This window comes from Rutidosis leptorrhynchoides, chromosome 3 (assembly GCF_046630445.1).
Source record: "Rutidosis leptorrhynchoides isolate AG116_Rl617_1_P2 chromosome 3, CSIRO_AGI_Rlap_v1, whole genome shotgun sequence".
In the NCBI taxonomy this organism is placed as follows: domain Eukaryota; kingdom Viridiplantae; phylum Streptophyta; class Magnoliopsida; order Asterales; family Asteraceae; genus Rutidosis; species Rutidosis leptorrhynchoides.
The window spans coordinates 337,494,548-337,782,905 of NC_092335.1; the positions used below are offsets into that span (position 1 = coordinate 337,494,548).

Here is a 288,358-nt window from a genome sequence, read left to right on the forward strand (position 1 = left end):
TGATAAATTTTTCACGACTTTGCATGTATCTAGACCATGTCGGGATTAACGCAATGGGTATGAACCCGAAGGCATCCTGTTACGGTGTCACTTCAGCGTACGTGTCAACACGAAGTGCCGTTCATGTCGTTCGAAAGCTAGAATATTCTTTGTTCAAGGCATGTGTAACGTAGGAATGGACTTACAATTAATACACCGAAGTGTTGCCATAAATAGTTACGTAACGCATTAAATAAACTGGAAAATGCATCTAATTCAAACGAAATTCAACCAATCCGTGGCACATCGCGCTTACAAATTTGTGGTGATCAGTCACAAACTAAAAGTAAAAAACATTTAAAATGAAAAACATCAAGTTTCAAAGTGCCAAATAATCTAAACATAGAATTTCTTAAGATTGGTTGTGTGCCATGTGCGTGGCACGAACTTGCCATCATGCGTCTTCAAATTGTACGCTCCGCTGCCCAAAGCATCGACAACCACATGCAGACCCTCCAAGTTGGGTCCCAATTTGCCAGTGTCCTCAACCCAGCTAGAATTGTTATTATGCCACACATAATTGCCGGGACGGAAACTACGTTCCTTTACACGTTGGTTATAGTACTTGGCAATTTTCTATTTGTTAGACGCTTCCCTGATGGCGGCGATTTCACACCTCTCTCCCAACAGATCCAAATTTCTTTCAAGCTAATGACATTGGATTCATCATTGAATTCTAAGATACGCTGGGTAGGAACGGAGATTTTTGCTGGTATTACCGCTTCGGAACCATAAACCAGGCTGAAAGGTGTTTCTCTGTTACTGCCTTTAGGTGTGGTTCTGAACGCCCACACGACTTGCGGGAGCTCATCAGCCCAACCTTTCCTATCCGTGTCCAACCTTGCCCTAATCCCAGCGACGATGTCTCTGTTGGTAACTTCGACCTGCCCGTTTGCTTGTGGGTGGGAAACAGAACTAAAAGTTTGTTTGATATTCAACCCGTCACACCAGGAGCGAAATGGGTCATGAGCAAACTACTTGCCGTTGTCACTTACAATTTTGTGTGGTACCCCGAAATGGCATACTATTTCCTCCCAGAAAAAGTTCACAATTTGTTTTCCCGTTATGCTTTTCAATGGTTTGGCTTCAACCCACTTGGTAAAAAATCAATTGCAACGACCAAGTGTATTCCGTCTGGGATGGGTCCTACCAAATCAATTGCCCATTTGTAGAAGGGCCAAGCAGACGTGACGGGTATTAACTCATGCGACGGCATTGACGCAGGCATGAAGGACAAACTTTAATGATTTCTTTCGTGTCGTGGTACATCGACGGCCAAAAGTACCCCAACCGCATTATCTTTCCCACAACGGTCCTAAAGCCTGCATGCATACCACAAGTCCCCTCATGTACCTCCCTTATAATTATTTCCGCCTCATTCGGACCGATGCATCTTAATAGCGGTGCGGTAAAGGATTTTTTGAACAAGATACCATCCCTTAGCGTGTACGAGGGTGCCTTCATTAGAATTTTTCTTACCGCCACCCTATCAATTGGTAGCGTACCGTGCTTGAGATACATAATGATTGGACTCATCCATGTCTCGACCTCCTCAATTGGTAGCGTACCGTGCTCGTACAAGACATCAATTGCGCTGCCCGTGTCAACATAAATTCTAGAAACCTTGCAGCATCCCACCGTCGCAGTTATCGTAACGGGCAGGTCAGTAGGGCAGACCCGCTAGAAAGTGGGGAACGTGATAGGGGCGCATGCCCATTCTTCCAACACTTTCGATTTTTGAATGTGGCCGGCATGCCACATCTGTATCATGTGAATATGCTTCTCGGGAGCCTTTTATTTTCCCCGTTGCCAAGCGAATTTTTTCGTTCCAGGAGTGTTGACACGCGACGGTTTTAGGTGATCAAGTTCTCCAAGTTTTAATCGCTCAATTATCACTTTCTTAAGTTCCCTACAGTTGTCAATGTGTGACCTTTATCCTCATGAAAAATGCACCATTTATTTTCGTCAACTGCAAAATGCGGCTGCATTGGTTTTGGAGGCGGGAAATGCTTGCTTACCTCCTCTGTTTCCAAAATTTCTTTTGGAGATTTGGATAACGACTTTATCAAATTTCCTCCTCATGTGACAACCTCTTGGAGCCGTACCGTTCATACGGGCGGTAGTTACGGTGGCTATCAGACTTGTGACTAGAGCGTCCGTAGCTACCGTCGCTACCGCTGCCGCTTCCCTTATACTTGTTGCTCGCGTGGCCCTTACCATTACCTTTGTCATCTTTATCGCTTCGGTCCGTTGATCTGTGATCCCCAATGGCGGCGTCAGCGAACTCCTCTGACCGTACATAATCTATCACCATCTTTACTGCATCAACATACGTTTTTGGTAACTTACGCCGCATTATTTTTACTAGAGACAAATGTCGAATCTGACAGATCCCCATAATGTACGCAGAAATGGCTGCGACTCTGGAAAATCAGGAATTTTCTGGCATTCCGCCATGAAACGGGTGGTAAAATTCATCAGAGACTCGCGCTGCCTTATCTTGATGATGTGCACATCCAAATGAGTTAGTTCTGTGCGTTTAATGTTCTGGAAACGTTGAACGAACTTGGTTCTAAGATCTGTAAAGTTGGTGATGCTTAAAGCGGGTAACTTGGTAAACCACTCCCTTGCGAGGGACTGGAGCTGTCTCGGGAACATGTGGCATGCCGTGGAATTGTCCCAATGCTGTGTCTTGACAGCGTGTTCAAATTGTTGCAAAAAGCCTTCCTGATCCATGTTGCCGTCATACATCCCTAGCGTGAGGGGGGTAGTGAGGACTGTAGGCAGCGGATGAGTAGCTATTTCTCGGGTAAACTTTTCCGACGTCGCGAAAACTTCGAATGGCCGTTTCACTTTGTCTCCTCTCATCATGGCGTACCGGTTGTTCAGCTTATTATCCGCAATGCCTGGTTGTTCGACTTGGGCAATCATGGACTCTGGTGCGGCCAGAATCAAGTTCTGAATCAAGTCGTTACGGGCCTCCTCCCTGGTTTTTCCGGAACTCTTACCGGTCTCAGACCCCGAGCGTGTAGAGCTACAGGACGGAGCTTTGGACATGTCGGTTGGCTTCTCGTCGCCTTTGGTCATGAGTGAGGGCAAGACAAATCCTCCCTTCGCCTAGAAGCGTATGGCTTCCTCACCGTTGATGGGATTGAGCTGACTTACGAATCCTTCTGGAGTTTCCGTCTCCTTCGTGTCACGTCGATCGGATTCATCTTCATCGTCGTCAAACTGCAATCTGGTACGTTTGATGGATGGAGTTTCATAGGTGCTATCGTCGTTAGGCTTCAAAGGGTCATATGGTTCTTTGTCAACGTTCGTAGTTGGTGGTGGGTTGGAACCTCCTGTCATCTTGTTCGAAAGAGCGATCAAAGAGTCCCACGAATGGCGTCAAATGATCAAACCAAAATTTTCCGGTTTGAGTGCAGGTGAATAAAAAGGAGAATCTAACCTTTGGAAGGGGTTCCTCCGGTTAAATGGGATATGAGAGTTGTGTGGTGTTTGTCTTTTGCCGAGCCTCCAAGGTAGGGATGAAAAGAAGATTAGAGTGTATGTGTTGATTGGCCTTATAATTAGGTTTAGAGGCATTATTTATAGATGGATAATGGGCGGTTATGCATAATAACCGTCATAATTGTGTCCACTAATTATAACCGTCGTTAGAGCCTTCTAATCATGTCTACAACCTACTCCACGTCCTCCACGTTCCTGAAATGTAGGAATACAGTCCAGCTCATCATTACTAAGTCAGCCAAGTGAGGACGGAACGCCAATGGTCACGTGACATTTATTTGAATATACTGAAGTTGCTGACCAAGGGTATTTATTGTGCTGGACGCCATGCGTTACACGTGACGCAGCCTGTGACGCAGCGTGGCGTGACGTACGTCATTATTGTTGAACTTGAATATCAAAATAATTTTCCATTAAACAACACAAGATTCAGATTTTCTGTGTTGAGTATCTAATAATACCAGCATGAACGTTTAATTTGACCAAGCTACAACCATAAAAAGCCTTTTGTTTGCATTTATATTTATATTCATTTATATTTATATTTATATTATATAATTTGGTCATGGTGTGAATAGTAAACATGTATGCTCTAGTGATATATATATAATTAATAATATATAAATAGCCTGTCATTTTTTTAGAATATCCTCTAATGAATTGCACAACTGCTAATTACAAACTAAAATTATTATTTTGTCATGAAACGTATAGGACTGATTACCACTTTTATTGCACATTGGTTCCAAAAGTCACCACTTTCTTCTGTCTAGTTATCAACGAACTTTGTCAACCTACAGAATTATTAATTAAATTAATACTCATTATTTTGTAAACAATAATGGAACATCTATATTTCGTGACCATGAATTACTAAAAAGGATTAAATTTTCATGGAATTACGATGACAGCACACTAATACAGAATGCATAAAACAAAACCTTATATGTGTTACTTTCAATATTCTTAGAAAGTAATGGATCTAAAAAACCTGAAGCACAGCATGTACATTTAGCCAACTTATTTTCTTAAGATTCAACGTATGATGGCTACCACTGTTACATAAAGATTAGCAGTTCATATTTACTACGTAAATAATTGTCAATTCATGAGTGGTTAGCACGGGTACAGTAGTACGTAAACTGTCTAAGAAATATAAATAGGCTCAGGTCTTATATTTGAGGTTTCAGGACAAAAGAATATCCTAAGTCCGCCATGGCTACAAACACACGCAGGTGGACAAATCTTGTACCATCCGGTTATTGCCCTGCCAAGGTGCGGTACGGATTTTCAGTATTCTCTAATCATTTACTCAGATATTAGTACCGATCATCATAGCCTTTGTTTGTTAGAAGGGAAAAGGGATAAAAAGCAAACTGTGATACCAAAAAAAGGACCACGTTGTGGATCAAATACCCCATTAACATTAACAATCAAATAAAATGACAGAAAAAACCAAAAACGACATACCCAACGTTGGCTGTTATTTATATCAGTAATTATTAGCACTTTACAACGCCATTCATAGCAATGTTACAGAAATATTAGCACCTCTGTTTACTACATAAGTGTGAAATCATGTATGGCTTGCAAAAGTACAATATTACAATAGCTATTTAAGAAAATTGAATAGGCTCAGATTTTAAAATTGAGATTTAAGGAGTAAAGAAGATTCGACATCCGTCATAGCTGCAAACACACAGGGTTGCACAGTTTTTGTGCCATCCGGTTGTTTCCATACCGATTTGCGGATCGGATCTTCAATATTCCCTAATTAGATACCGAGATCTTATTACCAATCATCACAACATCTGTTTACCATATACAATTGATATTGATTTGTAAAGTAGAGCTGTCCAGGACTGATTCATGAGAATAGCAGCCAAACACGGTAAACTAAACTCATTCATCAATTTGCAAATACTGTTTAAAACATGCACTTACTATAAAACAACTAAACTAAATAAAAGGATGTCACTTATTTCCTCTTTTAGCATACAAAGATGGCAGCTGCTCACGAATTATATATGAAAACCACCTCTTTTAGACATTTTCACAAACAGGTTGTGGGCAACAATAGCACCATAAATTAATCACAAAAAAGACAAATGCAAACCCGTAACCATTCAATTTATGACATATTTTTGTAGGTTACGACATCCACAAACGTCGCAGGGAATAAAAGTATGCAAGCATCAGCGTTAACACGATTAAGGTCAACCACAACCCAAAAATCAAATGCTTTATCCACTAATTATAAGCGTAAAATTAAAAAGTTAAAAACATACCAGTAACCAATTACGATGGCAGAGACGATGGTAACACCGATAGTCACACGCAAACGACTGAAACATATATGGCAATGAAAGTAAACGTACAAATTTCTGACATGCATACAACCATAAAATCGAGTGATTAACCCGTAATCCGTCTTCCATATCGCGTAGTCCATAACACAAAGCCAACATATCAAGAACCCTAATTGCTCAGGGAAGGAATTGTGGAAACCGGTGGAGAAAGGGTGGAATCAAAAACCCTTGATTGCTAAACGGATTGAAGTCTGAAAAGAGAAGGCATGTATAGAAGTAGAGAAAGGGAAATAATAGTGGGTGCTGAGGTAAGTGGAAAACACTGTGCCTGCCGACCAGGAGTACGAGACGACAATTGAATGGGGAAAAGGGCAAAATATTTAAACAGGATACGACTAGCAGCTGGTGGGCTGTTATTATATGTATATATAAATATATAATATATAATATATAATTTGGTCATTTTTTTTCTGTCTCCCACGAGGCATCGCGAGACAACACATAATTCAGGTTAGGCCCCGATATTCAAACTACTTTCAAATATTTATTTGCATTACTTTCGTCCTTCTTCATTGAAGACCATAGAGGTGTATATGTTATTATTTTTTCAGGATCTTATTCCCATTGAACAAACATTACTTGACTTGATTAGTCACACCGTCTTATTTTATTGTTTAGTATTCTTTTCTTAGTTTTCCCGAATTAATTGTTCACTTATAAATACGCTCATAGAAAATTTAAAAATTTCCAACACAATTGTCCTCCAAATATCTTCCTCTATCCAATTTTTTTACTTAATCATTATCCGACTATTTCTTCATTTTCACTTCTTTAGAATTTATAGTTTTCCTAATCAATTCTTTGGGGTTTATTAAAAATCAACCGCAGATTAATTCCAACGTTGGTTTGTTTGGTTAAATCGCACCGCAGATCTGCCAACGCACGCAATGATGATTATAAAGACGATCTTTGTTAATGATAGCGATCAACAGTGTAACTTGTGTAAACGATGGTGACCAACCATGTCAAAAGAAAGTACATGGATCATCCTACTAATTTATGGTAAACCAAAGGTACCACCCACGTGACCTTTTTATTTTATCATAATATTACTGTAATATTTAGCTTATAGTCATGGGTAATGATTCTCACACACTTGTTTTTAGCCCATACCCACTAAAACATGTGAAAAACATGTGAAGTGACTATTATACCCTTAGGATATATATTATTAAAAGAAAGTGGGGACCAAAAGTTGAAAGTGAAGTATCCCATTCTTTAAGACCACTCCCTATAGTTAGTTATCCGCTAGTTACCCGTTAGTTACCCGTCATTACCCGTAACTAACCATAGGCACCGTTTAGTTATCCGCGTTAGTTACCCGCATTCACCATGAATTTGGCGAGAGTGTTTTATGCACATGGGACCCTCAATGCTTTAAATTGTTTATACTTTGTGCTATATTTTTTGTACATTGTTAGTTATTGGTAATTATTATAGGGAGTGTTTAGTTATAGGATTTTATGGGTTAGTTATAGGATATAAGTGTTGATGTGGCGCTGATGTGGCAGTTAAGAGGGTGAATAGTGTTAGTCACGATAGTGAGTGGCCTAACGTGCAGCTCCCCTTTTTCTCTCTCTTCTTTATTTTGCTTTTTCTTTCTCGGTAACAATTTCAGAAACAAATAGTGGATGTGGTGGTGACCAAAGACTGCGATGGTTAAATTGAAACGTGGTTTTGGATCAAAATTCATCGGAAAGATGACCGGAGGTGGCGGTGATAGTTAAATAGCTGAAATTACACAGTTTTCGGCAAAACAGAAATTCCCGGCAGCGGTAAGTAGCAGAATGTGGCAGTCGACGGTGGTTCGGTGTCAGAAACAGATGAAAATTTCAGCGTAAGGTCAGAATTTGATTCCGAACTTAGTGGTGTTGATGGTTTTCCCTGATTTGGGTTGAATCGTGCTAGATCGTAAAAAGAAAAAAGATTTCGGCGAAAAGATTGGTCGCTAAGTGGTATATTGCTATGTAAATAAATTTATTTGATGTTCTGTTTTAGGCCTGCTTCTTGTAGGTTGTTCTTGGTTTGTATGCCTTTTTGGGCCATTGGTGATATCAATAATATTAGCAAATTTTTTTTAACTATAGTTACAAGAAACTGGATTCTAGAATTTGGAATATAATCAACAAAAGGAGGTAGAGAGCTGGTTTTGAAAGAGGTAGAGAGGCTATGTAAATAATTGTTTTTTGTTTTCAGTATATTAATAATAATATATATTAAATATTATTATTATAAGAGTAAAAGGGTAAAATAGGTAGTTCAAGTAAATTGGTGTGTGAGGATCAATAATATATGTGTTAGGATCAGCCCCTATAGTTATAAAGTGGGATAAAAGCTTGTGTTTTGTTGCGGGGTTGTTGGGTCCGTTAATCAAACGTTAAAAAAACAAAGGGCAAAAAAGGTTTATATAAATTAACAATTTTGAATAAAAAAGGAAAGGGAAAAAAGGATGTTAAAATGAAAGATTATAAAAATTCATAGTTACCAAAATACCTTTGTAAGCAAAACATGAAGGTTATTGTTCGGGGGTAAAATGGTGATTCACAGCCATCATGATTAGTGTAAGAGTATAATTTATAAATTATAATAAAATTCATTATAATGAATGCTATATCTAATAATTTTCTTATATTAACCAATGAATACTTTATTACGTTACCATTAATAATTGTTGATATAATTAATATAATAATTATCTATATAACAAATATTATAATATTTTCTTTAATAATACAATGCCATCTACAAGTTCTATTAAAATGTTAAAATGATAATGCAATAATTACCTTTTTTCTTCTATAAAAAAAATTAAAATGAAAAAAGAAAAATTGTGAAAGCATGTAAATGGTGTCATAAAAAGAATTGTTTTTACAGTTAAATTAATTCTACTTAATGATATCACAAATAAAAATCATCAAAGCTTAAAAAAATTCAAAAATAGAGAAAAAAATTTAAGCCTTCATCATGATGTCATTATATTTAATAAAAATATTAACATGTTATTTTATAATATATGGAGCATTATGTACAACCTTATGATAAAACACCCTCATGACAAAATGTACAATATTTGAAACATTATGTACAACCTTATGGTAAAACACCATCAGGACCATATGTAAAATATTCGAAGCATTATGTACAACCTTATGATAAAACACTCACATGACCATATGTATAAGTTTTAAAACAAATTGTACAATCTTTTATAAATAACCTCATAAACACGTGTAAAAACTTTAAAGCATATTGTACAGCCTTTATATAAAAATTGTATTTTTATTTTTAAAAATTTATCAAGAGACATTTGTTATTACTAAGAATTATTATTAAAAATATAAATACATAATTTTTAAATAAACTTTATTATTATTATTTATTATAATTATAATTATGATGATTATAGTTATTATATTATTATTATTCAAATATGAGTGCTTTTTTACGATATTAATTACATTACATATGTATGCGAAATAAATGTCTCAATAAAAGGTTGAAATGTAGTCTTTTATGACAAAGTTAAGTACATCAAGGTAGTTCATTTATTCTGACCAAGTTAAATACATCAATATATTTGTAAAAACAACGACAAGTGTGACGACCCGAAAATTTCTGAACAAATTTAAACTTTAATCTTTATATGTTTTCGACACGATAAGCAAAGTTTGTTAAGTTAAATCTCAAGAATTTTAAACTGTGTTCATACATTCATTTAACCTCGACTAAATTCCAACGATTCACGAACCATTAAATGAACATAAATGATTATGTATGTATATGTGTATATATTATAACTTGAAAATGTCAACAAAGTATTTAAACGTATAATGCTTTACATGAACGCATTTGTTTCAATATGTTTATCAATAAAATTAGAAGATAATATAAAATGATTGATTTATCAGATACATTGTATGATTACGAGTCTCCGTTGAGAGGTCCACTTTGATTTAGAAAACTTTTCCTTTTTAACGGAATCCGAAATATTTGGTAAATGTGATTTACAAAAGTGTCATTAACGAGAGTTAGTCAAAAGTTAGTAATCATTTCCGTTTTAAATTTCAAAAGTGTACTTTACTTTGATTAAATCGTGTCCCTTGATAAATCAATTATTTAGTTTTTATATTAAAAATATTATTTGGTAAAATAACTACTATTATTTAAAACGAGTTAAATTATATAAAACGAACTTTGAAATATAATTGGTTTTGAAAGACTAAATATTATATCATTAGATAAATATTTCAAGCATATATATTATGTACAAATTTACAATTCTAAATAAAAATATATATATATTTTAACTTAGTCATAAAACGTCCTGATTTAAAATAATATATTTTGATAAACAACGAGTCACTGATTTATAGAAGCAAATGACCACAATGCTCAATTTTATAAGTTACATTTTTTATAAGGTAATTTATTGATGAGTAAGTCAAATTATTAATAAGGGTACACGTCGCGTAACGTAAAAGGCTAGTTTTCTAAACGTACGAAAGTGCGTTCGAAAAACCGAAGGTGGTACATGAGTCGAGTGACAACGTACGAGTCATTTGAACAAAAATTACATTTTTACTACGCACGTAAATATAATATAATATTTAATTAATTCTAAAGATTAAATATATTATATATTATATATTATATAATATATAAATATATGTATCATATGTAATGAAATGGGTGTCGGCATGAAAGAAAATGGATGCCAGCTATCTTTAGTAAGCATGCGATCGCATGCTAGGGCCATACACATCCCATGCGATTGCATGGGATGGATGGGTTGGTCATATTGCTATAAAACGTGTTTCTTACTTCGGATATAAACACACACATACACGATTACATATATTACTCCCTCAGTTGCTTATAATTATTTATATTATTATTGTTATTATAGAAATTAGTAATATTATTAATCTTATTAATATTAGAATTATTAGTGTTATTATTAGTATTATACATAAAATACTACGACGAAATCATGAACCAATTATTTCAAGACGGGTTTTGCGAGTAGGATAGGGCTAAGGAAATTATGAGTTATAGCTATGGAGGTGATGGGTATGGTTCATAGGTATGCTCGTGAGGTCGACCTAGTGTTTATCGTCTCCGTTGCGTCTACGTACCTTTCCTGCAATATTGAATCTCAATATTGATACATGAGTACTCATAATTTAACTTTTATATACTAATAGTGTATCCTTGACTAGTGCTCGAGTATATAAGATTATGCATGCTTGTACTTTTTATATTGCCATTAGATAGGTTATGTTGAATCCTGAATTAGTTACATATGCGGTTGAGATAAGGTATAAGATATGCATGTCGTTGGAAAGCTAGCGAAAAATTAAGAACTTTTCATTTAGATATCGAATGGTTTCGATGAACGGATTAGAAGTTATAGTCAATTGAATCTTTGTATTGTTATTAAAAATGATTATTATTATCATCGTTATTATCTTCGTTATAATTTTTATCTAATTATTATTATTATTATTATTATTATTATTATTATTATTATTATTATTATTATTATTATTATTATAATTATAATTATTATTATTATCATTATCCATAAAAAGTATTATCATTAAAAATTATTATTTTATTATTATTACTATCGTTATTATCATTAAAGTTATAATTAGTATTATCATTAATATTATCGGAATATTTATTACCATTTGTATTATTATAACTAGAAACTAATATTAGTAACACCTAATTATTATAATTACTATTATTATCATTAACATGAACGCGATATAAAAGACGATTAAAAGCTATTAAATGAATCAATTAAGAAATAATGAGCATGAGTATCATGATGAAATTAAAATATTGTAAGATATTGATTTAGATAAAATTATCATTTTTATTATTTTTATCATTACTAGTATTATTAAAAGTATCGTTAGTATTAAAACTATCATTTTAACAAAAATTATCATTTTAATAGAAATGTCATTGTTATTATAAAATATTATTATTATTATTATTACCATTTTAAATAAAATTATTATTTTAAAGTTAATTTTAAAAAGTATCGTAAATATTAAAGTTATCATAATTAGAATTATCATTTTATCATAATATCATTTTTTTGTAAATATAAATATTGATATTGTTATTAATAGAATAATAATAATTATTATTACAAAATAATACAACTTTTATTTATTATTATTATCAATGTTATTTTATCAAATAAATATGTAATACAAATAATATAATTACCTTAATAAAACCTATCATAATATTTTTATGATATTAAATGAACTTTATAAATTTTATTACTTAAGATATATAAAAGTATATTTTTATATAAAGTTTTATTTATTAATAAATGAATTATATTATTTACTCTAATAAATCTTTTAAAAATATTTAAAAATATAAAACGACGATATTTAAACTATATAATAATCATGTATAAATTTTGGAAATCATTTTGAGTCAAATTGACTTTTGTTTATTTTTGCATATTAGTCTCGAGCATTAGGATTGTGGTACACTATGACCCGACCTAAATTGTTAGACAAATATTGACCAACATATAAATATATATAATTAATTTAGGTTCGTGAATCCGAGGCCAACCTTGCACTTGTTCAATGATGTTATATGTATTTTACTACGAAATACAGTATGGTGAGTTTCATTTGCTCCCTTTTTAAATGCTTTTGCAATATATATTTTTGGGACTGAGAATACATGCGTTTTTATAAATGTTTGACAAAATAGACACAAGTAATCGAAACTACATTCTATGGTTGAATGATCGAAGCCGAATATGCCCCTTTTGCTTGGTAGCCTAAGAATTAGTAAACCGGTCTACTTAATGACGCGAATCCTAAAGATAGATCTATTGGGCCTAACAAACCCCATCCAAAGTACCGGATGCTTTAGTACTTCGAGTTTTTATATCATGTCCGATGGATGTCCCGGAATGATGGGGATATTCTTATATGCATCTTGTTAATGTCAGTTACCAGGTGTTCAATCCATATGAATGATTTTTGTCTCTATGCATGGGACGTATATTTATGAGAAATGAAAATAAAATTCTTGCGGTCTATTAAAATGATGAAAATGATCGATTATGATAAACTAATGAACTCACCAACCTTTTGGTTGACACTTTAAAACATGTTTATTCTCAGGATTGAAAGAAATCTTCCGCTGTGCATTTACTAAATTTAAAGATATTACCTGGAGTCATTTATGGCATATTTCAAAAGACGTTGCATTCAAGCCGTTGAGTTCAGTAAAGATTATGATTAAGTAAATGACAGATTAGATCATTTATAGTTGGATATTAAGAAATGGTATGCATGCTTGTCAACTTTCGCTGTAATGAAAGTTTGTCTTTTAAAACGAATGCAATGTTTGTAAAATGTATCATATAGAGGTCAAATACCTCGCAATGTAATCATATGTTATTGTATTCGTTCTTATGGATTAGGACGGGTCTTTACATGTGGTATCAGAGCGCTGGTCTTAGCGAACCAGGTCTACATTAGTGTGACTAACTGATAGTCGTTAGGATGCATTAGTGAGTCTGGACTTCGACCGTGTCTGCATGTCAAAAGTTTTGCTTATCATTTTGTGTCGAGAATCATCTACTTATCATCCTTACGAAATTACATGCTTATCATTATTAGTCTAGACACGTCTTGCTACATTGATTGCATGAATAGTGTATAGACAAAATTCATATCTTAGCGTATCTGCTAAATCATATCTTATCGTATCTGTTACTGTAAACTTTGCCTGACATATTCCGTAAATTCCTCCGTAATCTACGAAATCTTTTGATCTATATATATAGATGTCCTATGTAAATAGAATACCACCCGATAGCCGGAAAATCATTTTATATCGAAAAAACCTTTATCCAATCGTACGAAATGGAATTCTTCATCGGTTCAAGTCACTCGAATTTTGAAATGGAATCTCACTCAAGCTCCGAAAGCAGTGTGACTAGAATGGATTAACCAATCAGCCATCATCTATTTTGGAAGAATTGGGGATGGGTTCGTAGCCTCCTCAATCATTGGAGACAAGAAGAAGGAGATCCTTTCCATTCACCACATTGCCCTCTTAGCGATGAACCTGAAGCACTTATCGGCGAACCTGTCCGAAACACCATTTTCTCTCTCATTTCTAGAGTATCTCATCACGATTATATACTACATCAAATTTTAGACTTTATTTATTCCCTCGTCCGAACCGACAATCACACCGGTGTAATAGAAGAAGTCAATGAGCTTCGCGCTCGGGTAGTGGCTTTGGAGAATACGGTGCAAGGGTTACAAACAGCAGCAGCAGCACCAGCAGCATAACCAGTACCACCATCAGCAACACCAACAGTACCATTACTACCTCCAACCGCAACCGCGTCGTAAATCTCAACTTCACAATCTGTCCCACGAACATCCACGTCATACGCCCTATAGATAACAAGGAAGACCAACAACAACAAACGATGAAATATTAATTCATAACTTCATCGGAGAAAAAGTTTACGATGATTATGTTATCTATAAAACTTTAGAGATTACTTATTCTAGACCTAACCATAAATCAAATAAATAAACCAAAATAGGAGAAATCTTGACAAAGAATGGTTCGTGATTTACAGGCTAGACTTGTTTTACCAACAGTATCAACAGTACCGTAGCATCACCAGCACAGTCAGTGCCGTCAGCATCGTCAAAATCAGCAGCACCTATAACATCACAAACTCCATCAGTTCAAGAATCACTGTGAACATCATTATAAATCAACAACAAGTATGTCATATCAATGAGTTATGAAGTATTAACTCATTTCCACTGAAGGATTTATATGTATATCTTATATATATAAATTTTTAAACCATAATAAAACTTTTCGTACTAAGCTATTATGTGTGAATCCTAACTACTCGGTTAATTCATATTACTAATATGCTATGATGTACACCCTGCCTTAATAACTTAACCATCGTTAACTACGATCTCTGTTTCAATTGAATGAATTCCATTTCATAATAAATCAAGTGTATTATTCAAATATAGGTTTGATTTTACACTTTCATCATCGATGTACTCGAAACTTTTCAGATAACATCATTCGTACTTTGCGAAGTTCACAAGAATTCTACGAACACCAACATCGTACATCAACAAATAACGAAGTATTGATTCATAATTTCAATTTCATTGAAGAAATACTTCGTAAAAGTTATGTAATTTCTAAAGTTTTAGGAATTATTCAATTCTAGTTTCAACTGTAAATCAAATGAGTTTAATTTAATATTAACTCATTAAATCTATGTTACATCTAAAGAAAATATGAACATATATATTTTCATAAAAGACTGTAACAAAATTCTGTTGTACAAAATATTAATTGTGAAAAAAAAATTAACGGGTAGGTAATACCCAAGAGATATATAAATTAACAATTAATATGATACATTCTTCGAACCTGATTCAGCAAACATCAACTATACTTAATACTTTCACAACAATATACATTCTTTCTTAGAAAATCAAAATAACCATACTCATTCGAATTCAATTACATATTCTAATTTTGAAATTGCAGAATTCAATTCGAAATATAACCAGTATCATCACTCTTAGATTCCTATATCTTTCAACGCTATACTTTGACTTCAAAATTGTGCTAGAACATCATATGTATATTAACGATTACAAACTGTGTTCAAACTCTTCGAAATTCCTGAAGACACTTCAGATAATGAATAATCGAGATGATGATCCAACCACATGTTAGCCACAGTTATGTACCTGAAAAACTCTCAAAACCAAAATCATAGTTTAACACGTACTCGCGCCAGGACCTTTGGCATTTATTAGCAAAAATAACTTTTCAATCCCTTCCAAAGTAGCCAGATTTGTCACAGCTCCAACAAATCAACTTCGATTTTTCAGTCGAAACAGCTTTATTATAACCTTGATATATATGTTGCCCTTTCGCCATTGTTACCGGGGAACCTTTCATATCTCGCCACATTAGCAGTAAACTTATCAGCAACCGTAATGATCTGGGATTTTCCGAAAAGTCATTATATTTATCAAAACCCCATCATTTACTCATCTACCTCTTGTAACGAGAATTGCCATACGAATCATTGGGAATTAGCAATCAGTATTTTGAAATCTCGTAGCATGTTGACGCCAACAGTTATACATATAACGTCTATCTCCAAAACTTACATACTTCGAATGTGAAGTTTCTGAAAAACATTCTGAACCGCGAACTAGTTCTCGAAATGCTGATGAAGTAACAAAAACTGTAAACGACCTTAGCAGTAAAAAGTTTGATGATAAAGATTAGTGTATTGGCAAAGCTCAGAAAAAGAGAAGTTTTAGAACTGGAAAATGGATTGAGCAAAGTATGAAGGAGGTTGTGGACAAATTGTAGTGACCCGAACTTTTCCATGTTTATATATATTAATTGAGATTGATATTTACATGATTAAATGTTTCCAACATGTTAAGCAATCAAACTTGTTAAGACTTGATTAATTGAAATATGTTTCATATAGACAATTGACCACCCAAGTTGACCGGTGATTCACGAACGTTAAAACTTGTAAAAACTATACGATGACATATATATGGTTATATATATAGTTAACATATTTTTATTATAAGTATGTATCTCATTAGGTATTTTAACAATGAGTTATATACATAAAAATGAGACTATTAATTTAAGAAACTCGAAAACGATATATATAACGATTATCGTTATAACAACGTCTTACTAGGTACATATGAATCATATTAAGATATTGATACACTTGGTTAATTATGTTAAATGATAAGTAAATATATTATTAAGTGTATTAACAATGAAATACATATGTAAAAATAAGACTACTAACTTAATGATTTCGAAACGAGACATATATGTAACGATTATCGTTGTAACGACATTTAACTGTATATATATCATACTGAGATATATTATATATCATAATATCATGATAATATAACAATTTAACATCTAATTTGTTATAATAAACAATGGGTTAACAACATTCAACAAGATCGTTAACCTAAAGGTTTCAAAACAACATTTACATGTAACGACTAACGATGACTTAACGACTCAGTCAAAATGTATATACATGTAGTGTTTTAATATGTATTCATACACTTTTGAATGACTTCAAGACACTTATCAAAATACTTCTACTTAACAAAAATGCTTACAATTACATCCTCGTTCAGTTTCATCAACAATTCTACTCGTATGCACCCGTATTCGTACTCGTACAATACACAGCTTTTAGATGTATGTACTATTGGTATATACACTCCAATGATCAGCTCTTAGCAGCCCATGTGAGTCACCTAACACATGTGGGAACCATCATTTGGCAACTAGCATGAAATATCTCATAAAATTACAAAAATATGAGTAATCATTCATGACTTATTTACATGAAAACAAAATTACATATCCTTTATATCTAATCCATACACCAACGACCAAAAACACCTACAAACACTTTCATTCTTCAATTTTCTTCATCTAATTGATCTCTCTCAAGTTCTATCTTCAAGTTCTAAGTGTTCTTCATATATTTTACAAGTTCTAGTTACATAAAATCAAGAATACTTTCAAGTTTGCTAGCTCACTTCCAATCTTGTAAGGTGATCATCCAACCTCAAGAAATCTTTGTTTCTTACAGTAGGTTATCATTCTAATACAAGAACTTCGAGCCATCCAAGGATCCGTTGAAGCTAGATCCATTTTTCTCTTTTCCAGTAGGTTTATCCAAGGAACTTAAGGTTCGTGAATCAACCAGTGGCCAAGTCTTACTTCCCGACGAAGTAAAAATCTGTGAAAGTGAGTTATAGTCCCACTTTTAAAATCTAATATTTTGGGTTTGAGAATACATGCAGGTTTTATAAATGATTTACAAAATAGACACAAGTACGTGAAACTACATTCTATGGTTGAATTATCGAAATCGAATATGCCCCTTTTTATTAAGTCTGGTAATCTAAGAATTAGGGAACAGACACCCTAATTGATGCGAATCCTAAAGATAGATCTATTGGGCCTAACAAACCCCATCCAAAGTACCGGATGCTTTAGTACTTCGAAATTTATATCATATCCGAAGGTTGTCCCGGAATGATGGGGATATTCTTATATATGCATCTTGTTAATGTCGATTACCAGGTGTTCACCATATGAATGATTTTTATCTCTATGTATGGGATGTGTATTGAAATATGAAATCTTGTGGTCTATTATTATGATTTGATATATATAGGTTAAACCTATAACTCACCAACATTTTTGTTGACGTTTTAAGCATGTTTATTCTCAGGTGATTATTAAGAGCTTCCGCTGTCGCATACTTAAATAAGGACGAGATTTGGAGTCCATGCTTGTATGATATTGTGTAAAAACTGCATTCAAGAAACTTATTTTGTTGTAACATATTTGTATTGTAAACCATTATGTAATGGTCATGTGTAAACAGGATATTTTAGATTATCATTATTTGATAATCTACGTAAAGCTTTTTAAAACCTTTATCTATGAAATAAAGGTTATGGTTTGTTTTAAAAATGAATGCAATCTTTGAAAAACGTCTCATATAGAGGTCAAAACCTCGCAACGAAATCAATTAATATGGAACGTTTTTAATCAATAAGAACGGGACATTTCAGTTGGTATCCGAGCGTTGGTATTAGAGAACCAGAATTTTGCATTAGTGTGTCTTATCGAGTTTGTTAGGATGCATTAGTGAGTCTGGACTTCGACCGTGTTTACTTGAAAAATGATTGCTTAACAAATTTTGTTGGAAACTATATATTTTTAACATGTGAATATTATGTGATATATTAATCTCTTAACGCGTTTGATATTATGTGATAGATGTCTACCTCTAGAACAAGTCCCATTGACTCACCTAATAATAATGAAGAGTCAAATGTAAATTGGAATGATTCGTGGACTGATTCACAAGTTCCCGAAGAGGAACCGGAAGAAGAGTCGGAACCGGAAGAAGAATCGGAAACGGAAGAAGAATCGGAACCGGATGAAGAAGTAGAACCGGTGGGGGAAATAATAAAATGGTTAAGTAAAAGAAAATCCTCAACCAACCGACCAAGGTTAATTATGGTCAATGGTGTTTCCGCCAAGGAAGCAAAATATTGGGAGGATTACCAATTCTCCGATGAATCGGATTCCGACGAGAATTCCGATGATGTTATAGAAATTACCCCAACTGAATTTAAAAAGGCAAAAGAAAATAATAAGGGAAAGGGCATAAAAATAGAGAAATCTAATTCCAACCCCGATGAACTTTATATGTATCGTCAACCCCCGAAGTCCTTAAGTTGTAACAATGACCCGGGAACCTCTAAACCACCAGGTTTTTCTAAACCGTTGTGGAAAACGACAGTTAGTATTAGGGGAACATCATATATCCCTAGAAACTTGGCAAAACGAACCAAAACCGAAGAAGAAGAAACGAGCGAGTCGGAATAAGATAGTTGTATTCGTGTGGTGTAATATATGTAATATAGTGTTCTTATGCTTTATGATATATGTAAAAATTGCTTGTATTAATAAGTATTTTTTTATGAATCTAACTCTTGTATATTTTACAGTTTAAAAACACAAAATGGATAGACAACCCAATATTTTAAAAGACCTACCCGGAGACATGATTGATGAAATCTTGTCTAGAGTCGGCCAGAATTCCTCGGCACAACTATTTAAGGCGAGATCAGTTTGTAAGACATTTGAAGAACGTTCCAAGAATGTCTTGGTTTATAAGAGACTTTCGTTTGAAAGATGGGGGATATCACATTGGGAAACCCATAAGTTACGATGTGTTTACTTTGACGCATATATTGCGGGGAACAAAAATGCTATTTTACGCAACGGGTTAAGAAATTATTTTGACTCAATATATCCGAATATTGGAATTCGTGATTTAGAAAAAGCGGCTAACATGCAACATAAAGAAGCATGTTATGCTTACGGATTAGTAATGTTCGCTTCTCACCAAAGTGAGAACAAGAACATCGGGCTACAACTATTAAACAAAACGTTTCCACAAGTGACGGAGTCGGTAATTGGGGTAAGAAATGAGGTTTTTAGATTATTACGGGACTGTTGGACATTACGTAACCCTCGTCCCTTTGACGACGTTACAACACGCTGTCTTATCAACGACCATAACGGTTATGTTCCACAAGACCAAGGATGGGAAGTAGTCCTAGTAAAACCAGAATGCATGACTTGTTTCTGGACGTATGAATTACGTGTCTTTATTGCCTTTGCTGAACGACTTGTGTACTAGCTAGAATTATCTTCACAACTATCTTGTATCAAAGTTATTGTGTGCTATATTTCATGCTTTATGTAAAATAAGCGGTATTGTAAGTTTGTAAAATATTGTATAAAAGTTTGAACGTGAAATATTATTATAATCAGTTTTTCATATAGAATTGTAGTAGTTGAATTGTATATTAGCTACTAAGTATGAACTTAACGGGTAGGTACTACCCGAATTTAAACTTATAAAACGCTAATATGAAGAAAAAGCTTTTATAAATGAGTTCATATTATGCTACGAAATACTATTAACTACTCTTAATATTCTGTATGATTAACTTGTTCCATTTGACTATTTTAAAGGAAATGGCACCGACTACTCGACACACCGTGAATATGAATGAAGAGGAATTCCGTACTTTTCTAGCTTCAAACATAGCCGCAGTACAGGCTGCGCTACATACCAACAATAACCTTGGATCTAGCAGTACAGGAAATCGTGTAGGATGCACCTACAAAGAATTCACTGCCTGCAAACCTTTGGAATTTAATGGAACCGAAGGACCGATCGGATTGAAACGGTGGACCGAGAAGGTCGAATCGGTGTTTGCCATAAGTAAGTGTACTGAAGAGGACAAAGTGAAGTACGCTACGCATACCTTCACAGGTTCTGCGTTAACATGGTGGAATACCTATCTAGAGCAAGTGGGTCAAGACGATGCGTACGCACTACCGTGGTCAGCATTCAAGCACTTGATAAACGAGAAGTACCGTCCCAGAACCGAGGTCAATAAGCTCAAGACAGAACTTAGAGGGTTACGAACCCAAGGATTTGATATTACCACGTACGAAAGACGATTCACAGAATTGTGCCTATTGTGTCCGGGAGCATTCGAAGATGAGGAAGAGAAGATCAACGCATTTGTGAAAGGATTACCGGAAAGAATCCAAGAAGATATAAGTTCACACGAGCCCGCCTCTATACAACAGGCATGTAGAATGGCTCATAAACTAGTGAACCAGATTGAAGAAAGAATTAAAGAACAGACTGCTGAAGAGGCCAATGTGAAGCAAGTCAAAAGAAAGTGGGAGGAAAACGGTGATAAGAATCACCAATACAACAACAACAGCAATTACAACAATAATCGCAACAATTATCCCAACAATCGCAACATCAATCGGAACTACAACAAACGGCCCAACAACAACAACAACAACAACAACAGCAACAACAACTACAACAATCATCCCAACAACAATAATAACCGTAACAACAACAACAATCAGAAGCAGCTATGCCAAAGGAGTGAAAAGTATCACTCGGGGTTCTGCACCAAATTTTGCAACAAGTGTAAAAGAAATGGTCATAGCGCAGCGAAGTGTGAGGTCTACGGACCAGGGGTTAATAGAACGAAAGGAACAAATGGTGTCAGAACGAGTAATGGCGGAGCAAGTAGTGTCGGAGCAAGTTATGCCAATGTAGTTTGTTATAAATGTGGAAAACCGGGCCACATTATTAGAAATTGCCCGAACCAGGAGAACACGAATGGACAAGGCCGCGAAAGAGTTTTCAATATTAATGCGGCAGAGGCACAGGAACACCCGGAGCTTGTTACGGGTACGTTTCTTATTGACAATAAATCTGCTTACGTTTTATTTGATTCGGGTGCGGATAGAAGCTATATGAGTAGAAATTTTTGTGCTAAATTAAGTTGTCCATTGACGCCTTTGGATAGTAAATTTTTACTCGAATTAGCAAATGGTAAATTAATTTCAGCAGATAATATATGTCGGAATCGAGAAATTAAACTGGTTAGCGAAACATTTAAGATTGATTTGATACCAGTAGAGTTAGGGAGTTTTGATGTGATAATCGGTATGGACTGGTTGAAAGAAGTGAAAGCAGAGATCGTCTGTTAAAAAAAATGCAATTCGCATTATACGAGAAAAAGGAAAACCCTTAATGGTGTACGGAGAAAAGGGCAACACGAAGCTACATCTTATTAGTAATTTGAAGGCACAAAAACTAATAAGAAAAGGTTGCTATGCTGTTCTAGCACACGTCGAGAAAGTACAAACTGAAGAAAAGAGCATCAATGATGTTCCCATTGCAAAAGAATTTCCCGATGTATTTCCGAAAGAATTACCGAGATTACCCCCACATCGATCCGTTGAATTTCAAATAGATCTTGTACCAGGAGCTGCACCAATAGCTCGTGCTCCTTACAGACTCGCACCCAGCGAGATGAAAGAACTGCAAAGCCAATTACAAGAACTTTTAGAGCGTGGTTTCATTCGACCAAGCACATCACCGTGGGGAGCTCCTGTTTTGTTTGTCAAGAAGAAAGATGGTACATTCAGGTTGTGTATCGACTACCGAGAGTTGAACAAACTTACCATCAAGAACCGCTACCCACTACCGAGAATCGACGACTTATTTGATCAACTACAAGGCTCGTCTGTTTATTCAAAGATTGACTTACGTTCCGGGTATCATCAAATGCGGGTGAAAGAAGATGATATTCCAAAGACTGCTTTCAGAACACGTTACGGTCATTACGAGTTTATGGTCATGCCGTTTGGTTTAACTAATGCACCAGCTGTGTTCATGGACCTTATGAACCGAGTGTGTGGACCATACCTTGACAAGTTTGTCATTGTTTTCATTGATGACATACTTATTTACTCAAAGAATGACCAAGAACACGGTGAACATTTGAGAAAGGTGTTAGAAGTATTGAGGAAGGAAGAATTGTACGCTAAGTTTTCAAAGTGTGCATTTTGGTTGGAAGAAGTTCAATTCCTCGGTCACATAGTGAACAAAGAAGGTATTAAGGTGGATCCGGCAAAGATAGAAACTGTTGAAAAGTGGGAAACCCCGAAAACTCCGAAACACATACGCCAGTTTTTAGGACTAGCTGGTTACTACAGAAGGTTCATCCAAGACTTTTCCAGAATAGCAAAACCCTTGACTGCATTAACGCATAAAGGGAAGAAATTTGAATGGAAGGATGAACAAGAGAAAGCATTTCAGTTATTGAAGAAAAAGCTAACTACGGCACCTATATTGTCATTGCCTGAAGGGAATGATGATTTTGTGATTTATTGTGACGCATCAAAGCAAGGTCTCGGTTGTGTATTAATGCAACGAACGAAGGTGATTGCTTATGCCTCTAGACAATTGAAGATTCACGAGCAAAATTATACGACGCATGATTTGGAATTAGGCGCGGTTGTTTTTGCATTAAAGACTTGGAGGCACTACTTATATGGGGTCAAAAGTATTATATATACCGACCACAAAAGTCTTCAACACATATTTAATCAGAAACAACTGAATATGAGGCAGCGTAGGTGGATTGAATTATTGAATGATTACAACTTTGAGATTCGTTACCACCCGGGGAAGGCAAATGTGGTAGCCGATGCCTTGAGCAGGAAGGACAGAGAACCCATTCGAGTAAAATCTATGAATATAATGATTCATAATAACCTTACTACTCAAATAAAGGAGGCGCAACAAGGAGTTTTAAAAGAGGGAAATTTAAAGGATGAAATACCCAAAGGATCGGAGAAGCATCTTAATATTCGGGAAGACGGAACCCGGTATAGGGCTGAAAGGATTTGGGTACCAAAATTTGGAGATATGAGAGAAATGGTACTTAGAGAAGCTCATAAAACCAGATACTCAATACATCCTGGAATGGGGAAGATGTACAAGGATCTCAAGAAACATTTTTGGTGGCCGGGTATGAAAGCCGATGTTGCTAAATACGTAGGAGAATGTTTGACGTGTTCTAAGGTCAAAGTTGAGCATCAGAAACCATCAGGTCTACTTAAACAACCCGAAATCCCAGAATGGAAATGGGAAAACATTACCATGGATTTCATCACTAAATTGCCAAGGACTGCAAGTGGTTTTGATACTATTTGGGTAATAGTTGATCGTCTCACAAAATCAGCACACTTCCTGCCAATAAGAGAAGATGACAAGATGGAGAAGTTAGCACGACTGTATTTGAAGGAAGTCATCTCCAGACATGGAATACCAATCTCTATTATCTCTGATAGGGATGGCAGATTTATTTCAAGATTCTGGCAGACATTACAGCAAGCATTAGGAACTCGTCTAGACATGAGTACTGCCTATCATCCACAAACTGATGGGCAGAGCGAAAGGACGATACAAACGCTTGAAGACATGCTACGAGCATGTGTTATTGATTTCGGAAATAGTTGGGATCGACATCTACCGTTAGCAGAATTTTCCTACAACAACAGCTACCATTCAAGCATTGAGATGGCACCGTTTGAAGCACTTTATGGTAGAAAGTGCAGGTCTCCGATTTGTTGGAGTGAAGTGGGGGATAGACAGATTACGGATCCAGAGATTATACAAGAAACTACCGAGAAGATCATCCAAATTCAACAACGGTTGAAAACCGCCCAAAGTCGACAAAAGAGCTACGCTAACATTAAAAGAAAAGATATAGAATTTGAAATTGGAGAGATGGTCATGCTTAAAGTTACACCTTGGAAAGGCGTTGTTCGATTTGGTAAACGAGGAAAATTAAATCCAAGGTATATTGGACCATTCAAGATTATTGATCGTGTCGGACCAGTAGCTTACCGACTTGAGTTACCTCAACAACTCGCGGCTGTACATAACACTTTCTACGTCTCGAATTTGAAGAAATATTTTGCTAAAGAAGATCTCACTATTCCGTTAGATGAAATCCAAATCAACGAAAAACTTCAATTCATCGAAGAACCCGTTGAAATAATGGATCGTGAGGTTAAAAGACTTAAGCAAAACAAGATACCAATTGTTAAGGTTCGATGGAATGCTCGTAGAGGACCCGAGTTCACCTGGGAGCGTGAAGATCAGATGAAGAAGAAATACCCGCATCTATTTCCAGAAGATTAGTCAACACCTTCAACAGCTTAAAATTTCGGGACGAAATTTATTTAACGGGTAGGTACTGTAGTGACCCAAACTTTTCCATGTTTATATATATTAATTGAGATTGATATTTACATGATTAAATGTTTCCAACATGTTAAGCAATCAAACTTATTAAGACTTGATTAATTGAAATATGTTTCATATAGACAATTGACCACCCAAGTTGACCGGTGATTCACGAACGTTAAAACTTGTAAAAACTATACGATGACATATATATGGTTATATATATAGTTAACATGTTTTTATTATTAGTATGTATCTCATTAGGTATTTTAACAATGAGTTATATACATAAAAATGAGACTATTAATTTAAGAAACTCGAAAACGATATATATAACGATTATCGTTATAACAACGTCTTACTAGGTACATATGAATCATATTAAGATATTGATACACTTGGTTAATTATGTTAAATGATAAGTAAATATATTATTAAGTGTATTAACAATGAAATACATATGTAAAAATAAGACTACTAACTTAATGATTTCGAAACGAGACATATATGTAACGATTATCGTTGTAACGACATTTAACTGTATATACATCATACTGAGATATATTATATATCATAATATCATGATAATATAACAATTTAACATCTCATTTGTTATAATAAACAATGGTTTAACAACATTCAACAAGATCGTTAACCTAAAGGTTTCAAAACAACATTTACATGTAACGACTAACGATGACTTAACGACTCAGTTAAAATGTATATACATGTAGTGTTTTAATATGTATTCATACACTTTTGAATGGTTTCAAGACACTTATCAAAATACTTCTACTTACCAAAAATGCTTACAATTACATCCTCGTTCAGTTTCATCAACAATTCTACTCGTATGCACCCGTATTCGTACTCGTACAATACACAGCTTTTAGATGTATGTACTATTGGTATATACACTCCAATGATCAGCTCTTAGCAGCCCATGTGAGTCACCTAACACATGTGGGAACCATCATTTGGCAACTAGCATGAAATATCTCATAAAATTACAAAAATATGAGTAATCATTCATGACTTATTTACATGAAAACAAAATTACATATCCTTTATATCTAATCCATACACCAACGACCAAAAACACCTACAAACACTTTCATTCTTCAGTTTTCTTCATCTAATTGATCTCTCTCAAGTTCTATCTTCAAGTTCTAAGTGTTCTTCATATATTTTACAAGTTCTAGTTACATAAAATCAAGAATACTTTCAAGTTTGCTAGCTCACTTCCAATCTTGTAAGGTGATCATCCAACCTCAAGAAATCTTTGTGTCTTACAGTAGGTTATCATTCTAATACAAGAACTTCGAGCCATCCAAGGATCCGTTGAAGCTAGATCCATTTTTCTCTTTTCCAGTAGGTTTATCCAAGGAACTTAAGGTTCGTGAATCAACCAGTGGCCAAGTCTTACTTTTCGACGAAGTAAAAATCTGTGAAAGTGAGTTATAGTCCCACTTTTAAAATCTAATATTTTGGGATGAGAATACATGCAGGTTTTATAAATGATTTACAAAATAGACACAAGTACGTGAAACTACATTCTATGGTTGAAGTATCGAAATCGAATATGCCCCTTTTTATTAAGTCCGGTAATCTAAGAATTAGGGAACAGACACCCTAATTGACGCGAATCCTAAAGATAGATCTATTGGGCCTAACAAACCCCATCCAAAGTACCGGATGCTTTAGTACTTCGAAATTTATATCATATCCGAAGGGTGTCCCGGAATGATGGGGATATTCTTATATATGCATCTTGTTAATGTCGGTTACCAGGTGTTCACCATATGGATGATTTTTATCTCTATGTATGGGATGTGTATTGAAATATAAAATCTTGTGGTCTATTATTATGATTTGATATATATAGGTTAAACCTATAACTCACCAACATTTTTGTTGACGTTTTAAGCATGTTTATTCTCAGGTGATTATTAAGAGCTTCCGCTGTCGCATACTTAAATAAGGACGAGATTTGGAGTCCATGCTTGTTTGATATTGTGTAAAAACCGCATTCAAGAAACTTATTTTGTTGTAACATATTTGTATTGTAAACCATTATGTAATGGTCGTGTGTAAACAGGATATTTTAGATTATCATTATTTGATAATCTACGTAAAGCTTTTTAAAACCTTTATCTATGAAATAAAGGTTATGGTTTGTTTTAAAAATAAATGCAGTCTTTGAAAAACGTCTCATATAGAGGTCAAAACCTCGCAACGAAATCAATTAATATGGAACGTTTTTAATCAATAAGAACGGGACATTTTACAAATCACAAAGACTGAACCTGCCTTCAAAGAATCCAAATGATTCAGTGTCTGCTAAAGTCATTAACGAATACCTTGCTCCTGACACTAAACCACTACGGACAATATTCTTCATCATCCTCTGATATTAGAAATTCTAAGATATCATCGTATTTTTCATTATAAATATCCTCTATATTTCTGAAGATATTTCCATAATTATTCTTATCTGAAATCATTTACCTCTTCGCATTATCTGTATTACATCATAAAAGAAACTATTTTTGTTTCTAATTCTGAAACATTCGAGTTTAAAATAGGAATACTTTTGAAGTAGTGTTAGGAGCTGATGCATGAATTAGTATAATATAATGACACTTGATCAACGTGATTATATTACAGTAATTCATGCTGAGTTTCTAAATGGAACGTGATGATTCACAGATCATAATGTCATCATGTGCTATGTTAGACGACTCTTGTATTATATTTAACCTCTAAAAATATCAAGAAAATATTTCTTGATGATTCGGCCTTTTCCGAGGTATTCTATTAATTTGACATTTTAAAATCGTGCCATTACAATTTCCTTGCTAGAACATTAAATTCATATCTGCGAATTCTGAACCCCATTACAAGCGATGCCTAATCGCAAGAAGAAGAAACGAAGGGACAAAACTTCGAAATAGAAATTGGGATATAAATCGCAGCAAATAAAAGAGAGCATTAACTGGGATGACAATGATTATAGAAAACAAAAGCAGTGGCTTCGAAATATAAGAGAAGATATAAAGCCCAATAACAACCTAGAAATTACAAACCGTATATATCGATACATATAGCGATATAAAGACATGTGAGGACTAAAAACACTATAAACCCAAGGGTATAGTAGAAGTAAATAGATTCTTCCGGCGGTAGATGAAAAAGAAGAATTAAAGATATGAAAGTTAGAAGTATATCCAGAATCAGCACTGGATGGAGCATATTGACAAATACTTTAAGGTATGAATTAAGGAGAAAGAATAGAAGGTGTGAGTTGTAAGGAAACGAAGGGGGTGGATTTATAGTGAAATATTCGACAGAGCAATCAAAACAGATGATCGCATTTAAAGCGGATCTTAATTTCCTTGATTTCCGAAGAATCAAATCTTATTACAAAGACCTTCTCCAAATCTCTTGAACTCTGGAAATCAACCTGTCTACGTCAAAAGATATGACGAAAGTTTACCTACTCATTTCACTCCTTTGTGATAACTTCATTTATACTCTTCGCGTAACCAAATTTTTTTATCTATATTACTCGATGATGATAAAACTTTAATTTTCAGCTCGCATGCATCATGAAAACGTACTTATGGTCAGCCATGACCATCTCAATCAAATTTCGGGACGAAATTTCTTTAACGGGTAGGTACTGTGATGACCCAAAAATTTCCGAACAAATTTAAACTTTAATCTTTATATGTTTCCGACACGATAAGCAAAGTTTGTTAAGTTAAATCTCAATAATTTTAAACTGTGTTCATACATTCATTTAACCTCGACTAAATTCCAACGATTCACGACTAAATTCCAACGATTCACGAACCATTAAATGAACATAAATGATTATGTATGTATATGTGTATATATTATAACTTAAAAATGTCAACAAAGTATTTAAACGTATAATGCTTTACATCAACGCATTTGTTTCAATATGTTTATCAATAAAATTAGAAGATAATATCAAATGATTGATTTATCAGATACATTGTATGATAACGAGTCTCCGTTGAGAGGTCCACTTTGATTTAGAAAACCTTTCCTTTTTAACGGTATCCGGAATATTTGGTAAATGTGATTTACAAAAGTGTTATTAACGAGAGTTAGTCAAAAGTTAGTAATCATTTTCGTTTTAAATTTCAAAAGTGTACTTTACTTTGATTAAATCGTGTCCCTTGATAAATCAATTATTTAGTTTTCATATTAAAAATATTATTTGGTAAAATAACTACTATTATTTAAAACGTGTTAAATTATATAAAACGAACTTTGAAATATAATTGGTTTTGAAAGATTAAATATTATATCATTAGATAAATATTTCAAGCATATATATTATATAAAAATTTACAATTCTAAATAAAAATATATATATATTTTAACTTAGTCATAAAACGTCCTGATTTAAAATAATATATTTTGATAAACAACGAGTCACTGATTTATAGAAGCAAATGACCACAACGCTCAATTTTATAAGTTACATTTTTATAAGGTAATTTATTGATGAGTAAGTCAAATTATTAATAAGGGTACACGTCAAGTAACGTAAAAGGCTAGTTTTCTGAACGTACGAAAGTGCTTTTCTAAAAACGAAGGTGGTACATGAGTCGAGTGACAACGTACGAGTCATTTGAATAAAAATTACATTTTTACTACGCACGTAAATATAATATAATATTTAATTAATTCTAAAGATTAAATATATTATATATTATATAATATATAAATATATGTATCATATGTAATGAAATGGGTGTCGGCATGAAAGAAATTGGATGCCAGCTATCTTTAGTAAGCATGCGATCGCATGCTAAGGCCATACACATCCCATGCGATCGCATGGGATGGATGGGTTGGTCATATTGCTATAAAACGTGTTTCTTACTTAGGATATAAACACACACATACACGATTACATATATTACTCCCTCAGTTGCTTATAATTAATTATATTATTATTGTTATTATAGAAATTAGTAATATTATTAATCTTATTAATATTAGAATTATTAGTGTTATTGTAACGACCCGACAAAATCGTCATTGACGGCGCCGTTAACTTAGGTCACGTTGTGTGGTCATAGTCCCTAAATGAGACACGTTTAACAAAATTATGTCGCATTCATTTGAAACGTATAAGACTTACAAAGTTTAGTTTACCAAACGGATCGACAACAAGTTTTAAGTTTACAAAAGTAGTAATGTATAAATGAAATAACTTGCGACATAATAAGTTGAAAATCACGGTTGCTATAAATAGCGTAAGTATGTAAACAATATGTTTGAATCGAAAGGTACTATCACTAGCGTATGCATGTATGCTTGACTCTAAGCAAGTAATCAAAGTGTATGCATGTATGCTTGACCCCAAGCAAGTATGAGTGTACGCGAAAGCATGTATCAAATAGCCATTCATGAACCTGAGAAACATATAGAAAACTGTCAACGAAAAACGTTGGTGAAATTATAGATGTAGTAATAAACGTTATTTTTACAAGATTTAGTATTTCCATAAAATTGATCATCCAAAAGTTGCATTCCAAAATAGGTTCGTGAGCACCGAATTATCAAGGCTTAACTTTCCAACCATAGAACCCCATCACAATAGTGTTAGAACATACACTGTTTCTCGAAAATATATTTCACCTGAATAACGGTAGCGAACCGTCCAAATGAGGGTTTGTCAAACCCGTATGGATCCTGTAACGACCCGCACTTTTTCGATCATACTATACTTATAAGATTAATATTTACATAAATTAAACCTTGCCAACATGATAAGCAATCCAAATTGTCGAGACTTATATTTCCGAAAAGAGTTTTACACAACGTTTGACCGTCTAGTTTGACCGATGATATCACGAACTATACAATATATGATAATTAAACGTTTGTGTATATAAATGTATATATACATATTTAACATGATTAATAAATGTTTTAATATCTCATTTGTATTAATAACAACAAGTTATATGTGTATTTTGAAACTACTAACTTAAGTTTTCAAAACAATAACTATACGTAACGTTATTTGACATAAATACTTAAGACTTATAATGTTATACATATATTGTATAAGTAATGTATTTAATTACTTTTAAAGAACTTAAATACATAAAACCATATAAGTGTATTCACAAAAGATAGCTATATTTGAATCCTCATTTCATTTTTCACAAAATTTCTATACGTATACCTAGAGTATTTGTACTCGTATCATACCTAGCTCCTATACGTATTTACTAATAGTAAATACACATCAAAATCACCACCTAACCAGCCATTATTCATGCCCTTAGAGCTAGGTAATTACTTTTGTATGATTGCAAGACTAATTAGCAAGATTACAAACTAGAATTTTGTCCATGAACACCTAATGCCACGTTTTTTAAGGCCTTTATATGTATCATCATCTTCATTCATTTTACTTCAACTTTCTAGCCAAAACACACACATACTTTGAAGCCTTAAAACCCTTAATCAATTCAGCAACTTACCAAGAAGAACTAGCTTCAAAAACCATACTAAAACACCATAAGAAAACCATACAAAAACACTTCAAGAAAACCCTCCAAGAACACCAACTTACTTCCAATCTTTCATCCACTTCTATCACCCTTGTGATTCTAGCTTCTTACTTCTATCTTACAGCAACTTCATCCAAGGAACTTGAGGTAGAATCTATGTTCATAACCTTATTCGATTCATATATATATAGCTATCTTATTTTGTGGTACAAAAGTTTAACAACAAGAACATAGTTTGAATGTTTTCAAACTTGTTTGCAAACTAAATAGATCCTTCTAACTTAACTTTTAAAATACTTCAAAACATGTAACATAACTTATTTATATGTTAATTTAACAAGGTAAAACTTGGTTTTTCAAAGTATAAGTAATTTTGGAAAAATGGTCATTAAATGATTTTGTTGTAACAAAAATGTTTAACTTCATATGTTTCACTAATGTTTCACTTATGCCGTATGATTTTGAATACAAACCAAGGTATTTACAGTTCATAGTCTTAAAGAAGAACTCGATCCAAGAAGATGGCAATTTGAATCAACGAAAACGGATTTGTAACGAAGAAACTATGACCGAAACAAAATTGGTTATCCTAGATCATTTCAACTACGGGATCAATTGGAAAAAAATGATATAAATCACATATTTCTAAGATAACATGATATTTTATATATATGTACTTATAATTCAATTTTATATGGTTCAGGATCACCCGTAAACAATACGAGAAGATTAATCATAAGATCCCATGATTGTACGCAACACGTCATTTGACAACACCGGTACTTTATGTACGCAACACGTCATTTGACAACACCGGTACCATGGGTCAAGATTAATCTCGACCAATACATATACGATGGGGTTTTATTTATTTCGTTGGGGGTTTTATTTATTTCATTGCGGGTATATTAAACATCTAAAAATGAACCATTAAAATTGAATTACTAACAACGAACTGCTAACTACGGACTAAGGAAATATTCAAAATATTAAAAGTATAACAAGTATATATATATATAACGTTTGTTTTAAAATGAAAACATATTGATATATTATATATGGATAGGTTCGTGATATCAACCGGAAGACCGAGTCAAAATATATATATCATCAAGACAAGAGTGAGTATATAGTCCCACTTTTAAACTTTAAATATTTCGGGATGAGAATACATGTATTTTATGTTTTACGTTATGGACACAAGTAACTGAAAAATATATTCTACGTTGAGTTGTACCACTGGCATACTTCCCTGTAGCTTGGTAACTAATATTTACAGCGGTATTGTAAACGCGAATCCTGTTGATAGATCTATCGGGCCTGACAACCCCAACCGGACTGGACGACCAGTATTCAACGGTTGCACAGTACTTCGTTTTGTGATTACACTTGGTACGGTGTAGTAAGATTTCATATTAAAGGGAATATGCGACGTGAAAATGTTAAGTATGGTTACCAAGTGCTCAACCACTTAGAATACTTTTATGAAACTGTTTATATACGAAATCTTGTGGTCTATATATATATATTGCTGCCGGCATTAAACCTATATCTCACCAACTTTATGTTGATCTTTTAAAACATGTCTATTCTCAGGTGATTTCTAAAGCTTCCGCTGCATCATGTTGGATCTAACCAGGATCTTGCGTACGCATGTTTGTGTCAAAAATAAAACTGCATATCCGAGATGTTGTATTGTAAAATATGCTAGAAACCGTGTTGTTGTCATCATTTGTAAAGTTTGTAAGTCGAAGATTATCGCTAAACGTTAATCTTCTTTTTATTGTCTTAAGTTTGTAACAAAAATAATGGTTGTGGTTTGTAATGTATAATATATGCAGTTTTTCTTTTAAAAATGTCTCATATAGAGGTCAGTACCTCGCAATGAAATCATACGTTATCTAACACGTTCTTATGGTTAAGGACGGGTTATGACATGTGGTATCAGAGCGTTGGTCTTAGCGAACCAGGTTTGCATTAGTGTGTCTAACCGAGAAGTCGTTAGGATACATTAGTAAAGTCTGGACTTTGACCGGGTCTGATTTTAAAAACCATTGCTTATCACTGTTGGTTAAAAATTTATATGTAAATATTATGTAAGTACTAATGGGTTAGTTGTTATGTGATAGATGTCGGGCTCGAAACTTATTATCACATTCAGCGACTCCGAATCAGAACCTTCAGATTGTGTTTCAGTCATTAACATATCCGATGACGAAAGTGGTATTTTTGGGGAAGACTCACAATTTCCGGATGAACCAACTATAGAAATATCGGAAAGTGAACCCGAGGAGGAAAGTGAACCCGAAGAGGAAAGTGAACCCGAAGAAGAAAGTGAACCCGAGGAAGAAATACTAGAAATTACGAAAGAAAAATTCGATCAAGGAAAGAAACGAAAAGCGAATGAATTAGGAAATTCAAATCCCGAACTTAGTGAGAATGACGTAGCACCAATTCCACTCAACACTACCACCCCTATCCCCGCTATTCCTATTCGTTCTGTCCCGGCATCCAGTTCTTCAGTCCCACAGCCAAAATATAGGCAGACAGTTAGGATAAGCGTTAAGCAAATCTTTGTGTCTAAACGTCCTAGAAAATAGATCAAACGATGCGCTGCTGTGTCAAACCATGGAACCGAATAATGTTTTGTATAATATTAATAGTGTGGTTTGCTTAATGTTCGATGTAAGATAAGCATATGTAAAATATTGAAGTATGAAATGCAATAATTTTCCATGGTTAAGTATTATTTAGATTGTAGTAATTGATTCTGTACTAAGCTATTAAGTATGAACATTAACGGGTAGGTACTACCCAAGATATAATTATAAAACGCTAATAAGAAGAAAAGGCTTTTATAATAATACCTAGTTCATATTATTAATAAGCTATAATGTACTATAAATACACACTACATCTATAATAATCCATGTGAATAATTATTTTCTTTCATTAGGAAATGGCGCGATTGAATCGAATGACGGAACAAGAACTCGAGGAACTCATCAACCAGCGAGTGAACGACAGAATGTTATGGGTTGAGGCTGCAAGAGCTGCTGCAGTTAACCCAAATCCTCGTGTAGGATGTTCCTACAAGACGTTCCAAGCTTGCAAGCCATCATCATTCAGTGGAACGGAAGGACCGATCGGTTTAACCCGATGGATAGAAAAGATGGAGACGGTGTTCAAAATCAGTGGTTGTGATGAAAAAGACATGACCAAGTTTGCATCGTGCACTTTACAAGATAGTGCACTCACATGGTGGAAGAATTATGTGAAGGCGGTAGGAGGAGATGTAGCTTATGATACTCCATGGGAAGAATTCAAAGCAATGATAATCACCGAGTATTGTCCAAGGAATGAGGTTATTAAGTTAGAAGATGAGTTACGAAGTTTGAAGGTGGTTGGTACTGAAATCACCAACTACAACCAGCGATTCATGGAATTAGTTTTGCTATGTCCTGAATTGGTTCCAACCGAAGCACGGAAGATTGAAATGTACAAAGGTGGTTTGCCCAAAAAGGTCAAGGCAAACGTTACAGCATCGAAACCTAAGACAATTCATGAAGCTATAACCATGGCAAACGAGCTAATGGATCAGGTCATTTTGGACAAGAAAGCATTCAATACTGAGGTGAAGGTATTGGGGAACAAGAAAAAGTGGAATGGAGGTTATGATCAAGGTAACCAACAACAACCTTATAAGAAACAAGAAACCACGAAAGGTGCGGGTAGCGGTTCAGGCTTTGGTTACAAAGGACAAAGTCCTTTATGCAACCGTTGTCACAAACATCATTTTGGTTACTGTAGTGTGTTGTGCACTAAATGCAATAGACAGGGACATCTTGCTGAAGATTGTAAGGCTCTCGTTACAAATGGTAACAAGACTCCTGCCACCAACGCAAATAGAACTGCTTTGGCTAACATTACTTGTTTTGGGTGTGGAAAACAAGGTCACTATAAGAGCCAGTGCCCGAATCAGAATGGCGGACCTGCACGTGGAAGAGCGTTTGTTATTAATACTAGAGAGGCACGAGAAGACCCGGAGCTTGTTACGGGTACGTTTACCATTAATAACTTATCAGCATCTATTTTATTTGATACTGGCGCCGATAGAAGTTACGTGTGTAGAAATTTTTACACTAAATTGAATTGTTCATCATTACCTCTAGATGCTAAGTACATGATTGAGTTAGCTAATGGTAAACTAATTGAAGCCGATAAAATTTGTCGTGATTGTGAAATAAATCTAGCCGGAGAAACGTTTAAAATCGACTTAATACCCGTAGAATTAGGAGGTTTTGATGTAATAGTCGGCATGGACTGGATGTCCAAAATAGGAGCGGAAGTTGTTTGTGCCAAGAAGGCAATTCGTATTCCTGGTAAGGATAAAATACCGGTGATGATTTATGGAGAGAAGGGTAATTCAAAGCTAAAACTCATTAGCTGTTTGAAAGCCAAGAAGTGTTTAGAAAAGGGATGTTACGCTATTTTAGCACATGTTAATAAAGTCGAAAAGAAAGAAAATTGCATCAACGACGTGCCTGTGGCAAGAGAATTTCCTGAAGTTTTTCCGGAAGAATTGCCGGGATTACCTCCATTTAGATCTGTAGAATTTCAAATAGATTTAGTACCAGGAGCTGCACCAGTGGCTCGTGCGCCATATAGACTTGCACCGTCCGAGTTAAAAGAACTTCAGAGTCAGTTAAAAGAATTACTGGACCGTGGATTCATACGACCGAGTACTTCACCGTGGGGAGCTCCGATTCTATTTGTTAAAAAGAAAGATGGATCTTTTAGGATGTGTATAGACTATCGTGAATTAAATAAGTTAACTATCAAGAATCGATATCCACTACCGAGAATTGATGACTTATTTGATCAATTGCAAGGATCATGTGTTTATTCGAAAATCGACTTAAGATCGGGCTATCATCAACTACGCGTCAAAGAGGAGGACATTCCGAAAACTGCTTTTCGGACACGTTATGGTCATTACGAATTTTTGGTCATGCCGTTTGGGTTGACAAATGCGCCAGCTGTATTCATGGACCTCATGAATCGAGTTTGTAGTCCGTATTTAGATAAGTTTGTTATCGTTTTCATTGATGATATTCTTATCTATTCCAAGAGTGAGCAAGAGCATGAAGAGCATTTAAGGTTGATACTGGAGTTGTTGAGAAAAGAACAACTTTATGCTAAATTGCTCACGAAGAGCATTTAAGGTTGATACTGGAGTTGTTGAGAAAAGAACAACTTTATGCTAAATTTTCTAAGTGTGCTTTCTGGTTGAAAGAAGTGCAATTTCTTGGTCACGTTGTTAATAGCAAAGGAATTCAGGTTGATCCAGCAAAAACTGAAGCTATTGAAAAATGGGAGACTCCTAAGACACCAACACAGATACGCCAATTTTTGGGTTTAGCCGGTTATTATAGAAGGTTTATTCAAGATTTTTCCCGAATAGCTAAACCTTTGACAGCGTTAACGCAAAAAGGGAAGAAATATGAATGGACCTCGGAGCAGGAGAACGCATTTCAAATACTGAAGAAGAAGTTAACTACGGCGCCTATTTTATCGTTACCAGAAGGGAACGATGATTTTGAAATATATTGTGACGCTTCGCGACAAGGTTTTGGTTGTGTTCTTATGCAACGGAAGAAAGTTATTGCATTCGCATCCCGACAATTGAAGATTCACGAGCGAAATTATACGACGCATGATCTAGAATTGGGAGCAGTCGTGTTTGCATTGAAGATGTGGAGACACTACTTGTATGGGGTTAAATTCACTGTGTTTACTGATCATAAAAGCCTTCAACATATTTTTGATCAGAAACAATTGAACATGAGGCAACGTAGGTGGGTCGAGTTAATAAACGACTATGATTGTGAAATTCGTTATCATCCCGGAAAGGCGAACGTGGTGGCCGATGCTTTAAGCAGAAAGGAACGAGAACCAATTCGAGTACGAGCGATGAACATAAAAATTCGCATGAATCTCAACTCACAAATCAAAGAAGTTCAACGAGAAGCACTTACTAAAGAAAATATAGGAAATGAAATAATGAAGAAGTATGAGAAGCAACTCGTTATGCGGGAAGATGGAATTCGATATTTTGCAAATCGTATTTGGGTACCGAAGTTGGGTGGATTAAGGAAGTTGATATTGAACGAGGCACATAAGACAAGATATTCGATACATCCTGGAGTTGGAAAGATGTACCAAGATCTTAAGACGCATTATTGGTGGCCTAATTTAAAAACAGACGTTGCAACATATGTTGGGGAGTGTTTAACTTGTTCCAAGGTCAAAGCAGAACACCAGAAGCCGTCAGGGTTACTTCAACAACCAGAAATCCCAGAATGGAAATGGGATGGTATTACCATGGATTTCATCACAAAGTTACCAAAGACTGCCTGGGGATACGACACCATTTGGGTGATTGTTTATCGTCTCACCAAGTCTGCACATTTCTTACCTATAAAGGAAACGGATAGAATGGAGAAACTATTACGATTGTATATAAAGGAAGTTGTTTCAAGGCATGGAATACCTATTTCCATTATATCCGATCGTGATAGTAGATTTACCTCAAAATTTTGGCAATCACTACAGGAGGCACTAGGAACTCGGTTGGATATGAGTACCGCATATCATCCACAAACCGATGGACAGAGTGAGAGAACGATTCAGACTCTCGAAGACATGCTCAGGGCATGTGTGATCGATTTTGGAAACGGATGGGATAAATATCTACCGTTAGCAGAATTCTCGTATAATAATAGTTATCATGCGAGCATTGGAGCTGCGCCATTCGAAGCATTGTACGGAAGGAAGTGTAGATCTCCTATCTGTTGGGATGAAGTAGGAGATCGACATTTAACTGGTCCCGAGATCATACATGAAACGACCGAGAAGATAGTACAAATCAAGGAGAGATTGAAAACAGCCCGTAGTCGCCAAAAGAGCTACGCCGATGTTCGAAGGAAACCATTAGAGTTTCAGGTCGGGGACATGGTTATGCTAAAGGTGTCACCTTGGAAAGGTGTAATACGTTTCGGCAAAAGGGGTAAACTGAACCCAAGGTACGTAGGCCCGTTCAAGATCATCGAACGCATTGGACCAGTAGCTTATCGACTCGAGTTACCGCAACAACTCGCCGGAGTACATAATACCTTTCACGTCTCGAACCTTAAGAAGTGTCTTGCAAAGGAAGACCTTACCATTCCTCTTGAAGAAATCCATGTCGACGAGAAACTACAATTCGTCGAAGAACCAATCGAAATCATGGACCGTGAAGTTAAACAGCTCAAACAGAGCAATATACCGATTGTTAAGGTTCGTTGGAATGCTAGAAGAGGTCCCGAGTTTACTTGGGAACGAGAGGATCAGATGAAGCAAAAGTATCCACACTTGTTTCTCGATGACGCAAAATAGGTACAATTTTAAAATTTCGGGACGAAATTTATTTAACGGGGAGGTAATGTAACGACCCGCACTTTTTCGATCATACTATACTTATAAGATTAATATTTACATAAATTAAACCTTGCCAACATGATAAGCAATCCAAATTGTCGAGACTTATATTTCCGAAAAGAGTTTTACACAACGTTTGACCGTCTAGTTTGACCGATGATATCACGAACTATACAATATATGATAATTAAACGTTTGTGTATATAAATGTATATATACATATTTAACATGATTAATAAATGTTTTAATATCTCATTTGTATTAATAACAACAAGTTATATGTGTATTTTGAAACTACTAACTTAAGTTTTCAAAACAATAACTATACGTAACGTTATTTGACATAAATACTTAAGACTTATAATGTTATACATATATTGTATAAGTAATGTATTTAATTACTTTTAAAGAACTTAAATACATAAAACCATATAAGTGTATTCACAAAAGATAGCTATATTTGAATCCTCATTTCATTTTTCACAAAATTTCTATACGTATACCTAGAGTATTTGTACTCGTATCATACCTAGCTCCTATACGTATTTACTAATAGTAAATACACATCAAAATCACCACCTAACCAGCCATTATTCATGCCCTTAGAGCTAGGTAATTACTTTTGTATGATTGCAAGACTAATTAGCAAGATTACAAACTAGAATTTTGTCCATGAACACCTAATGCCACGTTTTTTAAGGCCTTTATATGTATCATCATCTTCATTCATTTTACTTCAACTTTCTAGCCAAAACACACACATACTTTGAAGCCTTAAAACCCTTAATCAATTCAGCAACTTACCAAGAAGAACTAGCTTCAAAAACCATACTAAAACACCATAAGAAAACCATACAAAAACACTTCAAGAAAACCCTCCAAGAACACCAACTTACTTCCAATCTTTCATCCACTTCTATCACCCTTGTGATTCTAGCTTCTTACTTCTCTCTTACAGCAACTTCATCCAAGGAACTTGAGGTAGAATCTATGTTCATAACCTTATTCGATTCATATATATATAGCTATCTTATTTTATGGTACAAAAGTTTAACAACAAGAACATAGTTTGAATGTTTTCAAACTTGTTTGCAAACTAAATAGATCCTTCTAACTTAACTTTTAAAATACTTCAAAACATGTAACATAACTTATTTATATGTTAATTTAACAAGGTAAAACTTGGTTTTTCAAAGTATAAGTAATTTTGGAAAAATGGTCATTAAATGATTTTGTTGTAACAAAAATGTTTAACTTCATATGTTTCACTAATGTTTCACTTATGCCGTATGATTTTGAATACAAACCAAGGTATTTACAGTTCATAGTCTTAAAGAAGAACTCGATCCAAGAAGATGGCAATTTGAATCAACGAAAACGGATTTGTAACGAAGAAACTATGACCGAAACAAAATTGGTTATCCTAGATCATTTCAACTACGGGATCAATTGGAAAAAAATGATATAAATCACATATTTCTAAGATAACATGATATTTTATATATATGTACTTATAATTCAATTTTATATGGTTCAGGATCACCCGTAAACAATACGAGAAGATTAATCATAAGATCCCATGATTGTACGCAACACGTCATTTGACAACACCGGTACTTTATGTACGCAACACGTCATTTGACAACACCGGTACCATGGGTCAAGATTAATCTCGACCAATACATATACGATGGGGTTTTATTTATTTCGTTGGGGGTTTTATTTATTTCATTGCGGGTATATTAAACATCTAAAAATGAACCATTAAAATTGAATTACTAACAACGAACTGCTAACTACGGACTAAGGAAATATTCAAAATATTAAAAGTATAACAAGTATATATATATATATAACGTTTGTTTTAAAATGAAAACATATTGATATATTATATATGGATAGGTTCGTGATATCAACCGGAAGACCGAGTCAAAATATATATATCATCAAGACAAGAGTGAGTATATAGTCCCACTTTTAAACTTTAAATATTTCGGGATGAGAATACATGTATTTTATGTTTTACGTTATGGACACAAGTAACTGAAAAATATATTCTACGTTGAGTTGTACCACTGGCATACTTCCCTGTAGCTTGGTAACTAATATTTACAGCGGTATTGTAAACGCGAATCCTGTTGATAGATCTATCGGGCCTGACAACCCCAACCGGACTGGACGACCAGTATTCAACGGTTGCACAGTACTTCGTTTTGTGATTACACTTGGTACGGTGTAGTAAGATTTCATATTAAAGGGAATATGCGACGTGAAAATGTTAAGTATGGTTACCAAGTGCTCAACCACTTAGAATACTTTTATGAAACTGTTTATATACGAAATCTTGTGGTCTATATATATATATTGCTGCCGGCATTAAACCTATATCTCACCAACTTTATTTTGATCTTTTAAAACATGTCTATTCTCAGGTGATTTCTAAAGCTTCCGCTGCATCATGTTGGATCTAACCAGGATCTTGCGTACGCATGTTTGTGTCAAAAATAAAACTGCATATCCGAGATGTTGTATTGTAAAATATGCTAGAAACCGTGTTGTTGTCATCATTTGTAAAGTTTGTAAGTCGAAGATTATCGCTAAACGTTAATCTTCTTTTTATTGTCTTAAGTTTGTAACAAAAATAATGGTTGTGGTTTGTAATGTATAATATATGCAGTTTTTCTTTTAAAAATGTCTCATATAGAGGTCAATACCTCGCAATGAAATCATACGTTATCTAACACGTTCTTATGGTTAAGGACGGGTTATGACAGATCCACACAACATAAGTTCACGCTTACACCCGGCAAGTGTAACTAATGATAATCGAATTGAGGATTTTGTTCTAACTCGCGGTGGAATGTTTGTTTCATCGAACTTGTGTTCAAAACATAAAAGTAAGTAGTACAAGATGTAACAAAGTATATGTTTCTCAGCCCACGATTTAAAAGTATAAAAGTTGTTGAAAAGGTGGGACTATGATCTCACCTCGAGTGCACGAGTATAAATGTACTTCACAAAGTAAACGTATGCATGAAAGTTGCTTAGGCTTGACCTAAACAAGTAAGTTGTATCAATTAACCGATTACGACACAAGGTCGGGCGAAATGTGTTCAATTAGTCCTATGGCTTGTTACGACTCGATTATATAGCATGTGAATCAAATTGGCAAGTTCCATGCAAAAATCAAGTATACAAGAAGATTAGAACGGTTTAAATAAGTATTTGGTTAAGTTTGAATAAAAGTCAAAATTGCTCAAAGTCAAAGTCGACGGGGTCGGGTCGGGTATTCGACAATTTTTCTTAAATTAGTAGTCATATATAAACATGTTGGCCAAATTTCATGTTAATCGGAGTTGCGAGTAAGCGGGGATGAATTTGTGAAAACACAAAATAAGTTGGTCTACTTTTTCAGCACAGGAGCGGCGCACCAAAACCAGGAGCGGCGCTCTTGAGGACCAGAAGGGTCGCTCTTATTTTCAGGAGCGGCGCTCCTGATGTCTGATAACAACTCCACAAAAAGGCCTACCAGGAGCGGCGCTCTTAGTTCAGGAGCGTCGCTCCTGTACCTGGGAAATGTTGTTTCTGAGTTTTATCAAGTGCATGAACCAAACTTCAAACAAGCATAACTCATGAACCGTAAACATTCAAAAGAAGTATCTTATATCGTTGGAAAGGTATTTCGACAAGGAACACAACTAAACACATTTCATAAATCAAATCCATCATTAACAACAATGAGAACCTCATCAAATGATCATTAGACGTTCAAAATCAAAGTTTCAAGTTCACAAAACGCATTTCTTGACTCGGGAATCCAATTTACACATACGATACGCCGTTTTGAAGGTAATGAAACATACAATAAAACTAATCACTAACTAATAACATTTCATGGCATTCAAAGCATCAAAATTTTGTTTTAGAGTTCATCAAATCCTAATCAAAATCATGAATTCAACCATTTTGTAAATGAAGCTTTTCTAACTCAACCTACATATCAAAATGAAGCTAATGATGCTAGTAACACATTTAATACATGAACTTAAACATTTAAACAACATTTAATCAACCAAAATCAAGGATTAAGCACACTCATTTCAAGTTCATGCTAGTTACTCCAAAAACAACAAATCGAGCAAACAAAACATATATTCATGTTAGACTTGAGCCATAGACACTAATTAACACCATTTCAAGTATATAAAACGAATTTAGAGAAATCTAGTATTTTAGAAATGTTACCCAAATGTGATGAAATTGGTACCAAAATATAGAGAATGAAAAGAGGATCACGAATATGTAATTTACTTTGATGTTGGCCTCCTAGATCGAATTTAGATGATGAATGATTGAATTGGATGTTTGTGTGTGTTCTTGAGATGGAGAGAAAAAGAGAAGTAAGAAAAAGAAAGAGGAGGTTGAATGTGTGGTGGTGGTGAAGTGGTTGACTAGTTGACCTAGTCACCACTTTGCCCACTTGGCAACTTCGGTCCCTCAAGTTTGAAATCGGGTGCGAGAATTAACCGAACGAATATTTTAAAATGCAAGTTAACGAGAGATGTTATAATTAAATAACGGGAATATTAAGAACGTTAGTCAACGAAAGATACGAAATTAAATGACGAAAGATATTATTTAAAAAAAAAGACAGTGTTAAAAATAAATTTAACGAAAAAATGCGGGATGTTACATTACCCACACCTTAAAAGAAATTTCGTCCCGAAATTTAGTTGGAAGTAGTAGTCGTTGTTTCTTCCTTGAGATCTTGCGTTGTAAATTCTACGAATAAGTGAAGGTACTTCCTTGGGCATTTCAACGAACTTTGACGGTCGGGATTTTACGTTGTTTCTGAGTTTGGTTTCACGATTCAAAATTTTTAACCGGTTCTCCTAAGAAGTGAAGTTTATCAGCGATAGTAAGCTCGTCGAAAAAGGAAAACAAGTTCTTGTTTCGCAAGACACTTCTTTAAGTTTGGTACATAGAATGTAGGATGAACAGAGAATCAAATGAGTCGAAAAATCTAAACGGCTAGCAACGGGTCCAAAACGCCCCAAGATTTCAAAAGGATTAATGTATCGCGGATTTAGCTTTCTACTTTTCCCAAAACGGATTACACTTTTTCAAGGCGCTACTTTTAACATTACGCGGTTACCCACTTGGAATTTGAAATGTTTACATCTAACATCGGCGTAGCTCTTTTGGCGACTACGGGCCGCCTCGAGCCTTTCTTGGATTTGAATAATTTTTTGGTTGTTTCATAAATGGGTTCGGGTTCGATGGTTTGCTTGTCACCTACTTCGGCTCAACGATTTAGAAAACGACAATTGCGGCTATATGAGTTTCGAAAGGTGTGGCGTTAATACTCGAATGAAAATTATTGTAGTAAAAGAATTCGGCTAAAGGCAAATACTCTTCTCAAGTAGATTTGAAATCTATAGCATGAACTCGTATTATGGTTTCCAAGGTTTGAATCGTATGTTTGTTTGGTCCTTCGAGTTATGGTTGATGTGTTGTACTCATGTCTAAACGTGATCCCGAGGCTTTTTGTAAGGCACTACGAAATCTAGAAGTGAAACGAGGATCTCGATTCGAAACGAAATACATTTCTGTAAGGTATATTCGAACAAGTTTGTTAGGACCTGAAAATGTTTGTTGGAACAAGTTTCTGTTTCTCAAGAATTTCGTGCCGCGGAAGATTTATCGGTTTCTGCAAACGTTTGCTAGAGCAAGTTTCTTATCGGGTTCTGAAATCGTTCGTTAGGACTACTCACCCTCGTGGCTAATACTTAGTATAACGTGAAGAGTCTCTCTCTCCATTGAGAATTTAGAATAAAGATTTCCTTAAATGAAAGTACGAGTGTGATGCAAGAGAAGTTTCCGCCTCGATGTGAGCATAACAAGCATATTGTAGTTCGTCGACAAAACTGTGCGAAAACGAGATAGTATACATGTGTTACATATGTTTGAAGTTGAAAGAATTTGTCATTCATTCAGAAGCATAAATATGGTTCGAAAATAATCGAAGATGTGTCCCGGGTATAGTTGTTATCAGTATTCTCGAAGTTTTCGGATGTCCAATCAAGAAAAATGAAGTCCTGTACATGGCACATGGTGGTGATTAGGTTGATCGAGTCCAATCACCATCACGTGTCATTAGAACTTTGGTATGACTTACCGTAATATAACCACGTTGATCGAGTGTCATTATATTACACTAACTCATACCTCCATTCCCACATCACTCCATATATTCAAGTTCGTGTGATCGTGAAGATTTAAAATGAACAAAGTGTAACGACGTCTCTAACGTGACTCGTATTGAATCGAAAGAATTAGTGCAACTCTAAAGAAGCGTTCCCCGAGGGAAGTGTATAAATGATTGTTCACGTCAATGCGGTTAAAGTCAAACAATAATATCTTTAGGCACGAAAAGGGTAACGAATTAAGATAACGAGTAGTACGCAATCGTAGTGATAAGTAGTGATGACGATACTCACCTAGAGTAGTGATGGTAGTAACGCGAAGTGGTAGATAGCAAGGAACACCGGTGTGACACCAATAGTAAGATGAAACGGTGGCGAATAACAATCTGAGAGACAGAGTTCCCGAACAAGTGTGACTAATGAAGTCGTCGTCATCCTTACGCGTATGAATCATGAATTCACGTGTGTTACCAGAAAGTGGCAGGATACAGATTCGTATGATAAAAGTTTGGTACCATTAAGAAGTTTGCCTAAGAGTGATTCAAGTATAATGTACAAGTAGTCAAGTAAGTGCTATCTATAGCAAATGTATGTCAGAATGCAATGGCTAACTATCCGGTTGTAGTCTAGATTCACTAATGCATCCTAACGACTCTGTCAGACACACTAATGCACATCCTAGTTCCCTACAACCAACGCTCTGATACCATCTGTAACGACCCGACAAAATCGTCATTGACGGCGCCGTTAACTTAGGTACTGTTGCATGGTCATAGTCCCTAAATGAGACACGTTTGACCAAAATTATGTCGCATTCTTTTGAAACGTATAAAACTTACAAAGTTTAGTTTACCAAACAGATCGACAACAAGTTTTAAGTTTACAAAAGTAGTAATGTATAAATGAAATAACTTGCGACATAATAAGTTGAAAATTACGGTTGCTATAAATAGCGTAAGTATGTAAACAATATGTTTGAATCCAAAGGTACTATCACTAGCGTATGCATGTATGCTTGACTCTAAGCAAGTAATCAAAGTGTATGCATGTATGCTTGACCCCAAGCAAGTATGAGTGTACGCGGAAGCATGTATCAAATAGCCATTCATGAACCTGAGAAACATATAGAAAATTGTCAACGAAAAACGTTGGTGAAATCATAGATGTAGTAATAAACGTTATTTTTGAATCACAAGATTTAGTATTTCCATAAAATTAATCATCCAAAAGTTGCATTCCAAAATAGGTTCGCGAGCACCCAATTATCAAGGCTTAACTTTCCAACCATAGAACCCCATCACAATAGTGTTAGAACATACACTGTTTCTTGAAAATATATTTCACCTGAATAACGGTAGTGAACCATCCGAATGAGGGTTTGTCAAACCCGTATGGATCCACACAACATAAGTTCACGCTTACACCCAGCAAGTGTAACTAATGATAATTGAATTGAGGATTTTGTTCTAACTCGCTGTGGAATGTTTGTTTCATCGAACTTGTGTTAAAACATAAAAGTAAGTAGTACAAGATGTAACAAAGTATATGTTTCTCAGCCCACGATTTAAAAGTATAAAAGTTGTTGAAAAGGTGGGACTATGATCTCACCTCGAGTGCACGAGTTTAAATGTACTTCACAAAGTAAACGCATGCATGAAAGTTGCTTAGCCTTGACCTAAACAAGTAAGTTGTATCAATTAACCGGTTACGACACAAGGTAAGGCGAAATGTGTTCAATTAGTCTTATGGCTCGTTACGACTCTGAAATGTCCCGTTCTTATTGATTAAAAACGTTCCATATTAATTGATTTCGTTGCGAGGTTTTGACCTCTATATGAGACGTTTTTCAAAGACTGCATTCATTTTAAAACAAATCATAACCTTTATTTCATAAATAAAGATTTAAAAAGCTTTACGTAGATTATCAAATAATGATAATCTAAAATATCCTGTTTACACACGACCATTACATAATGGTTTACAATACAAATATGTTACATCGAAATCAGTTTCTTGAATGCAGTTTTTACACAATATCATACAAACATGGACTCTAAATCTTGTCCTTATTTTAGTATGCAACAGCGAAAGCTCTTAGTATTCACCTGAGAATAAACATGCTTTAAACGTCAACAAAAATGTTGGTGAGTTATAGGTTTAACCTATATATATCAAATCGTAACAATAGACCACAAGATTTCATATTTCAATACACATCCCATACATAGAGGTAAAAATCATTCATATGGTGAACACCTGGTAACCGACATTAAAAAGATGCATATATAAGAATATACCCATCATTCCGGGACACCCTTCGGATATGATATAAATTTCGAAGTACTAAAGCATCCGGTACTTTGGATAGGGTTTGTTAGTCCCAATAGATCTATCTTTAGGATTCGCGTAAATTAGGGTGTCTGTTCCCTAATTCTTAGATTACCAGACTTAATAAAAAGCGGCATATTCGAGTTCGATAATTCAACCATAGAATGTAGTTTCACGTACTTGTGTCTATTTTGTAAATCATTTATAAAACCTGCATGTATTCTCATCCCAAAAATATTAGATTTTAAAAGTGTGACTATAACTCACTTTCACCGATTTTTACTTCGTCGGGAAGTAAGACTTGGCCACTGGTTGATTCACGAACCTATAAAAATATATACATATATATCAAAGTATGTTCAAAATATATTTACAACACTTTTAATATATTTTGATGTTTTAAGTTTATTAAGTCAGCTGTCCTCGTTAGTAACCTACAACTAGTTGTCCACAGTTAGATGTACAGAAATAAATCGATAAATATTATCTTGAATCAATCCACGACCCAGTGTATACGTATCTCAGTATTGATCACAACTCAAACTATATATATTTTGGAATCAACCTCAACCCTGTATAGCTAACTCCAACATTCACATATAGAGTGTCTATGGTTGTTCCGAAATATATATAGATGTGTCGACATGATAGGTCAAAACATTGTATACGTGTCTATGGTATCTCAAGATTACATAATATACAATACAAGTTGATTAAGTTATGATTGGAATAGATTTGTTACCAATTTTCACGTAGCTAAAATGAGAAAAATTATCCAATCTTGTTTTACCCATAACTTCTTCATTTTAAATCCGTTTTGAGTGAATCAAATTGCTATGGTTTCATATTGAACTCTATTTTATGAATCTAAACAGAAAAAGTATAGGTTTATAGTCGGAAAAATAAGTTACAAGTCATTTTTGTAAAGGTAGTCATTTCAGTCGAAAGAACGACGTCTAGATGACCATTTTAGAAAACATACTTCCACTTTGAGTTTAACCATAATTTTTGGATATAGTTTCATGTTCATAATAAAAATCATTTTCCCAAAATAACAACTTTTAAATCAAAGTTTATCATAGTTTTTAATTAACTTACCCAAAACAGCCCGCGGTGTTACTACGACGGCGTAAATCCGATTTTACGGTGTTTTTCGTGTTTCCAGGTTTTAAATCATTAAGTTAGCATATATAGATATAGAACATGTGTTTAGTTGATTTTAAAAGTCAAGTTAGAAGGATTAACTTTTATTTGCGAACAAGTTTAGAATTAACTAAACTATGTTCTAGTGATTACAAGTTTAAACCTTCGAATAAGATAGCTTTATATGTATGAATCGAATGATGTTATGAACATCTCACGATCCATTATTTCGACGGGTTCTTCAATGAATTGAAGTTTTTCAATGATTTGGATTTCGTCCAACGGCATAGTGAGATCTTCTTTAGCAAAACATTTCTTCAAATTTGAGACTTGGAAAGTGTTATGTACACCCGCGAGTTGTTGAAGTAGCTCCAGTTGGTAAGCTACTGGTCCGACACGAACTATAATCTTGAATGGTCCAATGTACCTTGGATTTAGTTTCCCCCGTTTACCAAATCGAACAACGCCTTTCCAAGGTGAAACCTTAAGCATGACCATCTCTCTAATTTCAAACTCATTGGATAAACCTACTGGAAATGAGAAAAATAGATCTAGCTTCAAAGGATCCTTGGATGGCTTGAAAGTTCTTGAAGCAGAATCATGACACGAAAACAATTTCAAGTAAGATTTCCACTCGAAATAAGATTGTTATAGTTATAGAAATTGAATTAAAGTTTGAATATGATTATTACCTTGTATTAGAAAGATAACCTACTATAAGTAACACAGGTTTCTTGATCTTGAATGATTACTTGGAATGGATTTAGAAAACTTGGAAGTAAACTTGCAATCTTGGAAGTATTCTTGATTTTATGAAACTAGAACTTTTGGAATTTATGAAGAACACTTCGAACTTGAAGATAGAACTTGAGAGAGATCAATTAGATGAAGAAAATTGAAGAATGGAAGTGTTTGTAGGTGTTTTTGGTCGTTGGTGTATGGATTAGATATAAAGGATATGTAATTTTGTTTTCATGTAAATAAGTCATGAATGATTACTCATATTTTTGTAATTTTATGAGATATTTCATGCTAGTTGCCAAATGATGGTTCCCACATGTGTTAGGTGACTCACATGGGCTGCTAAGAGCTGATCATTGGAGTGTATATACCAATAATACATACATCTAAAAGCTGTGTATTATACGAGTACGAATACAGGTGCATACGAGTAGAATTGTTGATGAAACTGAACGAGGATGTAATTGTAAGCATTTTTGTTAAGTAGAAGTATTTTGATAAGTGTCTTGAAGTCTTTCAAAAGTTTATGAATACATATTAAAACACTACATGTATATACATTTTAACTGAGTCGTTAAGTCATCGTTAGTCGTTACATGTAAGTGTTGTTTTGAAACCTTTAGGTTAACGATCTTGTTAAGTGTTGTTAACCCAATGTTTATAATATGAAATGAGATTTTAAATTATTATATTATCATGATATTATTGTGTATAAATATCTCTTAATATGATATATATACATTAAATGTTGTTACAACGATAATCGTTACATATATGTCTCGTTTCAAAATCATTAAGTTAGTAGTCTTGTTTTTACATATGTAGTTCATTGTTAATATACTTAATGATATGTTTACTTATCATAATATCATGTTAACTATATATATATCCATATATATGTCATCATATAGTTTTTACAAGTTTTAACGTTCGTGAATCACCGGTCAACTTGGGTGGTCAATTGTCTATATGAAACCTATTTCAATTAATCAAGTCTTAACAAGTTTGATTGCTTAACATGTTAGAAACACTTAATCAAGTAAATAACAATTTCATTTAATATATATATAAACATGGAAAAGTTTGGGTCACTACAGTACCTACCCGTTAAATAAATTTCGTCCCGAAATTTTAAGCAGTTGGAGATGTTGACGTATCTTCTGGAAATAAATGCGGGTATTTCTTCTTCATCTGATCTTCTAGTTCCCAGGTGAACTCGGGTCCTCTACGAGCATTCCATCGAACCTTAACAATTGGTATCTTGTTTTGCTTAAGTCTTTTAACCTCACGATCCATTATTACGACGGGTTCTTCGATGAATTGAAGTTTTTCGTTGATTTGGATTTCATCTAACGGAATAGTGAGATCTTCTTTAGCAAAAAATTTCTTCAAATTCGAGACGTGAAAAGTGTTATGTACAGTCGTGAGTTGTTGAGGTAACTCAAGTCGGTAAGCTACTGGTCCGACACGATCAATAATCTTGAATGGTCCAATATACCTTGGATTTAATTTCCCTCGTTTACCAAATCGAACAACACCTTTCCAACGTGCAACTTTAAGCATGACCATCTCTCCAATTTCAAATTTTATATCTTTTCTTTTAATGTCAGCGTAGCTCTTTTGTCGACTTTGGGCGGTTTTCAACCGTTGTTGAATTTGGATGATCTTCTCGGTAGGTTCTTGTATTATCTCCGGACCCGTAATCGGTCTATCCCCCACTTCACTCCAACAAATCGGAAACCTGCACTTTCTACCATAAAGTGCTTCAAACGGCGCCATCTCAATGCTTGAATGGTAGCTGTTGTTGTAGGAAAATTCTGCTAATGGTAGATCTCGATCCCAACTATTTCCGAAATCAATAACACATGCTCGTAGCATGTCTTCAAGCGTTTGTATCGTCCTTTCGCTCTGCCCATCAGTTTGTGGATGATAGGCAGTACTCATGTCTAGATGAGTTCCTAATGCTTGCTGTAATGTCTGTCAGAATCTTGAAATAAATCTGCCATCCCTATCAGAGATAATAGAGATTGGTATTCCATGTCTGGAGACGACTTCCTTCAAATACAGTCGTGCTAACTTCTCCATCTTGTCATCTTCTCTTATTGGCAGGAAGTGTGCTGATTTGGTGAGACGATCAACTATTACCCAAATAGTATCAAAACCACTTGCAGTCCTTGGCAATTTAGTGATGAAATCCATGGTAATGTTTTCCCATTTCCATTCTGGGATTTCGGGTTGTTGAAGTAGACCTGATGGTTTCTGATGCTCAGCTTTGACCTTAGAACACGTCAAACATTCTCCTACGTATTTAGCAACATCGGCTTTCATACCCGGCCACCAAAAATGTTTCTTGAGATCCTTGTACATCTTCCCCGTTCCAGGATGTATTGAGTATCTGGTTTTATGAGCTTCTCTAAGTACCATTTCTCTCATATCTCCAAATTTTGGTACCCAAATCCTTTCAGCCCTATACCGGGTTCCGTCTTCCCGAATATTAAGATGCTTCTCCGATCCTTTGGGTATTTCATCCCTTAAATTTCCCTCTTTTAAAACTCCTTGTTGCGCCTCCTTTATTTGAGTAGTAAGGTTATTGTGAATCATTATATTCATAGATTTTACTCGAATGGGTTCTCTGTCCTTCCTGCTCAAGGCGTCGGCTACCACATTTGCCTTCCCCGGGTGGTAACGAATCTCAAAGTCGTAATCATTCAACAATTCAATCCACCTACGCAGCCTCATATTCAGTTGTTTCTGATTAAATATGTGCTGAAGACTTTTGTGGTCGGTATATATAATACTTTTGACCCCATATAAGTAGTGCCTCCAAGTCTTTAATGCAAAAACAACCGCGCCTAATTCTAAATCATGCGTCGTATAATTTTGTTCGTGAATCTTCAATTGTCTAGACGCATAAGCAATCACCTTCGTTCGTTGCATTAATACACAACCGAGACCTTGCTTTGATGCGTCACAATAAATCACAAAATCATCATTCCCTTCAGGCAATGACAATATAGGTGCCGTAGTTAGCTTTTTCTTCAATAACTGAAACGCTTTCTCTTGTTCATCCTTCCATTCAAATTTCTTCCCTTTATGCGTTAATGCAGTCAAGGGTTTTGCTATTCTGGAAAAGTCTTGGATGAACCTTCTGTAGTAACCAGCTAATCCTAAAAATTGACGTATATGCTTCAGAGTTTTTGGGGTTTCCCACTTTTCAACAGTTTCTATCTTTACCGGATCCACCGTAATACCTTCTTTGTTCACTATGTGACCGAGGAATTGAACTTCTTCCAACCAAAATGCACACTTCAAAAACTTAGCGTACAATTCTTCCTTCCTCAATACTTCTAACACCTTTCTCAAATGTTCACCGTGTTCTTGGTCATTCTTTGAGTAAATAAGTATGTCATCAATGAAAACAATGACAAACTTGTCAAGGTATGGTCCACACACTCGGTTTATAAGGTCCATGAACACAGCTGGTGCATTAGTTAAACCAAACGGCATGACCATAAACTCGTAATGACCGTAACGTGTTCTGAAAGCAGTCTTTGGAATATCATCTTCTTTCACCCGCATTTGATGATACCCGAAATGTAAGTCAATCTTTGAATAAATAGACGAGCCTTGTAGTTGATCAAATAAGTCGTCTATTCTCGGTAGTGGGTAGCGGTTCTTGATGGTAAGTTTGTTCAACTCTCGGTAGTCGATACACAACCTGAATGTACCATCTTTCTTCTTGACAAACAAAACAGGAGCTCCCCACGGTGATGTGCTTGGTCGAATGAAACCACGCTCTAAAAGTTCTTGTAATTGGCTTTGCAGTTCTTTCATCTCGCTGGGTGCGAGTCTGTTGAAATGTCCCGTTCTTATTGATTAAAAACGTTCCATATTAATTGATTTTGTTGCGAGGTTTTGACCTCTATATGAGACGTTTTTCAAAGACTGCATTCATTTTTAAAACAAACCCTAACCTTTATTTCATAAATAAAGGTTTAAAAAACTTTACGTAGATTATCAAATAATGATAATCTAAAATATCCTGTTTACACACGACCATTACATAATGGTTTACTATACAAATATGTTACATCGAAATCAGTTTCTTGAATGCAGTTTTTACACAATATCATACAAACATGGACTCCAAATCTTGTCCTTATTTTAGTATGCAACAGCGGAAGCTCTTAGTATTCACCTGAGAATAAACATGCTTTAAACGTCAACAAAAATGTTGGTGAGTTATAGGTTTAACCTATATATATCAAATCGTAACAATAGACCACAAGATTTCATATTTCAATACACATCCCATACATAGAGATAAAAATCATTCATATGGTGAACACCTGGTAACCGACATTAACAAGATGCATATATAAGAATATCCCCATCATTCCGGGACACCCTTCGGATATGATATAAATTTTGAAGTACTAAAGCATCCGGTACTTTGGATGGGGTTTGTTAGGCCCAATAGATCTATCTTTAGGATTCGTGTCAATTAGGGTGTCTGTTCCCTAATTCTTAGATTACCAGACTTAATAAAAAGGTGCATATTCGATTTCGATAATTCAACCATAGAATGTAGTTTCACGTACTTGTGTCTATTTTGTAAATCATTTATAAAACCTGCATGTATTCTCATCCCAAAAATATTAGATTTTAAAAGTGGGACTATAACTCACTTTCACAGATTTTTTACTTCATCGGGAAGTAAGACTTGGCCACTGGTTGATTCACGAACCTATAACAATATATACATATATATCAAAGTATGTTCAAAATATATTTACAACACTTTTAATATATTTTGATGTTTTAAGTTTATTAAGTCAGATGTCCTCGTTAGTAACCTACAACTAGTTGTCCACAGTTAGATGTACAGAAATAAATCGATAAATATTATCTTGAATCAATCCACGACCCAGTGTATACGTATCTCAGTATTGATCACAACTCAAACTATATATATTTTGGAATCAACCTCAACCCTGTATAGCTAACTCCAACATTCACATATAGAGTGTCTATGGTTGTTCCGAAATATATATAGATGTGTTGACATGATAGGTCGAAACATTGTATACGTGTCTATGGTATCTCAAGATTACATAATATACAATACAAGTTGATTAAGTTATGGTTGGAATAGATTTGTTACCAATTTTCACGTAGCTAAAATGAGAAAAATTATCCAATCTTGTTTTACCCATAACCTCTTCATATTAAATCCGTTTTGAGTGAATCAAATTGCTATGGTTTCATATTGAACTCTATTTTATGAATCTAAACAGAAAAAGTATAGGTTTATAGACGGAAAAATAAGGTACAAGTCATTTTTGTAAAGGTAGTCATTTCAGTCGAAAGAACGACGTCTAGATGACCATTTTAGAAAACATACTTCCACTTTGAGTTTAACCATAATTTTTGGATATAGTTTCATGTTCATAATAAAAATCATTTTCCCAAAATAACAACTTTTAAATCAAAGTTTATCATAGTTTTTAATTAACTAACCCAAAACAGCCCGCGGTGTTACTACGACGGCGTAAATCCGGTTTTACGGTGTTTTTCGTGTTTCCAGGTTTTAAATCATTAAGTTAGCATATAATATAGATATAGAACATGTGTTTAGTTGATTTTAAAAGTCAAGTTAGAAGGATTAACTTTTATTTGCGAACAAGTTTAGAATTAACTAAACTATGTTATAGTGATTACAAGTTTAAACCTTCGAATAAGATAGCTTTATATGTATGATGGTATGAACATCATTACTACCTCAAGTTCCTTGGATAAACCTACTGGAAATGAGAAAAATAGATCTAGCTTCAAATAATCCTTGGATGGCATGAAAGTTCTTGAAGCAGAATCATGACACGAAAACAATTTCAAGTAAGATTTCCACTCGAAATAAGATTGTTATAGTTATAGAAATTGAATTAAAGTTTGAATATGATTATTACCTTGTATTAGAAAGATAACCTACCATAAGTAACAAAGGTTTCTTGATCTTGGATGATTGCTTGGAATGGATTTAGAAAACTTGGAAGTAAACTTGCAATCTTGTAAGTATTCTTGATTTTATGAAACTAGAACTTTTGGAATTTATGAAGAACACTTAGAACTTGAAGATAGAACTTGAGAGAGATCAATTATATGAAGAAAAGTGAAGAATGAAAGTGTTTATAGGTGTTTTTGATCGTTGGTGTATGGATTAGATATAAAGGATATGTAATTTTGTTTTCATGTAAATAAGTCATGAATGATTACTCATATTTTGTAATTTTATGAGATATTTCTTGCTAATTGCCAAATGATGGTTCCCACATGTGTTAGGTGACTCACATGGACTGCTAAGAGCTGATCATTGGAGTGTATATACTAATAGTACATACATCTAAAAGCTGTGTATTATACGAGTACGAATACGGGTGCATACGAGTAGAATTGTTGATGAAACTGAACGAGGATGTAATTGTAAGAATTTTTGTTAAGTAGAAGTATTTTGATAAGTGTCTTGAAGTCTTTCAAAAGTGTATGAATACATATTAAAACACTACATGTATATACATTTTAACTGAGTCGTTAAGTCATCGTTAGTCGTTACATGTAAATGTTGTTTTGAAACCTTTAGGTTAACGATCTTGTTGAATGTTGTTAACCCATTGTTTATTATAACAAATGAGATGTTAAATTGTTATATTATCATGATATTATGATATATAATATATCTTAGTATGATATATATACAGTTAAATGTCGTTACAACGATAATCGTTACATATATGTCTCGTTTCGAAATCATTAAGTTAGTAGTCTTATTTTTACATATGTATTTCATTGTTAATACACTTAATGATATGTTTACTTATCATAATATCATGTTAACTATATATATAACCATATATATGTCATCATATAGTTTTTACAAGTTTTAACGTTCGTGAATCACCGGTCAACTTGGGTGGTCGATTGTCTATATGAAACCTATTTCAATTAATCAAGTCTTAACAAGTTTGATTGCTTAACATGTTGGAAACACTTAATTATGTAAATAACAATTTCATTTAATATATATATAAATATGGAAAAGTTCGGGTCACTACAGTACCTACCCGTTAAATAAATTTCGTCCCGAAATTTTAAGCAGTTGGAGGTGTCGACGTATCTTCTGGAAATAAATGCGGGTATTTCTTCTTCATCTGATCTTCATGCTCCCAGGTGAACTCGGGTCCTCTACGAGCATTCCATCAAACCTTAACAATCGGTATCTTGTTTTGTTTAAGTCTCTTAACCTCACGATCCATTATTTCGACGGGTTCTTCAATGAATTGAAGTTTTTCAATGATTTGGATTTCGTCCAACGGCATAGTTAGATCTTCTTTAGCAAAACATTTCTTCAAATTTGAGACTTGGAAAGTGTTATGTACACCCGCGAGTTGTTGAGGTAGCTCCAGTTGGTAAGCTACTGGTCCGACACGATCTATAATCTTGAATGGTCCAATGTACCTTGGATTTAGTTTCCCCCGTTTACCAAATCGAACAACGCCTTTCCAAGGTGAAACCTTAAGCATGACCATCTCTCTAATTTCAAACTCATTGGATAAACCTACTGGAAATGAGAAAAATAGATCTAGCTTCAACGGATCCTTGGATGGCTTGAAAGTTCTTGAAGCAGAATCATGACACGAAAACAATTTCAAGTAAGATTTCCACTCGAAATAAGATTGTTATAGTCATAGAAATTGAATTAAAGTTTGAATATGATTATTACCTTGTATTATAAAGATAACCTACTGTAAGTAACAAAGGTTTCTTGATCTTGGATGATTACTTGGAATGGATTTAGAAAACTTGGAAGTAAACTTGCAATCTTGGAAGTATTCTTGATTTTATAAAACTAGAACTTTTGGAATTTATGAAGAACACTTAGAACTTGAAGATAGAACTTGAGAGAGATCAATTAGATGAAGAAAATTGAAGAATGAAAGTATTTGTAGGTGTTTTTGGTCATTGTTGTATGGATTAGATATAAAGGATATGTTATTTTATTTTCATGTAAATAAGTCATGAATGATTACTCATATTTTTGTAATTTTATGAGATATTTCATGCTAGTTGCCAAATTATGGTTACCACATGTGTTAGGTGACTCACATGGGCTGCTAAGAGGTGATCATTGGAGTGTATATACCAATAGTACATACATCTAAAAGCTGTGTATTGTATGAGTACGAATACGGGTGCATACGAGTAGAATTGTTGATGAAACTGAACGTGGATGTAATTGTAAGCATTTTTGTTAAGTAGAAGTATTTTGATAAGTGTATTGAAGTCTTTCAAAAGTGTATGAATACATATTAAAACACTACATGTATATACATTTTAACTGAGTCGTTAAGTCATCGTTAGTTATTACATGTAAGTGTTGTTTTGAAACCTTTAGGTTAACGATCTTGTTAAGTGTTGTTAACCCAATGTTTATAATATCAAATGAGATTTTAAATTATTATATTATCATGATATTATGATGTATAAATATATCTTAATATGATATATATATACATTAAATGTCGTTACAACGATAATCGTTACATATATGTCTCGTTTCAAAATCATTAAGTTAGTAGTCTTGTTTTTACATATGTAGTTCATTGTTAATATACTTAATGATATGTTTACTTATCATAATATCATGTTAACTATATATATATCCATATATATGTCATCATATAGTTTTTACAAGTTTTAACGTTCGTGAATCACCGGTCAACTTGGGTGGTCAATTGTCTATATGAAACCTATTTCAATTAATCAAGTCGTAACAAGTTTGATTACTTAACATGTTGGAAACACTTAATCATGTGAATAACAATTTAATTTAATATATATATAAACATGGAAAAGTTCGGGTCACTACAGACTCGATTATATAGCATGTGAATCAACTTGGCAAGTTCCATGTGTGACGACCCGGGAATTTTCGACTAAATTTAAACTTAATCTTTATATGATTTCGATACGATAAGCAAAGTATGTATTGTTGAGTCTAGAAAAATTTTGAAACGATGTTCATATATTCAATTGACCTTCGACTGCTCTCGGCGATTCACGAACAACTATTTGTAAATAGATACGTATATATTTAAGAAATAAATATAAATATCAATTTGAAATATAATTTGAAATATTATATTATTTAGTTATTAGAATTAAATTTATAAAATAAAATAATATATGGAATAATAAAATTTATTGTAAATCTATATATATATATATATATATATATATATATATATATATATATATATATATATATATATATATATATATGGCTTCCAAGCGAATTATTAAATGATTGTAAGGATCAATTGTCAGTCGATTGATATTAAACGAAGATAAAAACGAATACTTATAATTATACAATATATAATTGTAAATTATTACATATTATATTTACACAATTTTTATACATAATTATTATAGGTATATTATAGATATATATATGTATATAGATATTATAGGAAGAAATTAGAATATTGCAGTCTATGTAAAATATTAGTATGTTAATAATAATTTGTTATATTAATGTTATAAGTATTATTATTATTATTATTATTATTAATATTGTTATAATTATTATAATTATTAACATTATAATCAAAATTTATTATCGCTAAAAATAATTATTATTATTAATATTATTATTATTAATGCAACTTAATTAGTAATATTATTAATACTATTATTATTAATGTTAATTGTATTATTAATAATATATTTATTTATATTTAGTTATTAGTAATATTAATTAATATTAATATAGATATATAACAAGAAAAACAGAATCCTAGGCTATATTGATATCTGATTCATTTTTAAAATTTTTTTTTCTTCCCTTTTACGTTTTTCCTCACCTGCTCCATTTTTCTGTATTTGGTTCTTGTGTCTGTTAAAAGCAGAAGTATTGAATAAATATTAGAAGATAACAACAAATAATAATGCATCAATTATTCACCTAATTCCATTACGTTTGCTACTCAAAAATCACAGAAAATAATAGAAGCTGGAAAACGTAGCTTGTTCTTGAACCAAATTATCAAAAGCTCGATTCAATATCAATTTTCAAAATCTAAAAGTGCAGTTTTGTTAGGAATCGTTTACTCATACTTTCTTCAAAATCTCAGGTTCTAATTCGTTCTATCGAGTTCAAATTTCTGAGTTAAAGTTTCAAAGTTTAAAAGTCAACAATTTGTTCTTCGAACGAATTCAAGTTTTCTGTTATGTTTTAAATATAATTGATGATTTATAAAGTTTAAAGGCACGATTTAGAACTTTTTTCGTGTAGAGGTCATTAACTAAAACGCACTAGAACTCAAAAAGCTATTTTTTTTTGTTTCTGCACTCGACGAACAGCAGCAGCAAGAGTGCTGTGATATTTTTTTTTTCTTTTTCTTATTTTCGTTTTAACCTAAACCTAATCTAAATACTTCTGTTATAAAGCCTAAATAAGTTTTGTAACTCAATTTGATGGGTACTGAATTGATTTGGATCGATGGATTTTGATGAAGAAGGAGAAGATGTTGAGGGTTAATTGATACGGGTTAAATAAATATACTTCGGTATTTAGTTCAGAAAAACAGACGTGGTATAATGGTTGAGGGGTGTTTCTTGTGAGCGAGAGGTCTCGGGTTCGAGTCCCGCTGGTGGCATCTTTTTCTTTTTCAGCCTATTTTTAGAGGTAGTGATTTTTATTATTATTATTATTATTATTATTATTATTATTATTATTATTATTATTATTATTATTATTATTATTATTAGTATTAGTATTATTATTATTATTATTATTATTATTATTATTATTATTATTATTATTATTATTATTATTGTTGTTGTTGTTGTTGTTGTTGTTAAGTTAATGAATAATATATGATGATGTATGATTATGATGGAAATGATATAGAATTAGATTAAGTGATGATAATGATTAATATCTTATGATAATTATGTTTATGACTTAGAATGATGATGATAATGATATATATGAGAATGATGAAATCAGATGATATGAGATGATATTTGATATCGTGCTAATGATAACCGGTTATGATTATGAAATATGGTTATGATGTATGATTATGAGGTATGATTATGAATTATGAGATATGACATATGATTTCTGATTATGAGTTATGAATTATGATTTTAATTTATGATTAAAATTACAATTATGATTTAGATGACGAATGATTATGATGTTAAGTTGATGATGTTAGAATTGAAATAATAATGATTCAAGAATGATAATATGACGATAATGATATTACAAGAAATAGACATGTTATTAATAATCAATTATGGTGTATGATATGGTGATCATGATGATATAATCCCTAACATTATAAACATTTATGATTAGTATTATTTCAAGAATTATAATTATTATCATTATTATTATTACTATTATGATTTTAGTTACCATTATTGTTATTAGTATTATTGTTATTATTATATGAAAATAATGATTTTGAATATTATTATTATTATTATTATTATTATTATTATTATTATTATTGTTATTATTATTATTTATTGTTATTTTTACAAGTATTATAATTGTTAATGCCATTATTATCATAATTATAAGTATTATATCTAGTATTATTATTATGTAAGTACTAAAATCAGTATCGTGACTATCATTATCAGTAAAAAAAAAAGCAATATTGTAACAAGTAATATTACATATAAGTATGAATATATTATATCCACAATCTTAATATAAATATTCATATAAAATAAATTAGGTATTTGTAATATATATATATATATATATATATATATATATATATATATATATATATATATATATATATATATATATATATATATATATATATATATATATATATATATATATATATATATATACATACATATATATATTTATAACTATATAAATAATAATCATTTACAAATATATATACAAATTAAATAAATATTATATAAAGTTATAATATATAAAATTGTTCGATTATGATTATATGTATTAATGAATATACAAATGATATAGGTTCGTGAATCCGAGGCCAACCCTGCATTATTCAATATAGTCATATGTATTTTTACTACAAAATACATTAGGTGAGTTTCATTTGCTCCCTTTTTACTCATTACATTTTTGGGCTGAGAATACATGCAAATACTTTATTAACTGTTTTACAATATTTATATGCGTGAGTTCATTTAATCCCTTTTTACTCATTTCATTTTTGGGCTGAGAATACATGCAAATGTTTTATTAACTATTTTACAATATTTATATGCGTGAGTTTCATTTGCTCCCTTTTTAAATGCTTTTGTAATATATATTTTTGGGACTGAGAATACATGCGATGCTTTTATATCTGTTTTACGAAATAGACACAAGTAATCGAAATTACATTCTATGGTTGAATTATCGAATCGAATATGCCCCTTTTTAGTCTGGTAATCTAAGAATTAGGGAACAGACACCCTAATTGACGCGAATCCTAAAGATAGATCTATCGGGCCCAACAAGCCCCATCCAAAGTACCGGATGCTTTAGTACTTCAAAATTTATATCATGTCCGAAGGAGGATCTCGGAATGATGGGGATATTCTTATATACATATTGTGAATGTCGGTTACCAGGTGTTCAATCCATATGAATGATATTTTTGTCTCTATGCATGGGACGTATGTTTATGACAAATGGAAATATGAAATCTTGTGGTCTATTAAAATTATAAAATGATTATTTATGATAAACTAATGAACTCACCAACCTTTTGGTGGACACTTGAAAGCATGTTTATTCTCAGGTATGAAAGAAATCTTCCGCTATGCATTTGCTCATTTTAGAGACATTACTTGGAGTCATTCATGACATATTTCAAAAGACGTTGCATTCAAGTCGTTGAGTTCATCAAGATTATTCTTAAGTCATTTATAGTTTAGATATATTATGAAATGGTATGCATGTCGTCAACCTTCAATGTAAATGAAAGTTTGTCTATTAAAAACGAATGCAATGTTTGTAAAATGTATCATATAGAGGTCAAGAACCTCGCGATGTAATCAACTGTTGTGAATCGTTTATAATCGATGTGGACTTCGTCCGGATAGATTAGGACGGGTCTCTACAGTTGGTATCAGAGCGGTGGTCTTAGCGAACCAGGTCTTCTAATAGTGTGTCTAACTGATAGTCGTTAGGATGCATTAGTAAGTCTGGACTTCGACCGTGTCTGCATGTCAAAAGTTTTGCTTATCATTTAGTGTCGAAAATTAATTGCTTATCATCCTTAAAAGTCTAGACACGTCTTACTGCCTCTATTGCATAGACAGTGTATAGATAAATTCATATATTAGCGTATCTGCTAATCCATATCTTAGCGTACCTGTTACTGTAAACTTTGCCTGTCGTATTCCGTAGATTCCTCCGTAACTTATGGGATTTTAGTATTATATATGCATATGTAAATTATGTATTACAGGGTACTAATCTACATCCTATAATCTATTTCTTGTCGAAAATCCTTCATCTGATCGTACGGGGTGAATCCTTCAACCAGTTCGATTCCCTCAAATTCCGATAGCTATTCCGATAGTTATTTCGACGGCTATTTCGACATGGACGTTCACCTAAGCACCGAAAGCAGCGTCACCAGAATGAATCAACCAATCATCCATCCCCAATTCATATGATGAGTTCGTGATCGACTCAATCAATGGAGGCGCGAAGAAGGCGATCCCTTCCACCAGCCAAATTTACCTCTTGACGAAGAACCTGAAGCACTTACCGGCGAACCTGTCTGAAACACCATTTTCTCTCTCATTTCCAGAGTATCTCATCACGATTATATACTACATCAAATTCTAGATTTTATTTATTCGCTCGTCCGAACCGACAATCACCCCAGTGTAATAGAAGAAGTCAACGAGCTTCGCGCTAGGGTAGTGGCTTTGGAGAATATGGTGCAAAGGTTACAAACACCAGCAGCAGCACCAGCAGCATAACCAGTACCATCATCATCAATGCCAACAGTACCATTATCCCCTCCAACCACAATCGCGTCGCGAACCTCAACTTTACAATCTATCCCATGAGCACCCATGTCATACGCTCGGTAAATATCAAGGAATACCAATAACAACAAACGATGAAGTATTGATTCATAACTACATTAAAGAAACCTTCTGCAGCGATTATGTAATCTCTAAAGTCTTAGAGATTATCTATTCTAACCCTAACTAGAAATCAGATGAGTTTAATATTAACTCATTAAATCTATATTACATCTGAAGAAAATATATATGTAAGTATATTTTCATAAAGATTGTAATTAAAAATTCTTTTGTACAAACTGTTAATGGTGACAATATTTTAACGGGTAGGTAATACCCGAGGAATATTCAGATTTCACATTAATAAGTTACACTGTACATTCTTCGAAGCTAATTCAACATTCATTTACTATTCTACCTACATCCACAGATATACGAATCCATTCATCACAGAATAACCATTGTCATTCAATTTCATATTTGGATTTTGACTTATCAGAACCTAACAAGTGGCATAATGAAGAAAACATTTGACAAAATAAAATTTGTTAGAAATAAACAAATTAACTATGAGAAATTTTGTTAAGAATCCACGCTAACTGTTCCTAGCTAATTGTTCCTAGCTAACTGATTACATTTTATTTATCGCAATTTAATTATTGTAATTTACATTCTCGTAATTTTATTTATCGTCAATTAAATTCTGTTATTTACTTTACGCACTTTATGTATCGTCATTTAATTTCCGTTATTTATTTTACGCACTTTAAATATCGGGACATGTATACAAAGTTTTGACATATCATATCGACACATCTATATATATTATTTGGAATCACCATAGACACTCTATATGCAGTAATGATCGAGTTCTCTATACAGGGTTGAGGTTGATTCTCAAATAATATATATAGTTTGAGTTGTGATCGAGTCTGAGACGTATACGGGTCACGACACGTATTAATTAATTCAAATATTATATATTAAACTATATATGAATTATTGGACTGTTAACTGTAGACTATCGACTGTGGACTAATAATGTTGGACAATTAAAATGAATTAAAATATTGATTATAATATATGAAACTAAATAATTCTTCAAGTTTGCCACTTGATTTCATCTTAAACGCCATTTATCTTGACAATTCTAATCTGCGTTCAAACCTATCATGATTCTTGAAAACACCTCAATTGAGAGGATGAACCAACCGCACTTCATCTACAGAAGAAAACATTAATGCTTATAGTTATGCACCTGAAAAACTCTCAGAACCAGAAAAAAAATTTGACACGTATCTGTGCTAACTCCTTTGGTGTTGTTATTACCAAAAATAACTTTTCAATCCCTTTTCCAAACTAGCCAATTTTGTCACAGCTCCAGCAAGTCAACTTCGACTTTTCGTTCGAAACAACCTTATTATCACCTTGATATATATGCATGCTCTTTTATTGTTACCAGAGAACCTTTTATATTCCACCATATTACCAGCAGATGTACCAGCAACCTCGTCGCTCCTTGTTTTAAATCCCTCCGACAAATCACTATATTTATCTATTGAAGTCTCATCACGTACTCATTCATATCTTGTAATAAGAATTGCCATACCAATTACCGGGAATCAGCAAATCTGTATTTTGAGTCTCGCAACGTTTCCACATCAACAGTTATATGTATCCATATAACATTTATCTCTTAGAACTATGACCTTCCATTCTGAAATTCTGAAAAGCACCCAGTCTGCGAATTAATACCCTGAATTTTTAAAAGTTGAATGAAGCAACAAAAATTGTAAACGACCTCAACAGCCAAAAGTTGATGATAAAGAATTGTATGTTGGCAAAGCTCAAAAAAAGTTTGAAACTGAAAAACTAATTGAGCAAACTACGAAGGAGTCTCTGAACAAATCACAAGGACTAAACTGGTACATTAAGAATCCTAATGATTCTGTTTGCGATGAAATCTTTAGCAAATACCTTGCTTCTGACTCCAAACTCTTGCGAACAAATTTTCTTCACCGTCCTTCGATATTAGAAATTCCAAGATATCATCGTATCTTTCATTATAAATATCCTCCATATTTCTGAAGATATTTTCATAACTATTATTATCTGAAATCATTAATCTCTTCGTGCTATCAGTGTTACATCATATAAAAACTATTAGTTTCTATATTCTGTAAACTTTCGAGCTTAAAATATGAATGTTATTAAAGTAATGTTGGGAACTGATGCATGAGTTAGTATAATATAATGACACTTGATCAACGTGATTATATTATAGTAAGTCATGCTGAGTTTCCAAATGGAACATGATGATTCACAGACCATAATATCATCATGTGCCATGTTACACGACTATTACATTCTATCTAATCTATAAACATATCAAGAACAAATTTTCTTCATAGTTAAATCTTTTCTCCTAAATTCTGGTAATTTAACCAATCAAGAGCGTGCTGTCACAATTTCTCTCTTAGAACATTAGCCACGGTCATTCGAAACTCCATACTTACGAATTCTGGACCGTTACTCGCTTTACTAGAGGTTGAGAAGAGAATAAAAAAGGCAAAGAGCTCCAAATTATAAGAGGAAATATAAAGCCCAATAACAACACGGAGATTACAAACCGTGGATGTTAATACGGATAGCAAAATAAATACACGGTAGAATTAAGAATAGTGTCAAGGTAATAGTAGAAGTAAATAGATTTTCTGGTGGAAGATTGAAAAGAAAGATGACAGAAATGATAATTAGAAAAATTTTAAGGATTAGAACGGGATTAAGCATTTTCACAATCTTTAGGATGTATGAATTAAGAAAGAAAGTATTGAAATGGTGAAAGTAATGGAACGTAGGAAGTTGATTTATAGTGAAAATATCCGACAGAGCAATCAGGACTGATAACCACATTTAATTATAGAGATCCTAATTTCCTTAATTACCGAAGAATCAAATCTTTTAGATTTCGAAGATTTTCTCCAAATCCTTTAAATTCCGAAAATCCAAGTGACTACATCAAAAGTTAAATCTCGATCTCAATCTTTTGAGACAGCTTCATTCATACGCTTCGAGTAATCTAATTGTTTTATTCATATTACTCAACGGTGATAAAACTCTAATTATCAATTCATATTCGTCATGAAAACATTTTTATTGTTAACCATGACGACCTCACTCAAATTTCGGGACGAAATTTCTTTAACGGGTAGGTACTGTGATGACCCGAGAATTTCCGACTAAATTTAAACTTAATCTTTATATGATTTCGATACGATAAGCAAAGTATGTATTGTTGAGTCTAAAAAAATTTTGAAACGATGTTCATATATTCAATTGACCTTCGATTGCTCTCGGCGATTCACGAACAACTATTTGTAAATAGATACATATATATTTAAGAAATAAATATAAATATCAATTCGAAATATAATTTGAAATATTATATTATTTAGTTATTAGAATTAAATTTATAAAATAAAATAATATAAGGAATAATAAAATTTATTGTAAATCTATATGTATATATATATATATATATATGGCTTCCAAGCGAATTATTAAACGATTGTAAGGCGCAATTGTCAGTCGATTGATATTAAACGAAGATAAAACTGAATACTTATAATTATACAATATATAATTGTAAATTATTACATATTATATTTACACAATTTTTATACATAATTATTATAGGTATATTATAGATATATATATATATATATATATATATATATATGTATATAGATATTATAGGAAGAAATTAGAATATTGCAGTCTATGTAAAATATTAGTATCTAAATAATAATTTGTTATATTAATGTTATAAGTATTATTATTATTATTAATATTGTTATAATTATTATAATTATTAACATTATAATCAAAATTTATTATAGATAAAAATAATTATTATTATTAATATTATTATTATTAATGCAACTTAATTAGTAATACTATTAATACTATTATTATTAATGTTAATTGTATTATTAATAATATATTTATTTATATTTAGTTATTAGTAATATTAATTAATATTAATATAGATATATAACAAGAAAAACAGAATCCTAGGCTATATTGATATCTGATTCATTTTTAAAATTTTTTTTTCTTCCCTTTTACGTTTTTCCTCACCTGCTCCATTTTTCTGTATTTGGTTCTTGTGTCTGTTAAAAGAAGAAGTATCGAATAAATATCAGAAGATAACAACAAATAATAATGCATCAATTATTCACCTAATTCCATTACGTTTGCTACTCAAAAATCACAGAAAATAATAGAAGCTGGAAAACGTCGCTTGTTCTTGAACCAAATTATCAAAAGCTCGATTCAATATCAATTTTCAAAATCTAAAAGTGCAGTTTTGTTAGGAATCATTTACTCATACTTTCTTCAAAATCTCAGGTTCTAACTCGTTCTATCGAGTTCAAATTTCTGAGTCAAAGTTTCAAAGTTTAAAAGTCAACAATTTGTTTTTCTAACGAATTCAAGTTTTTTGTTATGTTTTAAATATAATTGATGATTTATAAAGTTTAAAGGCACGATTTAGAACTTTTTTCGTGTAGAGGTCATTAACTAAAACGCACTAGAACTCAAAAAGCTATTTTTTATTTATTTCTGCACTCGACAAACAGCAGCAGCAAGAGTGCTATGATATTTTTTTTCTTTTTCTTATTTTCGTTTTAACCTAAACCTAATCTAAATACTTCTGTTATAAAGCCTAAATAAGTTTTGTAACTCAATTTTATGGGTACTGAATTGATTTGGATCGATGGATTTTGATGAAGAAGGAGAAGATGTTAAGGGTTAATTGATATGGGTTAAATAACTATACTTCGGTATTTAGTCCAGAAAAACAGACGTGGTATAATGGTTGAGGGGTGTTTTTTGTGAGCGAGAGGTCTCGGGTTCGAGTCCCGCTGGTGGCATCTTTTTCTTTTTCAGTCTATTTTTAGAGGTAGTGATTTTTATTATTATTATTATTATTATTATTATTATTATTATTATTATTATTATTATTATTATTATTATTATTATTATTATTATTATTATTATTATTATTGTTATTATTATTGTTATTATTATTATTATTATTATTATTATTGTTATTATTATTATTATTATTATTATTATTATTATTATTATTATTATTATTATTATTATTATTATTATTATTATTATTATTATTATTATTGTTGTTGTTGTCGTTGTTAAGTTAATGAATAATATATGATGATGTATGATTATGATGGAAATGATATAGAATTAGATTAAGTGATGATAATGATTAATATCTTATGATTATTATGTTTATGACTTAGAATGATGATGATAATGATATATATGAGAATGATGAAATCAGATGATATGAGATGATATTTGATATCGTGATAATGATAACCGGTTATGATTATGAAATATGGTTATGATGTATGATTATGAGGTATGATTATGAATAATGAGATATGACATATGATTTCTGATTATGAGTTATGAATTATGATTTTAATTTATGATTAAAATTACAATTATGATTTAGATCACGAATGATTATGATGTTAAGATGATGATGTTAGAATAGAAATAATAATGATTCAAGAATGATAATATGACGATAATGATATTACAAGAAATAGACATGTTATTAATAATCAATTATGGTGTATGATATGGTGATCATGATGATATAATCCCTAACATTATAAACATTTATGATTAGTATTATTTCAAGAATTATAATTATTATCATTATTATTATTACTATTATGATTTTAGTTACCATTATTGTTATTAGTATTATTGTTATTATTATATGAAAATAATGATTTTGAATATTAATAATAATATTATTATTATTATTATTATTATTATTATTATTATTATTATTATTATTATTATTATTATTATTATTTATTGTTATTTTTACAAGTATTATAATTGTTAATGCCATTATTATCATAATTATAAGTATTATATCTAGTATTATTATTATGTAAGTACTAAAATCAGTATCGTGACTATCATTATCAGTAAAAAAAAAAAGCAATATTGTAACAAGTAATATTACATATAAGTATGAATATATTATATCCACAATCTTAATATAAATATTCATATAAAATAAATTAGGTATTTGTAATATATATATATATATATATATATATATATATATATACATATATATACATATATATATTTATAGCTATATAAATAATAATCATTTACAAATATATATACAAATTAAATAAATATTATATAAAGTTATAATATATAAAATTGTTCGATTATGATTATATGTATTAATGAATATACAAATGATACAGGTTCGTGAATCTGAGGCCAACCCTGCATTGTTCAATATAATCATATGTATTTTTACTACAAAATACATTAGGTGAGTTTCATTTGCTCCCTTTTTACTCATTACATTTTTGGGCTGAGAATACATGCAAATACTTTATTAACTGTTTTACAATATTTATATGCGTGAGTTCATTTAATTCCTTTTTACTCATTTCATTTTTGGGCTGAGAATACATGCAAATGCTTTATTAACTATTTTACAATATTTATATGCGTGAGTTTCATTTGCTCCCTTTTTAAATGCTTTTGTAATATATATTTTTGGGACTGAGAATACATGCGATGCTTTTATATCTGTTTTACGAAATAGACACAAGTAATCGAAATTACATTCTATGGTTGAATTATCGAATCGAATATGCCCCTTTTTAGTCTGGTAATCTAAGAATTAGGGAACAGACACCCTAATTGACGCAAATCCTAAAGATAGATCGATCAGCCCCAACAAGCCCCATCCAAAGTACCGGATGCTTTAGTACTTTGAAATTTATATCATGTCCGAAGGAGGATCCCAGAATGATGGGGATATTCTTATATGCATATTGTGAATGTCGGTTACCAGGTGTTGAATCCATATGAATGATATTTTTGTCTCTATGCATGGGACGTATGTTTATGACAAATAGAAATATGAAATCTTGTGGTCTATTAAAATTATAAAATGATTATTTATGATAAACTAATGAACTCACCAACCTTTTGGTGGACACTTGAAAGCATGTTTATTCTCAGGTATGAAAGAAATCTTCCGCTGTGCATTTGCTCATTTTAGAGACATTACTTGGAGTCATTCATGACATATTTCAAAAGACTTTGAATTCAAGTCGTTGAGTTCATCAAGATTATTATTAAGTCATTTATAGTTTAGATATATTATGAAATGGTATGCATGTCGTCAACCTTCAATGTAAATGAAAGTTTGTCTTTTAAAAACGAATGCAATGTTTGTAAAATGTATCATACAGAGGTCAAGAACCTCGCGATGTAATCAACTGTTGTGAATCGTTTATAATCGATGTGGACTTCGTCCGGATAGATTAGGACGGGTCTCTACACTATGCAAGAATCAAGTATACAAGAAGATTAGAACGGTTTAAACAAGTATTTGGTTAAGTTTGAATACAAGTCAAACTTGGTCAAAGTTAAAGTCAAAGTCGACGGGGTCGGGTCGGGTATCCGACAATTTTTCTTCAATTAGTAGTCATATATAAACATGTTGGCCAAATTTCATGTTAATCAGAGTTGCGAGTAAGCGGGAATGAATTTGTGAAAACACAAAATAAGTTGGTCTACTTTTTCAGCACAGGAGCGGCGCACCAAAACCCGGAGCGGCACTCTTGAGGACCAGAAGCGGCGCTCTTGTTTTCAGGAGTGGCACTCTTGTTTTCAGGAGCGGCGCTCCTGATGTCTGATGAAAAACTCCACAAAAAGGCCTACCAGGAGCGGCGCTCTTACTTCGGGAGCGTCGCTCCTGTACCTGGGAAATGTTGTTTCTGAGTTTTATCAAGTGCACGAACCAAACTTCAAACAAGCATAACTCATGAACCGTAAATATTCAAAACAAGTATCTTATATCGTTGGAAAGATATTTCGACAAGGAACACAACAAAACACATTTCATAAATCAAATCCATCATTAACAATAATGAGAACCTTATCAAATGATCATTAAACGTTTAAAATCAAAGTTCCAAGTTCACAAAACGCATTTCCTGACTCGGGAATCCAATTTACACATACGATACGCCATTTTGAAGGTAATGAAACATACAATACAACTAATCACTAACTAATAACATTTCATGGCATTCAAAGCATCAAAAGTTCATTTTAGAGTTCATCAAATCCTAATCAAAATCGTGAATTCAACCATTTTGTAAATGAAGCTTTTCTAACTCAACCTACACATCAAAATGAAGCTAATGATGCTAGTAACACATTTAATACATGAAATTTAACATTTAAACAACATTTAATCAACCAAAATCAAGGATTAAGCACACCTATTTCAAGTTCATGCTAGTTACTCTAAAAAACAACAAATCGAGCAAACAAAACACATATTCATGTTAGACTTGAGCCATAGACACTAATTAACACCATTTTAAGTATATAAAACGAATTTAGAGAAATCTAGTGTTTTAGAAATGTTACTCAAATGTGATGAAATTGGTACCAAAATGTAGAGAATGAAGAGAGGATCACGAATATGTAATTTATTTGATGTTGGCCTCCTAGATCGAATTTAGATGATGAATGATTGAATTGAGTGTTTGTGTGTTATCTTGAGATGGAGAGAAAAAGAGAAGTAAGAAAAAGAAAGAGGAGGTTGAATGTGTGGTGGTGGTGAAGTGGTTGACTAGTTGACCTAGTCACCACTTTACCCACTTGGCAACTTCGGTCCTTCAAATTTGAAAGTGGGTGCGTGAATTAACCGAACGAATATTTTAAAACGCAAATTAACGAGAGATGTTATAATTAAATAACGGGAATATTAAGAACATTAGTCAACGAAAGATACGAAATTAAATGACAAAAGGTATTATTTTTTTAAAAAAAGACAGTGTTAGAAATAAATTTAACGAAAAAATGCGGGATGTTACAGTTATTATTAGTATTATACATAAAATACTACGACGAAGTCATGAACCAATTATTTCAAGACGGGTTTTGCGACTAGGATAGGGCTAAGGAAATTGTGGGTTATAGCTATGGAGGTGATGGGTATGGTTCATAGGTATGCTCGTGAGGTCGACCTAGTGTTTATCTTCTTCGTTGCGTCTACGTACCTTTCCTGCAATATTGAATCTCAATATTGATACGTGAGTACTCATAATTTAACTTTTATATACTAATAGTGTATCCTTGACTAGTGCTCGAGTATATAGGATTATGCATTCATGTACTTTTGATATTGCCATTAGATAGGTTATGTTGAATCCTGAATTAGTTACATATGCGGTTGAGATAAGGTATAAGATATGCATGTCGTTGGAAAGCTAATGAAAAATTAAGAACTTTTCATTTAGATATCGAATGGTTTCGATGAACGGATTAGAAGTTATAGTCAATTGAATCTTTGTATTATTATTAAAAATGATTATTATTATCGTCGTTATAATTTTTATCTAATTATTATTATTATTATTATTGTTATTATTATTATTATTACTATTATTATTATTATTATTATTATTATTATTATTATTATTATTATTTTTATTATTATTTTTATTATTATTATTATTATTATTATTATTATTTTTATTATTATTATTATTATTATTATTATTATTATTATTATTATTATTATTATTATTATTATTATTATTATTATTATGATAATTATTATTATTATCATTATCCATAAAAAGTATTATCATTAAAAAATTGTTATTTTATTATTATTACTATCGTTATTATCATTAAAGTTATAATTAGTATTATCATTAATATTATCGAAATATTTATTACCATTTGTATTATTATAACTAGAAACTAACATTAGTAACACCTAATTATTATAATTACTATTATTATCATTAACATGAACGCGATATAAAAGACGATTAAAAGATATTAAATGAATCAATTAAGAAATAATGTGTATGAGTATTATGATGAAATTAAAATATTGTAAGATATTGATTTAGATAAAATTATCGTTTTTATTATTTTTATCATTACTATTATTATTAAAAGTATCATTTGTATTAAAACTATCATTTAAACAAAAATTATCATTTTAATAGAAATGTCATTGTTATTATAAAATATTATTATTATTACCATTTTAAATAAAATTATTATTTTAAAGTTAATATTAAAAAGTATCGTAAATATTAAAGTTATCATAATTAGAATTATCATTTTATCATAATATCATTTTTTGTAAATATAAATATTGATATTGTTATTAATAGAATAATAATAATTATTATTGCAAAATAATACAACTTTTATTTATTATTATTATCAATGTTATTTTATCAAATAAATATATAATACAAATAACATAATTACCTTAATAAAACCTATCATAATATTTTTATGATATTAAATGAACTTTATAAATTTTATTACTTAAGATAAATAAAAGTATATTTTAATATAAAGTTTTATTTATTAATAAATGAATTATATTATTTACTCTAATAAATCTTTTAAAAATATTTAAAAATATAAAATGACGATATTTAAACTATATAATAATAATGTATAAATTTTGGAAATCATTTTGAGTCAAATTGACTTTTGTTGATTTTTGCATATTAGTCTCGAGCATTAGGATTGTGGTACACTATGACCCGTCCTAAATTGTTAGACAAATATTGACTAACATATAAATATATATAATTAATTTAGGTTCATGAATCCGAGGCTAACCTTGCACTTGTTCAATGACGCTATATGTATTTTACTACGAAATACAGTATGGTGAGTTTCATTTGCTCCCTTTTTAAATGCTTTTTCAATATATATTTTTGGGACTGATAATACATGCGTTTTTATAAATGTTTGACGAAATAGACACAAGTAATCGAAACTACATTCTATGGTTGAATGATAGAAGCCGAATATGCCCCTTTTGCTTGGTAGCCTAAGAATTAGTAAACTGATCTACTAATTGACGCGAATCCTAAAGATATAACAAACCCCATCTAAAGTACCGAATGCTTTAGTACTTCGAGTTTTTATATCATGTCCGATGGATGTCCCAGAATGATGGGGATATTCTTATATGCATCTTGTTAATGTTGGTTAACAGGTGTTCAATCCATATGAATGATTTTTGTCTCTATGCATGGGACGTATATTTATGAGAAATGAAAATGAAATTCTTGTGGTCTATTAAAATGATGAAAATGATCGATTATGATAAACTAATGAACTCACCAATCTTTTGGTTGACACTTTAAAGCATGTTTATTCTCAGGATTGAAAGAAATCTTCCACTGTGCATTTACTAAATTTAAAGATATTACCTGGAGTCATTCATGGCATACTTCAAAAGACGTTGCATTTGTGATGACCTGGGAATTTCTGACCAAATTTAAACTTAAATCTTATTTGATTTCGACACGATAAGCAAAATCTGTAATGTTGAGTCCCGAAAACTTTAGAACAGTTTACATGGATACATTTGTCCTTATGACTATTCCCGACGATTCACGAACCATTGTGTGTAAGTAAAAATGTAAATGTAAATGTATATATATATATATATATATATATATATATATATATATATATATATATATATATATATATATATATATAAGTGTATATACAAAATACAATTTAATCATTTGAAATAATATACAGAATAATTAAGTTGCTATTAACATGAATATATATACATATAAGGATTCTAAACTTAACTAATATTATATGTATATTACAATATAAATAGTATATATAAATATGAACTAATCAATATGTGTTATTATATATATTCGATGTTATATTACATACTTTAAAAATATATAATATCAACAAATTAAATTTACTTACAAGATAAAATATAATATTATTATTACCCTCATTAAAATATAGATTTATATTAATATCAGTATTAACAGTATTATTAATATATTTAAAAATTATTATATGAAATTTGATACACATGAATTGTTAGGTTATTATTATTATAGTTATCATTCTTAATAATATCATTATTATAATTAGTAAACATAATTTTAGTCACTTTGATTAATATTAGAATTATTATTATATATTACTATAAATTATCATTAATTGTTTCATTAATATTAGATATTAATATTTGAATAATTATTATTATTATGTTTTCTTAGGTATTTATTATACATATATATATATATATTTGATATAGATTTATACAAATCCAGATATATATGTAAATCCATATACATATATAAAAATATAGTTATATACATATATCTGTATATATAAATCCATATGCATATATATAAATACCCTATACATATATAAAAAAATCAAAATCAGATAAGTTATGTAATCCGTTTTACGTCATTTTCACACTACAATTGAACCTTGTTTCTATATGCAAGTTGTACCCATCGATCTTAAATCATAGTACAACAAGAATCAAATTGCAGATCACCTTTATTATATTTTTTTATTTTTTCTTCTCCCTGATTGAATTTATACGTCCTTCCTGTCTGATTTTTTTGTTAAATGTCGACCTCAAGTAATCAACTCAGAATTTTATTTCAATTATTCATCACATTATGTATCATCTTTCACTACCATTCGCAAATAAATAAAAAAAAAAGAGAAAGAAACACTGATAAGCCTTCGGTCCCTGTTGAAACTCATTTTTATCATCACGACGAATTCGATTTCCATTTCAAAAAGTAAAAATGCAGTTAGATTAGGAATCCTTTATTCGAATTATCTGATAAATCTTAACTTCCTATTTTTGATATTAAAGTCGAATTTTAGAGTCAAAGATTTCGAGTAAAAAGTTAAACGATTGTTCAAGACTCGAATTGAATATTTATAAAGTGTTTCAGCTGAAAATAATGATTCATAAAGTTTCTATTTGGGATTTTAAACACATTTCGTTTTATAGTCAAAATCTAAAAGTGTCTGAAATTAAAAATCAAACTTTGAGTTCATTTTTTTTTCCCTCTTCGCGTTCAGCTTCTGCTTCCCTTTTATTTAATTTTTTTTTCCTGTTAATTCAAGTTAGACACAACTGATCATTTCTGTTTTAGTTTAATATCATAATTTGAATTAGCAATTCGTTTTTATGAGTAGTTAAATCCTCTGGTCGAGTTATGGGTTGAAGAAGATGGAACACCAAAGATACAGTTTATATTTAGCTGAGTAGGAATTAAAACAGATAAATAACACAGCCCGAATGGTTAAGTGATTGTGTCGGGTTTCGAGAGGTCTTGGGTTCGATTACAGCTGGTGACAAATCTTTTTAGAAACTGATTTTGAGGTAGTTTTCATTTTTAATTATAATTATTATGATTATTATTAAAGTTATTATTATTATAAATATAATTATTATTGTTATCATTATGATTATTATTATTGTTAGAATTGGTATTATAACTAGTATTATAATTATTATTATAGGTATCATAATTTTTGTTAACATTATAATTATAATTATAAGTATTATATCTATTCTTATTATTATTATAAGAATTAATTATGATATTATTATTAAATTTAAAACTATAATATTATTATCATGGATAGGTTTATAATACAAATCATTATCATTTTTGTAAATATTATTATTAGCATCTTTTTATAAATAATAGAACTGTTAATATTAACATAAGTATTATTATTTGTATTACCACGAGTGTTATTATTATTATGTTAATTACTAAAGTCAGTATTATAACTATCGATAATACTAAAATTAATATTTTTACAAGTATTATTATTATTAGTATCATTGTTACTATCACAAATAAAGTTATTATTAACATAAGAATATTATTAATGTTATTATCATTATTTTTACTAATATTAACTTAGAATAATTAGAACTCCTGTTTTGATAAACAAATGAAATACATAAATATATATATTTAACACATATAATATAACAAAATATTTTATTATATAAAAGGAATATATGAGAAAGTAAATATATTATTAATATAAAAATAATATCATTAATAGGTTATATATATATAAACTTATTTGATTTCCATTACGTGTATTAATATACTTGATTGAATAATAGGTTGATGAATCCGAGGCCAACCCTATACTTGTTCAATGTCGTTATATGTATTTTTACTACAAAATAAAGTATGGTGAGTTTCATTTGCCTTTTTACTCTTTATATTTTTGGGCTGAGAATACATGCGCAATTTTTATAAATGATTTACAAAATAGATACAAGTACGTGAAACTACATTCTGTGGTTGAATTATCTAAATCGAATATGCCCCTTTTTATTAAGTCTGGTAATCTAAGAATTTGGGAACAGACACCCTAATTGACGCGAACTCTAAAGATAGATCTATTGGGCCCAACAAGCCCCATCCAAAGTACCGGATGCTTTAGTACTTCGAAATTTATATCATGTCCGAAGAAGGATCCCGGAATGATGGGGATATTCTCATATACAAATTGTGAATGTCGGTTACCAGGTGTTCAATCCATATGAATGATATTTTTGTCTCTATGCATGGGACGTATGTTTATGAGAAATGGAAATATGAAATCTTGTGGTCTATTAAAATTATGAAATGATTATTTATGTTAAACTAATGAACTCACCAACCTTTTGGTTGACACTTTAAAGCATGTTTATTCTCAGGTACGAAAGAAATCTTCCGCTGTACATTTGCTTATCTTAGAGATATTACTTGGAGTCATTCATGACATATTTCAAAAAAAACGTTGCATTCGAGTAGTTGAGTTCATCAAGATTATTATTAAGTCAATTATAGTAAGACATATTACGAAATGGTATGCATGTTGTCAACTTTCGATGTAATGAAAGTTTGCCTTTTCAAAAACGAATGCAATATTTGTAAAATGTATCATATAGAGGTCAAGTACCTCGCGATGTAATCAACTGTTGTGAATCGCTTATAATAAATATGGACTTCGTCCAGATGGATTAGGATGGGTCTCTACAGTTGGTATCAGAGCGGTGGTCTTAGCGAACCAGGTATGCATTAGTGTGCATAACTGATAAGTCATTAGGATGCATTAGTGAGTCTGGACTTCGACCGTGTCTGCATGTCAAAAAAAATTTGCTTATAGTTTTTGTCGGAAATCATCAGTTTATCATCCTTAAGATATTACCTGCTTATTATTCTTAGTCTAGACACATCTTACTGCAATGATTGCATGAATAGTGTATAGACAAAATCCATATCTTAGCGTATCTGTCACTGTAGACTTTATCTGACACGTTTCCTTAATTTTCTCCATAATTCACGGGATCTTTAGAAATATGTATAGATATTCTTATATAGTTAGAATATTATTCGATATTCGAAATTTATTTCATATCAAAACCCTTTAACTGATCATGAGAGATGGATCCTACACCTAGCTTGGATTCCATTAGTTCCGGAAGTGATTTTGAGATATATATTGAAGCAAACTCCGAAGTCAATGAACCAGAAGTGCCTCAACCATTTAGTTATTTTTCTTTCTGAAGGAGATGGGGGTGGGTCCGAGACTTACTCACTCGATGGAGAAATGAAGAAGGCGAGCCCTACCGCGAACCAAACTTACCTCCTAACTGTAGTGACCCGAACTTTTCCATGTTTATATATATTAATTGAGATTGATATTTACATGATTAAATGTTTCCAACATGTTAAGCAATCAAACTTGTTAAGACTTGATTAATTGAAATATGTTTCATATAGACAATTGACCACCCAAGTTGACCGGTGATTCACGAACGTTAAAACTTGTAAAAACTATATGATGACATATATATGGATATATATATAGTTAACATGATACTATGATAAGTAACCATATCATTAAGTATATTAACAATGAACTACATATGTAAAAACAAGACTACTAACTTAATGATTTTTAAACGAGACATATATGTAACGATTATCGTTGTAAAGACATTTAATGTATATATATCATATTAAGAGATTTTCATACATGATAATATCATGATAATATAATAATTTAAAATCTTATTTGATATTATAAACATTGGGTTAACAACATTTAACAAGATCGTTAACCTAAAGGTTTCAAAACAACACTTACATGTAACGACTAACGATGACTTTACGACTCAGTTAAAATGTATATACATGTAGTGTTTTAATATGTATTTATACACTTTTGAAAGACTTCAATACACTTATCAAAATACTTCTACTTAACAAAAATGCTTACAATTACATCCTCGTTCAGTTTCATCAACAATTCTACTCGTATGCAACCGTATTCGTACTCGTACAATACACAGCTTTTAGATGTATGTACTATTGGTATATACACTCCAATGATCAGCTCTTAGCAGCCCATGTGAGTCACCTAACACATGTGGGAACCATCATTTGGCAACTAGCATGAAATATCTCATAAAATTACAAAAATATGAGTAATCATTCATGACTTATTTACATGAAAACAAAATTACATATCCTTTATATCTAATCCATACACCAACGACCAAAAACACCTACAAATACTTTCATTCTTCAATTTTATTCATCTAATTAATCTCTCTCAAGTTCTATCTTCAAGTTCTAAGTGTTCTTCATAAATTCTACAAGTTCTAGTTACATAAAATCAAGAATACTTTCAAGTTTGCTAGCTCACTTCCAATCTTGTAAGGTGATCATACAACCTCAAGAAATCTTTGTTTCTTACAGTAGGTTATCATTCTAATACAAGGTAATAATCATATTCAAACTTTGGTTCAATTTCTATAACTATAACAATCTTATTTCAAGTGATGATCTTACTTGAACTTGTTTTCGTGTCATGATTCTGCTTCAAGAACTTCGAGCCATCCAAGGATCCGTTGAAGCTAGATCCATTTTTCTATTTTCCAGTAGGTTTATCCAAGGAACTTAAGGTAGTAATGATGTTCATAACATCATTCGGTTCATACATATAAAGCTATCTTATTCGAAGGTTTAAACTTGTAATCACTAGAACATAGTTTAGTTAATTCTAAACTTGTTCGCAAACAAAAGTTAATCCGTCTAACTTGACTTTTAAAATAAACTAAACACATGTTCTATATCTATATGATATGCTAACTTAATTATTTAAAACCTGGAAATAAGAAAAACACCGTAAAACCGGATTTACGCCGTCGTAGTAACACCGCGGGCTGTTTTGGGTTAGTTAATTAAAAACTATGATAAACTTTGATTTAAAAGTTGTTATTCTGAGAAAATGATAGTTATTATGAACATGAAACTATATCCAAAAATTATGGTTAAACTCAAAGTGGAAGTATGTTTTCTAAAATGGTCATCTAGACGTCGTTCTTTCGACTGAAATGACTACCTTTACAAAAACGACTTGTAACTTATTTTTCCGACTATAAACCTATACTTTTTCTGTTTATATTCATAAAATATAGTTCAATATGAAACCATAGCAATTTGATTCACTCAAAATGGATTTAAAATGAAGAAGTTATGGGTAAAACAAGATTGGATAATTTTTCTCATTTTAGCTACGTGAAAATTGGTAACAAATCTATTCCAACCATAACTTAATCAACTTGTATTGTATATTATGTAATCTTGAGATACCATAGACACGTATACAATGTTTCGACCTATCATGTTGACACATCTATATATATTTCGGAACAACCATAGACACTCTATATGTGAATGTTGGAGTTAGCTATACAGGGTTGAGGTTGATTCCAAAATATATATAGTTTGAGTTGTGATCAATACTGAGATACGTATACACTGGGTCGTGGATTAATTCAAGATAATATTTATCGATTTATTTCTGTACATATAACTGTGGACAACTAGTTGTAGGTTACTAACGAGGACAGCTGACTTAATAAACTTAAAACATCAAAATATATTAAAAGTGTTGTAAATATATTTTGAACATACTTTGATATATATGTATATATTGTTATAGGTTCGTGAATCAACCAGTGGCCAAGTCTTACTTCCCGACGAAGTAAAAATCTGTGAAAGTGAGTTATAGTCCCACTTTTAAAATCTAATATTTTTGGGATGAGAATACATGCAGGTTTTATAAATGATTTACAAAATAGACACAAGTACGTGAAACTACATTCTATGGTTGAATTATCGAAATCGAATATGCCCCTTTTTATTAAGTCTGGTAATCTAAGAATTAGGGAACAGACACCCTAATTGACGCGAATCCTAAAGATAGATCTATTGGGCCTAACAACCCCCATCCAAAGTACCGGATGCTTTAGTACTTCGAAATTTATATCATATCCGAAGGGTGTCCCGGAATGATGGGGATATTCTTATATATGCATCTTGTTAATGTCGGTTACCAGGTGTTCACCATATGAATGATTTTTATCTCTATGTATGAGATGTGTATTGAAATATGAAATCTTGTGGTCTATTATTATGATTTGATATATATATAGGTTAAACCTATAACTCAACAACATTTTTGTTGACGTTTTAAGCATGTTTATTCTCAGGTGATTATTAAGAGCTACCGCTGTCGCATACTTAAATAAGGACGAGATTTGGAGTCCATGCTTGTATGATATTGTGTAAAAACTGCATTCAAGAAACTTATTTTGTTGTAACATATTTGTATTGTAAACCATTATGTAATGGTCGTGTGTAAACAGGATATTTTAGATTATCATTATTTGATAATCTACGTAAAGCTTTTTAAACCTTTATTGATGAAATAAAGGTTATGGTTTGTTTTAAAATGAATGCAGTCTTTGAAAAACGTCTCATATAGAGGTCAAAACCTCGCAACGAAATCAATTAATATGGAACGTTTTTAATCAATAAGAACGGGACATTTCAGTTGGTATCCGAGCGTTGGTCTTAGAGAACCAAAATTTTGCATTAGTGTGTCTTATCGAGTTTGTTAGGATGCATTAGTGAGTCTGGACTTCGACCGTGTTTACTTGAAAAATGATTGCTTAACAAATTTTGTTGGAAACTATATATTTTTAACATGTGAATATTATGTGATATATTAATCTCTTAACGCGTTTGATATTATGTGATAGATGTCTACCTCTAGAACAAGTCCCATTGACTCACCTAATAATAATGAAGAGTCAAATGTAAATTGGAATGATTCATGGACTGATTCACAAGTTCCCGAAGAGGAACCGGAAGAAGAGTCGGAACCGGAAGAAGAATCGGAACCGGATGAAGAAATAGAACCGGTGGAGGAAATAATAAAACGGTTAAGTAAAAGAAAATCCTCAACCAACCGACCAAGGTTAATTATGGTCAATGGTGTTTCCGCCAAGGAAGCAAAATATTGGGAGGATTACCAATTCTCCGATGAATCGGATTCCGACGAGAATTCCGATGATGTTATAGAAATTACCCCAACTAAATTTAAAAAGGCAAAAGAAAATAATAAGGGAAAGGGCATAAAAATAGAGAAATCTAATTCCAACCCCGATGAACTTTATATGTATCGTCAACCCCCGAAGTCCTTAAGTTGTAACAATGACTCAGGAACCTCTAAACCACCAGGTTTCTCTAAACCAATGTGGAAAACGACGGCTCGTATTAGGGGAAAATCATATATCCCTAGAAACTTGGCAAAACGAACCAAAACCGAAGAAGAAGAAACAAGCGAGTCGGAATAAGATAGTTGTATTCGTGTGGGGTAATATATGTAATATAGTGTGCTTATGCTTTTTGATATATGTAAAAATTGCTTGTATTAATAAGTATTTTTTTTTTATGAATCTAACTCTTTTCTATTTTACAGTATAAAAACATAAAATGGATAGACAACCCAATATTTTAAGAGACCTACCCGGAGACATGATTGATGAAATCTTGTCTAGAGTCGGTCAGAATTCTTCGGCACAACTATTTAAGGCGAGATCAGTTTGTAAGACATTCGAAGAACGTTCCAAAAATGCCTTGGTTTATAAAAGGCTTTCGTTCGAAAGATGGGGGATATCACATTGGGAAATCCATAAGTTACGATGTGTTTACTTTGACGCATATATTGCGGGGAACCCAAATGCTATTTTACGCAATGGGTTAAGAAATTATTTTGACTCAATATATCCGAATATTGGACTTCGTGATTTAGAAAAAGCGGCTAACATGCAACATAAAGAAGCATGTTATGCTTACGGATTAGTAATGTTCGCTTCTCATCAAAGTGAGAACAAGAACATCGGGCTACAACTATTAAACAAAACGTTCCCACAAGTGACGGAGTCGGTAATTGGGGTAAGAAATGAGGTTTTTAGATTGTTACGGGACTGTTGGTCATTACGTAACCCCCGTACCTTTGACGACATTACAACATGCTGTCTTATCAACGGCCATAACGGTTATGTTCCACAAGACCAAGGATGGGAAGTAATCCTAGTAAAACCAGAATGCATGACTTGTTTCTGGACGTATGAATTACGTGTCTTTATTGCCTTTGCTGAACGACTTGTTTACTAGCTAGAATTATCTTCACAACCATCTTGTATCAAATTTATTGTGTGCTATATTTCATGCTATATGTAAAATAAGCGGTATTGTAAGTTTGTAAAATATTGTGTAAAAGTTTGAACGCGAAATATTATTATAATCAGTTTTTCATATAGAATTGTAGTAGTTGAATTGTATATTAGCTACTAAGTATGAACTTAACGGGTAGGTACTACCCGAATTTAAACTTATAAAACGCTAATATGAAGAAAAAGCTTTTATAAATGAGTTTATATTATGCTACGAAATACTATTAACTACTCTTAATATTCTGTATGATTAACTTGTTCCATTTGACTATTTTGAAGGAAATGGCACCGACTACTCGACACACCGTGAATATGAATGAAGAGGAATTCCGTACTTTTCTAGCTTCAAACATAGCCGCAGTACAGGCTGCGCTACATACCAACAATAACCTTGGATCTAGCAGTACAGGAAATCGTGTAGGATGCACCTACAAAGAATTCACTGCCTGTAAACCTTTGGAATTTGATGGAACCGAAGGACCGATCGGATTGAAACGGTGGACCGAGAAGGTCGAATCGGTGTTTGCCATAAGTAAGTGTACTGGAGAGGACAAAGTGAAGTACGCTACGCATACCTTCACAGGTTCTGCGTTAACATGGTGGAATACCTATCTAGAGCAAGTGGGACAAGACGATGCGTACGCACTACCGTGGTCAGCATTCAAGCACTTGATGAACGAGAAATACCGTCCCAGAACCGAGGTCAATAAGCTCAAGACAGAACTTAGAGGGTTACGAACCCAAGGATTTGATATTACCACGTACGAAAGACGATTCACAGAATTGTGCCTATTATGTCCGGGAGCGTTCGAAGATGAGGAAGAGAAGATCGACGCGTTTGTGAAAGGATTACCGGAAAGAATCCAAGAAGATATAAGTTCACACGAGCCCGCCTCCATACAACAAGCATGTAGAATGGCTCACAAACTAGTGAACCAGATTGAAGAAAGAATTAAAGAACAGACTGCTGAAGAGGCCAATGTGAAGCAAGTTAAAAGAAAGTGGGAGGAAAACGGTGATAAGAATCACCAATACAACAACAACAGCAATTACAACAATAATCGCAACAATTATCCCAACAATCGCAACATCAATCGCAACTACAACAAAAGGCCCAACAACAACAACAACAACAACAACAACAACAACAACAACAACAACAACAGCAACTACAACAATCATCCCAACAACAATAATAATCGCAACAACAACAATCATAAGCAGCTATGCCAAAGGTGTGAAAAGTATCACTCGGGGTTCTGCACCAAATTTTGCAACAAGTGTAAAAGAAATGGTCATAGCGCGGCGAAGTGTGAGGTCTACGGACCAGGGGTTAATAGAACGAAAGGAACAAATGGTGTCTGAACGAGTAATGGCGGAGCAAGTAGTGTCGGAGCAAGTTTTGCCAATGTAGTTTGTTATAAATGTGGAAAACCAGGCCACATTATTAGAAATTGCCCGAACCAGGAGAACACAAATGGACAAGGCCACGGAAGAGTTTTCAATATTAATGCGGCAGAGGCACAGGAAGACCCGGAGCTTGTTACGGGTACGTTTCTTATTGACAATAAATCTGCTTACGTTTTATTTGATTCGGGTGCGGATAGAAGCTATATGAGTAGAGATTTTTGTGATAAATTAAGTTGTCCATTGACGCCTTTGGATAGTAAATTTTTACTCGAATTAGCAAATGGTAAATTAATTTCAGCAGATAATATATGTCAGAATCGAGAAATTAAACTGGTTAGCGAAACATTTAAGATTGATTTGATACCAGTAGAGTTAGGGAGTTTTGATGTGATAATCGGTATGGATTGGTTGAAAGAAGTGAAAGCAGAGATCGTTTGTTACAAAAATGCAATTCGCATTATACGAGAAAAAGGAAAACCCTTAATGGTGTACGGACAAAAGGGCAACACGAAGCTACATCTTATTAGTAATTTGAAGGCACAAAAACTAATAAGAAAAGGTTGCTATGCTGTTCTAGCACACGTTGAGAAAGTACAAACTGAAGAAAAGAGCATCAATGATGTTCCCATTGCAAAAGAATTTCCCGATGTATTTCTGAAAGAATTACCGGGATTACCCCCACATCGATCCGTTGAATTTCAAATAGATCTTGTACCAGGAGCTGCACCAATAGCTCGTGCTCCTTATAGACTCGCACCCAGCGAGATGAAAGAACTGCAAAGCCAATTACAAGAACTTTTAGAGCGTGGTTTCATTCGACCAAGCACATCACCGTGGGGAGCTCCTGTTTTGTTTGTCAAGAAGAAAGATGGTACATTCAGGTTGTGTATCGACTACCGAGAGTTGAACAAACTTACCATCAAGAACCGCTACCCACTACCAAGAATCGACGACGTATTTGATCAACTACAAGGCTCGTCTGTTTATTCAAAGAATGACCAAGAACACGGTGAACATTTGAGAAAGGTGTTAGAAGTATTGAGGAAGGAAGAATTGTACGCTAAGTTTTCAAAGTGTGCATTTTGGTTGGAAGAAGTTCAATTCCTCGGTCACATAGTGAACAAAGAAGGTATTAAGGTGGATCCGGTAAAGATAGAAACTGTTGAAAAGTGGGAAACCCCAAAAACTCCGAAACACATATGCCAGTTTTTAGGACTAGCTGGTTACTACAGAAGGTTCATCCAAGACTTTTCCAGAATAGCAAAACCCTTGACTGCATTAACGCATAAAGAGAGGAAATTTGAATGGAATGTTGAACAAGAGAAAGCGTTTCAGTTATTGAAGAAAAAGCTAACTACGGCACCTATATTGTCATTGCCTGAAGGGAATGATGATTTTGTGATTTATTGTGACGCATAAAAGCAAGGTCTCGGTTGTGTATTAATGCAACGAACGAAGGTGATTGCTTATGCGTCTAGATAATTGAAGATTCACGAACAAAATTATACGACGCATGATTTGGAATTAGGCGCGGTTGTTTTTGCATTAAAGACTTGGAGGCACTACTTATATGGGGTCAAAAGTATTATATATACCGACCACAAAAGTCTTCAACACATATTTAATCAGAAACAACTGAATATGAGGCAGCGTAGGTGGATTGAATTATTGAATGATTACGACTTTGAGATTCGTTACCACCCGGGGAAGGCAAATGTGGTAGCCTATGCCTTGAGCAGGAAGGACAGAGAACCCATTCGAGTAAAATCTATGAATATAATGATTCATAATAACCTTACTACTCAAATAAAGGAGGCGCAACAAGGAGTTTTAAAAGAGGGAAATTTAAAGGATGAAATACCCAAAGGATTGGAGAAGCATCTTAATATTCGGGAAGACGGAACCCGGTATAGGGCTGAAAGGATTTGGGTACCAAAATTTGGAGATATGAGAGAAATGGTACTTAGAGAAGCTCATAAAACCAGATACTCAATACATCCTGGAACGGGGAAGATGTACAAGGATCTCAAGAAACATTTTTGGTGGCCGGGTATGAAAGCCGATGTTGCTAAATACGTAGGAGAATGTTTGACGTGTTCTAAGGTCAAAGCTGAGCATCAGAAACCATCAGGTCTACTTCAACAACCCGAAATCCTGGAATGGAAATGGGAAAACATTTCCATGGATTTCATCACTAAATTGCCAAGGACTGCAAGTGGTTTTGATACTATCTGGGTAATAGTTGATCGTCTCACCAAATCAGCACACTTCCTGCCAATAAGAGAAGATGACAAGATGGAGAAGTTAGCACGACTGTATTTGAAGGAAGTCATCTCCAGACATGGAATACCAATCTCTATTATCTCTGATAGGGATGGTAGATTTATTTCAAGATTCTGGCAGACATTACAGCAAGCATTAGGAACTCGTCTAGACATGAGTACTGCCTATCATCCACAAACTGATGGGCAGAGCGAAAGGATGATACAAACGCTTGAAGACATGCTACGAGCATGTGTTATTGATTTCGGAAACAGTTGGGATCGACATCTACCGTTAGCAGAATTTTCCTACAACAACAGCTACCATTCAAGCATTGAGATGGCGCCGTTTGAAGCACTTTATGGTAGAAAGTGCAGGTCTCCGATTTGTTGGAGTGAAGTGGGGGATAGACAGATTACGAGTCCGGAGATTATGCAAGAAACTACCGAGAAGATCATCCAAATTCAACAACGGTTGAAAACCGCCCAAAGTCGACAAAAGAGCTACGCTGACATTAAAAGAAAAGATATAGAATTTGAAATTGGAGAGATGGTCATGCTTAAAGTTGCACCTTGGAAAGGCGTTGTTCGATTTGGTAAATGAGGGAAATTAAATCCAAGGTATATTGGACCATTCAAGATTATTGATCGTGTCGGATCAGTAGCTTACCGACTTGAGTTACCTCAACAACTCGCGGCTGTACATAACACTTTCCACGTCTTGAATTTGAAGAAATGTTTTTCTAAAGAAGATCTCAATATTCCGTTAGATGAAATCCAAATCAACGAAAAACTTCAATTCATCGAAGAACCCGTCGAAATAATGGATCGTGAGGTTAAAAGACTTAAGCAAAACAAGATACCAATTGTTAAGGTTCGATAGAATGCTCGTAGAGGACCCGAGTTCACCTGGGAGCGTGAAGATCAGATGAAAAAGAAATACCCGCATCTATTTCCAGAAGATTCGTCAACACCTTCAACAGCTTAAAATTTCGGGACGAAATTTATTTAACGGGTAGGTACTGTAGTGACCCGAACTTTTCCATGTTTATATATATTAATTGAGATTGATATTTACATGATTAAATGTTTCCAACATGTTAAGCAATCAAACTTGTTAAGACTTGATTAATTGAAATATGTTTCATATAGACAATTGACCACCCAAGTTGACCGGTGATTCACGAACGTTAAAACTTGTAAAAACTATATGATGACATATATATGGATATATATAGTTAACATGATACTATGATAAGTAAACATATCATTAAGTATATTAACAATGAACTACATATGTAAAAACAAGACTACTAACTTAATGATTTTTAAACGAGACATATATGTAACGATTATCGTTGTAAAGACATTTAATGTATATATATATATATCATATTAAGAGATATTCATACATGATAATATCATGATAATATAATAATTTAAAATCTCATTTGATATTATAAACATTGGGTTAACAACATTTAACAAGATCGTTAACCTAAAGGTTTCAAAACAACACTTACATGTAACGACTAACGATGACTTTACGACTCAGTTAAAATGTATATACATGTACTGTTTTAATATGTATTTATACACTTTTGAAAGACTTCAATACACTTATCAAAATACTTCTACTTAACAAAAATGCTTACAATTACATCCTCGTTCAGTTTCATCAACAATTCTACTCGTATGCAACCGTATTCGTACTCGTACAATACACAGCTTTTAGATGTATGTACTATTGGTATATACACTCCAATGCTCAGCTCTTAGCAGCCCATGTGAGTCACCCATCACATGTGGGAACCATCATTTGGCAACTAGCATGAAATATCTCATAAAATTACAAAAATATGAGTAATCATTCATGACTTATTTACATGAAAACAAAATTACATATCCTTTATATCTAATCCATACACCAACGACTAAAAACACCTACAAACACTTTCATTCTTCAATTTTATTCATATAATTGATCTCTCTCAAGTTCTATCTTCAAGTTCTAAGTGTTCTTCATAAATTCTACAAGTTCTAGTTACATAAAATCAAGAATACTTTCAAGTTTGCTAGCTCACTTCCAATCTTGTAAGGTGATCATCCAACCTCAAGAAATCTTTGTTTCTTACAGTAGGTTATCATTCTAATACAAGGTAATAATCATATTCAAACTTTGGTTCAATTTCTATAACTATAACAATCTTATTTCAAGTGATGATCTTACTTGAACTTGTTTTCGTGTCATGATTCTGCTTCAAGAACTTCGAGCCATCCAAGGATCCGTTGAAGCTAGATCCATTTTTCTCTTTTCCAGTAGGTTTATCCAAGGAACTTAAGGTAGTAATGATGTTCATAATATCATTCGATTCATACATATAAAGCTATCTTATTCGAAGGTTTAAACTTGTAATCACTAGAACATAGTTTAGTTAATTCTAAACTTGTTCGCAAACAAAAGTTAATCCTTCTAACTTGACTTTTAAAATCAACTAAACACATGTTCTATATCTATATGATATGCTAACTTAATGATTTAAAACCTGGAAACACGAAAAACACCGTAAAACCGGATTTACGTCGTCGTAGTAACACCGCGGGCTGTTTTGGGTTAGTTAATTAAAAACTATGATAAACTTTGATTTAAAAGTTGTTATTCTGAGAAAATGATATTTATTATGAACATGAAACTATATCCAAAAATTATGGTTAAACTCAAAGTGGAAGTATGTTTTCTAAAATGGTCATCTAGACGTCGTTCTTTCGACTGAAATGACTACCTTTACAAAAACGACTTGTAACTTATTTTTCCGACAATAAACCTATACTTTTTCTGTTTAGATTCATAAAATATAGTTCAATATGAAACCATAGCAATTTGATTCACTCAAAACGGATTTAAAATGAAGAAGTTATGGGTAAAACAAGATTGGATAATTTTTCTCATTTTAGCTACGTGAAAATTGGTAACAAATCTATTCCAACCATAACTTAATCAACTTGTATTGTATATTATGTAATCTTGAGATACCATAGACACGTATACAATGTTTCGACCTATCATGTCGACACATCTATATATATTTCGGAACAACCATAGACACTCTATATGTGAATGTTGGAGTTAGCTATACAGGGTTGAGGTTGATTCCAAAATATATATAGTTTGAGTTGTGATCAATACTGAGATACGTATACAGTGGGTCGTGGATTGATTCAAGATAATATTTATTGATTTATTTCTGTACATATAACTGTGGACAACTAGTTGTAGGTTACTAACGAGGACAGCTGACTTAATAAACTTAAAACATCAAAATATATTAAAAGTGTTGTAAATATATTTTGAACATACTTTGATATATATGTATATATTGTTATAGGTTCGTGAATCAACCAGTGGCCAAGTCTTACTTCCCGACGAAGTAAAAATCTGTGGAAGTGAGTTATAGTCCCACTTTTAAAATCTAATATTTTTGGGATGAGAATACATGCAGGTTTTATAAATGATTTACAAAATAGACACAAGTACATGAAACTACATTCTATGGTTGAATTATCGAAATCGAATATGCCCCTTTTTATTAAGTCTGGTAATCTAAGAATTAGGGAACAGACACCCTAATTGAAGGGTGTCCCGGAATGATGGGGATATTCTTATATATGCATCTTGTTAATGTCGGTTACCAGGTGTTCACCATATGAATGATTTTTATCTCTATGTATGGGATGTGTATTGAAATATGAAATCTTGTGGTCTATTATTATGATTTGATATATATATATATATAGGTTAAACCTATAACTCAACAACATTTTTGTTGACGTTTTAAGCATGTTTATTCTCAGGTGATTATTAAGAGCTTCCGCTGTCGCATACTTAAATAAGGACGAGATTTGGAGTCCATGCTTGTATGATATTGTGTAAAAACTGCATTCAAGAAACTTATTTTGTTGTAACATATTTGTATTGTAAACCATTATGTAATGGTCGTGTGTAAATAGGATATTTTAGATTATCTTTATTTGATAATCTACGTAAAGCTTTTTAAACCTTTATTGATGAAATAAAGGTTATGGTTTGTTTTAAAATGAATGCAGTCTTTGAAAAACGTCTCATATAGAGGTCAAAACCTCGCAACGAAATCAATTAATATGGAACGTTTTTAATCAATAAGAACGGGACATTTCACTAACATCGGAGAAAATGATGTACTCACCGGTGAACCTATGCGCAACACTGTATTCATCCTTCTTGCTAAAGTTTTCCACCTCGAAGGTCGCGTTACTGCAATCTCGAAAAAATATTCAACCTCTACTTCCGAATACCAATCAAAGGGGAATATTAGAAGAAGTTAGGGAACTTCGAATTCATAATCAAGATCTATCGAATCAGATGAGTGGATGGATAGAAATGATAGAGGATAGGATAGAAAACCTGACAAGAATGGTGCGTGATCTACAAGCTATACTTACTACACCAACATCATCACCAACCTCAGCACCAACAACACTTGTAGCACCGACAGCAACAGTACCACCATCAGCAGCACCAGCAGCTTAACTAGTACCAACAATCACAACATCATCACACGTCTCAACCTCGCAACCTATACCTCAAGCATAATCATCATTCTATGAATCGTTCTACATAAACTATCTTCGTCCTTCATGGTGATTATGTAATCTCTAATGTTTTAGAGATTATGTACTATAGTTCCAGCCGTAAATCTGATGAGTTTAATATCACATTGACTCAATAAATCCATAATTACGTCTGAAGAAAATATATGTGTATATATGTTTTCATAAAGATTGTAATTAAAATTTTTTTTTATTGTACAAACTTTTAATGATGAAAATATTTTAACGGGTAGGTAATACCCGAGGAATATTTAGATTTCACATTAATAAGTTACAGTGTACATTCTTTGAAACTGATTCAACAGTCATTTACTATCCTACTTACAACCACCGATATACGTATCCGTTCACCGCAGAATAACCATTTTCATTCAATTTCATATTTGGATTTTGACCTATCAGAATCCAACAAGTGGCATAATGAAGAAAACATATGACAAAATAAAATTTGTTAGAAACAGACAAATTAACTATGAGAAATTTTGTTAAGAATCCACGCTAACTGTTCCTAGCTAACTGTTAATCCCGTATTACCTTTTATTTATCGCAATTTATTTATCGCATTTTATTTATCGCAATATACATTCTCGCAATTTTATTTATCGCCATTTAATTTCTGTTATTTACTTTACGCACTTTATTTATCGTCATTTAATTTCTTTTATTTATTTTACGCACTTTAAATGTCGGGACACGTATACAAGGTTTTGACATATCATATCGACACATCTATATATATTATTTGGAATCACCATAGACACTCTATATGCAGTAATGATCGAGTTCTTTATACAGGGTTGAGGTTGATTTTAAATAATATATATACTTTGAGTTGTGATCGAGTCTGAGACGTATACGAGTCACGACACGTATTAATTAATTCGAATATTATATATTAAACTATATATGAATTATTGGACTGTCAACTGTGGACTATCGACTGTGGACTAATAACAATGAACAATTAAAATGAATTAAAATATTAATTATAACATATGAAACTAAATAATTCTTCAAGTTTGCCACTTGATTTCATCATAAACCTCATTTGTATCTTGAAGATTACAATCTGTGTTCAAACCTTTCATGATTCTTGAAAACACCTCAATCGAGAGGATGAACCGATCGCATTTCATCTATGGAAGGAAAGATTTATGCATATAGTTATACACCTGAAAAACTCTTGGAAACTGAGTAAACGTTTAACACGTAGTTGTGCCAATTCCTTTAGTGTTATTATTACCCAAAATAACTCTGCAGTTCTTTTTCAAAATAGCCAAATTTGTCACAGCTCCAGCAAGACAACTTCGATTTTTCATTCGAAACAACTTTATTATAACTTTGATATATATGCGAACTGTTTTACTGTTACCGGAAAACCTTTTATATTCCACCATATTACCAGCAGACGTACCAGTAACCTCGTTGCTTATTGGCTTAAATCTCTCTGATAAATCATTATATTCATTGAAACCCCATCATGTATTCATCTATACCCTATAACAATAATTGTCATACCAATTATCGAGAATCAGCAATCAGTATTTCGAATCTCGTAGCCTTTCTACATCAATAGTTATATGTATACATATAACAATTATCTTCTAGAATTACGATCTTCAATTCTGAAATTTTGAAAAGCACCCAGCCTACGAATCAATACATCGAACTTTGAAAAAGCTGAATGAAGCAGCAGAAAACTGTAAGCAACCGTAAACGACTTTAATCGTCGGAAGTTTGATGATAAAGAATAGTAGGTTGGGAAAGCTCAGAAAAGTTGGAACTGGAAAACGGATTGAACTAACCACGAAGGAGACCAAGGACAAATACAAGGACCATACCCTATATTCAAAGAATCCAGGTAATTCTGGATCCGTTGAAATCTTTAGAGAATATCCTGCTCCGAAGTCATGTTAAAATCTTGCGGAAAATTTTCCTTCATCAACCTTCAAACTTGGAAATTCCAAAATATCATCATAAACATCTTAGATATTTCTGAGGATATTTTCATAAATATTCTCGTTCGAAATTATTTATCTCTTCGTGCTATCTATATTACATCATAAAGGAAACTACTTTAGTTTCTAAAATTCTTTAAAATTCGGGTTTAAATTATGAATGTTTTTGAAGTAGTGTTGGGAATTGATGCATGAGTTAGTATAATATAATGACACTTGATCAACGTGATTATATTACAGTAATTCATGCTGATTTTCTAATGAAACGTAATGATTCACAGAACATACCATCATCATGTGCCATTTACACGACTCTTGCATTCTACTCAATCTCTAAACATATTAAGAACATATCTTTTTTGATAGTTCTATCTTTCCGGATATTCTGGTAATTTACCAATCAAGATCATGCTATTACAATCTCTCTATTAGAACGATAGTCATATTTATTCGAAACTCCATACCTATGAATTCTGAACCACTATTCGCTTAACTTAAAGACGGAAAGAGAGAACAAAAGCATGGAGCTCCGAAATATAAAAGAAAATAAAAAGCTCGACAACAACCCAGAAATTACAAACCGTGTATATCAATACATATTGCAACGTAAAGACATGGGAAAAATTAACAACAATATAACCCCAAGATAATAGTAGAAGTAAATAAAATCCTCCGGTGGAAGATGAAAGAGAAGAATGACAGATATGAAGGTTAGGAGTATATCAAGGATCAAAATAGGATGGAGCATATTGATGAATGCTATAAAGTATGAAATAAGAGAGAAAGAATAAAATGTGTGAGTTGTAAGGAAACGAAGGGGGTGGATTTATAGTGAAATATCTGACAGAGCAATCGAAATAGATTATTGTATTTAATCAAAGAAGATCCTGATTTCCTTAATCGCCGAAGAACCAAATCTTATTACGAAGATTTTCTTTAAATTCCTTAAATTCCGAAATTCAACCATGACTAGTCAAAAGTTATGATGAAACATGTCTTTCTCATTTCACTATTTTGTGATAGCTTCACTCGTACGCTTCGAGTAATCGAATTATTTTATCTGTATTATTCATTAATGATAAAACTCTATTTATCAGCTCATATTCGTCAGGAAAACATATTTATTGTTAGCCATGACGACCTCACTCAAATTTCGGGATGAAATTTCTTTAACGGGTAGGTACTGTGATGACCCGGGAATTTTCGACCAAATTTAAACTTAAATCTTATTTGATTTCGACACGATAAGCAAAATCTGTAATGTTGAGTCCCGAAAACTTTAGAACAGTTTACATGGATACATTTGTCCTTATGACTATTCCCGACGATTCACGAACCATTGTGTGTAAGTAAAAATGTAAATGTATGTATGTATATATATATATATATATATAAATATATATATATATATATATATATATATATATATATATATATATATATATATATATATATATATATATATATATATATATATATATATATATAAGTGCATATACAAAATACAATTTAATCATTTGAAATAATATACATAATAATTAAGTTGCTATTAACATGAATATATATACATATAAGGATTCTAAACTTAACTAATATTATATGTATATTACAATATAAATAGTATATATAAATATTAACTAATCAATATGTGTTATTATATATATTAGATGTTATATTACATACTTTAAAAATATATAATATCAACAAATTAAATTTACTTACAAGATAAAATATAATATTATTATTACCCTCATTAAAATATGGATTTATATTAATATCAGTATTAACAGTATTATTAATATATTTAAAAATTATTATATGAAATTTGATACACATGAATTGTTAGGTTATTATTATTAGAGTTATCATTCTTAATAATATCATTATTATAATTAGTAAACATAATTTTAGTCACTTTGATTAATATTAGAATTATTATTATATATTACTATAAATTATCATTAATTGTTTCATTAATATTAGATATTAATATTTGAATAATTATTATTATTATGTTTTCTTAGGTATTTATTATACATATATATATATATATATATATATATATATATATATATATATATATATATATATATATATATATATATATATATATATATATATATATATATATATATATATATATATATTTGATATAGATTTATACAAATCCAGATATATATGTAAATCCATATATATATATATATATATAAATATAGTTATATACATATATCTGTATATATATAAATCCATATACATATATATAAATACCCTATACATATATAAAAAAAATCAAAATCAGATAAGTTATGTAATCCGTTTTACATCATTTTCACACTACAATTGAACCTTGTTTCTATATGCAAGCTGTACCCATCGATCTTAAATCATAGTACAACAAGAATCAAATTGCAGATCACCTTTATTATATTTTTTTATTTTTTCTTCTCCCTGATTGAATTTATACGTCCTTCCTGTCTGATTTTTTTGTTAAATATCGACCTCAAGTAATCAACTCAGAATTTTATTTCAATTATTCATCACATTATGTATCATCTTTCACTACCATTCGCAAATTAAAAAAAAAAAAAAAGAGAAAGAAACACTGATAAGCCGTCGGTCCCTGTTGAAACTCATTTTTATCATCACGACGAATTCGATATCCATTTCAAAAAGTAAAAATGAAGTTAGATTAGGAATCCTTTATTCAAATTATCTGATAAATCTTAACTTCCAATTTTTGATATTAAAGTCGAATTTTAGAGTCAAAGATTTCGAGTAAAAAGTCAAACGATTGTTCAAGACTCGAATTGAAGATTTATAAAGTGTTTCAGTTGAAAATAATGATTCATAAAGTTTCTATTTGGGATTTAAAACACATTTCGTTTTATAGTCAAAATCTAAAAGTGTCTGAAATTAAGAATCAAACTTTGAGTTCATATTTTTTTTTCCTCTTCGCGTTCAGCTTCTGCTTCCCTTTTATTTAATTTTTTTTCCTGTTAATTCAAGTTAGACACAACTGATCGTTTCTGTTTTAGTTTCATATCATAATTTGAATTAGCAATTCATTTTTATGAGTAGTTAAATCCTCTGGTCGAGTTATGGATTGAAGAAGATGGAACACCAAAGATACAGTTTATATTTAACTGAGTAGGAATTAAAATAGATAAATAACACAGCACGAATGGTTAAGTGATTGTGTCGGGTTTCGAGAGGTCTTGGGTTCGATTACAGCTGGTGACAAATCTTTTTAGAAACTGATTTTGAGGTAGTTTTCATTTTTAATTATAATTATTATGATTATTATTAAAGTTATTATTATTATAAATATAATTATTATTGTAATCATTATGATTATTATTATTGTTAGAATTGGTATTATAACTAGTATTATAATTATTATTATTATAGGTATCATAATTGTTGTTAACATTATAATTATAAGTATTATATCTATTATTATTATTATTATAAGAATTAATTATGATATTATTATTAAATTCAAAACTATAATATTATTATCATGGATAGGTTTATAATACAAATCATTATCATTTTCGTAAATATTATTATTAGCATCTTTTTATAAATAATAGAACTGTTAATATTAACATAAGTATTATTATTTGTATTACCACGAGTATTATTATTATTATTATGTAAATTACTAAAGCCAGTATTATAACTATCGATAATACTAAAATTAATATTTTTACAAGTATTATTATTATTAGTATCATTGTTACAATCACAAATAAAGTTATTATTAACATAAGTATATTATTAATGTTATTATCATTATTTTTACTAATATTAACTTAGAATAATTAGAACTCCTGTTTTGATAAACAAATGAAATACATAAATATATATATTTAACACATATAATATAACAAAATATTTTATTATATAAAAGGAATATATGAGAAAGTAAATATATTATTAATATAAAAATAATATCATTAATAGGTTATATATATATAAACTTATTTGATTTCATTACGTGTATTAATATACATGATTGAATAATAGGTTCGTGAATCCGAGGCCAACTCTATACTTGTTCAATGTCGTTATATGTATTTTTACTACAAAATACAGTATGGTGAGTTTCATTTGCCTTTTTACCTTTATATTTTTGGGCTGAGAATACATGCGCAATTTTTATAAATGATTTACAAAATAGATACAAGTACGTGAAACTACATTCTATGGTTAAATTATCGAAATAGAATATGCCCCTTTTTATTAAGTCTGGTAATCTAAGAATTAGGGAACAGACACCCTAATTGACGCGAACTCTAAAGATAGATCTATTGGGCCCAACAAGCCCCATCCAAAGTACCGGATGCTTTAGTACTTCGAAATTTATATCATGTCCGAAGGAGGATCCCGGAATGATGGGGATATTCTCATATACAAATTGTGAATGTCGGTTACCAGGTGTTCAATCCATATGAATGATATTTTTATCTCTATGCATGGGACGTATGTTTATGAGAAATGGAAATATGAAATCTTGTGGTCTATTAAAATTATGAAATGATTATTTATGTTAAACTAATGAACTCACCAACCTTTTGGTTGACACTTTAAAGCATGTTTATTCTCAGGTACGAAAGAAATCTTCCGCTGTACATTTGATTATCTTAGAGATATTACTTGGAGTCATTCATGACATATTTCAAAAAAAACGTTGCATTCGAGTAGTTAAGTTCATCAAGATTATTATTAAGTCAATTATAGTAAGACATATTACGAAATGGTATGCATGTTGTCAACTTTCGATGTAATGAAAGTTTGCCTTTTCAAAAACGAATGCAATGTTTGTAAAATGTATCATATAGAGGTCAAGTACCTCGCGATGTAATCAACTGTTGTGAATCGCTTATAATCAATATGGACTTCGTCCGGATGGATTAGGACGGGTCTCTACAGCATTCAAGTCGTTGAGTTCAGTAAAAATTATGATTAAGTAAATGACAGATTAGATCATTTATAGTTGGATATTAAGAAATGGTATGCATGCTTGTCAACTTTTGCTGTAATGAAAGTTTGTCTTTTAAAACGAATGCAATGTTTGTAAAATGTATCATATAGAGGTCAAATACCTCGCAATGTAATCATATGTTATTGTATTCGTTCTTATGGATTAGGACGGGTCTTTACAACAAGTTTCTAAGTCGAAATTCGTCGTTCCACGGGTAATTAAACTAAACGACTTTAACATTTACATTTTTTTAATACCTAAAACATATTATTAAACTGTTTCGTTTAATTGGTTTAAACAAACCCGTAATTTCAGGGGTCATTTTAGTATTAAATGATATATGATATATATTAGACAAAATTTCCAAAATCGTCCATGTGTTTGTCTATTTTTGCTCTTTTCATTCCCGTATTTTAAAAACTGCAATTTTCATCCTTAATATTGTAAATGTCTCAATTTAGTCCCTATTGACATTTTTCAGTCCCAATTTCGTCCCCGTGTTAATTGAGGGATCCCCGTAGTATGCCAAATTTCCATGGAGCGTCTAAATTATTAACGGACGTTAAAAGTTTCGTTAAAAACACATATAATTATCATTATATCATATCAGATCAGAAAAAAAAACAACCAAAATACACAATGTTCGAAAATGAAAATAAAAATCCATTTTCACAAATCATGTTACTGTACTCGTATACATCTGATTTAGATCTTTTTCATTCAAGAAATAAAGAGAGAAAATTGCCCCGGATTGTTTTACTTATTATATCATCAATTCGTTTTTGCTGTGTTTTAATCCATTAGGACATGGGGGTGACGAATTTTAACGATATTTTAACGTCCGTTAATGATTTGGACTCTCCATGAAAATTTGGCATACTATGGGGATCCCTCACGTAACACGAGGATGAAATTGGGACTGAAAAATATCAATAGGGACTAAATTGGGATACATTTACGCTATTAAGGATGAAAACTTCAGTTTTAAAAATACAGAAATGAAAAGGGCAAAAATGAACAAACACATGGACGATTTAAACAATTTTTTCTATATATTATTACATATAAATGTATAAATATTTAATATAATTTATGATATAATATTAAAGAATCACATAAGAGTTATTTATACATAAGTTATCATTGCTTCTTTTTCAAAGGCCTCACAAATTTCTGATTTTCCCTTTGTGTAATGGCAAATGAACGTTTGAGGTATCGGATGTCTGCATTGTACGTGACTGTATTTGCACATTTGTTAGTAGTTTCCATTACTACACTTTGTGCTGTTTTGGCTCATCAAATTAAGAGAAGGTTTTGCTTTGAAATCAGACATCAAGATGAAGATTTTTAATGTAAATTATATCAGTAAACTTAATTTATATGTCATTAATCTTATTGTCAGGAAGTGTGTGATGGAAAATCGTATGTATTTTAAAATCATATTTACGCAGCGGATAGTTAAAATAATAATCTTTTACTATTTTATAAAATACAGTAAAATTTACAAGATTAAATAACCAATTATTTAATAAAACATGCACACGATTAATTTATCGATTCAGTTACATCATAATAATTGTCATGAATATAAAAACAAAAGAGGAGTAAATGGTATATAGAAATTGAAGAAAAGAGAGAAACCTACTATCATAGGATATGACCGTCTCTTTGGATAGTCCACTACACTTCAAAATATCAATGAATGCTAGTCCAAACTCAAGTAACGTATTAATATAATCAAATTATATTAATAAAAATAAAAAATAAAAATACTCCGTATTTGATTTTAACTGGAACCAAAAACCATGCGTTTGACTTTTTCATAATAAGAAGAACGAATTATGGATTTTCTTTTCGTACTGAATAACAAAAACATTTTTGCTGGATTATTTCCTTTTAGACTTGTTGTAGCGGTTGCCAAGCAACGGCGTCCCCGCCTATGTGGCATGGGGCAACGCCTCCCCTTCTAAATATCGTGGCGTTGGATGACCAAGAAGATGGTCTGCGCGTGGCTAGGCAACGGATCAAGCAACGGGCTGGTTTCCCCCTTTTTGTTTTTTTATTTATTTTAAAAATCATATTTTTATCCTCTTTTAACAATGAACCCAATTATATTTTGACACATCACCACAATACTCTCAACCAACACCAAAAACCCACACCACCACTACTCCACAAAAACAACCCACACGTCCTAGTCATCAAAAAGGTACAAAAAGCAACTCACGCCCCCAACCACTACAAATAGTCTTAGTCGCTAACACCACAAGTTGGGTTTTTTTCTTATGCGTATCACACCCCAAGGCTAAAAACCAATATATTATTTTGGAACAAAATATATGATACTTATAATATAAAACAAATAATGCTAGACTATAATTGTAAACCAACTCTTCTATATTAATTTGTGATACGCAATCTCAAAACAAAAAAGATACGGATTAATTATATGGAAACAATGTAGAATTAATGTGCAAGGTACAACATATAACTATATGGACAACTTCATTTGAGCCTTCGGGATCACACACATATACACCGAGACGTCAAATAAAATATATATATGATATATATATATTACTCAAGTAACAAAATAGTAAATCGAAATTAATTCATTTACTATTCATATTAATAGTAAATGAAACGAAATTAATTAATTTACTATTCACATAAAAGTGACATGATAGAAATTATTAATTATAAGTTACATAACATACCCCTAAAGTATTTGAGAAATACGATTTTTTCAAATAAAATCAAACGAAATATGAGATTTTGGGAATCTAAGGTGCTGTTTTTTTTTTTAAGATGTTTTTGTCTAAAGATCTGCAAACCACGTTTGTAGAGAAAATGTGGTCCGAAGATCTGTAAGCTAAAAATAGAAGACTGTTTGTTTTTTTATCTACAAAATCTTATTCTGAATTAATGTTATTTTGATGTTTAATCAATAGTTATCTATTAACTATTAACTAAAACAAATAACAACATTTATTTAACATTAAAACTAATTCATATTAATATAACATTCAAAATTTCAAAATTAACTATAATCACCTCCATGTAATATACAGTATAAATTTAGGTGATCCATATTATTTATTTTTACTATACATAAATAAAGAGAAAAACAAAGCAACTTTTATATGGTTATTAGTGTGACACGTGTTACATTCACTTCTATGTCTATTGTGTTTGTATTTCATCGGAGTACTCCATATCAAGTTCTCATCTACCATTTTTGCATCTATCTCGTTATGTATCATCTCAATCTCAATCCTTCATTATGTATCAATTTTTCTTCGTATTCTTCATATCTAAAATCATAATCACAAATTCGTTAATTTCTATGAAACACTTTATTCAGTGGTTTCATGCCATGTATCACATAAAATAAATCAGAAAGGAACTGCGCAAAAGAAATATATCAAATTTAGTGCGTCCGGAGGTCATGCCGTCGGAGGTGGTGCCGCCGTCGGAGGTGGTGCCGCCATCAAAGGTGGTGACACCGCTGGAGGTGGCTGGGTTTGGAAGAGATAAGAATAAGGTTGGAAGAGTACCGGTTACAAAAGAATAATGGAACATGATAAATATGTCTTAAAAAGTTAGAAGCTGTGTATTAAAGCTTCAAAATTGAAGATGTTTGAAGACCTTATTTTGTCTAATGTCTTCAAGAAAACAAACTGTCTTCAACAGAAACATCTGCTCGCCCGCAGACATAAGACATAATAAGGTCTTTAATGTGAAAAACAAACAACACCCAAGTGATTTTTATGATACTTATAATATAAAACAAATAATGCTAGACTATAATTGTAAACCAACTCTTCTATATTAATTTGTGATACGCAATCTCAAAACAAAAAAATACGGATTAATTATATGGAAACAATGTAGAATTAATGTGCAAGGTACAACATATAACTATATGGACAACTTCATTTGAGCCTTCGGGATCACACACATATACACCGAGACGTCAAATAAAATATATATATGATGTATATATATTACTCAAGTAACAAAATAGTAAATCGAAATTAATTCATTTACTATTCATATTAATAGTAAATGAAACGAAATTAATTAATTTACTATTCACATGAAAGTGACATGATAGAAATTATTAATTATAAGTTACATAACATACCCCTAAAAAATTTGAGAAATACGATTTTTTCAAATCAAATGAAACGAAATATGAGATTTTGGGAATCTAAGGTGCTGTTTTTTTTTTAGATGTTTTTGTCTAAAGATCTGCAAACCACGTTTGTAGAGAAAATGTGGTCTGAAGATCTGTAAGCTAAAAATAGAAGACTGTTTGTTTTTTTATCTACAAAATCTTATTCTGAATTAATGTTATTTTGATGTTTAATCAATAGTTATCTATTAACTATTAACTAAAACAAATAACAACATTTATTTAACATTAAAACTAATTCATATTAATATAACATTCAAAATTTCAAAATTAACTATAATCACCTCCATGTAATATACAGTATAAATTTAGGTGATCCATATTATTTATTTTTACTATACATAAATAAAGAGAAAAGCAAAGCAACTTTTATATGGTTATTAGTGTGACACGTGTTACATCCACTTCTATGTCTATTGTGTTTGTATTTCATCGAAGTACTCCATATCAAGTTCTCATCTACCATTTTTGCATCTATCTCGTTATGTATCATCTCCATCTCAATCCTTCATTATGTATCAATTTTTCTTCGTATTCTTCATATCTAAAATCATAATCACAAATTCGTTAATTTCTATGAAACACTTTATTCAGTGGTTTCATGCCATGTATCACATAAAATAAATCAGAAAGGAACTACGCAAAAGAAATATATCAAATTTAGTGCGTCTGGAGGTCATGCCGTCGGAGGTGGTGCCGCCGTCGGAGGTGGTGCCGCCATCAAAGGTGGTGACACCGCTGGAGGTGGCTGGATTTGGAAGAGATAAGAATAAGGTTGGAAGAGTACCGGTTACAAAAGAATAATGGAACATGATAAATATGTCTTAAAAAGTTAGAAGCTGTGTATTAAAGCTTCAAAATTGAAGATGTTTGAAGACCTTATTTTGTCTAATGTCTTCAAGAAAACAAACTGTCTTCAACAGAAACATCTGCTCGCCCGCAGACATAAGACATAATAAGGTCTTTAATGTGAAAAACAAACAACACCCAAGTGATTTTTATGATACTTATAATATAAAACAAATAATGCTAGACTATAATTGTAAACCAACTCTTCTATATTAATTTGTGATACGCAATCTCAAAACAAAAAAATACGGATTAATTATATGGAAACAATGTAGAATTAATGTGCAAGGTACAACATATAACTATATGGACAACTTCATTTGAGCCTTCGGGATCACACACATATACACCGAGACGTCAAATAAAATATATATATGATGTATATATATTACTCAAGTAACAAAATAGTAAATCGAAATTAATTCATTTACTATTCATATTAATAGTAAATGAAACGAAATTAATTAATTTACTATTCACATAAAAGTGACATGATAGAAATTATTAATTATAAGTTACATAACATACCCCTAAAGTATTTGAGAAATACGATTTTTTCAAATCAAATCAAACGAAATATAAGGTTTTGGGAATCTAAGGTGCTGTTTTTTTTTTTAAGATGTTTTTGTCTAAAGATCTGCAAACCACGTTTGTAGAGAAAATGTGGTCTGAAGATCTGTAAGCTAAAAATAGAAGACTGTTTGTTTTTTTATCTACAAAATCTTATTCTGAATTAATGTTATTTTGATGTTTAATCAATAGTTATCTATTAACTATTAACTAAAACAAATAACAACATTTATTTAACATTAAAACTAATTCATATTAATATAACATTCAAAATTTCAAAATTAACTATAATCACCTCCATGTAATATACAGTATAAATTTAGGTGATCCATATTATTTATTTTTACTATACATAAATAAAGAGAAAAGCAAAGCAACTTTTATATGGTTATTAGTGTGACACGTGTTACATCCACTTCTATGTCTATTGTGTTTGTATTTCATCGGAGTACTCCATATCAAGTTCTCATCTACCATTTTTGCATCTATCTCGTTATGTATCATCTCAATCTCAATCCTTCATTATGTATCAATTTTTCTTCGTATTCTTCATATCTAAAATCATAATCACAAATTCGTTAATTTCTATGAAACACTTTATTCAGTGGTTTCATGCCATGTATCACATAAAATAAATCAGAAAGGAACTGCGCAAAAGAAATATATCAAATTTAGTGCGTCCGGAGGTCATGCCGTCGGAGGTGGTGCCGCCATCAAAGGTGGTGACACCGCTGGAGGTGGCTGGGTTTGGAAGAGATAAGAATAAGGTTGGAAGAGTACCGGTTACAAAAGAATAATGGAACATGATAAATATGTCTTAAAAAGTTAGAAGCTGTGTATTAAAGCTTCAAAATTGAAGATGTTTGAAGACCTTATTTTGTCTAATGTCTTCAAGAAAACAAACTGTCTTCAACAGAAACATCTGCTCGCCCGCAGACATAAGACATAATAAGGTCTTTAATGTGAAAAACAAACAACACCTAAGTGATTTTTATGATACTTATAATATAAAACAAATAATGCTAGACTATAATTGTAAACCAACTCTTCTATATTAATTTGTGATACGCAATCTCAAAACAAAAAAATACGGATTAATTATATGGAAACAATGTAGAATTAATGTGCAAGGTACAACATATAACTATATGGACAACTTCATTTGAGCCTTCGGGATCACACACATATACACCGAGACGTCAAATAAAATATATATATGATGTATATATATTACTCAAGTAACAAAATAGTAAATCAAAATTAATTCATTTACTATTCATATTAATAGTAAATGAAACGAAATTAATTAATTTACTATTCACATAAAAGTGACATGATAGAAATTATTAATTATAAGTTACATAACATACCCCTAAAGTATTTGAGAAATACGATTTTTTCAAATCAAATCAAACGAAATATAAGGTTTTGGGAATTTAAATATAGATAGAAAAAAATAACTTTGTACGCGTTTTGTTTCACGGACTTCACAATTCAATGTTTACTTTTACACATATATTATAAATATAAGCATTGATTGGTTTTTGGAAGAGTAAGTCAGACAAAAAAAAAGGAAACACATACATCACAAATCAAATGAACCATTTTTATCTCATTCTTGGCTCTTTAATTCGTGAAATTAATTAGCATGAAGAGAGGCTTAAGTATTCTTGCAAACCAGAGTTATACGGAGTATTATATATTGTTTTATTATAATAATTTGATTATTATTTATATATTGTTTTATTATAATAATTTGATTATTATAATAAGTTACTTGGGTTTGGACTAGCATCCATTGACGGTCGTTTGAAGTGTAGTGTGGACTATCCTAAGAGACGGTCATATTTTTGATCGTAGGTTTCTCTCCTTCATTCAATTTCTTCAAGAAAGGTATATCGCTTACTCACTTTGTGAATTACATATTTTGACAATTATTAGTGATATAACTAGATCTCATTGGGATAAATTAATCGTGTGCATGTTTCATTAAATATATAAATATTTAATCTTGTAAATGTTTTATGAAATAATAAAAGATTATTATTTTAACTATTCGCTGCGTTAATCTGATTTAAAAGTACACACGATTTTCCAACAGTGGTATCCGAGCCGCTTTTACACCATCTTAATTGTCGCGTGATTTTCTTTAGATTTAGCTTTGTGGAGAATTGGTAGAAGTCGAAACCTTTTTGGTATTTAAAGTTAACATGGTTGATTTAGACTTAACCTTATGACGCACAAATATGATTGAAAGAATATCACTATTTTAAATTGTAGATTTAATTGTAATGTCTTGAATATTTATTATAATTGTTGATTGTTATATTCCATGGTTATACACATGCATTATAACCATGGACAAGCCATATATAGGTTTTAATAATGTAGTTATTAAAATTGTGATTGCATACATAGCCAGTAATGCCCCGACCTATGTGTTTGATTATATGTGATTGTTATGATTGTTGATTACGGCAATATTATGTCATGTTGATTATTTATTTTTTTTATAAGAAAGACCATTTTGAAGCCAAAGTTGCATTATATTTATTTTTCATTTTCATAGTATTGTATTTAAGTTTATTCTAAATTGTAAAAGTATTAGATTAGTTATATTTTTCAATTTTAAATAAATGTAATAAGATGAAGATTAAAGATAAAGATGCAATGTGGAGTTTGACTTAGAAGATGGCGAACAGGTCAAGTTGACAACGATGGCGTTTGTCAAGTTGTCAAGTTATATATGTTTTTGATGAAAACATTAAATAAAACTCTAAATGAGTTTCAAAGATTAAAATTGATGATTTTAATATAAGTTAAACTCTAACGAGTTTAATGTTAAATGATTTTGAAAGTCAAATAATATATATGGACGACATCTTTTAAAACTGTTTTAAAATGATACACGTTTGTGTATTTGTTATTTTTATATCCTATAAATTAAATAACAAATTAGATCACAAACATAATCGACATATACAATTGGTTAAAATGTTTTTAACTAATAGTGTAGCGAATCTTGTGTGCATGCATTTTTCGTTGACACAAGCTTTTTCCAAAATACCCGTCAAATTTAAGTCATGCCATCCAATGAGCTTGCAAACACTCCTCGTTATTTTTCTAATCTAGTGAGACTAGGCTGAATTATAGCCACGAGGTAGATTTTTCAATCTAGTGAGACTAGCGTGAATTTCCACTGTTTCCAAATTGGACGACTTAATCGTATTCACGGTGAGACCTGAGTTCGAGGCAATGATGGGACAAACATGCCATTAGATAATAGTGGTTTGTTGGACTACAAATATCTCTAGGTCCCATAAAGATCTAAGAGTTGTACTTGTAATGCAATTGGTACCCGCTACCTACCAATAGACTCTATAACTGCTAGCTGATCAACAGATGTGCCTATGGAACCTCTATGTAGATCTTAGGCTTTCGTAAATTAATTGTTTTCTAAAAATATTATTAAAACTTGGGTAGTTAATTTATTAAAGCTCAATATCGAAAATACTAAATTGAATCTTATATTTGTTGTAGATGTCAAATAATCAAAACGTAAACCAAAACACACTTCCTTCTTTGTTGGAGAAGGATAAACTCAATTTTTAAACTTCCTAGACTGGCACTGCAATCTGAGATTTGTTCTCAAGCATAATTGGAAGTTGAATAAAGTTTAGAACCCATATCCTTTCAACCTGTTGTGGCAGTTGCTGCTGCTCAGCAAAATGATTATCGAATGTTGTTCGATGATCAGGAAGAAATAGGATTGAAGGGTAAAAAAGAATAAGCCGAATACTTTGTGGAAGAAAAATAACAAATCATTTGCTAGGAAAAATATTGCACCTTCCAAGAAGGAAAACCCAACAAAAGACGCAAAATATTTCCATTGTGGAAAGGTTGGCAATTGGAGACAGAAGTTGTCTTCCAATCTGAGCTGAGAAAAGGCAACGCTGGTGAGACTAGCAAATCAGGTATATTCCACATATAGTTATATACTTCTTCTAGTGATTCCTAGATCTTTGTTAACTAATTGTGGTCTTCACACCTGTAACAATATGAAGGGAATGAGAAGAAGTAATAGACTGAAGAAAGACACACTGGATTTGCAAGTAGGCAAGGGGGATCAAGCTTTTGTTAAAGCTATTGGTACCTCTGAACTTACTTCTCTAAGTGGTCTTATTGTTTTGTTGGAACAATAGCATTATGCTCTCAATACTTCGAGCGACATAGTTTGAAAGATGTTAGTATTGAACTTGCATGTACACACTTAGGTATTTCAGTTTCTAAGGATAATATATTTATCTTAATACCTATCCACGTGATGGTATTTTTGAAATTGATATGCATAGTGTAATTTCAAATGAGAATTCTGTGTATATCTACATTGCCGAAGTCTCCAAGCAAGACTTGAATAAGACCTATCTATGACAAACAATGCATTTCAAAACTCCAATCTAATGGACTTTTGGAATCAATTGACTCTGAGTCATTTGATGTATGCGAGTCATGTTTATGTGAAAATGTGACGACCCGAAAATTTCCGACCAAATTTAAACTTAAACTCTTTTATATAGTTCTGACACGATAAACAAAGTCTGTAAAGTTGAGTCTTAAAATTTTTGAAATGTTCATTTAACCTTTGACCATTTACGTTGATTCACGAACAACTATTTGTAAATAGATATGTGTGTGTGTATATATATATATATATATATATATATATATATATATATATATATATATATATATATATATAAATAATAATTAAAAATATAATTTGAAATATTATATGTTGTTGATATTAAAATTAATTATGTAAAATAAAATTAAAATATGATATTATGAAAGTTATTATTTAAAACACATACATATAAATAAAATTTATAGAATATATATTTTGTGTGATTTCGAAGTTATTTAGTAAACGACGGTAACGCTAAATTGTAATTCGATTGATAATAAACGAGTTAAAAAGAAACTTATGTGATTTTAAAATAAACGGTGATTCGAAAATGAGTTATATAAAGTATAGTCTTATTAAAAATATATTTAGGAACTATTTATTGAGTTTTAGATTTTTTTTATATTTTACTAAGGGTTGGGAGTGAATAATTAATGTAATTTTTATTTAATAATTAATGCTCGAATTTTATACCATAATGACCAAAATAAATAATTATGCTTAAAATAAAAATTTGGGATTTTTCCGAAGACTTTTATCCCCCACTGATTAACAACGGAGTGCGAAACTTAATCCGTAATAAGCGACGGCTAAGTTTAAAACACGTTTTAAATTTTAAATTATATTATAATTATATTATTATTATTAACTTTATAATATATATATATATATATATATATATATATATATATATATATATATATATATATATATATATATATATATATATATATATATATCAATTGTTTACGTTATTGAGTATCAATATCAATTTACAGACAACCACTACAATATTACTGTGTCTAATTGAAGATAATTGAGTTAACTGCGCCTCACTATAGATAATTGAGAATGATTGAATACTGTTAACTCCTGATTCCTTTAATTATTGTTTGATAAAGGCTATTAATATTTATATTATTCTTATTATTATAAACCGTGTGAGTTAGCATAACGTATTGTTTTACTGTGTTCCCATTTCAACTTTATATACATCCATTCATTCCTTAAGATTCATAACTCACTTTTATTTCTTTGATCATATACACCAACCTTTCTTCTTCTTTTTCGTACTCAACTAACCAAGAACCACTTAAACTCCATCATCATCCTTTCACCACCAATGATCACCATCATCCAACATAAACCCATTGGTTTTACTACTATCATACGGTTACGATTGAGGAACAAACTATTCGAAACCTATTTCCTGTCACGACTGCTATAAAGCTCAAACCCACCTGCAAAAACACGACTAAATCACCTTCCACGTAATCACTACTAATACGCTTTCCTTTTTCTGTTTTGCCTCGTGAACTCACAACACCACTTGTCATTTTTCTAATACTATTTCGATTCATCAAGACCACCTTCACCTTGTACCTCACATCGTGAAACCCATCACCACCAATAAAACACGAAACTCAGGGTTGTAATCAACCATCACGAACCACCATCATTACAACCATGATCGAATACGTTCGCTGTTAAACTGTTTAAGAAGAAAACCACTTAAACCCATGTTAAACACTTGATATAATTGCCATGTTGCTTCTAGGAATTTGTCCTATAACTCCATCACCTTTTAAACCCCATCACAACCATCTTAACCAACACAAACTCCTTTATTTATCTTTCCTGCTGTGCTACTACGTTAACTTCTGTTTCTATGCAACGAACCCAACAAAAATCACCACAATAATATAAAACGGGTATTAAAGGTGTACGTGAAATTTTGTATCAAATATGGTAAGATGGTATTTATAAATTATATTCTAAACAAGGGGACAAGGTGACATCAAAAGGATGAAGATGTCCTACTTTTTATTTTTATTTTTTTTGGTTTGAAAAATAAAAAGGGTGTAACACTATGATAGATATGGGTATCCAAGAAAAGGTATCCAATGCAATATATATTTTTATAAAACCGTTCCATTATAACCAACAAACCGCATCCTTAAATTGCTATGTGGGTCGTCATTTTCTACATCAATTTGGGCCGATTATGATCCAGTTTTTTTTTCTATTGGGCCACTAACTTGCAAAACCCACGTTATATTTTGTTTTGCTGTTCCTATTCGGCAACAACACCAACACATGTATCATTTAATTTTTGAATGATAACAATGATGATAATGGAATGGTACGGTATATAGATGATGGGGATAGTACACAGAAGATAAATGATCGAATGATTATGTTCCTGTGACAATACATAAGCGAATAATGATAATGATATCATCTTATTACAATGATGACGGTTCTCGCTTTCTATTTTCCTCCTTTCCTTTTCGCTGCTACAGCTCGACTTGTGTTTCGTGTTAAACTCGATCAGACGTGGGACAAAGTTCTGTTGGGCTGCTGTACCAATTGTTGGGTCGAGCGTCTTGTGGAAACCAAACAACCATAAAATCTTATTCAGACTATTAATTAGATTACCAAAGTGGGCTTAATGATCCCTAATCAAGACAATGGGCTGCCCTTATTAAGGCCTATAATCGAGCCTGTTATGTTATCTAATTATAATTATGAACTTGCTGATGTTGTGATGGTGTACCAGAGTTGATAATGAAAATAAAGTTTATTGGAATTAAATCTTAATAATAACAAGAAAACATAAGCAGAGGAATGGTTATGGGTTTGTTTGGTTTAACCGAGAGGTCTCGGGTTCAATCCCATGATGGGTGCAATTCTTTTTAAGATGAGCTTATAAGGTGTAGTGACCCGAACTTTTCCATGTTTATATATATTAATTGAGATTAATATTTACATGATTAAATGTTTCCAACATGTTAAGCAATCAAACTTGTTAAGACTTGATTAATTGAAATAGGTTTCATATAGACAATTGACCACCCAAGTTGACCGGTGATTCACGAACGTTAAAACTTGTAAAAACTATATGATGACATATATATGGTTATATATATAGTTAACATGATATTATGATAAGTAAACATATCATTAAGTATATTAACAATGAACTACATATGTAAAAACAAGACTACTAACTTAATGATTTTGTAACGAGACATATATGTAACGATTATCGTTGTAACGACATTTAATGTATATATATCATATTAAGAGATATTCGTACATCATAATATCATGATAATATAATAATTTAAAATCTCTTTTGATATTATAAATATTGGATTAACAACATTTAACAAGATCGTTAACCTAAAGGTTTCAAAACAACATTTACATGTAACGACTAACGATGACTTAACGACTCAGTTAAAATGTATATACATGTAGTGTTTTAATATGTATTCATACACTTTTGAAAGACTTCAAGACACTTATCAAAATACTTTTACTTAACAAAAATGCTTACAATTACATCCTCGTTCAGTTTCATCAACAATTCTACTCGTATGCACCCGTATTCGTACTCGTACAATACACAGCTTTTAGATGTATGTACTATTGGTATATACACTCCAATGATCAGCTCTTAGCAGCCCATGTGAGTCACCTAACACATGTGGGAACCATCATTTGGCAACTAGCATGAAATATCTCATAAAATTACAAAATTATGAGTAATCATTCATGACTTATTTACATGAAAACAAAATTACATATCCTTTATATCTAATCCATACACCAACGACCAAAAACACCTACAAACACTTTCATTCTTCAATTTTCTTCATCAAATTGATCTCTCTCAAGTTCTATCTTCAAGTTCTAAGTGTTCTTCATAAATTCTACAAGTTCTAGTTACATAAAATCAAGAATACTTTCAAGTTTGCTAGCTCACTTCCAATCTTGTAAGGTGATCATCCAACCTCAAGAAATCTTTGTTTCTTACAGTAGGTTATCATTCTAATATAAGGTAATAATCATATTCAAACTTTGATTCAATTTCTATAACTATAACAATCTTATTTCAAGTGATGATCTTACTTGAACTTGTTTTCGTGTCATGATTCTGCTTCAAGAACTTCGAGCCATCCAAGGATCCGTTGAAGCTAGATCCATTTTTCTATTTTCCAGTAGGTTTATCCAAGGAACTTAAGGTAGTAATGATGTTCATAACATCATTCGATTCATACATATAAAGCTATCTTATTCGAAGGTTTAAACTTGTAATCACTAGAACATAGTTTAGTTAATTCTAAACTTGTTCGCAAACAAAAGTTAATCCTTCTAACTTGACTTTTAAAATCAACTAAACACATGTTCTATATCTATATGATATGCTAACTTAATGATTTAAAATCTGGAAACACGAAAAACACCGTAAAACCGGATTTACGCCGTTGTAGTAACACCGCGGGCTGTTTTGGGTTAGTTAATTAAAAACTATGATAAACTTTGATTTAAAAGTTGTTATTCTAAGAAAATGATTTTTATTATGAACATGAAACTATATCCAAAAATTATGGTTAAACTCAAAGTGGAAGTATGTTTTCTAAAATGGTCATCTAGACGTCGTTCTTTCGACTAAAATGACTACCTTTACAAAAACGACTTGTAACTTATTTTTCTGACTATAAACCTATACTTTTTCTGTTTAGATTCATAAAATATAGTTCAATATGAAACCATAGCAATTTGATTCACTCAAAACGGATTTAAAATGAAGAAGTTATGGGTAAAACAAGATTGGATAATTTTTCTCATTTTAGCTACGTGAAAATTGGTAACAAATCTATTCCAACCATAACTTAATCAACTTGTATTGTATATTATGTAATCTTGAGATACCATAGACACGTATACAATGTTTCGACCTATCATGTCGACACATCTATATATATTTCGGAACAACCATAGACACTCTATATGTGAATGTTGGAGTTAGCTATACAGGGTTGAGGTTGATTCCAAAATATATATAGTTTGAGTTGTGATCAATACTGAGATACGTATACACTGGGTCGTGGATTGATTCAAGATAATATTTATCGATTTATTTCTGTACATCTAACTGTGGACAACTAGTTGTAGGTTACTAACGAGGACAGCTGACTTAATAAACTTAAAACATCAAAATATATTAAAAGTGTTGTAAATATATTTTGAACATACTTTGATATATATGTATATATTGTTATAGGTTCGTGAATCAACCAGTGGCCAAGTCTTACTTCCCGACGAAGTAAAAATCTATGAAAGTGAGTTATAGTCCCACTTTTAAAATCTAATATTTTTGGGATGAGAATACATGCAGGTTTTATAAATGATTTACAAAATAGACACAAGTACGTGAAACTACATTCTATGGTTGAATTATCGAAATCGAATATGCCCCTTTTTATTAAGTCTGGTAATCTAAGAATTAGGGAACAGACACCCTAATTGACGCGAATCCTAAAGATAGATCTATTGGGCCTAACAAACCCCATCCAAAGTACCAGATGCTTTAGTACTTCGAAATTTATATCATATCCTAAGGGTGTCCCGGAATGATGGGGATATTCTTATATATGCATCTTGTTAATGTCGGTTACCAGGTGTTCACCATATGAATGATTTTTATCTCTATGTATGGGATGTGTATTGAAATATGAAATCTTGTGGTCTATTATTATGATTTGATATATATAGGTTAAACCTATAACTCACCAACATTTTTATTGACGTTTTAAGCATGTTTATTCTCAGGTGATTATTAAGAGCTTCCGCTATCGCATATTTAAATAAGGACGAGATTTGGAGTCCATGCTTGTATGATATTGTGTAAAAACTGCATTCAAGAAACTTATTTTGTTGTAACATATTTGTATTGTAAACCATTATGTAATGGTCGTGTGTAAACATGATATTTTAGATTATCATTATTTGATAATCTACGTAAAGCTTTTTAAACCTTTATTGATGAAATAAAGGTTATGGTTTGTTTTAAAATGAATGCAGTCTTTGAAAAACGTCTCATATAGAGGTCAAAACCTCGCAACGAAATCAATTAATATGGAACGTTTTTAATCAATAAGAACGGGACATTTCAGTTGGTATCAGAGCGTTGGTCTTAGAGAACCAGAAAATTTGCATTAGTGTGTCTTATCGAGTTTGTTAGGATGCATTAGTGAGTCTGGACTTCGACCGTGTTTTCTTTAAAAATGATTGCTTAACATTTTTGTTGGAAACTATATGTTTTTAACATATGAATATTATGTGATATATTAATCTCTTAACGTGTTTGATATTATGTGATAGATGTCTGCCTCTAGAACAAGTCCCATTGACTCACCTAATAATAATCAAGAGTCAAATGTAAATTGGAATGATTCGTGGACTGATTCACAAGTTCCCGAAGAGGAACCGGAAGAAGAGTCGGAACCGGAAGAAGAATCGGAACCGGAAGAAGAATCGGAACCGGAAGAAGAAATAGAACCGGTGGGGGAAATAATAAAACGGTTAAGTAAAAGAGAATTCTCAACCAACCGACCAAGGTTAATTATGGTCAATGGTGTTTCCGCCAAGGAAGCAAAATATTGGGAGGATTACCAATTCTCCGATGAATCGGATTCCGACGAGAATTCCGATGATGTTATAGAAATTACCCCAACTGAATTTAAAAAGGCAAAAGAAAATAATAAGGGAAAGGGCATAAAAATAGAGAAATTTAATTCCAACCCCGATGAACTTTATATGTATCGTCAACCCCCGAAGTCCTTAAGTTATAACATTGACCCGGGAACCTCTAAACCACCAGGTTTTTCTCAACCAATGTGGATAACGACGGCTCGTATTAGGGGAACATCATATATCCCTAGAAACTTGGCAAAACGAACCAAAACCGAACAAGAAGAAACGAGCGAGTCGGAATAAGATAGTTATATTCATGTGGTGTAATATATGTAATATAGTGTGCCTATGCTTTATGATATATGTAAAAATTGCTTGTATTAATAAGTATTTTTTTTTATAAATCTAACTCTTGTCTATTTTACAGTATAAAAACACAAAATGGATAGACAACCCAATATTTTAAGAGACCTACCCGGAGACATGATTGATGAAATCTTGTCTAGAGTTGGTCAGAATTCTTCGACACAACTATTAAAGGCGAGATCAGTTTGTAAGACATTCGAAGAACGTTCCAAGAATGCCTTGGTTTATAAAAGGCTTTCGTTCAAAAGATGGGGGATATCACATTGGGAAATCCATAAGTTACGATGTGTTTACTTTGACGCATATATTGCGGGGAACCCAAATGCTATTTTACGCAATGGGTTAAGAAATTATTTTGACTCAATATATCCGAATATTGGACTTTGTGATTTAGAAAAAGCGACTAACATGCAACATAAAGAAGCATGTTATGCTTATGGATTAGTAATGTTCGCTTCTCACCAAAGTGAGAACAAGAACATCGGGCTACAACTATTAAACAAAACGTTCCCACAAGTGACGGAGTCGGTAATTGGGGTAAGAAATGAGGTTTTTAGGTTATTACGAGACTGTTGGTCATTACGTAACCCTCGTCCCTTTGATGACGTTACAACACGCTGTCTTATCAACGGCCATAACGGTTATGTTCCACAAGACCAAGGATGGGAAGTAGTCCTAGTAAAACCAGAATGCATGACTTGTTTCTGGACGTATGAATTACGTGTCTTTATTGCCTTTGCTGAACGACTTGTGTACTAGATAGAATTATCTTCACAACTATCTTGTATCAAAGTTATTGTGTGCTATATTTCATGCTTTATGTAAAATAAGCGGTATTGTAAGTTTGTAAAATATTGTATAAAAGTTTGAACGCGAAATATTATTACAATCAGTTTTTCATATAGAATTGTAGTAGTTGAATTGTATATTAGCTACTAAGTATGAACTTAACGGGTAGGTACTACCCGAATTTAAACTTATAAAACGCTAATATGAAGAAAAAGCTTTTATAAATGAGTTCATATTATGCTACGAAATACTATTAACTACTCTTAATATTCTGTATGATTAACTTGTTCCATTTGACTATTTTGAAGGAAATGGCACCGACTACTCGACACACCGTGAATATGAATGAAGAGGAATTCCGTACTTTTCTAGCTTCAAACATAGCCGCAGTACAGGCTGCGCTACATACCAACAATAACCTTGGATCTGGCAGTACAGGAAATCGTGTAGGTTGCACCTACAAAGAATTCACTGCCTGCAAACCTTTGGAATTTGATGGAACCGAAGGACCGATCGGATTGAAACGGTGGACCGAGAAGGTTGAATCGGTGTTTGCCATAAGTAAGTGTACTGAAGAGGACAAAGTGAAGTACGCTACACATACCTTCATAGGTTCTGCATTAACATGGTGGAATACCTATCTAGAGCAAGTGGGACAAGATGATGCGTACGCACTACCGTGGTCAGCATTCAAGCACTTGATGAACGAGAAGTACCGTCCCAGAACCGAGGTCAATAAGCTCAAGACAGAACTTAGAGGGTTACGAACCCAAGGATTTGATATTACCACGTACGAAAGACGATTCACAGAATTGTGCCTATTGTGTCCGGGAGCATTCGAAGATGAGGAAGAGAAGATCGACGCGTTTGTGAAAGGATTACCGGAAAGAATCCAAGAAGATATAAGTTCACACGAGCCCGCCTCCATACAACATGCATGTAGAATGGCTCACAAACTAGTGAACCAGATTGAAGAAAGAATTAAAGAACAGACTGCTGAAGAGGCCAATGTGAAGCAAGTCAAAAGAAAGTGGGAGGAAAATGGTGATAAGAATCACCAATACAACAACAACAGTAATTACAACAATAATCGCAACAATTATCCCAACAATCGCAACATCAATCGCAACTACAACAAACGGCCCAACAACAACAACCACAACCGCAACTATAACAATCATCCCAACAACAATAATAACCGCAACAACAACAACAATCAGAAGCAGCTATGCCAAAGGTGTGAAAAGTATCACTCGGGGTTCTGCTCCAAATTTTGCAACAAGTGTAGAAGAAATGGTCATAGCGCGGCGAAGTGTGAGGTCTACGGACCAGGGGTTAAAAGAACGAAAGGAACAAATGGTGTCGGAACGAGTAATGGCGGAGCAAGTAGTGTCGGAGCAAGTTATGCCAATGTAGTTTGTTATAAATGTGGAAAACCGGGCCACATTATTAGAAATTGCCCGAACCAGGAGAACACGAATGGACAAGGCCGCGGAAGAGTTTTCAATATTAATGCGGCAGAGGCGCAGGAAGACCCGGAGCTTGTTACGGGTACGTTTCTTATTGACAATAAATCTGCTTACGTTTTATTTCATTCGGGTGCGAATAGAAGCTATATGAGTAGAGATTTTTGTGCTAAATTAAGTTGTCCATTGACGCCTTTGGATAGTAAATTTTTACTCGAATTAGCAAATGGTAAATTAATTTCAGCAGATAATATATGTCGGAATCGAGAAATTAAACTGGTTAGCGAAACATTTAAGATTGATTTGATACCAGTAGAGTTGGGGAGTTTTGATGTGATAATCGGTATGGACTGGTTGAAAGAAGTGAAAGCAGAGATCGTTTGTTACAAAAATGCAATTCGCATTATACGAGAAAAAGGAAAACCCTTAATGGTGTACGGAGAAAAGGGCAACACGAAGCTACATCTTATTAGTAATTTGAAGGCACAAAAACTAATAAGAAAAGGTTGTTATGCTGTTCTAGCATACGTCGAGAAAGTACAAACTGAAGAAAAGAGCATCAATGATGTTCCCATTGCAAAAGAATTTCCCGATGTATTTCCGAAAGAATTACCGGGATTACCCCCACATCGATCCGTTGAATTTCAAATAGATCTTGTACCAGGAGCTGCACCAATAGCTCGTGCTCCTTACAGACTCGCACCCAGCGAGATGAAAGAACTGCAAAGCCAATTACAAGAACTTTTAGAGCGTGGTTTCATTCGACCAAGCACATCACCGTGGGGAGCTCCTGTTTTGTTTGTCAAGAAAAAAGATGGTACATTCAGGTTGTGTATCGACTATCGAGAGTTGAACAAACTTACCATCAAGAACCGCTACCCACTACCGAGAATCAACGACTATTTGATCAACTACAAGGCTCGTCTGTTTATTCAAAGATTGACTTACGTTCCGGGTATCATTAAATGCGGGTGAAAGAAGATGATATTCCAAAGACTGCTTTCAGAACACGTTACGGTCATTACGAATTTATGGTCATGCCGTTTGGTTTAACTAATGCACCAGCTGTGTTCATGGACCTTATGAACCGAGTGTGTGGACCATACCTTGACAAGTTTGTCATTGTTTTCATTGATGACATACTTATTTACTCAAAGAATGACCAAGAACACGGTGAACATTTGAGAAAGGTGTTAGAAGTATTGAGGAAGGAAGAATTGTACGCTAAGTTTTCAAAGTGTGCATTTTGGTTGGAAGAAGTTCAATTCCTCGGTCACATAGTGAATAAAGAAGGTATTAAGGTGGATCCGGCAAAGATAGAAATTGTTGAAAAGTGGGAAACCCCGAAAACTCCAAAACACATACGCCAGTTTTTAGGACTAGCTGGTTACTACAGAAGGTTCATCCAAGACTTTTCCAGAATAGCAAAACCCTTGACTGCATTAACGCATAAAGGGAAGAAATTTGAATGGAATGATGAACAAGAGAAAGCGTTTCAGTTATTGAAGAAAAAGCTAACTACAGCACCTATATTGTCATTGCCTGAAGGGAATGATGATTTTGTGATTTATTGTGACGCATCAAAGCAAGGTCTCGGTTGTATATTAATGCAATGAACGAAGGTGATTGCTTATGCGTCTAGACAATTGAAGATTCACGAGCAAAATTATACGACGCATGATTTGGAATTAGGCGCGGTTGTTTTTGCATTAAAGACTTGGAGGCACTACTTATATGGGGTCAAAAGTATTATATATACCGACCACAAAAGTCTTCAACACATATTTAATCAGAAACAACTGAATATGAGGCAGCGTAGGTGGATTGAATTATTGAATGATTATGACTTTGAGATTCGTTACCACCCGGGGAAGGCAAATGTGGTAGCCGATGCCTTGAGCAGGAAGGATAGAGAACCCATTCGAGTAAAATCTATGAATATAATGATTCATAATAACCTTACTACTCAAATAAAGGAGGCGCAACAAGGAGTTTTAAAAAAAGGGAAATTTAAAGGATGAAATACCCAAAGGATCGGAGAAGCATCTTAATATTCGGGAAGACGGAACCCGGTATAGGGCTGAAAGGATTTGGGTACCAAAATTTGGAGATATGAGAGAAATGGTACTTAGAGAAGCTCATAAAACCAGATACTCAATACATCCTGGAACGGGGAAGATGTACAAGGATCTCAAGAAACATTTTTGGTGGCCGGGTATGAAAGCCGATGTTGCTAAATACGTAGGAGAATGTTTGACGTGTTCTAAGGTCAAAGCTGAGCATCAGAAACCATCAGGTCTACTTCAACAACCCGAAATCCCGGAATGGAAATGGGAAAACATTACCATGGATTTCATCACTAAATTGCCAAGGACTGCAAGTGGTTTTGATACTATTTGGGTAATAGTTGATCGTCTCACCAAATCAGCACACTTCCTGCCAATAAGAGAAGATGACAAGATGGAGAAGTTAGCACGACTGTATTTGAAGGAAGTCGTCTCTAGATATGGAATACCAATCTCTATTATCTCTGATAGGGATGGCAGATTTATTTCAAGATTCTGGCAGACATTACAGCAAGCATTAGGAACTCGTCTAGACATGAGTACTGCCTATCATCCACAAACTGATGGGCAAGCGAAAGGACGATACAAACGCTTGAAGACATGCTACGAGCATGTGTTATTGATTTCGGAAACAGTTGGGATCGACATCTACCGTTAGCAGAATTTTCCTACAACAACAGCTACCATTCAAGCATTGAGATGGCGCCGTTTGAAGCACTTTATGGTAGAAAGTGCAGGTCTCCGATTTGTTGGAGTGAAGTGGGGGATAGACAGATTACGGGTCCGGAGATTATACAAGAAACTACCGAGAAGATCATCCAAATTCAACAACGGTTGAAAACCGCCCAAAGTCGACAAAAGAGCTACGCTGACATTAAAAGAAAAGATATAGAATTTGAAATTGGAGAGATGGTCATGCTTAAAGTTGCACCTTGGAAAGGCGTTGTTCGATTTGGTAAACGAGGGAAATTAAATCCAAGGTATATTGGACCATTCAAGATTATTGATCGTGTCGGACCAGTAGCTTACCGACTTGAGTTACCTCAACAACTCGCGGCTGTACATAACACTTTCCACGTCTCGAATTTGAAGAAATGTTTTGCTAAAGAAGATCTCACTATTCCTATAGATGAAATACAAATCAACGAAAAACTTCAATTCATCGAAGAACCCGTCGAAATAATGGATCGTGAGGTTAAAAGACTTAAGCAAAACAAGATACCAATTGTTAAGGTTCGATGGAATGCTCGTAGAGGACCCGAGTTCACCTGGGAGCGTGAAGATCAGATGAAGAAGAAATACCCGCATCTATTTCCAGAAGATTCGTCAACACCTTCAACAGCTTAAAATTTCGGGACGAAATTTATTTAACGGGTAGGTACTGTAGTGACCCGAACTTTTCCATGTTTATATATATTAATTGAGATTGATATTTACATTATTAAATGTTTCCAACATGTTAAGCAATCAAACTTGTTAAGACTTGATTAATTGAAATAGGTTTCATATAGACAATTAACCACCCAAGTTGACCGGTGATTCACGAATGTTAAAACTTGTAAAAACTATATGATGACATATATATGGTTATATATATAGTTAACATGATATTATGATAAGTAAACATATCATTAAGTATATTAACAATGAACTACATATGTAAAAACAAGACTACTAACTTAATGATTTTGAAACGAGACATATATGTAACGATTATCGTTGTAACGACATTTAATGTATATATATCATATTAAGAGATATTTGTACATCATAATATCATGATAATATAATAATTTAAAATCTCTTTTGATATTATAAACATTGGGTTAACAACATTTAACAAGATCGTTAACCTAAAGGTTTCAAAACAACATTTACATGTAACGACTAACGATGACTTAACGACTCAGTTAAAATGTATATACATGTAGTGTTTTAATATGTATTCATACACTTTTGAAAGACTTCAAGACACTTATCAAAATACTTCTACTTAACAAAAATGCTTACAATTACATCCTCGTTCAGTTTCATCAACAATTCTACTCGTATGCACCCGTATTCGTACTCGTACAATACACAGCTTTTAGATGTATGTACTATTGGTATATACACTCCAATGATCAGCTCTTAGCAGCCCATGTGAGTCACCTAACACATGTGGGAACCATCATTTGGCAACTAGCATGAAATATCTCATAAAATTACAAAAATATGAGTAATCATTCATGACTTATTTACATGAAAACAAAATTACATATCCTTTATATCTAATCCATACACCAACGACCAAAAACACCTATAAACACTTTCATTCTTCAATTTTCTTCATCTAATTGATCTCTCTCAAGTTCTATCTTCAAGTTCTAAGTGTTCTTCATAAATTCTACAAGTTCTAGTTACATAAAATCAAGAATACTTTCAAGTTTGCTAGCTCACTTCCAATCTTGTAAGGTGATCATCCAACCTCAAGAAATCTTTGTTTCTTACAGTAGGTTATCATTCTAATACAAGGTAATAATCATATTCAAACTTTGATTCAATTTCTATAACTATAACAATCTTATTTCAAGTGATGATCTTACTTGAACTTGTTTTCGTGTCATGATTCTGCTTCAAGAACTTCGAGCCATCCAAGGATCCGTTGAAGCTAGATCCATTTTTCTATTTTCCAGTAGGTTTATCCAAGGAACTTAAGGTAGTAATGATGTTCATAACATCATTCGATTCATACATATAAAGCTATCTTATTCGAAGGTTTAAACTTGTAATCACTAGAACATAGTTTAGTTAATTCTAAACTTGTTCGCAAACAAAAGTTAATCCTTATAACTTGACTTTTAAAATCAACTAAACACATGTTCTATATCTATATGATATGCTAACTTAATGATTTCAAACCTGGAAACACGAAAAACACCGTAAAACCGGATTTACGCCGTTGTAGTAACACCGCGGGCTGTTTTGGGTTAGTTAATTAAAAACTATGATAAACTTTGATTTAAAAGTTGTTATTCTGATAAAATGATTTTTATTATGAACATGAAACTATATCCAAAAATTATGGTTAAACTCAAAGTGGAAGTATGTTTTCTAAAATGGTCATCTAGACGTCGTTCTTTCGACTGAAATGACTACCTTTACAAAAACGACTTGTAACTTATTTTTCCGACTATAAACCTATACTTTTTCTGTTTAAATTCATAAAATAGAGTTCAATATGAAACCATAGCAATTTGATTCACTCAAAACGGATTTAAAATGAAGAAGTTATGGGTAAAACAAGATTGGATAATTTTTCTCATTTTAGCTACGTGAAAATTGGTAACAAATCTATTCCAACCATAACTTAATCAACTTGTATTGTATATTATGTAATCTTGAGATACCATAGACACGTATACAATGTTTCGACCTATCATGTCGACACATCTATATATATTTCGGAACAACCATAGACACTCTATATGTGAATGTTGGAGTTAGCTATACAGGGTTGAGGTTGATTCCAAAATATATATAGTTTGAGTTGTGATCAATACTGAGATACGTATACACTGGGTCGTGGATCGATTCAAGATAATATTTATCGATTTATTTCTGTACATCTAACTGTGGACAACTAGTTGTAGGTTACTAACGAGGACAGCTGACTTAATAAACTTAAAACATCAAAATATATTAAAAGTGTTGTAAATATATTTTGAACATACTTTGATATATATGTATATATTGTTATAGGTTCGTGAATCAACCAGTGGCCAAGTCTTACTTCCCGACGAAGTAAAAATCTGTGAAAGTGAGTTATAGTCCCACTTTTAAAATCTAATATTTTTGGGATGAGAATACATGCAGGTTTTATAAATGATTTACAAAATAGACACAAGTACGTGAAACTACATTCTATGGTTGAATTATCGAAATCGAATATGCCCCTTTTTATTAAGTCTGGTAATCTAAGAATTAGGGAACAGACACCCTAATTGACGCGAATCCTAAAGATAGATCTATTGGGCCTAACAAACCCCATCCAAAGTACCGGATGCTTTAGTTCTTCGAAATTTATATCATATCCGAAGGGTGTCCCGGAATGATGGGGATATTCTTATATATGCATCTTGTTAATGTCGGTTACCAGGTGTTCACCATATGAATGATTTTTATCTCTATGTATGGGATGTGTATTAAAATATGAAATCTTGTGGTCTATTATTATGATTTGATATATATAGGTTAAACCTATAACTCACCAACATTTTTATTGACGTTTTAAGCATGTTTATTCTCAGGGGATTATTAAGAGCTTCCGCTATCGCATATTTAAATAAGGACGAGATTTGGAGCCATGCTTGTATGATATTGTGTAAAAACTGCATTCAAGAAACTTATTTTGTTGTAACATATTTGTATTGTAAACCATTATGTAATGGTCGTGTGTAAACAGGATATTTTAGATTATCATTATTTGATAATCTACGTAAAGCTTTTTAAACCTTTATTGATGAAATAAAGGTTATGGTTTGTTTTAAAATGAATGCAGTCTTTGAAAAACGTCTCATATAGAGGTCAAAACCTCGCAACGAAATTAATTAATATGGAACGTTTTTAATCAATGAGAACGGGACATTTCATAAGGTAGTTTAATTATCATTTATTATTTTTATTATTAATACTATTGTTATTATTGTTATTATTAATTGATGTTATTATTACTAGTATTAATATTATTGTTATTGTTATTGTTATCAATATAAGTATTAGTTATTATTTATTATTACTATCATGAATATAATTACAATTATCATTATTAATATTACTAATGTTATATTATTATCTTTAATAATAAGATTGCTATTATTATTATTTTTATTAGTATTAAGTAGTAAGTATTATTACCATTTAATTATCATTACTAATATCATTACTATAATTATCATTAATATCGGTATTGTTATCATTATAAACAAATACGATTTTTATTACTATTATAAAAGTTATTTTACCAAATAAATATTATTTATACGAAACTATATTTAGAAGTAATATTACATATAAAAATGTATTAATCATATTAACAATCTATTATATAATAAATTAGGTATTTTTTTATAATAAGTTATATATATATATATATATATATATTAATAAAATCGTATAAATATTAATCTTTTTGAATATATACACAAAGTAAATATATATAATATATGAAATAGTTCGATTACAAGTATATGTATTAATATACATACCAATGATATAGGTTCGTGAATTCGAGGCCAACCCTACATTTGTTCAATGTTGTCATATGTATTTTTACTACAAAATACAGTATGGTGAGTTCATTTGATTCCCTTTTACTCTTTATATTTTTGGGACTGAGAATACATGCGCTGTTTTTATAACTGCTTTAATAAATGCTTTTGAAATATATTTTGAACTGCGAATACATGAAATGCTTTTATAAATGTTTGACGAGATAGACAAAAGCAAAAATTCCTCGAATGAATTATTATGCAGACAGAAGTTCTGCGGATTATTATTATTGAATTATGTGGACATGATAATTGCCACCATTGAATTATGTGGACATGATAATTGCCACCATTGAATTATGTGGACATGATAATTGCCACCAATTGAAGTGAATGTTATATATCGAGAGAGTGATTTTATACACAGGTTATGTGTATGATATTTTGTACACGAGATATGTGTACGGTTACAAAGAGTTGTTAAAATGGTTTCGTACACGAGAAAGGTGTACTGTATTTTAAAGATATCGCATGTACATTACAGGTGGGTAGAGGATTCGGGCCCATTTGTACCATGCAGCATTTTAAATCTTGTGGTCTATCAAAATGATGAATTTTATTGTTTTATGATAAACTTATGAACTCACCAACCTTTTGGTTGACACTTTAAAGCATGTTTATTCTCAGTTATGAAAGAAATCTTCCGCTGTGCATTTGCTCATATTACATGGAGTCGTTCATGGCATATAGAGGTCAGAACCTAGTAATGGGACCAACTGTTGAAGACTTTGTCCAGATGGATTAGGACGGGTCATTTCAGTTGGTATCAGAGCGGTGGTCTTAGAGAACCAGGTCTGCATTAGTGTGTCAAACTGATAAGTCATTAGGATGCATTAGTGAGTCTGGACTTCGACCGTGTCTGCATGTCAAAAGTTTTGCTTATAATTTCTTGTCGAAAATTGCCTGCTTATCATTCTTAGAGAATCACTTGTTTATCATCCTTAGTCTAGACACATCATATTGCATTGATTGCATGATTAGTGTATAGACAAAAATTCATATCTTAGCGTATCTGATAATTCATATCTTAGCGTATCTGTTACTGTAGACTTTGTCTGACAGTTTCCGTAGATTCCTCCGTAACTTATGGGATTTTAGTATCATATATGCATATGTAAATTATGTATTGCAGGGTACTAATCTATATCCTATAATCTATTTCTTATCGAAATTTCCTTCATCTGATCGTACGAGATGAATCCCTCAACCAGCTCGAGTCCCTCGGATTTCGATAGCTATTCCGACATGGATATTCACCTAAGCTCCGAAAGCAGTGTCACCAGAATGTATTAACCAATCAGCCATCCCCAATTCATCTGATGGGTTCGTAGTAGACTTAATCAATGGAGACGCGAAGAAGGCGATCACTTCCACCAACCGAATTTACCTCTTGGCACTGAACCTGACGCACTTACCGGCGAACCTGTTCGTAATACTATTTTCTCTCTCATTTCTCGAATATCTATCCAAGATTATATTCTATCTAAAATTCTAAACCTTATTCATCCGCTCGTTCCGACCGACAATCATCCCGGAATAATGGAAGAAGTCAACGAACTTCGAGCTCGAGTAATCAATTTGGAGAATATGGTGCAAAATTTACCAGCTTCAGCAACATCACCGGTACCAACAGTACCATCAATAACAGCACCAGTATCATCAACAATCCATGCCTCAATATCACCATCTGTACTTCGAGTATGATCTTCGTTCTACGTATCGTTCTACCTCATTTATCTTCATTCGACATGGCGAATATGTAATCTCTAAAGTTTTAGAGATTATTTATTCTAGTTCCAACCGAAAACTAAATGAGTTTAATATCATGTTAACTCATTAAATCTATGATTACATCTGAAGAAAATATATATGTATATATACTTTCATAAAGATTGTAATTAAAAATTCTTTTGTACAAACTGTTAATAGTGAAAATATTTTAACGGGTAGGTAATACCCGAGGAATATTTAGATTTCACATTAATAAGTTACATTGTACATTCTTCGAAGCTGATTCAACAGTCATTCACTATCCTACTTACAACCACCGATATACGTATCTGTTCACCGCAGAATAACCATTTTCATCCAATTTCATATTTGGATTTTGATTTACCAGAATCCAACAAGTGGCATAATGAAGAAGACATTGGACAAAATAAAATTTGTTAGAAACAAACAAACTAACTATGAGAAATTTTGTTAAGAATCCACGCTAACTGTTCCTAGATAACTGATTACATTTTATTTATCACAATTTAATTATCGCCATTTATATTCTCGCAATTTTATTTATCGTCATTTAATTTCTGTTATTTATTTTACGCACTTTAAATATCGGGACAGGTATACAAGGTTTTGACATATCATATCGACGCATCTATATATATTATTTGGAATAACCATAGCCACTCTATATGCAGTAATGCGAGAGTTAGCTATACAGGGTTGAGGTTGATTCTACAATAATATATATAGTTTGAGTTTTGATCGAGTCTGAGACATGTACACGGGTCACGATACGTATTAATTAATTCGAATATTATATATTAAACTATATATGAATTATTGGACTGTTATTGTGGACTATCGACTGTGGGCTAAGAACATTGGATAATTAAAATGAATTAAAATATTGATTATAACATATGAAACTAAACAATTCTTCAAGTTTGCCACTTGATTTCATCTTAAACCTCATTTGTATCTTGACGATTACAATCTGCGTTCAAACCTTTCATAATTCTTGAAAACATCTCAATCGAGAGGATGAACCAACCGCACTTCATCTATGGAAGGAAAGATTGATACATATAGTTATGCACCTGAAAACACTCAGAACCTGAGTAAACGTTTAACACGTATCTGTGCTAGCTCTTTTGGCGTTGTTATTACCGAAAATAACTTTGCAATTCCTTTTTAAATTATCCAATTTTTTCACAGCTTCAGCAAATCAACTTCTAATTTCATTCTGATTAGCCTATTATAACCTTGATATATATGCGTGCTCTTTTATTGTAACTGGAGAACCTTTATTATCCCACCACATTAGCAGTAAACTTACCAGCAACTTCATTACTCATTGGCTTAAGTCTCTCTGAAAAACCATTATATTTGTTCATTAAAACCCTATCATATACTCATCCGCATCTTGTAACAAGAATTGCGATACCAATTACCGGGAATCAACAAATCCGTATTTTGAATCTCGCAACGTTTTTACATCAACAATTATACGTATAACATTTATCGCTTAGAATTATGATCTTCCATTCTGAAATTCGGAAAAGTACCCAGTCTACTAGTCAATACTCTGAGTTTTGAAAAAGCTGAATGAAGCAGCAAAAACCTGTAAACGATCTTAACAGTTGAAAGTTTGATGATGAAGAATAGTATGTTGGAAAAGCTTAGAAAAGTTGGAACTAGAAAACGGATTGAGCAAATCATGAAGAAGGTTGTGGACAAATCACAAAGACTAAACCTGCCTCCAAAGAATCCAAATGATTCGGTATCTGCTGAAGTCATTAATGAATACCTTGCTCCTGACTCTAAACCTTTACGGATAAATCTTCTTCATCATCCTCTGATCTTAGATATTCCAAGATATCATCGTATTTTTCATTATAAATATCCACCATGTTTCTGAAGATATTTTCATAACTATTCTTATCTGAAATCATGAATCTCTTCGCACTATCAGTGTTACATCATATAAGAAACTGTTAGTTTCTATATTCTGTAAACCTTCGAATTTAAAATATGAATGTTTTTGAAGTAGTGTTGGAAATTGATGCATGGGTTAGTATAATATAATGACACTTGATCAACGTGATTATATTACAGTAAGTCATGCTGAGTTTCTAATGAAACGTGATGATTCACAGATCATAACGTCATCATGTGCCATGTTACACGACTCTTACATTTTATCTAATACATAAACAAATCAAGAACATAATTTCTTGATAGTTCTATCTTATCTCTTGAATTCTGGTAATTTAACCGATCAAGATTTTGCGATTACAATTTCTATCTTAGAACATCAACTCTGTTCATTCTAAAATTCATTTCTACGAATTCTGGACCATTTTTCGCTTGACTTAAAGTCGGGAAGAGAAAACAAAAGGATGTAACTTCAAAGTATAAAAAAAAAAAAAAACGAAGAGAGTGGATTTATAGTGACATATTAGGCGGAGCAATCGAGACAGATTATCGTATTTGATCAAAGAGGATTCTAATTTTCTTAATTATCGAAGAACCAAATCTTACTACGAAGATTTCCTCTAAAATTCCTTGATTTCCGGAAATCAATCGTGACTACGTCATCGATTAAGACAAACCTGCATTTATTCATTTCACTTTTCTGTGATAGCTTCACTCGTACTTCATACAAAAATCAGATTGTTTTATCTATATTATCCATTGATGATAAAACCCTAATTTCCAACTCATATGAGTCATGAAAACATACTTAATGTCAGTCATGACGATTCCACTCAAATTTTGGGACGAAATTTCTTTAACGGGTAGGTAATGTGACGACTCAAAAATTTCTGACCAAATTTAAACTTAAACTCTTTATATAGTTCTGACACGATAAACAAAGTCTGTAAAGTTAAGTCTTAAAAATTTTGAAATGTTCATTTAACCTTTGACCATTTACGTTGATTCACGAACAACTATTTGTAAATAGATATGTGTGTGTGTATATATATATATATATATATATATATATATATATATATGGATATAAATAATAATTAAAAATATAATTTGAAATATTATATGTTGTTGATATTAAAATTAATTATGTAAAATAAAATTAAATATGATATTATGAAAGTTATTATTTAAAACACATACATATAAATAAAATTTATAGAATATATATTTTGTGTGATTTCGAAGTTATTTAGTAAACGACGGTAACGCTAAATTGTAATTCGATTGATAATAAACGAGTTAAAAAGAAACTTATGTGATTTTAAAATAAACGGTAATTCGAAAATGAGTTATATAAAGTATAGTCTTATTAAAAATATATTTAGGAACTATTTATTGAGTTTTAGATTTTTTTTATATTTTACTTGGGGTTGGGAGTGAATAATTAATGTAATTTTTATTTAATAATTAATGCTCGAATTTTATACCATAATGACCAAAATAAGTAATTATGCTTAAAATAAAAATTTGGGATTTTTCCGAAGACTTTTATCCCCCACTGATTAACAACGTAGTGCTAAACTTAATCCGTAATAAGCGACGGCTAAGTTTAAAACAAGTTTTAAATTTTAAATTATATTATAATTATATTATTATTATTAAATTTATAATATATATATATATATATATATATATATATATATATATATATATATATATATATATATATATCTATATATCAATTGTTTATGTTATTGAGTATCAATATCAATTTACAGATAACCACTACAATACTACTGTGTCTAATTGAAGATAATTGAGTTAACTGCGCCTCACTATAGATAATTGAGAATGATTGAATACTGTTAACTCCTGATTCCTTTAATTATTGTTTGATAAAGGCTATTAATATTTATATTATTCTTATTATTATAAACCGTGTGAGTTAGCATAACATACTGTTTTACTGTGTTCCCATTTCAACTTTATATACATCCATTCATTCCTTAAGATTCATAACTCACTTCTATTTCTTTGATCATATACACCAACCTTTCTTCTTCTTTTTCGTACTCAACTAACCAAGAACCACTTAAACTCCATCATCATCCTTTCACCACCAATGATCACCATCATCCAACATAAACCCATTGGTTTTACTACTATCATACGGTTACGATTGAGGAACAAACTATTCGAAACCTATTTCCTGTCACGACTGCTATAAAGCTCAAACCCACCTGCAAAAACACGACTAAATCACCTTCCACGTAATCACTACTAATACGCTTTCCTTTTTCTGTTTTGCCTCGTGAACTCACAACACCACTTGTCATTTTTCTAATACTATTTCGATTCATCAAGACCACCTTCACCTTGCACCTCACATCGTGAAACCCATCACCACCAATAAAACACGAAACTCAGGGTTGTAATCAACCATCATGAACCACCATCATTACAACCATGATCGAATACGTTCGCTGTTAAACTGTTAAAGAATAAAACCACTTAAACCCATGTTAAACACTTGATGTAATTGCCATGTTGCTACTAGGAATTTGTCCTATAACTCCATCACCTTTTAAACCCCATCACAACCATCTTAACCAACACAAACTCCTTTATTTATCTTTCCTGCTGTGCTACTACGTTAATTTCTGTTTCTATGCAACGAACCTAACAAAAACCACCACAATAATATAAAACGGGTATTAAAGGTGTACGTGAAATTTTGTATCAAATATGGTAAGATGGTATTTATAAATTATATTCTAAACAAGGGGATAAGGTGACATCAAAAGGATGAAGATGTCCTACTTTTTATTTTTATTTTTTTTGGTTTGAAAAATAAAAAGGGTGTAACACTATGATAGATATGGGTATCCAAGAAAAGGTATCCAATGCAATATATATTTTTATAAAACCGTTCCATTATAACCAACAAACTGCATCCTTAAATTGCTATGTGGGTCGTCATTTTCTGCATCAATTTGGGCCGATTATGATCCAGTTTTTTTTCTGTTGGGCCACTAACTTGCAAAACCCACGTTATATTTTGTTTTGCTGTTCCTATTCGGCAACAACACCAACACATGTATCATTTAATTTTTGAATGATAACAATGATGATAATGGAATGATACGGTATATAGATGATGGGGATAGTACACAGAAGATAAATGATCGAATGATTATGTTCCTGTGACAATACATAAGCGAATAATGATAATGATATCATCTTATTACAATGATGATGGTTCTCGCTTTCTGTTTTTCTCCTTTCCTTTTCGCTGCTACAACTCGACTTGTGTTTCGTGTTAAACTCGATCAGACGTGGGACAAAGTTCTGTTGGGCTGCTGTACCAATTGTTGGGTCGAGCGTCTTGTGGAAACCAAACAACCACGAAATCTTATTCAGACTATTAATTGGATTACCAAAGTGGGCTTAATGATCCCTAATCAAGACAATGGGCTGCCCTTATTAAGGCCTATAATCGAGCCTGTTATGTTATCTAATTATAATTACGAACTTGCTGATGTTGTGATGGTGTACCAGAGTTGATAACGAAAATAAAGTTTATTGGAATTAAATCTTAATAATAACAAGAAAACATAAGCAGAGGAATGGTTATGGGTTTGTTTGGTTTAACTGAGAGGTCTCGGGTTCAATCCCATGCTGGGTGGAATTCTTTTTAAGATGAGCTTATAAGGTAGTTTAATTATCATTTATTATTTTTATTATTAATACTATTGTTATTATTGTTATTATTAATTGATGTTATTATTACTAGTTTCAATATTATTATTATTGTTATTGTTATCAATATAAGTATTAGTTATTATTTATTATTACTATCATGAATATAATTACAATTATCATTATTAATATTACTAATGTTATATTATTATCTTTAATAATAAGATTGCTATTATTATTATTTTTATTAGTATTAAGTAGTAAGTATTATTACCATTTAATTATCATTACTAATATCATTACTATAATTATCATTAATATCGGTATTGTTATCATTATAAACAAATACGATTTTTATTACTATTATAAACGTTATTTTACCAAATAAATATTATTTATACGAAACTATATTTAGAAGTAATATTACATATAAAAATGTATTAATCATATTAACAATCTATTATATAATAAATTAGGTATTTTTTTTATAATAAGTTTTATATATATATATATATATATATAAAATCATTTAAATATTAGTCTTTTTGAACATATACACAAAGTAAATATATATAATATATGAAATAGTTCGATTACAAGTATATGTATTAATATACATACCAATGATATAGGTTCATGAATCCAAGGCCAACCCTACATTTGTTCAATGTTGTCATATGTATTTTTACTACAAAATACAGTATGGTGAGTTCATTTGATTCCCTTTTACTCTTTATATTTTTGGGACTGAGAATACATGCGCTGTTTTTATAACTGCTTTATTAAATGCTTTTGAAATATATTTTGAACTGCGAATACATGAAATGCTTTTATAAATGTTTGACGAGATAGACAAAAGCAAAAATTCCCCGAATGAATTATTATGCAGACAGAAGTTCTGCGGATTATTATTATTGAATTATGTGGACATGATAATTGCCACCATTGAATTATGTGATCATGATAATTGCCACCATTGAATTATGTGGACATGATAATTGCCACCAATTGAAGTGAATGTTATATATCGAGAGAATGATTTTATACACAGGTTATGTGTATGATATTTTGTACACGAGATATGTGTACGGTTACAAAGAGTTATTAAAATAGTTTCGTACACGAGAAAGGTGTACTGTATTTAAAAGATATCGCATGTACATTACAGGTGGGTATAGGATTCGGGCCCATTTGTACCATGCAACATTTTAAATCTTGTGGTCTATCAAAATGATGAATTTTATTGTTTTATGATAAACTTATGAACTCACCAACCTTTAGGTTGACACTTTAAAGCATGTTTATTCTCAGGTATGAAAGAAATCTTCCGTTATGCATTTGCTCATATTACATGGAGTCGTTCATGGCATATAGATGTCAGAACCTCGCAATGGGACCAACTGTTGAAGACTTTGTCCAGATGGATTAGGACGGGTCATTTCAGAAAAGATGACAAATGCTTCTTTCTTCGATTTAGGTAAAAGAGCTAAAGATTATTTAGGACTAATACATACTGTTGTAGGTAGCCCTTTAAGAACAATGTATAGATTTAGTTAATTTTACTTCATTAAATTTACTGATGAGTACAGTAGCTATGATTATGTTCACTTGCTGAAACATAAACATAAAGCTATCTTTGTAACGACCCGGAAATTTCCGAACAAATTTAAACTTTATCTTTATATTATTCCGACACGATAAGCAAAGTCTGTTAAGTTAAATCTCAAGAATTTTAAACTACGTTCATACATTCATTTAACCTAGACCAAATTCTAATGATTCACGAACCATTAAATGAACGGATGTGATTATATATGTATATGTGTATATATATTATAACTTGAAAATATTAACATAGTATTAGACGTATAATACTTTACATAAACGTATTTGTTTCAAATAATTATCGAGGGAATTAGAAGATGATATCAAATGATTGATTTATCAGATTCATTGAATTATGATTACGAGTCTCTATTAAGAGGTCCACTTTAATTTAGAAAACCTTTCCTTTTTAACGATATTCGGAATAAATGGTAAAGTGATCTTCGAGTAAGGACAAGTGTCTAGTAGCGAGAGCAGGTCAGATTGGTGGAAATTTCTGTTAAATTCCAATACATGCCTTACAATAATTTCCTCGTGACTTTTGATAAGATAAATTAATTAACCTTCATATTAGGTATTGTGAAAGTGAAATTAGGGAATATAGGTAAATTAGAAAATAGATATTGACAAGTTAAATAGATCGACATTTTACATTAAGATGATTCCCTACGTTTGATTTTTCCTTTAGACTTAATCCTACTAGTCATGATTAAACTAGAAGTTAAAACCTTGAAACCTGATATGATTCATATATGATTTTACTTTCATAAACGAAAACGTCTTTTCAATATAATAGACTTTTTAAGAACGTCTTATGACATAACAACTTCTACTATTATAACCTTTGTGATAAAATGATTCGGAATATAAAGTAATTGGAATATTAAAATGTCTTTGTAAACATTTTTTTATATAAATAAAGTATATCAATTTTAGACTTTAAAATACAAATGTTACAAAATAATATTTCTTATTACATAAACGATTTCAAGATATATAAATTTGAATATTATTAGTTTTAAAAAACTATATATTGTCCCAAATTTATATTTCGAAATGAAAATATAAAAATATAAATATTTTAACTTAGTCATAAAACATCCTAATTTAAAATAATATATTTCGATAAACAACGAGTCACTAATTTATAGAAGCAAATGACCACAACGCTCAATTTTATAAATTACATTTTTTATAAGATAATTTATTGATGAATAAGTCAAATTATTAATAAGGGTAAATGTCACGTAACGTAAAGTGCTAGTTTTCTAAACGTACGAACATGCGCTCGAGAAACCGAAACCGGCACATAAGTCGAGAGACAGCGTACGAGTCGTCGGAACAAAAATTACAAATTAACTATGCACATAAATAAAATATAATATTTAAATAATTATAAGAATTAAATATAATATATAATTAAAAAGTATGTGTACGTAATATAAGAATTATTGATGATAAGTGTCGGTGGACTCTTCTACAAAATGCAATTCGATTCAGCCCTTTGCCTCATTCATTCCATTCTATAAATCTCTCAATCTCTCTTTATATTTATATTTTATTATTAATATTATTATTATTATTATTATTATTATTATTATTATTATTATTATTAGTATTATTATTATTATTATTTATATTAGTATTATTAAGAGCGATATTATTAGTATTTACATAAAATACTACGACGGAGTGCTGTTCGGGTAATTTTAAGACGGGTTTTTCGAGTAGGATAGGGCTAAGGAAATTATGGGTTATAGCTATGGAGGTGATGGGTAATGTTCAAGGGTATGCTCGTGAGGTCAAACTAATGTTTATCATCTTCGTTGCGTCTACGTACCTTTCCTGCAATATTGAATCTCAATATTGATACGTGAGCACTCATAACTTAACTTTTATATATTAATAGTGGATCCCTGACTAGTGCTCGAGTATATATGATTATGCATGCATGTATTTTTGATATTGTCGTTAGATATGATATATTGAATCCTGAATTAGTTACATATGCGGTTGAGATAAGGTATAAGATATGCATGTCGTTGGAAAGCTAGCGAAAAATTAAGAACTTTTCATTTAGATATCGAATGGCTTCGATGAACGGATTAGAAGTTATAGTCAATTGAAATTTGGTATTATTATTAAAAATGATTATTATTATCGTCGTTATTATCGTCATTATAGTTTTTATCTTATTATTATTATTATTATTATTATTATTATTATTATTATTATTATTATTATTATTATTATTATTATTATTATTATCAATAAAAAGTATTATCATTAAAAATTGTTATTATTACTATCGTTAGTATCGTTAAAGTTATAATTAGTATTATCATTATCATAATATTTATTATCATTAGTATTATTATAATTAAAAATTAATATTAGTAACACCTAATTATTATGATTACTATTATTATCATTAACACGAACGCGATATAAAATACGATTAAAAGCTATTAAACAAACCGATAAGGAAATAATGAGTATAAGTATCATGATGAAATTTAAATTATTGTAAGATATTGATTTAGATAAAATTATCGTTTTTCATTATTTTTATCACTGTTATTATTAAAAGTATTATTAATATTAAAACTACCATTTTTACAAAATTATTATTTTGATAGGAATATCATTGTTAATATAAAATTTCATTATTTTTATTAATATGAATTACCATTTTATCATAATATCATTTTTAACAAATATAAATATTGTTATTATTATTAATAGAATAATAATAATTATTATTACAAAATAATATAACTTTTACTTACTATTATTATTATCGATATTATTTTATCAAATAAATATGTAATACAAAGATACTTTACTACGTGTAACATAATTACATTAATACTACCTATCATATTATTTTTATGATGTTAAATGAACTTTTTAAATTTTATTACTTAAGATATATAAAAGTATATTTTATATAAAATTTTATTTATTAATAAATGAATTATATTATTTACTCTAATAGATCTTTTAAAAATATTTATAAATATAAAACGACGATATTTAAAGTATATAATAATCATGTATAAATTTTGGAAATCATTTTGAGTCAAATTGACTTTTATTGACTTTTGCATATTAGTCTCGAGCATTAGGATTGTGGTACACTATGACTTGACCTAATTTGTTAAGACAAATATTGACCAACATATAAATATATATACTTAATTTAGGTTCGTGAATCCGAGGCCAACCTTGCACTTGTTCAGTGCCGTCATATGCATTATTGCTACGAAATACAGTTTTGTGAGTTTTATTTGCTCCCTTTTTAAATGCTTTTGCAATATATATTTTTGGGACTGAGAATACATGCGCTGTTTTTATAAATGTTTGTCGAAATAGACACAAGTAATCGAAACTACATTCTATGGTTGGATTATCTAAATCAAATATGCATTTTTTAGCTTTGTAGCCTAAGAATTAGGGAAAAGTACCCCTAATTGACGCGAATCCTAAAGATAGATCTATGGGCCTAACAAACCCCATCCAGGGTATGGATGCTTTAGTACTTCGATTTTTATACAGACGAGAGGATTCTATTATACAAACGAGAGGATTCTGTTTTGAGGATATTCTATATGCATATTGTTAATGTCGGTTACCAAGTGTTCATCAAATGAATGATTTTACCTTTATGCAGACGAGAGGATTCTGCTATTGGAATTGTGTTTATAAATATAAAAAACTTGTGGTCTATTAAAATTATGGAAATGATCGATTATGATAAACTAATGAACTCGCCAACCTTTTGGTTGACACTTAAAAGCATGTTTATTCTCAGGATTGAAAGAAATCTTCCGCTGTGCATTGCTCAATTTAAAGATATTACTTGGAGTCATTCATGGCATATTTCAAAAGACGTTGCATTCAAGTTGTTGAATTTCGTAAAGATTATGATTAAGTAAATGACAGATTAAATCATTTATAGATGGATATTATGAAATGGTATGCATGTTTGTCAACTTTCGGTGCAATGAAAGTTTGTCTTTCAAAAAGAATGCAATGTTTGTAAAATGTATCATATAGAGGTCAAATACCTAGCAATGTAATCATATGTTATTGTATTCGTTCTTATGGATTAGGATGGGTCTTTACATGTGGTATCAGAGCGGTGGTCTTAGAGAACCAGGTCTACATTAGTGTGTCTAACTGACAAGTCGTTAGGATGCATTAGTGAGTCTGGACTTCGACCGTGTCTGCATGTCAAAAGTTTTGCTTATCATTATTGTGTCGAAAATCATCTACTTATCATCCTTAGGAAAAATTACCTGCTTATCATTCTTAGTCTAGACACGTCTTGCTGCATTGATTGCATGAATAGTGTGTAGACAAAATTCATATCTTAGCGTATCTGCTAAATCATATCTTATCGTATCTATTATTGTAAACTTTGCCTGACATATTCCGTAAATTCCTCCGAAATCTTTTGCTCTATATATATAGATATTCTATGTAATTAGAATACCACCCGATAGCCGGAAAATTATTTCATATCAAAAAATCCTTTATTCAATCGAACGAAATGGAATTCATCATTAGTTCAAGTCCCTCTAATTTCAATATGGAATCCCACTCAAGCTTCGAAAGCAGTGTGACCGGAATGGATCAACCAATCAGTCATCATCTATTCTGGATGAATTGGGAATGGGTTCATAGCCTCCTCAATCATTGGAGACAAGAAGAAGGTGATCCATTCCATCCACCACATTGTCCTCTTGACGATGAACCTGAAGCACTTACCGGTGAACCTGTTCGAAACACCATTTTCTCTATCATTTCCAGAGTATCTCGTCACGATTATATACTACATCAAATTTTAGATTTTATTTATCCGCTCGTCCGAACCGACAATCACCCCGGTGTAATAGAGGAAGTCAACGAGCTTTGCGCTCGGGTAGTGACTTTGGAGAATATGGTGCAAAGGTTACAAACACCAGCAGCAGCACTAGCAGCATAACCAGTACCACTATCATCAACGCCAACAGTACCATTACCACCCCCAACCACAACTGCGTCGTAAACCTCAACTTTACAATATGTCCCACGAGCATCGACATCAGATACCAAGGAATACCAACAGCAACACATGATGAAGTTATGATTCATAACTTCATCGAAGAAACATTCTACGAAAATTATGTAATTTCTAAAGTTTAGAGATTATCTATTCTAGCCTTAACCATAAATAAGATAGAGTAGAAACCCTAACCAGAATAGTGCGTGATTTATAAATGACACAAGTTACACAAGCATTAACAGCAGTACCGTCGGCATCATCAGCATCAGCAGTACCGTCAACACCACCAGTATTAGCAGTACCTTCGACATCACTAACAGTATTACCGGCATCAGCAACGCCTACTACACCATAAATTCGGTAAACTCTATAACCACCTCAGATATCGACACCACAATCATTAACGAATATATTGTATCAACAAGTTATGAAGTATTAACTCATTTCCTCTGAAGAATTTATATGTATATTTTATATATATGAATTTTTAAAACCACAATGTATCTTTTCGTACTAAACTATTATGTATGAATTGAATAAGGGTAGATACTACTCGGTTAATTCATATTACTAATATGCTATGATGTACATCCTTCATCAACAACTTAACCATCGTTAACTACAATCTATGTTTCAATTCAATGAATTCCATTTCATAATAAATCAAGTGTATTATTCAAATATAAGTTTGATTTTACACCTTCATTATTGATGCACCCGAAACTTTTCAGACAACACCATTCGTACCTTGCGAAGTTCATAAAATTCCACGAACACTAACACCATTCACTGAAGAAATATCAATAAAAATGAATAATGAAGTATTGATTCATGATTTCATTTATGTTGAAGAAATAATCCACGAAGATTACGTAATTTCTAAAGTTTTAGGAATTATTCAATTCTAGTTTCAGCCGTAAATCAAATAAGTTTAAATTAATGTTAACTTATTAAATCTATATTACATCTGAAGAAAATATACATACCTATATATTTTCATAAAGACTGTAATAAAAATTCTTTTGTAAAAAATATTAATGGTGAAATTTTTTTAACGGGTAGGTAATACCCGAAAAATATATAAATTCACAACTAATATGTTACATTCTTCAAATCTGATTCAACAATCATCAACTATACTCACTATTTTCTCAACGATACACATTATTTAATAAAAATCAAAATAACCATACTCATTTAAATTCAATTACATATTCTGATTTTGAAATCGCAGAGTTCAATTCGATATATAATCGGTGTCATCCCTCTTAGATTCCTAAATCTTTCAAAGCTATACTTTGACTTCAAAACTGTGTTAGAACATCATATGTATATTAACGATTATAATCTGCGTTCAAATCCTCCGAAATTCCTGAAGACACTTTAAATAATGAACAATCGAGATGATGATCCAACTACATGTTACCCACAGTTATGTATCTGAAAAACTCTTGAAACCAAAGTAAAAGTTTAAACACGTATCTGCGTCAGATTCTTTGGCATTTATTAGCAAAAATAACTTTGCGATTCCTTTTCAAAGTAGCCAGTTTTGTCACAGCTCCAGCAAGTCAACTTCGACTTTTCAGTTGAAACATCTTATTATAACCTCGATATATACGTGGCCCTTTCACCATCGTTACCGGGGAACTGTTTATGTTGTAGTGACCCGAACTTTTCCATGTTTATATATATTAATTGAGATTGATATTTACATGATTAAATGTTTCCAACATGTTAAGCAATCAAACTTGTTAAGACTTGTTTAATTGAAATAGGTTTCATATAGACAATTGACCACCCAAGTTGACCGGTGATTCACGAACGTTAAAACTTGTAAAAACTATATGATGACATATATATGGTTATATATATAGTTAACATGATATTATGATATGTAAACATATCATTAAGTATATTAACACTGAACTACATATGTAAAAACAAGACTACTAACTTAATGATTTTGAAACGAGACATATATGTAACGATTATCGTTGTAACGACATTTAATGTATATATATATATCATATTAAGAGATATTCGTACATCATAATATCATGATAATATAATAATTTAAAATCTCTTTTGATATTATAAACATTGGGTTAACAACATTTAACAAGATCGTTAACCTAAAGGTTTCAAAACAACATTTACATGTAACGACTAACGATGACTTAACGGCTCAGTTAAAATGTATATACATGTAGTGTTTTAATATGTATTCATACACTTTTGAAAGACTTCAAGACACTTATCAAAATACTTCTACTTAACAAAAATGCTTACAATTACATCCTCGTTCAGTTTCATCAACAATTCTACTCGTATGCACCCGTATTCGTACTCGTACAATACACAGCTTTTAGATGTATGTACTATTGGTATATACACTCCAATGATCAGCTCTTAGCAGCCCATGTGAGTCACCTAACACATGTGGGAACCATCATTTGGCAACTAGCATGAAATATCTCATAAAATTACAAAAATATGAGTAATCATTCATGACTTATTTACATGAAAACAAAATTACATATCCTTTATATCTAATCCATACACCAACGACCAAAAACACCTACAAACACTTTCATTCTTCAATTTTCTTCATCTAATTGATCTCTCTCAAGTTCTATCTTCAAGTTCTAAGTGTTCTTCATAAATTCCAAAAGTTCTAGTTTCATAAAATCAAGAATACTTTCAAGATTGCTAGCTCACTTCCAATCTTGTAAGTGAAATGTCCCGTTCTTATTGATTAAAAACGTTCCATATTAATTGATTTCGTTGCGAGGTTTTGACCTCTATATGAGACGTTTTTCAAAGACTGCATTCATTTTTAAAACAAACCATAACCTTTATTTCATAAATAAAGGTTTAAAAAGCTTTACGTAGATTATCAAATAATGATAATCTAAAATATCCTGTTTACACACGACCATTACATAATGGTTTACAATACAAATATGTTACATCGAAATCAGTTTCTTGAATGCAGTTTTTACACAATATCATACAAACATGGACTCCAAATCTTGTCCTTATTTTAGTATGCAACAGCGGAAGCTCTTAATATTCACCTGAGAATAAACATGCTTTAAACGTCAACAAAAATGTTGGTGAGTTATAGGTTTAACCTATATATATCAAATCGTAACAATAGACCACAAGATTTCATATTTCAATACACATCCCATACATAGAGATAAAAATCATTCATATGGTGAACACCTGGTAACCGACAATAACAAGATGCATATATAAGAATATCCCCATCATTCCGGGACACCCTTCGGATATGATATAAATTTCGAAGTACTAAAGCATCCGGTACTTTGGATGGGGTTTGTTAGGCCCAATAGATCTATCTTTAGGATTCGCGTCAATTAGGGTGTCTGTTCCCTAATTCTTAGATTACCAGACTTAATAAAAAAGGGCATATTCGATTTCGATAATTCAACCATAGAATGTAGTTTCACGTACTTGTGTCTATTTTGTAAATCATTTATAAAACCTGCATGTATTCTCATCCCAAAAATATTAGATTTTAAAAGTGGGACTATAACTCACTTTCACAGATTTTTACTTCGTCGGGAAGTAAGACTTGGCCACTGGTTGATTCACGAACCTATAACAATATATACATGTATATCAAAGTATGTTCATAATATATTTACAACACTTTTAATATATTTTGATGTTTTAAGTTTATTAAGTCAGCTGTCCTCGTTAGTAACCTACAACTAGTTGTCCACAGTTAGATGTACAGAAATAAATCAATAAATATTATCTTGAATCAATCCACGACCCAGTGTATACGTATCTCAGTATTGATCACAACTCAAACTATATATATTTTGGAATCAACCTCAACCCTGTATAGCTAACTCCAACATTCACATATAGAGTGTCTATGGTTGTTCCGAAATATATATAGATGTGTCGACATGATAGGTCGAAACATTGTATACGTGTCTATGGTATCTCAAGATTACATAATATATAATACAAGTTGATTAAGTTATGGTTGGAATAGATTTGTTACCAATTTTCACGTAGCTAAAATGAGAAAAATTATCCAATCTTGTTTTACCCATAACTTCTTCATTTTAAATCCGTTTTGAGTGAATCAAATTGCTATGGTTTCATATTGAACTCTATTTTATGAATCTAAACAGAAAAAGTATAGGTTTATAGTCGGAAAAATAAGTTACAAGTCGTTTTTGTAAAGGTAGTCATTTCAGTCGAAAGAACGACGTCTAGATGACCATTTTAGAAAACATACTTCCACTTTGAGTTTAACCATAATTTTTTGATATAGTTTCATGTTCATAATAAAAATCATTTTCTCAGAATAACAACTTTTAAATCAAAGTTTATCATAGTTTTTAATTAACTAACCCAAAACAGCCCGCGGTGTTACTACGACGGCGTAAATCCGGTTTTACGGTGTTTTTCGTGTTTCTAGGTTTTAAATCATTAAGTTAGCATATCATATAGATATAGAACATGTGTTTAGTTGATTTTAAAAGTCAAGTTAGAAGGATTAACTTTTGTTTGCGAACAAGTTTAGAATTAACTAAACTATGTTCTAGTGATTACAAGTTTAAACCTTCGAATAAGATAGCTTTATATGTATGAATCGAATGATGTTATGAACATCATTACTACCTTAAGTTCCTTGGATAAACCTACTGGAAAAGAGAAAAATGGATCTAGCTTCAATGGATCCTTGGATTGCTCGAAGTTCTTGAAGTAGAATCATGACACGAAAACAAGTTCAAGTAAGATCATCACTTGAAATAAGATTGTTATAGTTATAGAAATTGAACCAAAGTTTGAATATGATTATTACCTTGTATTAGAATGATAACCTACTGTAAGAAACAAAGATTTCTTGAGGTTGGATGATCACCTTACAAGATTGGAAGTGAGCTAGCAAACTTGAAAGTATTCTTGATTTTATGAAACTAGAACTTTTGGAATTTATGAAGAACACTTAGAACTTGAAGATAGAACTTGAGAGAGATCAATTAGATGAATAAAATTGAAGAATGAAAGTGTTTGTAGGTGTTTTTGGTCGTTGGTGTATGGATTAGATATAAAGGATATGTAATTTTGTTTTCATGTAAATAAGTCATGAATGATTACTCATATTTTTGTAATTTTATGAGATATTTCATGCTAGTTGCCAAATGATGGTTCCCACATGTGTTAGGTGACTCACATGGGCTGCTAAGAGCTGATCATTGGAGTGTATATACCAATAGTACATACATCTAAAAGCTGTGTATTGTACGAGTACGAATACGGGTGCATACGAGTAGAATTGTTGATGAAACTGAACGAGGATGTAATTGTAAGCATTTTTGTTAAGTAGAAGTATTTTGATAAGTGTATTGAAGTCTTTCAAAAGTGTATAAATACATATTAAAACACTACATGTATATACATTTTAACTGAGTCGTTAAGTCATCGTTAGTCGTTACATGTAAGTGTTGTTTTGAAACCTTTAGGTTAACGATCTTGTTAAATGTTGTTAACCCAATGTTTATAATATCAAATGAGATTTTAAACTATTATATTATCATGATATTATCATGTATGAATATCTCTTAATATGATATATATACATTAAATGTCTTTACAACGATAATCGTTACATATATGTCTCGTTTAAAAATCATTAAGTTAGTAGTCTTGTTTTTACATATGTAGTTCATTGTTAATATACTTTATGATATGTTTTCTTATCATAGTATCATGTTAACTATATATATATATATATCCATATATATGTCATCATATAGTTTTTACAAGTTTTAACGTTCGTGAATCACCGATCAACTTGGGTGGTCAATTGTCTATATGAAACATATTTCAATTAATCAAGTCTTAACAAGTTTGATTGCTTAACATGTTGGAAACATTTAATCATGTAAATATCAATCTCAATTAATATATATAAACATGGAAAAGTTCGGGTCACTACAGTACCTACCCGTTAAATAAATTTCGTCCCGAAATTTTAAGCTGTTGAAGGTGTTGACGAATCTTCTGGAAATAGATGCGGGTATTTCTTCTTCATCTGATCTTCACGCTCCCAGGTGAACTCGGGTCCTCTACGAGCATTCCATCGAACCTTAACAATTGGTATCTTGTTTTGCTTAAGTCTTTTAACCTCACGATCCATTATTTCGACGGGTTCTTCGATGAATTGAAGTTTTTCGTTGATTTGGATTTCATCTAACGGAATAGTGAGATCTTCTTTAGTAAAACATTTCTTTAAATTCGAGACGTGGAAAGTGTTATGTACAGCCACGAGTTGTTGAGGTAACTCTAGTCGGTAAGCTACTGGTCCGACACGATCAATAATCTTGAATGGTCCAATATACCTTGGATTTAATTTCCCTCGTTTACCAAATCGAACAACGCCTTTCCAAGGTGCAACTTTAAGCATGACCATCTCTCCAATTTCAAATTCTATATCTTTTCTTTTAATGTCAGCGTAGCTCTTTTGTCGACTTTGGGCGGTTTTCAACCGTTGTTGAATTTGGATGATCTTCTCGGTAGTTTCTTGTATAATCTCCGGACCCGTAATCTGTCTATCCCCCACTTCACTCCAACAAATCGGAGACCTGCACTTTCTACCATAAAGTGCTTCAAATGGTGCCATCTCAATGCTTGAATGGTAGCTGTTGTTGTAGGAAAATTCTGCTAACGGTAGATGTCGATCCCAACTGTTTCCGAAATCAATAACACATGCTCGTAGCATGTCTTCAAGCGTTTGTATCGTCCTTTCGCTCTGCCCATCAGTTTGTGGATGATAGGCAGTACTCATGTCTAGACGAGTTCCTAATGCTTGCTGTAATGTCTGCCAGAATCTTGAAATAAATCTGCCATCCCTATCAGAGATAATAGAGATTGGTATTCCATGTCTGGAGACGACTTCCTTCAAATACAGTCGTGCTAACTTCTCCATCTTGTCATCTTCTCTTATTGGTAGGAAATGTGCTGATTTGGTGAGACGATCAACTATTACCCAAATAGTATCAAAACCACTTGCAGTCCTTGGCAATTTAGTGATGAAATCCATGGTAATGTTTTCCCATTTCCATTCCGGGATTTCGGGTTGTTGAAGTAGACCTGATGGTTTCTGATGCTCAGCTTTGACCTTAGAACACGTCAAACATTCTCCTACGTATTTAGCAACATCGGATTTCATACCCGGCCACCAAAAATGTTTCTTGAGATCCTTGTACATCTTCCCCGTTCCAGGATGTATTGAGTATCTGGTTTTATGAGCTTCTCTAAGTACCATTTCTCTCATATCTCCAAATTTTGGTACCCAAATCCTTTCAGCCCTATACCGGGTTCCGTCTTCCCGAATATTAAGATGCTTCTCCGATCCTTTGGGTATTTCATCCTTTAAATTTCCCTCTTTTAAAACTCCTTGTTGCGCCTCCTTTATTTGAGTAGTAATGTTATTATGAATCATTATATTCATAGATTTTACTCGAATGGGTTCTCTGTCCTTCCTGCTCAAGGCATCGGCTACCACATTTGCCTTCCCCGGGTGGTAACGAATCTCAAAGTCGTAATCATTCAATAATTCAATCCACCTACGCTGCCTCATATTCAGTTGTTTCTGATTAAATATGTGTTGAAGACTTTTGTGGTCGGTATATATAATACTTTTAACCCCATATAAGTAGTGCCTCTAAGTCTTTAATGCAAAAACAACCGCGCCTAATTCCAAATCATGCGTCGTATAATTTTGTTCGTGAATCTTCAATTGTCTAGACGCATAAGCAATCACCTTCGTTCGTTGCATTAATACACAACCGAGACCTTGCTTTGATGCATCACAATAAATCACAAAATCATCATTCCCTTCAGGCAATGACAATATAGGTGCCGTAGTTAGCTTTTTCTTCAATAACTGAAACGCTTTCTCTTGTTCATCATTCCATTCAAATTTCTTCCCTTTATGCGTTAATGCAGTCAAGGGTTTTGCTATTCTGGAAAAGTCTTGGATGAACCTTCTGTAGTAACCAGCTAGTCCTAAAAACTGGCGTATGTGTTTCGGAGTTTTCGGGGTTTCCCACTTTTCAACAGTTTCTATCTTTGCCGGATCCACCTTAATACCTTCTTTGTTCACTATGTGACCGAGGAATTGAACTTCTTCCAACCAAAATGCACACTTTGAAAACTTAGCGTACAATTCTTCCTTCCTCAATACTTCTAACACCTTTCTCAAATGTTCACCGTGTTCTTGGTCATTCTTTGAGTAAATAAGTATGTCATCAATGAAAACAATGACAAACTTGTCAAGGTATGGTCCACACACTCGGTTCATAAGGTCCATGAACACAGCTGGTGCATTAGTTAAACCAAACGGCATGACCATAAACTCGTAATGACCGTAACGTGTTCTGAAAGCAGTCTTTGGAATATCATCTTCTTTCACCCGCATTTGATGATACCCGGAACGTAAGTCAATCTTTGAATAAACAGACGAGCCTTGTAGTTGATCAAATAAGTCGTCGATTCTCGGTAGTGGGTAGCGGTTCTTGATGGTAAGTTTGTTCAACTCTCGGTAGTCGATACACAACCTGAATGTACCATCTTTCTTCTTGACAAACAAAACAGGAGCTCCCCACGGTGATGTGCTTGGTCGAATGAAACCACGCTCTAAAAGTTCTTGTAATTGGCTTTGCAGTTCTTTCATCTCGCTGGGTGCGAGTCTGTAAGGAGCACGAGCTATTGGTGCAGCTCCTGGTACAAGATCTATTTGAAATTCAACGGATCGATGTGGGGGTAATCCCGGTAATTCTTTCGGAAATACATCGGGAAATTCTTTTGCAATGGGAACATCATTGATGTTCTTTTCTTCAGTTTGTACTTTCTCGACGTGTGCTAGAACAGCATAGCAACCTTTTCTTATTAGTTTTTGTGCCTTCAAATTACTAATAAGATGTAGCTTCGTGTTGCCCTTTTCTCCGTACACCATTAAGGGTTTTCCTTTTTCTCGTATAATGCGAATTGCATTTTTGTAACAAACGATCTCCGCTTTCACTTCTTTCAACCAGTCCATACCGATTATCACATCAAAACTCCCTAACTCTACTGGTATCAAATCAATCTTAAATGTTTCGCTAACCAGTTTAATTTCTCGATTCCGACATATATTATCTGCTGAAATTAATTTACCATTTGCTAATTCGAGTAAAAATTTACTATCCAAAGGCGTCAATGGACAACTTAATTTAGCACAAAAATCTCTACTCATATAGCTTCTATCCGCACCCGAATCAAATAAAACGTAAGCAGATTTATTGTCAATAAGAAACGTACCCGTAACAAGCTCCGGGTCTTCCTGTGCCTCTACCGCATTAATATTGAAAACTCTTCCACGGCCTTGTCCATTCGTGTTCTCCTGGTTCGGGCAATTTCTAATAATGTGGCCTGGTTTTCCACATTTATAACAAACTACATTGGCATAACTTGCTCCGACACTACTTGCTCCGCCATTACTCATTCCGACACCATTTGTTCCTTTCGTTCTATTAACCCCTGGTCCGTAGACCTCACACTTCGCCGCGCTATGACCATTTCTTTTACACTTGTTGCAAAATTTGGTGCAGAACCCCGAGTGATTCTTTTCACACCTTTGGCATAGCTGCTTCTGATTGTTGTTGTTGTTGCGGTTATTATTGTTGTTGGGATGATTGTTGTAGTTGCTGTTGTTGTTGTTGTTGTTGTTGTTGTTGTTGTTGTTGTTGGGCCGTTTGTTGTAGTTGCGATTGATGTTGCGATTGTTGGGATAATTGTTGCGATTATTGTTGTAATTACTGTTGTTGTTGTATTGGTGATTCTTATCACCGTTTTCCTCCCACTTTCTTTTGACTTGCTTCACATTGGCCTCTTCAGCAGTCTGTTCTTTAATTCTTTCTTCAATTTGGTTCACGAGTTTGTGAGCCATTCTACATGCCTGTTGTATGGAGGCGGGCTCGTGTGAACTTATATCTTCTTGGATTCTTTCCGGTAATCCTTTCACAAACGCGTCGATCTTCTCTTCCTCATCTTCGAATGCTCCCGGACACAATAGGCACAATTCCGTGAATCGTCTTTCGTACGTGGTAATATCAAATCCTTGGGTTCGTAACCCTCTAAGTTCTGTCTTGAGCTTATTGACCTCGGTTCTGGGACGGTACTTCTCGTTCATCAAGTGCTTGAATGCTGACCACGGTAGTGCGTACGCATCATCTTGTCCCACTTGCTCTAGATAGGTATTCCACCATGTTAACGCAGAACCTGTGAAGGTATGCGTAGCGTACTTCACTTTGTCCTCTTCAGTACACTTACTTATGGCAAACACCGATTCAACCTTCTCGGTCCACCGTTTCAATCCGATCGGTCCTTCGGTTCCATCAAATTCCAAAGGTTTGCAGGCAGTGAATTCTTTGTAGGTGCATCCTACACGATTTCCTGTACTGCTAGATCCAAGGTTATTGTTGGTATGTAGCGCAGCTTGTACTGCGGCTATGTTTGAAGCTAGAAAAGTACGGAATTCCTCTTCATTCATATTCACGGTGTGTCGAGTAGTCGGTGCCATTTCCTTCAAAATAGTTAAATGGAACAAGTTAATCATACAGAATATTAAGAGTAGTTAATAGTATTTCGTAGCATAATATGAACTCATTTATAAAAGCTTTTTCTTCATATTAGCGTTTTATAAGTTTAAATTCGGGTAGTACCTACCCGTTAAGTTCATACTTAGTAGCTAATATACAATTCAACTACTACAATTCTATATGAAAAACTGATTGTAATAATATTTCGCGTTCAAACTTTTATACAATATTTTACAAACTTACAATACCGCTTATTTTACATAAAGCATGAAATATAGCACACAATAACTTTGATACAAGATAGTTGTGAAGACAATTCTAGCTAGTACACAAGTCGTTCGGCAAAGGCAATAAAGACACGTAATTCATACGTCCAGAAACAAGTCATGCATTCTGGTTTTACTAGGACTACTTCCCATCCTTGGTCTTGTGCAACATAACCGTTATGGCCGTTGATAAGACAGCGTGTTGTAACGTCATCAAAGGGACGAGGGTTACGTAATGTCCAACAGTCCCGTAATAATCTAAAAACCTCATTTCTTACCCCAATTACCGACTCCGTCACTTGTGGGAACGTTTTGTTTAATAGTTGTAGCCCGATGTTCTTGTTCTCACTTTGGTGAGAAGCGAACATTACTAATCCGTAAGCATAACATGCTTCTTTATGTTGCATGTTAGCCGCTTTTTCTAAATCACGAAGTCCAATATTCGGATATATTGAGTCAAAATAATTTCTTAACCCGTTGCGTAAAATAGCATTTGGGTTCCCCGCAATATATGCGTCAAAGTAAACACATCGTAACTTATGGGTTTCCCAATGTGATATCCCCCATCTTTCAAACGAAAGTCTCTTATAAACCAAGACATTCTTGGAACGTTCTTCGAATGTCTTACAAACTGATCTCGCCTTAAATAGTTGTGCCGAAGAATTCTGGCCGACTCTAGACAAGATTTCATCAATCATGTCTCCGGGTAGGTCTCTTAAAATATTGGGTTGTCTATCCATTTTGTGTTTTTAAACTGTAAAATAGACAAGAGTTAGTTTCATAAAAAAAAAATACTTATTAATACAAGCAATTTTTACATATATCATAAAGCATAAGAACACTATATTACATATATTACACCACACGAATACAACTATCTTATTCCGACTCGCTCGTTTCTTCTTCTTCGGTTTTGGTTCGTTTTGCCAAGTTTCTAGGGGTATATGATGTTCCCCTAATACGAGCCGTCGTTGTCCACATTGGTTTAGAAAAACCTGGTGGTTTAGAGGTTCCCGGGTCATTGTTACAACTTAAGGACTTCGGGGGTTGACGATACATATAAAGTTCATCGGGGTTGGAATTAGATTTCTCTATTTTTATGCCCTTTCCCTTATTATTTTCTTTTGCCTTTTTAAATTCAGTTGGGGTAATTTCTATAACATCATCGGAATTCTCGTCGGAATCCGATTCATCGGAGAATTGGTAATCCTCCCAATATTTTGCTTCCTTGGCGGAAACACCATTGACCATAATTAACTTTGGTCGGTTGGTTGAGGATTTTCTTTTACTTAACCGTTTTATTATTTCCCCCACCGGTTCTATTTCTTCATCCGGTTCCGATTCTTCTTCCGGTTCCGATTCTTCTTCCGGTTCCGACTCTTCTTCCGGTTCCTCTTCGGGAACTTGTGAATCAGTCCACAAATCATTCCAATTTACATTTGACTCTTCATTATTATTAGGTGAGTCAATGGGACTTGTTCTAGAGGTAGACATCTATCACATAATATCAAACACGTTAAGAGATTAATATATCACATAATATTCATATGTTAAAAATATATAGTTTCCAACAAAAATGTTAAGCAATCATTTTTAAAGAAAACACGGTCGAAGTCCAGACTCACTAATGCATCCTAACAAACTCGATAAGACACACTAATGCAAATTTTCTGGTTCTCTAAGACCAACGCTCGGATACCAACTGAAATGTCCCGTTCTTATTGATTAAAAACGTTCCATATTAATTGATTTCGTTGCGAGGTTTTGACCTCTATATGAGACGTTTTTCAAAGACTGCATTCATTTTTAAAACAAACCATAACCTTTATTTCATAAATAAAGGTTTAAAAAGCTTTACGTAGATTATCAAATAATGATAATCTAAAATATCCTGTTTACACACGACCATTACATAATGGTTTACAATACAAATATGTTACATCGAAATCAGTTTCTTGAATGCAGTTTTTACACAATATCATACAAACATGGACTCCAAATCTTGTCCTTATTTTAGTATGCAACAGCGGAAGCTCTTAATATTCACCTGAGAATAAACATGCTTTAAACGTCAACAAAAATGTTGGTGAGTTATAGGTTTAACCTATATATATCAAATCGTAACAATAGACCACAAGATTTCATATTTCAATACACATCCCATACATAGAGATAAAAATCATTCATATGGTGAACACCTGGTAACCGACAATAACAAGATGCATATATAAGAATATCCCCATCATTCCGGGACACCCTTCGGATATGATATAAATTTCGAAGTACTAAAGCATCCGGTACTTTGGATGGGGTTTGTTAGGCCCAATAGATCTATCTTTAGGATTCGCGTCAATTAGGGTGTCTGTTCCCTAATTCTTAGATTACCAGACTTAATAAAAAGGGGCATATTCGATTTCGATAATTCAACCATAGAATGTAGTTTCACGTACTTGTGTCTATTTTGTAAATCATTTATAAAACCTGCATGTATTCTCATCCCAAAAATATTAGATTTTAAAAGTGGGACTATAACTCACTTTCACAGATTTTTACTTCGTCGGGAAGTAAGACTTGGCCACTGGTTGATTCACGAACCTATAACAATATATACATGTATATCAAAGTATGTTCATAATATATTTACAACACTTTTAATATATTTTGATGTTTTAAGTTTATTAAGTCAGCTGTCCTCGTTAGTAACCTACAACTAGTTGTCCACAGTTAGATGTACAGAAATAAATCGATAAATATTATCTTGAATCAATCCACGACCCAGTGTATACGTATCTCAGTATTGATCACAACTCAAACTATATATATTTTGGAATCAACCTCAACCCTGTATAGCTAACTCCAACATTCACATATAGAGTGTCTATGGTTGTTCCGAAATATATATAGATGTGTCGAAATGATAGGTCGAAACATTGTATACGTGTCTATGGTATCTCAAGATTACATAATATACAATACAAGTTGATTAAGTTATGGTTGGAATAGATTTGTTACCAATTTTCACGTAGCTAAAATGAGAAAAATTATCCAATCTTGTTTTACCCATAACTTCTTCATTTTAAATCTGTTTTGAGTGAATCAAATTGCTATGGTTTCATATTGAACTCTATTTTATGAATCTAAACAGAAAAAGTATAGGTTTATAGTCAGAAAAATAAGTTACAAGTCGTTTTTGTAAAGGTAGTCATTTCAGTCGAAAGAACGACGTCTAGATGACCATTTTAGAAAACATACTTCCACTTTGAGTTTAACCATAATTTTTTGATATAGTTTCATGTTCATAATAAAAATCATTTTCTCAGAATAACAACTTTTAAATCAAAGTTTATCATAGTTTTTAATTAACTAACCCAAAACAGCCCGCGGTGTTACTACGACGGCGTAAATCCGGTTTTACGGTGTTTTTCGTGTTTCTAGGTTTTAAATCATTAAGTTAGCATATCATATAGATATAGAACATGTGTTTAGTTGATTTTAAAAGTCAAGTTAGAAGGATTAACTTTTGTTTGCGAACAAGTTTAGAATTAACTAAACTATGTTCTAGTGATTACAAGTTTAAACCTTCGAATAAGATAGCTTTATATGTATGAATCGAATGATGTTATGAACATCATTACTACCTTAAGTTCCTTGGATAAACCTACTGGAAAAGAGAAAAATGGATCTAGCTTCAATGGATCCTTGGATTGCTCGAAGTTCTTGAAGTAGAATCATGACACGAAAACAAGTTCAAGTAAGATCATCACTTGAAATAAGATTGTTATAGTTATAGAAATTGAACCAAAGTTTGAATATGATTATTACCTTGTATTAGAATGATAACCTACTGTAAGAAACAAAGATTTCTTGAGGTTGGATGATCACCTTACAAGATTGGAAGTGAGCTAGCAAACTTGAAAGTATTCTTGATTTTATGAAACTAGAACTTTTGGAATTTATGAAGAACACTTAGAACTTGAAGATAGAACTTGAGAGAGATCAATTAGATGAATAAAATTGAAGAATGAAAGTGTTTGTAGGTGTTTTTGGTCGTTGGTGTATGGATTAGATATAAAGGATATGTAATTTTGTTTTCATGTAAATAAGTCATGAATGATTACTCATATTTTTGTAATTTTATGAGATATTTCATGCTAGTTGCCAAATGATGGTTCCCACATGTGTTAGGTGACTCACATGGGCTGCTAAGAGCTGATCATTGGAGTGTATATACCAATAGTACATACATCTAAAAGCTGTGTATTGTACGAGTACGAATACGGGTGCATACGAGTAGAATTGTTGATGAAACTGAACGAGGATGTAATTGTAAGCATTTTTGTTAAGTAGAAGTATTTTGATAAGTGTATTGAAGTCTTTCAAAAGTGTATAAATACATATTAAAACACTACATGTATATACATTTTAACTGAGTTGTTAAGTCATCGTTAGTCGTTACATGTAAGTGTTGTTTTGAAACCTTTAGGTTAACGATCTTGTTAAATGTTGTTAACCCAATGTTTATAATATCAAATGAGATTTTAAACTATTATATTATCATGATATTATCATGTATGAATATCTCTTAATATGATATATATACATTAAATGTCTTTACAACGATAATCGTTACATATATGTCTCGTTTAAAAATCATTAAGTTAGTAGTCTTGTTTTTACATATGTAGTTCATTGTTAATATACTTTATGATATGTTTTCTTATCATAGTATCATGTTAACTATATATATATATATCCATATATATGTCATCATATAGTTTTTACAAGTTTTAACGTTCGTGAATCACCGATCAACTTGGGTGGTCAATTGTCTATATGAAACATATTTCAATTAATCAAGTCTTAACAAGTTTGATTGCTTAACATGTTGGAAACATTTAATCATGTAAATATCAATCTCAATTAATATATATAAACATGGAAAAGTTCGGGTCACTACAGTAAGGTGATCATCCAACCTCAAGAAATCTTTGTTTCTTACAGTAGGTTATCATTCTAATACAAGGTAATAATCATATTCAAACTTTGGTTCAATTTCTATAACTATAACAATCTTATTTCAAGTGATGATCTTACTTGAACTTGTTTTCGTGTCATGATTTTGCTTCAAGAACTTTGAGCCATCCAAGGATCCATTGAAGCTAGATCCATTTTTCTCTTTTCCAGTAGGTTCATCCAAGGAACTTAAGGTAGTAATGATGTTCATAACATCATTCGATTCATACATATAAAGCTATCTTATTCGAAGGTTTAAACTTGTAATCACTAGAACATAGTTTAGTTAATTCTAAACTTGTTCGCAAACAAAAGTTAATCCTTCTAACTTGACTTTTAAAATCAACTAAACACATGTTCTATATCTATATGATATGCTAACTTAATGATTTAAAACCTGGAAACACGAAAAACACCGTAAAACCGGATTTACGCCGTTGTAGTAACACCGCGGGCTGTTTTGGGTTAGTTAATTAAAAACTATGATAAACTTTGATTTAAAAGTTGTTATTCTGAAAAAATGATTTTTATTATGAACATGAAACTATATCCAAAAATTATGGTTAAACTCAAAGTGGAAGTATGTTTTCTAAAATGGTCATCTAGACGTCGTTCTTTCGACTGAAATGACTACCTTTACAAAAACGACTTGTAACTTATTTTTCTGACCATAAACCTATACTTTTTCTGTTTAGATTCATAAAATAGAGTTCAATATGAAACCATAGCAATTTGATTCACTCAAAACGGATTTAAAATGAAGAAGTTATGGGTAAAACAAGATTGGATAATTTTTCTCATTTTAGCTACGTGAAAATTGGTAACAAATCTATTCCAACCATAACTTAATCAACTTGTATTGTATATTATGTAATCTTGAGATACCATAGACACGTATACAATGTTTCGACCTATCATGTCGACACATCTATATATATTTCGGAATAACCATAGACACTCTATATGTGAATGTTGGAGTTAGCTATACAGGGTTGAGGTTGATTCCAAAATATATATAGTTTGAGTTGTGATCAATACTGAGATACGTATACACTGGGTCGTGGATTGATTCAAGATAATATTTATCGATTTATTTCTGTACATCTAACTGTGGACAACTAGTTGTAGGTTACTAACGAGGACAGCTGACTTAATAAACTTAAAACATCAAAATATATTAAAAGTGTTGTAAATATATTTTGAACATACTTTGATATATATGCATATATTGTTATAGGTTCGTGAATCAACCAGTGGCCAAGTCTTACTTCCCGACGAAGTAAAAATCTGTGAAAGTGAGTTATAGTCCCACTTTTAAAATCTAATATTTTTGGGATGAGAATACATGCAGGTTTTATAAATGATTTACAAAATAGACACAAGTACGTGAAACTACATTCTATGGTTGAATTATCGAAATCGAATATGCCCCTTTTTATTAAGTCTGGTAATCTAAGAATTAGGGAACAGACACCCTAATTGACGCGAATCCTAAAGATAGATCTATCGGGCCCAACAAGCCCCATCCAAAGTACCGGATGCTTTAGTACTTCGAAATTTATATCATATCCGAAGGGTGTCCCGGAATGATGGGGATATTCTTATATATGCATTTTGTTAATGTCGGTTACCAGATGTTCACCATATGAATGATTTTTATCTCTATGTACGGGATGTGTATGGAAATATGAAATCTTGTGGTCTATTATTATGATTTGATATATATAGGTTAAACCTATAACTCACCAACATTTTTGTTAACGTTTTAAGCATGTTTATTCTCAGGTGATTATTAAGAGCTTCCGCTGTCGCATACTTAAATAAGGACGAGATTTGGAGTCCATGCTTGTATGATATTGTGTAAAAACTGCATTCAAGAAACTTATTTTGTTGTAACATATTTGTATTGTAAACCATTATGTAATGGTCGTGTGTAAACAGGATATTTTAGATTATCATTATTTGATAATCTACGTAAAGCATTTTAAACCTTTATTGATGAAATAAAGGTTATGGTTTGTTTTAAAATGAATGCAGTCTTTGAAAAACGTCTCATATAGAGGTCAAAACCTCACAACGAAATCAATTAATATGGAACGTTTTTAATCAATAAGAACGGGACATTTCAGTTGGTATCCGAGCGTTGGTCTTAGAGAACCAGAAAATTTGCATTAGTGTGTCTTATCGAGTTTGTTAGGATGCATTAGTGAGTCTGGACTTCGACCGTGTTTTCTTTAAAAATGATTGCTTAACATTTTTGTTGGAAACTATATATTTTTAACATATGAATATTATGTGATATATTAATCTCTTATCGTATTTGATATTATGTGATAGATGTCTACCTCTAGAACAAGTCCCATTGACTCACCTAATAATAATGAAGAGTCAAATGTAAATTGGAATTATTCGTGGACTGATTCACAAGTTCCCGAAGAGGAACCGGAAGAAGAGTCGGAACCGGAAGAAGAATCGGAACCGGACGAAGAATCGGAACCGGAAGAAGAATCGGAACCGGTGGGGGAAATAATAAAACGGTTAAGTAAAAGAGAATCCTCAACCAACCGACCAAGGTTAATTATGGTCAATGGTGTTTCCGCCAAGGAAGCAAAATATTGGGAGGATTACCAATTCTCCGATGAATCGGATTCCGACGAGAATTCCAATGATGTTATAGAAATTACCCCAACTGAATTTAAAAAGGCAAAAGAAAATAATAAGGGAAAGGGCATAAAAATAGAGAAATCTAATTCCAACCCCGATGAACTTTATATGTATCGTCAACCCCCGAAGTTCTTAAGTTGTAACAATGACCCGGGAACCTCTAAACCACCAGGTTTTTCTAAACCAATGTGGACAACGACGGCTCGTATTAGGGGAACATCATATATCCCTAGAAACTTGGCAAAACGAACAAAAACCGAAGAAGAAGAAACGACCGAGTCGGAATAAGATAGTTATATTCGTGTGGTGTAATATATGTAATATAGTGTTCTTATGCTTTATGATATATGTAAAAATTGCTTGTATTAATAAGTATTTTTTTATGAATCTAACTCTTGTCTATTTTACAGTTTAAAAACACAAAATGGATAGACAACCCAATATTTTAAGAGACCTACCCGGAGACATGATTGATGAAATCTTGTCTAGAGTCGGCCAGAATTCCTCGGCACAACTATTTAAGGCGAGATCAGTTTGTAAGACATTCGAAGAACGTTCCAAGAATGTCTTGGTTTATAAGAGACTTTCGTTTGAAAGATGGGGGATATCACATTGGGAAACCCATAAGTTACGATGTGTTTACTTTGACGCATATATTGCGGGGAACCCAAATGCTATTTTACGCAACGGGTTAAGAAATTATTTTGACTCAATATATCCGAATATTGGACTTCGTGATTTAGAAAAAGCGGCTAACATGCAACATAAAGAAGCATGTTATGCTTACGGATTAGTAATGTTCGCTTCTCACCAAAGTGAGAACAAGAACATCGGGCTACAACTATTAAACAAAACGTTTCCACAAGTGACGGAGTCGGTAATTGGGGTAAGAAATGAGGTTTTTAGATTATTACGGGACTGTTGGACATTACGTAACCCTCGTCCCTTTGACGACGTTACAACACGCTGTCTTATCAACGGCCATAATGGTTATGTTGCACAAGACCAAGGATGGGAAGTGGTCCTAGTAAAACCAGAATGCATGACTTGTTTCTGGACGTATGAATTACGTGTCTTTATTGCCTTTGCTGAACGACTTGTGTACTAGCTAGAATTATCTTCACAACTATCTTGTATCAAAATTATTGTGTGCTATATTTCATGCTTTATGTAAAATAAGCGGTATTGTAAGTTTGTAAAATATTGTATAAAAGTTTGAACGCGAAATATTATTATAATCAGTTTTTCATATATAATTGTAGTAGTTGAATTGTATATTAGCTACTAAGTATGAACTTAACGGGTAGGTATTACCCGAATTTAAACTTATAAAACGCTAATATGAAGAAAAAGCTTTTATAAGTGAGTTCATATTATGCTACGAAATACTATTAACTACTCTTAATATTCTGTATGATTAACTTGTTCCATTTGACTATTTTGAAGGAAATGGCACCGACTACTCGACACACCGTGAATATAAATGAAGAGGAATTCCGTACTTTTCTAGCTTCAAACATAGCCGCAGTACAGGCTGCGCTACATACCAACAATAACCTTGGATCTAGCAGTACAGGAAATCGTGTAGGATGCACCTACAAAGAATTCACTGCCTGCAAACCTTTGGAATTTGATGGAACCGAAGGACCGATCGGATTGAAACGGTGGACCGAGAAGGTCGAATCGGTGTTTGCCATAAGTAAGTGTACTGAAGAGGACAAAGTGAAGTACGCTACGCATACCTTCACAGGTTCTGCGTTAACATGGTGGAATACCTATCTAGAGCAAGTGGGACAAGACGATGCGTACGCACTACCGTGGTCAGCATTCAAGCACTTGATTAACGAGAAGTACCGTCCCACAACCGAGGTCAATAAGCTCAATACAGAACTTAGAGGGTTATGAACCCAAAGATTTGATATCACCACGTACGAAATACGATTCACAGAATTGTGCCTATTGTGTCCGGGAGCATTCGAAGATGAGGAAGAGAAGATCGACGCATTTGTGAAAGGATTACCGGAAAGAATCCAAGAAGATATAAGTTCACACGAGCCCGCCTCTATACAACAGGCATGTAGAATGGCTCACAAACTAGTGAACCAGATTAAAGAAAGAATTAAAGAACAGACTGCTGAAGAGGCCAATGTGAAGCAAGTCAAAAGAAAGTGGGAGGAAAACGGTGATAAGAATCACCAATACAACAACAACAGCAATTACAACAATAATCGCAACAATTATCCCAACAATCGCAACATCAATCGCAACTACAACAAACGGCCCAACAATAACAACAACAACAACAGCAACAGCAACTACAACAATCATCCCAACAACAATAATAACCGCAACAACAACAACAATCAGAAGCAGCTATGCCAAAGGTGTGAAAAGTATCACTCGGGGTTCTGCACCAAATTTTGCAACAAGTGTAAAAGAAATGGTCATAGCGCGGCGAAGTGTGAGGTCTACGGACCAGGGGTTAATAGAACGAAAGGAACTAATGGTGTCGGAATGAGTAATGGCGGAGCAAGTAGTGTCGGAGTAAGTTATGCCAATGTAGTTTGTTATAAATGTGGAAAACCGGGCCACATTATTAGAAATTGCCCGAACCAGGAGAACACGAATGGACAAGGCCGCGGAAGAGTTTTCAATATTAATGCGGCAGAGGCACAGGAAGACCCGGAGCTTGTTACGGGTACATTTCTTATTGACAATAAATCTGTTTACGTTTTATTTGATTCGGGTGCGGATAGAAGCTATATGAGTAGAGATTTTTGTGCTAAATTAAGTTGTCCAGTGACGCCTTTGGATAGTAAATTTTTACTCGAATTAGCAAATGGTAAATTAATTTCAGCAGATAATATATGTCGGAATCGAGAAATTAAACTGGTTAGCGAAACATTTAAGATTGATTTGATACCAGTAGAGTTAGGGAGTTTTGATGTGATAATCGGTATGGACTGGTTGAAAGAAGTGAAAGCAGAGATCGTCTATTACAAAAATGCAATTTGCATTATACGAGAAAAAGGAAAACCCTTAATGGTGTACGGAGAAAAGGGCAACACAAAGCTACATCTTATTAGTAATTTGAAGGCATAAAAACTAATAAGAAAAGGTTGCTGTGCTGTTCTAGCACACGTCGAGAAAGTACAAACTGAAGAAAAGAGCATCAATGATGTTCCCATTGCAAAAGAATTTCCCGATGTATTTCCGAAAGAATTACCGGGATTACCCCCACATCGATCCGTTGAATTTCAAATAGATCTTGTACCAGGAGCTGCACCAATAGCTCGTGCTCCTTACAGACTCGCACCCAGCGAGATGAAAGAACTGCAAAGCCAATTACAAGAACTTTTAGAGCGTGGTTTCATTCGACCAAGCACATCACCGTGGGGAGCTCCTGTTTTGTTTGTCAAGAAGAAAGATGGTACATTCAGGTTGTGTATCGACTACCGAGAGTTGAACAAACTTACCATCAAGAACCGCTACCCACTACCGAGAATCGATGACTTATTTGATCAACTACAAGGCTCGTCTGTTTATTCAAAGATTGACTTACGTTCCGGGTATCATCAAATGAGGGTGAAAGAAGATGATATTCCAAAGACTGCTTTCAGAACACGTTACGGTCATTACGAGTTTATGGTCATGCCATTTGGTTTAACTAATGCACCAGCTATGTTCATGGACCTTATGAACCGAGTGTGTGGACCATACCTTGACAAGTTTGTCATTGTTTTCATTGATGACATACTTATTTACTCAAAGAATGACCAAGAACACGGTGAATATTTGAGAAAGGTGTTAGAAGTATTGAGGAAAGAAGAATTGTACGCTAAGTTTTCAAAGTGTGCATTTTGGTTGGAAGAAGTTCAATTCCTCGGTCACATAGTGAACAAAGAAGGTATTAAGGTGGATCCGGCAAAGATAGAAACTGTTGAAAAGTGGGAAACCCCGAAAACTCCGAAACACATACGCCAGTTTTTAGGACTAGCTGGTTACTACAGAAGGTTCATCCAAGACTTTTCCAGAATAGCAAAACCCTTGACTGCATTAACGCATAAAGGGAAGAAATTTGAATGGAATGATGAACAAGAGAAAGCATTTCAGTTATTGAAGAAAAAGCTAACTACGGCACCTATATTGTCATTGCCTGAAGGGAATGATGATTTTGTGATTTATTATGACGCATCAAAGCAAGGTCTCGGTTGTGTATTAATGCAACGAACGAAGGTGATTGCTTATGCGTCTAGACAATTGAAGATTCACGAACAAAATTATACGACGCATGATTTGGAATTAGGCGCGGTTGTTTTTGCATTAAAGACTTGGAGGCACTACTTATATGGGGTCAAAAGTATTATATATACCGACCACAAAAGTCTTCAACACATATTTAATCAGAAACAACTGAATATGAGGCAGCGTAGGTGGATTGAATTGTTGAATGATTACGACTTTGAGATTCGTTACCACCCGGGGAAGGCAAATGTGGTAGCCGATGCCTTGAGCAGGAAGGACAGAGAACCCATTCGAGTAAAATCTATGAATATAATGATTCATAATAACCTTACTACTCAAATAAAGGAGGCGCAACAAGGAGTTTTAAAAGAGGGAAATTTAAAGGATGAAATACCCAAAGGATCGGAGAAGCATCTTAATATTCGGGAAGACGGAACCCGGTATAGGGCTGAAAGGATTTGGGTACCAAAATTTGGAGATATGAGAGAAATGGTACTTAGAGAAGCTCATAAAACCAGATACTCAATACATCCTGGAACGGGGAAGATGTACAAGGATCTCAAGAAACATTTTTGGTGGCGGGGTATGAAAGCCGATGTTGCTAAATACGTAGGAGAATGTTTGACGTGTTCTAAGGTCAAAGCTGAGCATCAGAAACCATCAGGTCTACTTCAACAACCTGAAATCCCGGAATGGAAATGGGAAAACATTACCATGGATTTCATCACTAAATTGCCAAGGACTGCAAGTGGTTTTGATACTATTTGGGTAATAGTTGATCGTCTCACCAAATCAGCACACTTCTTGCCAATAAGAGAAGATGACAAGATGGAGAAGTTAGCACGACTGTATTTGAAGGAAGTCATCTCCAGACATGGAATACCAATCTCTATTATCTCTGATAGGGATGGCAGATTTATTTCAAGATTCTGGCAGACATTACAGCAAGCATTAGGAACTCGTCTAGACATGAGTACTGCCTATCATCCACAAACTGATGGGCAGAGCGAAAGGACGATACAAACGCTTGAAGACATGCTACGAGCATGTGTTATTGATTTCGGAAACAGTTGGGATCGACATCTACCATTAGCAGAATTTTCCTACAACAACAGCTACCATTCAAGCATTGAGATGGCGCCGTTTGAAGCACTTTATGGTAGAAAGTGCAGGTCTCCGATTTGTTGGAGTGAAGTGGGGGATAGACAGATTACGGGTCCGGAGATTATACAAGAAACTACCGAGAAGATCATCCAAATTCAACAACGGTTGAAAACCGCCCAAAGTCGACAAAAGAGCTACGCTGACATTAAAAGAAAAGATATAGAATTTGAAATTGGAGAGATGGTCATGATTAAAGTTGCACCTTGGAAAGGCGTTGTTCGATTTGGTAAACGAGGGAAATTAAATCCATGGTATATTGGACCATTCAAGATTATTGATCGTGTCAGACCAGTAGCTTACCGACTTGAGTTACCTCAACAACTCGCGGCTGTACATAACACTTTCCACGTCTTGAATTTGAAGAAATGTTTTGCTAAAGAAGATCTCACTATTCCGTTAGATGAAATCCAAATCAACGAAAAACTTCAATTCATCGAAGAACCCGTCGAAATAATGGATCGTGAGGTTAAAAGACTTAAGCAAAACAAGATACCAATTGTTAAGGTTCGATGGAATGCTCGTAGAGGACCCGAGTTCACCTGGGAGAGTGAAGATCAGATGAAGAAGAAATACCCGCGTCTATTTCCAGAAGATTCGTCAACACCTTCAACAGCTTAAAATTTCGGGACGAAATTTATTTAACGGGTAGGTACTGTAGTGACCCGAACTTTTCCATGTTTATATATATTAATTGAGATTGATATTTACATGATTAAATGTTTCCAACATGTTAAGCAATCAAACTTGTGAAGACTTGATTAATTGAAATAGGTTTCATATAGACAATTGACCACCCAAGTTGACCGGTGATTCACGAACGTTAAAACTTGTAAAAGCTATATGATGACATATATATGGTTATATATATAGTTAACATGATATTATGATATGTAAACATATCATTAAGTATATTAACAATGAACTACATATGTAAAAACAAGACTACTAACTTAATGATTTTGAAACGAGACATATATGTAACGATTATCGTTGTAACGACATTTAATGTATATATATCATATTAAGAGATATTCGTACATCATAATATCATGATAATATAATAATTTAAAATCTCTTTTGATATTATAAACATTGGGTTAACAACATTTAACAAGATCGTTAACCTAAAGGTTTCAAAACAACATTTACATGTAACGACTAACGATGACTTAACGACTCAGTTAAAATGTATATACATGTAGTGTTTTAATATGTATTCATACACTTTTGAAAGACTTCAAGACACTTATCAAAATACTTCTACTTAACAAAAATGCTTACAATTACATCCTCGTTCAGTTTCATCAACAATTCTACTCGTATGCACCCGTATTCGTACTCGTACAATACATAGCTTTTAGATGTATGTACTATTGGTATATACACTCCAATGATCAGCTCTTAGCAGCCCATGTGAGTCACCTAACACATGTGGGAACCATCATTTGGCAACTAGCATGAAATATCTCATAAAATTACAAAAATATGAGTAATCATTCATGACTTATTTACATGAAAACAAAATTACATATCCTTTATATCTAATCCATACACCAACAACCAAAAACACCTACAAACACTTTCATTCTTCAATTTTCTTCATCTAATTGATCTCTCTCAAGTTCTATCTTCAAGTTCTAAGTGTTCTTCATAAATTCCAAAAGTTCTAGTTTCATAAAATCAAGAATACTTTCAAGATTGCTAGCTCACTTCCAATCTTGTAAGGTGATCATCCAACCTCAAGAAATCTTTGTTTCTTACAGTAGGTTATCATTCTAATACAAGGTAATAATCATATTCAAACTTTGGTTCAATTTCTATAACTATAACAATCTTATTTCAAGTGATGATCTTACTTGAACTTGTTTTCGTGTCATGATTTTGCTTCAAGAACTTTGAGCCATCCAAGGATCCATTGAAGCTAGATCCATTTTTCTCTTTTCCAGTAGGTTCATCCAAGGAAATTAAGGTAGTAATGATGTTCATAACATCATTCGATTCATACATATAAAGCTATCTTATTCAAAGGTTTAAACTTGTAATCACTAGAACATAGTTTAGTTAATTCTAAACTTGTTCGCAAACAAAAGTTAATCCTTCTAACTTGACTTTTAAAATCAACTAAACACATGTTCTATATCTATATGATATGCTAACTTAATGATTTAAAACCTGGAAACACGAAAAACACCGTAAAACCGGATTTACGCCGTCGTAGTAACACCGCGGGCTGTTTTGGGTTAGTTAATTAAAAACTATGATAAACTTTGATTTAAAAGTTTTTATTCTGAGAAAATGATTTTTATTATGAACATGAAACTATATCCAAAAATTATGGTTAAACTCAAAGTGGAAGTATGTTTTCTAAAATGGTCATCTAGACGTCGTTCTTTCGACTGAAATGACTACCTTTACAAAAACGACTTGTAACTTATTTTTCCGACTATAAACCTATACTTTTTCTGTTTAGATTCATAAAATAGAGTTCAATATGAAACCATAGAAATTTTATTCACTCAAAACGGATTTAAAATGAAGAAGTTATGGGTAAAACAAGATTGGATAATTTTTCTCATTTTAGCTACGTGAAAATTGGTAACAAATCTATTCCAACCATAACTTAATCAACTTGTATTGTATATTATGTAATCTTGAGATACCATAGACACGTATACAATGTTTCGACCTATCATGTCGACACATCTATATATATTTCGGAACAACCATAGACACTCTATATGTGAATGTTGGAGTTAGCTATACAGGGTTGAGGTTGATTCCAAAATATATATAGTTTGAGTTGTGATCAATACTGAGATACGTATACACTGGGTCGTGGATTGATTCAAGATAATATTTATCGATTTATTTCTGTACATCTAACTGTGGACAACTAGTTGTAGGTTACTAACGAGGACAGCTGACTTAATAAACTTAAAACATCAAAATATATTAAAAGTGTTGTAAATATATTTTGAACATACTTTGATATATATGTATATATTGTTATAGGTTCGTGAATCAACCAGTGGTCAAGTCTTACTTCCCGACGAAGTAAAAATCTGTGAAAGTGAGTTATAGTCCCACTTTTAAAATCTAATATTTTTGGGATGAGAATACATGCAGGTTTTATAAATGATTTACAAAATAGACACAAGTACGTGAAACTACATTCTATGGTTGAATTATCGAAATCGAATATGCCCCTTTTTATTAAGTCTGGTAATCTAAGAATTAGGGAACAGACACCCTAATTGACGCGAATCCTAAAGATAGATCTATCGGGCCCAACAAGCCCCATCCAAAGTACCGGATGCTTTAGTACTTCGAAATTTATATCATATCCGAAGGGTGTCCCGGAATGATGGGGATATTCTTATATATGCATTTTGTTAATGTCGGTTACCAGGTGTTCACCATATGAATGATTTTTATCTCTATGTATGGGATGTGTATGGAAATATGAAATCTTGTGGTCTATTATTATGATTTGATATATATAGGTTAAACCTATAACTCACCAACATTTTTGTTGACGTTTTAAGCATGTTTATTCTCAGGTGATTATTAAGAGCTTCCGCTGTCGCATACTTAAATAAGGACGAGATTTGGAGTCCATGCTTGTATGATATTGTGTAAAAACTGCATTCAAGAAACTTATTTTGTTGTAACATATTTGTATTGTAAACCATTATGTAATGGTCGTGTGTAAACAGGATATTTTTGATTATCATTATTTGATAATCTACGTAAAGTATTTTAAACCTTTATTGATGAAATAAAGGTTATGGTTTGTTTTAAAATGAATGCAGTCTTTGAAAAACGTCTCATATAGAGGTCAAAACCTCGCAACGAAATCAATTAATATGGAACGTTTTTAATCAATAAGAACGGGACATTTCATATGTTCCACCACATTAGCAATAAATTTACCAACAACTCCACTGATCTTTGATTTTTCCGAAAAATCATTATATTTAAACCCCATCATTTATTCATCTACACCTTGTAACGAGAATTGCCATATGAATCATCGGGAATTAGCAATCAGTATTTTGAAATCTCGCAGCATGTCTATACCAATAGTTATATGTGTACATATAACGGACTTACACACTTTGAATGTGAAGTTTCTGAAAAACACCCCGAACTGCGGAATAGTTCTTGAAATGATGATGAAGTAGCAAAAACTATAAACGACCTTAACAGTAAAAAGTTTGATGATAAAGAATAGTGTGTTGGCAAAGCTCAGAGAAAGAGAAGTTTTGAAACTGAAAAACGATTTGAGCAAAGTATGAAGGAGGCCGTGGACAAATCACAAAGACTAAACCTGCCTTCAAAGAATCCAAATGATTCAGTGTCTACTGAAGACTTTAGCAAATATCTTACTCCTTACTTTAAAACCTTTGCGGATAATATTCTTCATCATCCTCTGATCTTAGATATTTTAAGATATCATCATATCTTTCATTATAAACATCCTCCATATTTCTGAAGATATTTTCATACTATTCTTATCTAAATTCATTTGACTCCTCGTGTTATCTGTATCATATTATAAAGTAAACTATTTTAGTTTCTAAATTTTAAAACCTTTGAGTTTAAAGTATGAATGTTTTTGAAGTAGTGTTGGGAACTGAAGCATGAATTAGTATAATATAATGACACTTGTTCAATGTGATTATATTACAGTAAGTCATGCTGAGTTTCTAAATGGAACGTGATGATTCATAGATCATAACGTCATCATGTGCCATATTACAGGACTGTTGTATTCTACTTAACCTCTAAACATATCAAGAAAATATTTTTCTTGATGATTCGGTCTTTCCAGGGTATTCTGGTAATTTAACAAATCAAGATCGTGACATTACCATTTCCTTCTTAGAACATTAACAATGTTCATTCCGAAATTTATATCTGCGAATTCTGGACCATTACAAGCGGTGCCTAATCGCAAGAAGAAGAAACGAAAGGAAAAATCTCTGAAATAGAAATTGGGGTATAAATCGCAGCAAATAGGAAATAGTATTAATTGTGGATGACAATGATTATAGGAGACAGAAGCCGGGACATCAAAATGTAAGGGTAGATATAAAACTCAACAACAACCCATAAACTATAAACCGTAGATATAGATAAAGATAGCAATATAAAGATACGGGAGAACTAAGAACACTATAAAACCCAAAATATAGTAGAAGTAAATAGATTCTTTCAGCGACAAATGAAAAAGAAGAATGACAGATATGAAAGTGAGGAGTATGTTGAGAATCAGCACTGGATGAAGCATATTAACGAATACTTTAAAAATATGAGTTGAGGGAGAAAGAATAGGAGGTGTGAGTTGTAAGGAAACGAAGGAGGTGGATTTATAGTGAAATATCTGACAGAGAAATCAAGATGGATTATCACATTAATACGAAGAGGATCATAATTTCCATTAATCACTGAAGAATACAATCCAATATAGATTACAAAGATTTTCTTTAAATCCGGAGACCAATCGTGATGACGTCAAAAGATATGACGAGTCACTATTTTCCTATTTCATTCATTTACGATAACTTCACTCATACGCTTCGAGTAATCGAATTATTTTATCCATACTTCTTAAACATGATAAAACTCTATAATCGTCATAATAACATTCTCATTGTTAGCCATGACGACCTCTATCAAATTTCGGGGACGAAATTCCTTTAACGGGTAGGTACTGTGACGACCCGGAAATTTCTGAACAAATTTAAACTTTATCTTTATATTATTCCGACACGATAAGCAAAGTCTGTTAAGTTAAATCTCAAGAATTTTAAACTACGTTCATACATTCATTTAACCTAGACCAAATTCCAATGATTCACGAACCATTAAATGAATGTATGTGATTATATATGTATATGTGTATATATATTATAACTTGAAAATATTAACATAGTATTAGACGTATAATACTTTACATAAACGTATTTGTTTCAAATAATTATCGAGGGAATTAGAAGATGATATCAAATGATTGATTTATCAGATACATTGAATCATGATTACGAGTCTCTGTTAAGAGGTCCACTTTAAATTAGAAAACCTTTCCATTTTAACGATATTCGGAATAAATGGTAAAGTGATCTTCAAGTAAGGACAAGTGTCAAGTAGTGAGAGCAGGTCAGATTAGTGGAAATTTCTGTTAAATTCCAATAAATGCCTTACAATAATTGCCTCATGACTTTTGATAAGATAAATTAATTAACCTTCATATTAGGTATTGTGAAAGTGAAATTAGGGAATATAGGTAATTTAGAAAATAGATATTGACAAGTTAAATAGATCGACATTTTACATTAAGATGATTCCTTACGTTTGATTTTTCCTTTAGACTTAATCCTACGAGTCATGATTAAACTAGAAGTTAAAACCTTGAAACCTGATATGATTCATATATGATTTTACTTTCATAAACGAAAACGTCTTTTCAATATAATAGACTTTTTAAGAATGTCTTATGACATAACAACTTCTACTATTATAACCTTTGTGATAAAATGATTTGGAATATAAAGTAATTGGAATATTAAAATGTCTTTGTAAACATTTTTTTATATAAATAAAGTATATCAATTTTAGACTTTAAAATACAAATGTTACGAAATAATATTTCTTATTACTTAAACGATTTCAAGATATATAAATTTGAATATTATTAGTTTTGAAAAACTATATATTGTCCCAAATTTATATTTCGAAATGAAAATATAAAAATATATATATATTTTAACTTAGTCATAAAACGTCCTAATTTAAAATAATATATTTCGATAAACAACGAGTCACTGATTTATAGAAGTAAATGACCTCAACGCTCAATTTTATAAATTACATTTTTTATAAGATAATTTATTGATGAATAAGTCAAATTATTAATAAGGGTAAACGTAGCGTAACATAAAGTGCTAGATTTCTAAACGTACGAACATGCGCTCGAGAAACCGAAACTGGCACATAAGTTAAGAGACAACGTACGAGTCGTCGGAACGAAAATTACAAATTAACTATGCACATAAATAAAATATAATATTTAAATAATTATAAGAATTAAATATAATATATAATTAAAAAGTATGTGTACGTAATATAAGAATTATTAATGATAAGTGTAATTCGATTCAGCCCTTTGCCTCATTCATTCCATTCTCTATATCTCTCGATCTCTCTTTATATTTATATTTTATTATTAATATTATTATAATTATTAATCCTAATATTATTATTATTACTATTTGTAGTGACCCGAACTTTTCCATGTTTATATATATTAATTGAGATTGATATTTACATGATTAAATGTTTCCAACATGTTAAGCAATCAAACTTGTTAAGACTTGATTAATTGAAATATGTTTCATATAGACAATTGACCACCCAAGTTGATCGGCGATTCACGAACGTTAAAACTTGTAAAAACGACATGACGATATATATATGGATATACATATGGTTAACATGAGATTATGATAAGTAAGTATCTCCATAATTATATTAACAATGAGTTATATACATATAAACAAGACTACTAACTTAAGGATTTCGAAACGAGACATATATGTAACGATTATCGTTGTAACGACATTTAAATGTATATATATCATATTAAGATATATTAATATATCATAATATCATGATAATATAATAATTTAACATCTCATTAGATATAATAAACAATGGGTTAACAACATTAATTGAGATCGTTAACTTAAAGGTTTCAAAACAACACTTACATGTAACGACTAGCGATGACTTAACGACTCAGTTAAAATGTATATACATGTAGTGTATTTAGATGTATTAAAATACTTTTGGAAGACTTCAAGACATATATCAAAACACTCATACTTAACGAAAATGGTTACAGTTACTTTTCCATTCTTTTCTTTCATCAAGAATTCTAGTCGTATTCTTACCCGTATTATACACAGCTTCAAAACGTACTTACTATGAGTATATACCAATAGGAACTAGCATGGGATTCCACTCTTGATTATGTCATGTATGAATAATCAATTTTAACTTCTACCATGAGCTAGTCAACTAACTAGAACTCCTTTTAACCCCACTCACCACTCACCAATTACCACTCATCATTCACTCCATTTCACTTCCAATTCTCTTTCTAATTCTCTCTCAACACACACACACACTATTATGAACGTATTTTTCCAGTAGTTAATCATCATCTTCATCAAAAATAACTTCAAGAATCAAGCTATAATCATCATAGGAAGAACGCTTCAAGAACACTTCAAAAATCCCTTCAAGTTTACTAATTTACTTCCAAGCTTTCTAATCCATTCCAAGTAATCATCTAAGATCAAGAAACCTTTGTTATATACAGTAGGTTATCTTTCTTATTCAAGGTAATATTCATATTTAAACTTTGATTCAATTTCTATAACTATAAACTATCTTAATTCGAGTAAAAATCTTACTTGAACTTGTTTTTGTGTCATGATCCTACTTCAAGAACTTTCAAGCCATCCAAGATCCTTTGAAGCTAGATCATTTCTTGTCACTTCCAGTAGGTTTACCTACTAAACTTGAGGTAGTAATGATGTTCATAACATCATTCGATTCATATATATAAAACTATCTTATTCGAAGGTTTAAACTCGTAATCACTAGAACATAGTTTAGTTAATTCTAAACTTGTTCGCAAACAAAAGTTAATCCTTCTAACTTGACTTTTAAAATTAACTAAACACATGTTCTATATCTATATGATATGCTAACTTAATGATTTAAAACCTGAAAACACGAAAAACACCGTAAAACCGGATTTACGCCGTCGTAGTAACACCGCGGGCTGTTTTGGGTTAGTTAATTAAAAACTATGATAAACTTTGATTTAAAAGTTGTTATTCTGAGAAAATGATTTTTATTATGAACATGAAACTATATCCAAAAATTATGGTTAAACTCAAAGTGGAAGTATGTTTTCTAAAATGGTCATCTAGACGTCGTTCTTTCGACTGAAATGACTACCTTTACAAAAATGACATGTAACTTATTTTTCCGACTATAAACCTATACTTTTTCTGTTTAGATTCATAAAATAGAGTTCAATATGAAACCATAGCAATTTGATTCACTCAAAACGGATTTAAAATGAAGAAGTTATGGGTAAAACAAGATTGGATAATTTTTCTCATTTTAGCTACGTAAAAATTGGTAACAAATCTATTCCAACCATAACTTAATCAACTTGTATTGTATATTATGTAATCTTGAGATACCATAGACACGTATACAATGTTTCGACCTATCATGTCGACACATCTATATATATTTCGGAACAACCATAGACACTCTATATGTGAATGTTGGAGTTAGCTATACAGGGTTGAGGTTGATTCCAAAATATATATAGTTTGAGTTGTGATCAATACTGAGATACGTATACACTGGGTTGTGGATTGATTCAAGATAATATTTATCGATTTATTTCTGTACATCTAACTGTGGACAACTAATTGTAGGTTACTAACGAGGACAGCTGACTTAATAAACTTAAAACATCAAAATATATTAAAAGTGTTGTAAATATATTTTGAACATACTTTAATATATATGTATATATTGTTATTGGTTCGTGAATCAACAGTGGCCAAGTCTTACTTCTCGACGAAGTAAAAATCTGTGAAAGTGAGTTATAGTCCCACTTTTAAAATCTAATATTTTTGGGATGAGAATACATGCAGGTTTTATAAATGATTTACAAAATAGACACAAGTATGTGAAACTACATTCTATGGTTGAATTATCGAAATCGAATATGCCCCTTTTTATTAAGTCTGGTAATCTAAGAATTAGGGAACAGACACCCTAATTGACGCGAATCCTAAAGATAGATCTATTGGGCCTAACAAACCCCATCTAAAGTATCGGATGCTTTAGTACTTCGAAATTTATATCATATACGAAGGGTGTCCCGGAATGATGGGGATATTCTTATATATGCATCTTGTTAATGTCGGTTACCAGGTGTTCACCATATGAATGATTTTTATCTCTATGTATGGGATGTGTATTGAAATATGAAATCTTGTGGTCTATTGTTACGATTTGATATATATAGGTTAAACCTATAACTCACCAACATTTTTGTTGACGTTTAAAGCATGTTTATTCTCAGGTGAATATTAAGAGCTTCCGCTGTTGCATACTAAAATAAGGACAAGATTTGGAGTCCATGTTTGTATGATATTGTGTAAAAACTGCATTCAAGAAACTGATTTCGATGTAACATATTTGTATTGTGAACCATTATGTAATGGTCGTGTGTAAACAGGATATTTTAGATTATCATTATTTGATAATCTACGTAAAGCTTTTTAAACCTTTATTTATGAAATAAAGGTTATGGTTTGTTTTAAAAATGAATGCAGTCTTTGAAAAACGTCTCATATAGAGGTCAAAACCTCGCAACGAAATCAATTAATATGGAACGTTTTTAATCAATAAGAACGGGACATTTCAGTTGGTATCCGAGCGTTGGTCTTAGAGAACCAGAATTTTGCATTAGTGTGTCTTATCGAGTTTGTTAGGATGCATTAGTGAGTCTGGACTTCGACCGTGTTTACTTGAAAAATGATTGCTTAACAAATTTTGTTGGAAACTATATATTTTTAACATGTGAATATTATGTGATATATTAATCTCTTAACGCGTTTGATATTATGTGATAGATGTCTACCTCTAGAACAAGTCCCATTGACTCACCTAATAATAATGAAGAGTCAAATGTAAATTGGAATGATTCGTGGACTGATTCACAAGTTCCCGAAGAGGAGCCGGAAGAAGAGTCAGAACAAGAAGAAGAATCGGAACCGGAAGAAGAATCGGAACCGGATGAAGAAATAGAACCGGTGGGGGAAATAATAAAACGGTTAAGTAAAAGAAAATCCTCAACCAACCAACCAAGATTAATTATGGTCAATGGTGTTTCCGCCAAGGAAGCAAAATATTGGGAGGATTACCAATTCTCCGATGAATCGGATTCCGACGAGAATTCCGATGATGTTATAGAAATTACCCCAACTGAATTTAAAAAGGCAAAAGAAAATAATGTAGTGACCCGAACTTTTCCATGTTTATATATATTAATTGAGATTGATATTTACATGATTAAATGTTTCCAACATGTTAAGCAATCAAACTTGTTAAGACTTGATTAATTGAAATATGTTTCATATAGACAATTGACCACCCAAGTTGACCGGTGATTCACGAATGTTAAAACTTGTAAAAACTTGTAAAAACTATACGATGATATATATATGGTTATATATATAGTTAACATGGTTTTATTATAAGTATGTATCTCATTAGGTATTTTAACAATGAGTTATATACATAAAAATGAGACTATTAATTTAAGAAACTCAAAAACGATATATATAACGATTTTCGTTATAACAACGTCTTACTAGGTACATATGAATCATATTAAGATATTGATACACTTGGTTAATTATGTTAAATGATAAGTAAATATATTATTAAGTGTATTAACAATGAAATACATATGTAAAAATAAGACTACTAACTTAATGATTTCGAAACGAGACATATATGTAACGATTATCGTTGTAACGACATTTAACTGTATATACATCATACTGAGATATATTATATATCATAATATCATGATAATATAACAATTTAACATCTCATTTGTTATAATAAACAATGGGTTAACAACATTCAACAAGATCGTTAACCTAAAGGTTTCAAAACAACATTTACATGTAACGACTAACGATGACTTAACGACTCAGTTAAAATGTATATACATGTAGTGTTTTAATATGTATTCATACACTTTTGAAAGACTTCAAGACACTTATCAAAATACTTCTACTTAACAAAAATGCTTACAATTACATCCTCGTTCAGTTTCATCAACAATTCTACTCGTATGCACCCGTATTCGTACTCGTACAATACACAGCTTTTAGATGTATGTACTATTGGTATATACACTCCAATGATCAGCTCTTAGCAGCCCATGTGAGTCACCTAACACATGTGGGAACCATAATTTGGCAACTAGCATGAAATATCTCATAAAATTACAAAAATATGAGTAATCATTCATGACTTATTTACATGAAAACAAAATTACATATCCTTTATATCTAATCCATACACCAACGACCAAAAACACCTACAAACACTTTCATTCTTCAATTTTCTTCATCTAATTGATCTCTCTCAAGTTCTATATTCAAGTTCTAAGTGTTCTTCATAAATTCCAAAAGTTCTAGTTTCATAAAATCAAGAATACTTTCAAGTTTGCTAGCTCACTTCCAATCTAGCAAACTTGAAAGTATTCTTGATTTTATGAAACTAGAACTTTTGGAATTTATGAAGAACACTTAGAACTTGAAGATAGAACTTGAGAGAGATCAATTAGATGAAGAAAATTGAAGAATGAAAGTGTTTGTAGGTGTTTTTGGTCGTTGGTGTATGGATTAGATATAAAGGATATGTAATTTTGTTTTCATGTAAATAAGTCATGAATGATTACTCATATTTTTGTAATTTTATGAGATATTTCATGCTAGTTGCCAAATGATGGTTCCCACATGTGTTAGGTGACTCACATGGGCTGCTAAGAGCTGATCATTGGAGTGTATATACCAATAGTACATACATCTAAAAGCTGTGTATTGTACGAGTACGAATACGGGTGCATACGAGTAGAATTGTTGATGAAACTGAACGAGGATGTAATTGTAAGCATTTTTGTTAAGTAGAAGTATTTTGATAAGTGTCTTGAAGTCTTTCAAAAGTGTATGAATACATATTAAAACACTACATGTATATACATTTTAACTGAGTCGTTAAGTCATCGTTAGTCGTTACATGTAAATGTTGTTTTGAAACCTTTAGGTTAACGATCTTTTTGAATGTTGTTAACCCATTGTTTATTATAACAAATGAGATGTTAAATTGTTATATTATCATGATATTATGATATATAATATATCTCAGTATGATGTATATACAGTTAAATGTCGTTACAACGATAATCGTTACATATATGTCTCGTTTCAAAATCATTAAGTTAGTAGTCTTATTTTTACATATGTATTTCATTGTTAATACACTTAATAATATATTTACTTATCATTTAACATAATTAACCAAGTGTATCAATATCTTAATATGATTCATATGTACCTAGTAAGACGTTGTTATAACGAAAATCGTTATATATATCGTTTTTGAGTTTCTTAAATTAATAGTCTCATTTTTATGTATATAACTCATTGTTAAAATACCTAATGAGATACATACTTATAATAAAACCATGTTAACTATATATATAACCATATATATATCATCGTATAGTTTTTACAAGTTTTAACGTTCGTGAATCACCGGTCAACTTGGGTGGTCAATTGTCTATATGAAACATATTTCAATTAATCAAGTCTTAACAAGTTTGATTGCTTAACATGTTGGAAACATTTAATCATGTAAATATCAATCTCAATTAATATATATAAACATGGAAAAGTTCGGGTCACTACATTATTTTCTTTTGCCTTTTTAAATTCAGTTGGGGTAATTTCTATAACATCATCGGAATTCTCGTCGGAATCCGATTCATCGGAGAATTGGTAATCCTCCCAATATTTTGCTTCCTTGGCGGAAACACCATTGACCATAATTAACCTTGGTCGGTTGGTTGAGGATTTTCTTTTACTTAACCGTTTTATTATTTCCCCCACCGGTTCTATTTCTTCATCCGGTTCCGATTCTTCTTCCGGTTCCGATTCTTCTTCCGGTTCCGATTCTTCTTCTTGTTCTGACTCTTCTTCCGGTTCCTCTTCGGGAACTTGTGAATCAGTCCACGAATCATTCCAATTTACATTTGACTCTTCATTATTATTAGGTGAGTCAATGGGACTTGTTCTAGAGGTAGACATCTATCACATAATATCAAACGCGTTAAGAGATTAATATATCACATAATATTCACATGTTAAAAATATATAGTTTCCAACAAAATTTGTTAAGCAATCATTTTTCAAGTAAACACGGTCGAAGTCCAGACTCACTAATGCATCCTAACAAACTCGATAAGACACACTAATGCAAAATTCTGGTTCTCTAAGACCAACGCTCGGATACCAACTGAAATGTCCCGTTCTTATTGATTAAAAACGTTCCATATTAATTGATTTCGTTGCGAGGTTTTGACCTCTATATGAGACGTTTTTCAAAGACTGCATTCATTTTTAAAACAAACCATAACCTTTATTTCATAAATAAAGGTTTAAAAAGCTTTACGTAGATTATCAAATAATGATAATCTAAAATATCCTGTTTACACACGACCATTACATAATGGTTCACAATACAAATATGTTACATCGAAATCAGTTTCTTGAATGCAGTTTTTACACAATATCATACAAACATGGACTCCAAATCTTGTCCTTATTTTAGTATGCAATAGCGGAAGCTCTTAATATTCACCTGAGAATAAACATGCTTTAAACGTCAACAAAAATGTTGGTGAGTTATAGGTTTAACCTATATATATCAAATCGTAACAATAGACCACAAGATTTCATATTTCAATACACACCCCATACATAGAGATAAAAATCATTCATATGGTGAACACCTGGTAACCGACATTAACAAGATGCATATATAAGAATATCCCCATCATTCCGGGACACCCTTCGGATATGATATAAATTTCGAAGTACTAAAGCATCCGGTACTTTAGATGGGGTTTGTTAGGCCCAATAGATCTATCTTTAGGATTCGCGTCAATTAGGGTGTCTGTTCCCTAATTCTTAGATTACCAGACTTAATAAAAAGGGGCATATTCGATTTCGATAATTCAACCATAAAATGTAGTTTCACGTACTTGTGTCTATTTTGTAAATCATTTATAAAACCTGCATGTATTCTCATCCCAAAAATATTAGATTTTAAAAGTGGAACTATAACTCACTTTCACAGATTTTTACTTCGTCGGGAAGTAAGACTTGGCCACTGGTTGATTCACGAACCTATAACAATATATACATATATATCAAAGTATGTTTAAAATATATTTACAACACTTTTAATATATTTTGATGTTTTAAGTTTATTAAGTCAGCTGTCCTCGTTAGTAACCTACAACTAGTTGTCCACAGTTAGATGTACAGAATAAATAGATAAATATTATCTTGAATCAATCCACGACCCAGTGTATACGTATCTCAGTATTGATCACAACTCAAACTATATATATTTTGGAATCAACCTAAACCCTGTACAGCTAACTCCAACATTCACATATAGAGTGTCTATGGTTGTTCCGAAATATATATAGATGTGTCGACATGATAGGTCAAAACATTGTATACGTGTCTATGGTATCTCAAGATTACATAATATACAATACAAGTTGATTAAGTTATGGTTGGAATAGATTTGTTACCAATTTTCACGTAGCTAAAATGAGAAAAATTATCCAATCTTGTTTTACCCATAACTTCTTCATTTTAAATCCGTTTTGAGTGAATCAAATTGCTATGGTTTCATATTTAACTTTATTTTATGAATCTAAACATAAAAGTATAGGTTTATAGTCGGAAAAATAAGTTACAAGTCGTTTTTGTAAAGGTAGTCATTTCAGTCGAAAGAACGACGTCTAGATGACCATTTTAGAAAACATATTCCACTTTGAGTTTAACCATAATTTTTGGATATAGTTTCATGTTCATAATAAAAATCATTTTCTCAGAATAAAAATTTTTAAATCAAAGTTTATCATGGTTTTTAATTAACTAACCCAAAACAGCCCGCGGTGTTACTACGACGGCGTAAATCCGGTTTTACGGTGTTTTTCGTGTTTCCAGGTTTTAAATCATTAAGTTAGCATATCATATAGATATAGAACATGTGTGTAGTTAATTTTAAAAGTCAAGTTAGAAGGATTAACTTTTGTTTGCGAACAAGTTTAGAATTAACTAAACTATGTTCTAGTGATTACGAGTTTAAACCTTCGAATAAGATAGTTTTATATATATGAATCGAATGATGTTATGAACATCATTACTACCTCAAGTTTAGTAGGTAAACCTACTGGAACTGACAAGAAATGATCTAGCTTCAAAGGATCTTGGATGGCTTGAAAGTTCTTGAAGTAGGATCATGACACAAAAACAAGTTCAAGTAAGATTTTTACTCGAATTAAGATAGTTTATAGTTATAGAAATTGAATCAAAGTTTGAATATGAATATTACCTTGAATAAGAAGGATAACCTACTGTATATAACAAATGTTTCTTGATCTTAGATGATTACTTGGAATGGATTAGAAAGCTTGGAAGTAAATTAGTAAACTTGAAGGGATTTTTGAAGTGTTCTTGAAGTGTTCTTCCTATGATGATTATAGCTTGATTCTTGAAGTGATTTTTGATGAATATGATGATTAACTACTGGAAAAATACATTCATAATAGTGTGTGTGTGTGTGTTGAGAGAGAATTAGAAAGAGAATTGGAAGTGAAATGGAGTGAATGATTAGTGGTAATTGGTGAGTGGTGAGTGGGGTTAAAAGGAGTTCTAGTTAGTTGACTAGCTCATGGTAGAAGTTAAAATTGATTAGTCATACATGACATAATCAAGAGTGGAATCCCATGCTAGTTCCTATTGGTATATACTCATAGTAAGTACGTTTTGAAGCTGTGTATAATACGGGTAAGAATACGACTAGAATTCTTGATGAAAGAAAAGAATGGAAAAGTAACTGTAACCATTTTCGTTAAGTATGAGTGTTTTGATATATGTCTTGAAGTCTTCTAAAAGTATTTTAATACATCTAAATACACTACATGTATATACATTTTAACTGAGTCGTTAAGTCATCGTTAGTCGTTACATGTAAGTGTTGTTTTGAAACCTTTAAGTTAACGATCTCAATAAATGTTGTTAACCCATTGTTTATTATATCTAATGAGATGTTAAATTATTATATTATCATGATATTATGATATATTAATATATCTTAATATGATATATATACATTTAAATTTCGTTACAATGATAATCGTTACATATATGTCTCGTTTCGAAATCCTTAAGTTAGTAGTCTTGTTTATATGTATATAACTCATTGTTAATATACTTATGGAGATACTTACTTATAATAATCTCATGTTAACCATATGTATATCCATATATATATCGTCATGTCGTTTTTACAAGTTTTAACGTTCGTGAATCGCCGGTCAACTTGGGTGGTCAATTGTCTATATGAAACATATTTCAATTAATCAAGTCTTAACAAGTTTGATTGCTTAACATGTTGGAAACATTTAATCATGTAAATATCAATCTCAATTAATATATATAAACATGGAAAAGTTCGGGTCACTACAGTACCTACCCGTTAAATAAATTTCGTCCCGAAATTTTAAGCTGTTGAAGGTGTTGACGAATCTTCTGGAAATAGATGCGGGTATTTCTTCTTCATCTGATCTTCACGCTCCCAGGTGAACTCGGGTCCTCTACGAGCATTCCATCGAACCTTAACAATTGGTATCTTGTTTTGCTTAAGTCTTTTAACCTCACGATCCATTATTTCGACGGGTTCTTCGATGAATTGAAGTTTTTCGTTGATTTGGATTTCATCTAACGGAATAGTGAGATCTTCTTTAGTAAAACATTTCTTCAAATTCGAGATGTGGAAAGTGTTATATACAGCTGCGAGTTGTTGAGGTAACTCGAGTCGGTAAGCTACTGGTCCGACACGATCAATAATCTTGAATGGTCCAATATACCAAATCGAACAACGCCTTTCCAAGGTGCAACTTTAAGCATGACCATCTCTCCAATTTCAAATTATATATCTTTTCTTTTAATGTCAGCGTAGCTCTTTTGTCGACTTTGGGCAGTTTTCAACCGTTGTTGAATTTGGATGATCTTCTCGGTAGTTTCTTGTATAATCTCTGGACCCGTAATCTGTCTATCCCCCACTTCACTCCAACAAATCGGAGACCTGCACTTTCTACCATAAAGTGCTTCAAACGGCGCCATCTCAATGCTTGAATGGTAGCTGTTGTTGTAGGAAAATTCTGCTAACGGTAGATGTCGATCCCAACTGTTTCCGAAATCAATAACACATGCTCGTAGCATGTCTTCAAGCATTTGTATTGTCCTTTCACTCTGCACATCAGTTTGTGGATGATAGGCAGTACTCATGTCTAGACGAGTTCCTAATGCTTGCTGTAATGTCTGCCAGAATCTTGAAATAAATCTGCCATCCCTATCAGAGATAATAGAGATTGGTATTCAATGTCTGGAGACGACTTCCTTCAAATATAGTCGTGCTAACTTCTCCATCTTGTCATCTTCTCTTATTGGCAGGAAGTGTGCTGATTTGGTGAGACAATCAACTATTACCCAAATAGTATCAAAACCACTTGCAGTCCTTGGCAATTTAGTGATGAAATCCATGGTAATGTTTTCCCATTTCCATTCCGGGATTTCGGGTTGTTGAAGTAGACCTGATGGTTTCTGATGCTCAGCTTTGACCTTAGAACACGTCAAACATTCTCCTACGTATTTAGCAACATCGGCTTTCATACCCGGCCACCAAAAATGTTTCTTGAGATCCTTGTACATCTTCCCCGTTCCAGGATGTATTGAGTATCAGGTTTTATGAGCTTCTCTAAGTACCATTTCTCTCATATCTCCAAATTTTGGTACCCAAATCCTTTCAGCCCTATACCGGGTTCCGTCTTCCCGAATATTAAGATGATTCTCCGATCCTTTGGGTAATTCATCCTTTAAATTTCCCTCTTTTAAAACTCCTTGTTGCGCCTCCTTTATTTGAGTAGTAAGGTTATTATGAATCATTATATTCATAGATTTTACTCGAATGGGTTCTCTGTCCTTCCTGCTCAAGGCATCGGCTACCACATTTGCCTTCCCCGGGTGGTAACGAATCTCAAAGTCGTAATCATTCAATAATTCAATCCACCTACGCTGCCTCATAATCAGTTGTTTCTGATTAAATATGTGTTGAAGACTTTTGTGGTCGGTATATATAATACTTTTGACCCCATATAAGTAGTGCCTCCAAGTCTTTAATGTAAAAACAACCGCGCCTAATTCCAAATCATGCGTCGTATAATTTTGTTCGTGAATCTTCAATTGTCTAGACGCATAAGCAATCACCTTCGTTCGTTGCATTAATACACAACCGAGACCTTGCTTTGATGCGTCACAATAAATCACAAAATCATCATTCCCTTTAGGCAATGACAATATATGTGCCATAGTTAGCTTTTTCTTCAATAACTGAAACGCTTTCTCTTGTTCATCATTCCATTCAAATTTCTTCCCTTTATGCGTTAATGCAGTCAAGGGTTTTGCTATTCTGGAAAAGTCTTGGATGAACCTTCTGTAGTAACCAGCTAGTCCTAAAAACTGGCGTATGTGTTTCGGAGTTTTCGGGGTTTCCCACTTTTCAACAGTTTCTATCTTTGCCGGATCCACCTTAATACCTTCTTTGTTCACTATGTGACCGAGGAATTGAACTTCTTCCAACCAAAATGCACACTTTGAAAACTTAGCGTACAATTCTTCCTTCCTCAATACTTCTAACACCTTTCTCAAATGTTCACCGTGTTCTTGGTCATTCTTTGAGTACATAAGTATGTCATCAATGAAAACAATGACAAACTTATCAAGGTATGGTCCACACACTCGGTTCATAAGGTCCATGAACACAGCTGGTGCATTGGTTAAACCAAACGGCATGGCGATAAACTCGTAATGACCGTAACGTGTTCTGAAAGCAGTCTTTGGAATATCATCTTCTTTCACCTGCATTTGATGATACCCGGAACGTAAGTCAATCTTTGAATAAACAGACGAGCCTTGTAGTTGATCAAATAAGTCGTCGATTCTCGGTAGTGGGTAGCAGTTCTTGATGGTAAGTTTGTTCAACTCACGGTAGTCGATACACAACCTGAATGTACCATCTTTCTTCTTGACAAACAAAACAGGAGCTCCCCACGGTGATGTGCTTGGTCGAATGAAACCACGCTCTAAAAGTTCTTGTAATTGGCTTTGCAGTTCTTTCATCTCGCTGGGTGCGAGTCTGTAAGGAGCACGAGCTATTGGTGCAGCTCCTAGTACAAGATCTATTTGAAATTCAACGGATCGATGTGGGGGTAATCCCGGTAATTCTTTTAGAAATACATCGGGAAATTCTTTTGCAATGGGAACATCATTGATGCTCTTTTCTTCAGTTTGTACTTTCTCGACGTGTGCTAGAACAGCATAGCAACCTTTTCTTATTAGTTTTTGTGCCTTCAAATTACTAATAATATGTAGCTTCGTGTTGCCCTTTTCTCCGTACACCATTAAGGGTTTTCCTTTTTCTCGTATAATGCGAATTGCGTTTTTGTAACAAACGATCTCTGCTTTCACTTCTTTCAACCAGTCCATACCGATTATCACATCAAAACTCCCTAACTCTACTGGTATCAAATCAATCTTAAATGTTTCGCTAACCAGTTTAATTTCTCGATTCCGACATATATTATCTGCTGAAATTAATTTACCATTTGCTAATTCGAGTAAAAATTTACTATCCAAAGACGTCAATGGACAACTTAATTTAGCACAAAAATCTCTACTTATATAGCTTCTATCCGCACCCGAATCAAATAAAACGTAAGCAGATTTATTGTCAATAAGAAACGTACCCGTAACAAGCTCCGGGTCTTCCTGTGCCTCTGCCGCATTAATATTGAAAACACTTCCGCGGCCTTGTCCATTCGTGTTCTCCTAGTTCGGGCAATTTCTAATAATGTGGCCCGGTTTTCCACATTTATAACAAACTACATTGGCATAACTTGCTCCGACACTACTTGCTCCGCCATTACTCGTTCCGACACCATTTGTTCCTTTCGTTCTATTAACCCCTGGTCCGTAGACCTCACACTTCGCCACGCTATGACCATTTCTTTTACAGTTGTTGCAAAATTTGGTGCAGAACCCCGAGTGATACTTTTCACACCTTTGGCATAGCTACTTCTGATTGTTGTTGTTGTTGCGGTTATTATTGTTGTTGGGATGATTGTTGTAGTTGTTGTTGTTGTTGTTGTTGTTGTTGTTGTTGTTGTTGTTGTTGTTGGGTCGTTTGTTGTAGTTGTGATTGATGTTGCGATTGTTGGGATAATTGATGCGATTATTGTTGTAATTGCTGTTGTTGTTGTATTGGTGATTCTTATCACCGTTTTCCTCCCACTTTCTTTTGACTTGCTTCACATTGGCCTCTTCAGCATTCTGTTCTTTAATTCTTTCTTCAATCTGGTTCACTAGTTTGTGAGCCATTCTACATGCCTGTTGTATGGAGGCGGGCTCGTGTGAACTTATATCTTCTTGGATTCTTTCCGGTAATCCTTTCACAAACGCGTCGATCTTCTCTTCCTCATCTTCGAATGCTCCCGGACACAATAGGCACAATTCTGTGAATTGTCTTTCGTACGTGGTAATATCAAATCCTTGGGTTCGTAACCCTCTAAGTTCTGTCTTGAGCTTATTGACCTCGGTTCTGGGACGGTACTTCTCGTTCATCAAGTGCTTGAATGCTGACCACGGTAGTGCGTACGCATCATCTTGTCCCACTTGCTCTAGATAGGTATTCCACCATGTTAACGCAGAACCTGTGAAGGTATGCGTAGCGTACTTCAGTTTGTCCTCTTCAGTACACTTACTTATGGCAAACACCGATTCGACCTTCTCGGTCCACCGTTTCAATCCGATCGGTCCTTCGGTTCCATCAAATTTCAAAGGTTTGCAGGCAGTGAATTCTTTGTAGGTGCATCCTACACGATTTCCTGTACTGCCAGATCCAAGGTTATTGTTGGTATGTAGCGCAGCCTGTACTGCGGCTATGTTTGAAGCTAGAAAAGTACGGAATTCCTCTTCATTCATATTCACGGTGTGTCGAGTAGTCGGTGCCATTTCCTTCAAAATAGTCAAATGGAACAAGTTAATCATACAGAATATTAAGAGTAGTTAATAGTATTTCGTAGCATAATATGAACTCATTTATAAAAGCTTTTTCTTCATATTAGCGTTTTATAAGTTTAAATTCGGGTAGTACCTACCCGTTAAGTTCATACTTAGTAGCTAATATACAATTCAACTACTACAATTCTATATGAAAAACTGATTGTAATAATATTTCGCGTTCAAACTTTTATACAATATTTTACAAACTTACAATACCGTTTATTTTACATAAAGCATGAAATATAGCACACAATAACTTTGATACAAGATAGTTGTGAAGATAATTCTAGCTAGTACACAAGTCGTTCAGCAAAGGCAATAAAGACACGTAATTCATACGTCCAGAAACAAGTCATGCATTCTGGTTTTACTAGGACTACTTCCCATCCATGGTCTTGTGGAACATAACCGTTATGGCTGTTGATAAGACAGCGTGTTGTAACGTCGTCAAAGGGACGAGGGTTACGTAATGACCAACAGTCTCGTAATAACCTAAAAACCTCATTTCTTACCCCAATTACCGACTCCGTCACTTGTGGGAACTTTTTGTTTAATAGTTGTAGCCCGATGTTCTTGTTCTCACTTTGGTGAGAAGCGAACATTACTAACCCGTAAGCATAACATGCTTCTTTATGTTGCATGTTAGCCGCTTTTTCTAAATCACGAAGTCCTATATTCGGATATACTGAGTCAAAATAATTTCTTAACCCGTTGCGTAAAATAGCATTTGGGTTCCCCGCAATATATGTGTCAAAGTAAACACATCGTAACTTATGGATTTCCTAATGTGATATCCCCCATCTTTCGAACGAAAGCCTTTTATAAACCAAGGCATTCTTGGAACGTTCTTCGAATGTCTTACAAACTGATCTCGCCTTAAATAGTTGTACCGAGGAATTCTGACCGACTCTAGACAAGATTTCATCAATCATGTCTCCGGGTAGGTCTCTTAAAATATTGGGTTGTCTATCCATTTTGTGTTTTTATACTGTAAAATAGACAAGAGTTAGATTCATAAAAAAAATACTTATTAATACAAGCAATTTTTACATATATCATAAAGCATAAGCACACTATATTACATATATTACACCACACGAATACAACTATCTTATTCTGACTCGCTCGTTTCTTTTTGTTCGGTTTTGGTTCGTTTTGCCAAGTTTCTAGGGATATATGATTTCCCCCTAATACGAGACGTCGTTGTCCACATTGGTTTAGAAAAACCTGGTGGTTTAGAGGTTCCCGGGTCATTATTACAACTTAAGGACTTCGGGGGTTGACGATACATATAAAGTTCATCGGGGTTGGAATTAGATTTCTCTATTTTTATGCCCTTTCCCTTATTATTTTCTTTTGCCTTTTTAAATTCAGTTGGGGTAATTTCTATAACATCATCGGAATTCTCGTCGGAATCCGATTCATCGGAGAATTGGTAATCCTCCCAATATTTTGCTTCCTTGGCGGAAACACCATTGACCATAATTAACCTTGGTCGGTTGGTTGAGGATTCTCTTTTACTTAACCATTTTATTATTTCCCCCACCGGTTCTATTTCTTCTTCCGGTTCCGATTCTTCTTCCGGTTCCGATTCTTCTTCCGGTTCCGACTCTTCTTCCGGTTCCTCTTCGGGAACTTGTGAATCAGTCCACGAATCATTCCAATTTACATTTGACTCTTCATTATTATTAGGTGAGTCAATGGGACTTGTTCTAGAGGTAGACATCTATCACATAATATCAAACACGTTAAGAGATTAATATATCACATAATATTCATATGTTAAAAATATATAGTTTCCAACAAAAATGTTAAGCAATCATTTTTAAAGAAAACACGGTCGAAGTCCAGACTCACTAATGCATCCTAACAAACTCGATAAGACACACTAATGCAAATTTTCTGGTTCTCTAAGACCAACGCTCGGATACCAACTGAAATGTCCCGTTCTTATTGATTAAAAACGTTCCATATTAATTGATTTCGTTGCGAGGTTTTGACCTCTATATGAGACGTTTTTCAAAGACCGCATTCATTTTTAAAACAAACCATAACCTTTATTTCATAAATAAAGATTTAAAAAGCTTTACGTAGATTATCAAATAATGATAATCTAAAATATCCTGTTTACACACGACCATTACATAATGGTTTACAATATAAATATGTTACATCGAAATCAGTTTCTTGAATGCAGTTTTTACACAATATCATACAAACATGGACTCCAAATCTTGTCCTTATTTTAGTATGCAATAGCGGAAGCTCTTAGTATTCACCTGAGAATAAACATGCTTTAAACGTCAACAAAAATGTTGGTGAGTTATAGGTTTAACCTATATATATCAAATCGTAACAATAGACCACAAGATTTCATATTTCAATACACATCCCATACATAGAGATAAAAATCATTCATATGGTGAACACCTGGTAACCGACATTAACAAGATGCATATATATAAGAATATCCCCATCATTCCGGGACACCCTTCGGATATGATATAAATTTCGAAGTACTAAAGCATCTGGTACTTTGGATGGGGTTTGTTAGGCCCAATAGATCTATCTTTAGGATTCACGTCAATTAGGGTGTCTGTTCCCAAATTCTTAGATTACCAGACTTAATAAAAAGGGGCATATTCGATTTCGATAATTCAACCATAGAATGTAATTTCACGTACTTGTGTCTATTTTGTAAATCATTTATAAAACCTGCATGTATTCTCATCCCAAAAATATTAGATTTTAAAAGTGGGACTATAACTCACTTTCACAGATTTTTACTTCGTCGGGAAGTAAGACTTGGCCACTGGTTGATTCACGAACCTATAACAATATATACATATATATCAAAGTATATTTAAAATATATTTACAACACTTTTAATATATTTTGATGTTTTAAGTTTATTAAGTCAGCTGTCCTCGTTAGTAACCTACAACTAGTTGTCCACAGTTAGATGTACAGAAATAAATCGATAAATATTATCTTGAATCAATCCATGACCCAGTGTATACGTATCTCAGTATTGATCACAACTCAAACTATATATATTTTGGAATCAACCTCAACCCTGTATAGCTAACTCCAACATTCACATATAGAGTGTATATGGTTGTTCCGAAATATATATAGATGTGTCGACATGATAGGTCAAAACATTGTATACGTGTCTATGGTATCTCAAAATTACATAATATACAATACAAGTTGATTAAGTTATGGTTGGAATAGATTTGTTACCAATTTTCACGTAGCTAAAATGAGAAAAATTATCCAATCTTGTTTTACCCATAAATTCTTCATTTTAAATCCGTTTTGAGTGAATCAAATTGATATGGTTTCATATTTAACTTTATTTTATGAATCTAAATATAAAAGTATAGGTTTATAGTCGGAAAAATAAGTTACAAGTCGTTTTTGTAAAGGTAGTCATTTCAGTCAAAAGAACGACGTCTAGATGACCATTATAGAAAACATACTTCCACTTTGAGTTTAACCATAATTTTTGGATATAGTTTCATGTTCATAATAAAAATCATTTTCTCAGAATAACAATTTTTAAATCAAAGTTTATCATGGTTTTTAATTAACTAACCGAAAACAGCCCGCGGTGTTACTACGACGGCGTAAATCCGGTTTTACGGTGTTTTTCGTGTTTCCAGGTTTTAAATCATTAAGTTAGCATATCATATAGATATAGAACATGTGTGTAGTTAATTTTAAAAGTCAAGTTAGAAGGATTAACTTTTGTTTGCGAATAAGTTTAGAATTAACTAAACTATGTTCTAGTGATTACGAGTTTAAACCTTCGAATAAGATAGTTTTATATATATGAATCGAATGATGTTATGAACATCATTACTACCTCAAGTTTAGTAGCTAAACCTACTGGAAGTGACAAGAAATGATCTAGCTTCAAAGGATCTTGGATGGCTTGAAAGTTCTTGAAGTAGGATCATGACACAAAAACAAGTTCAAGTAAGATTTTTACTCGAATTAAGATAGTTTATAGTTATAGAAATTGAATCAAAGTTTGAATATGAATATTACCTTGAATAAGAAAGATAACCTACTGTATATAACAAAGGTTTCTTGATCTTAGATGATTACTTGAAATGGATTAGAAAGCTTGGAAGTAAATTAGTAAACTTGAAGGGATTTTTGAAGTGTTCTTGAAGTGTTCTTCCTATGATGATTATAGCTTGATTCTTGAAGTGATTTTTGATGAAGATGATGATTAACTACTGGAAAAATACGTTCATAATAGTGTGTGTGTGTTGAGAGAGAATTAGAAAGAGAATTGGAAGTGAAATGTAGTGAATGATTAGTGGTAATTGGTGAGTGGTGAGTGGGGTTAAAAGGAGTTCTAGTTATTTGACTAGCTCATGGTAGAAGTTAAAATTGATTAGTCATACATGACATAATCAAGAGTGGAATCCCATGCTAGTTCCTATTGGTATATACTCATAGTAAGTACGTTTTGAAGCTGTGTATAATACGGGTAAGAATACGACTAGAATTCTTGATGAAAGAAAAGAATGGAAAAGTAACTGTAACCATTTTCGTTAAGTATGAGTGTTTTGATATATGTCTTGAAGTCTTCCAAAAGTATTTTAATACATCTAAATACACTACATGTATATACATTTTAACTGAGTCGTTAAGTCATCGTTAGTCGTTACATGTAAGTGTTGTTTTGAAACCTTTAAGTTAACGATCTCAATTAATATTGTTAACCCATTGTTTATTATATCTAATGAGATGTTAAATTATTATATTATCACGATATTATGATATATTAATATATCTTAATATGATATATATACATTTAAATGTCGTTACAATGATAATCGTTACATATATGTCTCGTTTCGAAATCCTTAAGTTAGTAGTCTTGTTTATATGTGTATAACTCATTGTTAATATACTTATGGAGATACTTACTTATCATAATCTCATGTTAACCATATGTATATCCATATATATATCGTCATGTCGTTTTTACAAGTTTTAACGTTCGTGAATCGCCGGTCAACTTGGGTGGTCAATTGTCTATATGAAACATATTTCAATTAATCAAGTCTTAACAAGTTTGATTGCTTAACATGTTGGAAACATTTAATCATGTAAATATCAATCTCAATTAATATATATAAACATGGAAAAGTTCGGGTCACTACAGTTACAACATGCTGTCCTATCAACGGCCATAACGGTTATGTTCCACAAGACCAAGGATGGGAAGTAGTCCTAGTAAAACCAGAATGCATGACTTGTTTCTGGACGTATGAATTACGTGTCTTTATTGCCTTTGCTGAATGACTTGTGTACTAGCTAGAATTATCTTCACAACTATCTTGTATCAAAGTTATTGTGTGCTATATTTCATGCTTTATGTAAAATAAGCGGTATTGTAAGTTTGTAAAATATTGTATAAAAGTTTGAACGCGAAATATTATTATAATCAGTTTTTCATATCGAATTGTAGTAGTTGAATTGTATATTAGCTACTAAGTATGAACTTAACGGGTAGGTACTACCCGAATTTAAACTTATAAAACGCTAATATGAAGAAAAAGCTTTTATAAATAAGTTCATATTATGCTACGAAATACTATTAACTACTCTTAATATTCTGTATGATTAACTTGTTCCATTTGACTATTTTGAAGGAAATGGCACCGACTACTCGACACACCGTGAATATGAATGAAGAGGAATTCCGTACTTTTCTAGCTTCAAACATAGCCGCAGTACAGGCTGCGCTACATACCAACAATAACCTTGGATCTAGCAGTACAGAAAATCGTGTAGGATGCACCTACAAAGAATTCACTGCCTGCAAACCTTTGGAATTTGATGGAACCGAAGGACCGATCAGATTGAAACGGTGGACCGAGAAGGTCGAATTGGTGTTTGCCATAAGTAAGTGTACTGAAGAGGACAAAGTAAAGTACGCTACGCATACCTTCACAGGTTCTGCGTTAACATGGTGGAATACCTATCTAGAGCAAGTGGGACAAGATGATGCGTACGCACTACCGTGGTCAGCATTCAAGCACTTGATGAACGAGAAGTACCGTCCCAGAATCGAGGTCAATAAGCTCAAGACAGAACTTAGAGGGTTACGAACCCAAGGATTTGATATTACCACGTACGAAAGACGATTCACAGAATTGTGCCTATTGTGTCCGGGAGCATTCGAAGATGAGGAAGAGAAGATCGACGCGTTTGTGAAAGGATTACCGGAAAGAATCCAAGAAGATATAAGTACACACGAGCCCGCCTCCATACAATAGGCATGTAGAATGGCTCACAAACTAGTGAACCAGATTAAAGAAAGAATTAAAGAACAGACTGCTGAAGAGGCCAATGTGAAGCAAGTCAAAAGAAAGTGGGAGGAAAACGATGATAAGAATCACCAATACAACAACAACAGCAATTACAACAATAATCGCAACAATTATCCCAACAATCGCAACATCAATCGCAACTACAACAAACGGCCCAACAACAACAACAACAACAGCAACTACAACAATCATCCCAACAACAATAATAACCGCAACAACAACAACAACAACAACAATCAGAAGCAGCTATGCCAAAGGTGTGAAAAGTATCACTCGGGGTTCTGCACCAAATTTTGCAATAAGTGTAAAAGAAATGGTCATAGCGCGGCGAAGTGTGAGGTCTACGGACCAGGGGTTAATAGAACGAAAGGAAAAAATGGTGTCGGAACGAGTAATGGCGGAGCAAGTAGTGTTGGAGCAAGTTATGCCAATGTAGTTTGTTATAAATGTGGAAAACCGGGCCACATTATTAGAAATTGCCCGAACCAGGAGAACACAAATGGACAAGGCCGCGGAAGAGTTTTCAATATTAATGCGGCAGAGGCACAGGAAGACCCGGAGCTTGTTACGGGTACGTTTCTTATTGACAATAAATCTGCTTACGTTTTATTTGATTCGGGTGCGGATAGAAGCTATATGAGTAGAGATTTTTGTGCTAAATTAAGTTTTCCATTGACGCCTTTGGATAGTAAATTTTTACTCGAATTAGCAAATGGTAAATTAATTTCAGCAGATAATATATGTCGGAATCGAGAAATTAAACTGGTTAGCGAAACATTTAAGATTGATTTGATACCAGTAGAGTTAGGGAGTTTTGATGTGATAATCAGTATGGACTGGTTGAAAGAAGTGAAAGCAGAGATCGTTTGTTACAAAAATGCAATTCGCATTATACGAGAAAAAGGAAAACCCTTAATGGTGTACGGAGAAAAGGGCAACACGAAGCTACATCTTATTAGTAATTTGAAGGCACAAAAACTAAAAAGAAAAGGTTGCTATGCTGTTCTAGCACACGTCGAGAAAGTACAAACTGAAGAAAAGAGCATCAATGATGTTCCCGTCGCAAAAGAATTTCCCGATGTATTTTCGAAAGAATTACCGGGATTACCCCCACATCGATCCGTTGAATTTCAAATAGATCTTGTACCAGGAGCTGCACCAATAGCTCGTGCTCCTTACAGACTCGCACCCAGCGAGATGAAAGAACTGCAAAGCCAATTACAAGAACTTTTAGAGCATGGTTTCATTCGACCAAGCACATCACCGTGGGGAGCTCCTGTTTTGTTTGTCAAGAAGAAAGATGGTACATTCAGGTTGTGTATTGACTACCGAGAGTTGAACAAACTTACCATCAAGAACCGCTACCCACTACCAAGAATCGACGACTTATTTGATCAACTACAAGGCTCGTCTGTTTATTCAAAGATTGACTTACGTTCCGGGTATCATCAAATGCGGGTGAAAGAAGATGATATTCCAAAGACTGCTTTCAGAACACGTTACGGTCATTACGAGTTTATGGTCATGCCATTTGGTTTAACTAATGCACCAGCTGTGTTCATGGATCTTATGAACCGAGTGTGTGGACCATACCTTGACAAGTTTGTCATTGTTTTCATTGATGACATACTTATTTACTCAAAGAATGGCCAAGAACACGGTGAACATTTGAGAAAGGTGTTAGAAGTATTGAGGAAGGAAGAATTGTACGCTAAATTTTCAAAGTGTGCATTTTGGTTGGAAGAAGTTCAATTCCTCGGTCACATAGTGAACAAAAAAGGTATTAAGGTGGATCCGGCAAAGATAGAAACTGTTGAAAAGTGGGAAACCCCGAAAACTCCGAAACACATACGCCAGTTTTTAGGACTAGCTGGTTACTACAGAAGGTTCATCCAAGACTTTTCCAGAATAGCAAAACCCTTGACTGCATTAACGCATAAAGGGAAGAAATTTGAATGGAAGGATGAACAAGAGAAAGCGTTTCAGTTATTGAAGAAAAAGCTAACTACGGCACCTATATTGTCATTGCCTAAAGGGAATGATGATTTTGTGATTTATTGTGACGCATCAAAGCAAGGTCTCGGTTGTGTATTAATGCAACGAACGAAGGTGATTGCTTATGCGTCTAGACAATTGAAGATTCACGAGCAAAATTATACGACGCATGATTTGGAATTAGGGGCGGGTGTTTTTGCATTAAAGACTTGGAGGCACTACTTATATGGGGTCAAAAGTATTATATATACCGACCACAAAAGTCTTCAACACATATTTAGTCAGAAACAACTGAATATGAGGCAGCGTAGGAGGATTGAATTGTTGAATGATTACGACTTTGAGATTCGTTACCACCCGGGGAAGGCAAATGTGGTAGCCGATGCCTTGAGCAGGAAGGACAGAGAACCCATTCGAGTAAAATCTATGAATATAATGATTCATAATAACCTTACTACTCAAATAAAGGAGGCGCAACAAGGAGTTTTAAAAGAAGGAAATTTAAAGGATGAAATACCCAAAGGATCGGAGCAGCATCTTAATATTCGGGAAGACGGAACCCGGTATAGGGCAGAAAGGATTTGGGTACCAAAATTTGGAGATATGAGAGAAATGGTACTTAGAGAAGCTTATAAAACCAGATACTCAATACATCCTGGAACGGGGAAGATGTACAAGGATCTCAAGAAACATTTTTGGTGGCTGGGTATGAAAGCCGATGTTGCTAAATACGTAGGAGAATGTTTGACGTGTTCTAAGGTCAAAGATGAGCATCAGAAACCATCAGGTCTACTTCAACAACCCAAAACCCCGGAATGGAAATGGGAAAACATTACCATGGATTTCATCACTAAATTGCCAAGGACTGCAAGTGGTTTTGATACTATTTGGGTAATAGTTGATCGTCTCACCAAATCAGCACTCTTCCTGCCAATAAGAGAAGATGACAAGATGGAGAAGTTAGCACGACTGTATTTGAAGGAAGTCGTCTCCAGACATGGAATACCAATCTCTATTATCTCTGATAGGGATGGCAGATTTATTTCAAGATTCTGGCAGACATTACAGCAAGCATTAGGAACTCGTCTAGACATGAGTACTGCCTATCATCCACAAACTGATGGGCAGAGCGAAAGGACGATACAAACGCTTGAAGACATGCTACGAGCATGTGTTATTGATTTCGGAAACAGTTGGGATCGACATCTACCGTTAGCAGAATTTTCCTACAACAACAGCTACCATTCAAGCATTGAGATGGCGCCGTTTGAAGCACTTTATAGTAGAAAGTGCAGGTCTCCGATTTGTTGGAGTGAAGTGGGGGATAGACAGATTACGGGTCCGGAGATTATACAAGAAACTACCGAGAAGATCATCCAAATTCAACAACGGTTGAAAACCGCCCAAAGTCGACAAAAGAGCTACGCTGACATTAAAAGAAAAGATATAGAATTTGAAATTGGAGAGATGGTCATGCTTAAAGTTGCACCTTGGAAAGGCGTTGTTCGATTTGGTAAACGAGGGAAATTAAATCCAAGGTATATTAGACCATTCAAGATTATTGATCGTGTCGGACCAGTAGCTTCCCGACTTGAGTTACCTCAACAACTCGCGGCTGTACATAACACTTTCCACGTCTCGAATTTGAAGAAATGTTTTGCTAAAGAAGATCTCACTATTCCGTTAGATGAAATCCAAATCAACAAAAAACTCCAATTCATCGAAGAACCCGTCGAAATAATGGATCGTGAGGTTAAAAGACTTAAGCAAAACAAGATACCAATTGTTAAGGTTCGATGGAATGCTCGTAGAGGACCCGAGTTCACCTGGGAGAGTGAAGATCAGATGAAGAAGAAATACCCGCATCTATTTCCAGAAGATTCGTCAACACCTTCAACAGCTTAAAATTTCGGGACGAAATTTATTTAACGGGTAGGTACTGTAGTGACCCGAACTTTTCCATGTTTATATATATTAATTGAGATTCATATTTACATGATTAAATGTTTCCAACATGTTAAGCAATCAAACTTGTTAAGACTTGATTAATTGAAATATGTTTCATATAGACAATTGACCACCCAAGTTGACCGGCGATTCACGAACGTTAAAACTTGTAAAAACGACATGACGATATATATATATATATATGGATATACATATGGTTAACATGAGATTATGATAAGTAAGTATCTCCATAAGTATATTAACAATGAGTTATATACATATAAACAAGACTACTAACTTAAGGATTTCGAAACGAGACATATATGTAACGATTATCGTTGTAACGACATTTAAATGTATATATATCATATTAAGATATATTAATATATCATAATATCATGATAATATAATAATTTAACATCTCATTAGATATAATAAACAATGGGTTAACAACATTAATTGAGATCGTTAACTTAAAGGTTTCAAAACAACACTTACATGTAACGACTAACGATGACTTAACGACTCAGTTAAAATGTATATACATGTAGTGTATTTAGATGTATTAAAATACTTTTGGAAGACTTCAAGACATATATAAAAACACTCATACTTAACGAAAATGGTTACAGTTACTTTTCCATTCTTTTCTTTCATCAAGAATTCTAGTCGTATTCTTACCCGTATTATACACAGCTTCAAAACGTACTTACTATGAGTATATACCAATAGGAACTAGCATGGGATTCCACTCTTGATTATGTTATGTATGAATAATCAATTTTAACTTCTACCATGAGCTAGTCAACTAACTAGAACTCCTTTTAACCCCACTCACCACTCACCAATTACCACTCATCATTCACTCCATTTCACTTCCAATTCTCTTTCTAATTCTCTCTCAACACACACACACTATTATGAACGTATTTTTCCAGTAGTTAATCATCATCTTCATCAAAAATCACTTCAAGAATCAAGCTATAATCATCATAGGAAGAACACTTCAAGAACACTTCAAAAATCCCTTCAAGTTTACTAATTTACTTCCAAGCTTTCTAATCCATTCCAAGTAATCATCTAAGATCAAGAAACCTTTGTTATATATAGTAGGTTATCTTTCTTATTCAAGGTAATATTCATATTCAAGCTTTGATTCAATTTCTATAACTATAAACTATCTTAATTCGAGTAAAAATCTTACTTGAACTTGTTTTTGTGTCATGATCCTACTTCAAGAACTTTCAAGCCATCCAAGATCCTTTGAAGCTAGATCATTTCTTGTCACTTCCAGTAGGTTTACCTACTAAACTTGAGGTAGTAATGATGTTCATAACATCATTCGATTCATATATATAAAACTATCTTATTCGAAGGTTTAAACTCGTAATCACTAGAACATAGTTTAGTTAATTCTAAACTTGTTCGCAAACAAAAGTTAATCCTTCTAACTTGACTTTTAAAATTAACTAAACACATGTTCTATATCTATATGATATGCTAACTTAATGATTTAAAATCTGAAAACACGAAAAACACCGTAAAACCGGATTTACGCCGTCGTAGTAACACCGCGGGCTGTTTTGGGTTAGTTAATTAAAAACTATGATAAACTTTGATTTAAAAGTTGTTATTCTGAGAAAATGATTTTTATTATGAACATGAAACTATATCCAAAAATTATGGTTAAACTCAAAGTGGAAGTATGTTTTCTAAAATGGTCATCTAGACGTCGTTCTTTCGACTGAAATGACTACCTTTACAAAAACAACTTGTAACTTATTTTTCCGACTATAAACCTATACTTTTTCTATTTAGATTCATAAAATAGAGTTCAATATGAAACCATAGCAATTTGATTCACTCAAAACGGATTTAAAATGAAGAAGTTATGGGTAAAACAAGATTGGATAATTTTTCTCATTTTAGCTACGTGAAAATTGGTAACAAATCTATTCCAACCATAACTTAATCAACTTTTATTGTATATTATGTAATCTTGAGATACCATAGACACGTATACAATGTTTCGACCTATCATGTCGACACATCTATATATATTTCGGAACAACCATAGACACTCTATATGTGAATGTTGGAGTTAGCTATACAGGGTTGAGGTTGATTCTAAAATATATATAGTTTGAGTTGTGATCAATACTGAGATACGTATGCACTGGGTCGTGGATTGATTCAAGATAATATTTATCGATTTATTTCTGTACATCTAACTGTGGACAACTAATTGTAGGTTACTAACGAGGACAGCTGACTTAATAAACTTAAAACATCAAAATATATTAAAAGTGTTGTAAATATATTTTGAACATACTTTAATATATATGTATATATTATTATAGGTTCGTGAATCAACAGTGGCCAAGTCTTACTTCTCGACGAAGTAAAAATCTGTGAAAGTGAGTTATAGTACCACTTTTAAAATCTAATATTTTTGGGATGAGAATACATGCAGGTTTTATAAATGATTTACAAAATAGACACAAGTACGTGAAACTACATTCTATGGTTGAATTATCGAAATCGAATATGCCCCTTTTTATTAAGTCTGGTAATCTAAGAATTAGGGAACAGACACCCTAATTGACGCGAATCCTAAAGATAGATCTATTGGGCCTAACAAACCCCATCCAAAGTACCGGATGCTTTAGTACTTCGAAATTTATATCATATCCGAAGGGTGTCCCGGAATGATGGGGATATTCTTATATATGCATCTTGTTAATGTCGGTTACCAGGTGTTCACCATATGAATGATTTTTATCTCTATGTATGGGATGTGTATTGAAATATGAAATCTTGTGGTCTATTGTTACGATTTGATATATATAGGTTAAACCTATAACTCACCAACATTTTTGTTGACGTTTAAAGCATGTTTATTCTCAGGTGAATATTAAGAGCTTCCGCTGTTGCATACTAAAATAAGGACAAGATTTGGAGTCCATGTTTGTATGATATTGTGTAAAAACTGCATTCAAGAAACTGATTTCGATGTAACATATTTGTATTGTGAACCATTATGTAATGGTCGTGTGTAAACAGGATATTTTAGATTATCATTATTTGATAATCTACGTAAAGCTTTTTAAACCTTTATTTATGAAATAAAGGTTATGGTTTGTTTTAAAAATGAATGCAGTCTTTGAAAAACGTCTCATATAGAGGTCAAAACCTCGCAACAAAATCAATTAATATGGAACGTTTTTAATTAATAAGAACGGGACATTTCACTATTATTATTAATATTAGTATTATTAAGAGCGATATTATTAGTGTTTACATAAAATACTACGACGAAGTGCTGTTCGGGTAATTTTAAGACTGGTTTTTCGAGTAGGACAGGGCTAAGGAAATTATGGGTTATAGCTATGGAGGTGATGGGTAATGTTCAAGGGTATGCTCGTGAGGTCAAACTAGTGTTTATCATCTCCGTTACGTCTACGTACCTTTCCTGCAATATTGAATCTCAATATTGATACGTGAGCACTCATAACTTAACTTTTATATATTAATAGTGGATCCCTGACTAGTGCTCGAGTATATAGGATTATGTATGCGTGTATTTTTGATATTGTTGTTAGATAGGATATGTTGAATCCTGAATTAGTTACATATGCGGTTGAGATAAGGTATAAGATATGCATGTCGTTGGAAAGCTATCGAAAAATTAAGAACTTTTCATTTAGATATCGAATGGTTTCGATGAACGGATTAGAAGTTATAGTCAATTGAAATTTGGTATTATTATTAAAAAAGATTATTATTATCGTCGTTATTATCGTCGTTATAGTTTTTATCTAATTATTATTATTATTATTATTATTATTATTATTATTATTATTATTATTATTATTATTATTATTATTATTATTATTATTATTATTATTATCATCATCATCATCATTATCAATAAAAAGTATTATCATTAAAAATTGTTATTATTACTATCGTTAGTATCGTTAAAGTTATAATTAGTATTATCATTATCATAATATTTATTATCATTAGTATTATTATAAATAAAAATTAATATTAGTAACACCTAATTATTATGATTACTATTATTATCATTAACACGAACGCGATATAAAATACGATTAAAAGCTATTAAACAAACTGATTAGGAAATAATGAGTATAAGTATCATGATGAAATTCAAATTATTGTAAGATATTGATTTAGATAAAATTATCGTTTTTCATTATTTTTATCACTGTTATTATTAAAAGTATTATTAATATTAAAACTATCATTTTTACAAAATTATTATTTTAATAGGAATATCATTGTTAATATAAAATTTGATTATTTTTATTAATATGAATTACCATTTTATCATAATATCATTTTTAGCAAATATAAATATTGTTATTATTATTAATAGAATAATAATAATTATTATTACCAAATAATATAACTTTTACTTACTATTATTATTATCGATATTATTTTATCAAATAAATATGTAATACAAAGATATTTTACTACGTGTAGCATAATTACGTTAGTACTACCTATCATATAATTTTTATGATGTTAAATGAACTTTTTAAATTTTATTACTTAAGATATATAAAAGTATATTTTATATAAAATTTTATTTATTAATAAATGAATTATATTATTTACTCTAATAGATCTTTTAAAAATATTTAAAAATATAAAACGACGATATTTAAACTATATAATAATCATGTATAAATTTTGGAAATCATTTTGAGTCAAATTGACTTTGTTGACTTTTGCATATTAGTCTCGAGCATTAGGATTGAGGTACACTATGACTTGACCTAATTTGTTAAGACAAATATTGACCAACATATAAATATATATATATACTTAATTTAGGTTCGTGAATCCAAGACCAACCTTGCACTTGTTCAGTGCCGTCATATGCATTATTGCTACGAAATACAGTTTTGTGAGTTTCATTTGCTCCCTTTTTAAATGCTTTTGCAATATATATTTTTGGGACTAAGAATACATGCGTTGTTTTTATAAATGTTTGACGAAATAGACATAAGTAATCGAAACTACATTCTATGGTTGGATTATCTAAATCGAATATGCCCCTTTTAGCTTGGTAGCCTAAGAATTAGGGAAAAGTACCCCTAACTGACGCGAATCCTAAAGATAGATCTATGGGCCTAACAAACCCCATCCAGGGTATGGATGCTTTAGTACTTCGATTTTTATACAGACGAGAGGATTCTGTTATATAGACGAGAGGATTCTGTTTTGGGGATATTCTATATGCATCTTGTTAATGTCGGTTACCAGGTGTTCACCATATGAATGATTTTACCTTTATGCAGACGAGAGGATTCTGCTATTGGAATTGTGTTTATAAATATGAAAAACTTGTGGTCTATTAAAATTATGGAAATGATTGATTATGATAAACTAATGAACTCACCAACCTTTTGGTTGACACTTGAAAGCATGTTTATTCTTAGGATTGAAAGAAATCTTCCGCTGTGCATTGCTCAATTTAAAGATATTACTTGGAGTCATTCATGGCATATTTCAAAAAACGTTGCATTCAATTTGTTGAATTCAGTAAAGATTATGATTAAGTAAATGACAGATTAAATCATTTATAGATTGATATTATGAAATGGTATGCATGCTTGTCAACTTTCGGTGTAATGAAAGTTTGTCTTTCAAAAAGAATGCAATGTTTGTAAAATGTATCATATAGAGGTCAAATACCTCGCAATGTAATCATATGTTATTGTATTCGTTCTTATGGATTAGGACGGGTCTTTACAATCTTAACATTCAATGGTATTCCAAAATGAAGTAGATAATCAGCTTGGAAAGACCATTAAAGCACTTCGCTCCGATGGAGTAAGTAAGTTTATGAATCAAGAGTTTTTTGGATCACCTAAAGAATTGTGGGATTGTATCATAGTTTACTCTACCTTACACACCACAACACGATGGTGTGTCTGAGTAAGAGGAATCGAACTTTACTTGATTTAGTTTGATTTATGATGAATCTGATTTATCTACTACCGTCTTTTAGGGATATGAGAGTCTACTGCAGGCATACTCAAGGTGATTCCAACTATGAAGGTAGAAAAGACACCATATGAGTTATGGCATGGGAAGAATCCCAAGTTGTCTTATCTGAAAGTCTGGGGTTGTAAAGCGTACGTGAAGCATGAAACTTCAAACAAATTAGAACCCAGAAATATCTAATGTTACTTCGTACGATACATAAAGGAAACAATGGGTTACTACTTTTACTACCAAGCTGAAGACAACGTGTTTTCTGCTCGGTCTGCTGAATTCCTGGAAAGATATCTTCTCTTACAATAAGTCAGTGGGAGTAAAGTAGATCTTGAAGAAATTCAAGTACTTTAAAGTAACATACCTTCAGTAAGTACTAGCAATCCACACGTTGAAACTGAGCGCACTTTTGGTGAGCCAGAACGTGTTAAACATGCACTTTATAGATCTAGTAGAACTCATCAGCTTATGAGGTTTAATTATCTGATTAATTTAGATAAACCTAAACTAAGAGATTATGATGAACCCTCTAGCTGCGTGAGGCCATATCAGATCCTGAATCTGAAAATGACTAGATTCTATGAATACAGATATGCAGTCCATGAAGGATAATCAAGTATGAGACTTGATTGATCTTCAACCCAATTGTAAGACAGTGAGGTAAAAATGGGTCTTCAAAGGAAGACTGATATGGACGGTAATGTAAATACTTTTAAAGCTCAGTTGGTGACAAAAGGTTATGATGAAAGTTTTTCACCAGTCGCGAGCCTTAAAACAATTAGGATACTTATTGCCATGGTTACTCTTTATGATAATAAACTATGGCTAATGGATATCAAAACCACTTTACTAAATGGCTACCTAAGCGAGGACGTATATATGGTTCAGACGGAAGGGTTTATGAATCCTAAGCATCCTAATAAAGTATGCAAGCTTCTAAAATCCATTTATGGATTAAAGCAAGCATCCAGGAGCTAGAATCTTAAGTTTAATGAGAAAATCAAAGTGTTTAATTTTTCTCAAAACCAAGATAAGCCCTGAGTTTACATTAGAGCTAGTTGGAGCAAAGTAGTCTTCTTGATCTTATATGTTGATGACATATTACTTATTAGAAATAACATTCCAACTTACAAGATGTCAAGTCTTGGCTTGGAAAATGTATTTCCATAAAGGATCTTGATGAAGCTACTTATATTATTGAAATGAGGATCTATACAATAGATCCAATTGGCTTATTGGTTTGAATTAAAGTACATACATTATCTTGCAGAGATTTAGCATGCAAAACTCCAAGCATGGAGGTTTGCCAATTCAAAAGGGCATAACCTTGAGAAAGTCTCAAAAGTCCTATCACATCTGATGAGATGAGACAAATAAAATGTATCACATATGCTTCGGCTATATGATCCATTTTGTATGCCATGATATGTACTATACTCGATGTTTCATTAGTTTTGAGTTTGACGAGTCATTGTCAACATAATCTAGGTGAAGTATATTGGATTGTTGTTAAGAATATTCTTTAGTATTTGCAGAGTACTAATGATATGTTCTTGGTTTACGGTGGTTTGGAAGAAGAGTTAAGTATTAAGTTTTATACTGATTCGAGTTTCCAAACTGATCAAGATGATTCTCGATCCAGTCACGTTGTTTCTTTGTCATGATGGGCAAGATAGTTGATTGGAAGAGCTCTAGGCAGAGCACTATTGAATAATCTACAACAAAAGCAGAATGCATTATTGACTGAGAAGCTGCTCAGAAAGCTGTATGGATAAGGAAGTTTGTTGTTATACTCAGAGTAGTACACAACATTTAATCTTCTATAGTATGTAATGTGATAGTTCGAGTGTTAATATACTTTTGAAAGAATCACATGTACATGAAAGTATCTGGCACATTCTTTAAAAGTTTGACTACATTCATTAAGTCATTAAGAGGATAATATTAGTATTCTTAAAGGTTCATAGAAATGATAATGTGGATGACCCATTCATGAAGCTCATGATGCACAACAAGCATGATGATCATTCTAGTAATACTGGACTTCGTTATGCTGCTGATCTTTTTCATTTGTAATTTAGTATTTGGATATTTTTGGAACATTAAGCAGTTTTATATTAATGAATTGATATATAGTTGGTATGATTGTTTTCATTTATATCACTGTGTTCTATATTAGCATGTTTAATCCATGAATAATTGTTGATTATTCAAAATCTCCATAATCGGTCATGTTATGGGAATAACATGAATTAAGATTAATGTAAAATTTGGTTATATTCATTGATGATGAATAGTTAACTTGTTGAGACCAAAATTCATATGTATTCATTGATGATGAATATTGGAATGACCCAACCATGAGATGTCACTACATGGATTGTAGTCAGTAGTGAATCTTTTAGTGATTATGTCTTTGTGTCCTTAGACTTGAGATGCACGCCCGTATTGATGAGTGTAGCACTGTACTTTGATATGGTTAAACGTTGTCCTGAATAAGGCTGTTATAAAGTCCATTACTGGGTATAATGTAAAGCTCGTGATAGATACGTGTATGCAATATAGGATTTGTTCCTCTAAAATGTTTGGAGTTAAATACTTTTTGAGCTCCTCGATGAATGAATAAGATATTTGTGTGGTCGCACCCAGATGTAATTAAGATGATACTTAATTAATTTGGTGATCTAATTCAGTTCTAAGATCGAGAAACAAAATTGTTAAACAAATGAGAATGACCGATGATCCATATCTCAAGTTTAACTAAAGTATCTAAAACAAAAGGACGAATGACATTTAAAACTTACCATAAACAGTTTCGAGAAACTACCTCACATGAATTTGGGGAAAATGACGTGTTGCTAGACGCTTATCATTGTTTGTATAGTTACTTAGTGTTGTGTCATGCACAAGTGAGAGTCTGTAGAATTAATGTGCAAGGTAAAACATATAACTATATGGCCAACTTCATTTGAGCCTTCGGGGTCACACACATATACACCGAGATGTCAAATAAAATATATATATATGATGTATATATATTACTCAAGTAACAAAATAGTAAATCGAAATTAATTCATTTACTATTCATATGAATAGTAAATAAAACGAAATTAATTAATTTACTATTCACATGAAAGTGACATGATAGAAATTATTAATTATAAGTTACATAACATACCCCTAAATTATTTGAGAAATACGACTTTTGAAAATCAAATCAAACGAAATATGAGATTTTGGTAATCTAAATATAGATAAAAACAAAATAACTTTGTACGCGTTTTGTTTCACGGACTTCACAATTCAATGTTTACTTTTACACATATATTATAAATATAAGCATTGATTGGTTTTTGGAAGAGTAAGTCAGACAAAAAGAAAAGGAAACACATACATCGCAAATCAAATGAACCCTTTTTATCTCATCCTTGGCTCTTTAATTCGTGAAATTAATTAGCATGAAGAGATGCTTAAGTGTTCTTGCAAACAAGAGTTATACGGAGTATTATATATTGTTTTATTATAATAATTTGATTATTATAATAAGTTACTTGAGTTTGGACTAGCATCCATTGATGATCGTTTGAAGTGTAGTGTGGACTATCCTAAGAGACGGTCATATTTTTGATCGTAGGTTTCTCTCCTTCAATCAGTTTCTTCAAGAAAGGTATATCGTTTACTCACTTTGCGAATTACATATTTTGACAATTATTAGTGGTGTAACTAGATCTCATTGGGATAAATTAATCGTGTGCATGTTTCATTAAATATATGAATATTTAATCTTGTAAATGTTTTATAAAATAATAAAAGATTATTATTTTAACTATCCGCTGCGTTAATTTGATTTAAAAGTACACACGATTTTCCAACAAACAAGATACGCGTTAGTAACTTGCTGACCAAGTTGTTTAAACATTTAACTTAATTATTATTAACTAATTAATTAATTAATTAATTAATTAAATCATACGTAAATATTTTAACTTATTTTGTTACTTGAGTAATATATATATCTTATATATATTTCATTTGACGTCTAGGTGTATATATGTGTAACCCCGAAGGCTCAAATGAATTTAACCATATAGTTGTATGTTGTACCTTACACATTAATCATTTAGAGTGTAATTAGATTGCACATAAGTCTGCTTATAGATTTGTAGAAATAATGAATTTCATGTTTTGATCTAATATTTGTTGTTGTACAACTTTTAAGTAGTTTTTGTTGGTTTAATTTGCAGTTGCATCCGCTTCTAAGTGATCAGTAGCGGAGCTAGAATTTTTTTCGGGGGGGGGGGGGTGAATTTTTACAACGTAGCAATTTTTTGAGACAAAATACGGAGGTTTTTGACAAAATATAGAGGTTTTTGGGCAAAATTTCGAGATTTTTGGACAAAATTTGGAGTTTTTTTTTTGACAAAATATGAAGGTTTTTAGGCAAAACATGGAGATTTTGGAGTATAATACGTAGGCTTTACGACAAAATATGGAGGTTTTTGGGCATAATGTAACGACCCGGAAATTTCTGACCAAATTTAAACTTAACCTCTGTATGATTTCGACAAGATAAGAAAATTCTGTTAGATTGAGTTTAAAAATTATTGAACTGTTTTATGAAATCATTTGACCTTGATTACTCACGCCGATTCACGAACCATTGTGTGTAGATAAATATGTAAATAAATATATAGTAATATAAATATAAGTGTATATATAATATTTTAACTTAATAATGTATATTTTAATCATTAGGAATTTAAAATATAGAAAAATAAATAGAATAATTAAGTTACTATTATATTATTATGAATCTATATATAATTTCTATTAATAATTGTTAATATACAATATTTATTAAATATTATAATATATTATAATGTAAGGTTAATATATTATTTGTAATTACAAAATAAAATATAAATGATATATCAATATCATTATTATTAATTTTATTATTAACAATAATATAATATATGTATTTGTATCACCAATATTATTAATTCTAATGTGAGATTAAAATGAATATATAAAAGTTTGATATGCTCAAGTTGTATTATTATTATTATTAATGTTATTATTATTATTATTATTATTATTATTATTATTATTATTATTATTATTATTATTATTATTATGTATTATGAATATCATAATTATTACTAGTATCACCATTAGTATTATTATTACTAATAGTTGTATTATTATTATAATTATGATTAGGATTATTATTATTATCATTATGAAAATAATATAAGTTATCATTAATCTTATTAATATTAGTATTAGTAACACTTTTGGTAACTATTGGTATTATTATGTTATTATTAAATACTTGTATCAATAATCACAATATCATTATTTTTATTAGCATTATCATTTTTAATAAAGTTATTATTATTATTATTAAATCATTAATATCATAACTATCTTAAACAGTAAAATAAATACTTTTACAAGTACTATTATAAATATCATTGTTACTATCACTAATAGGGTTATTATTAACATATGTGTATTATTAATATTATTATCATAATTTTTACTAATATTAACTTAGTATAATAGAACTACTGTTTTGATAAACAAACTAAATACATACATAAACATACATATTTAACACATATAACATAACAAAATCTAATATCTTTATACACAAAATGAACATATAAAACCTATATACATATATATTATTAACATAAAAATAATATAACCGATAATTTTATATATATATTTATCCAATTACAACTATGTATATTAATAAATATACAAATGATATAGGTTCGTGAATACGAGGCCAACCCTACTTTTGTTCAAAGTCATCATATGTATTTTTCCTACAAAATACATTAGGTAAGTTTCATTTGCCTTTTTACCCTTTACATTTTTGGGCTGAGAATACATGCGCAAATTTTTATAAATGTTTTACGAAATAGACACAAGTAATCGAAACTACATTATATGGTTGAATGATCGAAGCCGAATATGCCCCTTTTAGCTTGGTAGCCTAAGAATTAGGGAACATCAATAATTTTGAGAATTAGTGCACGCCAATTGACGCGAATCCTAAAGATAGATCTATGGGCCCGACGAACCCCATCCAAAGTACCGGATGCTTTAGTACTTCGATGTTATTTTTATCATGTCCGAAGGATTTCCCGGAATGATAGGGGATATTCTTATATGCATCTTGTTAATGTCGGTTACCAGGTGTTCACCATATGAATGATTTTTGTCTCTATGCATGGACGTATATTTATGAGAACTGGAAACGAAATTCTTGTGGTCTATTAAAATGATGAAAATGATCGTTTATGATAAACTAATGAACTCACCAACCGTTTGATTGACACTTTAAAGCATGTTTATTCTCAGGTATTAAAGAAATCTTCCGCTGTGCATTTACTCATTTTATGGATATTACTTGGAGTCATTCATGACATATTTCAAAAGACGTTGCATTCGAGTCGTTAAGTTCATCAAGATTATTATCAAGTCATTTATAGTTTGGATATATTATGAAATGGTATGCATGCCTTCAACTTTCGATGTAAAGAAAGTTTGTCTTTTTTAAAAACGAATGCAATGTTTGTAAAATGTATCATATAGAGGTCAGGTACCTCGCGATGTAACCAAATGTATTGTATTCGTCCGGTTGGATTAGGACGGGTCCTTTCAGTTGGTATCAGAGCGGTGGTCTTAGCGAACCAGGTCATGCATTAGTGTGTCTAACCGATAGTTGTTTAGATGCATTAGTGAGTCTGGACTTCGACCGTGTCTGCATGTCAAAAGTTTTGCTTATCATTTCTAGTCGGAAATCATCTGCTTATCATCCATAGAAAATTACCAGCTTATCATTCTTAGTCTAGACACATCTTACTGCAATGATTGCATGAATAGTGTATAGACAAAATTCATATCTGAGCGTATCTGCTAATTCATATCTTAGCATATCTGTTACTGTAGACTTTGTCTGACATCTTTCGTAGATTCCTCCGTAACTTATGGGATTTTAGTATTATATATGCATATGTAAATTATGTATTGCAGGGTACTAATCTACATCCTATAATCTATTTCTTATCGAAAATCCTTCATCTGATCGTACGAGATGAATCCCTCAACCAGTTCGAGTCCCTCAGATTCCGATAGCTATTCCGATAGTTATTCTAACAGCTATTCCGATATGGATTTCCACTCGAACTCCGAAAGCAGTATAACCAGAATGAATCAACCAATCAGTCATCCCCAATTCATCTGATGAGTTCGTAGCCTACTTAATCAATGGAGACGCGAAGAAGGCGATCCTTCCCACCAACCAAATTGCCCTCTTGGTGAAGAACCTGATGCACTTATCGGCGAACCTATCCGAAACACCATTTTCACACTCATTTCCAGAGTATCTCGCCACGATTATATTCTATCTAAAATTCTAGATCTTATTCATCCACTCGTTCGAACCGAAATTCATCCCGAAATAATGGAAGAAGTCAACGAGTTTCGCGCTCGAGTAATCAATAAAAAAAACATGGTGCAAAACTTACCGGCTTCAACAACAGCACCGGAAACACCAGTACCACCAACAACAGCATCCGCAGCACAAGCCTCAACACTACGCTCCTCAAATTCACAGTCTGTACCTCCAGCATAATAATCATACTACATGATGTCCTACCTCGATTATCTTCGTTCTACATGACGTTCTACATCATTTATCTTCGTTCGACATGTCGATTATGTAATCTCTAACGTTTTAGAGATTATATATTCTTATTCTAACGGTAAATCAAATGAATTTAATATCATATTAACTCATTAAATCCATGATTACATCAGAAGAAAATATATATGTATATATGTTTTCATAAAGATTGTAATTAAAAATTCTTTCGTACAAAGTGTTAATTGTGAAAATATTTTAACGGGTAGCTAATACCCGAGGAATATTCAAATTTCACATTAATAAGTTACACTGTATATTCTTCGAAGCTGATTCAACAGTCGTTTACTATCCTACTTATATCCACTGATATATAAATCCATTCACCACAGAATAACCATATTCATCCAATTTCATATTTGGATTTTGATTTATCAGAATCCAACAAGTGGCATAATGAAGAAAACATTTGACAAAATAAAAATTTGTTAGAAACAAATAATTTAACTATGAGAAATTTTGTTAAGAATCCACGCTAACTGTTCCTAGCTAATTGTTCATAGCTAACTGATTACATTTTATTTATCGCAATTTAATTATCGCAATTTACATTCTCGCAATTTTATTTATCGTCATTTAAATTTCTATTATTTACTTTACGCACTTTATTTATCGTCATTTATTTTCTGTTATTTATTTTTACGCACTTTAAATATCGGGACACGTATACAAGGTTTTGACATATCATATCGACACATCTATATATATTATTTGGAATCACCATAGACACTCTATATTCAGTAATGATCGAGTTCTCTATACAGGGTTGAGGTTGATTCTCAAATAATATATATACTTTGAGTTGTGATTGAGTCTAAGACATGTACACGGGTCACGATATGTATTAATTAATTTAAATATTATATATTAAACTATATATGAATTATTGGACTGTTAACTGTGGACTATCGACTATGGACTAATAATATTGGACAAATTAAAATGAATTAAAATATGGATTATAACATATGAAACTAAACATTTCTTCAAGTTTTCCACTTGATTTCATCTTAAACCTCATTTGTATCTTGACGATTACAATCTGCGTTCAAACCTTTCATAGTTTTTGAAAACACCTCAATCGAGAGGATGAACCAACCGCACTTCATCTACGGAAGAAAAGATTGATGCATATAGTTATGCACCTGAAAACTCTCGGAACCTGAGTAAACGATTAACACGTATCTATGCTAGCTCCTTTGGCATTATTATTATCGAAAATAACCATACAATTCTTTTCAAAATAGACAATTTTGTCACAGCTCCAGCAAGTCAACTTCGACTTTTTGTTCGAAACAACCTTATTATAACCTTGATATATATGCGTGCTCTTTTATTATTACCAGGGAATCTTTTATATTCCACTATATTACCAGCAGACGTACCAGCAACCTCGTTGCTCCTTGGCTTAAATCTGTCCGACAAATCACTATATTTATCTATTGAGGTCTCATCATGTACTCATCCGCATCTTGTAACAAGAATTGCCATACCAATTACCGGAAGTCAGCAAATCTGTATTGTGAGTCTCGCATTCCACAAGAACAGTTATATGTATCCATATAATATTTATCTCTTAGAACTATGATCTTCCATTCTGAAATTCTGAAAAGCACCCAGTCTGCGAATTAATACTCTGAATTTTGAAAAGTTGAATGAAGCAACAAAAACTGTAAACGACCTCAACAGCCAAAAGTTGATGATAAAGAATTGTATGTTGGCAAAGCTCAGAAAAAGTTTGAAACTGGAAAACTGATTGAGCAAACTACGAAGGAGTCTCCTAACAAATCACAAGGACTAAACTTATACATTAAGAATCCTGATGATTCTGTTTCTGATGAAATCTTTAGCGAATACCTTGCTTCTGACTCCAAACTCTTGCGGACAAATTTTCTTCACCATCCTTAGATATTAGAAATTCCAAGATACCATCGTATCTTTCATTATAAATATCCTCCATATTTCTGAAGATATTTTTATAACTAATCTTATCTGAAATCATTAATCTCTTCGTGATATCAGTGTTACATCATATAGAAACTGTTAGTTTCTACATTCTGTAATTTTCGAGCTTAAAATATGAATGTTATTGAAGTAATGTTGGGAACTGATGCATGAGTTAGTATAATATAATGATTAACGTGATTATATTACAGTAAGTCATGCTGAGTTTCTAAATGGAAAATGATGATTCACAGATCATAACGTCATTATGTGCCATGTTACATAACTCTTTCATTCTGCTTAACTTCTGAACATATCAAGAAGGTATATTCTTGATAGTTCTATTTTCAGTGATTCAGGTAATTTGACAAATCAAATCGTTCGATTTCGTTCTTTCTTGCTTAGAACATTAAATTTATTCAAAATTCCATACTTACGAATTCTGGACCGTTATTCGCTTTACTAGAGGTCGAGAAGATAATAAAAAGGCAAAGAGCTCCAAAATATAAGAGAAAATATAAAGCCCAATAAAAACACGGAGGTTACAAACCGTGGATATTAATACGTATAGTAATATAAAGACACGGTATAATTAAGAATAGTATCACCCCAAGGTAATAGTAGAAGTAAACTGATTCTTCTGGAGGAAGATTGAAAAGAAGGATGACAGAAATGATAATTAGAAAAATATCAAGGATTAGAACGGGATTAAGCATTTTCACAATCTTTTGGATGAATGAACTAAGAAAGAAAGTATAGGAATTGTGAGAATAATAGAACAGAAGAGCTTAATTTATAATGGAAATATCAGATAGAGTAATCGAGGCAGATCACCGTATTTAATTATAGAGATCTTAATTTCCTTATTCACCGAAGAATCAAATCTTTTAGATTTTGAAGATTTTCTCTAAATCCCTTGAAATCCGGAAATCAATCCTATCTACGTCAAAAGATATGATGAATCTACATTTATTCACTTCACTCTTTGTGATAGCTTCATTCGTACTCTTCGAATAATTGAATTGTTCTATCCATATTACTCAATGATGATAAAAACTCTATTTTTTTCCAGCTTGTATGCGTCATGAAAACATTTTTATTGTTAACCATGACGATCTCGATCAAATTTCGGGACAAAATATCTTTAACGAGTAGGTACTGTGACGACCCGGGAATTTCTGACCAAATTTAAACTTAACCTCTGTATGATTTCGACAAGATAAGAAAAGTCTGTTAGATTGAGTCTAAAAATTATTGAACTATTTTATGAAATCATTTGACCTTGATTACTCACGCCGATTCACGAACCATTGTGTGTAGATAAATATGTAAATAAATATATATAAATATAAATATAAGTGTATATATAATATTTTAACTTAATAATGTATATTTTAATCATTAGGAATTTAAAATATAGAATAATAAATAGAATAATTAAGTTACTATTATATTATTATGAATCTATATATAATTTCTATTAATAATTGTTAATATACAATATTTAATATATATTATAATATATTATAATGTAAGGTAAATATATTATTTGTAATTACAAAATAAAATATAAATGATATATCAATATCATTATTATTAATTTTATTATTAACAATAATATAATATATGTATTTGTATCACCAATATTATTAATTCTAATGTGAGATTAAAATGAATATATAAAAGTTTGATATGCTCAAGTTGTATTATTATTATTATTATTATTATTATTATTATTATTATTATTATTATTATTATTATTATTATTATTATTATTATTATTATTATTATTATTATTATTATTATTATTAATGTTATTATTATCATCGTTAATAATGTTATTATTATTATAACTGGTAATAATATTAGTATCTTTAATAAAATTATTATTATCATTTTATTTTCACTATTATTAATTAACCCTATTAAAATTATCATTATCATATTATTTTTATCATATATTTCACTAATCTATTATCAATAAATTTATCAATTATTAATAATATTATAAATGGTATTAACTTATTTGTTATTTATCAAAACTCATAAATTATGTATATATATATAAACATAGTTTCATACATATAAGAGAGTGCAGGTCATACGCGTGATTTTTTTTTCAACATATGAATCAGTTTTCTTACTTTTTATTTCTTAATTGTATTATGCTATTACACCTGTAAAAGATGTCGATATCCCATAACCCTACCAATAATTTGAATTGCTTATTAATACATTATTATTAAACCACTCCTCAGAAAATTATTTGATACCTCTAATTAAAATCGTGAAGGAACTAAGACAGAAGCATTTTTTTTCTATCCTGTACGCGTAACATTTTCTTTCAATCCTCGAAATTGAATTTCATTTCAAAATCCATTAACACAGAGTTGTTAGGAATTATTCATTCAAAATACCTGCAAGTTTTCAAATCTTAATTCGCGAAATCAAAGATCAATTCGAGAGTCAAACTTTTAAATCAAAAGTCAAAGCTTTGTGTTCATCATGAAATTCATTCTCGATTTGATGAATCTGCTCCAATTGAGTACCCAGAAAGATTATAGAGGTGATTTAGAAACTATTTCATGTAATACACTTGAGCTATAATGCAATCAAAACCAAAAAACATTTTTCTTTTTTTTTTTTGTTGTTCGACGAGCACAGAAGCTTAGCTTCTTTTTATTTTATTTATTTTTTTTATATATAACAAAAGATCACTAGTATATGTTTTTAGGTTGAGTATTAATTCCTAAAACTAAATTAGAAAACTTATTATGGGTTAGGATTAATCTTTGGTAGACTAGTTCAATGAGGAAGAAGAAGAGAAAAGAGAAACAGTTTGTATCGGTTTAATAAAATTACTTTGGGTATTAAAACAGAAAAAGCAAAGGCAGTTGAGTGGTTTATGGGTGTTGGCGTTGTTCGAGAGGTCACGGGTTCAAACCCGGTACGAAGCAATTCTTTTTACAGCAGTTTTTAAAAGGGTATAAAGCTTTTATTTTTATTTCTATCATTTTTATTATTATTTGCTATTATTGTTATTATTATTATTAGTGGTACTATTATTAAGTATTGATATTATTATAGCATTATCATTATTATTATGTATTATGAATATCATAATTATTACTAGTATCACCATTAGTATTATTATTATTATCACTAATAGTTGTATTTTTATTATAATTATGATTCGGATTATTATTATTATTATCATTATGAAAATAATATAAGTTATCATTAATCTTATTAATATTAGTATTAGTAACACTTCTAGTAACTATTGGTATTATTATGTTATTATTAAACAATTGTATCAATAATCACAATATCATTATTTTTATTAGCATTATCATTTTTAATAAAGTTATTATTATTATTATTATTATTATTATTATTATTATTATTATTATTATTATTATTATTATTATTATTATTATTATTATTATTATTATTATTATTATTATTATTATTATTATTAAATCATTAATATCATAACTATCTTAAAAAGTAAAATAAATACTTTTACAAGTACTATTATTAATATCATTGTTACTATCACTAGTAGGGTTATTATTAACATATGTGTATTATTAATATTATTATCATTATTTTTACTAATATTAACTTAGTATAATAGAACTACTGTTTTGATAAACAAACTAAATACATACATAAACATACATATTTAACACATATAACATAACAAAATCTAATATCTTTATACACAAAATGAACATATAAAACCTATATACATATATATTATTAACATAAAAATAATATAACCGATAATTTTATATATATATATTTATCCAATTACAACTATGTATATTAATAAATATACAAATGATATAGGTTCGTGAATCCGAGACCAACCCTACTTTTGTTCAAAGTCGTCATATGTATTTTTACTACAAAATACATTAGGTGAGTTTCATTTGCCTTTTTACCCTTTACATTTTTGGGCTGAGAATACATGCGCAAATTTTTATAAATGTTTTACGAAATAGACACAAGTAATCGAAACTACATTATATGGTTGAATGATCGAAGCCGAATATGCCCCTTTTAGCTTGGTAGACAAAGAATTAGGGAACATCACTAATTTATCACTAATTTTGAGAATTAGTGCACGCTAATTGACGCGAATCCTAAAGATAGATCTATGGGCCCAACGAACCCCAATCCAAAGTACCGGATGCTTTAGTAATTCGATGTTATTTTTATCATGTCCGAAGGATTTCCCAGAATGATAGGGGATATTCTTATATGCATCTTGTTAATGTCGGTTACCAGGTGTTCACCATATGAATGATTTTTGTCTCTATGCATGGGACGTATATTTATGAGAACTGGAAACGAAATTCTTGTGGTCTATTAAAATGATGAAAATGATCGTTTATGATAAACTAATGAACTCACCAACCGTTTGGTTGACACTTTAAAGCATGTTTATTCTCAGGTATTAAAGAAATCTTCCGCTGTGCATTTGCTCATTTTATGGATATTACTTGGAGTCATTCATGACATATTTCAAAATACGTTGCATTCGAGTCGTTAAGTTCATCAAGATTATTATCAAGTCATTTATAGTTTGGATATATTATGAAATGGTATGCATGCCGTCAACTTTCGATGTAATGAAAGTTTGTCTTTTTAAAAAACGAATGCAATGTTTGTAAAATGTATCATATAGAGGTCAGGTACCTCGCGATGTAACCAAATGTATTGTATTCGTCCGGTTGGATTAGGACGGGTCCTTTCACATAATACGAAAGCTTTGGGGAAAAATACGAAGGCTTTGAGGAAAAAGAAATTCCATCGGGGGCAAAATCGAAAACCTCTAAATTTTTACACTAAAAATTGCAAATTCACTGAGGGCGGCTGACCCCTCTACCCCTTAATATTTTCGCCAGTGCTCCTAACTATCCTTGGATTCATTGTTTTCTCAGGGGAAGGTAAGAAATAAGATTACAATACTATTTGTAGTGACCCGAACTTTTCCATGTTTATATATATTAATTGAGATTGATATTTACATGATTAAATGTTTCCAACATGTTAAGCAATCAAACTTGTTAAGACTTGATTAATTGAAATATGTTTCATATAGACAATTGACCACCCAAGTTGACCGGTGATTCACGAACGTTAAAACTTGTAAAAACTATATGATGACATATATATGGATATATATATATAGTTAACATGATACTATGATAAGTAAACATATCATTAAGTATATTAACAATGAACTACATATGTAAAAACAAGACTACTAACTTAATGATTTTTAAACGAGACATATATGTAACGATTATCGTTGTAAAGACATTTAATGTATATATATCATATTAAGAGATATTCATACATGATAATATCATGATAATATAATAATTTAAAATCTCATTTGATATTATAAACATTGGGTTAACAACATTTAACAAGATCGTTAACCTAAAGGTTTCAAAACAACACTTACATGTAACGACTAACGATGACTTAACGACTCAGTTAAAATGTATATACATGTAGTGTTTTAATATGTATTTATAAACTTTTGAAAGACTTCAATACACTTATCAAAATACTTCTACTTAACAAAAATGCTTACAATTACATCCTCGTTCAGTTTCATCAACAATTCTACTCTTATGCACCCGTATTCGTACTCGTACAATACACAGCTTTTAGATGTATGTACTATTGGTATATACACTCCAATGATCAGCTCTTAGCAGCCCATGTGAGTCACCTAACACATGTGGGAACCATCATTTGGCAACTAGCATGAAATATCTCATAAAATTACAAAAATATGAGTAATCATTCATGACTTATTTACATGAAAACAAAATTACATATCCTTTATATCTAATCCATATACCAACGACCAAAAACACCTACAAACACTTTCATTCTTCAATTTTCTTCATCTAATTGATCTCTCTCATGTTTTATCTTCAAGTTCTAAGTGTTCTTCATATATTTTACAAGTTCTAGTTACATAAAATCAAGAATACTTTCAAGTTTGCTAGCTCACTTCCAATCTTGTAAGGTGATCATCCAACCTCAAGAAATCTTTGTTTCTTACAGTAGGTTATCATTCTAATACAAGGTAATAATCATATTCAAACTTTGGTTCAATTTCTATAACTATAACAATCTTATTTCAAGTGATGATCTTACTTGAACTTGTTTTCGTGTCATGATTCTGCTTCAAGAACTTCGAGCCATCCAAGGATCCATTGAAGCTAGATCCATTTTTCTATTTTCCAGTAGGTTTATCCAAGGAACTTAAGGTAGTAATGATGTTCATAACATCATTCGATTCATACATTTAAAGCTATCTTATTCGAAGGTTTAAACTTGTAATCACTAGAACATAGTTTAGTTAATTCTAAACTTGTTCGCAAACAAAATGGTCATCTAGACGTCGTTCTTTCGACTGAAATGACTACCTTTACAAAAACTACTTGTAACTTATTTTTCCGACAATAAACCTATACTTTTCTGTTTATATTCATAAAATAGAGTTCAATATGAAACCATAGCAATTTGATTCACTCAAAACGGATTTAAAATGAAGAAGTTATGGGTAAAACAAGATTGGATAATTTTTCTCATTTTAGCTACGTGAAAATTGGTAACAAATCTATTCCAACCATAACTTAATCAACTTGTATTGTATATTATGTAATCTTGGGATACCATAGACACGTATACAATGTTTCGACCTATCATGTCGACACATCTATATATATATTTCGGAACAACCATAGACACTCTATATGTGAATGTTGGAGTTAGCTATACAGGGTTGAGGTTGATTCCAAAATATATATAGTTTGAGTTGTGATCAATACTGAGATACGTATACACTGGGTCGTGGATTGATTCAAGATAATATTTATCGATTTATTTCTGTATATCTAACTGTGGACAACTAGTTGTAGGTTACTAACGAGGACAACTGACTTAATGAACTTAAAACATCAAAATATATTAAAAGTGTTGTAAATATATTTTGAACATACTTTGATATATATGTATATATTGTTATAGGTTCATGAATCAACCAGTGGCCAAGTCTTACTTCTCGACGAAGTAAAAATCTGTTAAAGTGAGTTATAGTCCCACTTTTAAACTCTAATATTTTTGGGATGAGAATACATGCAGGTTTTATAAATCATTTACAAAATAGACACAAGTACGTGAAACTACATTCTATGGTTGAATTATCGAAATCGAATATGCCCCTTTTTATTAAGTCTGGTAATCTAAGAATTAGGGAACAGACACCCTAATTGACGCGAATCCTAAAGATAGATCTATCGGGCCCAACAAGCCCCATCCAAAGTACCGGATGCTTTAGTACTTCGAAATTTATATCATATCCGAAGGGTTTCCCGGAATGATGGGGATATTCTTATATATGCATCTTGTTAATGTCGGTTACCAGGTGTTCACCATATGAATGATTTTTATCTCTATGTATGGGATGTGTATTGAAATATGAAATCTTGTGGTCTATTTTTACGATTTGATATATATAGGTTAAACCTATAACTCACCAATATTTTTGTTGACGTTTAAAGCATGCTTATTCTCAGGTGAATATTAAGAGCTTCCGCTGTTGCGTACTAAAATAAGGACAAGATTTGGAGTCCATGTTTGTATGATATTGTGTAAAAACTGCATTCAAGAAACTGATTTCGATGTAACATATTTGTATTGTAAACCATTATGTAATGGTCGTGTGTAAACAGGATATTTTAGATTATCATTATTTGATAATCTACGTAAAGCTTTTTAAACCTTTATTTATGAAATAAAGGTTATGGTTTGTTTTAAAAATGAATGCAGTCTTTGAAAAACGTCTCATATAGAGGTCAAAACCTCGCAACGAAATCAATTAATATGGAACGTTTTTAATCAATAAGAATGGGACATTTCAGTTGGTATCCGAGCGTTGGTCTTAGAGAACCAGAATTTTGCATTAGTGTGTCTTATCGAGTTTGTTAGGATGCATTAGTGAGTCTGGACTTCGACCGTGTTTACTTGAAAAATGATTGCTTAACAAATTTTGTTGGAAACTATATATTTTTAACATGTGAATATTATGTGATATATTAATCTCTTAACGCGTTTGATATTATGTGATAGATGTCTACCTCTAGAACAAGTCCCATTGACTCACCTAATAATAATGAAGAGTTAAATGTAAATTGGAATGATTCGTGGACTGATTCACAAGTTCCCGAAGAGGAACCGGAAGAAGAGTCGGAACCGGAAGAAGAATCGGAACCGGAAGAAGAATCGGAACCGGATGAAGAAATAGAACCGGTGGGGGAAATAATAAAACGGTTAAGTAAAAGAAAATCCTCAACCAACCGACCAAAGTTAATTATGGTCAATGGTGTTTCCGCCAAGGAAGCAAAATATTGGGAGGATTACCAATTCTCCGATGAATCGGATCCCGACGAGAATTCCGATGATGTTATTGAAATTACCCCAACTGAATTTAAAAAGGCAAAAGAAAATAATAAGGGAAAGGGCATAAAAATAGAGAAATCTAATTCCAACCCCGATGAACTTTATATGTATCGTCAACCCCCGAAGTCCTTAAGTTGTAACAATGACCCGGGAACCTCTAAACCACCAGGTTTTTCTAAACCAATGTGGATCACGACGGCTCGTATTAGGGGAACATCATATATCCCTAGAAACTTGGCAAAACGAACCAAAACCGAAGAAGAAGAAACAAGCGAGTCAGAATAAGATAGTTGTATTCGTGTGGTGTAATATATGTAATATAGTGTGCTTATGCTTTATGATATATGTAAAAATTGCTTGTATTAATAAGTATTTTTTTTATGAATCTAACTCTTGTCTATTTTACAGTATAAAAACACAAAATGGATAGACAACCCAATATTTTAAGAGACCTACCCGGAGACATGATTGATGAAATCTTGTCTAGAGTCGGTCAGAATTCTTCGGCACAACTATTTAAGGCGAGATCAGTTTGTAAGACATTCGAAGAATGTTCCAAGAATGCCTTGGTTTATAAAAGGCTTTCGTTCGAAAGATGGGGGATATCACATTGGGAAATCCATAAGTTACGATGTGTTTACTTTGACGCATATATTGCGGGGAACCCAAATGCTATTTTACGCAATGGGTTAAGAAATTATTTTGACTCAATATATCCGAATATTGGACTTCGTGATTTAGAAAAAGCGGCTAACATGCAACATAAAGAAGCATGTTATGCTTACGGATTAGTAATGTTCGCTTCTCACCAAAGTGAGAACAAGAACATCGGGCTACAACTATTAAACAAAACGTTCCCACAAGTGAAGGAGTCGGTAATTGGGGTAAGAAATGAGGTTTTTAGATTGTTACGGGACTGTTGGACATTACGTAACCCTCGTCCCTTTGACGACGTTACAACACGCTGTCTTATCAACGGCCATAACGGTTATGTTCCACAAGACCAAGGATGGGAAGTAGTCCTAGTAAAACCAGAATGCATGACTTGTTTCTGGACATATAAATTACGTGTCTTTATTGCCTTTGCTGAACGACTTGTGTACTAGCTAGAATTATCTTCACAACCATCTTGTATCAAATTTATTGTGTGCTATATTTCATGCTATATGTAAAATAAGCGGTATTGTAAGTTTGTAAAATATTGTGTAAAAGTTTGAACGCGAAATATTATTATAATCAGTTTTTCATATAGAATTGTAGTAGTTGAATTGTATATTAGCTACTAAGTATGAACTTAACGGGTAGGTACTACCCGAATTTAAATTTATAAAACGCTAATATGAAGAAAAAGCTTTTATAAATGAGTTCATATTATGCTACGAAATACTATTAACTACTCTTAATATTCTGTATGATTAACTTGTTCCATTTAACTATTTTGAAGGAAATGGCACCGACTACTCGACACACCGTGAATATGAATGAAGAGGAATTCCGTACTTTTCTAGCTTCAAACATAGCCGCAGTACAGGCTGCGCTACATACCAACAATAACCTTGGATCTAGCAGTACAGGAAATCGTGTAGGATGCACCTACAAAGAATTCACTGCCTGCAAACCTTTGGAATTTGATGGAACCGAAGGACCGATCGGATTGAAACGGTGGACCGAGAAGGTCGAATCGGTGTTTGCCATAAGTAAGTGTACTGAAGAGGACAAAGTAAAGTACGCTACTCATACCTTCACAGGTTCTGCGTTAACATGGTGGAATACCTATCTAGAGCAAGTGGGACAAGACGATGCGTACGCACTACCGTGGTCAGCATTCAAGCACTTGATGAACGAGAAGTACCGTCCCAGAACCGAGGTCAATAAGCTCAAGACAGAACTTAGAGGGTTACGAACCCAAGGATTTGATATTACCACGTACGAAAGACGATTCACAGAATTGTGCCTATTGTGTCCGGGAGCATTCGAAGATGAGGAAGAGAAGATCGACGCGTTTGTTAAAGGATTACCGGAAAGAATCCAAGAAGATATAAGTTCACACGAGCCCACCTCCATACAACAGGCATGTAGAATGGCTCACAAACTCGTGAACCAAATTGAAGAAAGAATTAAAGAACAGACTGCTGAAGAGGCCAATGTGAAGCAAGTCAAAAGAAAGTGGGAGGAAAACGGTGATAAGAATCACCAATACAACAACAACAGCAATTACAACAATAATCGCAACAATTATCCCAATAATCGCAACATCAATCGCAACTACAACAAACGGCCCAACAACAACAACAACAACAGCAACTACAACAATCATCCCAACAACAATAATAACCGCAACAACAACAACAATCAGAAGCAGCTATGCCAAAGGTGTGAAAAGAATCACTCAGGGTTCTGCACCAAATTTTGCAACAAGTGTAAAAGAAATGGTCATAGCGCGGCGAAGTGTGAGGTCTACGGACCAGGGGTTAATAGAACGAAAGGAACAAATGGTGTCGGAACGAGTAATGGCGGAGCAAGTAGTGTCGGAGCAAGTTATGCCAATGTAGTTTGTTATAAATGTGGAAAACCGGGCCACATTATTAGAAATTGCCCGAACCAGGAGAACACGAATGGACAAGGCCGTGGAAGAGTTTTCAATATTAATGCGGCAGAGGCACAGGAAGACCCGGAGCTTGTTACGGGTACGTTTCTTATTGACAATAAATCTGCTTACGTTTTATTTGATTCAGGTGCGGATAGAAGCTATATGAGTAGAGATTTTTGTGCTAAATTAAGTTGTCCATTGACGCCTTTGGATAGTAAATTTTTACTCGAATTAGCAAATGGTAAATTAATTTCAGCAGATAATATATGTCGGAATCGAGAAATTAAACTGGTTAGCGAAACATTTAAGATTGATTTGATACCAGTAGAGTTAGGGAGTTTTGATGTGATAATCGGTATGGACTGGTTGAAAGAAGTGAAAGCGGAGATCGTTTGTTACAAAAATTCAATTCGCATTATACGAGAAAAAGGAAAACCCTTAATGGTGTACGGAGAAAAGGGCAACACGAAGCTACATCTTATTAGTAATTTGAAGGCACAAAAACTAATAAGAAAAGGTTGCTATGCTGTTCTAGCACACGTCGAGAAAGTACAAACTGAAGAAAAGAGCATCAATGATGTTCCCGTCGCAAAAGAATTTCCTGATGTATTTTCGAAAGAATTACCGGGATTACCCCCACATCGATCCGTTGAATTTCAAATAGATCTTGTACCAGGAGCTGCACCAATAGCTCGTGCTCCTTACAGACTCGCACCCAGCGAGATGAAAGAACTACAAAGCCAATTACAAGAACTTTTAGAGCGTGGTTTCATTCGACCAAGCACATCACCGTGGGGAGCTCCTGTTTTGTTTGTCAAGAAGAAAGATGGTACATTCAGGTTGTGTATCGACTACCGAGAGTTGAACAAACTTACCATCAAGAACCGCTACCCACTACCGAGAATCGATGACTTATTTGATCAACTACAAGGCTCGTCTGTTTATTCAAAGATTGACTTACGTTCCGGGTATCATCAAATGCGGGTGAAAGAAGATGATATTCCAAAGACTGCTTTCAGAACACGTTACGGTCATTACGAGTTTATGGTCATGCCGTTTGGTTTAACTAATGCACCAGCTGTGTTCATGGACCTTATGAACCGAGTGTGTGGACCATACCTTGACAAGTTTGTCATTGTTTTCATTGATGACATACTTATTTACTCAAAGAATGACCAAGAACACGGTGAACATTTGAGAAAGGTGTTAGAAGTATTGAGGAAGGAAGAATTGTACGCTAAGTTTTCAAAGTGTGCATTTTGGTTGGAAGAAGTTCAATTCCTCGGTCACATAGTGAACAAAGAAGGTATTAAGGTGGATCCGGCAAAGATAGAAACTGTTGAAAAGTGGGAAACCCCAAAAACTCCGAAACACATACGCCAGTTTTTAGGACTAGCTGGTTACTACAGAAGGTTCATCCAAGACTTTTCCAGAATAGCAAAACCCTTGACTGCATTAACGCATAAAGGGAAGAAATTTGAATGGAATGATGAACAAGAGAAAGCGTTTCAGTTATTGAAGAAAAAGCTAACTACGGCACCTATATTGTCATTGCCTGAAGGGAATGATGATTTTGTGATTTATTGTGATGCATCAAAGCAAGGTCTCGGTTGTGTATTAATGCAACGAACGAAGGTGATTGCTTATGCGTCTAGACAATTGAAGAATCACGAACAAAATTATACGACGCATGATTTGGAATTAGGCGCGGTTGTTTTTGCATTAAAGACTTGGAGGCACTACTTATATGGGGTCAAAAGTATTATATATACCGACCACAAAAGTCTTCAACACATATTTAATCAGAAACAACTGAATATGAGGCAGCGTAGGTGGATTGAATTATTGAATGATTACGACTTTGAGATTCGTTACCACCCGGGGAAGGCAAATGTGGTAGCCGATGCCTTGAGCAGGAAGGACAGAGAACCCATTCGAGTAAAATCTATGAATATAATGATTCATAATAACATGACTACTCAAATAAAGGAGGCGCAACAAGGAGTTTTAAAAGAGGGAAATTTAAAGGATGAAATACCCAAAGGATCGGAGAAGCATCTTAATATTCGGGAAGGCGGAACCCGGTATAGGGCTGAAAGGATTTGGGTACCAAAATTTGGAGATATGAGAGAAATGGTACTTAGAGAAGCTCATAAAACCAGATACTCAATACATCCTGGAACGGGGAAGATGTACAAGGATCTCAAGAAACATTTTTGGTGGCCGGGTATGAAAGCCGATGTTGCTAAATACGTAGGAGAATGTTTGACGTGTTCTAAGGTCAAAGCTGAGCATCAGAAACCATCAGGTCTACTTCAACAACCCGAAATCCCGGAATGGAAATAGGAAAACATTACCATGGATTTCATCACTAAATTGCCAAGGACTGCAAGTGGTTTTGATACTATTTGGGTAATAGTTGACCGTCTCACCAAATCAGCACACTTCTTGCCAATAAGAGAAGATGACAAGATGGAGAAGTTAGCACGACTGTATTTGAAGGAAGTCATCTCCAGACATGGAATACCAATCTCTATTATCTCTGATAGGGATGGCAGATTTATTTCAAGATTCTGGCAGACATTACAGCAAGCATTAGGAACTCGTCTAGACATGAGTACTGCCTATCATCCACAAACTGATGGGCAGAGCGAAAGGACGATACAAACGCTTGAAGACATGCTACGAGCATGTGTTATTGATTTCGGAAACAGTTGGGATTGACATCTACCGTTAGCAGAATTTTCCTACAACAACAGCTACCATTCAAGCATTGAGATGGCGCCGTTTGAAGCACTTTATGGTAGAAAGTGCAGATCTCCGATTTGTTGGAGTGAAGTGGGGGATAGACAGATTACGGGTCCGGAGATTATACAAGAAACTACCGAGAAGATCATCCAAATTCAACAACGGTTGAAAACCGCCCAAAGTCGACAAAAGAGCTACGCTGACATTAAAAGAAAAGATATAGAATTTGAAATTGTAGAGATGGTCATGCTTAAAGTTGCACCTTGGAAAGGCGTTGTTCAATTTGGTAAACGAGGGAAATTAAATCCAAGGTATATTGGACCATTCAAGATTATTGATCGTGTCGGACCAGTAGCTTACCGACTAGAGTTACCTCAACAACTCGCAGCTGTACATAACACTTTCCACGTCTCGAATTTGAAGAAATGTTTTGCTAAAGAAGATCTCACTATTCCGTTAGATGAAATCCAAATCAACGAAAAACTTCAATTCATCGAAGAACCCGTCGAAATAATGGATCGTGAGGTTAAAAGACTTAAGCAAAACAAGATACCAATTGTTAAGGTTCGATGGAATGCTCGTAGAGGACCCGAGTTCACCTAGGAGCGTGAAGATCAGATAAAGAAGAAATACCCGCATCTATTTCCAGAAGATTCGTCAACACCTTCAACAGCTTAAAATTTCGGGACGAAATTTATTTAACGGGTAGGTACTGTAGTGACCCGAACTTTTCCATGTTTATATATATTAATTGAGATTGATATTTACATGATTAAATGTTTCCAACATGTTAAGCAATCAAACTTGTTAAGACTTGATTAATTGAAATATGTTTCATATAGACAATTGACCACCCAAGTTGACCGGTGATTCACGAACGTTAAAACTTGTAAAAACTATATGATGACATATATATGGATATATATATAGTTAAAATTATACTATGATAAGTAAACATATCATTAAGTATATTAACAATGAACTACATATGTAAAAACAAGACTACTAACTTAATGATTTTTAAACGAGACATATATGTAACGATTATCGTTGTAAAGACATTTAATGTATATATATCATATTAAGAGATATTCATACATGATAATATCATGATAATATAATAATTTAAAATCTCATTTGATATTATAAACATTGGGTTAACAACATTTAACAAGATCGTTAACCTAAAGGTTTCAAAACAACACTTACATGTAACGACTAACGATGACTTAACGACTCAGTTAAAATGTATATACATGTAGTGTTTTAATATGTATTTATACACTTTTGAAAGACTTCAATACACTTATCAAAATACTTCTACTTAACAAAAATGCTTACAATTACATCCTCGTTCAGTTTCATCAACAATTCTACTCGTATGCACCCGTATTCGTACTCGTACAATACACAGCTTTTAGATGTATGTACTATTGGTATATACACTCCAATGATCAGCTCTTAGCAGCCCATGTGAGTCACCTAACACATGTGGGAACCATCATTTGGCAACTAGCATGAAATATCTCATAAAATTACAAAAATATGAGTAATCATTCATGACTTATTTACATGAAAACAAAATTACATATCCTTTATATCTAATCCATATACCAACGACCAAAAACACCTACAAACACTTTCATTCTTCAATTTTCTTCATCTAATTGATCTCTCTCATGTTCTATCTTCAAGTTCTAAGTGTTCTTCATATATTTTACAAGTTCTAGTTACATAAAATCAAGAATACTTTCAAGTTTGCTAGCTCACTTCCAATCTTGTAAGGTGATCATCCAACCTCAAGAAATCTTTGTTTCTTACAGTAGGTTATCATTCTAATACAAGGTAATAATCATATTCAAACTTTGGTTCAATTTCTATAACTATAACAATCTTATTTCAAGTGATGATCTTACTTGAACTTGTTTTCGTGTCATGATTCTGCTTCAAGAACTTCGAGCCATCCAAGGATCCATTGAAGCTAGATCCATTTTTCTATTTTCCAGTAGGTTTATCCAAGGAACTTAAGGTAGTAATGATGTTCATAACATCATTCGATTCATACATTTAAAGCTATCTTATTCGAAGGTTTAAACTTGTAATCACTAGAACATAGTTTAGTTAATTCTAAACTTGTTCGCAAACAAAAGTTAATCCTTCTAACTTGACTTTTAAAATCAACTAAACACATGTTCTATATCTGTATGATATGCTAACTTAATGATTTAAAACCTGGAAACACGAAAAACACCGTAAAACCGGATTTACGCCGTCGTAGTAACACCGCGGGCTGTTTTGGGTTAGTTAATTAAAAACTATGATAAACTTTGATTTAAAATTTGTTATTCTGAGAAAATGATTTTTATTATGAACATGAAACTATATCCAAAAATTATGGTTAAACTCAAAGTGGAAGTATGTTTTCTAAAATGGTCATCTAGACGTCGTTCTTTCGACTGAAATGACTACCTTTACAAAAACGACTTGTAACTTATTTTTCCGACAATAAACCTATACTTTTCTGTTTATATTCATAAAATAGAGTTCAATATGAAACCATAGCAATTTGATTCACTCAAAATGGATTTAAAATGAAGAAGTTATGGGTAAAACAAGATTGGATAATTTTTCTCATTTTAGCTACGTGAAAATTGGTAACAAATCTATTCCAACCATAACTTAATCAACTTGTATTGTATATTATGTAATCTTGGGATACCATAGACACGTATACAATGTTTCGACCTATCATGTCGACACATCTATATATATATTTCGGAACAACCATAGACACTCTATATGTGAATGTTGGAGTTAGCTATACAGGGTTGAGGTTGATTCCAAAATATATATAGTTTGAGTTGTGATCAATACTGAGATACGTATACACTGGGTCGTGGATTGATTCAAGATAATATTTATCGATTTATTTCTGTATATCTAACTGTGGACAACTAGTTGTAGGTTACTAACGAGGACAACTGACTTAATGAACTTAAAACATCAAAATATATTAAAAGTGTTGTAAATATATTTTGAACATACTTTGATATATATGTATATATTGTTATAGGTTCGTGAATCAACCAGTGGCCAAGTCTTACTTCCCGACGAAGTAAAAATCTGTTAAAGTGAGTTATAGTCCCACTTTTAAAATCTAATATTTTTGGGATGAGAATACATGCAGGTTTTATAAATGATTTACAAAATAGACACAAGTACGTGAAACTACATTCTATGGTTGAATTATCGAAATCGAATATGCCCCTTTTTATTAAGTCTGGTAATCTAAGAATTAGGGAACAGACACCCTAATTGACGCGAATCCTAAAGATAGATCTATCGGGCCCAACAAGCCCCATCCAAAGTACCGGATGCTTTAGTACTTCGAAATTTATATCATATTCGAAGGGTGTCCCGGAATGATGGGGATATTCTTATATATGCATCTTGTTAATGTCGGTTACCAGGTGTTCACCATATGAATGATTTTTATCTCTATGTATGGGATGTGTATTGAAATATGAAATCTTGTGGTCTATTTTTACGATTTGATATATATAGGTTAAACCTATAACTCACCAACATTTTTGTTGACGTTTAAAGTATGCTTATTCTCAGGTGAATATTAAGAGCTTCCGCTGTTGCGTACTAAAATAAGGACAAGATTTGGAGTCCATGTTTGTATGATATTGTGTAAAAACTGCATTCAAGAAACTGATTTCGATGTAACATATTTGTATTGTAAACCATTATGTAATGGTCGTGTGTAAACAGGATATTTTAGATTATCATTATTTGATAATCTACGTAAAGCTTTTTAAACCTTTATTTATGAAATAAAGGTTATGGTTTGTTTTAAAAATGAATGCAGTCTTTGAAAAACGTCTCATATAGAGGTCAAAACCTCGCAACGAAATCAATTAATATGGAACGTTTTTAATCAATAAGAACGGGACATTTCACTATTAAACTTGTTTAAGAACAAAATTTCACGAATTACACACGTTGTCTTTTGTACCACGCCCCATGACTTTTTTTTCTTACATGGATAGTCCTTGTGATTTACCAATGTTACGTGTAGAGTCCATCTGACTAACGGCTGTAAAAAACTCTCGTCAAGTTCCTTCACATGCCAAACACAGTGAGGTTAAAAGCATCAATTTATTTCCCAAAAAATCTCCTTAGAGAAACATTATAGTTATCAAAAAGATTATAACACTTTTAAGTTTTAGTAAACAGGGAATAAAAGTTTCATCATTTCAAATTGTGGTTAAATGACTAAAATAAACTTCACTCAAAATTCTAATTTACACAGAAGCTTTCTTATGACTTCTAGCCAAAACTTACGAGCTAAAATGCAATATTTGATCAGCAATGCTCACATACAAGGCGACACCGGCTGCAAGACCAGTTCTAAAACTAATTCACCTCATATTTCACTTGATTGCATTCGCAACTGGAAGTCAAGACCCTTGCACATATGTACACCTTACATTCCTGGATCGGCTTGTCTAATATCTGCTTATTCGGCCTGCATGTAATCATTAAATCCTATATTATTTATTTTTATTATTTTGAAAGTCAAGACCCCAAGTGTAGTTAGTGTCGATTGAATTTGGGTCTCCTTTCGATATTCTTTATTTTATATCCTTTTATTTTATTCTATGTGTTTACAAAGCCATATGCAATAACACATCTTTAAAAAAATTCTAGTTGCTGATTGGGCTTGTCACATTTGTGTACCCGGGTGCTGAGTCAGCAACGTGGGCACGAGTAGCTCCATGGCATGTTTTCTTTGGTGTAATCAAATTTTCATGCAATAGTGACAGCTGAATCTGGATTATCAGAGAACTTCATCTTTAAAAAGTTGCAACATGGCCAAGAAGCACTCATGGTCAACTTTATAGGATTATTGATACTACTTTTCGGTGTAGCTGTTGGCCTTACTTGTGTCCTTTCGCTAAGAAGGAAATAGTCTTTTCGTCCTAATAAATGTTTGTTAAGGTGTTTTGACTTTACGTAATGGATTTGTCATTGAAACATCGATTTTGGATTAAAATACCATAGAACCCTTTAATTATCAAAATCCCTTAAGATAATTAAACACTACCATGTTGAATAAAAGCCAATTGAAAATCAATCCAAACCAAGAACTCAATCTCTTGAAATCCCCAATTTTTTGTCTAGATCACCAAAGGTGTTGAAGTACAAATTGCTTCACTAATCAAGTCCCTAAGAAAAGCTAGGCAACTTATATAATCAAAGTAAGTTATCAAAGTAATGTATTTTCAACTAAGAACAATAATTACCAACTCATTCAAACTCCCAAAATCGTTTATTAGGGTAAAATTCAAGCATCAAGTTTACAAATCAAGTGAACACAACTAATCTAAGCTAACATCATAACATAAACATGAACAAAATCAAATGAATCCAGAGTGTTAAGCATTACAACTGAAATGGAGAAAAGCTACTACCAAAATGGAGAAGAAACACTAAAATGGAGATCGAATGGATGATGGAAATAGAGCTTCAATCTTCATTAATCTTGAGCTAGGAGGATGAAATTGGACTTCATCTATTGATGGAATCGTGTTTAGAACCCATTTAGGGTTTCAAAACGGCCCTAAGTGCAGCTCTCTTGAACCAATACCCTAAAAATCGTATTCACCTGGTTCATTTCTTACCCACGAAATCGAGTATTTCATCTTTATTTTCTTTTGGCCTCAATCTTTTGCTCAAAGCTTGGTCAGTTTTACACCAAGTGAGGCTTTTAGCCTTGAACCAACTTTTAACCAAATAAATCACATTAACACTCATAAACCCATCAAAACCAAACAAAATGAGAAAGATAGTGCGAGGATAAATATGCGTATTTTGAGCACTATCACTTATACCCGCTCCCATTGTCGATTGTACAGTGGCCCGGGCGTGACCAACTCGTTTTCAAAGAGTTTTCATTTAGATAACATTGCACTTCGTTAGTGTAACCGATATCACTCTTATGTTGAATCTCTATCCACTACACTACCTTCACCACCTATTGAGGAGATAGATTGAAGAAGATTGTGGAGGATCTATATTAGAGGCCTTCTCGAGAGAGATTCATCCTGTTAAATGTTAAGTGGAATCAGTTACACTTACTTTTTAGATTATGACAGGCACTATTCTATACTTTATGATTGGACATGTTGGGATGGTTTTTGCCCTAAACATTTTTATTAAGATGCTCTATATTTTTTATTATGGGACTTCGTCTTATGAATGTATGGTTTTATTATTTGTTGAATGTGTGTGGTTGTGTATGATTCATTATAGTTTTGTTGTAATGATTATATAATTCTTTATATTGTCTCTAATTTGTGTTCATATTTTTGTGATGAAGATCATGCCAGAGTCTATAGCACAACGAATTCTCTGCCTTGTTACTGAAGGCATTGCCACGACTTTGAAAAATCAAAATAATTAAAGAGGCGAAGAGCCTAAGGGTCAGAATGGCTGCTCCTACAAGACTTTTATGGATTGTAAGCCGTAAGAGTTTTGTGGAACTGAGGGTCCCGTAGGACTCACTAGATGGTTCAAGATATTGGAATATGTGTTTCGAATTAGCAAATACAGTGCGCTCACATAGTGGAACATCTATTCTCAAGCCATTGTCATGGATGAAGCTTATGCTACTACTTGAGAAACGTTTAAGCAAAGAATGATATCAGAAGATTAGCTTAGGAATTAAATTAAGAAGTTGGAAACCGAGTTAAGAACTTTGAAGCTTGTGGGCAGGGGCGAAGCCAGGAATTTTGAATGAGCGGGGCTTAAATTTACCGTGAAATAGAAACATTAATATTTTTTAGGTGTAAGCATAGATCGGTTAGTGTTATTGCTCGACCTTAAATGTTGTATCGAGCATCAATAAAAAATGTTTATAACTCAAAAAATTGAGAAGTGAAAAATATTTTTAATACACATAAATCTTACATAAAGTATAACTTATTGAAAATATTATATTTTCAAGACTTTTTTTTGTATGAAATATTTAAGTATTTGCATAATTTATTGACATTTTTGACAGAGCCATATTAAATTATACGTATTACATATTTCAATTAATACACAAAATTACATAGTACACAAAACTTATATATTACAGAGTACATATAATTAAACTAAAGTGCATTAAGCCATATAAAACTTACATATTTACTTACAGATTCGGGGGTTTAATTAAAATATTATTAACTTTAGGGGTTAAATTTGTAAATAATATGCTAGTACTTACAGATTATTAACTTGAGGGGTTAAATTTGTATGTAACATATTAGTTATGGGTCTTAAATTAAACATATACAAAAAGAGTCATCTTCTTCACATTTTACAATTTTACATACGCCGTTACCTAACCTGCAACAATAACCTACTTTATCAATCTACATATTTACTTTTCGTTTTTAAAGTACAATTAAGTAATTAACTATTGCATACGCTACCATAGTTGAGGGTGGCTGGATACCCCCAAGCCCCCCTACTAGCTCCGCCGCTGCTTGTGGGCATTGATATTGATAGTTATGATAAAAGATTCTTTGAGTTGGATTTGATGTGTCCGGGTTTGATGGCTAATGAGGCACTAAAGATATAGACTTATGTTGAAGGTTTGATTATGAACATTGAAGGTGGGATAACATCATCTAATGCCTAGACTATCCAAGAGGAGGTAAAAATGGCGCATCAGTTGATGGACCAAATTACTCGCCGTGGAAAGAAAAAACCATCCGTGGAAGTTAAATCCAGCGAAGAGAAAGGAAATGATGGAAAACGGAAATGGGATCACTCCCGAGATAAGAATTTCAACCAGATATCATCCAAGAGACTGGATACTTCTAGAAATAATCATGGGTCAAATTCCAATTCGAAAGCCAGAGTTGACAAGCCACTTTGTAAGAGTTGTTACAAACACCACATTGGGTATTATAATGTGATTTTTGATACATGCAAAAGGAAGGGTCACATTTCTAATTGTAGGGATGGTAAGCCTGCGGAAAAAGGCAACATACCTGTTTTAAAGGATTGTCATGAGTGTGGTCAACCGGGACATTTTAGGAAGGATTGTTTGAATAAGATGAATATTGTACCCGTCAGTGGAAGAGCTTTTGTTATAAACACTAAAGAGGCTCGTGAGGACTTAGAGCTTGTTACTGGTACGTATCTCCTCAACAACTACTTTTCATCTATTTTATTTGATAGTGGAGCTGATAAGAGTTTTGTGGCTAAAATGATTCTTCATAATATTAGAAACCCGTTGGTATCTTTAGATGTTAAATAATAAGAAAGTTAGGAAGAACGATCTCATTTCTTTTACGTATTTGAAAGAGGTAAAAGTAGTTATAAGTGATTATTATCTGTGTATCCACCTGGTCATCATGGATTTAAGGGGAGGTTGAAAACATTATATTCAAGTTTAAGAAGAACAAATTTACGTGAAACTGATGGCGCAAAGCTGGCAACAAACTTAATTATGTATTTGTCTGAATGATTTTTGAGTGATTTATATGTTATGTATTACCTATTCTTCTAATACACAAAACCATGAACAGTAGAATGGACATTTCGTTCTTTTTACACATCAAAGGGTATTTCGGTTTTTTTACACCTACTGATACATATACGGTTTGCCCTCATTTGCTTTCTTCCATTTTGACTTTTCACACTGATATGTCCGAATCGAACGGTTTATTTATGCGGTGTCGTTAGGTCGCAAAACGTTAATTCAGGATATCGACAGAAGAAGTTGATTGTTTAATTTATATGTTGCTGGGCGTAAATCTATTATTCCTTCCTATGGGTTAGCAAGGGCAAATATGACCTAGGGTCATTCCTTGAGCGGTCGAATTTGAAGCAGAGCTTATTCAGATAATTTAGTGATTAAGATGGGTGTGTACACAATTCAGTATCCAATACTAGTGGTCAGGTACACCTTGTGTGGAGAGGCAGGATCCTTTTGGTCCCAATAAATTGGCGACCGTTCGGAAAATCCAAAAACCTAGGGGTGTTCATCGGTTCGGTTTTCGGTTTGTTCGGTTTATTCGGTTCGGTGTATTCGGTTTTGAAATTTTTTTAGGCAAAACCGAAAACCGAACCGAAAACCGAATTCAAAGTTAAAACCGAACCAAACCGAAAACCGAATTCAAATTCGGATTCGGTTCGGTTTTCGGTTAAAACCAAATATTATGAAAAAAACTGAGAACTTTGGTAGTTTAATTGTGGCGTTACTGATGTCTTAGTCATTTATATCCTAAAACACTGACGTATTAGTAAATTATCTAGAATTCGATGATTTATTAATATTAATAGCTTAATTATGACGTTTATTGCTTCTGTTATTAAGAATAAGAACATAATAATTTAAGTAACATAATTATAATGTGAGCTACCAAATCTTCATATGGGTGAGAATATATTTTATTGATTGGATCCCAAATTATAATGAAACTAAAACATAAATATACAAATTAAATATATAAAAATTTTGAATTCGGTTTTCGGTTAAACCGAATTCAGAATTTTCAAAACCGAAAACCGAATTCAAATTCGGTTTCGGTTTGACACGATCCGAAAACCGTTTATCAAATTCGGTTTGATTTTTTTCGGTTTGGTTTCGGTTTGGTTTTCGGGTTCCACGGTTTCAAACCAAATACTGACCACCCCTACAAAAACCACGTCCAGCCGGTTTATTCTAGACACCACTTTATCCGGAATATCAAATTATGTAAAGGCAATAGTTGGGTTGAATAGTTTATATAATTGTAATTAAGATATTAAAGCAACATAATTAAAATAAGCTAGCTAGCATGCAACAGCTAAGGACAGAGAAGACGTGGTTCACCATGATTTAAGATAACGTAGTGTCGGGATGGTTGCGGGACACTCATTGGTTAGATATACCTTGGTGTAAACACTAGATTCCCTACTAAGCGGTTTCCCAATTAGCATGTCACGAGGAACTAGGCTTTGAAGATTCTGATCGGATGGGCTATGCTCAACTCCCGACGCTTTATCCGGTTTAAGAATATAAGCGGCCCATCTTGGATGCAGTGTGTGAAGACCCGTCCTAATCCATCCGGACGAAGTCCATATCGATTATAAACGATTCACAACAGTTGATTACATCGCGAGGTACTTGACCTCTATATGATACATTTTACAAACATTGCATTCGTTTTTGAAAAGACAAACTTTCATTACATCGAAAGTTGACAGGCATGCATACCATTTCATAATATATCCAACTATAATTGACTTGATAATAATCTTGATGAACTCGATGACTCGAATGCAACGTCTTTTGAAATATGCCATGAATGACTCCAAGTAATATCTATAAAATGAGCAAATACACAGCGGAAGATTTCTTTCGTACATGAGAATAAACATGCTTTAAAGTGTCAACCAAAAGGTTGGCGAGTTCATTAGTTTAACTTAAACAATCGTTTCCATCATTTTAATAGACCACAAGATTTCAGATTTCTATTTCTCATAAACATACGTCCCATGCATAGAGACAAAAATATCATTCATATGGATTGAACACCTGGTAACCGACATTAACAATATGCATATATAAGAATATCCCCATCATTCCGGGATCCTCCTTCGGACATGATATAAATTTCGAAGTACTAAAACATCCGGTACTTTGGATGGGGCTTGTTGGGCCCGATAGATCTATCTTTAGGATTCGCGTTAATTAGGGTGTCTGTTCCCTAATTCTTAGATTACCAGACTTAATAAAAAGGGGCATATTCGACTTCGATAATCCAACCATAGAATGTAGTTTCACGTACTTGTGTCAATTTCGTAAAACAGTTATAAAAGTTGCGCATGTATTCTCAGCCCAAAAATATAAAGGGTAAATAGGCAAATGAAACTCACGATACTGTATTTTGTAGTAAAAATACATATGACGTCATTGAACAATGCAGGGTTGGCCTCGGATTCACGAACCTATATCAATTGTGTATATATTAATACGTATAATGTAAGTTACAAAATTTCATTTATTAATATGTATTATTTATATATTATAGTTTTGTAGAATTTATTCTAACCTTTATTTTAAAACGTATACTTATATTATATTTTAAGTTATATTTTATATATATATATATATCTATTTTATGTATATATATCTATAATGATTTACGTTTATATAAATAGTGACATTAATATATTTATATACATATATTTGTGGTTAGTATTGTATTTATGAAATTTTATTAGTTTGTTATGTGAATTATTAATACAATCATAGTATATACCATAAGTATATATATAGTGTACAAAAGATTTATTTGTTAAAATAATAATTTAGATAATAATGATTTACTAATAATAATAATAATTTTATTAATAATGATAATACTAATAGCAAAAAAAAAATGAAAATGATAACTGTTAATGATACTAATAATAATAACTCTAAAATAATATTAATACTAATACCATACTTATGTTAATAATAAGGGTTCTAATATTTATAAAATGATAAATGATAATCATAATAATACTAATAAATATTAATGATGATACTGATAAATATGATATTATTAATTGTAAATGTACTGATGATACTATTATTTATAAACCGGTACAAATTCTAATATTGATGATAATAATATATTTTTATTTCCTTCATAATAATAATAATGATAATCATAATCATAATCCTAATGATGATAAAATACTAAAATGATAAGTTTATTACTAATAATAATATTATTAATACCTATCATAATAATAATAGTAATGTCTATAATACTTTCAAATATGATAACAAGTATGATACTAATAATAACAATAACAATAACAATCAAAACAATCACAATAATAATAATAATACTAATAATAATTAATATATAACAACAATAATAAAATTAGAAAAGAAAACTACCTCACATGAAAAGAGTTTAAAAAAAAAAAAAAAAAAAAAACTACCGTCCTCTGGACTCGATCTCGTGACCACATGCTCACACGCAAACACTCTCGACCATCCCTCCAATTCTGATTCTCTGTACTAATATCGAATTTAAATTTTATATATAAACTGTTTTTCTTCTATTCCTCTTCTTCTCCACAAGTCTCATGGATTCAACAAAACATCAATAACCAAAAAAAAAAAAAAAAAATCGGGGTTCCCTTTAAAGCTTCAAAACATTACAGAAAAAAAAATAATTTGGGTTCTAAAATAAAAAAAAAAATACTAAAGGCCTACTGCAGCGTCGGTTCTTGGAACAAAACAAAAAAAATTGATTTCGTAATAGATAACATTATAGATAATGTTTATAACACGAAATAGTTTTCTAAACATGTATAAAAACTACTGGAATCGTCAATTTGATCAGAAACATATACACGAACGCGAATTTGTCTCAAGAACAATTGTTGACTTTTTTTAAACTAAACTTTGACTTCAAAATTCAAGATCGATATAAAGATTTGAGAGTTGAGATTTTGCAGATAGATTCAAAGAAAGATTTCTAACCTTTCTGCATTTTTAGATTTTGAAACTTTATTCGAAATTGAATTAAGAGAAAAAAAAAATTGGAGCGTGCAGAGAAGAAGAAAAAAAAATATCGCTGTGCTCTTTAATCCCATTGGATTTCCTTTTTATTTGATTTGCAATTATACATAATCATGTTGTAATAATAGAGATCGGTTGATAAAAAATGGAGAAAATGTCAACACAGGTTCACGAGTTGGGAGCAGGAAAGAAACAAAAAAAATAATAATAATAGAGATAAAGGATACAGAGGTCACGCGTATAATATAGATCCCTACTGTTTTTTTTTAATTAATAATAATAATATATAATAACAATACTATTAATATCTAATAATATTAATAAAATTAATAATAATGATAAATATAATATTAAAGATAATAATAATTGTAAAAATGATAATAATAATAATAATAATAATACCATACTAATTATGATAATATTAATATTTTATCGATAATAATAATATTAGTAATAATAATCTAATTTATACATCCAATTTCATCTTTATATGATATAAAGTGATATTATGAATACAAATATTGATATTTGACGATACAAATAACATTACTACAACAACTATATTTGTATTTAAATTTAATTTATTAATATCATCTATTATTATGTAATATTTAATAATTATGTAATATGTATTGTAACATATACTGAATATTATATATTTATGCATTTTAATATAAATATATTATAATATTTATTTACATACTAATTATATTATACTTATGTATGTAATTATGAAAAATATAAATGTTTTATATATGTAAGTATTATATATATTTATTAAAATAGTACATTATTTCATCATAGATATATTATAAATTTCTACATATACATAATATAATAATTATGTATAAAATCATATATATATAGTTATATTTATGTATATATGTATACTACCATATATATAAAATCATGTTTTAAATGTTGAGTAGATGATTAATTATGTATATTAAACAATTAACTACAAAGTATAACATTGTACATTTAATATTTTGATAACGTTGGTAAAATATGTTTGAATCATTTATATACAATATACTATATATATTCAAAATGAAAATCTTTAGTTATTAAATGTTATCTTTTATAATAACAAAATTACTTAATAGTTCATTAATACTAATATAATTAGGTTTATATATAATTATTTATATTTACATTCTTAGTTACAATTAAAGGTTCGTGAATCGTCGGAAATAGTTAAAGGTCAAATGTTATCATGAAATAGTTCAAACATAATGAGACTCGGTTTAATAGACTTTGCTTATCGAGTCGAATCATATAAGATTATGTTTAAATTTGGTCGAAAATTCCCGGGTCATCACAGTACCTACCCGTTAAAGAAATTTCGTCCCGAAATTTGAGTGAGGTCGTCATAGCTAACAATAAATATGTTTTCCTGACGAATATGAGTTGATAACTTGAGTTTTATCATCATTGAGTAATATGGATAAAAATAATTCGATTATTCGAAGAGTGCGAATGAAGCTATTCACAAAAGGATGAAATGAGAAACAAAGATTTGTTTTTAACTTTTGACGTAGTCAGGTTTGAATTTAGAAAATAAGGCGCGTCTTAACTTTTGACATTGCCTTGGGTGAATTCCGGAATTTAAGGGATTTAAAGAAAATCTTGAAGATCTATAAAATCTGATTCTTCGGGATTTATGGAAATTAAGATCTCTTTAATTAAATACGGTGATCTGCCCCGATTACTACGTCTGATATTTCCAGTATAAATTAAGCTCTTCCTTTCCATTATTCTCACCATTCTTATACTTTCTTTCTTAGTTCATACATCCAAAAGATTCTGAAAATGATTAATCCAGTTCTGATCCTTGTCCTCATCCTTACTATCGCAACAATCATTCTCCTTTTCCAACTTCCACCAGAGGAATCTGCTTTCTTCTACTTCGCCCTCGGGATTATAATGTTTTTAATTCTCCCGTGTCTTTATGTTGCGATAAACATTGATATACACGGTTTGTAATTTATGTGTTGTTATCGGACTTTATATTCTCCCTTATATTTCAAAGCTCTATGCTTTTGTTTTCTCTTCCCGACTTCAAGTCAAGCGAATAATGGTCCAGAATTTATAGATATAGAGTTTCGAATGATTATAATGTTCTAAGCATGAAGGAACGTGATAGCACGATTTGATTTTCAAATTTATCAACATCACGGAAGATAGAACCATCAAGAATACATTTTCTTGATTTGTTACGGAGTTAAGTGGGATGAAAGAGTTATGTAACATGGCACATGATGACGTTATGATCTGTGAATCATCACGTTTCATTTAGAAACTCAACATGACTTACTGTAATATAATCACGTTGATCAAGTGTCATTATATTATACTAACTCATGCATCAGTTCCCATCATTACTACAATAACATTCATATTTTAAGCTTGAAAATTTACAGAATATAGAAACTAACAGTTTCTATATGATGTAATACTGATAGCACGAAAAGATTAATGATTTCAGATAAGAATAGTTATAAAAATATCTCCAGAAATATGGAGGATATTTATAATGAAAGGTATGATAATATCTCAGAATATCTAAGATCAGAGGATGATAGAAACTATTGTCTGCAAGGGTTTAGAGTAAGGAGCAAGTTATTCACTATAGACTTTAGCAGACATTGAATTATTTGGATTCTTTGAAGTCAAACTTATTCTTTGTGATTTATCTACGGCTTTCTTCATAGTTTCGCATAATCTGCTTTTCGGTACTATATTTTCTATTGAATGTTTCCAATATATTGATACACAGGAAGCACGAAGAGGTATATAATTTCGGACGAGAATATTTATGAAAATATCCTCAGAAATATCAAAGATATTGATGATGATATTTTGGAATTTCTAAGTTCGACGGTTGATGGAGAAAGATTTTCCGCAAGATTTTAACATGACTTCGGAGCAAGATATTCTCTAAAGATTTCAACGGATCCAGAATTACCTGAATCCTTTGAATATAGGATTTGGTCCTTGTATTTGTCCTTGGTCTCCTTCATGGGTAACTCAATCTGTTTTTCAATACCCAATTTTCTATCGAGCGTTCCTAACACTCCTTTCTTTATCATCAAACTTTTGTCCGTTTAGACCATCTACCATTTTTCTGTTTCCTCTGCATTTAATGCTATGATATCTGAATCATCGGTTATTAATCCGAGGTGGTTTCAGGAGAATTGTGTTTTTAGATGATTAAACGCTGATGGTAATATGATGGAATATGAAAGGTTACCTGGTAACAATAAAAGAGCACGCGTATATATAAACGTTATAATAAGGTTGTTTCGTACGAAAAGTCGAAGTTGACTTGTTGGAGCTGTGACAAAATTGGCTAATTTTGAAAAGGGATCGCAAAGTTGTTTTTGTTAATAAATGCCAAAGGATCTGACGCGGCTACGTGTTGAACTTTTACTCAATTGCCGAGAGTTTCTCAGGTGCATAACTATATGCATAAATCTTTCATTCCGTAGATGAAGTGCGGTTGATTCATCCTATCGATTGAGGTGTTTTCAAGAATCATGAAAGGTTTGAACGCAGAATGTAATCGTGAAGATACAAATGAGGTTTAAGACGAAATCAAGTGGCAAACTTGAAGAATTGTTTAGTTTCATATGTTATATTCAATATTTTAATTCATTTTAGTTGTCCAATGTTATTAGTCCACAGTCGATAGTCCACAGTTGACAGTGCAATCATTCATATATAGTTTAATATATAATATTTGAATTAATTAATACGTATCGTGACCCGTGTACATGTCTCAGACTCGATCACAACTCAAAGTATATATATTATTATAGAATCAACCTCAACCCTGTATAGAGAACTCGATCATTACTGCATATAGAGTGTCTATGGTGATTCCAAATAATATATATAGATGTGTCGATATGATATGTCAAAACCTTGTATACGTGTCCCGATATTTAAAGTGCGTAAAATAAATAACGGAAATTAAATGACGATAAATAAAGTGCGTAAAGTAAATAACAGAAATTAAATGACAATAAATAAAATTGCGAGAATATAAATTGCGATAAATAAATTGCGATAAATAAAATGTAATACGGAATTAACAGTTAGCTAGGAACAGTTAGCTAGGATTTTGTTAGCGTGGTTTCTTAATAAAATTTAATATTGTTAATTAGTCTGTCTAATCAATTTTTATTGTGTCCATTATTTCTTCATTATGCCACTTGTTGGATTCTGATAGGTCAAAATTCAAATATGAAATTGAATTTGAATGAAAATAGTTATTCTTTGATGAATGGATAAGTATCCCGGTGGTTGTAAATAGGATAGTGAATAACTGTTGAATCAGATTCGAAGAATATACAGTGTAACTTATTAATGTGAAATTTAAATATTCCTCGGGTATTACCTACCCGTTAAAATATTTTTATTATTAACAGTTTGTACAAAAGAATTTTTAATTACAATCTTTATGAAAACATATATACATATATATTTTCTTCAAATGTAATCATGAATTTAATGAGTTAACATGATATTAAACTCATTTAGTTTTCAGTTGGAACTAGAATAAATAATCTCTAAAACATTAGAGATTACATAATCACCATGTCGAACGAAGATAACTGATGTAGAATGATGATTATACTAGAGGTATAGATTGAGATGTTGAGGCATGTGATATTGAAATTTGGGTTGTTGGTGGTACTGTTGGTGCCGGTGATTTGGATGAAGCTGGTACGTTTTGCACCATATTTTCCAAGACTACAACTTATGCGCGAAGTTCGTTAACTTCTTCTATTACACCGGGATGATTGTCAGTTCGGACGAGCGGATGAATGAGGTTTAGAATCTGAGATAGTATATGATCGTGATGAGATACTTTGGAAATGAGAGAGAAAATGGTGTCTCGAACAGGTTCGCCGGTAAACGTTTTAGGTTCATTGTCAAGAGGTGAATTTGGTTAGTGGAAATGATCGCCTTCTTCGCGTTTCCATTGATTAAGTCGACTACGAACCCATCTCCAATTCATTCAGAATAGATGATGGCTAATTGATCGATTCATTCCGATTACTCTGCTTTCGGAGCCCGAGTGGAAATCCATATCGAAATAGCTGTCGGAATAACTATCGAAATAGCTATCAAAATCTGATGGACTCGAACTGGTTGAGGGATTCATCTCGTACAATCAGATGAAGGATTTTCGATAAGAAATAGATTATAGGATGTAGATTAGTACCCTGCAATACATAATTTACATATGCATATATAATACTAAAATCCCATAAGCTACGGAGGAATCTACGGAAGCTGTCAGGCAAAGGTAACAATAACAGATACGCTAAGATATGAATTTAACTATACACTGTCTATGCAATAAAGGCAGTAAGACGTGTCTTAGACTTTAAGGATGATAAGCAAATAATTTTTCGATACTAAATGATAAGCAAAACTTTTGACATGCAAACACGGTCGAAGTCCAGACTCATTAATGCATTCTAATGACTATCAGTTAGACTCACTAATGCAAGACCTGGTTCGCTAAGACCACCGCTCTGATACCAACTGTGAAGACCCGTCCTAATCCATCCGGACGAAGTCCATATCGATTATAAATGATTCACAACAGTTGATTACATCGCGAGGTACTTGACCTCTATATGATACATTTTACAAACATTGCATTCGTTTTTGAAAAGACAAACTTTCATTACATCGAAAGTTGACAGGCATGCATACCATTTCATAATATATCCAACTATAATTGACTTGATAATAATCTTGATGAACTCGACGACTCGAATGCAACGTCTTTTGAAATATGCCATGAATGACTCCAAGTAATATCTATAAAATGAGCAAATACACAGCGGAAGATTTCTTTCGTACATGAGAATAAACATGCTTTAAAGTGTCAACCAAAAGGTTGGCGAGTTCATTAGTTTAACTTAAACAATCATTTCCATCATTTTAATAGACCACAAGATTTCAGATTTCCATTTCTCATAAACATACGTCCCATGCATAGAGACAAAAATATCATTCATATGGATTGAACACCTGGTAACCGACATTAACAATATGCATATATAAGAATATCCCCATCATTCCGGGATCCTCCTTCGGACATGATATAAATTTCGAAGTACTAAAACATCCGGTACTTTGGATGGGGCTTGTTGGGCCCGATAGATCTATCTTTAGGATTCGCGTCAATTAGGGTGTCTGTTCCCTAATTCTAAGATTACCAGACTTAATAAAAAGGGGCATATTCGACTTCGATAATCCAACCATAGAATGTAGTTTCACGTACTTGTGTCAATTTCGTAAAACAGTTATAAAAGTTGCGCATGTATTCTCAGCCCAAAAATATAAAGGGTAAAAAGGCAAATGAAACTCACGATACTGTATTTTGTAGTAAAAATACATATGACGTCATTGAACAATGCAGGGTTGGCCTCGGATTCACGAACCTATATCAATTGTGTATATATTAATACGTATAATGTAAGTTACAAAATTTCATTTATTAATATGTATTATTTATATATTATAGTTTTGTAGAATTTATTCTAACCTTTATTTTAAAACGTATACTTATATTATATTTTAAGTTATATTTTATATATATATATATCTATTTTATGTATATATATATCTATAATGATTTACGTTTATATAAATAGTGACATTAATATATTTATATACATATATTTGTGGTTAGTATTGTATTTATGAAATTTTATTAGTTTGTTATGTGAATTATTAATACAATCATAGTATATACCATAAGTATATATATAGTGTACAAAAGATTTATTTTTTAAAATAATAATTTAGATAATAATGATTTACTAATAATAATAATAATTTTATTAATAATGATAATACTAATAGCAAAAAAAATGAAAATGATAACTGTTAATGATACTAATAATAATAACTCTAAAATAATATTAATACTAATACCATACTTATGTTAATAATAAGGGTTCTAATATTTATAAAATGATAAATGATAATCATAATAATACTAATAAATATTAATGATGATACTGATAAATATGATATTATTAATTGTAAATGTACTGATGATACTATTATTTATAAACCGGTACAAATTCTAATATTGATGATAATAATATATTTTTATTTCCTTCATAATAATAATAATGATAATCATAATCATAATCCTAATGATGATAAAATACTAAAATGATAAGTTTATTACTAATAATAATATTATTAATACCTATCATAATAATAATAGTAATGTCTATAATACTTTCAAATATGATAACAAGTATGATACTAATAATAACAATAACAATAACAATCAAAACAATCACAATAATAATAATAATACTAATAATAATTAATATATAATAACAATAATAAAATTAGAAAAGAAAACTACCTCACATGAAAAGAGTTTAAAAAAAAAAAAAAACAAACTACCGTCCTCTGGACTCGATCTCGTGACCACATGCTCACACGCAAACACTCTCGACCATCCCACCAATTCTGATTCTCTGTACTAATATCGAATTTAAATTTTATATATAAACTGTTTTTCTTCTATTCCTCTTCTTCTCCACAAGTCTCATGGATTCAACAAAACATCAATAACCAAAAAAAAAAAAAAAAATCGGGGTTCCCTTTAAAGCTTCAAAACATTACAGAAAAAAAATAATTTGGGTTCTAAAATAAAAAATAAAAAAAAATACTAAAGGCCTACTGCAGCGTCGGTTCTTGGAACAAAACAAAAAAAATTGATTTCGTAATAGATAACATTATAGATAATGTTTATAACACGAAATAGTTTTCTAAACATGTATAAAAACTACTGGAATCGTCAATTTGATCAGAAACATATACACGAACGCGAATTTGTCTCAAGAACAATTGTTGACTTTTTTTAAACTAAACTTTGACTTCAAAATTCAAGATCGATATAAAGATTTGAGAGTTGAGATTTTGCAGATAGATTCAAAGAAAGATTTCTAACCTTTCTACATTTTTAGATTTTGAAACTTTATTCGAAATTGAATTAAGAGAAAAAAAAATTGGAGCGTGCAGAGAAGAAGAAAAAAAAATATCGCTGTGCTCTTTAATCCCATTGGATTTCCTTTTTATTTGATTTGCAATTATACATAATCATGTTGTAATAATAGAGATCGGTTGATAAAAAATGGAGAAAATGTCAACACAGGTTCACGAGTTGGGAGCAGGAAAGAAACAAAAAAAATAATAATAATAGAGATAAAGGATACAGAGGTCACGCGTATAATATAGATCCCTACTGTTTTTTTTAATTAATAATAATAATATATAATAACAATACTATTAATATCTAATAATATTAATAAAATTAATAATAATGATAAATATAATATTAAAGATAATAATAATTGTAAAAATGATAATAATAATAATAATAATAATAATAATACCATACTAATTATGATAATATTAATATTTTATCGATAATAATAATATTAGTAATAATAATCTAATTTATACATCCAATTTCATCTTTATATGATATAAAGTGATATTATGAATACAAATATTGATATTTGACGATACAAATAACATTACTACAACAACTATATTTGTATTTAAATTTAATTTATTAATATCATCTATTATTATGTAATATTTAATAATTATGTAATATGTATTGTAACATATACTGAATATTATATATTTATGCATTTTAATATAAATATATTATAATATTTATTTACATACTAATTATATTATACTTATGTATGTAATTATGAAAAATATAAATGTTTTATATATGTAAGTATTATATATATTTATTAAAATAGTACATTATTTCATCATAGATATATTATAAATTTCTACATATACATAATATAATAATTATGTATAAAATCATATATATATAGTTATATTTATGTATATATGTATACTACCATATATATAAAATCATGTTTTAAATGTTGAGTAGATGATTAATTATGTATATTAAACAATTAACTACAAAGTATAACATTGTACATTTAATATTTTGATAACGTTGGTAAAATATGTTTGAATCATTTATATACAATATACTATATATATTCAAAATGAAAATCTTTAGTTATTAAATGTTATCTTTTATAATAACAAAATTACTTAATAGTTCATTAATACTAATATAATTAGGTTTATATATAATTATTTATATTTACATTCTTAGTTACAATTAAAGGTTCGTGAATCGTCGGAAATAGTTAAAGGTCAAATGTTATCATGAAATACTTCAAACATAATGAGACTCGGTTTAATAGACTTTGCTTATCGAGTCGAATCATATAAGATTATGTTTAAATTTGGTCGGAAATTCCCGGGTCATCACACAGTGCATACCTTGGGCGCAAGAATAAAGTAGCATAGCCATATATATAGAATATCCAACCTTTCTTAACACCTTAGTGTATCACCCAATTGAGTGGTTGTGATTGTGTTTCGAATCCCTTTCTGTCAATGGTTTGGTAAAATCTAAGGTTTTGTAGACAAATTAGAACCTCTGATGGTTCTCAGTCATCCTTAAAGATTTATAAGCTTAGTTTGTATTGTAGAACGTTAAATTCTCATTTATGATTTAAACCAGCCCTTACTTAAATCTACCCAATAAATCCCTTAGTTATCCACCATGTACTAGACTTATAGTGGTTCCATAGCTTCTAACCTTGACCATGCTCAAGTGGTCATATAGTACATCAACATGAGTCTTATACTCTTGACCAATGTCTTGATCTGGTCCTACGGTAATCCCCCATGTACTTTATAGTATTTCCGAAGGATTCATACCTTGACCAATGTATAAATACAGATAATTAATTACCTTATAATTGTCGACTTTATAAAAGGTTTTAATCACGTTTATTGGTGGAAGGACGAAAATAACGAGGTTTAATATCATAGATAGAAAGTGAGTACGAAACGATAATCATCCCTAACTAACATTATTAAATCATGGCAAACAATCAAGCAATTACTCACACATCATGGCAACAATCATTTCTAATATTAATAACTCATAAACATCGAACAAGAATATTATAATAAATTAATAAAAGAAAGGATAGATATTACCGAATAATGTCGGCAGAATAACACTTGTATTTCTTCATAATATCCATAGCGTTACAATGCTTGATAGCTTCTACTACTAACTACATACCAATCTCCTATTGATCACTAGAGAGCGACAATAGAGAGATAATTATATTTCCTAATCTCTGTACTTTTCTCTCTCTAGAATCTAGAGAGAGAAAGTAGAGAGAGAACTAATCTTCTATAAATCACTAGAGAGTGACTACAGAGAGATATTTAGAGAGAGAAGTAAAGAATTGGTGTGTTGAAATGGTTGGATGAAGCCTCCATTTATAGAAAATGCTTGGTGACAAAATTGTAATTAAATGGCTGAAAAACGGCTGGCAGGTCGTTTGGCAAGCCATTTGCCAAGGCCGTTTTTGATGCCCGTTTTCCAAGGCAAGCTGTTTTTTTGCCCGTTTGCTGGCAGATCGTTTTTCATTATAGCAAGCCGTTTGGCAAGGGGTTTGCTGGATCTTATCTTGTCTTTCACCGTTTTCGCTCTAGAATCTCCGTTTTAGCTCCGTTATTGACGATTCTTGCGCCCACACGTTCGTAATTGAATATCCTACAACATGAGATTAAGTAATTAAACTTTTCCAAAAATTATAAAATAAGTTATTTAAACGCGAGTTAATCGTCTTAGCCGGTTTTGCTCCTTTTTCCTCGTTTTTCATCCGTTTTTAGTGATTCTTGAAACATAGCCTTTGTAATTATTAAATCTACCAAATTAACCAACAAAGTGATTATTTTAGAGATAAAGTTTGGAACTTTATGGTTTTAGGGCTCAATATCGGGGGTAAAAACGTGACTTTTTGGTCGATATCAAATATCCCACACTTAGACTTTGCTTGTCCTCAAGCAAACCTCTCTTTTATTTTGAGTTCAAGGATGCTTCTGAGGTTTCCATTCTATTAGTCAAGTGGCTTTTTATTTATTATAAGAGCAAAATCAGATAAACCGCCTTCCAAAAGGGTAGAAACTATCTCTGCAAGCATGAGGGGAGGCTACGTGACTTTGGCTAACTCGATAATTCATAGATTTTTGGCTAACTCGATTACACAGAGAGGTTACAACAAGGAGAAAATGACTTTACATGATTTATTTTACCTAAAGTGTATTCGAGACCCAAGAGGCTTTGTTAATATCCCTTACTGTGTTGGTTTTTATTTATCTAAAATGGTGGAAGGAATACAGGAAGGGGGGATAATTGGAGGAGGTATTTTTGTTACTCACATTGGAGAGTACTTAGGTGTAGATAGTAACCAAGGGGGTCCACTTTTGGAATGTAGGGAACAGGTTGAGCCTTTAGGATTAAAGGTCTATCAGGGTGCTAAGGTATTAAAGAGCAGACGCAACCAGCCAGTACCCTATGAAGGTAGTCATCCTCAGGTAGAGAGAGTTTCAGATGAGGAAATGGAGGAAGCGGATGACATTAGGGATGTCAATCGGGAGGCTATGACTGACGTCTACCAGCATATAGATGAGGTAGATATGACAAACGCGGAGAGATTTGTCGGATGGAGCAGTGGCAAGCCCAGAATGATTACGAGCATTCCAGGCAACGACAGCATGATAGATGGGACTATCATCAACGTCAGATTATGAGCCGGCTGTCACCTCAGGATCACTACATTCCGACCCGATCCGCTTACTATCCTCCACACCAGCCCGAGATGGGACCACCATATACTCTCTACGACCCTAACCAGGCTTACCAGTACACCTATCACCAACCATGGAACCCGGACGATGACATGAACTGGAACCCCTATCCAGATTGATATAGTTCCTGTTGTTGATTTCTATAATTTCTATGATTTATTATTATTTATTTATGTTTAAACATATGATATTGTGATACATTAATGTATTGTTTAATATTTTTATTATTTTGTACTAATATTTCATATTTGATTTGAAAGTGGGATTTTAAGTCCCATTTCAAATTAACATGCATGTTTATATTTGTATGTATGTATATTGTCAATTGTACACAACAGGGTAAAACAGCGCATTTTCAAAGACTGACATTAAGTTCAGCAAAAGCTAGTACTTTTGACGACAAAACGAAAACAAATGTGATATAACAACAAGACGGAATGAACAAATGATGTGCACCATTTATCATTCAACAAACAAACGCCAATATGTTTGGAAACTTTGGTAAAATTTAATCATTTTTCTACGCTAATCACCCTCAATAATTTAAATTGTTACTGATTTCTTGCAAATGAGGGCATTGCAAGATCTTAAGTGTGGGAAGGGGTTAAATTCTTTCGGAATTTTAAAATTTTTTTGACTTATACACTTGGTTACCATTAGAAATACTAGTAACATAGTAGTTGTATTAGAATCTAGTGCTCTCTGATAATAATGAACAGCCATAATCTTATATACTGACTACCAATTCTAGTAAAATTTTTCAAAATTTTCAATTAAATGAATTCAAAATCATGTTTATACATATTTATGAACGATAAAACTAGGTGTTAACACCGAAATTATTGTTACCTCGGAAAGGACATAAATTGAGAAACAGCCTAAAATGTTAGAATTCATTTAAAATGGAAGAGAGGACAATAAAAAGGCAAATAAAAGAAAATAAAAGCCAAGTGTGGGAAAATTTACCAAGTTATTTAAAACATATATCACATATTTTTGTACAAATAATTGAAGATACTTTTTGGACAAAATTAACCGCTTTACCCAATTTCTTATAATATATTTGAAAGAAAGATGGATCTACATGATGAATCAATTCCATCATTAAAAGGAAGTAAAGTCTTCCGAAAAAGACACGCGCTTCTTGATTTAGGTCATGAAGTTGTCGTCCAGACCAGCTGTAGGTTGACGAAAAATCTAGAAAAGTCATCACTAAAATCAGCAGGAAATCCACAGACCTCAGCATCAAACAGGGTCACCAAGTGGTCAGACTTATCCTAACCATGAGAGGATCTGTCTCGTAAAATGGGGAAGACGCCGTGCAAATTAGCTTGATATGACTAATGAATCAGACCCCCAGAAAAGGATAATCTCCTTAAAGATCAAAAATTAGCTTTAAGCCTGATATTACTCAATCCTAGAGATTGACTTTAAAGATTGAGAATTACAAACTCATGGAATTCGATGATATCTAAACTCGAGCTTGAACGAGAAAATATTTTGATCAAAATTACAAACCGATTTGTTTTCTGAAAAACCCATTTTTAATGCGTTCATTACCATTGAACGTAAAATCCTAGGAATTCACCTGAAATTCATTAGGTCACCTGAACCAAATCAGGTGTCAACCGTAAGAACGGTGGTTGCATAGCATGGTCGAAGACAGGACCTTGTGCCAGACCGAAAAACTAAAGGGTGAGCTTTACTATTGCTCCTACAAAGGATAGTAATTGCATCCGACACGTTATAGACCATAATTAAAAGCATGTCAGGGGACATTGCCTTAACAGTTGCTTGTTCAACGCTTTCCTTTACAACTGGACGGTAGTTTACTGAAAGGTAATATACGGAGCAAGTATACCGGACGTGTTGCTTTCCAAATACAAGGTTAGCAAGTGGGTGACACAAAACCATAAGTTTTGAGCTAAAATTTTCAAATCTGAAACCCACTAAACCCACAAAAACAATTTGCAAAACACCGGTAAAGGGTTATTCCGGAAAACTTATCTAGGGTAAAAACTAGATTGTATTTTTAAAAGATCAAATGTTTTCATAAAGATCCAATTTCATAAAGGATCTAAATTTTCATAGTCACGTGGGACTGTAAACCACATCGTTACTACCATTATTCATACCGCCGTATAAAAATCACTGATGTATAAAGTGTGAAGAATAAAGAAGTGATTCTAGTATTTTTATTTCAAGACTATATTGCTTGAGGACAAGCAACGCTCAAGTGTGGGAATATTTGATAATGCTAAAAACAAACATATATTTCATAGCATTATCCATCAAGAAAGACAAGCTTTTAGTTGCAATTGTTCTATTTACAAGTGATATTCGTTTAAATAATAAAAGGTGAAGACAAAAGACAGATTCGACGAATTGAAGACGCAAACGACCAAAAAGCTCAAAAGTACAAAGTACAATCAAAATGTTTCAAATTATTGGTGAGAAACGTCTCAAAATTACAAGAGTACAAGAAGCGAAACGCAAAATACAAGATATTAAATTGTACGCAAGGACGTTCGAAAATCCGAAACCGGGACCAAAGTCAACTCTCAACGCTCGACGCAACGGACTAAAAATTACGAGTCAACTATGCACATAAATATAATATAATATTTAAATAATTATTAAAATTATTTATATATTATATATATTATTATAATCCGTCGGCAAAGAAAGAAACAAAGACATGTGAACTCATACAGCTGGCCATGCGATCGCATGGCCAGGAAGAAGGAAAAGCATGCGATCGCATGGCCCTGAAAAGTTGGCCACATGCCTATAAGTTCGCAGTTTGGTTAACACAATATATATCCATCCTATCTCTCTATCTATAAACGTGTATATATATATATATATATATATATATATATATATATATATATATATATATATTATATTTTAATTTTAATTTTAATTTTAAATTCTAATAATAAGGGTATGATAGCGAATGTTGTAAGGGTGTAAGTCGAAATTCTGTCCGTGTAACGCTACGCTATTTTTAATCACTGTAAGTTATGGTTAATGTTATTTTTAATTTAATGTCTCGTGGCTAAGTTATTATTATGCTTATTTAAGACGAAGTAATCATGATGTTGGGCTAAAATATTAAGACGGGGTAATTGGGCTTTGTACCATAATTGGGGTTTGGATAAAAGAACGACACTTGTAGAAATTAGACTATGGGCTATTAATGGGTTTTATATTAACTAAATGATACCTCGTTGATTTAATATATAGACTTATAATTTGACGTATTTATATATAACCACATACGCTTAACTGGGTACGGTTGGCGGGATATCTATAAATACCAATAATTGTTCATTTTACCAGACACGGGATTGGATTAATAGTTAATAGACTCGTTGAAACAGGGGTAGATTACATTCAAGGGTAATTAGTGTAATTGTTAACAAAGTAGTAAAACCTTGGACTACACGCAGTCGATAACCTGGTGTATTCATTAAACAAAGTATTAAGACCTTGTTACAATTCGAATCCCCAATTAGTTAGAATATTTGACTTCGGGAATAAGAATAATTTGACGAAGACTTTCTGTAACGACCCTGGATTTTTCAACGTTTATTTATTAATGATTGTTATTATTAATACGTGTGATTAAACGAATGTATGTCATTACATTTGCATGTTGCCATGATTTCTCGGACTTGACTTTAATTGCCCGAAACGTCTTTGTGACACCCGGAACTTACACGAATAATATTTTCAAGTATTATTTACATTCATGATTAATTTTATTAATCATTTTAATTACTAAGACTATTAGTTAGTTACTTGGGCTTTAACTGGATTAACTTGTTATTATTGGAACTTGGGCTTGTTTTAAGTTAATGGACTCATGATTAAAGACTCATAAGCCCACCCTACATATTAATGGACTACTTGGCCCATGTCTTTCAAAGTGTAAGTATTATTTGGAGAGTAACTAGTTGATTAAGGCTTTTAGAATCTAGTTACCTTATAATCCCCATGAGACTACCTCCATTAACCACCTTTTATGAGCTTTACCATGCATGGACCATTGAACACTTTTCTTCCCCCCTTGACCCATGAAACCGTCAGCCTTAGGCCACTATTAGGGGAGTTTGGTTCATTTTTTTACTTACTTGCTCTCTTGCATTCTTCATTCCAAAACACACACTTAATTCTCTCAACTTTCTCTCTCACTTTTCTCTCTAAGTCTTGTAAGTATCTTGAGTTTTTCTCTTCTTCTTTCTTGATTAAAACCGAACCTAACACCCTTAAATCATCATCATCTTTGTTCTTTGTTGTTAAATGTTTGTAGTTGTTAGTTGTTGTTACTTTATTACTTGTTACTTTACTTACTAGTTTCCAAGAATAAACTTTCTAGTTTGATTCTTCTTATTTCTTGTATTTATCAAGAACACAAGAACTAAACTTACTAGTTTATGTTCTACATATATTGTTTCAAAAGTTTGTAAGTTCATGTGTTGAAAGCATACTTGTGATTCATGAAATAAACTTTAAAGTTTACTTTCCTTAAAGATCAAGCTTAGGCTTGAATCTTTAAAGTATGTAAACCATGAACTTAATTACTTGTTTACTTAGCTATTTACTTCATTTACTTGCACTTTAATTTCATGCTTTATGTTATTATTGGTCAAATGTTACTAGTTAACTTTGATCTCATTAATCTTGAACTAAAAGTTAACTTGAAAGTTCAAGAACATATAAATAAGTTTTCTTTAAATATAACTTTGTATACTTATGCTTGATCTAGACTTTTGGGTCTTGGATCTTCAAGATCTAACTAAAGAACTATGTTCTACATCTTAAGATCTTGATTAGTTAGTTTACTTTCAAGTTTGTAACTTGTTATTAGCTTTAAAGTTCATGTAGGTGTTAGATCTAAGACTTTGATATAACTTTGGTTCATCAAACTTCATACAACTCTTAAGTGAGTTGTGCTTCATGTCTTAGACTTGCACTAGGGTTATGATGGTCAATACTTGGTTAAGATGATGTAGATACATCAATAAGTTGTACACTTGAAGCTATATGCATCAAGGATGAGAACCATGATGAACATCAAGCACCAAGACCACCGGAACCCTTTTAAACTTACTGTTTCTGTCCAAACCTACTGACCTGCTGTTTCTGTAACAGACCATCAGACCAGGGCTGTTCTAACCATGATTTTTAGATATAACTTTTCGAGTAGATAACTTTTCATAAGGACTCGTCTTAATCCGAGTTACGGTTTAGGATTTATGGCCCTCCGATCGTCACTATGTCCTTTAACGTTGTGCAGAAATTTCTGACCTACTCGCACTTAGACCGTCGCCATGGTCAAACGAAGACGAGTTTGCTTCTGGAATTTTTACCACACTTAAGGGACTCATAGATGGAGCCATGTCCACTGGTCTCACCTTAATTCAGTAAGGTTAGAGGCCGTGGTGACTGACTGAAGTCAGACTTTGTTTTAAACTACTTTCATAAAAGAAACCTACCTTACGCCTTTTGTTTAATGATGAATGATGATGACCCTTAAGACCTTAATTACATACTTTTAAACCTATTAAGACGATTTACTGACTTAGTATTATTTGCCTTAGTTTGAGGACCTTCGGACTGATTACTTGCACACCTTTTCCGAACCGACTTTACGACTACATTATCATTGTGAGTTATAGTATTCCCTTTTTACTTTAACTTATTTTGGGAACTGAGAATACATGCGGATTTTATGTTTTACATGCTAGGCACGAGTACTTAAACTTATATATGTGTGGGTTATACAACGGCATAAACATTCCCTTTAGCTCGGTAACGTTTAATCATTGGTTTTTGAACCGTGAACGCGAATCTTAGATATGGATCCATAGGGTTTGACATCCCCACTCGGGCTAGTAGCGCTAGCATTTAACGAGTGTTTAATACTTCGTAAACATACGCACTTGCCAAGTGTACTTTCAGGGGGTATAAACGTTAAGTTAGTTACCAAGTGCCCACGGTTAAGCATATACTTTTACATACTTTTGAAACGCTCGTTGTAGCACTGAAATCTCGTGGCCTACCTTACATACTGTTATACTAAAACTATAGCTCACCAATCTTTGTGTTGACATTTTTAAGCATGTTTTTCTCAGGTGCTTGAGGTTAGCTTCCGCTGTGTACTAGTCGTGCTGTAGACACCCGCTGCTTAGAGTTGTCATCGCATGAACTACTTTATTTTGCATTCAAACATTCGTACTTTTGAACTATGACTTGTAACGACCATTGTGGTCACATACACTTATTATTTGCTTCTACTTAGTGAAGCATGCTTTTGAAATGTAAAACATTTGATGTCGGTTATGACATCACCTTTTTATCGTGAATGCAACTTCTTTAATTACAGCATATAGTACTTAACCTTGTAATGATCCTGTTGTTGATGATTCGTACACGATGGTTTTGTTCGGGGCATCACACTTTCGCACTTTATGATTATGACTGATGGACTATTATGGACAAATCCGTATGGACATATCGAATAATCCAGGACAAAGGACGATTAACCCATGGGAATAAACTAAAAACAACACGTCAAATATCATGATTACGGAAGTTTAAATAAGCATAATTTATATATTTCATATTTAATTGCACTTTTAATTATCGCACTTTTATTTATTTTCATTGTATTTAATTGCACTTTTAATTATCGTACTCTTTAATTATCGCAATTTTATTTTATCGCACTTTTATTTATCGCAATTTCATTATCGTTATTTACTTTACGCTTTAAATTAAGTTGTATTTATTTTTAATATTTTACATTAGGTTTTAACTGCGACTAAAGTTTTAAAAATCGACAAACCGGTCATTAAACGGTAAAAACCCCTTTTATAATAATAATACTACTTATATATATTTTTGTATTTTTACAATTATAAGTTAAAAATATAGCGTTAAGCTAGTTTAAGTCTCCCTGTGGAACGAACCGGACTTACTAAAAACTACACTACTGTACGATTAGGTACACTGCCTATAAGTGTTGTAGCAAGGTTTAGGTATATCCACTCTATAAATAAATAAATCACTTGTGTAAAATTGTATCGTATTTAATAGTATTTCCTTGCAAAAATATAACTATTTTATACACCACCTCGCACACATCACTCGTATTTCCTTGTTTTTCCTCTGTTTTTAGTGATTCTTGAAACATAGCCTTTGTAATTACTAAATCTACCAAATTAACCAACAAAGTGATTATTTTGGCGATAAAGTTTGGAGCTTTATGGTTTTAGGGCTCAATATCGGAGGTAAAAACGTGACTTTTTGGCCGATATCACACACACACACACTTGCTCCACCACCACTTTTACTTCGGTGGTTATCCATTTGTTGCCGGCGATAACTACTCACCGCTTAATCTGTTCGCCGCCGATTTTACTAAACAGAAGTTGATTTTATGTTTGCGGTAGCTATAATCGGTGTCCAATTGGTTCTGTTTTTACAACGGTCGTTATACTCATCTCTTAATCTCTTCTTCGCCGATTTTACTAAACGGCGATTGATTTTCTATTTCGGGTAGCTATAGTCGTGGTCTAATTGGTTAAATTTTCGTCGGCGTTTCTTGCTGCATGTTAAAGTAATTTCTTTTTTTTGGTTGGTTGATGTGTTGGGGTTTCTAAATTGGTCTTCGATCTGTTTTTTTTCCTTCTTTACTTACAAAGTTATATTCTTTTTGTTGTTCGGTTAGTTTTTGCTGATTGTTTTTTAGATTTGTTGTAACGACGCCAGTAACCCATTTTTTTGCCGTGCACAGTTACTAATTTTGGTTTGTGTTTTTGTTGGTGCATGTTCAACCAATTTTTAATTTTTGTTTACCTGATGTGTTAGAGTTTCTAAATTGTCGTTGTATGTTTGATTTTGTAAATTGGTTGTGTTTTTTCGTTTTGTGTTATGAATTTTTTTTCCGGTTTTGATTATTATTGTCGATTTGATTTTTTTATTTTTTTGTTGTTTACGTCAAATTTTTTTAATGTTTTTTATTTAAAAGAAAGTTAATTGTGAGTAGGTCGTGATTGTAGACATATTGGATGTTGGCTTTGTGACTTTGAAAAATGTTATTGTTTAATGGCTTGGCAATCTTTGGATTGCAGCCTTGATGATTCATTTTTTTCCCACTTGCTTCATGCATATGTCTGAGCCATGTTGTGTTTATTTTTTTGTTGTTTGCGTGAAATCTTTATGATTTTTTAGTTTAAAAGAAAGTTTATTGTGAGTAGGCTGTGATGATAGACATATTGGATGTTGGCTTTGTGACTTTGAGAAATGTTATTGTTTAATGGCATGGAAATCTTCGGATTGCGGCCTTGATGATTCATTTTTTTTCCACTTGCTTCATGCATATGTCTGAGCCATGTTGTGTTTATTTTTTTGTTGTTTGCGTGAAATCTTTATGATTTTTTAGTTTAAAAGAAAGTTTATTGTGAGTAGGCCGTGATGGTAGACATATTGGATGTTAGCGTTGTGACTTTGAGAAATGTTATTGTTTAATGGCATGGCAATCTTTAGATTGCAGTCTTGATGATTCATTTTTTTCCCACTTGCTTCATGCATATGTCTGAGCCATGCTGTGTTTAAGCAGTTTTGATTCTAAACATACTGGATGTTGCCTATGTTACTTAAACAAATGCTATTTAATAATGGCAAGGTAATCTTTTGATTCCAGCCTTGATGATGCATTTTGGTTACTTGGTTTACACATATGTTTGAGCTTCAAAAGGTAACACATGCATTGATGAAGTGTTTATGGTTTTTCGATAATTGGTCGTGATTGTCAACAAACAAATGTTTTGTTGGCTATGATTTTAAAAATATTGGGTTTTCGATGTGTGAATTGAATGCATGTTATTGTTAAATGGTATGGCAATCTTTGTATTGCAGCCTTGATGATACATAGTTTGTCGTTTTGTTAAGACATATGTGTGAGCCTTGAAGTTAATTATCATGATTATCAGTGTTGTTTCTGAACGGTTTTCGTTGCTAATATTATAAACTTTTATTAGTGCATACGTTCAATCATGACATGAATTGTGGTGTTTTACACTTACTACTACATATACGGTTTGCTCTTTTTTGCTTTCTTCCATTAAGTTTTTTCAAACAATCACATCTACCTAATGGGCTGTATGGACACGTACATGTACCTTTTGGGTGTAACAATGGGGAATGCAATTGTTTTTTTTATTATTTGTGTGCAAAGATGCTTAACAGAAAAGGCTGTGATGATTAATTTATATGAGTAAGTCTCATGAATGAAGAAAAAATGGTTTCGTATCTTGGCGGGTCAATTTTTTATTTGCAGCCATTGCGATTCCTATTCGGTTGATTTAATACTCATACGTTATCTGAGCCTATGTTTGGTAAGAGAAGGAAATAAACCTGCTTTAAAGGTAAAAGCTGTTGATAATACTCATTCGTGTTTCTTTTTGTATGTTATAACTTTTGTTTTTGTTTATTTAGCAAGAATAGCTGTTGATAATTCATTTTTTGGATTGCAGGATTGATAATTCATTTTTTTGTTCTTTTTGTAACACATACGGTTGGACGTTAATGGTTGCTCATTTAATTCAGCTTTTGTTTTATCGGTTGCTGGATCTACTTCATTAAATGGGTAAGTTTAGGAAAAAAATTTTAAAATGGTAATTTTTATAATCACACTTTCAAAAATGGAAACTGAATCAAAATCTTTGCAAAAATGGTAAAACCGAACTTCCAAAGTCCGGTTTTGGTCAAAACCGAAGTTTGGAAGTTCGGTTTTGTTATTTTATTCATTTGGTCCGTCGAATTGGTGACTGGATGGGCGACGTGGCAAAACCGAAGTTTTGAACTTCGGTTTTGCTTTAACCTCCAGCTACCCCATTTACTGTATTTTTATCCACAATAAATACAATCCGTAAAAATTTAAACTGGCGAATAAAAAAACGACACATGGAAACCGAAGTTTCAAACTTCGGTTTTGGGTTCTGTATAAATCCGAACTCTGTAACTTTGGTGGTCACACACAAATCAGATCCAAAGCAAAAAAAAAATAAAAAAATTCGAAAATCCTATAGTTTTTAACAAAACCGATGTAACATCCCGCGTTTTTCCGTTAAAATTTATTTTTAACACTATCTTTTTTTTTTTAAATAATATCTTTCGTTATTCAAATTCGTAGTTTTCGTTAACTAACGTTCTTAATATTTCTGTTATTTAATTATAACATCTCTCGGTTACTTTAGCGTTTTTAAAATATTCGTTCGGTTAATTCACGCACCCGCTTTGAAACTTGAGGGACCGAAGTTGTCAAGTGGGCAAACTAGTTGACTAGGTCAACTAGTCAACCCACCATTCTCATCCATTCATTTCCATCCACCTTCCACCTCCTTTCTCCTCCTTTTCTCTCTAGTTGCAAGAACAACCATAACACCCAATTCATTCAATCATCATCTAAATTCGATCTAGGAGGCCAACATCAAAAAAATTACATATTCGTGATCCTCTCTTTATCCTCTACATTTTGGTACCAATTTCATCACAATTGGGTAACATTTCTAAAACACTAGATTTTTCTAAATTAGTTTTATATACTTGAAATGGTGTTAGTTAGTGTCTATGGCTCGTGTCTAGCATGAATATATGTTTTGTTTGCTCGATTTGTTATTTTTGGAGTAACTAGCATGAACTTGAAATGGGTGTGCTTAATCTTTGATTTTGGATGAGTTAATGTTGTTAAATTGTTAAAGTTTATGTTTTAAAAGTGTTACTAGCATCTTTAGCATCAATTTGATGTGTAGGTTGATTTGGAAAACATCATTAACATGATTATTGGTTTTGTGATTCTTGATTAGGGTTTCATGAACTCTAAAAGGAAATTTTGATGCTTTGAATGCCATGAAATGTTATTAGTTAGTGATTAGTTGTATTGTATGTTTCATTACCTTCAAAACGGCATATCATATGTGTGAATTGCATTCCCGAATCTTAAAATGCGTTTTGTAAACTTGAAACGATGGTTTTGAACATTTAATGACGACTTGACGAGATTTCGGCTATTGTAAATGATGTTTTTGCTTAATGAAAAGTGGTTAGTTGTATTCCTTGTCAAAATACCTTTCCAACGATATAAGATACTTGTTTAGGATGTTTACGGTTTAGGATTTATGGGTATTTGAAGTTGGATTCGTGCTTGAGTGTGAAAACTGCCAGAATTCTCTGCACAGGTAATGGCGCGGCGCGCCATATACCCGCGCGGCGCGCCAAAGTGGTCTGTCCAACTTTGTCGATTTTTGAATAATGTTTGCTATGCTACGCACCTCCGATTCACATGTAACTTGTTCTAACATGCTCATATATGATTTCTAAGCTTAGGAAAATAGTTCGGGACCCGACCCGACCCCGTTGACTTTGACCAAGTTTGACTTTTAGTCAAACTTAACAAAACACTTATGCAATCGTTCTAATCTTATTTTATACTTGATTCTTGCATGAAACTTGATAACGTGATTCACATGCTATTTATTCGAGTCGTAACGAGCCATAGGACTAATTGAATACATTTCACCCGACCTTGTGTCGTAACCGGTAAATTGATACAACTTACTTGTTTAGGTCAAGGCTAAGCAACTTTCATGCACACGTTTACTTTGTGAAGTACTTTTATACTCATGCACTCGAGGTGAGATCATAGTCCCACTTTTTTAACAACTTTTATATTTTTAAATCGTGGGCTGGGAAACATATACGTTACATACTTATATACATTTCATATGCATATATACCTTTCATACTTTTATACATCGAACACGAATACGAATACAAAGATACGGACGAGTTTGAACGAAAACCCTCAATTCAATTATCATTAATTACATCAGATGGTGTAAGCGAGACTATGTTGTGTGGATCCATACGGGTTTGACTAACCCTCATTCGGACGGTTCGCTACCGTTAAGCGAATGAAATATATTCTGGTACGGTGTATGTTCTAACACTTTTATGTTGAGGTAAATGATACGGTTAAGCTTTGATAATTGGGTGCTCGGTAAACAACAATACTTATGGAATTCAAACGATTCGGAAAATCGACTTATACTATAACTTGTGGTTCAACTTATTTTACTTACATACTCATTTACTAAACCTATGATTTCACCAATGTTTTCGTTGACAGATTCTCTATGTTTTCTCAGGTCCCTGAATGCTATGTGATACATGCTTCCGCACTCTTTTTGATACTTGCTTGGATGTCGAGTATACCTGCATATTTGGAGCCCCTTTGACTTGCTTTTAAATTGTGTCGCATAGGTTTCAATTGTACGTTAAACATTGTAATGTAACTAGTCGTTGAACTACTTTTGTAAACTTGAAACGTCCTATACATTTGAAATGAATGCGACATACTTTTGGTCAAACGTCATCTTAAGGACTTATGACCACGTAACGGGACCTAAGTAGACGGCGCCGTCAATGACGATTTTGTCGGGTCGCTACAGATGGTATCAGAGCGTTGGTTGTAGGGATTTAGAGTTCATTGGTGTCGACCCTGAATCATAGGGTACATTACTGAATCTAGACTACAACCGGCATATAGACTGAAGTAGGAACTACTTGACTATTTGTGCATTATACTCGAACTCTCCTATCATATCTAACTCTTATTCGATCTTGATATCACGTTGTTAAATTTGATTGACACGCCACCTTGACTTTATGAAGTAATGTTTAATGCACATGTGAATCAGGGTAATATAATTTCCGGGATTATATTACGGTGGTTCACATGGACGTTCCGACATTATGACATAAAGAATTTAAGGCGGGTTAAGGAAATTTTCTCTTTATCCTTATTCCATATCACGGTTGGTATTATTGAGAATACTAACCAACGATATTCTTGTGTCTTGAAGGAACAATGGCTTGTCGACGCGCTCCTCCAGAAACTCCCGAACAAGCTCTACAACGAATGATAGCCACCGCCGTGGATGCGGCCATGGTCGGTCACTCTTCCAACAACAATAACAATAACAACAATCACAACAACAACAACAATGGAGCCGGTAATTCAAACGAAGGGTGCTCCTATAAGAACTTCATGGGGTGCAAACCTCACACTTTTGATGGAACCAGGGGACCGGTCGTGCTCACCCGATGGTTTGAGCAAACGGAAGCCGTCTTTAGCATAAGCGGTTGTCGGGACCAAGACAAGGTCAGATTTTCCACTCACACCTTCGCCGGTATCGCTCTCACATGGTGGAATACGTATGTACAATCGGTGGGTATCCACGAAGCCCACGCTCTCTCTTGGGTCGACTTAAGAGGAAAGATGATCACCGAATACTTCCCGCGCGAAGAGACCCGCAAGCTTGAACACGAGCTAAGAACTTTAAAAGCGGTCGGGAATGACCTAAAGGCCTATAATCAACGATTTTCTGAGCTAGCCTTGATGTGCCCAAATCTCGTGAGTACCGAGTCTCTAAGGGTTGAGCTGTACATGGATGGTCTTCCTAAGAGCATCAAACAAGGAGTAATGTCATCCAAACCCGCTAATCACCAAGAGGCTTTGAATATGGCCCGCCAATTGATCGAAACGGTGGACGAAATTGAGGTGTCGGCATATAAAGTCGAGGATAAGTCGGGTGAAAACAAAAGAAAATGGGAAGCCCCCGAATTGAGCAACTACAACAACAACCCCGCCAAGAAGCCTTTCACCTCCAACGACAAGAAAGGCTATGCCGGAAGTCTACCATCTTGCAACAAGTGCCACAAACATCATTATGGCGAATGTAGCAAACCATTTTGCAACAAATGCCGCAACCGTCATTATGGTGAATGTGGTAAGTTAACTTGCCACCGGTGCCAAGGAAGTGGTCATACGGCCAACGATTGTAGGAGTGTCGCCCCCGTCGCCCAAAAGGCGCCCAATGCACACCGGACGGGCGTTTGTTTCGAATGTGGCCAACCGGGTCATTTTAAGAATGCGTGCCCGGAGAAGAAGACAAACCCCAATACACGCGGCCGAGCTTTCAACATTAACACCGAGGAAGCCCGAGATGACAACTAGTCACGGGTACGTTTCTTCTCAACAACCCTTATATTTTATGTTTATTTAATTCGGGTACCGTTAGACATTTTATAACCAAGGCCTTGACTCGTACTCTTTGCACACCACCATATCCCCTAGACACTACCTATGCCATTCAAGTGACCGACGGAAAACTATTACGTTAAACTTTTTGGGTGGAGAATTTGAATTTTGACTTGACACCTATAGAACTAGGGAACTCAAAACCTATTCGTTAAGAAGAAAATGATCCCTTACATGTGTATAGATTATCGTGAACTAAATAATTTCCGGTTAAGAACCGATATTCTCTTTCCCGTACCGATGACCTCTTGATCAATCACAAGAATTCCGTGTGTATTCCAAAATCGACCCCCATTCCGGTTATCTCCAAAACGGTTTTCAAAATTCGTTACGATAGTTATGAATTTCTTATAGTGTCGTTCAGTTTAACAAAGGCTTCATCCGTATTCATAGGCCTGATAGGTCGCATATGTAAACTTATCTAGACAGATCCGTCATCATATTCATAGGTGATGTTTTAACCTATTCAATTCAAGCAAAGAAGAAAACGAACAACATCTTTGTCTTACGCTTGAACTCTTGAGGAAAGAGCAACTCTATACCAAAATCTCCGAGTGTGAACTTTGGTTAAACAAAGTCCAATTTCTAGACCATGTTGTTAGTGGTCAGGGTATTACAATAAATCTCGCAATCGAAGCCACAAGTAATCGGGAAACCCTCACAACTCTGACTTGTATTCGTAAAATCTTAGATCTCGCTGGTTATTACCGAAGATTCATTTCTGACTTCTTCTCGCGTTGTACGATCTTTATCCTCGTTAACTCACTAAGGGAAATTTAAACCTCTCCATTCCCGAACCTTGACCGTGATTATTCACACCAACTTTGCTAGCTAAATTCGTATAGCACAAGATGGAACCAAAAATGGAAATATTTCTACTTGAACGCCGGAAAGGCATACTCTCTCGACTCGAAATCAAGTAAACTGAAATTCGTCATTTTACACGAAGAATTTGAGTACTTAATTATGGATTCAATCAACCTTCTCGTCATCACGTACCACATTACATAACTCTGTTATTTCACTGTTACTGTCTAGTATTACTACTCAACTCCGAACTATACAACTACGTGTAAAATCTCGTTTCCCACCTCGTCTCAACATTTGACCACTAGATGCGCGATGTGGCTACCTCAAGACGTAAACTCATCCTGTTCTAAGTTCTCATTTCACTCCTATATTTTCGCTCGTACTTCCGTATAAGGAAACCTTTATATCTAAATCCTCAACAAAGAGAGAGACTCTTCATGTATTACTAGTATTCACCACGAGGGGGGGGAATGGCCCAGACGAACACTTTCAGTAGCCGATAAGAAACTTGTCCCAACAGACGCTTTCGAGCCCTAACTAACTTGTTCGAACATATCTTAATAAATTCTATTCCAACACGGTGTACCATTGTCAATTATCCCAGATCGAAATACTCGTTTCACTTCTAGTGTTACAAGAAGCCTTAGGAACACGTTTAAACATGAGTACCACGTATCATCCGCAAAATGACGGAACAAGCAAACACACGATTAGTTGATTCCTCTCACTACGGTGGTTACCATTCGTGTATTAACGCCGCACTTCCAAAACCCTATGTGACCGCAAATGTTATACCCCTATTCGTTGGACCAAAGCATGTGGCAATCAAATCACCGAATCCGAAATCATTCAAGAAACGACCGTTGAGATAGTTCATGTCCGAGAAGGGCTCTAGATGGCCCGTAGTCACCAAAAAGGACAATACCAATGTTAGGCATAAACCTTCCAAATTCCCAGCCAGCAATTGTGTAATATATAAAAAAAAAAAAACCGCACCTTGGAAAGGTGTAATCCGTTCGGGAAATCAAGGGAAGTTATATCCGCAATATTGATCCTTCTAAAATCTTGGGGCGTATTGGAACCGCCTCCTACCGTATAGGTCTCCTGACTCAATTAAGGTTTCCGTTTACCTTACATTTCGTGTAACAAACTTAGAGACGTATCCTGCGTAACAGGAACGTGCTATCCTTCTAGATAAACTTACTATTGATGACAAACTCCCCTTCGTGGGAAAACCGGTTGAAATTGTGGATCGTAAAATCAAGCCTTAATACAACGTGAAATCCCGAATGTCAAAGTTCATGAGAATGCCCAAGGACGTATCTTCACTTATTCATAGCATTGACAACGTAAGGTCTCGAGTAAGAGACATCGACTATTACTTCCAACTAAATTTCGGGACGAAATTTCTTTTAAGGTGTAGGTAATGTAACATCCCGCGTTTTTCCGTTAAAATTTATTTTTAACACTATCTTTTTTTTTTAAATAATATCTTTCGTTATTCAAATTCGTAGTTTTCGTTAACTAACGTTCTTAATATTTATGTTATTTAATTATAACATCTCTCGGTTACTTTAGCGTTTTTAAAATATTCGTTCGGTTAATTCACGCACCCGCTTTGAAACTTGAGGGACCGAAGTTGTCACGTGGGCAAACTAGTTGACTAGGTCAACTAGTCAACCCACCATTCTCATCCATTCATTTCCATCCACCTTTCACCTCCTTTCTCCTCCTTTTCTCTCTAGTTGCAAGAACAACCATAACACCCAATTCATTCAATCATCATCTAAATTCGATCTAGGAGGCCAACATAAAAAAAAATTACATATTCGTGATCCTCTCTTCATCCTCTACATTTTGGTACCAATTTCATCACAATTGGGTAACATTTCTAAAACACTAGATTTTTCTAAATTCGTTTTATATACTTGAAATGGTGTTAGTTAGTGTCTATAGCTCGTGTCTAGCATGAATATATGTTTTGTTTGCTCGATTTGTTATTTTTGGAGTAACTAGCATGAACTTGAAATGGGTGTGCTTAATCTTTGATTTTGGATGAGTTAATGTTGTTAAATTGTTAAAGTTTATGTTTTAAAAGTGTTACTAGCATCTTTAGCATCAATTTGATGTGTAGGTTGATTTGGAAAACATCATTAACATGATTATTGGTTTTGTGATTCTTGATTAGGGTTTGATGAACTCTAAAAGGAAATTTTAATGCTTTGAATGCCATGAAATGTTATTAGTTAGTGATTAGTTGTATTGTATGTTTCATTACCTTCAAAACGGCATATCATATGTGTGAATTGCATTCCCGAATCTTAAAATGCGTTTTGTAAACTTGAAACGATGGTTTTGAACATTTAATGACGACTTGACAAGATTTCGGCTATTGTAAATGATGTTTTTGCTTGATGAAAAGTGGTTAGTTGTATTCCTTGTCAAAATACCTTTCCAACGATATAAGATACTTGTTTTGGATGTTTACGGTTTAGGATTTATGGGTATTTGAAGTTGGATTCGTGCTTCAGTGTGAAAACTGCCAGAATTCTCTGCACAGGTAATGGCGCGGCGCGCCATATACCCGCGCGGCGCGCCAAAGTGGTCTGTCCAACTTTGTCGATTTTTGAATAATGTTTGCTATGCTACGCACCTCCGATTCACATGTAACTTGTTCTAACATGCTCATATATGATTTCTAAGCTTAGGAAAATAGTTCGGGACCCGACCCGACCCCGTTGACTTTGACCAAGTTTGACTTTTAGTCAAACTTAACAAAACACTTATGCAATCGTTCTAATCTTATTTTATACTTGATTCTTGCATGAAACTTGATAACGTGATTCACATGCTATTTATTCGAGTCGTAACGAGCCATAGGACTAATTGAACACATTTCACCCAACCTTGTGTCGTAACCGGTAAATTGATACAACTTACTTGTTTAGGTCAAGGCTAAGCAATTTTCATGCACACGTTTACTTTGTGAAGTACTTTTATACTCATGCACTCGAGGTGAGATCATAGTCCCACTTTTTCAACAACTTTTATATTTTTAAATCGTGGGCTGAGAAACATATACGTTACATACTTATATACATTTCATATGCATATATACCTTTCATACTTTTATACATCGAACACGAATACGAATACAAAGATACGGACGAGTTTGAACGAAAACCCTCAATTCAATTATCATTAATTACATCAGATGGTGTAAGCGAGACTATGTTGTGTGGATCCATACGGGTTTGACTAACCCTCATTCGAACGGTTCGCTACCGTTAAGCGAATGAAATATATTCTGGTACGGTGTATGTTCTATCACTTTTATGCTGAGGAAAATGATACGGTTAAGCTTTGATAATTGGGTGCTCGGTAAACAACAATACTTATGGAATTCAAACGATTCGGAAAATCGACTTATACTATAACTTGTGGTTCAACTTATTTTACTTACATACTCATTTACTAAACCTATGATTTCACCAACGTTTTCGTTGACAGATTCTCTATGTTTTCTCAGGTCCCTGAATGCTATATGATACATGCTTCCGCACTCTTTTTGATACTTGCTTGGATGTCGAGTATACCTGCATATTTGGAGCCCCTTTGACTTGCTTTTAAATTTTGTCGCATAGGTTTCAATTGTACGTTAAACATTGTAATGTGACTAGTCGTTGAACTACTTTTGTAAACTTGAAATGTCCTATACATTTGAAATGAATGCGACATATTTTTGGTCAAACCTCATCTTAAGGACTTATGACCAAGTAACGGGACCTAAGTAGACGGCGCCGTCAATGACGATTTTGTTGGGTCGCTACAACCGATGGCTCAAACGAACCAAGTACGTGCTAGATCGGAGCCGGTTGATAGTTCATTATTATTTTTACAAAGAAGCTTGACGAGGAGACGTTGGTCAAACCACGAAGAGCTGATCTGAGCTTTTTGCAGCATATTAAACGGCTACCAAATGGAAGAATTAATGAGCATGTGCAGGTGTATCTCGATAATGTGGGTTTGGGTTTAGTTTATAAATCGGGTAAACAAAGACTGGATTGGTCACTTGTTACTACTATGATTGAAAGATGGCGCCCGGAGACACATACGTTTCATTTACCGATTGGTACAAAATCATTACCTTATATATATTAATTATTTATTTTAATATATATTATTATATTTTCGTAATATATATCATTATTTTAGTCAAGTTTATATTTTATATATATATATATATATATATATATATATATATATATATATATATATATATATATATATATATATATATATATATATATATATATAAAATTAGATAATTGTTTAAAATAGTATTTACGAATATATATTTATATTTATTAATTTAGTCAAGTTTATATTTTATATATATATATATATATATATATATATATATATATATATATATATATATATATATATATAGATATATGTATATATAAATATATATATTAATCCATATTAATATTTGTAGGAGAAGCAACTGCAACGTTGCAAGACGTTCAGGTTTTATTTGGTTTACCAATAGACGGGGATGTGTTCTCCGGTATTTGGTATGAAACAAATGATAGCGATTGGATACCGTTTGTTGTTACCTATTTAGGGATCTCCCCTGAGGCTATTGGTGATAGGGGTATACGTAGAGGGAGGATATTAATTTCCGTTTTAATGACGGAGTTGAATGAAGAAGTTGGAGACACTATTGCGTCTCACCAACACCGGGCTAGAGTATATATTTTAGCTATGATGGGTGGCAATCTATTTTCTGATGCTAATGCGTATGATGTCCCTTTGAGTTTCTTGCATACCATCCTGGACTTGAGTCCAACTAATCGTATTAGTTGGGGTAGTGCGGTTCTCGCACATCTTTATAGAAACTTGTGTAAAGCGGCCACAAACTATGATGCCAAGGCCATTAATGGTTCGCTACTTTTAGTACAACAGTGGGTGTATGAACGAATTCCATCCTGGACTTTTTGATATCCATTCATAGCTTAAAATTTGTATTTCATTTAGATCGACCGGAGGCGTCCAACATTTTAGTTTGAAAACCTTATGATTCCGATTTTTCCAAATGAGATATTCGCACACCCACAGCACCGCTTGCCAAACCTTCACGTCAATGCCCGAAGTTACGCACATGGAGTTGTTGTTGAATATGTCCTCGTAGCTTTGTTGATGCGCTTTTCCCCACCATGAGAATACTTTGTCCCAAATAATTTTTGCATGTTTACACCAATATAGAGAGTGTTCTATCGATTCCAATTCATCATCACATAGCGGACAACGGACGGAGTGAAGGTCAATGCCCCTCTTATCGAGTTCCAAGAGTACGTGTAACCTTTTCCGTTTTTCCCGCTATATGAAGATTTCAACTTCCTTCGGTATAAGATTATTCCTAAGAGTCGCACCATTTGTGATTCCACCTGTTTGAAAAGTCTTCGAGAAGATAAGATCATTGAGAATTTTTGTGCAAAAGTTACCGTTGCCACTTAACGACCAAACCCACGAGTCTTCTTTTGTTGTATCGAAACTGAGATCCTGTAGCATGTTGTTAATCGCCATCAGCTCACCTCTTGTTCGCCCGTTTGGAACCCGGGCCAAAACTGCATCAGAAACGAAGGCATGAGACTGCCATATCACTCGATCACAAACCTTGGCGTCTTGGTTCACTTCCAATCGAAACAGCCTGCTATAGGTAATTTTGAGTGGAGTGTTACCAAGCCACGGGTCCTGCCAAAAGCTAGTGTTATTGCCATTCCCAATTGTTCGCACCATTGAACGTGTAAAGTCGATTCCGACTTCATCGATCTTGAAACATGTTTTCACAATATCTAGCCACAAACTGTTAGAGCTAGATGAACATGATAACCCGCCCGTCAAAAGATGCCCCGACCCCCCATAAATACTTTTTATGACTTTAACCCACAAAGAGGTGGATTCGGTATTGAACCTCCACCACCACTTGCCGATTAAAGCCCAATTTTTACATTTTAAAGAACCCAAGTTAAGTCCTCCCGCCTCAAAAGGCCGGATAACGTCATCCCATCTAACCCAAGACATTTTTGAAACATCCCCCGACCCGCCCCAAAAATTTTTTCGTCTCACACTTTCTAATTTGTTTAGCACACAAGGCAGGGCACGGAAGTGTGAAAAGTAGTACACTGGCAAACTATTTAAGACCGAACCGACGAGAGTCAAGCGTCCACCAAAAGACATTGAGCGAACTTTTCAATCCGATAGTCTTTTTTCAAACTTATTGATTACCGGTTTCCAACTTTCTAATCTCTTCATATTCACATCGATAGGGAGATTTGGTGTGCAGTGAAAACTTGCGGGAGTAATAAAGCTCCGGGACTCGATGGGTTCAACATGAGATTTTACAAAAAGTTTGGGAGTATTCTAAAAAGTGACCTATCGGATGCTGTTAATTCATTTTGGCTAAATGGTGAAATCTCCGCGGGTTGCAATGCCTCCTTCATTACTCTTATCCCTAAAAAGAAAGACCCATTAAGCCTTGGTGATTATCGGCCCATTAGCCTCATCGGAAGCTTTTATAAAGTCATCGCGAAGCTACTATCCAATCGTCTCAAAAAAGTTGTTCCTAAATTGGTGGATTTCGAACAAAGTGCTTTCATAAAAGGACGAAACATCCTAGACGGTGTCCTTATTGCTAATGAATCCATCAATTTTCTTAAGCATAAGAAAGTAAAAAGTCTAATTTTTAAGGTTGACTTTGAAAAGGCATTTGATTGTTTAAATTGGAATTTCTTAATGAAAATGATGAGTATTATGGGGTTCGGGGCTAAATGTAGGAAATGGATTCTCACTTGTCTTCAATCATCTTCTATCTTGGTGTTGGTAAACGGGTCACCCACGAAGGAATTCAAGATATCAACGGGGGGTAGGCAAGGCGATCCGCTCTCGCCTTTCCTCTTCATTATTGCGGCGGAAGGTTTGAATTGGCTTGCTAAATCCGCGGTGTTAAATAATAGATTCAAAGGGGTGGAAGTCGGAACTTATCACTCTATCTCATCTTCAATACGCGGATGATACGATTTTCTTCGGCGAGTGGAGCTTGGCCAATATTACAAATTTTTTGAAACTTTTGAAATGCTTCGAATTGTTTATAGGAATAACATCAATTGTGATTTTGTTTTTTGCAGATATAAAGAAAAGAGAAATTGTTTGTAAACTCAATTTGGCAAATCACAGCTATTCAAAGATGTGTATAATGGCAATTGGGAACTTATTGAGGAAGATAAATGTTGACCTTTTGCAGAAAGTGTGTTAAATCTTAAATTGTATTTGCTTCATGAAAATTGTAAACGTAACAAATGAGTAAAATGTAATTTTTGTTTTTTTACTGCATTTGATTTACATTGTATATTTTCTTCTTTGTCAACATGTAGTTTGAAACAATTTGTTATTCTTTTTGTATGCTAAAATACAATCTGCTTCAAATGTTATTTGTGGTTCTCTAGTATTAGATAATGGAAATTTAATAATCACGTGTTGTTGTAACTATATATAGGATGTATACATTGTCTGCAATTTATTGATTTTCCAAATTATGATAGTAGAACTACATGAACACTTACTATTTATATTCAATAACTAGAGAAATATTCAAATGAAATCAACTTTTAAGTTGAGATTCAAGGGACCAATCAGAGCGCGATACGTGACGCGATAATCACATGTGATTAAAAAAGAAATTTAAAAAAAAAATTCAAAATTTTTTTTTTTCGAATTTTTTTTTTGTTTTTTCGATTTTTTTTTTCAATCACATGTGATTGAATTTGACATGCAGTAAATCACATGTGATTCTGCATGCTAATCACATGTGATTGCAAAACTCAATCACATGTGATTCTGCATGTCAAATTCAATCATATGTGATTGAAATTTTTTTTTAGTAAAATGACGAATTTCAGTAAATTTGTGCTAAAACCTTTAAACACTAAGTTTTTGATCAAAACTTGATCAAATCATCGAATTAAAGTCTGAAATTTTGAAGATATGATCACGAAACGATAACAAACTTAATCAAATCACCGAATTAAAGTCTGTTTAATGTTGAAATTTAAAAAAAAAATATTGAATTTTTTTCAATGACGTGTAATTGGATTTGACATGCTAAATTTAAAAAAAAAATTAAAAAAAATTGGAAAAAAATTAAATTTTTTATTTTAAAAAAATTTTTTGAATTTTTTTTCAATCACATGTGATTGTCACGTCACATGTCACACTATGATTGGTCTGTTAGATTTCAAACAAATTATTGAATTCAAGAGATGACAAATCTCAATAACTATTATGTTGATGATAAAAAATAAATAAATAATTTTTCTAAACAAAATAAATAAAAAAAAAATGTACATATCTATAGATTTTAAAAGGTTTATTCATGGTACTAACAGTTGATGTAATCACTTTATAAGAATTTGTATCTTAATTAAATGTTTATATACACTTTATGTTAATGATCAAGCATATTTCCACTGAATGCTAGAGATACGCTTGAGTGCAATAGAGGGGAGTTTGTTATGTACAGCGGCGTTAACCTCCGATCCGGTTACCATGATAACCCTAGCCGAGATGATGATTTCGGGAGGGTGGTTATGGCTGTTTTAGGGGAAAATCCTACACTTGTGTGGTAAAACCCTAGAGAGGAGATGAGAGCGTTTGAGCTTCCAGGATGTGTGTGTGTTTTTAGGGTAGAAGTCCTGCCCTTTATTTATAGAGGCAATATTAGGGTTTTAAGGGAAAAAGCCAATGGACCGCTAACGGGCTAGGCTCAAGCACAAATCCAATTATCAGCCCGATGCGCTATGCAGATCATCAAGTCCCCCAAGTTCGGTATGATATGTAGCAAATGTATCGTATCGAACTTATAATATATGCCACCGCATGTAACTTGAAAGAACTGTCACGTTTAATAAAGTTGCAATAAGCATTTGTTGCACATCTTGTACGCCAAGTAATGATGCGTAATGAGCATCTATTGTGCCAAGTGACGCCATGATCATGGCAGCTCCAATGTCGAACACCTATACTTATGAATGACATACTTTAGGTGTGATTTATACAATTATGTCTATGCGGGACAATTACGAAACGTAAACCCCATATAATAATGCCGTAAAAGTATACTAATAGTATATTAGTATATCGTTACTCCTCCAGTTCAATATAACTAAAGTATTTAGTTGTGTTGAACTATAATACTGGCCATGAGCATTTCACGATCATGGATTTACAAAGTACTGCCATGCGTCCATGGCCTTAAGTATAACAGCCAAAGGCATTTCACGACCAAGGACTTATGAAGATATGTCATGGGCGTGCTTACGCGACCATGGATTTAGTAAAGATATGACATGGGTGCGCTTACGCGACCATGGACTTAATGAAGAGTGGACCATAGCACAAATTCATGGTCTACTCATAAAACGGTTTATCGTAAAGTAAGGCTTTCCTGAAGCAAACATTGTTCGAAATTTCCATTTGCGTTCAAGACATCTCGATAGTGACTTTGAGTTCCGAATCTCAAGGCCACGTCGAGGCTTTTCCAACTATTCGCATAGGAGCCTTCTGGATGCAACAATGCGATAAATCGGAGATTAACATTGCATTCAAGGCATCTGACTTACAAGCTCTGTACTCAGTCATTTTGAGGCATCCCAACCAAAAGGTAAGGGGTATTTAATTGTGCGGGCAATTTAATGCCGCAATTTGCGTATATTTACGCAGGCAAACTAATGCCTTTTTTTTATAGTATTTTTATGCGCGCGTCGTTATTCTGCATTTAGTGTTTATTCTGGCATATGCTCGAGCAAAGAAACAACTTAGTTCCTTAATATTTGAAAAATAGTAAATTAAAAAACCAGCTTTCATTATTTGCACAATAACATAGAATAAATGTTATGCTGCATGACGGGAGCGACCCCTCTATGTCTGACATAATCTTTTTATTGTTGTGACAACAATCCAATGTTGTCCACAGAGAGCAAGCCAATGCTCTAAATATTATACTCTTGACTTTTATAATTTTCTTATAAGTGTTTACACGTATTGACAATCCAATGTCGAATCCGTCTATATAAGTAATCCAATGCTTATATCAAGAGTCTTCCGGCCAATCTAATGCCCGTGATATTGACAAGTAACCAAACTTGTATTTTATAGTCATGACTTTACAGATCTCCGTCCTGCACGGTGTACAAGCGTTTGAAATAAACCAATGTTTTACTACTTTCACCATTATTTATAGTTTTAGTAGCCAAACTAAACTATGACAATCACATGAATACATGTTTTGTTTGCTCGATTTGTGGTTTTGAGTAACTAGTTTGAACATTTGAAATGGGTATACTTAATCTTGAGTTTTGGGTGATTAAATGTTGTTAAATTGTTAAAGTTCATGTTTTAATTATGTTACTAGTATCACTAGCTTTGTTTTGATGTATAGGTTGATTAAGAAAACTTCAAACACATGAATATTGATTTTGTGAGTTTTGGTTAGGGTTTGATAACTCTTAAAATGACTTTTGATAATTTGAATGCCATGAAATGATGTTGGTAAGTGTTTAGTTGTATTACATGTTTCATTACCTTCAAAATGGAATATCATATGTATAAATTTGATTCCCGAATCATGAAATGCATTTTACGAACTTGAGACTTTGATTATGAACATTTAACGATCAGTTGATGACGTTTTTGTTGTTGTAAATGATGAACTCGATTAATGATATGTGGTTAGTTGTATTCCTTGTCAAAATATCTTTCCAACGATATAAGATACATGTTCTAAGTATTTTCGGTTCACAAATTGTGTTAGTTTGAGTTTTGGTTCGTGCACTTGTGTGTTTCAGCAAAACAGGGTCTGTATACTGATCTAGATGCCGTCCAGATTCTTGGACGCCGTCCAGTCCTTTAATGCTAGACGCCGTCCAGACTCTTTGGACGCCGTCCAGATGAACTGCCAGATTCTGTTTCGCTTGGTCGTTCACCGTTTAATTCTAACTATGATACGCACCTCCTATTAACATGAAACTTGGCCAACATGCTCATATATGATTATATAACTTAGAAAAATTGTTAGATACCCGACCCGACCCCGTTGACTTGACTTTGACCAAGTTTGACTTTTAGTCAAACTTAACCAAATACTTATGCAATCGTTCTAATCTTTCTTTTATACTTGATTCTTGCATGAAACTTGAAAACGTGATTCACATGCTACATAATCGAGTCGTAACAAGGCATAGGACTAATTGAACACATTTCGCCCGACCTTGTGTCGTAACCGGTTAATTGATACAACTTACTTATTTAGGTCAAGACTAAGCAACTTTCATGCACACGTTTACTTTGTGAAGTACATTTATACTCGTGCACTCGATGTGAGATCATAGTCCCACCTTTTGAAAAACTTTTTATACTTTTAAATCGTGGGCTGAGAAATATATACTTTGTTACATTTTGTACTACTTACTTTTATACTTTGAACACAAGTACGAGGAAACAAACATTCCACAGCGAGTTAGAACAAAAATCCTCAATTCGATTATCATTAGTTACACTTGCAGGGTGTAAGCGAGAACTTATATTGTGTGGCCATACGGGTTTGACAAACCCTCATTTCGGACGGTTCGCTACCGTCTACGAATGAAATATATTTTCGAGAAACAGTGTATGTTCTAACACTATTGTGATGGGGTTCTATGGAAGGATACGTTAAGTCTTGATAATTGGGTGCTCGCGAACAATACTTTTGGAATGCAAACTTTTGGATGATCAACTTTATGGAAATACTAAATCTTGTGGTTCAAAAATAATGTTTATTACGACATCTATGATTTCACCAACGTTTTTCGTTGACAGTTTTCTATATGTTTCTCAGGTTCATACTTGGCTACTTGATACATGCTTTCGCACACTTTGATACTTGCTTGGAGTCAAGCATACATGCATACGCTAGGGATAGCGCTTTTGGATTCAAACTTTAAGCATGCATACTTTCTCTATTTATAGTAAACCATGATTTTAAACTAATTATGTCGCAAGTTATTTCATTTACACTTTATAACTTTTGTAAACTTAAACTTGTTGTCGATCCAATTGGTAAACTAAACTTTGCAAGTTTTGTACATTCCAAATGATTGCGACATAATTTTGGTCAAACGCGTCTCATATAGGGACTATGACCACATAATGGGACCTAAGTTAACGGCGGCGTCAATGACGATTTTGTCGGGTCATTACAGATGGTATCAGAGCGTTGGTTGTAGGGAACTAGGATGTGCATTAGTGTGTGTGACAGAGTCGTTAGGACGCATTAGTGAATCTAGACTACAACCGGATAGTTAGCCATTGCATTCTGACATACATTTGCTATAGATAGGACTTACTTGACTACTTGTGCATTATACTTGAATCATTCTTAGGCAAACTTCTTAATGGCACCAAGTTTTCATCATACGAACTTGTATTCTGCAACTTTCTGGTAACACACGTAAATTCAAGATTCATACGCGTAGGGATGACGACGATTTCATTAGTCACACTTGTTCGGGAACTCTGTCTCCCAGATTTTAATTCGCCATCGTTTCAACTTACTATCGGCGTCACACTGGTGTTCCTTACTATCTACCACTTCTTGCTACTACCGTCACTACTCTAGATGAGTATCGTTGTCACTACTTATCACTACGGTTGCGTACTATTCGTTATCACGATTCATTACTCATTTCGTACCTAAATGCATTATTGTTTGACTTGAACCGCATTTAACGTGAACAAATCATTCATACACTTCCCTCAGGAATGCTTCTTTAGAGTTTCACTAGTTCTTTCGATTCAATACGAGTCACGTTAGTGATGTCGCTATACTTAGTACATTTTAAATTTTCACGATTACACGAACTTGAATCTATAGAGTGATGTGGGAATGGAGGTATGAGTTAGCGTAATATAACGACACTCGATCAACGTGGTTATATTACGGTAAATCATACCAAAGTTCTGATGAATCGTGATGGTGATTGGACTCGATTGTAGTGACCCGAACTTTTCCATGTTTATAAATATATATATTAAATGAAATTGTTATTTACATGATTAAGTGTTTCCAACATGTTAAGCAATCAAACTTGTTAAGACTTGATTAATTGAAATAGGTTTCATATAGACAATTGACCACCCAAGTTGACCGGTGATTCACGAACGTTAAAACTTGTAAAAACTATATGATGACATATATATGGATATATATATATATAGTTAACATGATATTATGATAAGTAAATATATCATTAAGTATATTAACAATGAACTACATATGTAAAAACAAGACTACTAACTTAATGATTTTTAAAGGAGACATATATGTAACGATTATCGTTGTAAAGACATTTAATGTATATATATCATATTAAGAGATATTCATACATGATAATATCATGATAATATAATAATTTAAAATCTCATTTGATATTATAAACATTGGGTTAACAACATTTAACAAGATCGTTAACCTAAAGGTTTCAAAACAACACTTACATGTAACGACTAACGATGACTTAACGACTCAGTTAAAATATATATACATGTAGTGTTTTAATGTGAAGACCCGTCCTAATCCATTCGGACGAAGTCATCAACCTTTGATTCCAGAGCGATGATCGACTCCAAGTATTGTCCTTAAAATGAGCAAGATGCACAGCAGAAGGTTTCTTTCACACCTGAGAATAAACATGCTTTCAAGTGTCAACCAAAAGGTTGGTGAGTTCATTACTTTAACATAAATAATCATTTCATAATTTTAATAGACCACAAGATTTCATATTTCCATTTCTCATAAACATACGTCCTATGCATAGAGATAAAATATCATTCATATGGATTGAACACCTGGTAACCGACATTAACAATATGCATATATGAATATCCCCATCATTCCGGGATCCTCCATCGGACATGATATAAATTTCGAAGTACTAAAACATCCGGTACTTTGGATGGGGTTTGTTAAGCCCAATAGATCTATCTTTAGAGTTCGCGTCAATTAGGGTTTCTGTTCCCTAATTCGTAGATTACCAGACTATATAATAAGGGGCATATTCGATTTCGATAATTCAACCATATAATGTAGTTTCGATTACTTGTGTCTATTTCGTAAAGCAGTTATAAAAATAGCGCATGTATTCTCAGTCCCAAAAATATATATTGCAAAAGCATTTAAAAAGGGAATAATGAAACTCACGCATATAAGTATTGTAAAACAGTTAATAAAGTATTTGCATGTATTCTCAGCCCAAAACGTAAAGAGTAAAAAGGGAGCAAATGAAACTCACACATGTAATTATGGTAAAACAGTTAATAAAGCATTTGCATGTATTCTCAGCCCAAAAATGTAAATAGAGAAAAAGGGAGCAAATGAAACTCACACATGTAATTATGGTAAAACAGTTAATAAAGCATTTGCATGTATTCTCAGCCCAAAAATGTAAAGAGAGAAAAAGGGAGCAAATGAAACTCACCTAATGTATTTTGTAGTAAAAATACATATGACTATATTGAACAAATGCAGGGTTGGCCTCGGATTTCACGAACCTATATCAGTTGTATAAATATTAAAATATATAATGGAATCACATAATTTCATTTATTAGTATTTGTTATTTATATATTTTAGTTATATAGAATTTATTCTAAAAATCCATTAAAACATTTACTTATATTATATCTTACACTATATGTTATATATATTTATTTTATATATATACTTAAAATGATTAATATTTATATATTTAGTTGTATCAATATATCTATATATATTATATGATCAATATTATATTTAAAATCATTAGTTGGTTATATGTAAGTATTTATATAAATATTATTAATATGTTTGATATATTGTATATGAAATATTAATGTACTTTTAGTATATGTAAAAAGTATATTTTAGGTACAAGATATTTATCTGTTATAAATGATAGTTTTGATATTAAGGATTTACTAATAATAATAATTCCTTTATTAAAAAGTTAATAATAATAACTTATAGTATGATAGTTATAGTATTACATAACTTAACCACAGAAACAATAATAATTGTATCAATCTTATTACTAATGTTAATCTTAATGATAATACTTTTGTTAATAGTAATAATAATAATTTAAAAAAAATTGATACGAATAATTTTATTAATGATACAAGTTTGTATTAGTTTCATACTAACAATAATAATAATAATCCTACTTATAATAATAATTATATTAATATTAATACTAATAATTACGCTAATAATAATACTTAGTGATATTTCTTAATAACAAAGATGTTAATATTATTAACCATAATATTTATGTTACATAATAATAATAACAATGATTAATGATAACAATAACAATAACAATAATAATAATAATAATAATAATAATAATAATAATAATAATAATAATAATAATAATAATAATAATATAAATGATTTGGAAGTGGAACTACCTTTTATGGCCCAAAAAAATAAGTAACTGCCCAGGCCGGGACTCGAACCCGCGACCCTTTGAATACCGAACACCTCCCTAACCATTGCACCATCTTTAGTTTTCTGTTTAAAACTTCAAACCAAAAGTAATTATCCCGAAAAAAATGCATTCTCTTTTCTTCTTCTTCCTTCTCGAAATCAAACCAACCAAAAGTCATAACAGCATCGTTTGAATTATTATTGATCTTGGAACAATATTTAGTTATAAGTGTGATTAATTGATTTGATAAAGAAAAGGAAAAAAAAATTATAAAAACTGAAACAGCAAACAGCTGCTCGACGACATACACAAAAAAAATTGATTTTGTAAACGAGAACGTTTTGGACAAAATTTATAACACGAATTGTATCTCAAATCACTCCTATAATCTATTAGAATCGTCAATTTAACTAAAAACTTCAACACGATTACGAATTTTGCCAAGAACGAACTGGTTGACTTTTTATTTGAAAGTTTGACTTTAAAAATTTGAATTCGTTACAAAAATTTGGAATCTCAAACTTTACAGAAAGTTTGAGTGAATAATTCTTAACAAACTTGCATTTTTACATTTTGAAATCTGATATGAAATCGAGTTTTTGATGACTTGAGCAATTACAGAGGGTATCGAGTTTTTAAAAAAAAAATGAATTTGCCGATTTAATTCATTACTAGTTATTTTTAATTTATGTTGAGAGTGTTACCTTGGATGATTAAATCCATCAATATGAGAGACTTGTTGGGTTATACAAAAAGAGGTATCGACAGAGTTAAAATCGGACAAGAAGAAGAAAACAAAACAAAAAGAATATAAATAGATATGGAGATTTAACAGGATCTTAAGCTTTTAACTATTCTTGATTGTTTATCAAATTCATAAAAGAGTCCAAAATAAAATAGAGACTGAAAGGTACGTGAAACCAAAACTGAGTCCAAATCTAATATTACGATCTTATATAACTAATTTTTAATAATTAATAATTATAACTATATTAATATTAATAATAATAAAAATACTAATAATAATAATAATAATAATAATAATAACACTAATAATATTAATAATTATTAATAGTATTAATAGGAGTAATAATACTAATAAGTCATGATAATAATAATTTTAGTGAAATTTATAATATTTATAATAGTATTATTAATGATATTAATATTAATAATAATGTTAGTAATAATAATATATATAACAAATTTCTTAACTATATATATATATTGTTAAAAACAATAATAACGCATCAAATTAAATGTATTAATTTTTACATCTATATATTATATGATAATATTAATAATACCAATTTTGATATTAATATTATTATTTGTCAATGATAATAAGAAAAGTAATAATAAGAATCTTAATATATTAATTATATTTTAACTTGTAATTACATATATTTATTTACAAACAATGGTTCGTGAATCGTCGGGATTTGTCAAGGGTTAAATGAATGTATGACAACAGCTCAAACTTTTTGAGACTTAACATAACCGACTTTGCTTATCGTGTCAAAGATCATTTAAAGACTAAGTTTAAATTTGATCAGAAATTCCCGGGTCATCACATTTAATATGTATTTATACACTTTTGAAAGACTTCAATACACTTATCAAAATACTTCTACTTAACAAAAATGCTTACAATTACATCCTCGTTCAGTTTCATCAACAATTCTACTCGTATGCACCCGTATTCGTACTCGTACAATACACAGCTTTTAGATGTATGTACTATTGGTATATACGTTCTAATGATCAGCTCTTAGCAGCCCATGTGAGTCACCTAACACATGTGGGAACTAGCATGAAATATCTCATAAAATTACAAAAATATGAGTAATCATTCATGACTTATTTACATGAAAACAAAATTACATATCCTTTATATCTAATCCATACACCAATGACCAAAAACACCTACAAACACTTTCATTCTTAAATTTTCTTCATCTAATTGATCTCTCTCAAGTTCTATCTTCAAGTTCTAAGTGTTCTTCATAAATTCTACAAGTTCTAGTTACATAAAATCAAGAATACTTTCAAGTTTGCTAGCTCACTTCCAATCTTGTAAGGTGATCATCCAACCTCAAGAAATCTTTGTTTCTTACAGTAGGTTATCATTCTAATACAAGGTAATAATCATATTCAAACTTTGGTTCAATTTCTATAACTATAACAATCTTATTTCAAGTGATGATCTTACTTGAACTTGTTTTCGTGTCATGATTCTGCTTCAAGAACTTCGAGCCATCCAAGGATCCGTTGAAGCTAGATCCATTTTTTTCTTTTCCAGTAGGTTTATCCAAGGAACTTAAGGTAGTAATGATATTCATAACATCATTCGATTCATACATATAAAGCTATCTTATTCGAAGGTTTAAACTTGTAATCACTAGAACATAGTTTAGTTAATTCTAAACTTGTTCGCAAACAAAAGTTAATCCTTCTAACTTGACTTTTAAAATCAACTAAACACATGTTCTATATCTATATGATATGCTAACTTAATGATTTAAAACCTGGAAACACGAAAAACACCGTAAAACCGGATTTACGCCGTCGTAGTAACACCGCGGGCTGTTTTGGGTTAGTTAATTAAAAACTATGATAAACTTTGATTTAAAAGTTGTTATTCTGAGAAAATTATTTTTATTATGAACATGAAACTATATCAAAAAATTATGGTTAAACTCAAAGTGGAAGTATGTTTTCTAAAATGGTCATCTAGACGTCGTTCTTTCGACTGAAATGACTACCTTTACAAAAACGACTTGTAACTTATTTTTCCAACTATAAACCTATATTTTTCTGTTTAGATTCATAAAATAGAGTTCAATATGAAACCATAGCAATTTTATTCACTCAAAACGGATTTAAAATGAAGAAGTTATGGGTAAAACAAGATTGGATAATTTTTCTCATTTTAGCTACGTGAAAATTGGAAACAAATCTATTCCAACCATAAATTAATCAACTTGTATTGTATATTATGTAATCTTGAGATACCATAGACACGTATACAATGTTTCGACCTATCATGTCGACACATCTATATATATTTCGGAACAACCATAGACACTCTATATGTGAATGTTGAAGTTAGCTATACAGGGTTGAGGTTGATTCCAAAATATATATAGTTTGAGTTGTGATCAATACTGAGATACGTATACACTGGGTTGTGGATTGATTCAAGATAATATTTATCTTTTTATTTTTGTACATCTAACTGTGGATAACTAGTTGTAGGTTACTAACGAGGACAACTGACTTAATAAACTTAAAACGTCAAAATATATTAAAAGTGTTGTAAATATATTTTGAACATACTTTGATATATATGTATATATTGTTATAGGTTCGTGAATCAACCAGTGGCCAAGTCTTACTTCCCGACGAAGTAAAAATCTGTGAAACTGAGTTATAGTCCCACTTTTAAAATCTAATATTTTTGAGATGAGAATACATGCAGGTTTTATAAATGATTTACAAAATAGACACAAGTACGTGAAACTGCATTCTATGGTTGAATTATCGAAATCGAATATGCCCCTTTTTATTAAGTCTGGTAATCTAAGAATTAGGGAACAGACACCCTAATTGACGCGAATCCTAAAGATAGATCTATTGGGCCTAACAAACCCCATCCAAAGTACCGGATGCTTTAGTACTTCGAAATTTATATCATGTTCGAAGGGTGTCCCGGAATGATGGGGATATTCTTATATATGCATCTTGTTAATGTCGGTTACCAGGTGTTCACCATATGAATGATTTTTATCTCTATGTATGGGATGTGTATTGAAATATGAAATCTTGTGGTCTATTATTATGATTTGATATATATAGGTTAAACCTATAACTCACCAACATTTTTGTTGACGTTTTAAGCATGTTTATTCTCAGGTGATTATTAAGAGCTTTCGCTGTCGCATACTTAAATAAGGACGAGATTTGGAGTCCATGCTTGTATGATATTGTGTAAAAACTGCATTCAAGAAACTTATTTTGTTGTAACATATTTGTATTGTAAACCATTATGTAATGGTCGTGTGTAAACAGGATATTTTAGATTATCATTATTTGATAATCTACGTAAAGCTTTTTAAACCTTTATTTATGAAATAAAGGTTATGGTTTGTTTTAAAAATGAATGCAGTCTTTGAAAAACGTCTCATATAGAGGTCAAAACCTCGCAACGAAATCAATTAATATTGAACGTTTTTAATCAATAAGAACGGGACATTTCAGTTGGTATCCGAGCGTTGGTCTTAGAGAACCAGAATTTTGCATTAGTGTGTCTTATCGAGTTTGTTAGGATGCATTAGTGAGTCTGGACTTCGACCGTGTTTACTTGAAAAATGATTGCTTAACAAATTTTGTTGGAAACTATATATTTTTAACATGTGAATATTATGTGATATATTAATCTCTTAACGCTTTTGATATTATGTGATAGATGTCTACCTCTAAAACACGTCCCATTGACTCACCTAATAATAATGAAGGGTCAAATGTAAATTGGAATGATTCGTGGACTGATTCACAAGTTCCCGAAGAGGAACCGGAAGAAGATTCGGAACCGGAAGAAGAATCGGAACCGGAAGAAGAATCGGAACCGGATGAAGAAATAGAACCGGTGGGGGAAATAATAAAACGGTTAAGTAAAAGAAAATCCTCAACCAACCGACCAAGGTTAATTATGGTCAATGGTGTTTCCGCCAAGGAAGCAAAATATTGGGAGGATTACCAATTCTCCGATGAATCGGATTCCGACGAGAATTCCGATGATGTTATAGAAATTACCCCAACTGAATTTAAAAAGGCAAAAGAAAATAATAAGGGAAAGGGCATAAAAATAGAGAAATCTAATTCCAACCCCGATGAACTTTATATGTATCGTCAACCCCCGAAGTCCTTAAGTTGTAACAATGACCCGGGAACCTCTAAACCACCAGGTTTTTCTAAACCAATGTGGAAAACGACGGCTCGTATTAGGGGAACATCATATATCCCTAGAAACTTGGCAAAACGAACCAAAACCGAAGAAGAAGAAACAAGCAAGTCGGAATAAGATAGTTGTATTCGTGTGGTGTAATATATGTAATATAGTGTGCATATGCTTTATGATATATGTAAAAAATTTCTTGTATTAATAAGTATTTTTTTTTATGAATCTAACTCTTGTCTATTTTACAGTATAAAAACACAAAATGGATAGACAACCCAATATTTTAAGAGACCTACCCGGAGACATGATTGATGAAATCTTGTCTAGAGTCGGTCAGAATTCCTCGGCACAACTATTTAAGGAGAGATCAGTTTGTAAGACATTCAAAGAACGTTCCAAGAATGCCTTGGTTTATAAAAGGCTTTCGTTCGAAAGATGGGGGATATTGTAGTGACCCGAACTTTTCCATGTTTATATATATTAATTGAGATTGATATTTACATGATTAAATGTTTCCAACATGTTAAGCAATCAAACTTGTTAAGTCTTGATTAATTGAAATATGTTTCATAAAGACAATTGACCACCCAAGTTGACCGGCGATTCACGAACGTTAAAACTTGTAAAAACGACATGACGATATATATATGGATATACATATGGTTAACATGAGATTATGATAAGTAAGTATCTCCATAAGTATATTAACAATGAGTTATATACATATAAACAAGACTACTAACTTAAGGATTTCGAAACGAGACATATATGTAACGATTATCGTTGTAACGACATTTAAATGTATATATATCATATTAAGATATATTAATATATCATAATATCATGATAATATAATAATTTAACATCTCATTAGATATAATAAACAATGGGTTAACAACATTAATTGAGATCGTTAACTTAAAGGTTTCAAAACAACACTTACATGTAACGACTAACGATGACTTAACGACTCAGTTAAAATGTATATACATGTAGTGTATTTAGATGTATTAAAATACTTTTGGAAGACTTCAAGACATATATCAAAACACTCATACTTAACGAAAATGGTTACAGTTACTTTTCCATTCTTTTCTTTCATCAAGAATTCTAGTCGTATTCTTACCCGTATTATACACAGCTTCAAAACGTACTTACTATGAGTATATACCAATAGGAACTAGCATGGGATTCCACTCTTGATTATGTCATGTATGACTAATCAATTTTAACTTCTACCATGAGCTAGTCAACTAACTAGAACTCCTTTTAACCCCACTCACCACTCACCAATTACCACTCATCATTCACTCCATTTCACTTCCAATTTTCTTTCTAATTCTCTCTCAACACACACACACTATTATGAACGTATTTTTCCAGTAGTTAATCATCATCTTCATCAAAAATCACTTCAAGAATCAAGCTATAATCATCATAGGAAGAACACTTCAAGAACACTTCAAAAATCCCTTCAAGTTTACTAATTTACTTCCAAGCTTTCTAAACCATTCTAAGTAATCATCTAAGATCAAGAAACCTTTGTTATATACAGTAGGTTATCTTTCTTATTCAAGGTAATATTCATATTCAAATTTTGATTCAATTTCTATAACTATAAACTATCTTAATTCGAGTAAAAATCTTACTTGAACTTGTTTTTGTGTCATGATCCTACTTCAAGAACTTTCAAGCCATCCAAGATTCTTTGAAGCTAGATCATTTCTTGTCACTTCCAGTAGGTTTACCTACTAAACTTGAGGTAGTAATGATGTTCATAACATCATTCGATTCATATATATAAAACTATCTTATTCGAAGGTTTAAACTCGTAATCACTAGAACATAGTTTAGTTAATTCTAAACTTGTTCGCAAACAAAAGTTAATCCTTCTAACTTGACTTTTAAAATTAACTACACACATTTTCTATATCTATATGATATGCTAACTTAATGATTTAAAACCTGGAAACACGAAAAACACCGTAAAACCGGATTTACGCCGTCGTAGTAACACCGCGGGCTGTTTTGGGTTAGTTAATTAAAAACTATGATAAACTTTGATTTAAAAGTTGTTATTCTGAGAAAATGATTTTTATTATGAACATGAAACTATATCCAAAAATTATGGTTAAACTCAAAGTGAAAGTATGTTTTCTAAAATGGTCATCTAGA

At 32.4% G+C, this 288,358-nt stretch overlaps 1 protein-coding gene and 1 pseudogene across 1 annotated transcript; one reads left to right on the top strand and one right to left on the bottom strand.

The window, feature by feature from the left end:
- The first annotated feature begins 100,790 nt into the window (after nucleotides 1-100,790).
- On the top strand, nucleotides 100,791-231,300 carry LOC139901147 (ascorbate-specific transmembrane electron transporter 1-like; annotated as a pseudogene).
- Nucleotides 231,301-271,039: 39,739 nt separating this feature from the next.
- LOC139901148 (uncharacterized mitochondrial protein AtMg00310-like) lies at nucleotides 271,040-271,900 on the bottom strand. The gene has a single exon (XM_071883883.1). The coding sequence runs from the start codon at nucleotides 271,898-271,900 to the stop codon at nucleotides 271,040-271,042; it is 861 nt and encodes a 286-aa protein (XP_071739984.1).
- Between the last annotated feature and the right edge of the window lie 16,458 nt (nucleotides 271,901-288,358).

Excerpts from the sequence above, each read along its gene's own strand:
- LOC139901148 (XM_071883883.1), bottom strand. The coding sequence starts at position 271,900 with ATGTCTTTTGGTGGACGCTTGACTCTCGTCGGTTCGGTCTTAAATAGT.